The sequence below is a fragment of the Lepus europaeus genome, chromosome 3, assembly GCF_033115175.1.
Source record: "Lepus europaeus isolate LE1 chromosome 3, mLepTim1.pri, whole genome shotgun sequence".
NCBI classification, from domain to species: domain Eukaryota; kingdom Metazoa; phylum Chordata; class Mammalia; order Lagomorpha; family Leporidae; genus Lepus; species Lepus europaeus.
The window spans coordinates 45,603,530-45,850,110 of record NC_084829.1 but is presented as its reverse complement, the minus strand read 5'-3'; the positions used below and the strand labels follow the sequence as shown (position 1 = coordinate 45,850,110).

General features: G+C 45.2%; 1 protein-coding gene across 2 annotated transcripts; it reads left to right on the top strand.

Moving 5' to 3' along the window:
• The first annotated feature begins 5,328 nt into the window (after nt 1-5,328).
• CLIC5 (chloride intracellular channel 5) lies at nt 5,329-174,008 on the top strand. 2 transcript variants are annotated; one of them, XM_062186208.1, is made up of 6 exons: nt 5,329-5,856; nt 128,420-128,529; nt 133,510-133,635; nt 141,779-141,885; nt 163,812-163,996; nt 169,633-174,008. In XM_062186208.1, the coding sequence occupies exons 1-6, from the start codon at nt 5,329-5,331 to the stop codon at nt 169,798-169,800; spliced, it is 1,224 nt and encodes a 407-aa protein (XP_062042192.1). In that variant the 3' UTR covers nt 169,801-174,008. The 2 variants fall into 2 exon arrangements, with proteins under 2 accessions (XP_062042192.1, XP_062042193.1); XM_062186209.1 differs by lacking the exon at nt 5,329-5,856 and adding an exon at nt 65,928-66,345.
• The last annotated feature ends 72,573 nt before the right edge of the window (nt 174,009-246,581 follow it).

The following is a 246,581-nucleotide window of genomic DNA, read 5'->3' as shown; positions in this document are numbered from 1 at the left end:
TGGGCTCAATTAACCAGTCCAGGACCAGCTGTGGGAAAGGGCCTTTTCCACCTCCAGGAGCCTAAGGCTTGGTGATTTTAGATTGCCTGGAATGAACCCATAGGGAACTCAAGTGAGTGTTCACCCTGGAAGCACCATGGCTGGACTCTGCAGGAAAATAGGCCGGTAACTGTCCTAATGGCCCTCCCCTGTGCGCGTTGAACAGATTCCACGCCCTGTCTCAACAGTCCTGCTTGGCACATCCTCCTTGCCCTGCCCAGCCTCTGCAGCCCAGTGATAAGAGCAAGTGTGACGGGACGGCCCAGTAGAACAATGCCCCTGGCTTGCTCCCAGGGCCCAGCCGCTCTCGCCCTGCTGGGTCCCAGTCCCGGGAGCTGAGCCATCCTCATGCTTTACAGATGAAGCAACTCACAGGCGCTGCTTCTGTTTGGGAACTCACCGCCCCTGGGACCGCCCGTGGCCCAAAACTCTCACCGGGGAGTCGCCGGGTCTGAACATAAAGCCACCGGAATATTCCGTGCAGAAAGGGGTGCTGCTGTCATCCAAGGGAACTCCGGCAGGAACACCTGCTTAGGAGGCAGCTGAAGAGACCCCGCCTCCAACCCAAATGTGGGCGGGGCTAGCGTAAAAAACAGTATGTGACAGAAACTGGAAGAGTTGAAGGTTCCTGTGAGAGGCAGGGAAGAGGATAGGGAAGGGGAGAGGCCAGGGGGTGGGCATGATGGTGTAGCCGTGGATACGGTGCTACCTGGTGTGGCTCCTTCCCATGACCCCAACGTCTCCCTTGAAGCTACCTCCCTCATGCTACTTTGGGGTTTCAGTGGATTTTTTTAAACAAATAGAACCTGATAGATGGAATTTTGCATCTGAAGATATAGAGATGGATCGAGATTCAGAAAAAAAGATGAGGAAGAAAATTCTGAAACTGGCCATTTTAAGGCACATTTACCCAGGTGTGTTTGGACTGGGGAAGCCTCAGAGGATGCCCTGGTTATATAAAGTGATGTGAGATACCGCGAACCCTTAGTGCTATCACTGTTTGTGCTAACTCTGTGTGCACCTATTAACAGAGCCTCCATGTGTATAAAACAAAACAGAAAAGATTGAAATAAGAATTAGATAAATCCATGATCATAAGAGAATATTTTGACTTTCTCCTGTCAGTAACTAATGCAAAGGAGCCTGAAAAATGTCATGGAGCAATCATATTGTGAAGAAACTGTGCATGGATATTAATCTTTTGTCCCAAAATAAGCTTATATTTTAATTCCATTGATGAAGAAAGTGTTATCTGATTGTGTGATATTAAGTTAAAAATAAATAACAAGAAGGGAATCAGAAAATATTGAACTGTTTGGCAGTTAAGCAGTACATTTCCAAGCAACCCATGAGTAAACAGGAGGAGGAAGACTCTCAACAGAAAATAGAAAAGATTTGTAATTGAATGGAAAAAAAGTAAAATATATTGAAACTTGTGGTATGCTGATAGTGCAGTCCTAGAAGAAAAATTCATGATCATGAATGCATACCTTAAAAAAATAAAGGAAAAAAAACTAAGTATCCATTACAAATATCTTAGAATTTTAAAAAACACAGGAAAATAAAACCAGAGAAAAAAGAAACAATAACGATAAGAGCAGAAATTAATAAAATTATAAAGAAATGTGTATCTCAAAAAATAATAAATCCAGAATAAGAGTGACATAAAAAGAAATGGTAAAAATAACTGATTTGGGGGTCAGTGCTGTGGCATAACAGGTAAAGCCGCTGCCTGCAGTGCTGGCATCCCATTTGGGCACCCGTTCAAGTCCCAGCTGCTCTGCTTCCAATCCAGCTCTCTGCTATGGCCTAGGAAAGCAGTAGAAGATGGCCCAAGTCCTTGGGCTCCTGCACCCACGTGGGAGACCTGGAAGAAGCTCTTGGCTCCTGGCTTCAGATCAGCCCAGCTCTGTCCATTGCAGCCATTTGGGAAGTGCACCAGAGGATGGAAGACCTCTCTCTCTCTGCCTCTGCCTCTGCCTCTGCCTCTCCTTCTCTCTCTGTGTAACTCTTTCAAATAAATAAATCTTTAAAAAAATTACTGATTTGTGATTTGAGAAGAAGAGGTAGTACCTCAAGTCCTACAAACATAAAACATAAGCATAGCATGAGGATAATATCTTTATCTGGGTTCATAAACAGATTTTGCTATTATAAAAAAAACTATACCTGTTATCCCAAATTATAATCTTAATTTGACAGTTAAGTTTGGGGGAGTAAATTAATAAATTGGTATTTCAATATATGTTTTAGTTGTAGTAATCTAGTCCCACAATATTGATTAAGTGTTGTATAAACTAACCACATTGAGTTTTTGTATGCACAAAATAGGAGATCTGACACTGGACCCAAAGTTGTCCCTACAGAATTGTACAACATAATACAACAGAGCGAGGAGATAACACTTTTACAGGTAACAGAAGAAAACTGGACCAGGAGTAAAAGACTGTGGATTCTAAATGCACCCCCCTCCCATTTTACTTTTCTATTCAACAGACAGCTAATACTCACCTAATATGGTCAGACACTTGCTGGACTTCAGGTATACAGTGTTGGGCAAAATAGGTATGGCCTTCTTTTCATGAAACATGAGTGCCTACTGGAGAATAAAAATATCATCAAAGGAGCACAAAAATTCATTCAACAAATACACAGAGAATTTATAATGCAAGTATGTGCTAGACATTGTTCTAGTGTTTGAAATAATAATAATAAAAAGCAGAGAGAGACCACTGCACATACAAGATTTATATTCTAATGGGGAACAAGGAGAGAAGAAACTGTAATGCTGGTATCTTACTCAGAGGTGATAATGGGGAGGCAGGCAATAATAGCGCAAGGGTTTTTAGCCATGGGAGGAAGTGAAGGTGGGAATTGGAATGTGTTATTTTAGACAGGATGGTTAGAGTGCCCCCTGCTGGAAGGATCCTGTAAGTGAAACCTTATAGGAGTTGGAGGATTCACTAAGCAGATATGCAGGGGGGGATGTTTCCAGTTAGAAAGTGGCCAATGTAAAGGTGCTCATTTGGAGCTTCTGGAGTGTTCCAGGTGCATCAATGAGGTCAGATTGCATAGAGTAGAGCAAAGGGCAAAAGCAAAGGGCAGAAATGCATGTATAGAGTGCAAGGCTGGGTGATGTAGGACCTTGTGGCCACTGTGAGCTCTTTGGCTTTCCCTGAGAGATGTGGGAGCCATTGCTTGAGATGAAGCAAGCGTGAGATGGCATGGCTTACATTTTAACAGGATGATGTGTTTGTAGGACAGCCTGTAGTTGTAAAGCAGAAGAGGTGTGGTCTGAGGTGGGATAACAGGAGGACCTAATTTATAAATGACCTGTGTGCCCTGGGGCCCTCAGCCCCAGCCTGCCTCCCATGCCATTCTTGTGAGGATCCTGTAACATCTGCATACACTGTAGGGAAGTCTTTCTTGGTTATGACACAGAACACCACATAGCCTAGTGAGTTGTACATTGTAAGTGTTGTAATAGTTAAAGTGTGCAATCACCTGGAAGGGGTAGAAATTGGTTCTTCAAAGGCAAAACAAAAATTCTTACTCTGTATAGAGAGAGCACTGGTGGACAGGCAATGGGCAAAATATGGAATACATCTGCAGTATTTTAATTTCTGAGCCCAGATATCTGAAAGAGCGCCAATAGGGTGGGAAGATCTGGAACCCCTGAGTTAAGGCAGAGAGTGAGGAGCAGAAAGGTGACTGAGCTGCAGGTTTGAAACCACAGCTGTCATGAACTCTGTGCATGAGCTTGGACCATTCACTTTCCCTTTTGGGTTTTTGGTTTGCAAACATAAAATTAAATATTTGGCTGAACAATGCTAGGTTTACTCCAATTTTAACATTATAAGGAAAGGTGAGCTGGGGCCTCTCAGTTATAAATGCCAGATTATAGAATCTACAGTAAATTGTCAGCTATTGGAACATATTACTTCTCAGGAACATAAAGGATCAGTAGCCATAGCAGTTAAAGCCTATGTCTGGCCTCTCTCCTCCTGCCCATTTTTAAAAGTGTCTGGAGAGCTAGAATTCTGGAAGTACTGGTCTAGTTCCCTCTAGAAGATTCTTGGGTACAGTGTTGGCACCTGAGGGGACAATCGGGTTTTGCCCATGAAATGCCCCTCAAATGTGATGGAGCAGAATCACACTGCTTCCCCATGTTCATATAATTTCTCATCATTGAAGTCGCTTTACAATCTACCTGAGCCGTCACTTCCAAGGGAAAGGTGTAGCTGGTGTGCTAAGGGAAGGAGGATGTGGCAGAATAGAGAACCAGGTTAAAAAGCAGAGAGATCATAGGCACAGCGTCCGTCCGTGACATGGGTAAGGTGGCAAAACATGGATAAGGTGGCATACAACTCCTCACTACTCATCCAGACCCGGGGCCAATTGCACTACGAAAACCTTGCATAGTGTTTTCCTGTGTCTGTTGGAGTTTCAGCTTCTCTCCTTGGCCCTCTCACTACACTTAAAGTATTGTGGGGACAGAGAACGTATCTTCCGGCTCTTTTGTTCAGTGCTCAGCTCAGTTGCCTGTACCTAATGGGATCTTTGTGAATGCTGACTGATAACTATGCAGATTTCAGAAGAAAACATAAAAATCAAAGCCATAAATCTTCAAGACTCTTTTTTTGGAGGGTTGTCTTCGCTGACAAGTCTATAGGCCAGAGAATTTATCTTTTCTTCCTTCTGCCATTTTGTCACCTACTGGTATTCCCAGATAAGAAGTGTGAATAGGATTCATGACCTAAGTGTGGCACGTCCCACTCATTTATCACAGGCTATCAATAAGCAAAGAATTGTTCCCTGTGATGAACTTGGCTATAAATAGATGGTTACCACTGGGGAGAACTGTATTTCCCCACTGGATGGCAGAGACTTCTATGTTGTTAACTGAAGAAAAGGGAGCTCTGTTAGAGACAAATGGGTACCTCTTCAGAATTTCAGTGCCTTCTGTGAAAATAATCCAATACAGTCTTGGATTTGTCCAAAGAATCTTAGAGTGACTGACAAGGAGGACGAGCCCAGAGTCGAGTGGGAAATATCTCTAGCAGGGAAGGAGTTAACTGAGCGTGTAAACTTTATCTTCTGTCCAGGGGACTTGTGGCTTGCTTGTGGAGGCCTGGAGTAAATGATTGTTAGAGACCTGTCATTGATAGCTGTTGCTATTTGCTGTTTCAAAAGCCTGGTGGCTCCTCTGCAGAGCAGTGCAACATCCCTGTCCCTTTCCTCATTTCAGATCTACTCTGCCTAACAAAAGGATCCATCAGATCAGCAGCCATGAATGACGGAGACTACAGCATCATCTATGACACAATCCAGAAAGAGAGGATGTATGAGCTTCCAGACCAACCAGGGGAAAATGGAGGCCCCCTCTATGATGAGGTCCACAAAGACTTAGGACCCACATTGTATGCCCCAGGGCTAGAAACCCATGAACACCATCCAGTGTCAGTCTCTGTCATTGGGAGTGGAGGCCAGAGCTCTGCCTCACCACAGCCAGAAGCAGGAGGCTACCTCCTGCCTGATGAGGTAGACCCTGAGGTCTCACTTACTCACTCAGGTGAGCTCCAGGAGGACAGGGACATCTCAAAGGAAGAACCACACTCACCAACCCAGGACCAAGAGGAGCCCCGGGAGAATGCAGTCATGAGGAAGGAAGAGCTGCCTTCCCCTTCAAGCTTCGCCATTCAGCACGGCAGGGCTTTCTCCACCAGCCAGCATTCCCCAGCCTTCTATTCTGATGCCAACGGTTTGCAAGAAAAAGAAGCAAATTCCATGATCCCCGAGATTTACCTCTTTGTGAAGGTAAGGGCTGCCTCTGACAGGCACAGGTGTACAAGCAGGTGCTACAAAAATGTTTTGTTTTTGTTCAGAGCGACCAAGGAAAGGTGAGTGGTCCTTGCATCTCAATATATACTCAAGAGTAGGGCTGATTAAGTTGGTCATTTAGAATGAACACAGGGCTTCTCAAAAAGACAAGAATTGTAAGAACATTTAAAATGTGTGTTTAATCATTGAGTTACATGCCATGGGCAAAGCACTTTTTAAGAGTTTGTGTGAGTGGGTTGAAATTGCTGCTGAAATCCTTACTTTTGTGTCAGATATGAAGTACATTTTTCTGTCTGGTTAAATTTCCTTTATTGACACGATCTTTAAAAATGAAATCAAGGTTTATAAGAGAAAAATGTATAATCAGGTTCTGGAGTTTCTGTTTCTAAGGTCACAGACTTTTTATATTAGGTCAATAAACATTACCTCTGTCACTAAGCTTGCCCTTTTGGCACCAATATAATGAAAATTCTGATGAAGTCAATGATTTCAGTAGTGTTAAGATGCTAATAATGTGTTAATGTTTAATGCCTGTGATATTGAAACAAAGAACTCTGGTGATCTTTGTATTAGACTAATAACGTAATAGAGATTATGATATAAATCCTATCAAAATGTAATGCTTCAAAACTAAACCAATCATTTTTTAATCAAGATGGGAGACCATTTTCCCCAACCCCCTGCACATAATATTCATATTTGCATGAATTTTTAATGTGAAGACAAAATTAGTAGATATTGTTATTTCTTGCTAATAAAATGATTACACTCATGGGTCCTCTTCCTAGTTTCCAATAACACTCTAAGGAGACACACTTTGTGTACAAATTTAGCACTTTATTATCTTATGCTTTGTACTTTTTGGTTATTGTTTTGTAGGTAAGTCTTGTCTTTGCTTGTTTCTTTTAGGGTGAGATCCTTTTACAATGCACTTAGCACAGTGTTTGGCTCCCACTTAGCCACTCACATACCTTGCTTGGTATTGTGCCAAGCATTTTGGGGAATAAGGATATGTGAGATATGGCTGTGCTCCCAGGAAATCAATCACTCGGTGCCAGAGAAAGGCTTGCATTTGATGAAGGGTGCACGGCAGAGTAGGAGATGAAACAAAAGAGTGAGCAGAGCACTGAGGGTACTCAGGGAGAGGCTGACTGTGTGTGCACGGGGAGTCAGGAGTGGCTCCATGGAAGAGGAGACGTCTGATGGATGCATTCAGGCAGCCTCCCAGCCTTCACATCTACATCACCACCATGCTGTGGTGTACAGAGACTTTCTTTTTAGAGAGAAGACTGGATGTATTTTTTCCTCTGGACAGAAGCATCTATGTGATTTCATGCAATGGTCAAGGTAGGTTCTCTTTGTCTCAACCATCATCATCATCATTACCACCATCACCACCACCACCATCATCATCATCACCACCACCACCATCAGCATCATTGCAATATTGGCCCCTCAAGACGTTATTTGTAGATTTCACAAAATGGGGCTCTCGCTAGAGATTCATCTATCCCTGGTGTTGCTGCAGACAGAAGCAGCAGGGAAAAGAAGTGTTGGTTGGTACCTACTGCAGGAACAAGTGCCTGAAAGTACTGTGGGATTACTAGCTTATTTAAGATCACCTAAAAGCCGGCGCCGCGGCTCACTAGGCTAGTCCTCCGCCTAGCGGCGCCGGCACACCGGGTTCTAATCCCGGTCGGGGCGCCGGATTCTGTCCCGGTTGCCCCTCTTCCAGGCCAGCTCTCTGCTGTGGCCAGGGAGTGCAGTGGAGGATGGCCCAAGTGCTTGGGCCCTGCACCCCATGGGAGACCAGGAGAAGCACCTGGCTCCTGCCATCGGATCAGCGCGGTGCGCTGGCCACAGCGCGCCAGCCGCGGCGGCCATTGGAGGGTGAACCAACGGCAAAGGAAGACCTTTCTCTCTGTCTCTCTCTCTCTCTCACTGTCCACTCTGCCTGTCAAAAAAAAAAAAAAAGAAAAGAAAAAAGATCACCTAAAGCAAATACTACATTTAGTTAACGCTTTATGCTTACATTCCTTTTTATGTAATTATGTGAACCAAGAGACCATGGAGTGTACTAAGGACCTCAGCTCCCACGCAGGAACTACTCTGTGTGGATATCCACCAGCATCCCATAAGAAGAGCAGCTCTTATGATCCCTGCAGTCCAGCCCAGCCTGCTGCACTGCTTACTTTAGCACTGGATGGAAGTGGGTTGTGGAAAATGAGGCAAAACAGGGCCACTCTGCATGAGAGGAGCTGAGGTGACTCCATCCTCCTCACAGCCCTGTGAAAAGGGTCCTGGAGTCCCACGCTGGAGTGGATGTGCTGCCCACCATGTTCCTGGCAGAGCTTAGAGCTCTGCTGTCCTGAGTTGTCTCCTGGGTTGTTTTAGTGTAACCCACCTAGGCTGCATTGACCCCTGTACTCATTTGTGTACATTTCCACCTGTTCCAGACATGTCAGTGAAAATGGGACACAGATCTGTGGCCACGTACTCCACCAACATTGTCCTGAGGTTCAATCATTTGGGCTGCTACTCCATTACTTCGCTTCATTCATTTATTCACACAACAGAAATTGTGCCTTGTGCTGGGTTTGCAGCAAAGAAAACACAAAGTCTTGGCTCCTATGCCCTTTGCCTTGTAGTGGGAGAGGCAAATGATAGACAAATACACAAGGAGGTATCAAGGAGATACACAAGGTAACAGTGCTATAAGGAAACAAGAAAGAGGACGTGGAGGTATTAATGTCTTATTCCTGCCATGATCATTACCAGAAACTTCAAGGTGCATGCAGAGCTGCATTCCTCCTGCAGGATCCAGGGGAGAATTTGCATCCTCCTTTTTCCACCTTCCAGGAGCTGACCTCACACCTTCCCCTTCCCACGCTGCTCTATGACCTTCTGTCTCCTTCCCCCTCCCACAAGGGTCCTTGGGATCAGGTTGGACCCACCAGGTTGAAGTGGGTCCATCTCCCCATTTGAAGACTCTCAGTATAACCCCGTCTTGAAGTGCCCTTTGCCACGTGGGTAGAGCATTCACAGCTATTGGGAGCCAGGACATGGGAAGTAACACAATCCACTGCAAAGAGATAGAGGGTGATGGGGGTGAGTGAGTGAGCAGGGTGGTTAGGTAAGAGGAGATGAGAGTGGGGCGTTTGGAGAGGGAGCAAATCATGCCTCCCTATGGGCCCCTGGAAGAGCTTGCATTTTTACTCAGAGTGACATGGGGAATCACTGGATGGTTTTAAAAGGAACATTCTGGCTGCCTCCTTGATAACAAATATTGGGGAAGGGGTAGAAGCAGAAACAGAAAAAACAATTCAGAGGCAATTGGAAACCTTCAGGAACCAGGGGATGGATTAGCCTGCGTGACAGCAGTGGGGAGGTGGGTATGACTTAAGACTGGGCTTGTTTTCTTAGACTATTTTTATCTATTTATTTTCATTTTATTTGAAAGGCAGAGAGACAGAGATCTTCCATCTGCTGCTTCATTCCAACAGTCAAAGTTGGGCTAGGCTGAAGCTGGGAGCCTGGAACTCCATCCAGGTCTCCCACGTGGATGTCAGAGACCCAAGTACTTAAACCATCACCCGAGGCCTCCCAGAAATGTTAGCAGGGAGCCAGAATTGGGAGTAAGGCTGGGACTCAAACCCAGGCACCCCAATAAGGGATATGGGTGTCCTGAGCAGCAGATTATCCTCTGTGCCAAGTGCTAGCCCCTGACTAAGATTGCTTAGAAGACAGCCCAAGGACTGTGCTGATGGATTTGAGGTGGATGTAAAGTCATGTTTGACTCTAGGGGTTTTAGTGGGAGCTACTGAGTGAGTGGAGATGTTAACCTCAGACTTCAGCTTCAGACTTCTTCTCAGGGAACATGTGATTGATAAAACACACTTCCTTACTGTCTCTCTCTCCCTGTATGTGTGTATGAGAGACAGGTGGGAGGGAGGCATGGGGGACAGGAAAGCATTGCAGTATTTTGTTTAAGGCAAAGAGGAAAAAGAACTCATTCTGATAATGGTTACTACAAAGGAACCATTAGGGCAAATAAACACCAATTGTCCTGCTTGTAACTGATAATATTGATTATGGAGGGCAGAATTTGTTGTAGAGCAGATTTTGAAGTCAGGTTGCATAGATTTGAAAGTTGGTTTTAGCAACTTAGTTTTTGTTAAATTCTTTAGCAAATGGATGTTTTAATGATATGTTCCTTAGAGGGTCATTTTGCAGATTAAATAAGGATACATATGCATCACTTGGTAAGAGTATACTCTGAAATATAGCAATTTTTTCCCTAAAGATTTATTTATGTATATGAAAGTTAGAGTTACAGAAAGAGAGAAAGAGAGATCTTCCATCCTCTGGTTCAATCCCCAGATGCCTGCAATACCCGGGGCTGGGCCAGGCCAAAGCCAGCAGCCAGAAGTGTCTTCTAGGTCTTCCATGTGAGTAGGAGGGCCCAAGCACTTGGGCTATCTTGTGCTGCTTTTCCCAGGCCATTTTCAGGGAGCTGGATTGGAACTGGAGCAGCTGGGAAATGAACCAGTGCCAATATGAGATGCTGGCACTGTTAAGTGCCGGCTTTATCTGCTATGGCACAGAGCCAGCCCCAGTAAATGTTAATATATAGGAGCCTACGTTATTATTTATTGTGACAAATTTGAACCTTTCATTAAATAAATACTTTTATTTTAAGCACAGTGCTTTGTAGTTAGCAAGCAATGTCATTTTGTGGAAGGAGGACTGGCTAGGGAATTCGAACACAAGTTTGTCAACAATTTGACATGACTCCAAGATGTAGGGCCCCAGATGTTTACCTGTGTTTTCACACATGGCAACACTGTTCATCAGCTGCAATGATGATCATCTACAGATGTGGGTGTGGTCTCAAGGGCCAACAGGAGACCAACACCGCTGTCCATCCTTAGTTCACGTGACGTCTGTCCCTGGAAAACAGTCTGCAGCTGTGGCCTGCAGAGCATCCTCTGAGCAGTGCATTCACGGGGCTCACATGCAGGGATGCTGAGGTTGTACACTGAATGAATTAGGGACCTTTAACACTTCTACATAAAATGTAAATGATGCCCTCTTGAAGTCAGGCAAGGTTTAACAGATTGCAGATTCTTGGCCCAGAACCATTGTTCTAAAGGAGTGACTTATTATTTGGTTCAGCAAAATGTGTCACAGAATTGTCAGCAATTATTTTTATTGCTATAGGAGCCTGAGGTGGTTGCAGGGATCATGGCATCCAAAATGGGATAGTCAACCTAATACATGTGGCTTTAGAAAGTTAGAAGTATAACAAAAGATAATAATAGTCCTATTTAATTTGTATCTAATCTTCTTAAATGTTAATATCTTACAATGTGCACAGTGCATGCAAATAGTACATTAATATAATTTATAAGCAATTAAAGGTACATATATTGTGGGGAAAGTCTAAAGTTCGGTATAGATAAGAATGTGCTGCTTCAAAAAATGTGTTGTTTCTCAGGCTTTACTTCCTTTTCTGCCATTATCTGTGGACTGGGGCTCTTTCCTTGCCCAAGATCTGATGAGAACAGCTTCCCTTAGCTCTAAGTTCTTCCTAGAAATCTCATAAGCATACATTTAGTCCAGTTTTCATGGAGGCAAAGATTTCTCCTTGTGAGTGAGAAACTAAGATGACATTGAGGAACTGAGGAAGATTAAACTGGACTTGGATGTTGAAATCAGGCTCAGCTGAGGAGCAAGTGGAGCCGGTGTTCCAGGAGGGGGTTCAGCATAAGCAAAGGGACAGCCACCATGTATCTGTGCTACAACATCCAGGTGACTGGATGGACAGAAGGTGTACAGAGGTGCAGAGCAGGTGGTGAGTTGGAAGAACTAGGAACATCGCCCTGCACAGCACCCTGAGGGGCTTGGATTTTATCCTGAAGGCAATTGAGAGGAAGAGAATGTTGGGACAGATCTTATGAGCACAGCAATGTTTAGGATGATGGGTGAGCACATTGAAAAGCATTTCTACCTGCTGTGTAGAGCCCTAAAAGGGTCAACCACATCTCTGTCATGCTTCGTTTCTGAGACTAGCTCAGGATTGTAGGCATAAATACATTCTGAGTAATTAAGATTGTGCTTTTCTTCTGCTGATCATATAGCTATGTCCTGATATTTAGATCCTTGGCATCACACAAATTTCTATGGAAAAAGCCAGCCAGTATGATGTTGATTGTACATGATGAATATATGTAGTTAAGCGCCTGCTCTGTGGCATAGAGGGTTAAGCCGCCATCAGATGCGCTGCTACCCCATATGGATGCTGGTTTGAGTTCCAGCTGCTCCATGTCCAATCCAGTTCCTTGTTAATACACCTGGGAAAGTAGCAGAAGATGGCCCAAGTACTTGGGCCCCTGCCCCACGTGGGATACCCAGACGGAGCTCCTGGCTCCTGACTCCTGGCTTTGGATCAGCCAACTCAGGCTGTTGTGGCCATTTGGGGAATGAGCCAGTGGATGGAAGATCTATCTCTCTCCCTGTCTCTCCCCCTCTCCCTCTCTGTAACCCTGTCTTTCATATAAATAAAAGTATGTTTTAAAAATATGTGTAGTTAGTTGCTTTATATTTTTCAAAGATAGGGGGGGCATACGAATTCAGCAACAAGTTCTTTAATTTTTTTTATATGAGAAGGAAAGAGTAAGCGAGAACTTCTACCTGCTAGTTCACTTCTAAAATGTCTGCGATGGCTTGGGCTGGACCAGTGCTAAACCAGAAGTGGGGAACATAGTCCAAGTTCCCCACATGAGAAATTGGAGCCATCACCTGATGCCTCGCAGGGTCTTCACTAGCAAGAAGCTGGAGGCAGGAGCCAGAGCCAAGAATCAAACCCAGCTATGCAGATGTGAGATGTGGGATATGAGCATCTTAACTGCTAAGGATAAATGCTCAAATTTCTGACTACTTTTATTTCAGTGTATTTTCCAAGTTTTCTTTAATGTGTTTGTGTGTATCTGGGCTAGCCTGGCTGCATGACTCAGAAGTTGCACATTCAGATGTCTGGAAATGGAACCCTAAAAGAGTCTTCCTATTGCATGACACTCCAAGAACAGACAACTCTAACATCACTGACAAGGACGTGTCAAAGTAGTCCTTGGAATCCTTTGTGGAAAAGTACAAGTCTGAGCCTGTCTCATGGCTCAACTGTCCTTTCATAGAACTAGTGAAGCATGGGGAAATGAGCCAATGAGTGGCTTTGCACAAAGATTTCTCTTCTTGTCATAATTTCTTCTTAATTGGAGTTCTGGGAACACAATCAAGACCTGGTGTTATTCCAGATCATTTTCTCAGTGCCCAAACGGCCCGGTTTATTTTGTAAATTGATGACATCTGTCACAGAGACCACGGAATCCTAGCATTATAACAAGAACATTGAAAGCCAGAAAAATCAAGAAATTTGCCCAAAGATGCCCTTAAATTAATGGTGATTTGGGCTTCAGGCTCCCAGTCCAGGGTATAATCCTTTATGTTGGTACTTGTAGCCCAAGGTGCTGGGACCCCATGAAGATGCGTCAGCAACATCCTAAAAGTCTATTTTTGTGGCAGATGGTCTCAGAAGGATTGATGAACTCTAAGAAATGTTAATTATCACTGAGATCCATTCTGGTTTACCTGCCTGGGTATTCATGCCTTGTTAGCCCACAAGGGAAGGGTTGAATAGGCTATGGAGTAACCCAACTCATTTTCTTTCTCTGAGCATCTGCCTAAATCTTTCAACATCTTGAGAAATTGTGATTCTATAGTTTAAATGTGGTTTGTCTCCACAAAAACTCACGTCAAGCTTGGTTCCCCCTGCAGCAGTATTGGGTAGTGGGACCTGTTGGGAGGTGTTTGGGTCCTGGGAGCACATCCCTCAAGAACAGATCATGTCTTTCTCACAGGATTGAGTTCTCGATCCCAGGTAGACTGAATTTGTTACAGGGAGAGCAGGTTGTTACACAGTAAGGTTGTCTCTCTCACTTCTCTTTTGTACTCATGCTCACTTCCTTTCTACTTTCTGCTGACAATTGAAACCACGTTTGAAACCTCGAAAGAGCCAAGCAGGTGCAAGTGCTGTCGTCTTGGACTTCCTGGTCTCCAGAACCATGAGCCAAAATCAGTTTCTTAACAAAGTACCCATTCGGAAGTATTCCGTTACAGCAATAGAATACAAGACACATGAGAAGAACCCTTCACGAAGGAGTAATAAAGAAATATTAGTGAAATCATCATGTGGGGATATCAACTCTGAAAACAGTATGGATACTCTGAAATAAATGGTCTCAACTAGGATTCATATATGTTCTAAGAGATTTATTTATTTATTTATTTATTTGAAAGACAGAATAACAGAAAAGGAGAGAGAGAATTAATCTTCCATCCACTGGTTCACTCCTTAGATACCTGCAACGACTGAGGCTGGGCCAAGCTCAAGCCATGAGTCAGGAATTTCATCCTGATCTCCCACGTGGGTGGCAGGAACCCAGGTACTTGGGCCATCATGTGCTACTTTCCCAGGTACATAGGCAGTAAGCTGGATCAGAAGCACAGAGTAGCTGGGATTCAGGCATCCCACTAGTTCTGTGCATCACAACATTTGCCCCAAGCATGCACATTATTTCCAAGGGAAGTTTTTAGTCATTTTTCTCCCAAGAGACTGAAAACTGTCAATTCATTCATATATAATCCCCCCACTTTAGCAGACAGTATCAACAATTGTCCAGGTACCTTATAAAGTGACTTAGATTTCTGTTTTTCCTTCACTTCCCAATAATCGAACCAATTTCACTTCCTAAAATGCTTTTTCCATCTTGGTCACAATGTCATCATGACCACAGCTATCCAATGGGTCACTCTACCTGTAGACTCATCTCTCTGCCAAGAAGCTTCTACCAGTCACCACAATGGTCCACATGTGCTTCTTTAGAGCACAACAGGCTATGTCATTCCCTTCATTCCAGCTATCCAGTGACTCCCCATTGCCCCCAGGAAGCAGGCCGTGATGGCATGAATACATAAAAAGGCTCTCTTGATCCATTAGGCTTTTATTCAAGACCTCATCACTTGCCAATCTTCACTCAGCTCTTGTCTTGAAAAAAAATTGCCCACTTCATGTCACATCCTGATTCTAAGCCTTTACTCAGGCTTCTCCCCTCCAAAGCTCTCCCGTCCTAGGAGAACCTCCTATCCTCTTACCTACAATTTTGCAGTCTCCTCTCGAGGGAAGGCAGGGCTGAGCTCCTCTGCTTCTTTCCTGCTCTTACTTCCATGTAGCAGTTTGCTGGGGCTGCCATGATAGAGGACTACAAGCTGGATGGCTTAAACAGCAAAAATTTATTTTGTCATAATTCTGGAGGATAGAAGTTCAAAATCAAGGTGTTGACTGCGTTAGTTTCTTCTGTAGATGCCCATCTTCTGCTGGTGACTTCTCATTTGTCTCCCCTGGTGCACATCCATGTTCTAATCTCTTCTTACCAGGACACCTCTCACTAGGACTAGGACCTACCAAAAAGACTGCATTTTAACTTAATTATCTCTTTGAAGAGGTGCTGGGGCTTAGGAATTTAGCATATGAATTTGTCAGGGAGGACATTGGCACAGTTATGCCTATAACACTTAATACTGTAATCACTTTTGTGCCTCTATATCTCTCTAGCTATGAACTCTTGAAGAAAGGACTGCCTTTTACCCATTCTCATACACCTACTTCATGACATACTTAAATGCTGGTTGAATGAAGGAATGAGGGAGGCAATAATTCACCCCCAGGACTCTAAAGGGCATTGGGGAAGGAGGAAGGCTTGCACCAGTGGCCTACAGCCCTAACAAGAGTGGACTCTGGGCTCCTGTATGAATTTGTATGGTTGCTATCACAGATACCACCAACTTGGGTCAAACCATAGAAATGTGTTTCCTTTCTTACTGTTCTGGAGGTGAGAAGTTTGAAGTTAAGGGACTGGCAAGACCAGTCTCCTTCCAAAAGCTCTTGAGGGAATTCTTTTCTTGCCTTTTCCAGCTTCTGGAAATCTTTGGTGTGTGGCTGCATTACTCTAGTCTGCCTCCATCATCCTGTGGGTTTTTTCACTCTTCGTTTATGACATGTTACTAGATTTAGGACCAACCCTAATACAGGATTATCTCAATATCCTTGTAACTCCATTGCATCTACAAAGACCTCTTTTCCAAATAAGGCCACATGTACAGGTTCTGGGTGGACACATCTTTTGGAGAGCCTTTCTTCAACCCATCACACCCCCTGAAGGAAGAATGAGCTGGGTTAAGGCACAGGAACTTCTGGACAAAGGAAGCCAGCCCCCTGATTCATATTCCACCTCCCCAAATGCAAGGGGGTTCTGTGAGAATCCAGTGGATGGCCCTTACCTTCATCTCTTTCATTCTCAGAACTTGTGAGAAGCTCTGGCATGCTCCTAGCATCATCCTGAAATTGGTCAGAAAGCCAACAGTCTGAGTGCTTAATTTTATTTGTTGAGCTCAGGAGGGATGGCAGTCTGAGGACTTGAGGATTCATACAGTGCTTAGAGATAAACACTGCAAGGAGCAGCCCATGGAAGCAGTGCTGTCACAGCTAATTCAATGGATTTTTGTTCATTTTTTTTTTTGACAGGCAGAGTGGACAGTGAGAGAGAGAGATAATTTACCAAATACTCTTCTGTCAACTGACATAGAAGCCAAACTAAACACAGGGAACAAGAGAAAGTGAGTAGTGTCAACCCTAGGGGAGGGAGAGAGTACTAACCAGCAAGGATGTGGTTGTTAGTCAGAATATTCGGAGTGGGTGGGCAGTGTTAGGCCAGTAGATAATTCACCAGGGATCATTGTCTGGAATCTTTTTTTTTATTTAAAGGAATCTCACCAGACTGCTAACTCCTTGAGAGACAGCATCATGGCTTGCTTATCTGTGTTGTCCTGTGGGACAGTGATTTTATTGTAAGGAGCTCTGTAAATGTTGGACAAAGTGAACTGAACAGAATGGAGTGAAGATGATTGCTTGAGAGAGAATTGCCCATTGCCAATGCAAAGGTTCTCACCATTGAGCATTGCATGGAAGGCCTTGGGATGTTCTGGCCCTTGCAACATGACAACCTTTTGAGTCACACCTGCTATCATGCCTGCCTCACTCCTTTTGTCCCAGGACTGTGCAATATCCCAAACATCATCTCTCCATCAGACTCCTCCGTCTATAGCACCTTTTTCCGGCCCACTCTTTCTCAACTTTCTGGACTTCTATTCCTTGGGAATCTGTCTCTGAACCTCCAGGTTATTCTGAGTGACACTCTCTCAGTGCTCATCCTCATCAAAGCACTGTTACCTCTTGTTACGATGATCTGCTTACAGGTGTGATTCACTCAGTTCCTCATTAGATCAAAACCTCCACAAAGAAAGCACTGTCCAGCCACACCTTAGGCACCTGTGGACCCCACAGTTAGTGGAGAGTCTGGCCCACAGCTGGGGCTCATAAATATTTGTTGAGTTGAATTAAACATATTTGGTTATGTTTCACTCTATAGAGTGAAATGATTGAGTTCCATTGCCAATGAATGGTTAGCCATATGTGTGTGTGTGTGTGTATTTTAGCAAAATGATAAGGTTTTATTGGGGAGAGGGCATTTGTCAGAACGGACAGGATAGGGAGAGAGTGCCCAATCACTAGGACTGGGGGAGAGCCAGGTTACCTGGTTGAATGGAGAGAATACACCTGGGAAGGCCAGGCGGGTGACTCAGCAGAGAGCTGAGTGCAACCATATTTTAATTTTAAAACTATCAGATTATCTTCAAAATGGTTGTTAAAAAATTTGTATGTGACTTCTAGTTGCTTCCCTTACAGTCCTTGACATCGTCAATCTTTAATTTTGGACACAAGGCATATATAACATTATTTCTCTGAAGCTTAATTTTCTTTTTCCTAATGACTAATGATGCTAAGAATTTATTCATGCTATTATTGGCCATCTTTTTTCTTCTTTGGTGAAGTGTCTCCTCAAATATTTTGCTTACTGTTATCATTTTAGTATTTTGTTTTATTGTTAAATTTTAAAAAGCTCATTTATACAGTTAAAATAAAGTTTGCTTCGGTTTAAATGTTTTGCAAATATTTTACAAGTCTGTGGCCTGACTGTTCATTTCTGTAAACAAATGTCTTTTGAAGAGCAGGCTTGTATTTTCAGGAAGTCCATTGTGTTGATCAACTGTGTGTTGCTATAACACAACACCTGACACTGGGTAATGATAAGGAGAAAAGATTTATTTGGCTCATGATCCTGGTGCCTGGGAAGCCTGAACACCATGACAGTGCTGTCTGGTTGAGTAACAATATGGCAGAGGAATGACTTACAAGAGGGAGCACATGTGCGAGGAAGGAAGCAAGAGACTGGGAAAGGTTCAGGCTTACTCTCTCATAACAGCATCGTACTTGGAGAACTCCATTAGTCCTTTCCATGGGTAGTGACCCAGTGAGCCAATCATCTCTTAAAGGCCCCACCACCCCAATAATGTTACATTGAGGATCAAACTTCTAGCATGTGGAACTTTGATGGACACACTCAGACTAAATCAAAACCATAGCATCCAATTATCACTTCTTTTTCCTTTTGTGTGTGCCAAAAAAATGCTTGTCTAAACCAAAGCCACAAATATTTTTCCTTTTTTTTCTTCTACAAGTTTTATAGCTTTAGTTCTATAATCTACTTCAAGCTTATTTTGCATATGCTACAAAATGTGGTTTATTCTCTGTGTCTCTCACTTTCTTTTTTAAAAAAAGATTTATTTATTTATCTGAAAGCCAGAGTTACACAGAAAGAAGGAGAGGCAGAGAGAGAGAGAGAAAGAGAGAGAGAGAGAGAGGTCTTCCATCTGCTGGCTCATTGCCTGATTAGCCACAACAGCTGGAGCTGCACCAGTCCAAAGCCAGGAACCAGGAGCTTCCTCCAGGTCTTCCCACCCAGTGCAGGGGCCCAAGGACTTGGGCCATTGTCTACTGCTTTCCCAGGCCATAGCAGAGAGCTGGATCAGAAGTGGAGCAGCCAGCAATTCACAATAGCTAAGACATGGAAGCAACCTAAGTGCCCATCAACCAAAGACTGGATAAAGAAATTGTGAGCTATGTACACTATGGAATACTACACGGCAGTAAAAAATAATGAAATCTTGTTATTTGCAACAAAATAGAGCAAGCTGGAAAACCTCATACTTAGTGAAATAATCCAGTCCCAAAGAGACAAATACCATATGTTCTCCCTGATCTGGGAGAATTAAAAGTGCTCCTAAAATGAAAGCTAAAGAAGCAAAATTGACACTTATAGAATCAATGACTTGAATAGTCTTTGACTTGACTGTTGAGGGACAGTTTATTAGTGTTACTTTTTATTTTGTATATTATTTTTTCTGTTTTCTTTCTTTTTCTTCTCTCTTCTTCATACTATATGCTGAACTGTCTATGTAACATAGAGTTAATCATATGTATTTTAAGTCAATTGGAAAAAGATCCCAGTTAAAAATAAGAGAGGGAATAAGAGAGGGAGGAGGAGGTCTGTAATAGTAAAGCAGTGTAGCTCTGCATACAGTCCTACAGACTTACTTCTAAGGGTACAGCCTAAAAACTTGTCATGGGACTCCAAATCCATAAAAACCAATGATATAAATGCCATCTTAACTGATAAAATGATCACATTAAATGTTAAAGACAACATATAGATAGGTTTAAGTGTAAAAGTGATCACATAAACAACATCAAGTGCCTGGTAATAATAGCAGAATTAAAAAGGAAGGAAAGTCCAATATGGGAAGCAGTCTACACAGCAGACTCCTAGAATGACATTCACTGTAAATAACACTCTGACCTCAGAATCAACCCTTAAGGTTTCCTTGTCTGGCTGAAAGGCCTGTGAGAGCATTTCAGGCATGGAAAGCCAAGACTCTGTGGCAAAAAATAGCGTACACGGAGGATCTCTGTGAGACCAAAGTGGAAAGAAATGGCCATCACAGAAGGATGTACTCTTCTCTGAAGGGAGGAGAGAACATCCACTTTGCTTATGGCCGTGTCCAAATACTGATGGAGTCTATGGTCACAGAAGGCTTCCATAGTCTTGGCAGCCCATGGCAAGAGCCTCGGGTGATCACTGACATCATATATAAGAGTGTTAATTGTTAAAGGAACACAGAAGTCACTGTCCACTTACTCCCCATGTAGGACCTCCATCCCTAATGAGTTGTACTATGAGAATCAACTGCAAATTTTGTTCCCAAACTGTACTCTATATGTTGTGTGTGCGCATGGGTGAAACTGTTGAAATCTGTGCTTAACAGGGAGTTGGTCCTCTGTATATAAAACCAAACTAAAAATGAACCATAATGAAGAAGGAGATGGGAGAAGGAGAGGGAGATGGGATTGGAGTTGGGGTGGGAAGGTGGGTATGGGGGAAAGAACCACTGTATTCCTAAAGTTGTATCTATGAAAAAATGCATTCACTAAATAAAACTCAGCTGAACTAAAAGCCAAAGGTAATGACTTTAAAGTGGTAGCATGGGATGACAGCTATAACAAGGTATTTTGACTTTCCAGAAAGATTCCTTCCTGATCCTTCTTTCCACTCTTTCTTAAAAATATGTTGTCTCTTGGAAAGCCTTTATCTTGTACATTAAGGTCTTAGTTGTCAAGAAATAGGGAAACCAAGGCTCCAACTAAGGTTTGCAAAACACTTTTTATGCCAAGGGACATTTGGATATTTATAACATCATTTGTGGGCCATACAAAATTGTCAACTTAAAAATTAGCCTGATGTTGAGGTCAGCATTGTAGTGCAGTGGGTTAAGCAAGCACTTACGACACTTGCATCCCATATAGGTGCTGTTCAAGTCCTGGCTACTCCACTTCCAATCCAGCTCCCTGATAATGTACCCAGGAAAGCAGCAGCAGATGACGCAAGTGCCTGGGCCCCTGCCACCAATGTGCGAGACCCGGATGGTGTTCCAGGCTTCTGACTTCAGCCTGGCCCGACCATTGTAGCCATTTGGGGAATGAACTAGCAGATGAAAGATCCTCTCTTTTTCTCTCCCTCTCTCTCTCTCTTTCTCTCTCTTTTTCCCTCTCTCTGTATCTATGCCTTTCAAATAAATAAATCCTTTAAAAATAATAGCCTGCTATAGATTTATTGAATTTGAGTCCTGCCTATGGTTGCTGTGGCAGGGCCAGACCAAATTATTTCAAAGGCCTTATATGGCTCACGGGCCAGACATTATCCACCCCTGGTTCACTAATACAATCCTAAATGCATCGTTGACTTCTTGACATTAAAGCATCTGGTGATTCCACTAATTCCTTTGGAACAACCCAACAAGATGAGCACTTTCTTAGAAATAAAATGGAAATGGAATCTCTTTCTCAGACTATCTTCTGACACCCTGCCCCCCCAAGTCTCAAGTATCCAGAATCCATCAGCATGTGAATTACAGGATGTACATGGGAAAATGTTGACAAGTGGTCAATGACATTCCCTCAAAACTATGAGAAATTTACCCTACGAGAAGAACATAGCCCAGAAACCAAGTGCTGTGTGCATTCTTATGAGGACAAAGGTTAGAAAGCTGTGCTTGAGCCCATGCCTTCACTTTAACTTTCATAAGCAAGGCCCTCTCATCTCCTTTCAATGAACCTTTGGGTCAGCAGGAGGACCAGGCCTCTCAGAAGCCATCAGCCTCTACTGACCAGGTTTAGTGGCCAACAGTCACATGGTAACAGCCAAAATAAATAAGAGAGTGCATTGTTTATGAAACCACTCATGTTCTAAGGCTTCAGTAATTACACCTGCAAGGTAAACAGATAAGGTGCTAATAAATAACTGGCATGAGGGAGGGCCTTTTGTTCATTGGCCTACAGCTGCATGCTTTCCCTCTACAGAAATATTTGTGTTATATCCTTCTGTGGTGGTAAGAAAGGAAAGAATGTAGTGGGTTGTCCTCTAATACTTACAATTAGCAACTCTCTATAAACTGGCTTGGCTCTTTTAGAACTGCGTTATTCAAAAAGATAGTCACCAACCACATACATTTATAAAAGTTTAAGTTAATTATAGTTTAATAGAAGTTTAAATCCACTTCTTCAATCACACTAGGTATATTCAAGTTCCTAATGGCCATGCATGGTTAGTGGCTACTGCATTGGAAAATGTAGATATTAGACATTTCCATCCATGCCGAACTTTTGTGGGACAGTGCTACTGTAGTAAGACTCATCTGTTACAGCATCCCAGGCCTTTCTCTAGGCCTTTATTCTTCTCTGAAAATAAGAGGTGGAAAGATTGGGATGAAATGCCCAAAAATAAAGAAATCACCAGTGAAAGTTATTGATGACAACAAATAATATCCATGATCAAAGTTTGAATTAGCCCAGTGGTTTAAAATGATCACCATTTAGGCAAAGCGCTACAACCACCATTCAGGCCGTGCAAATCACAGTAAAGCTGTCAACATCCCTTGGCCATGCCCAGACCCACAAAGAGTCCCTCTGAAGCAAAGTGGAGCCATAAAGTTGCAGAAACTTCTCAGTGGAAGGTGCTGTCCCTCCAAACACTACGGCCTTATGCAGACACACAGACCAGGATCCTTCATTGGCAACCCTTCTCCTCAATCAAAACAACTTCTCAGATGCTCAGTGACATTAAGGAATTACTGGTGGCTAAAAAGGGGGAGTTTTCTAGAGTGGGAGAAGGGGTTGCTATTACAGCTCAAAAAAAAAAAATATGAGATGAGCTTGAGGAATTTCTTTATGAGTTTGGTTAGTTCTTATTCCATAAGAAAAATGTTTGGCTGCAAGAGTGAGCCTCTGTTCAGTTGCCCATCCCTTCCTATTTATCCCCTTAATACATATCCAATCAACAGGTTGATAAATCTTTATGCAACCTGTACTCTGCACCCCATGTGCACATGCTGTGAGAGGTCGAGCAACAGTCCAAGGTGGGGCCTTTCTGTGAGGCTCTGTCCAGCTGGTTAAGGAGGAAGGATTAATACCATGAGAAATCAATACTAGAGTCCTGATCGAATCAGGTTCCAGAATATATGAGACACAGCACTAAAGAAGCTGTGTAAAGCTGTAAATCAATAAAAAGGTGTAGAGCTGGTAATTGAAATATTTAATATCTGCTGGATTCTGAAGTTATAAAAAGGAGGGAGAGACTGCAAATGTTCTTAATGTAGATGGGAAAAGGAACACCTCCATCTCTACACACAACCTATGGCCATACAAGGTGCTAATGTGTAGGGAAAGAGTGACTGATCCTGGACAAGGAGGATAGAAGCCTAGGCAGATTACACAACTCAGCACCATGAGTTGGGTTGTAAAAGTCCTGTGGGAATTTAGGGAGAGGTGGAGAGGGGGAATGCAAAGCAAGTAGCAGCAATACACAGAAGGTATCCAGGATCAGTAAGTGGCTCACATAACCAGTTGGAGGGAGCCATAATTAAATGATATTGAAAAATTATTGTGCAAGGCTTTGTGCACCAAACTAAGGAGGCTGAATTTTACCTTGTAGGCAATGGGAAATCATCACAAGTTAAGCACAATCATGACTGGGAGGCATCCACACACAAAGGAAACTCTGGTACAACAAGGATAGAAGCAGTAGACCAGTTAGCAGGCTAATATGAATGCAATGTCATACAACCAATGCGAGATGATGAGGGTTCGAATTGACACAAGGAACAGTGAGAAATGCACCAAGGATGAATTTGAAAAGCATGTAGGAGGCAGAACTTTCTGAGATATGGTACCTAGTTGAATGTGGATTACACCAGAAATTAGGGCAAAGTTTTTTTGGCAGATGTGGGAGCTTTCCTCAACATTAAAGCATTACTTATTTATTTTTATTCATTTGAAATGAAGAGATATGGACAGAGACCTCCCAAACACTGGCTCACTCTCTGAATGCCTGCACCAGCTGTGACTGAATCGGGATAAAGCAGGGAGCTGGGAACTCAATTCAGGACACCTATATGAGTGGCAGGGCCTGCTGCCTCCCAGTGTGCTCATTAGCAGGAAGCTGGAATTGGAAGTGAAGCCTTGACTCAAACCGAGGCACTCTGATATGGGATGTGAGCATTCTAATTGGTGGTTTAACTGCTGCACCAAATGCCCACTCCTGTCTTCAGCGTTTTAATGTGCCCTTGGATTGTACAAGTTGATTTTTTGAGGCAGAAATGCATATAGGTATGAAGCTCAAAAAAGGAAAAAGATTAGATGTAGAGATTTCTTTGCTGTGTACAGATGATAGCTGCAGTCGCAATGTAAACAGGTTTGAATATTATTTGGCTCCCATACTCAAGTAGACATTTAAACCCCAAAGTAATACATTATTATTGGTACTAAGTAGATAGTAACTTAATCTGATTATGTTGTTTAGGAAGTAGTTCTAGAGGGTGTCTGAAAATCACTGCGGGGAGGGGGGGGGGGCTGCGCTCTAAAAGTACCTCCCTGGAGGGGGCTGGGTATAAAAGGCTGAGTTGGGACCAGTCGTTCTCTCTGCTTCTTGGCTCTGCTTGGGATCCTTCCTCCATAGTGCTCCACCATTACCATCTGCCACCCTCACAGAGGCTAAACCAAAGGGGCTGGCAGATCCTGGGATCTGAACCTGCAAAGCCATGAACCAAAATAAAACCCTTTTCTGCATAAATAGCTTTCCAGATGTTGTAGTAATGGAAAGCTAATGAATACACAGGATCACCCCTAAAAGACAGTAGAGTCCTCCCAAGGATTTTCAAGAACGTTCTGCACAATGCTGTGTTGGTAAATGATTGATAATGGGCTCTCTGGTGGAGAAAACTCTCATTTGTAGCATTTGCTGATTTCTGAAGTGTAAATACTCCCACTATAGCCAATTTCAAGCCACCATTGTGATATAATTGAACAGAAAGTTGGGGGATAACGGGTAATTGTCTCTCTTGAACTGGGACAAGCTGCTCCACACACCATGAGTTGTGTAGATGGCGCCACACACAAGACACTTGGCTAAGAGAGCAAGGCAGGGCTGGCCTCCAGCCAAGTCCACTCAAGGAGCCAGTTTCCTGCACAGTTGCCTCTGCATGGAGGTGCACCTTATTCTGCTTTGTTGAGAGGAGGACCCTAATACTAATTATGAACCCAGAATTCAAGAGGCACAGAATGGAGCCCTGAGGAACATCAACATTTGTGCAACAGGGAAAGAAGATCCCACCAAGACCAAACCAAACCAGACATGGGCATTCAGGGCTGAAATCTAAGTGCTGCCAGTTTCTAGTTTAATGTCAGGTTTCTTCACATATTGTGTCTTGGTTTTACCACTTAAAAGGTGTGGTAAAGCCGGTGCCGCGGCTCACTAGGTTAATCCTCCGCCTTGCGGCGCCGGCACACCGGGTTCTAGTCCCGGTCGGGGCACCGATCCTGTCCCGGTTGCCCCTCTTCCAGGCCAGCTCTCTGCTGTGGCCAGGGAGTGCAGTGGAGGACGGCCCAAGTACTTGGGCCCTGCACCCCATGGGAGACCAGGAGAAGCACCTGGCTCCTGCCATTGGATCAGCGTGGTGCGCCGGCCACAGCGCGCCTACCGCGGCGGCCATTGGAGGGTGAAGCAACGGCAAAAGGAAGACCTTTCTCTCTGTCTCTCTCTCACTGTCCACTCCGCCTGTCAAAAAAAAAACCCAAACAAACAAAAAAAAAAAAAAAAAAGAAAAAGAAAAAAGTGTGGTAAAATACACTCAACATAAAATGTCCTGCATTAACTATTTTTTTTTCTTTATATACAGAAGATCAGTTTAGTATATATTAGGTAAAGATTTCAACATTTTGCCCACATAGCAACGTAAAGTGAATAAACTACCATTGGATTACTAATTATAGCATTAAATAGCAATGTACAGCACATTAAAGACAGAGATCCTACATAATTTTTTTTCAAATTAATTAATTTTCTATGCCATTTCCATTTTAACACCAGGTTGTTTTTTTTTTTTCATTTCCAATTCTCTTTATGTACAGAAGATCAATTCAGTATATAATTAGTAAAGACCTCATCAGTTTGTGCCCACACAGAAACACATAGTATAAAAAAACTGTTTCAGTACTAGTTACAGCATCACTTCGCTTTAGACGACACATTAGGGACAGATCCCACATGGGGTGTAAGTACACAGTGACTCCTGTTGCTGATTTAACATTTTGACACTCCTGTTCATGGCGTCAGTAATTAACACACAATTATCCTTAGGTGTTTAAATTTTAACAGAAAAGTGATCCCTGTTAAATCTAAGAGTGGAAAAAGAGAGGGAGGAGATGAACAATTTGGAACATGCTCAATCGGACTGGCCGCAAATGGTGTAGTCAGAAATGTGCGAGGGGATTCCAACACAATCCCACCCAGGTGGCATGTACCAATGCCATCGCACTAGTCCAAGTGATCAATATCAGCTCACAATTGATAGCTCTGATAGGTCTAAGAGTCAAAGAGATCACACAAACAAGACAAGTAACTGCTAATACTAACTGATAGAATCAAAAAGGGAGAGAAAGATCCAACATGGGAACCGGGATACACAGCAGACTCATAGAATGGCAGATGTCCTAAACAACACTCTGGCCTCAGAATCAGCCCTCAAGGCATTCAGATCTGGCTGAAGAGCCCATGAGAGTATAGCAGGCATGGAAAGCCAAGATATCATGGAAAAAAAAAAAAAAAGACCTAAATGAAAGATCTCTGTGAGTGAGATCCCAGTGGAAAGAACGGGGCCATCAAAGAAGGAGGTACCCTTCTCCGAAGGGAGGAGAGAACCTCCACTTTGACTATGACCCTATCAGAATAAGATCAAAGTCAGCGAACCCTAAAGGCTTCCATAACCCTGGCAACTCATGCATTAACTATTATTAGGTTCAATGGCATTGAATTTTTCTGCATTGCTGTGCTACAATCATCACCTCATATAAACAGAACTCTTATCATCTTGCAAAATTGAAGCTCTGTACCTGCTAAAACATGGCTCCCATTTCCCGTCTTCTCATAGCCTCTGGCATCCACCATTTTACTTTCTGTCTCTATGAGAGAGACAGAGATAAAAAGAGATCTTCCATCTACTGGTTCACTGCCCAAATGCCTGTAACAGCTGAGGATGGGTGAAGTCAAAATTAGGAGGCATAAATTCAGTCAGGGTCTCACAGGTGAGTAGCAGGGATCCAATCACTTGAGCCATCACCTGCTACCTCTGAGGGTGTGCATTAGCAGGAGGCTGGAATAGGAGTGGAGGAAGGACTTGAACCTAGCCATTAGATATGGAGTGTGGGCACTCCAGGTGGCATTCTTTCTTTCTTTTTTTTTTTCTTTTTGGACAGGCAGAGTGGACAGTGAGAGAGAGAGAGACAGAGAGAAAGGTCTTCCTTTTCCATTGGTTCACCCCCCCCCCCCCACCAATGGCTGCTGCGGCCAGCGCACCGTGCCGATCCATATGCCAGGAGCCAGGTGCTTCCTCTTGGTCTCCCATGCGGGTGCAGGGCCCAAGCACTTGGGCCATGCTCCACTGCACTCCTGGGCCACAGCAGAGACCTGGACTGGAAGAGGGGCAACTGGGACAGAATCCGGCGCCCCGACCGGGACTAGAACCCAGAGTGCCAGCGCCGCAGGTGGAGGATTAGCCTAGTGAGCCACGGCGCTAGCCCCAAGTGGCATTCTAACTACTATGCCAAGTGCCTGGCTATAGGTTACTTTAAAAAAAAAGATTTACATATTTATTTATTTTTAAAGGCAAAGTGACAGAGAGAGAGAGAAGGAGAGACAGAGAGAAAGAGACAGAAGAGAGATCCTCCATCCACTGGTTCACTCTCCAAATGGCCACATCAGCTGGAGCTGGGCCAGGCTGAAGCCAGGAGCCAGAAATTCCATCCTGGTCTCCCACATTGGGTGGCAGGGGCCAAACATCCAGGTCATCTTTCATTGCCTTCCCAGGAGCATTAGCAGGAAATTGGATTGCAAGTGGAACAACCAGGACTCAAACCAGGACCCTGACATGAGATGCTGGTATCACAGTGGCAGCCTAACCCACTGCACCAAAATACTGCCCCAACCCCTACCCTGGAGTTGCTTCCCTGAGTGCCAGTTAGTCCCTGCAAGGAAGATAAGGTTCTGGCTATAGACTGCCTTATGAAAAATCAGTTTGAAATATTATCTTCTAACCTACCCCCAACGAGCACTTTCCAAGTAACAATCTCAGTGCAAGACAGTTTTGTTCATCTCAGTAAAGGGTTTTGAACAGAAACTGTTGGTCCTCTGACCAAAATAACTTGGACAGTTTCTAGCTGACTGCTGAGTACACAGCAAGGCCAGCTGATCTTAGACTTCATGAAGCCGTATCTAGTTTTCAGAGGTTGTAAATTGGCAAATCTCAATTAGAGAGCTCTTCAGGGCCAGATTACAGAATGAAATGCCTCTCCCAGGGTAAAGTTCTTGTCAGCCTCCCAAGGCAATTGGTCCCAGCAGCCACCGCGCACAACGACTAAAAATAGACACAATATAAAAACCCCAGCTACCAGGAAAGCAGGGACAAAACAGTCTTGCCTGGGGTTTTCCAGAACATCAGGGGACATGATGTGGTTTCTGAAGTTTGAAGTGGATTTCCTGGGAGGGATTGAAGGCCACTGAAGATACGACAGACCTCAGAGATGACCGAGAGGAGAGCCTCAGTTTCCAGATGTGCAAAGAGAGATTCTGCCTTACTCAGCACCACAGCACTCTCCCGTCTGCCTACTTTCACCAGGCGATTGGGTTAACACATGTTGAGAGAGCATGGCTCACTTCCTGCCTTCATCCGGAGCCTGCTCAGCTCTCACCCTCTTCCCCACCTAAGAGAGAACCTCTGTATGGCTCAGTTTCTTTGCCCTCCTACTTGTCTACGCTGGCATCGCACTCTATTTACTGCTGATCTGACTGCCCTATGAGAGCACTGGCCAGCTCCAGTGGCAGGGTCTTGGCCTCTGATGGGTCTGGTACACAGGTGACTTTATAGAGCTTGTCTTGGGTGTCAGCTGCTGCCCTCAACCTTCCCTGTGCTCTCTTTCTGTCAGTCCCGCTAATTGGATGTTGGTCCCTGTGTATTTGACCTCTGTCTGATCATTTCTTCCAGAACTTTTCAATGTTTATCTCTGCTCTGTGGTCTCAGAGATTGCATTTGTGTTCCAGCTCTATTATATTTCTTGTCTTTGACAGTTGCATTATTGATTTTTTAAGAACCCCGGTGTTCTTCTTTGTTCCTTTTTTCAAGCTTCTCATACTGTATAACGAAGGCAGAGAGTCAACCAGCCTTCCTTTAGGATGAGCAGGAGAGGAGAAGATCTCCAAACGCCAGAGCAAGAAAGCCTTTACCCAGGGCACTCCCTCGCCCACGCTGGAATCATGTGCTCTCCTTAGAGCCTCAGCAGGCTCCCTACAGTGACAACATTCCCTTTAGAATGTTTAGCAAATGCCAGGCTTCTGGGGCTCTGCACAGAGCCCAGAGGTGGACGTTGGCTGCTCTCTGTTGTTCTAAGACAGATTTTCATGGAGTCCATCTACTTGAGTCCCATATTGCGCCTCTCACCTGCTCTGGAGAACTGGCTCCAATCAGCATCCAGCTTCTCTGGGGATGGAGCAGACAGCCTGGCTCCCTTCTCTGTAGGCCCCTTGGGATCTATCCTGGGCTCTGGTATATTCTGTCCTCTACCATCAACCAGGATGTCCCTACTTGTCTTTTCTCTTCCAGAAGTCAATCTACATCCATGGTCCAATGGTGACCCTGTCTTATTTCTTAACACTCATGATTTTTTTCATACTTCTATACTTTCATTTCAGCAGGATCTCAGGAGAATATTCTAATCTTTGTGCATGAATAAAGGCTTCTAAATACAGTTTGGGATATAGCAAATTTAAAGGGTTTGAACAAGGCCCTTTTGCAGGACTTCTCAGTGCCTTTGATTTGCAAATACGTACTACAAATCTCTGAAAGAGAGGGAGTGGTACTGAGAAGTTGCCAATTATTTGGCAACAGGAATGTCTTTCCTTCAGAGAAATTTTATTGTGCCAGCACTCCAAGAAATATACTGTGTGATATACTGGGTTAATTTACTAGCAGCATGCTAGCCCTGGAATTGTAACACAGTAGACATTAACAATGTTTGCTGAATGAATGTGCAAAAGCAGGTTGAGTAAATAAGAGTCACTTCTTGGAGATGATGCCTGAACCCAAACAGAGCCAACAGGGGAAAGAACATTCAAGCTGAACTCAGACTAATCTAACTGCTGGATGCTACTGGCCCATTAGCTTCTCTAAATCCCAATTTGCTTACCTGTGATCTAGGAATGCTGTCTGCTCTTCTATGTTATGAAGTCGTTGTTTGCATCAAAGCATAAAATATATGAGACAATGTTTTATAAAATGTATGGCACAAAACAAATACAAAAAACTACTGTAGTTGTGAAATTCAGTTACTGTGTGTCACTGGAGTTAGAATGTGAGAGGGAAGAGATATCTGAGCATTCTCTGAACATATTGCATGACTGGTTACCTGAGTTTTCTGCATTTGGAGATGGCCAGAGATGCAGAATCACAGGGAAACACACTTAGAGAAAAAGGGGAGAAACCCTAACCTTTAATATGATTTGCTCCAAGACCTAAATCAAGACTTTATCCTCACTTGGCAAGCAGAAACCTTCAGGTCGACAAACAGACTCAGCGAACTCAAGAAAAGAACATTGATGTCATTCGATCCAGCTTGCTTGCTTCAGACACACAGAAACTGGGACCCAAAGAGGTTAAGTCATTTGCCCCCAAACATACTGAGATAATAGTAGAGGCAAGACCAGTAAGCAGGTCTCCAAGTTTCTGGTCAACACAACTCAGCCCGGTAAACATTTACCAAGTCTCAAGTGCCAGGTTAGCTCTGCCCAGGGGCTGGGGCTGCACAAGTGGGAGCATGGAGGAGCTGACAAGTGCTGGAGAGGAAAGAGCAACAGCAAACATCAGAGGGGAGTTGGTGCTGAAAGACTGGGAGGGCCCACCAAGTGCTCCAGGAGTTCAGAGAAAGGGGCTACTGCTCAGAGTGGGGCAGACAGTGTTTCTTTGTTGTTGGTATTTTCCATTTCCAGAAATTCTGCCCCTTCACCTCAAAGATTCCTAAGGGAAGAGAATACACATGAGAGTAGCTCAAAAATTTCCTGGGAAAATAAAATGAATAGATAAGTTAGGAGCGGGCATCTGATGCAGTAGTCAAGACACCACCTGGGACACCCCATTCTCCATACCATGGAGCTCCTGGATTCGAGTTCCAGCTCTACTCCCAGTTCCGGTCTCCTGCTGAGGCAGCAGGTGTTGGCTCAAGTTGTTAGGTCCCTGCCACTCTTTTTGGGAGGCCTAGTTCTGGGCTCCTGGTTTCATCCTGGCCCAACCCCAGCTGTAGTAGCCTTTGGGGAGTGAACCAGAGGATGCACGATCTCTCTCTGTCCATATCTGTTTCCCTACCTTTCAAATAAATGAATAAAACATTTTTTAAAATATATACTTATCTTGGTGGAAACTTTTTTGAAATGTTTTAAATATTCATTTTCACAAATTTTTTAAAGATAACACTTATCCACATAAATGTACCTACGTATTAATGTATAGACCTTTTTAGAATTGTTGCTCTTATTCGTTGTTCATTTTTGTTATCTTTAGAGCACTCTGAGATATGCACTTTATATCTCGGTTACAAGTGAATGAATCTGCTGTAAATGTCCAGGGTAGCTTCTTGGCTTTAAAAATCTCAGTGAAAAGGGCTTTCTGTTGTGAGTGGCACATGTAGGATAGCTCTATTTGCCCTTCATGTGGAATCGACATCAACAATCTCCATGAAAGAAGAGGGTCCTTTTAGCCCATTTTGCCTGAAATATATTGCTTGCCACCTGAGCCATCTCCAGACTGCCTTGGAGTCCATAGTCCTTTTATGTCAAAGAAGAAGAACACACCTATTTCCCTGACCACAACTTTTAGTTGGTACTGAAAAATATCCCTGTGCTTGGCAGGCCAGTGCCTCTGTTAGTGTTTGGATTTCCAAAGCTCATAGAGCAGTCAATTGGTTTGGCATCTGCTAGTGCCCCTGTCCTACATGGGATGATTCAATCTTGGCAGTTAGTGGGCACTGTCTCCCATTAGGAGCAGTAATGAAATGATGTGGCTGGACATCTTAGGGTGCCAAGTTTAATTTGTGCTTGAACAAATGGTATGTTGTCTTGCTTTCCACTTAAAAGATCTTTCTAAAATAAATCTTTTGTTATTTATGCTGGGAAATTCAGTTCAATCAACTAGGCAGAACCAGAATCCAGGGCTTCACAGCGTCAGGGGCTAGAGGACCACTGTGGAGAGGTCTGTCCAGCACTGTGGGGACAGTGACTGGTGACTGCCATCTGAGCTGGTTGACCTTGGTGGTTCTATGTAGGGTGGTGGTCCTCGGGATCCACAGGGACCCAGAGGAACATGCAGAGGAATAAATGGGCAGCTGAATAAGTAGCCCGATGACATCCTTGTTACCCTAAAAACAGTTTGCCCTTGAGGATGTGGGTGGGTAACAGGTGTGGTGGGACCTCCTGAGGCCGGCGATTGTTTCTGAAAGCAAATCCCATAGAGCACAAGTCCCCTGAGACACTCCACACACAAAAGATCAAGGATTCCGTAGCTAAAGAAATTTCAGAAAATTACCCACTTCTTATAAGCCTGTGACAGAAAACAATAAATCAATCAACAAACTGAATCTTGTTTAACTCGGCATTTCCCATTTTGGAAATAACTATGACATCCTGAATACTGGAATGGATACATCCTCAGCTTTCTCCCTGAGTCTATTTACCCAGCCTGTCAGAAGCTGATAACAAAGAAGTGAGAACTTCAGAGTCACCTGGGTAACACAGTGGGTAAGTCACCGCTTGAGACACCTGTATCTTGGGACACCTGCTTTGAGTCCTGGCTACTCCACTTCTGATCCAGCGTCCTGCTAATGTACACCCCAAGAGGCAGCAGTTCAAATATATAGATTCCTGCCATCCTTGTGGGAGATCTGGATTGAGTTCTAGGCCCCTGACTTCAGCCTGACCCATCTCTGGCTGGTGCAGGAATTTGGTGAGTGAACTAGTAGCAGATGGAGGATTCTCTCTCTCTCTCTCTCTCTCTCTCTCTCTCTCTCTCTCTCTCTCTCTCTCCTCCCCCTTTCAAATGAAAGTACAAATAAATAAATTTTATAAGGAAATAAAAACTTTATATGAAATCTATACATTTGCCTCTTGGATGAGTCATCCAATCCAATCCACTATTTTGTTACTTGTGGAAATAATTTCTGCCTTTTCCTACGGCCAGGATTCTTACAGCTGGATCAGAAGTCTGTGTTGTGACTGGGGCTCCTGTGTTTCTCAGTCTTCAAAGCCTGTGCTTTTAACTGTGTGTCATCTGGCTCGATAGCTGAGTGAATTCCAATGTTTTCTCTGAAGACAGCTCAATGATGGGGCAGCCTCATTGTCTCCAGTTTTAACAACTTACCCTGCCTAGCAGAAATGAAAAAAGAAAAGGTAGAAAGGAGGGAGGGAGGGATGCAAGAAAGGAAAATGGGGCAAGTGGTTAAGTTCTTGTAGAAGAATGGGTAAGCCTCAGCCACAGGGGTACTTTCAAGCATCAGTGACAACTATTTTGTTATCACAGTTCCAGCTGCAATCATTAACTCCCTGGAAGCTGCTGCACTTGGACATTGGTCACAAATATTATTTGAAGATTGAAATTTGGGGAGAGGAACCAAAGACAGTTGTGAATGAGATGGTCTAGGTCACTCCACAGGGTTCTCCTGCAGAGCCCTTGCTCCTCTCAATCCTCATTTGCAAAGCAAAATAGCGTGACTATGATCAGTCTCTTATTGTTCCCAAATCTGCCTTTTCATAGAAATTGCAGGAGCTATTTCTAGGAAAACCTTATGAAGTGCTTTGGAATAGCAACTCCGTTTTTTCCCTCCCTTGCCTCTGCCCACTCTGGCTTTCGAATTTGGCTTCCCAAATTAGGTTTGGTCTGACCTTTAGCATGGTTTGCTGACCAGAAAGAGTCCATTTCCTGTGCTGTTGCCACAGTCTGGGCCACGTGTTCCAAGGCTGAGCCACACATGGTATGGCTGACCTGACACCCAGGCCTTTGCCAGTTCTTCCCCCCAGGAGACAAGTGGCACCTGACCTGATTGCCAGCTTCCCACTGTTTAAGATAACGGTGGCCACTGCCAGCCTGAGCTCCCCTCCCAGACAAGGAGGAAGTTCAAGGGCTCCAACCAGGGCTTGGGTTTCCAGAGCTGGACTAGAGGAACACAGGTGCAGCTGAGCAGAGGGTGGGATGCGAATGCCAGGCGGAGCAAAGCAGGCAGCAGCCAGGGGAGATTTGGGCTGTGGGCCGCATTTACTATAGGCAAGGAGACGGGAAGGAAGAGGGGAGCTATACAAGGACAGGGAGAAACAGAGAGCACTTGAAACTGCGAGGGCAAAGAGCCAGGGCATGAAAATACTCCCAGGCCAATGGTGGGTTAGGAGCAGGGACACACCAGGTTTTGTGGGGCTGAGAGTTTATGCAATCAAGGAGTTTTTCCTCAGCAAATGTTTATAAAAATTCTAATATAAAATCAGACTTAAAATGCCCATCTTCTTAGAATATGAAAAGCAATCAAAACAAATGACCAACTTTCACTGTGTTGTCAAATACTACAAACAACCACAAAAATACAGAAAATATGAATATTTTAAGTATCTAACATACATCTATAATACTTATGTCTCTGATTTTTTTTGGCCACAAACATTTTGCTTCATCATTTGACAATGGTTTCATAATATTCTTATTTTAGGGAGAAGAGAAAGATAATACAGATCCTTCACCAGTATGATTAATTGAAATTTGATTTTTATTATTGGTAGTTGGGAGGCAAAAATACATCAAAGGTTTTGTATGCAAATATATCAACATCTATTTGTGGGTACTTCCCATTTTTAAATGTACGGGGCATTTATTATTGCTAATGCATATTCCTAATAGGAGAGAACTGTTTTGACTTGGCATTGATGAAAACTAGGTCCTCCGTTTGCAATTTTTGATATCTGGCAACTGGGGAAATTTTCACAGTCTGACTTCTAGCTCTGCGTATTTCAAACCTGGATTCTCCTCTCATAATTGCAAGTCTCTTCTGAGGCTGCTGCGATAGGACACATATATAGTGCAATATGACCTCTGACCTTGTGCCTTTGGGTCATGACGTGGGCCAAGTCAGCACAATGGGTGTCAAGAATACTACTGGGTCCAATCCTTTGCCAGACAGTTAGCAATGACACAGAAATGACTTAGGACCACACAAACATCTCACTAAGCCCAAACTCTATCCTTTATTTAATTTCCCCAAAATGTCTACGGCCACTCCAATACCACCTGATGCTACAGGAAGTAGAACAGAGGGGAAGAGGCAATGGGAAAAGATAATAGTCTCAACCAGCTGCAGCTCAGATATCTTATGTTTTCAAATTATTACAAAAACAAGTGCTCCTTGTGGATACTATAAAGGTCTCTTTCTGGGCCTTGGAAGGGACCAGTGCAAGTCTTGGTTTTGAGTTTTATGAGTTTCACAGTAAATCCTTCTTAGATTAGGTTGGAGGGCTTTAAACTTTTAATGAGAAGCTACCCAAAGACCTAGACACACCGATCATGTCATGAGTGTGAAACAATCAAATAAATGAAAGTTGACTAACCTTGGCCTCCACACTTACTCTGGGTGGGCAGTAAGGATTGGTGCCTCCTTACATGCCTCTGCTCACGTCTCTTCTATCTCCTGTGTGTGCTACATTTTAAGGAAATACCTGTCATTGACAGGAGGATGTTAAAACTACTCTAAAAAGATTCTTTCAAGTGGCCTTTACCAAAATCAACATGGGATACACACTCCAGTATCAGGAGAGTTTTGGGTCTCTTCAGTGACCAGATGGAACCAACCATACAGGCTTCCACCAAATAAGGTAAGACCCCTAATCCCAACAGGCACTGCCATGTGGTCAGACATTAAAGAGATTCTAGATCTTCCACTCTCTATACACTGTTGATCACCAGTCAGCGGTTGTCTGGGGAAACCATGCTGATGCCTCATCCTGTTTCTGCTGCTTCCATCGACCTGGAAGTCATGAGCTTGTCCTGCTGGCAATTTTACTTTGACTTGGAAAATCTTTTTTTTTAAAGATTTATTTATTTGAAAGTCAGAGTTACACAGAGAGAGGAGAGGCAGAGAGAGAGAGAGAAGTCTTCCATCCGATGGCTCACTCCCCAATTGGCCACAATGGCTGGAGCTGCACCAATCCGAAGCCAAGAGCCAGGAGCTTCTTCCAGGTCTCCCATGTGGGTGCAGGGGCCCAAGGACTTGGGCCATCTTCTATTGCTTTCCTAGTGCATAGCAGAGAGCTGGATCAGAAGTGGAGCAGCCAGGTCTCAAACTGGCACCCATATGGGATGCTGGCACCTCAGGCCAGGGTGTTAACCCGCTGAGCCACAGCACCAGCCCCTGGAAAGTCTTTAAGTGAGGCAACACAAGACAGCATCAGAGGCTGTCAGGGGAGGAGCAGGGAGCCTGGGACTCTCTTAATGGGAGAGTCTCTTCATCGCACAAAGGATGGAACAAAAGCCTTAAAAGGAAACACTACACATCAGAGTGCTAGGAAGGGGTCTCCAGGGGTAGGTGAGGCAAGATTCATCTCTGGAAATCAACATCACTTTGTTTCTTTACTTTCAAAGCAAACTGATGTTTCACCAAAGTCCTAGTAGAGTGCATGGCTTAGGTAGTGACGGTAGTGACAGAGTAATTCTCATGCCCTCTCCTCAGCCCCTCCTCCCTCACACCTACCCCAAAGAGACTCCCCCCTGCCTTTACATGGTTACCATGCTTGGTGAGGCTTGTGTCTGACGGATATTAACCCCAAAATGTATAGTCATTGGGTGTTACTCACTCAGTGCTTCCTATGCTGATGACGTGATAGGCGTTTTATGAATACTATTTCATAGGAGAGAATAAGATGCAGAAGATAATGGTATCTCAGGAAATAGCAATCAGTAGTACAGTGTACCTGGAATTTTTGAGATAAAAAATAAAAAATCTATGTGGAACATAGTTAGGAAGGGAGTATACTGAATTATTGATAAGGGTTATATTATATAGTGATCTTACAGTGGCTTGTCATTAGTTTTCTTTTATATATATATTTAGACTACTTACAGTTCATAATCATTGACTAAATTTGTAGATACAGCATTTCTTAAAAAAAGAGGCCAACATCATTTTCAATTTAAATCATGCTTAAGTAACTTGTCATCCAGCTCACTGCTTTTGATTCAAGTGTTCTGTTTGATAAACAGAACCAGAGAGTGAAAGGCACTGGGTAAATTCCCACAAGAGAGCCTCACATCAGGAGCCTTGGCAGGTAGGACCCCTGTTGCCCAGAAGGCCAGTGGTTTCTTCGTACCCAGGGCCAGGACTCTGCCCTCACCCTGTGAGTGTCTCGTGAACCACCATCACTCGGAGTCATTTGAGTGAGTCCTGGTCCCCTAGGCAAGCAGCTTCAACAACTGCAGAGGAAGGAAAGGAAGGAAGCAAGGAAAAGAATAACTGGGTTGTTATTGTGTTGCCTAAAACAAATTTCAATGTGTCAGCCCAGGTGGGAAACTTATAAAAGCCAATCTTTTCTGCAAATGTAAGGTGCAGCATCATGGATTGAGTGATTTTTTTAAAACCATGTTTGCAGCATTGTTTTCATTTTCATGTACTTTCTGCCCTCTCTCTCGGAACTGACTATTATGAAGAGGCAGCTAACTTGTCTGGCAAACTTTGTGGAAACTTGACACAGAGTCTTGGAGGTGGCATTAAAAATGCAAGAGGGCATTTTACTCTTAGAGGAGAGCGGGGGTGGAGGGGGACCGTTCCCACTCAGGGCTCCAGGTCAGCAAAGTCAGGATGATTTATTTATGCAAGTGTGCTGGCTGCCAGCGTGGTTCTGAGGATGTCAAGGGCCGCCACACAACAGATGAGTCTCCACAGCCTGGGGAGAATTTGATTTTCACTTTCAGATACCTTTCGTTGTCTTTGGCTTCAACAAGATACAATTTAGATTGTAGCTGTTATTCATTGTGCTGCAATCCTATGAATTGCCAGATATGCATTTTTATACCATCAGTGACACTATACCGCCCAGAAGACAAACCCTAGGAGAGAAATTGATGACTGTTTAATGAGAGTATCAAGTTCCCCAAAGCATTCTCACTCATTCTAACCCAAAGGAACACACATTCCTGCCACTGATTGATGGGTTTTCTGTCTGGATGTGAAGCAAAAGATCAGCAAATCTCCATTTGCCTTTTACTTGTGCCCAGTAGTTGAAAAGTCCTGAAACCCAAAGAATTCAAATCCTCAGCATGAAATTTCCAGGTTTATGCAAGTTTCTGCACAATTCTGGCCTCCAAGGAAATGATGAAATAGGTGAAATCTGCTGTCCCAAAGCCACTGTTTCCCTGTCCTTACTTCCTGCCTTTCCCTTCCCTGTCTTCCCCTTTGTGTGCACCTTTGTGTTGTGGGAACATTGTTCTCAGCGGAGAATCTGACAAGTGCAGTCATGCCAAGGAATAAGTATGGTTTGAGGTAGTTATTTTTTATCAAAATATTTACATTTTTATTCATCAAGAAGGTTTCATAGCATGGAAACCCTTATAAAACTTAAGGCTATCACGTATGGCACTTAAAATCCTTGAATAGCATTCTCAAGATGACCACTGTGTTTACTGCTTTTAGATTTGGGCATCACCTCTTGTAGACACCAAACGCCATTTTACTTCCAGTGTAGTGGTAGTGGGTATCTTTTCTCCCAGTTATAACACAAGCAAATTTCAGCAGGCAATGCCCTTATTCAGCGCTGTCTACCTTACAACACACACACACAACATTTCACACCTTGGCTTGAGCCTGCAGCCTATGGATCTGGGAACTGAAGGCTGGCTGGCTGCTCCCTTGAAACTTGTCATGGTGAGTTATGATGTTCTAAGCATTATAAATAGGGAGAGCTTTTCTATCATCATTTCCCATCATATTTTACATTGGAAAAATGGAGACCCAACAGGTGAGTGAACTGTGCTCAGGAAGAAAATGAAATCCAAATAGAGGGATATTTCTTTCCTCCCCCTGCCCGTGGCTCTGGATTTTTTTTTTCCTTGTATTACCTGATCTGTACTCTGAAGTGGATCTTAACTTTAATCTCTTCCAGGCACTACATTGACCCTCAAACTTTAAAACAACTTCTTCCATCCTGTATTTATGAATAGAGCATGAACCTTACACATTGGGAATTTGCCTTATTTGATTTGACAGCCCAAAAGTTCCAAAATTGTCTAACTGCTATACCTCCACCAACTCAAATCTTTCTCATCTTAACTCCCATCTGGATGTTGCAGGTATTTCAAAGCATGATGGGTAAGGAAGCAAAGATAGTAATCTGGCTTTACAGTCTAGTTCCCTACTTACTAGTATATATTCGATTCTGGGCTGGCTTCTTAAAATTTCTAACCCTTGCAAAATTTTTCCATCTATGAATGGAGATTGAAAATTGTATATGCATTATAAAGCTATAGCAAGGAGAAAATGAGTCAACATATATAAAATTATCTAGTACAGTACCTGGCATACAGAAAGTGCTCAATAATTTAAATCATTGTTGCTACTATTAATAGTCTCACCATCACAGGAAATGGTAGTAATCAACTTTGTTGATGCTAAAGAGGCCAAATCATTAGGTGTGATTTATGGGCAACATACATAGAGTTCAATGGGTAAAAATTCCTGTGAAATTCTACAGTTCTAAAATATATCCCTGTCTGTCAATTAACTCCTTTGCTCCTCAGAAATAAAAACATGTCAGAAATGGAGAATGTGCATCAAGCAATGTCTTGGCCCTCTGCTTGGTGGACATTGTGCTTTACCTACTGACAGAGGAAGGGAGGTGGAGATGCAGAGAAGGTCTGGATGTTTATGGTCTGGACTATAGCTTGACCTCTACTACTAACAAGTGGCAGAGTAACCCTGACCACACATCCCATCTCGCTGGGCTTCAGCATCCTCCCCTGGCAAATAGGTACTCAAACTCAATACTCTAGTGTCCCCTTGGACTTGAGTTTGTGTTTTGATTATGATACATCTAATTCTTTCCTTTTTCTTCTTTCTTGTTTGTTGTTCCCATTTTCACATTGAGAGGGCAAGGCAGAAATGACAATAAGAAGAAACACAGCGCCCTCTAGGGTACTTCAGAGGCATGCCTGTATTGAGGATGTGGGTCTAAACACCTGGCTAAAGTGTCTCAGGGACTTACCTGGCCCAACTATTAAGTTTCTTTGGTGATGAAACTTAAACAAATTTACTTTGAAAAATGAAAAAATTCAAAGACCAGAAACAAAAAAAAATTACTAATCTTGAAGGTACAGAAACTCAGTCAAGAAGGAAATTTTTGAAAAACAATTAAATCCAACTTGGTTGAATGACCATTATTTCCTCTAAAGATAAGTTTAAGCTCCTGTGATGTGGGAAGGAACCCCAGAAGCAGTGGAGGACATGTGAAGGCATTTACTTGCCATGGTTGTGGTTATGGTTGTGGTGTGCTCATACTCAAATACAAGTAGTGACACACTGACATTTATGTTGCCCAATAATCTGGAGTAGTGTTCTAGCACCCTGCATTTATCTGTACTAAAATAACCATAAGTTAATGGAATCTACAAAGAAGAAACTTTATGGCTGTACTGTATTTGGGAGCCTTTCCACAGCTAGGTAAAGTTTCCATGATACAAAGTATTTGGATTTTAAAATTTATTATTATAAGGAAGAAGACATGGCATTATTCCATGTGCTTAAGTGATAACTTGTTTATTGAGCTTCAGAAGGAAAAATATGAAATGAGTAATTGTCACTGTGTTAGCTATAATGTTAAATCGGAAGTTGTAGCATAAAGCTTAAATCTGTGTTTAACTAATGTGAGCCGTAGTAATCTAATGCTGCTTTGTATAAACGGTAAGTGCTACCAATAGTCTCAGCATTGAACATGTATTGATACCTCTCAAATGAACGCAACCTTTGATATATGTCTTTTGATATGTCTCAGAAAGTTGAAAAAAGATAAGTTGAATTTAGAAATACATTTAATTTAGAAGTACAGCCTTTTTAATGCTTTCATATACTTAAGAAAATGTCCATAATATTTAAGCAAGGTAAACTAGTATTTTGAAAATTTAATATTTTAATTTTTATAAAATAAGAGGGTTTTTTTCAAAGCCCATTTTAGTGTATAATTTTGGATTTATTTTTATCCTTTTGACATGAAACAAAAACGAATAAAAGAGAACATTAATCTCTCCTACACAACAGAGACAAATAAAGTTCAATCATGTGGTCCAAACTTCCCCTTACTTAGGTGGTGAAACTAGTAACCCTGTGCCTTTTCTTCTTGGTACTTTGTGGCAGGGTAGACACAGTGCTAACAGCAATAATAATATCTGATATTATTATTAATAATAATATTATAATATAATACATTTTATATATAGTATAATATATACTATTATATATCAAATAGTATATATTATATGTTATGTTATACATATACTATTATATTACATATAATAGTATATATATATTATGTATTATAATAGTATATATTATATGTTATGTTATATATACTATTATATTACATATTATATAATATTATATATTTATTATATATTATATTTTATTATATAGTATATAATAATATTTATACATAACATTATATATTATTATATAATATGTAGTATATTTTCTATATTATATATTATGTATATTATTATATATTATATATAATATATTATGTATATTATATATGCTATATATTATATGTGATATATAAACATATTATATAATATATAATAATATATTATTATGTATAATATACAATATAGTATATAATATAATGATTATTATATAATAATATTAGTAATAATAAACTATAACTTACTATGTGCCAGGCACTCTGCCATTGTGAAGCACCTAATTTAATCTTTGTGACAACTCGAGTTAGTTGTCAGCATTTTTGTTTTACAGATGAAGAAACTGAGGCATAGACAAATCAACTAATTAACATTCAAAACATTCAGTACCTGTGGAGTTTTTGTACACAACTACAACCTAACTCACTTTAAATTGGTAGATGTATGCTCAAATGCATTCCACTTTTTTATGGCCTTTGATTTTTTGGCTTTAAAACAAAACCATTATTTTGCTTTTCAAAGTTCTTTCTAATCACTGAATAGATAGAGTGAGGAATGAAGAACTGAGATGGAGACAAGACAACAGGCTGTAAGTGGATTACAAGGAAAGAGTGGGGAGTGACCCATCTCAATATTGGTCAGTGAGGGGCCAAATAATTGGAATGAGATGTAGTTTGAGGTTCAGCCATGACCTGTCATGAGTTAATAGGTCCATTGAATAAGTATTTATGGAAGGACAAATTGTACCCTCATGAAACCTTTATTGAACTCTAAGTAGCTGTGTTTATATTTTTCCTATTCTCAGGTAAAGGCATACAAATGCATTACTACCCGAACACATAGTTTTGTGTTGTTCTCATGCAGTTTTGTTAAATGCATATTTCCTCATGTTTCCTTTTGAATAGCTACATGTTATTATTCCATCACCTTAATGTATAAAAAATTTGCTTAGTCATTTCCCTATTGTTGAGGCTTTTGGATTGTTTCCACTATAACACAGCTATACTATTTCCAGACTATTTTGGGCATTTTCTCTTATGTATATTCCCAAAGTCTAATTTCTGTGTCATAGTATATATCTTTTGCTGTATATTGCTGGATTTTTTTTTCTTGAAAGGTTAAATACTAAATTACAAATCCAGTAGCATCAAATTGTTGGCATTCCATTTTACTGATTTATTCACTGTGATTAGTATCTATCATTTTAGTTTTTTTTAACCACAACAAATCTATCACCATTATACCACCTTTGTTTACCACCCCCAATCCTCATCTACCACCATTACCTTCACCACCACCAGGATTAGCCACTATCACCATCATCAACACCACCAACAACAAAACCTCCACCAGATCCATTACCTTCACCAGAAACAAACACTGTTATCTTCTTACAATACTATCACCATCATCTCCATCACTACCAATACCACCATCATTGTCTTCCACCACTACTAATATGTCTGTAATTAATGGAAACGTTCAGTCTATACCAAACAGTGCACTTAATGTTTTGCTCATATTAATTATTTTATCCTCACAGTAACCCTTCAAGATATACAATGACTCATGTTACTGAGTAGAAACTGAGGTTGAGATGTTGTGACTCCTGATCAAAGACACAGATTAAAAAGTGTCAAGATCAGGGTCCACATCTAGATCTGTAGAATTCCATTCTATGACCTGCCAAGTGCCCACACATATTTAATTGATCATTGTGGTGTTTTAAAGTTATTTTGTTTAGATTTCTTAAGTTGCTATTGAGACTAAGCATTTTTCCATGTGTTGATTTATTGTAAACCCTACAATTATTTCCTGATTTTATTTTGAATGAATATTAACCCTAAGTCATTAGATCAATTCTGTATCCATTTTGTATAGTAAAGCTTTCCTTTTTACACTTATAACATGTAATTATCTGACTTCTTACATTTTCTTTTTTAATCTCCTTTTTAATATTCTAATATGGCTATGGTATATATAACTGTATCTCAGGGAATCAGAGATATTTCTTCCTTCTTTAATTAGAAAAAAATTTTATTCTGATTTGTTTTTATGGTATTTATGTTGCTTTAACCAAAATTTATTATTTGATATAAGCTATCAACCTAGTGTACCAAAAATGAATGTATAATCAAATGTACCAATGTTATTATAATCTGATTGTTTTCTGTATTAAATGATTATTTTTTGCTTTTATATTTTTTGTTTTTTTTTTCAGTTAAGTTCTTATTATACTTTGAATCTAGTTTTGAAGTCTCTGTTTTATACCAAATTTGTTTTTCTTTTTTGTCTCAATATCAGGAAGCTTTGGTAATTGTCAGCTTTTCATCACTTTAACTAAAATGTGTGAGAGTCAATGAGGAGAAATGTTTAGTTCAGCTTTCAGTTTATAGGATCCACAGTCCAAGATTGGACAGCCCAGTTAGTCTGGTGTATGGTGTACGGTAGACTAGGCTGATGGTGGCAAAGCATATGCAAGGGAGCTATCACACAGGTGAACCAGGAACCAGGAGAAGGGAAACACACTCTTCATCCACCCTCTGTGTGGTCTCTTCTTACCATGCCATCATGCTTAGATCATGTGGCTCCACCTTAGTGACCTAACCCAATCACTTCCCAAAAGCCCCACCTTCAGACACCATAATTAGATCAAGCCTCCACCCTAATCTGTCAACCACTAATCCATTCACATGGACTTTTAAGTGTAGATGTCTGCATGAGTTTGGGAAGTGCAATCCTGTACAAACCATTCAGAGATAAAATATGGTGCTGGCAAAAGATGTCAATGCCTGAAGCTGAACAGGGGTTGTTAAACTCAGGCTACAACAAAGAAAATGGGGGAACAGAGATAGCCTTTTTTTCCCCCCTTGCTTCTTATTCTAGAAAAATCTTAAAATCGGTGTTCCAAGTTTCATAGAATATACTGTGGATATTTTGAATGCTATCTTGTTTTAAATTTTGGGTGAGGGGATGGACAGAGAACATGGAGAATTCCCAAAAAGAAGACTTCTCTTATATTGTCATAATAAGTTATCACAACTGTCACACTGCAAAACACACAAGATTGGCGAATTTCAACTCTTTGAAACCTACTGACAAAATACTCAATATGAGGACACATCAAAAAGTTCATGGAACATGCATACCATGACAAAATTAAGTATGGATTTCAAAAATGTTTGAAATTCACTAAAGTAAACTTTTTTTTTACTCCATTTTCCAAGAACTTTTAGAATCCCCACTTGTATTCTGAAATGCCATTGAATTCAGTCAACATCCATTCATTTATTCCACAAATAGTGAGCATGATACTAGTACTGTAGGGACATATGAAGAACTTACACTATAGTCCCACTGGGGAGAAAAGACTTACAAACAAAAGGAAAACTGATAATAGAATACAGTCTGAGGTTAAGCAGAAAGGGTAAAATAAAGAAACTGCCAAATGATAAATAGGAGTGGCCCCAAGTTTAAAAACTCAATGCAGACTGCTGGAGTCAGAGAAGCCTTCCTAGTAAGCGAGGCCTTGGGCGCTTGCACACAGAGAAGACATCACTGAGTACATTTGGGTGGAGTGGGCTTATTAGAAACCAAGTCTGGTTGTGACCCAGCCTCTGGCTCTGCTCAGTGCCCAAAACAACCAGCCATTAGAGGAAGCTGAGTAATTGCACCAGTGACCAAAGTGAGAGCCCAGGGAAGATGCCAACTGTACACAGACTCCATGGAGACTCTCCCAGTTTTGCAGGCGCAGTTCTGAGAGATTCTCTATCAAGAAGTAAACAAACCAAGAGTCAAGATGCAGGCATGGATAGGGGAGCTCAGACAGTCCTGACATTGCAAAGGAACTGAGGCATCAGACAGTTGCAAGATAGGCAATTAAACAGTACATTTGTATAAAGAGGACATCCTGAAATCAAGGGCTGGACATGTCAGTTAGTCAAAAAGCCTTTTACTTAAAGGCAAATATTTTCTACTCCAATAGTTTCTTTTTTTCTTCTTCTAATATTACTCAATGGCTTGAAAATTTTTACTTTCTTAAAAAAAGACTATATAAAATAAGGAAAGGGAAGATGTTGTTAGGAGTGAAGAGACCCATGTTTGTGACCTGGTTTTGTCACTGATACTTTGAAACTTGAGATGTGTGACTTCAGCTTTTTAGATCTGCTTTTTCCCCAATATGATAGCAAGGTCATCCCCCTAATTATCCTTTGGGATTACTTGGGCATGAAGAAATATAATATGGGTACAACTTTGGATGTGTTGGGCATCTGTTTTATATCAGGTGTTAACCATTCTTTGTGTCATGTAATGCTGAGGGTAATAATGCTAACTAAGTACCAGTAGCCCTATTTGTCAAAAAGGAAATTATGACTTGAAGAGATTCAATGATTTGTCCCAGGCCCCATGGCTATTGCAATCCCAGTTCCTAAACCTTAGCAATCACCCATTCAATACCCTCGGGAGGTAGTTTGGGCCTATGTACTGCATGCTTACTCTGCCCTCAACAGCTGGGGGCTCCCTAGTGCATGAGGTGAGATATTGTCAGTCCATGTCAAGATCACAAGAAATGTCCAATGAAGCTAAGGCAGAAAAGAGAGTGGTGGAAGGGATTTGACACAGAGTTTCAGAACTGAGTGGTAACTTCCTTTGCATTCCTAATCAATATGTTAAACATCTCAGCCTAAAACACCTGTATTGAGATTATTCCCCAACTTGGGGATATCTAAAGGTCTGTCTTGCTTTCCATCTGCAGAATTAAAAATGCCTTCCAGAAAATCAGCAGTCTCAACTTCTGCTACAAATCAGAATCACTCCAGGAGTTTTCAAAAGAGTACCAGTATCCAGGCTACAGCCCAGATCAATGAAATCAGAATCTATGATAATAGGAAATGGGAGTAAATATTTTGATAGCTCCCAAATGCAGCCAAGTTAGAGAACCATTGTTCCCACAAAGCAAAGGAAGGATCGCCCCAAGGCAAATTTGAGCTTCCAGTATTTTTAAGATCCAGACTCTCTGGCAACAAGGAAAACCTGCTCTGACATCATATCAAATAGTACCTTTTTGTTGATTTGCTTCTGTTGTACAAACTAGTGGTGAGTTTCTATGATTCCATCCAGGTCTTCTTTTTCTAAGGCCATTGTTGCCTTTGATTATTATTTTAAATTTTAATTAATTTATTTGAAAGGGAGAGAGAGAGAGAGATAAAGAGAGAAAGAGGGAGAGAGAAAAGAGCTCCCATCTGCTGGTTCATTCTCCAAATTCCTGCAATGACCAGGCTGGGCTGAGGCCAAAATCAGGAGCTGTGAATGCAATCCAGTTCTCCCACATGGGGTCAGGAGGCCATTACTTGAACTATCACTGCTGCCTCCAAAGTCTGTACTGGCAGGAGCCAGAGCTGGAATAAACCCAGGCCCTCCAATGTGGTGTGCAGGCGTCTTAGCTGCTAGACAGTCAGCTCTTCATTGCTGCCTTTTAGAAGGCAACCACTTCCTGGATTAACCTAGCGTTTTATGGCCATCCCACTGCTTACTCTTAAAACTGACTCCCTAGATGTTATTTAAAGATCAAATGTTGATTTTTAAATAATCATTATTACTGAATAGAGAGAGGTATATTGGGGGTGACCCATTCATTCACCACGGGAAAGGCTTCCCTGTTATACAGACAAATCTACAGATAATTACATGTCTGGACAGCAATTTAATTTTCAGAGATGTTAGTCTCACCCTTTGGCATGTTTTTCTCTCTTCTCTGTAAGCGGTCCTTGCAGGCTCTGAAAACCAGACAAAGCTGAGTGGGCGTTTCCATGCAGGGGCCCACTAGCTAGGAAGGCTGCCGAGAGCTGCAGGCATGCCAGAGTTCTGCACCCAGACTTTTCTCTTCACGTCCTCTGCTGCAGTGGGCATGAACTTCACCTGGGAGATGATTTTAAAATGTAGTTATCAAGGCCCTACCCTCAGAGGCAGTGTTTGTAGGAGGAACTCTGAGAAGTCCAAGTGTAAGAAGTACCTTATCCCAGGAAAGGGGGCTTCCCCTGGCCCCCATCCACCTGGAATGTAGACTTCCACGTAATTCCTGGCTTCCTTCTTGAGACCATCCTTGTATGCTGCAGAGATGATCAGCCTGGCATGCTCCAAATTCCTGTCTGCTGTGGACAGGTGTGAGAAGAAGGCAATAGGAGGGTCTGAGCATATGTGTTGAGTGAAGGAGAGGAGGGCTCTGAACCCAGGATAAGAAGTGTCAATTTTTTTTAAGGTTTATTTATTTATTTGAAAGTCAGAGGTACACAGAGAGAGGAGAGGCAGAGAGAGAGAGAGAAAGAGAGAGAGAGAAAAGAGAGAGAGAGAGAGAGAGAGAGAGAGAGAGAGAGAGAGGTCTTTCATCCAATGAATGGTTCACTTCCCAATTGACCATAATGGCCGTAGCCACGCCAATCCGAATTCAGGAGCTTCCTCCAGGTCTCCCACTCGGGAGCAGGGACCCAAGCACTTGGGCCATATTCTATTGCTTTCCCAGCCATAGCAGAGAGCTGGATCGGAAGTGAAGCAGCTGGGACTTGAACCGGCGCCCATATGCTTTACCCATTACACCACAGCGCCAGCACACAAAGAGGGCAGCCCACCTAGACTGAGAGAGTTCTCAGAGGGCTGAGCAGAACCTAGCTGGGGTCCCTAGGCTTTTTATAACAGTGCAATTAATTACAGAAAGAAAAAAAATGGATGATGTAAAATACATAATGTAAAACTGAGATTTCTCTGCTAATTCAATTGTTCTGAAGTAAACTCTACTTATTGTTTAGTGTACAGCCTTTCTGAAAACACAAGAGTACTTCAAAAAGTTTGTGAAAAAAATGAAATTTAAAGGCAATTTTTGAAATGCATTCATAGTTATTTTCATTACAAAGTTCACGTGGGGCAGGTGTTACGGCGCACTGAGTTAAGCCACCTCTCTCAGTGCCCATGTTGGATATCAGAGTCCCTGTTCTAGTTCCAACTATTCTGTTTCTCACCCAGCTTCCTGCTAACACACTTGGGAGGCAGCAGATGATGGCTCAAGTACTTGAGTTCTTTTTTTTTTTTTGAAGACTTATTAATTTATTTGAAAGATTTACACAGAGAGAGAAGGAGAGGCAGAGATAGAGAGACATCTTCCATCCACTGGTTCACTCCCCAGATGACCACAGAGCTGTGCCAATCTGAAGCCAGGAACCAGGAGCTTTCTCTGGGTCTTTCCACATAGGTGCAGGGAGTTCCTTCTATCTACACAGGAGACTTGGATAGAATTCCTGTCTCCTGGCTTCAGCCCTTGCCCTGTCTTGGCCGTTGTGGCCATTGGAAGGGTGAAAGAACAGATAAAAGATCTCTTTCTCTCTCTGTCTTTCCTTCTCTCTGTCACTCTACCTTTCAAATACATAAATAAATAATAATCTTGGTTTTAAAAAGGTTCATGGAAAATAGGTGTTATGAAGAAATATGCATGAATATAAAAATTTTTATATCAAAACAAGCTTATCTTTTAATTCTATTTTTCCACAAACTTCTTGAAGTACCCTTTTGTGTGTGTGTAGACATACCATACATATACATATACATCCATATATATTTATATATACAACAAAGATGAAATAAACATGAGCCCTTTTCCATTTAGCAATCTATCTTGGACATCTCTCAATGTCATTCCATGTGTATCCCTTTCACAATATTCTTCACTATACAGATGCACTGAAATATACCCAGCTAATCTCCAACTAGTGAACATTTAGTTTGAGTCTAGTTTTCCCTTATTTCAAATAATAATGCAATGAACATCCTGGTATTTTCTTTGTTCATTTAAGATATTCCTATCAGTGAACTTTTTGGGTTATCATAAGGCCCAAATTTGTCTTCAAATTACATAGATGAATAGCTCACTAAAAACATCGTGCCGATATACATTTCTTACCCATTTCGCAAACTTGCCAACAATTGTTTACATGTATGTAAAATTTTTTATCAATTTAGTAAGTGAGAAAATTCTCACTGGTGCAACTTCGGTTTCTTAGCTAACAGCACGCCTTTTCATATATCTATTAGTCCCTGTCTTCATTTTACCGTGCACTAACTCCATATCTTTGATCTGAAATCAAGGCTCACTTTTGTGTTTTCACACCTCATGTGCTCTTGTTTTCACTGTGACACCTGCTGACACACCTGTTGGCACACAAAGAGTCACGTGGCAAAGAGAGCCAATTCCACTGAGAAGGTGAAAGGTGACAGGCCCATTTTTTGTTTTTACCAAGCTATCAGATGAAGTAAGTTAGTATTAAAAAGAAATGCTTTATATTATTTAGAGAGATCTTCAAGAACTACAGTGACATATTCTGCAAAGTGCAGTGATGGGAAAAAAATAAGATTTTAAGTATTTGTTGAATAAATGAGTGTATGTAAACATATACAATGGTAACAGACACACCTGGCTCCACTCTTGGCACAGGGAAACAAATATAAGACAGAGAATCCCTGCTTTCTATAAACTTGAAATTGTTTGGGGCTTGGGTGTGTACAATGAGAATCACAAAACAAGAAGTGATTCATGGAGAGAAGATGTGATGTCTGCTATTCCTGAGGATCTTAGCTCTTGATGATAACCAATACGGAAACAAATAATTTCAGAACAAATATGGAGATTTGCACAGCATGCCATGGGAGCAGGAACTTTAAGGAGGAAAGGAGTTAAGTTGGTGAGGAAGTACAGAGAAAATGTTTCAAGCAACATGAATAAAAGTCTGGAGGCATAAAACAGTGGGATGTACCTAAAGGAAATCAGGCATTTTAGGATTCCCAGAATCTACACTGCCAGAGGCCAGCAGGGAGTATGAGAAGACTGGGAGCAGGTCACAAGCCAGCATATCGCACTGAGGACCATCTCCAGGCTCAGCCGCGGGAGGGCTCTGAGTAACGGTGTGGTGTGCCCTGACATGCATTGTAGAAGGCATGCTCTGGATACTGGCACAAAATGGATTTTAGAGACAAGGTGCATGCCTGATAGAAGTTGGGCACACTCAATGACTGCTTAGGAACAGGGTGATGGAGCTGCAGTAATGGAGATGAAGAATAGAAAGATCTCAGAGTAGGGGACTTGGTGGCTCATTGGATTGGGGTTAATGGAGAGTCGAAAAAAAACCTATGGACTTGGTTTTATCACTGGATATATGATAACGTCATTGACTGGGGATGAAAATGTTGGGGAAGAGGATTGGGGGAAGAACGTTAGTGCAGTGTTTCAAAAAAAAGTTGACTGAGGAAATTGGGATACCCAAGGGATATCCTCAATAGGCAGTTAAATGTGCAAGGCTCTTAGAGCAGTGATAAAGACCAAGAGTTTAAATTGAGAGCAAGAGAATTAATTCAAAATGGGTATCAAGATACAGGCCTGCATGAGCCTCCCTCATAGTTCTCTCATAACCAAGCACAACTCCCAGGCAAATTCACTGTCCCTTTGAGGGTCCATCATAATGGGCGGATCTGGAATAAATTTTGGCCTGGACCTCTGGAGCCCATTTGATCCCTAACAGGAGTGGGGAAGCTCAGCAGTGCAATTCTTTATTTTTGAAAGAGAAGGAGAGGCCGGCGCTGTGGCACAGCGGGTTAACAACACCCTGGCCTGCTCCACTTCCAATCCAGCTCTCTGCTATGGCCTGAAAAAGTAGTAGAAGATGGCCCAAGTCTTTGGGCCCCTGCACCCATGTGGGAGACCTGGAAGAAGCACCTGGCTCCTGGCTTCGGATCGGTACAGTTCCAGCCTTTGCAGACAATTGGGGAGTGGACCACCAGATGGAAGACCGATGTCTCTCTCTCTCTCTGCCTCTCCTCTTTCTGTAACTTTGACTCTCAAGTAAACAAATAAATAAACCTTAAAAAAAAAAAAAAGAAAGAGAAGGAACTACTTACTGATCACTTGTTAAAGTTTCCTCCCCTGAACAGAGAGCACTTCCACAGCCCCATAGCAGTTTGCTTACAGTGAAGGGAAAATTGGGGTTCACAGCTATGGATGCACAGTTAACGGATGCTGCATCTTTTGTGAACAGCTGGTCTGCCACCAACAAAAAAAATAAGATGGGTGGTCTCTTTTAGACCTCACCTGTTACTATAGCAGCATCAACTAGTTTTTTTGTAAAATCTTTGTTAGTTAGAATGACCCAGAGTTCAGTTTGGGGAAAACAACGTATAGGATGGAGAATCAGGGTACCTAAAAGAATTATAGTGGTCAGTTCTGGCTCTACGACTCTCTAGTACAGGGGATTTGGACAAGTTGTTTCATTTCTGTGAATCAGAGTTTCCTAATTTTCATTCAAATGGTGAAAATAAGAAAAGCCATCTGTTCTCCTACCTAGCAGAACTGCTGTTATGATAATACAGTATTTTTGGATGTCTCATGCAAATATGATTATTATTTGAAGGTGTCTGGCAGAGAGCATGCATTTAGAAGGTCTCAACATGCAGCTGTCAAATGAAATGTGGCTTGTATGACACTCATCCCTTTGCATTTATGCCACAAGTGCTCATCAAGAAACTACACTGTGTGTAGCACTATGCTCACTGCTAGGGATATGACAAGTGAAGGGACTTCAAATGCATATTACCAAGCAAAGGAAGCCATTCTACAAAGGCCACATACTGGGCGATTCCATCTGTATGACATTTGGAAAAGGTACAATTATGAGGACAGTTAAAAAAAATCAGTGGTTGTCCCAGGCTAGGGGTCGGGGAGTGAAGGAATGGAGCCCAGAAAATGGTTAGGATAGGAAAAATACTTTGTATAACAGTGGATCTCTGTCATTACACATATGTTCAAAACTGTGAGTTGTGCCATACCAACAGTGATCTGTGGACTTGGGGAAATTGTGATGTGTCACCTCAGGTATACCAACTGTAAAAAATGTGTCACTCTGGTATAGGATGATAAAGAGGGAGGCTTTGCATGTGTAGAGGCAGAGATCAACTGAGAACTCTGGTTACCTTCTGCTGGATTTTTTCTGTGAATCCAAAACTTCTCCAAAATAGTTGGATTGAAATATAGAGGAGTGATGGGTGGAGTGGGCTGTATATGCCTTAGACACATCTCCAGTATGTTACTGGGGAGGGAGAAGAATGGAAGTTGATCTCTACATAATGACAAATGGGAGGTGTAGTCACCGTGCACACCGTGTAAGCAGCTCCTTTTTACTGTCCCGATATTTTATCTTCACTTGTGAAAGGTGCTTGCCGACGGTCAGTACTGTTCATTGTTCAGACAGGACCCCTTTTCCTTTTTCACTTCAGGGTAAATGGCACCCAATAGTGAGTGTTCCAGCTCCCGTGGCTACAGCCACGTGGGATGCAGTAAGGAAAGCTGTAGGGTCAGCACTCGCATGGCCAAGCATGCAGCCTCAATATGACCATCTGGGGAGAGTAGAGCAGGAGTCGGTGTTGACTGGTGAACTCAACCAGACCACTTTGGCGTGGCTGTTTTGCATCCCTCTGCCCTTTAATTTGACGACTTCCCACAAGGAGTCTGTGCCTGTGAGTAAGACAGCGCTTAGATCAGCATTTTGGCCCTTTGCGCCTGAATGTCAGGAGGGCTCATTAAGAGCATTAAGTTGCTGTCTGCTGATGCAATTGCCATGTGCTGTGTTAATGGGAGATAAATGACTAAATCTATATTCAGCTTTATTCATCTTGGGATTTTAAGAGAGAGGAAAAAAATATCAACGGTTGGGTCTCCAAGATGGCAAAAGAACAAGGTAAATATAAATTGATTTTAACATAATTGAGTTAATTGCAGGGCAGTTTTTGAAAAACATGAGATCACTTAGATAAAATATCAACCTGTGAGAGCGGGCTCTCCCATTCCCCCCAAGTTCTAGTCTGGTGTAGATGCATCCACTGAGCAAAACTAAGTATGAAGGACCTGGAGATGGAAAAAGGGTCATTGCAAAGGTGTCTGGGGAAAAATGTCAATCTTTGTACACAGGGGTGTATTAAAAGCCTTTAAAGAGTAATTGAAGAAAGTACAAAGAGGGGCCAGTACACAAGCTCTTTCCTCTCAGTGACTTCTTGCCAACTCCACGTGTACCCAGTGGAGCCATCATTATTGATTTACGGTGTAGCTTTCTCACCTTTGGAAAATTCCTGGTCAGATTCTCTCTGAGGATGTATTGCAATCACAGAGAATAGAGAGGAAAAGGTGAAAGTGTGGCCCCTCGCTCCCAGTGTAGAGCTCAAAGAGATACAGATGAGGGAACTCGTGCCAGGCCTCCAGTTCCTCATGCATAAAATGCTGTAGTCTACCTCAGAGCCCTCACCAAGGCCTTCTCTCATGCTTTCCTCTCCAGTTTGCAAAATCCTGGCCCCTGGTTGTCTTTCAGGATGGTTCTTCAACGTCATCTGTTCAGAGGGGCCTTCCCCACCGCCTCCCGTGAAAAGGAGTTTCCTTCGCCCTCCTCCCACTGTGGCTCTTTATCCTAGATCCCATTAGTAGAGTTTATCACAATCGATAGTTACATATCTATTTCCTTGCTAATGTGTTTGCTCTGTCTCCCACAATGAATTGCAAGACCAGCCCCTTCTGAGCAGTGTCAAGCACAGAGATGTTTGTTGAATTTCACCGGATTGAGTTAGTCAAAGCACTTTGTGCCTTCTTCTTGGAAGAAGGAAATTGAAGCAATTCCAGCTAATACTCTATGATTTGCAGTCCACCCAGTTTTGTGGGAGAAGAAGCAATTTTCCCCACACATCAAAAAAGATGGCACAGCTGAGTAAATTGTAGGACAAAGTAGAATCAAGCTACCTCCCTGAATGTAAATGAAAGAGAGCCACGGGTTATGGTGTTGCAGAAGTAAAGTTCCTCTATGCCTGCCTCACTTTGACCAGGTAATAGCTCATATTTTAATCTATTTCTCTGCGATCCAACAAGGAAATATATGTAAAGAAATGTTTAAACCCAGACATGTTCTTAGAATCCTGGAGGGGAAGGAGATTTTTTCCATTGCTGCCCCCCACCTCCAGGATAGATTAGTTTAAAAATAGTAAGAATTTGGGTTGGATCAATTGTAATTTTCTCAATAATATTCTAGGTCTTTCTGGAAATAATGCCTTATGTAGATCAAAGAGCTTATGTCTTGGCAGGTAAGAAGTCAAATGTAAGTGAAGATCATCTAGCATTCCATTCTCTATCTGAAGCACTTTTTTTTTTTTAAGCAATCCAATACCTAGCCTTCAACTTTCATTTTGGCCTTTGTTACTTATCTACTGTTTTGTCATGTAAACACCTTGATAATACAATAATACTAACTAGTGTTCCTATATTGAGGTCATTAAAAGTGGCTATTCAACAGGTCTGGATTCAAATCCCAGTCCTAGAGTTTTGCAGCTTATTGACTGATCTGTGTGCATCAGCTTCTTCATCTTGAAGACAGAGTAACTGTAGTAATGACCTCATACCTGGGTTTCAATGAAATTAAATGAGATGCTACCTGTGAAATGCTTTGTACAGAGCCTGGTTTATATAGCGTGTGGGTGTGGAAGGGTGTGGAATTTCTTCTTTGTTCTTTGTTTATGGATCAGGCACTGTGTTGGGTGCACTTTGGGTATTAAGCAACAATCTCACTTGAACTTTACAAACTTCAGGGATGACAGTTACCTCTATTTTACAGATAAAGCAACTGAGACTCAAGGAGGTTGGATGACTGGACTGCAGGGCTAGACAATCTTGAATTCAGAACTTCTAGACATCCGTCTAGTGCTCTTTTCATTATATTGTAAAATGCTCTCCATGTTGAATAAAATTGATTCATGGAAACATTGATTTTTGGCTTTTAACACTTTCTTCTTGTGCTATCTTTGATTACCTTAAATCTAGGCAGATAGCCTTTCTCTGGAATTTTGCCAATTTATAAGCATATTTTTACTTTCATTTTTAATCTGAAAATCTGCAGAAGACTATATGATGTCTTTATGAAGATCTGGAACTCTGAAAATAATACTTTCTTCATTTCAGGATGTGTCAGCCTTTCTAAAGTGTATTACCATTCTTTTGACTCAGCTCCACCTTACACTTGCCCAAGGTCTGGGTTTTTTGTTGTTGTTTTTTTTTTTTTTTTTATCACATAGACCATCTCTTGCCAATAGACTTCTTTATTCTATCCATGTTCTAACTAGTGTGAAGATAAATCTCCAATTGGAAACATCAGAAAACCCAACTCAAGATGGTCTGAACCACAAACAGATTTTACTGACCATTAGGACTAGAGATTCTAGAAGTATCAACTGTCAGGAACCAATGAGATCCAGTCCACTCAGACTAACATCAGAAGTTGGGCTACTCTTGTGCACCTGGAGGCCCTGGTTTTCCTCTGTCAGCTTCCTCTCAATCAACCTCTGCCTTCCTGGTGATAGAATAGTGCAAACCGCTCTGGATTCACAACCTAGTTTCTCCCTAAGACCCACACAACGAAAAATGATTTCGTAAACACATTTCTGAAAAATATCCCAGAATTGAATCTCAGTAAATCCAAGTTAACAATGTGCTCATTTTGAATTAATCACTGTCACTAGAGCTTGCCATACTCTGATTGGACAACATAAGTCACCTGCCCACTCCTGAAGCTCCATTGGAAGTAATGGATTGTGAATGGACAGTAAAGACCTTTACTGAGAGGCAAATGGATTCCAGTTGTCAATAGTGATGAATGTTGCCTTGTTCTTTCAGCACTTTAATCTGTTTGGTCATGGGCATTTGCCCACTTCCTTCAAACATTCTGCATTCTACTTATAGCAGTATCAATGATAGCTTCCCATTCCCAATGTTCCCAATGTTCCTCCACTTGCTTTTTTCACAACCTTTGCCTTCTGTAACACCATGCTGTTTTTGGAGTTATAATTTTTTGGTCAATTGGCATGATGGGCCTATTGGCCAAAGGAAAATAAAATGTGTAGATCAGAGTAACACTGATCAACACTCAGGGTCTTTCTTAAAAATAACACTCAGGGTCTTTCTTAAAAAATGTCGTTGCATGCATTTACTTTGGATACCTTCCAAGATTTTTTGAAAATGTATTTGTGTATGGTTATATTTTTATATGATCTTGCCAGAGCTAATGTAGAACCTTGGCCATTAAGTGAGGACAATCACCAGAGAAGTAAATCCTGCCAAAAATGCATGATGATGCAACAGAACATAACCTCAGATTGCTTTTCTCTTGCCTTTTGGCTCCCATGATTTCCTTGTCTTAGGGCTTGGTATTTTTTTAAAAAATGCTATGTGTCATCTCTTGATCGCTGTGCATTTTGTTTCAGTCCATCTCTGGGTGTCTCTTAATTTAAGGATTCTAGAATACCTAAACCATTCATTTGCTTTCCAAGATCTGGAATTCATTCATTCCACCAATTTGACAAGCAATTTAAAAAATCTCTAGTACCACCCCAACCTCCCCCAACTGCATCCTATTCCACGTTAATACTATTGACTAACAATGGAGATATCTGGGTTAGAATGCCAACTGTGTTGTTTAAAATTATCCTTGAACAATTACTTAGACTTTTTAAGTCCTTGCTTACTTGTCTGGTAAGTGGGATTAATAGAACTGTCTTATATGGTAATTATGGAGATGAAGTAAGCTAATAACAGATTCAGGGCTCCCAGTACACAGCCAATTGTTAGTTAATGTTAACTATTATTATTATTACAGAATCTTTTCCTATGTTTCAGTTCAAAATTAGAAACCAGGTTATAAAAAAAACCCTGCATACTGTAATGTATATTTCACTGATATAAGGGCAGAAGTCTATATGGATAAGTGCCAGTTATTCATTGATTGGTTGGTTCTGTCAATAATTATTTCTTGAGCATGTAATACTCTCTGTTTGTTTACAAATATGCAGTCAGGATCCGTTATGATCTTTGAGTCATGCAAAGAAACACAAAGCTAGATTCCTGTCCTCAGGAGCTTCCACTCTTGTGACAAAAACATGACCCAACCCATGAAGGAACCACGCAGGAGCTAGGATTGCCCATCAACAGAAGGTGATGTGCACACTGCATGTGCTCAGAGCACTCTAGAGAAAGCACAGCAGCATTTGTGATGTAGAGGAAGCCCTCAAAACACAGAAGGAGTGAGCAACAAGTGGATCAGTGGGATGAATGACAAGGACTGTTAGCTTTCATCCCACCCACCTCCAGGCTAGGAGGCTGTTGTGGGTTTAAAGATCACTAGCAGCCGGCGCTGTGGCTCAACAGGCTAATCCTCCGCCTTGCGGCGCCAGCACAGGCACACCGGGTTCTAGTCCCAGTCGGGGCGCCGGATTCTGTCCAGGTTGCCCCTCTTCCAGGCCAGCTCTCTGCTGTGGCCCGGGAGTGCAGTGGAGAATGGCCCAAGTGCTTGGGCCCTGCACCCGCATGGAATCATTCGGATCAGCGCAATGCACCAGCCACAGTGGCCATTGGAGGGTGAACCAACAGCAAAGGAAGACCTTTCTCTCTGTCTCTCTCTCTCACTAACCACTCTGCCTGTCAAAAATAAATTAAATAAATAAATAAAAAAGATCACTAGCAATGGGGGTCCATCCCTTGGGCACACTAACTTATAAAGGAATAGACAGAACTGGCAATGCACCCCAGTCCTCCACAGCCAGTCCCCTCCACTTAAACCTCAAATCCTTGAGATTATCTGAAATTGTCTCTGTAGAGAATGTAAAAGTGGGACAATCTAGTTTAATTCTTATAGAAATCACTGCTACCCTGGATAGGGTGAATGAGTCTAACTCAATACTGTAAGGTACATAGAACTGGAGCTGGTGATTAATGATACGCTTATGCTTACGTGCCGACAGTACTTGGGTGAGCATTTGCGATCTTCCCACAAGGAGTACCGTCACTGCAGTGCAAGTCCTTCAGCATATATACTCTCCCTGTCTCAATATGTATGTTTTCCTTTTTATATCAGTTGAGACTTGTTCTATTGTATTGATTGCCTATAACTAGGAGCACTAGGTCTCAGGAAATAGAGATTTTTACATTTCTTATTTTTTTCTATGAATGGAAAATATAATTTTATTTTTATAACAGCTTAATTTCTTTTCTATTTTACACAGATAAATTTATTTTATTTTTCTATTTACATCGTTTTAATTTATATGAAATCAAGGTTCATGTATTTCATATACACAGATTTAGGAACATAATGATACTTCCCACCCTACCTTCCCTCCAGCCCCCCATACTCCCACCTTCCTTCCCTTTCTTACTCTTTAATTTTTACATTTCTGATATTCATGGTAAGATGAGATTTAATGTTAGAGATTTGAAACAAAGGATGCATGGAAAGGGAATGTGGAAATAGACACTGGTTGCTTGACCTTTTTAAAAAATTATTTAAGTATTTTGATCACTTTTTAAATTTGCACACAGAAAATTCACTTTTAAGGGGTATTCAGTTACTGTGTGTTTTAACACATATGAGATGGACTTAACCACCACCCCAAAGAGGATAAGAACAGTGCTATTACCTGAAAATCTTCTTTCTGCTGCCCACTGATGGTCAAACACACTCCTCTTGCAAACCCTAGCAGCCTCTGATCTCTCCATCCTGATAGATTTTCCTCCTGCAGAATGTCACATAAAGGAAACCATACAAGGTATAACTTTTGGAGAACACTGGCTTCTTTCACTTAGTAACATGCATTTGAGATTTATCTATGTTTTGCACCCATTAGTAGCTGTGGTATACACACACTGCAGTTTGTTTATTCATTTATTCTTGAGAAACATATGAGTTGTTTCCATTTTAGGGTGATAATAAATAGTGATGCTATACTCATTCATGCACAGGTTTTTGCATGAAGTGTGGTTTCATTTCTCTAGGGTAATAACCAAGAGATGGTAAGTGGCCAATTTCTAAGTATAGGTTTCACTTTCTATGAAATTGCCCCGTTGTCCAGAATGTACAATTTGCTGTTTCTACCAACTCTATATGACAGCTCCAGTTGCCCTGCATTCTTGCTAGCATATGAGATTGTCATGAGTGCATGTTTTAGCCATCCTCTAGGCATGTTTTGCTAACTCTCTTTTAATCTACATTTGTCTACTGAGTAACGTTGAGTGTACTTTCCACATGCTTGCAAGAATTTGCCATAGGTTTACCATGTTGGTAAGGAGTCTGTCCAGATCTTTCATCTGTTGTTTTATTTGGATTGTTTCTCTTCTTATTTTTAGGTTGTGAAAATTCCTTACAAATCCTGGTGACAAAACCCCCATTTCTTCCTCTTCTCATTTTTTTGGAAGAGATTGTACAGCGTTAATGTTATTCTTTCTTATTTGTGTGATTGAGTTCATTACTGAAGACACCTGGGCCTGGAACTGTCTTTTTCAGAATGTTTTCAACTATGAGTTTAGTGACTTTAATAAATATAGGACTATTCAGAGTAGCTGCTTCTTCTTGAGTGATCTTTATTCATTTCTGCCTTTCAAGATTTAGCCCCTTCATCTAAGTAGTCTCATGTATGTACAGAGTTGTTTGTGGTATTCTCTTATTGTCTTTTGTACCTGTGGAGTTTGTGGGGATATCTCATCTGTCAAACCTTACATATTGGTAACACTTCTCTCTCTCTCTCTCTCTCTCTCTCTCTCTCTCTCTCTGTAAATTTGAGTTTTTCAATTTTAGTGACCTTTTACAAAACCAGTTCTGGTTTCATTGTCTTTTTTTCTCTGTTTTCTCTTTTTTCAGTTTCATTAATTTCTATTTTTTCATTACCATTTTATTCCTTTTGTAGCTTTGGGGGTTTTTTTGGCTGTTCTTTTTCTAGTTTCTTAAGATGAAAGTTGGGGCCAGTGCTGTAGCGCAGTGTGTTAAAGTGGGTTCGAGTCCTGGCTGCTCCACTGCTAATCCAGCTCTCCGCTATGGCCTAGGAAAGCAGTAGAAGATGGCCAAGTATTTGGGCCCCTGTACTGGTGTGGGAGATCCAACAGAAGCTCCTGGCTCCTGGCTTTGGATCGGTGCAGCTCCAGCCATTGTGGCTATTTGGGGAATGAACCAGCAGATGCAAGACCTCTCTCTCTGCCTCTGCCTCTGCCTCTCTGTAACTCTTCCTTTCAAGTCAATAAATAAATGTTAAAAAAAAAATTAAGATGAAAGCTTGGACTATTGATTTGAGATATTTAATCTTTTCTTTTTTTTAAAGATTTATTTTTTATTTATTTGAAAGACAGAGTTACAGAGAGAGAGGGGAAAAGACAGAAGGGGGTTAGGGGAAGAGAGAGAGACAGATCTTCCATCAACTGGTTCACTCTCCAAATGGCCGCAACAGCTGGGGCTGGACCAGGCCGAAGCCAGGAGTCTGGAACTCCATCTGGGTGGCAGAGGCTCGAACACTCTAGCATTCCTCTGCTGCGTTCCTGGGCACATTAGCAGAAAGTAAGTGACCAGGACTCAAACCAGTGCTCATATGGGATGCTTGTGTCACGGGCAGCAGCTTAACCTACTGTGCCACAACGCCAGCCCTTTGTGTTTTTGTTTTGTTGTAAGATTAGTTTTATTTATTCGAAAGTCGGAGTTAAAGAGAGAGTTTTCTTTTCTAAAGTAAGCGCTTCATGTATAAATTTACCGCCAGGCCCTGCTTTAACTGCATCACGTACATTTTGATCGGCTTGTGTTTAATTACATTCAGTTCAAAATTTCTCCACTGTCCCTGAGACTTCCTTGTTGATCAGTCAGTGTCTCACAGGGTGTTGTGTAATTCCCACATATTTAGTTTTCTGGATATCTTTGGTTATTGAATTAATTGATTCCATCATGTCAGGGAATCATACTTTGTATGATTTTGTTCTTTTAAATTTAATAAGATTTGTTCTGTGACCTAGAATATGGTCTGTTTTGGTGAAGACTCCATATACACTTAAAAATATTGGATATTACATTGTTGTCTGGATGGGATATTCCATAAGTTTTAATTAAATCAAGTTGAAAAAGTATTGTTGCATTTTCTTCTCATTGTTTTGTTGTCTACTTGAGCTCTCAATTACTGAGATAATGAAGTCTATAACTGTAATTGTCTATTTTTCTTTCTCCTTTTGGTTCCTTCAACTTTTATTTCATTTACTGAAGCTGTGTTATTAGTTATACATGCATTAAAGTTTGCTATATCTTCTCGGGGTATTGACTCTTATTATATAATATCCTTCTTTATCCCTGTTCATTTTCTTGTCCTGAAGTCTATTTTGTCTTATATTAACAAAGCACTATCTTTCTTTTCACTTGTGATTGCATGGCAGGGCTAGCCCTCCTACCTTTTAACTTTTGATTTTTTGACATTACTGTGTTTGAAGTGAGTTCTGTAATGGCGTATTATTGAGTCTTGAGTCTTATTTTTTTTAAAGATTTTATTTATTTATTTGAGAGGAAGAGTTACAGTGAGAGGGAGAGACAGAGAGAAAGGTCTTCCTTTCATTGATTCACTCCCTAAGTGGCCACAACGCCTGGAGCTGTGCTGATCTGAAGCCAGGAGCCAGGTGTTTCTTCCTGGTCTCTCATGCAGGTGCAGGGGTCCAAACACTTGGGCAATCTGCTACTGCTTTCCCAGGTCACAGCAGGGAGCTGGATTGGAAGAGGAGCAGCAGGGACTAGAACTGGTGGCCATATTGGATGCCTGCACCGCAGGCAGAGGATTAACCCACTGAGCCATGGTGCCAGCCCCGGGTCTTGAGTCTTTTTTTAAAACTCATCTTCAGCTTTTAATTGATGTGTTTAAATCACTTAAATTTTCTTATTTTTTATTTTTTGACAGGCAGAGTGGATAGTGAGAGAGAGAGAGAGAAAAGGTCTTTCTTTTTGCCGTTGGTTCACCCTCCAATGGCCGGCGCGGCCGGCGCGCTGATCCGAAGCAGGAGCCAGGTACTTATCCTGGTCTCCCATGCGGGTGCAGGGCCCAAGCACTTGGGCCATCCTCCACTGCACTCCCGGGCCACAGCAGAGAGCTGGCCTGGAAGAGGGGCAACCGGGACAGAATCCGGCGCCCCGACTGGGACTAGAACCCGGTGTGCCGGCGCCGCAAGGTGGAGGATTAGCCTATTGAGCCGCGGTGCCAGCCCTTAAATTTTCACAAGTATTGAAAAGGTTAAATTTAGGCTTAGCATTTTATTGTTAGTTTTCTATTTGTTCTCTTTTTCCTCCGTTTTCTACCTTTTGGATTATCTGAATAAGTTGTTTAAACTTATCTACTGGCTTCTTTTCTTTTTTTTACTGTAGCTTTTTGTATAACTTACTAGTTATTTCTTTAAGAGTTACAATGTGCATCAACTTTTTTCAATGCACTTATTGTGAATATTGATCACTTCAAGGAAGTATATAAACCTTACAATTATTGTCCTTTCTGCTTCAATTGCCATATCACTTAATCTAAATATATCAAAACCTTATCATATATGTTATTATTTTGCTTTCAACAACCTTATGAAAGCATAGGTATTACACAACTTTGCATGTCATCCTTTTATCAGGTTTATGCTAATCTCCTCCTTATGGTTCCAATTTAGTATAGGTGCTGCCAAAGAAAGCCAAATATGCTTTTGAACTGCTATCCCAGTAAAAATTTATCCAAATCTTGTACCATTTTTGTGAAAGTGTGGGCTGAAATTAGTAGTACAGTGTTTTTCTCTGAACGAAGCTAGAATTGATTCTACTTATGCCTTGATATTAAAAAGTAGAAAAATAAGTCCTTTTATCTTAATCTAAAGCATCACATGAAATTAAAAACTAGAAATGTGCATAGAAATAGTTGATAACCAAAGTAGACTCTTACTTTCTTTCTTTTTTTTTTTTTTTTTGGCAACATGAAGGTTTATAACTTCAAAGCTACAGGTTTATAATATCTAAAGGGATGTCCAAATGGGAGAGATTTTCTAGAAATTATAATTAAAGAGGAGCTGTTCCATATCACAATAAACAGTAGGCATTTGGAGAAGAGAAAATGAAAATTAACCCTGCCAGGTTTGGGATTAATGAAATGGAGGTTATACCACACATTGTTTAGATCACTGCCAAGAAAATAATTATTAAAAATAAAACCACGGGGGCATTTCATGCATGAATTTTATTTACTCTGGCCACATTATTATTAAGATATTGTGCACACTCCAGTGCATGGAAGTGATGAGCCGATGCATCACTAAGGCACCTGTCTCCGGCTGTAACCTTGGTCCTTCCCCAGAGTATGCAGTCATTGGCTCAGGAAGTACAGCTGTGAAGGTGACTGTTTATCTAAAGGCTTTGGTGATGTAAGCCTGAAACCAAGGGGGAGGAGAGCAATTAAGCCTCACTTTGATTAAGCTGTTGTGTACTAAGTACAAGTAGGGCTTGGTGACTGTTTTCTTGGGTGAGAAGGAGACATTTGCATTTGGAGTCAGTAGGCAAACAGCCTGCTATAAAGAGTGGTCAGGTACCTTGCCATCTTCGTCTGACCCTTCAGGAAGGTTACACGCCTGTGCCTTTTGCTCCATGAAGTCTTTCCCTCACTCCACATCAACCTTGGGAAATAGTCTGTCTACCAGCTAGTACTTACATTGCCAATTCACATGTCTGCTTTAGTTGTCCTTTCTTGTGACTGTCATCCTGAAACAAACTGTGAGACCAGGATCACATCTTTGCATCGCCAAAGTGACTCAGACAAGTCTGCATTACGTTTGAGAAGCAGTCAGTAAAATAATCCAGAGCACAGGGTTCAAATCCTGACATCACCATCCTAGCAGGATGACGGGAGAGTTAAGGAAATACTCTAGTCTTCTGCTTCCTCATTCGTAACACTGGGCTCATGTCACTATTTGTAACAGCTAAACAAGTTAGCAATTTTACCTGGCACCTAATTTGTACTACCACTTATTTTTTTTTATTAAGTAATTCATTTTTTCTTAGAAAACTGTGGAAAAATAAATATTGATAAATAAGGAAAGGTAATGCACCGACAGGATTAACTAAGGAAAAGGCAAGGAAAATGAGAAATTGACAAAATTTGGGATACAAAAGACTTAGTATTTTTAACTATTTATTTTAATTGTATTTATTTATACATAAAGAATGGGAGTGTATTTTGGTGCAACCACTACAGAAAACTAGCCACAGTGTTTATTAAGGACATTCTCTTACTCTGTGATTCAGCAATTCCACGTCTATGCACCAAGAGAAAAATGTCCATGGTTCCAACCAAAGGGTGTTTAACAGAGGTATCCACGGTAGGTCCACCAAGAGAACAGATAGGGATGTTGTGTCAATGCACCACAGAACACACATACCTCACAAACACAGCTATGAGCAAACGAAACAGACATCAGGTTCCAGGCACAACTACCCTATGGTTTTATGAATCAGGAACTGGTTACCCTGGTGGAGGAGACAGAAGCAGAGAGGAGTGAGCAGGCAGAACTTGTGAGGGTCATTGCCAATTGCAGGTGTGGGCTCAGACTATATTAATTCACTGAACACCTCTGCTGCATGCATTTTGCATGTGTATAAAACTTCTTTAAAGAGAGAGAGAGAGAGCAGAAATGAAGTAATATTGGAAATTAAAGAACAGAAGGAAGAAGAAAATGAAAGAAGGCGGGCGGGCGGGGGGGGGGGGGGGGGGGCTGGGGGTACCCAGAAGCTGAAAACAGGATCCTTGGCTCCTGCTGCACCTGCCTGGTTGGTCCACCCCTTTGCCTTACAGGCAACCCTGTCTTGCTTGCCCTGCTGTTCCTCCTCTGTGCCCCACTATTTGCTTAGCTGATGGCAAAAGCCCTGTGTTCCGCAGACGTCTTTCCTTCTGCCCCGCTGTCCATGCCTTCTCGCCTCTGAACATCCCTAAGGCTGGAATACCTTTCCAAGTGGGAACAGCAATGGAGTAACTTGGAAGAGCTAACATTTCATCAAAGAAACATCAGTATTGAAAGTCACCTTTTCCTCTTCTCCCCTCTTCTCCCTTCCTCTCCTCTCCTCTCTCTCCATTTCCTCTCTCTCTCTTGTCTCCCCCCATCTCACCCTGCACGCCTTCTTGGCCTTGGTGGTGGTGCCTGAGCCAGCCCTGTCCACGCCTCCCACCCTGCCAGGCCGTGGGGCGTGGGCCAGGTCCTGACCGAGGCCGGAGCTCGCGGGGTGTCCCCACGCAGTCCCCGCCCGGCCTGACCCCGCCCCGCGGCCGCAGGCTATTTTGGGCGCGTTGGCGGCGGCGGGATCGCTGACAGCCGCGGATACTGTGACACCTCTGGCGGCCCGGCACTTGTTGCTTCCAGGACCTGTTGTCATCCCTTAACCTCCTTCCTTCCCCCGTGCCCCTTGGCCCCTCCTGACTCCTCTCCTGTTCCCGTGATCACCTGGGACACCGTTGCCCCAGTTCGAGAAATACACGATTTAAAAAAAAAAAGAAAAGAAAAGAAAAAACTGCCCTGTGGAGCCCCGCCGTGCAGGAGCCGGAGCTCAGAGGGCTGGCCCCTGCGCTGCAGAGGTGGCGCCTCCGCGGCCCGGGACGGTGGCCCCGGGCGCCAACGGCAGGATGGACTCGGCGACAGCTAACGGGGACGACAGGGACCCCGAGATCGAGCTCTTCGTGAAGGTAGGTCGGCGTCCGGGTGCCGCCGCACCTGCCGCGCCTGGGGCCGGACTCACGTGCCCTGGCGCCGATCGCAGTGGGGCTCGGGACCTTCCCCCGGCTGGGGGCCTTTCTGGGGACCAGGACCTCGTTCCGGGAGCTCCAGGGCAGCCTGGAGCGAGGGACAATCTGACAGGTGGAGGGCTGCTGGGAAAGGTGGCCCGCGGATTTGTCAAATCTGCAGCAGGAACGTCGGTCGCCGCTGGGGTCGGGAGCGCTGCCGGGGTGCGCCTTGGGGTGTAGGGAGACAGCAGGAGCCCGGAAGGACGGGTGAACATATCTTCCAAAATGCCAGGACTTAAGAGGGAAGGAAATCTTGGGGCAAAGAAAAAGACACACATTTCTTAAAATCCTCTTTCTTTCTTTTACTCAAGAGTTACCGAAACGCACACAGGTGTTTTCTTGCTTTGTGGCTTGCAAAGCAGAAAACAAACCCTCCACGCCCCGACGTTATTAGCCGATCGTATTGACCGTGATGCGGGTAGTGTCGCGGATGCGAAGCATTTGGAACGAGAGCGAGGTACCTCCCAGGTCACCTGACCTTCAGCCTGGAGCTGAAGGAAAGGGGTGCACGTTAAGTGGCCTTGCTCCCCTGGGCAGGCACAAGCTGACAGGAAAGCGGCTACACTGCGTTCGCTGCGGGTAGGGGGAAGCTCCGCGGCCGAGCCAGGCGGCGCTCCCCGCGCGCCGGTGTAATGAGAAGGAAACATTAGATCAGTGCTCGGTGCCCACACGGCAGAGGCAGGGAAACCTGAGGCCAGCGGGGACTCGCCTCTAGGGCAGCCGAGAAGGAGCTGGGAGACCTGGAGAGGGGCGGCGGCAGGCTGCGGGAGTGCCCGCGCCTTTCACAAAGGGGGCGGGGGGGCGGTGGATACTTCCAATGCAAAGTTTCCCTGGAAATATGCAGAAGGCAGAGAGGGTAGAATCCTTGGTATCTGTCAGGGATCTCGGGGCTGAATTTAAAAGTCCGTAGACTGGGCAACAGGTTATTTTGCCCAAATGATCCCTATCTACATGTAATTAACAAAGACTTTTTTTCCCTTCAAAACCTATTAATGTCTCCAAAAACATGGATAACCGTCTTCTGGTCTTCTGTGTCTCCTAAAAATAACTGTAAAGTCCATCGCGACTGATTCTCTGCTTGGAAAGGGTCCTGTCTCCCCTCTCCCAGCCGACCCCAGAGGTTTGATAGAATCCCTCTGCTGAGTTTACCATCTTCTTATTTGTATTTCAAGATGACACCTGTCATTCAGTGACGCTTGCTCTTTTCAGCCTATGGGCTCTCTCACAGTAGCTGCTGCACCCCTGTTAGGTTTCTGGGACCCCTCTGGGCAGGACATCCATGTTCCCTGGCAGGACATAGACAAGGCCATATCCCCTTGGAGGCTGGACAGTGTGGGACGGTGGGGGCTGTGCCCAGTGCTCTGAACCCCCGTGTCTGGGCTTGCAGGCTGGAAAGTGAATAGGGAGAGCTTTAACAAAGCGATGAGTCTTGCTGCTGTCCTTGAAGAAAGCTATTCTAGGACTTACTCAGATTCCCCAGGACTGCTTGCAAGGTGTCAGGTTCCTGGGAGCTGTTTGAAACATAAAGTGGTTTTTCAGAACCACAGGAGCCCTGGGCCCTGTGCCTAGGTGTGGAGACCACTTCTACCTGCACCTTCAGGCTGGTGGCTTTGGAGATTTTCTCCAGTTGTATGGAAAGCTCAAGGCACAGCTTCCAGTGCCCCTTTGCAAAGAATTCTAAAACGCTTGTGTTGTCTGTTCTCTCTCCTCTCTCCCTCTCTGTCTCTCTCTGTCTGTCTGTCTGTCTGTCTCTCTCTCTCCCTCAAGGAAAGAATTCATGACATCCAGGCAGTAAGCCTCCGTGCCTAGCTCAGAAACCAAATTGATGTGGGGAACAGAAAAAAATCAGATAAGAAAGCTATTTAGATGCTCCCCCTACCCCAGCTGCACTTTTGAGCTGCTAGTTAGTTGGTATTTACAGGGACAAGCAAAGACTTGAACATACTGTGATAGAAAGGTGCCACCAGGCCTTGAACTCTGTCATTTTAAGGAAGCAAATGCCCTGATTTACAGAATCAGATTTCTAAAGTTGGAGGTTCTCAAAGCTATAGGATTCCCATAAGAAAAAAAGCCTTCTGTTGATGGTGTCAGGTGACGGAGGTGCTTTTGCAAGGCTGGGCGGGTCGGTTTCTATGAAGCTTTCCAGGCAGAGCAGACTCCACCAAGAGTCAGGATGTTGGCCATTCTCAACACTCCTTTGAAAGGCCCTCCCAACCCTGCCCGTCCACCGGGTCTGGCATTCCACACGGAGGTCAGCCAGCGAATTTCAAGGCCACGGGACTCTTTGCACCTGTGGATGAATAGACATTGTCTCTAACCACAGCTGCTGCCATTGCTGCTAACCATCATCATCTTTGTCATGAATGGCAGCATTATAGGACTTAGGAAGCACCTTCAAATGCCTTCTCCCACTCAGTCCTCAGCACCCTTGCTTATAGGGTTGGTTCAATCGTGAAAAATAGAAATACACCTGATTCACAGGGACCTCATACAAGTCTAGGTTGGCGGCGCACCTGGTGAGTGGCAGTTTGCTCTCCTTGGAATAGTCCAGGGAAATACGCATGCTGCTGAAGCCCATTTTATGGCTGGCTAACACCTGTGTTCAGAGAGGGCCTGAGAACTGTCCAGAGTGAGATAGCAAACAGCCTTCAGACCCAGTCTTCAAATCTAGCAGGGTAGGATCTGAATCTCTTGCTCTTTTCCAAGCTCCCATTTGTCAGACATTTGTGTCTAAGTTTACTCGTGAGACCCTCCTGTGCCATCCATGATGATGCTGATTTACAATTTACAGGTCCATGCTCACGTGCTCATCCCTGCTAAGCCTTCCAAGTCTTCCCCTTCTAGGGAACATTTAGGAGTTTGTTTCCCCAGGTGTTTAGTTTCTTTATCCATTGTCAAACAGGTCAGCTCTGCCCTGATTCTGTAGGTGGGGCAGAGGTTTGGAGACACAGGACTGAATTCAAGTCTTGCTGCTGCCTCTAATTAGCTGAAGGACAAAAAAAAATTTTCACTTCTATGAGCCTCAATCGCTCCTCTTAATGCCAGAGACTACTTAATGCGATGGTCAAAGCCAAGACACTTCTGAGAGAAAAAGAGGATGCTACCAGCAATTCATCTGGGATAACAGGTGGAACCCAGGGGTCTTCAACAAGTTCATGGAAAACATGTGTTATGAAAAAACTATGCATGGATTTACAAAAATGTTGCACCAAAATGAACTAACCTTTCAGTTTCATTTTGCATGTGCTTTTCAAAATACTCTCTTATATGGGGCAAATGGGAAGATGTGATCACTGTGGTTGTGAAAACATGATCACCAACAGACTTGCGAGGAGTCAGCTGCAAACCACAGGTGAAAGCACTTTGTAAAGTGAAAATAGCTATAAACACATTGACTTCGGCCATGATGTGAGTTCCACGGAAGAGAGAACCTTGCTGGATCCACAGGTCCCTGATTTGCATTCGGGAACAAAAGCCTGGCGCCTTCCTCTCTGGCAGGGCTATTTTGAGAAGACATGAGATCATATGTAGCTTGGACTCTGATCAGACATGGAGGACAAAAGTTTATAGGATTGCCAAAGGCAGTGTGGGTGGTTTATTGAAGGGAGGAAAGAACAAGGAAGTCAAAGCAAAACAGAAAGCAGTGTGGAAAGACAAGCCCAGGAAGTGCTGAGTGTATTAGATCAAGACATTCTTCCCACCTGGATGCCTCCTCCAGCCCCAGTCCTGCCTTGAGATCCCAGTGTGGAAAGCCACTGGCATGAAGTATCTATGACCGACACATATGCTACAAACGTTTCTTGGGGACGGGCACTTGGGTTTCTTTCTTTTTTTATAGAAAGCTTTTATTTGATAAATATAAATTTCATAAGTACAACTTTTGGATTATAGCAGTTCTTCCCCCCCACCCATACTCCCACCCCCAAACCATCCCACCTTCTATTCCCTCTCCAATCCCATCCTTCATTAAGATTTATTTTTAATTATCTTTATATACAGAAGATCAACTCTATGCTAAGTAAAGATTTTAACAGTTTGCACCCACACAGACACAAAGTATACAATACTGTTTGAAGACTAGTTTTACTATTAATTCTCATAGTACAACACATTAAAGACAGAGATCCTACATGGGGAGCAAGTGCACAGTGACTCTTATTGTTGATTTAACAATTGACATTCTTATTTATGACGTCAGTAATCACCCGAGGCTCTTGTCATGAGCTGCCAAGGCTATGGAAGCCTCTTGAGTTCACAAAGTGGAAGTTCTCCCCTCCCTTAAGAGAAAGGTACCTCCTTCTTTGATGGCCCCTTCTTTCCACCAGGATCTCACTCACAGAGATCCTTCATGTAGGTCATTTTTTGCCACAGTGTCTTGGCTTTCCATACCAGAAATGCTCTCATGGGCTTTTTAGCCAGATCCGAAGGAAAATTGTGTTTCAACAGAAACAAGTGGTTCTCTAACTTGGCTCCATACATGAAACCTTTAGGGAGATTTTAAAGCTTGCAACACCAGGCTGCTTCTGAGGCCAGTGACATCAGTCTCTGTGGGTAGGATCCATAATCAGTATTTTCATCCCTATCCCCCATGACTCCAGCATGTATACTGGTAGAGAACCTCTGAGTCATGACAAGAGGTGTGCCCAATAGCGGGCAGCATCTGACACCATGGAAATAGGTGGGCTTGCTAGTGTGGGTTGATGTCTAGAATTTCCAGGGGCATCATAGTCAGGAGTGTTATTGACAGAGAGTTTGTATCCAGACAGTGCTTGGTTAACAAATGCTGACAGGCTATTAAGCCCTCTCCACAGAACTCCAGAACAATCAGTGCATGGGATTGATCTAGTCAAACAATCATCAATTCAGTGTAGGAGAAATAAAACAGAATCCTGCTGACTGTCTGATGGAAATGGCTCGTTGTTTCATTTCTGGAGTGACCTGAAAGGCTCTGACAATGGGGCAGGATGCAGTCAAGTTATGGCGACCCGTGATGGGACCCTATGACTTCCAGAACAGACAAGATCCAACCTTGTGCTGCTCCTGCTATAGCCCTGAGCTGCTCTGCTGGCTTGGTCACCTTGGCTAGCTCACCTAAGCACAGTGTGAGCAGTATGTTGAAGTTCTTTTTATCACATTAAACTCCCCTGTTTTTCTTTATATATCTATGCTTTGATTGTGGTCAATAATCCAATAGCCAAATTCACATGCAGTAGGCTGGCGAGTGCTTCTTTTGTGGGTATCACCCATGGGTGTTAGTGTTAAGAGTGGATGAAGCACATCTCAGACACCATGGCAGGGGCTGGGAGCTTGATGGCTGTGAGTCTGCACATGCTGAAGTTGTTGACAGCAATGTCAGCTCTTGCCTACATGCTGACTTGTGTTGTCTCTCTTGGTTTTTATTGACTGCCTCCATCTGGGGGCAAGAGTCCATCAATTTAGACAGTAGGCCAAAAACTTTTCACACCTGGGTCCATTGAGTTGCCAGGTGCTAGGCCTGTGTCAGTGGTTGCAGAAGTGGGGTGGAAGAGTGACACTTTGGGGGGCAGGTTCACTAGCTATGTGTTCTGGACTGGCTATTTGTCCTCTTTGGGCCACAGTTTTATTACCAATGCAATGCTAAAATGAGTAGTCCATAGGTCACCGAATGAGCTGTGTATGAATCTAGGGTGTATGTAAGGCCTCCTCTGCAGGCCCTGTGTAGCCCAACTTGTGAAAGTGAAACCATTAGACTTTCCTCCCTTGATACATACTGGAAGTCTCAGGCTCAGTCCTATTTGCCACTGGCTCCTTGCTGGAGTCAGGTGCAGACCAATGACAGCTGGATCTCATCACCTCTGACTGGGCAGCCAGTCTATGAACTGGAGGCCACCATAGGCCACTGTTTAAAATAATGTGGTTGACCTGACAACAGGGTGCAGACCCCATGGCCACCGCTGGACTCCCGTTCCTTCTATCCATTGCTCTCTCATGTAAGGCAGCTCCCACATAGCTGTGTTCCCAAGGCTCCTGGTACCTGGGTGCATCAAGATGCTGGGGTCACTGTTCTGGTCTCCCCATGCAGCTTTATGGAGATATTATTTCTGGACTTCATTTCCCTCCCTGCCACTGGGTTCTGGGGAGGAGGAGCAGTCTCTCAGGCTCAACTGAAAGATACCTAAAATATTGACCCCTGGATGAGAAAGAAGGCTCTAGAGTGTAGTCGAAACTTGCCCTTCCCCCTCTCTAACAACCTTTCAACATGGCATAGTCAAAGATACTCTCATAGAAAATGCACACACACATTTACATATATTATCTATGTGAATTGTAGGGAAACTGTAACCAGCCTCACTATCCGGTTTCTACTAAAAATATTACACAAAGGATATTCTCAGTTGTCTTTGCCCTCAAGCCTGGAGGGACAGAGAATACTGAAAAATGAGTGGTAGAGCATGAGTGTTCTCAAGACAGGGTATGTGTGAGGAATAGGTAGAAGGGTCTCTCCTTCCAGAATGTCCTAGATCTGACGCTGCTTGTCATCTGAGGGGTCAGCCCCAATTATGGGGACAGCTCCTCTGCCAGTCCCTTGAAAGACAACTGCATAGGGAAACCATATTTTCCTTCAGTGACTATCTTGGTTTTGATTGTGAAATTCTTTAAGATAAATGAGATAGATTGTCTACTGATGGAATGGAAATGAATCCTTCTCGGTGAAAAGACATAGAATTGTTTATTCTAGAAGTATCCCTCCACTCTGCGGGCCTGGGAAGACTCTGGGTGGTAGTCATTTCAGCACTTGCAGGACACAGCGGCACAGCTCATGGTTTTCAGCCTTCAGTGACTGAAAGTCTGTAAATCTTCACATGTCCTTGCCTGGAACCTGCCCCCAGAAAGTCAGATTTCGGAGGTTGGGTTGGGGCCCAGGCATCAGTATTCTGGAAGAGCAACCCTGGGGTGATTCTAAGGTTCATCAAAGACAGAGAGCCCAGACCACGGCTAAACAAGGCTGGACTCCCCTGGAGGGCATAGTAGGGCAACACGCAGCTCAGTCCCCACTTCGCACATGAGCTCTGCAAGATGAAGGAGGCTGAAGCAGACACATTTAATAGCAGGAATCACTCAGATTGATCTCCAATAAACCAGGGAAAAGGGTGTTTTTGACTTTTCCTTTGTAATTTCCTCCTCTTCCTTTGTAATTTTGTAAAAAATTGTTTTATTTATTTGAAGGGAAAGAGGGAAAAAATGAAAAAGAGAGAGAGAAAAAGAGAAACACTCCCATCTGCTATTCACTTCCCAAAGTCCCACAACAACCCAGTGGTACTAGGCTAAACCCATGAGCCTAGAACTCAATCTAGGTCTCCTACATTGTTGTCAGGGACTCAGTACTTGAGCTATCACTTGGTGTCTACCAGGGTGTACATTAACAAGAATTGGGAGTGGAGCCAGGATTTGAACCCAGACACTCCAGTATCAGAATGTTGGGATCTCAATTAGTGTCTTAGCTGCTAGACCAAATTCCTACCCCTCTTTTGTAATTTTTTTTTAAAAAGCCATACTTAGTTACGTAAACAAGTTTGTAGAAAATGATGCAAAAGAGTTTGAAGAATATGTGTAATTTTTTCATAATATACATTTTCCTTGAACTTTTTGAAATTCCCTTGTTTGGCAGTGACAATTTTTCAAGCTAGGCACAAAGGAGTTATGAGTAAGATAAAGAAGTAGGGGAGTCAGGGCATTAAAGACAATCATTCAATTAACCAATTAGCAGAAAAGTTTATGGGGCACTTACCCTGTGCCAGACTCTATGAAAGCTGTAGGAGCGTGGGGTGATCAAAGTAGAAGATGGCTTCCAGCATCCCATGAGAATGCAAACAAATATCAATGGCATATGAATGACAGGAAGGGAAATGAAGGATGCAGATGGAGGAACCAGTGTGGCACAAATGAGGGCTACAGTTCTAGCTTGGGGGCGGTGGGACCTATTTTTTGCCTCAAAGAGTGTTCAGGAGTCATAGATGTGTCTAGGAGTAGGTAACCACATGGGCTCTAGCAAAGGTATTTTGGTGAGGATTTAAAGGCCCATGGGTGAACAAGGCTGGCTGAAGTGAATAGCCTATAGAGTAGAGCAGCTAGAAATAGGACAAAAAAAAAAAAAAAAAGCAGTAGTAGGATGGGGATGGGGTCTTCATTGACAGGCGACTGATTTGCTCTGTGCCCCATGCTGGGTTGCCTAGGAGGATCAATGAACACAAAATAAGTAGATTTGGGTTCCAAGCTCTGCTCTGTCACACATGGGTTGTGTGGCTTTCCTTAAGGCCATGTTTTCTCTTCCATAAAATGGGATCAGCAATCATAAGGTCATAGGATTTCTGTTTTGGAAAACCTCTAGATGCCATCTAGTCAGATGCCCTGTGATCAGATAAATTCATCATCTAGCATTTTAGTATACCTGGTATGGGAATTCAAGGAAGAGAAGCGAGATAGAACATGGGCTGCTGTTGTTTCTGTTGTTGCCATTGTGGTCAGGTTCACTGTGACCACATTAGAGCAAGGATGGCCTTGAGGAGGAGGCCAAGGAGGAGGAAATTCCAGGGGTCCTGTCCAGAGGCAATAGGAGTCCAAACTAGGTTTAGAAGGCAGAATGTAGCCGGCACCGTGGTTCAATAGGTTAATCCTCTGCCTGCGGCACCGGCACCCCGGGTTCTAGTCCCAGTTGGGGTGCCGGATTCTGTCCCGGTTGCCCCTCTTCCAGGCCAGCTTGCTGCTGTGGCCCGGGAATGCAGTGGAGGATGGCCCAAGTCCTTGGGCCCTGCACCTGCATGGAAGACCAGGAGAAGCACCTGGCTCCTGGCTTTGGATCAGCACAGTGCGCCGGCTGCAGCATGCTGGCCAGAGCGGCCACTGAGGGGTGAACCAATGGAAAATGAAGACCTTTCTGTCTGTCTGTCTTTCTCACTGTCCACTCTACCTGTCAAAAAAAAGAAAGAAAGAAAGAAAGAAAGAAAGAAAGAAAGAAAGAAAGAAAGAAAGAAAGAAAGAAAGAAAGAAAGAGAATGTGCTGTGGAAGAGTGATGTAAATACAAAATTGGATCCAAACCCTGGGAGAAATCTATGCAAATGTATGAAGAATGCCAAAGTTTAAGTTTCAGTAGCTTCATGGTAAACTCACCTCTGGAACAGTAAGTGGGTTGAGTTTCAAGGTTCTTGATAAAGTGTATTGAGCTTCAAGGTTCTTTTAAGCCTATGAGTCTATGATAGAAATAGAACTGTGAGGAACCAGTGATCCCTCAATACTTTCAGGAGAGTGGTTTCAAGACTCACTTGGATAACAAAATAATGGATGCTCAAGTCCCATATATAAACACCATAGTATTTTGCATATAATCTATGCAATCCTCCAATATACATTAAATTATCTCCAGGTTACTACAATACCTAAGATAGCATATATGCAATATAAGTAATTGTAATACCGTATTGTTTAGGGAACAAGAAAAAAAAAGTATGCACCCGTTAAGTACAGATACATTGTTTTTTCAAATATTTGTGATCCATGGTTGGCACACTCATAGATGTGGAGCACAGGAGTGACCATAATCTGGTTTTTGAGCTGTTTAATTGGAAGTACCATCAAGCCAATCAAGTGCAGGTTTAGAGTGCTTGGGAGTCAGCCCTGAGAATCAGTCAGGCTAGGGGTACAGATGTGAAATTCTTCTTAGAGGCTCAGTTGAAGCAGTAAGTTCCCCAGAGGAGGGAACACAGAGAAGGAGTAAAGAAAGATTATGCCGTAAGAAAAGCCCACTTGAGAGAGAGAGAGAAACGGGGCACAAGAGGAGTCAGCAAGGTGGTGAAGCCGTGAGAGCTAAGAAACCAATGTGATGTCTGTGGTGAAGCAAGCTGTGTGAACAATGTTTCAGGGACAAGAAATGCCAGAATGTGCTCCAGAGAACTAAGAGTTCTGCTTAGTTTTGGTAAAGAAGGTGAGAGGGGATGCTGGGAAGATTAACAGAAATACAAGTCAGGCTTCTATCTTCATACATCTGGGCTGCTAGAACAAACTGCCATAAATGAGGTGGTTTAAAAACTTATTTTTCATTGTTCTGGGGACTGGAAAGCCTCAGATCAAGGCATCAGCAGATTCAGTGTGGGTCATTTGCTGTGTGTCCTCACACGGTGGAAGGGGAGAACTCTGGTTTCTTCACCCCTTAACCGGACATGGAACCCATCAGGAGCCCCTCCTCCCCACAACCTAATCACCTCCCAAAGCCTACACCCTCTAATACCATGACATTGGGTGGATGCAAACATGTGAACCATAGCAGGCGTAGGCTCTGATGGCAAACTGAGCAATTTGAACGTTTATTTATAATATATAATTTCATGTTCTCCTCCATGCTTGTGGAGTAATTGCATTTTAAAATAGAGGAAAGTGATTAATTATGTAAGCAGGGTGTCTGAAGTGAGAGGTCTTTGCCATGTGTCTTGGGTCAGCCACAGGCTGCAACATAGAGAAGTTTGGTGCTGGTTATCCTGCAGCCTGTAACAACTTCTAGGGACCTTAAGGTGATGCTTTTCACTACTGTTTATCATTATCCCCTGCTAAGAGGAAAAGAAATAAGTGTTAGGCTGGAGAAAAAGAGGAGAAAAGCTGGAGGAGGGGAGGATTGCGGTGAATGGGGTCCAACTGGGAACCCATTACCTAGAATGGAGAGGAAGTAAAAACCATGCCCCAGTTTTGCTCTAAAAATTCAATTTGGGAGGTTGTCATGGCAACAGATGGAGGTTTCTTGATTCAGTCCAAGGCCCATCTCCCCTCAATGCACACTTCTGCTTCCAGATACTGACAGTGAGCAAAGGCCCAGCAAACAGTATGTAAAGGGCAGGGTCAGTCTCACCTGCCTTGGTTGAGCTCTGTTACATTTTATAGGCATAGCAAGAAATAGAGGGCTCATAGTGTGCTTGGGATTGGTCTCAGAAACCAAAGGTGCCATAGGTCTGTGGCTCCTTACTGTAAATGTCTCGGGATTGTCTTGTGTGGATAGAGTCCTGCCCTCAGAACTCTGGGAGAAGGGAAATGCGGGGTGAGAGTTGTGTGGCCTCTCCTCGTGCAGGTGCTTCTGGAGAATAGCAGGGATCTGATGTGTCAAAGAAGACAGAAAACATGAGCTGGAGCTTTCACTGTTCAAGCATCATATTGAACAGTGTCAGCCAACTGCGGATACAGCCACCAACCAGCTTGTTCACACAGTCACTCGATACAGTGCATAGGGAGCAGTCTTCCCAACTCAGGCTCTTTCTGCTCTAGAGTTCTGCCACTCCCTGGGGCTTCCAACTCCTCTGGTGGACTCTGCCTTCAGCCAGCACAGGGAAGGGAAGGAAGGTGGAGGATCACCCAAGAGTTCTACATGGTGCCTGTCTGGAAGTGGCCACATCACTTCTGCCTACTTTCCATAGCATAGAATTCAACCCAGTGGTCATTCCTAAGTGCAAGAGAGGCTAGAAAGCGTCATTAGCTGTGTTTTCAGGACAAAAGGGGAGCAGATCTGGAGAATAACAACCATCTCTACTAGAGGAGTTATTTATTTCCTTATTTCTTATCACTACATCACCACAGATGGAATCTCCTTCCCCCAAAAGGCATCCTATCTGCAGCCTCTCTCACCTCCTGTCCATCATGGTTAACCATTATCTCCCTAGAATACCCTCTTTATCACACTGGTGCCCCTATCTACTAGATCAAGTTTAACTACTTCTACGTAATACTGAAGATACTCCAACTAGACCTTAATTCATTTTCCCAGCCTTATTTCCTATATCCCTTAAAATGGTTCCTTGTGTGTCCATAGAGTTTTTGAAGCATTTTTGAATTGCTTATCTTTTGAAGAAGGAAGATATTTAATCCTTACCACATTCAAGATGGCATTCTAGGGGCCACATCCTGGTCTCTTCTGCACAAGCTGAGAGGGAAACCCAGAGATCCTGACTCCAGACCTGGGCACTCTCTCCCAGGACAGAGTGTCCCAGACTTGTATGGCCCATGAGAACCCCCTGGGGAATTTTTTAAATTCTGGCTCACATGTATGCATCAGGATCTTCAGTGAAGGGATTTTCAGATATCTGTAATTTATCAAGTGCTGCAGGTGATTCTGCTGCGATCTAGTTGGGGGAACATTGCCCATAATCTATCCAGGGCCCATGGGGTGTCCTGAACCACAAAAGTGAACCTATTGGTGGAACTTTAAAGGACTATGACACTCAAACATAGAGGAATTTGGTCAGAGGTCTTGTGGGCTGCTCTCATCGCAATGTGCACAGCATTCCAGTCATCTTAAATACTTAAGTACATCTTAAATTACAGTCATCTTAAATACACACATTGACCCTTGATTGTCCTGTGGCTGTAGAATTGTAGAAATAGTTGTGAACTTGGGTTAGTTGATTGGTTTGTTTTTTTCCTAAATGTTGAGAAATCTATTGGAGGGATGGAAGAAGAAAAAAGGATTTTATAGACACTGAAGAACGGAGTGGCTTATGACACAGAAAAACCAATCTTCATTCTCCATTCTGAGTCTGCCTGCACTTTCAGAAGTCAGAGAATCCATTAGGAAACTGCACGATGAAGCAGCAGTTGTGTGCTATTCTGAACATCTTACTTAAATTCACTGCCCGAGTTCCACGGAGTTGGTCTTGGTATTATTCCCACATTACAGATGAGGAAACTGAAGCGGAGACAGACTAAGACCACCAAGCTAGGACATCGTAGAGCCAGGCTTCAACCTTTGTCCCCAGCATTGGGCTTTGTGCTGTCTGCTCTCTCACTTCACAGGACCCTCCCAGCTTCACAAAGAAAGAGTGCTTTGCTGAAGCAAGAGACATTTTCTCCAATTGCCAGCTACAGTGAGATGACCAAGGTGTTGCCCTTCCTTGGTTCTCCATAGGTCACAATGAAGGGTTCAAGGTCAAGTTCATGTCTTTCCAGTTAGGCAAATGGTCCAATTCCTGGATAGGATAAGCTAGTGTCACCTAAAGATCTAGTCTCCTTCGCATTTCTCATGAATTACTGCCAATTGATCAATTCCATTACTTTAAGGAAGGCTCTCCAGAGCCTTTTCAAAATATAAATACATTATTCTGAATGGACTACATCTGCACCTGTAGCCCCGGCTGACATATTAGCTGGATTACTTTATTAAGTCAGTAGACAGAAGGAAGAGGATCAGAGGGAGTATGCAGAGAGAAGTCAGGAGGACTATGTGCACACTGGCATACCATATACAGATGTGTGTGTGTGTAGCTGATGATCAACTTCTGTCAGGGCATGGAAGAAAAGACAGAATTGGCTACCAAATCAGTTTTTGTCCCTTGCCAATTTACCTAAAATCTTGGTATTGGCCAAAGTGCCTCAGTCTGGATTCCAGGGCAAGCTTTGAAACTCATATTTGCAAGGATGAAGCCCTTGACCTGAAAAAAAATCTTATGGTTATTCCAGTTGACCCCCTCTCTCCATTTTTAAGAACTAGACTATTTGCAGGTGCGTGGTAGAGCTACACAATAAAAATATTAACTAAAATGTAGGCAATAATTTAGGGCACTAGGAAGAAAGAAAATAACAATAAATCAAAAGAAATTTACCAATGTTATCTGTGGGATGCAACAGATTCCATTGAGTCCTCCTAGGATTTCAGCAGCTTCTTGCCTTCTCAAAAGCCAGACAGGTTAGGCTGTTACAATGCCACATGGCAGGTTGAAGACTGGGATGAGAATAGACCTGCTGGCTGCAGTTCATTCTATGGACACCCAGCCTCACTGATGCTAGACCTTTCTGAACAGCCTCATGGTCAAAGGTAGAAAGATCAGGAAAAGTATTATAATAAATGCAATTTACTGAGCATCTACTAGTTATGAGGCATTGTACAAGGCTCTGCACTTACCCCTGCATCTCCAGTCCTTTACAACAATGCCATGGAGTAAGAATATTATAACTGTTTTACAAATGAGCAATCTGAGCTCTGAAATGTCAGGTGTTTCACTCAGGCTCCCATAGGAAATGGCAGAGTTGAGATTCAAAGTCAGGTCTCTGTGACTCACAAAGATCTTATAATGTATGTTAATAATTAAAGATAATATAGTTAAATTCAAGGTTCTTGAAATACATTTTTGCATGTACAGATGCTTATTGAGGCCCAACAGATGCCAGGCCCTGGGTCTGGTCGGGGAATAAGGAGCTGTACAAAGTAGACATAATTGGGCCTGGGGGAACTTACATCCTGGGGCCAGAGGAGGCAGTGCAGCCACTGGAGGTGTGCAGGGTCCGTGACCTCAAGGCAAGTCCAAGGATAAGGGGACTCAAAGCAAAGTGACCTGGTGTCCGGATTACTAAGCAGAGTCTTGCAGCATAGGGAAAGTAGGAATTAGGATTCATTTCAAGGGTGGGATGAGAAGGGAGCACCCAAGCTCTGCACGGGCAGAGAAGGGAAGGAAGTCATCTCCCTCTTCTCCATCCTCCCCCACAGACCTGCTGCCAATGCAGATTCCAGAGCTGGAGATGAGTGGATCCCTGGTTCTCCAACCCTAGTGAGACCCCAGGAGCTTCTCTTGACACCCACCTCCCGCAGGAGAGGGAAGACACTGCTAGAGAAACCCCAGAGACCAGCCTTCCTTGGCTCTCTCCCACTTAATTCAGCCTGAAGGATGAAGCTCATTTTGACTCTCAGAGACTGTTCTCCATCTCTGTGTCAAGACTTACTGTAAATGAGGGTGAGGCACCTTTTATTCCAGAGAGGGAGACAGACATCTGGTGGTGGGAATGCCTGGTAGTGAGCACTGTGGAGGGAAGGATATACAGACAGCAATCAGCAGGGGAGGGGGATATCAGTGCACCTAGTGGTAAATATTTTGGGCTTCATAGGCCAGCCAGGCTCTGTCACAGCTACCCAACTCTGTCACTGCTGCATAAAAGCAGCCTCAGACAATCACATGTGAACAAAGCAGTCACACCTGCCTTCTAAGACCCACTGAACTGAATGCAGTGTGGTGCCCAGAGCTGAAAATAGTGGTGGGGTCAAAAATGCTGCCTTCCATGGAGGTGGCCATCTTCCCCTGTCACCAACACCTCCACAAGGCACTGAGATCTGGCGACCCCATGGTTGAGTTGCAATATGAAGCATTCTGAATTTCTTGGAGGATGTTCCTCTGTGAATCCAACTTACGAATATCCTGTCCTGCGTGTGATGAAATAGTCACAAGGGGAGGGGGTGGGAGATGTGTTGCCAGGCCCAGGCCCACAGAAAGGTTTCTGCAGTGGCCTCAGTGCATTATGTGGGAGAGCCACATGTGGAGAGAGCTCAGGCCCAGATTCTCCTGCCACAGCACTTCTTCTCCTGCACTTGGGGTGTTGTCAATCAAACAATCCTGATGGCATTTCTTGTTTGACCTGGCTCCCACCTGGCCAGGTGCTGCTGACATTTGGTGCTTCTCTGGGCAGTGCCTGGCGTCAGGACAGGGCCACCTGGCAGTGAGAAGATGCAACGAGTTTGCCTGGGGATGTGACCCTGGAAAAAATTAAAATATAAGGATTGCTTCATTTCCCAAGGAATTTTTCACACTAAGTGGGATAGACAAGCCATTGAAACAGGCAGGCCAATCTGTGAGGCTTACACCATTGCTCCAGAAAACAGAGTGCCTGAGAAGGGAGAATGTTGTCCCACAAAGCCACATAGTCCTAATGGTAAACACTTAGGCTGATTTTTACCTTTGCCCTGCACCCTTGACCAAGGCCCTTGGCCTCTCCGGGGAATTTTTCAACTATGACACAGATGGAGCTACATTCCTGGGTCTGCTGGAACTGGGCTCCTATTCAAATTGTGTAAATTCATGGAATCCACTTATGGTCTCTGGCTTTTGTTGATTTATCTTGCTTAGCTCTCACATTAACCAGTTCCACTGTGTGTGTGTGTGTGTGCTTGCATGTACACGTGTATACACCAATGTCTTCATAATCAAGGCCTTATTTTTTTTTAATTTATTTTATTTATTTGAAAGACAGAGTTACAGGGAGAGGTAGAGCTGGAGAGAGGTCTTCCATCCACTGGTTCACTCCCCAAATGACCACAATTGCTAGTGCAGAGCTGATCTGAAGCCAGGAGCCAGGAGCTTCTTCCAGGTCTCCTATGTGGGAGTAGGGGTCCAAGGACGTGGGCCATCTTCCACTGCTTTCGCAGGCCATAGCAGAGAGGTGGATGGGAAGTGGAGTAGCCGGGACTAGGGATGCCAGTGCTGCAGGCCGGGCTTATAACCCACTGTGCCATGGCTCGGGCCCTGAAGGCCTTATTTTTCAATAGTCTCAGATGCCAGGATCTGGCAGAAGACTAGCTCTTATGCCAACAGGTTAAAAGCTACTTTTGTCTTTGAACCAGGTGTTTATATTTTAGGGGTATTTTCAGGTTATTTCAATATTGACATACTAGGGTTTTTCAAAAAATTCATGGAAAACGTGTATTATGATAAAACTATGCATAGACTTCAATTTTTTTTTGGCCCCAAAGTAAACCTATGTTTCAGTTCCACTTTTTTCTGCTAACTTTTTGGAGTCCCCTCGTTTTCTGGACATTTGTCATACTTCACGGCAAGCCAGCACCACATTCAGCCAGCCATTCTGAGGGGACAGCATCATCAAGGCAGAGGCCAGGAAATGTCTTTCTAGCCCCACTTCTTTTCTGCTTAAATTAGAGTGGGTTTTGTAGTGGGCAACAAAGAGTCCTGATCATGATTTCTTTAGGAAAATTATAAACAGAAACTTTTTTGAAATCATACATATCCTATGATACGAATTATAATACATAGATTGAGTGCTTAGAAATATTCTATTAAAATATTCAACAGCAAGTGCTTGGGCTCCTGCACCCGCATGGGAGAACAGGAGGAAGCACCTGGCTCCTGGCTTCGGATCGGCACAGTGCTGGCCGTGGCGGCCATTTGGGGAGTGAACCAACGGAAGGAAGACCTTTCTCTCTGTCTCTCTCTCTCACTGTCTATAACTCTACCTGTCAAATAAATAAAATTTTAAAAATATTCAGTAGCAAGCATTTATTTTATGCCTCCAGTAAATTGCTTAGGATGGTTTTAATTGGGAAGACAAAGCTACAGATCCAGTATTGTATGTAGGACTTGTTATGAGCACAGAGCCATCTGGTTTGCTGGGTCAGCTAGGGTAAAGCAAATCATGTTGAATTATTTTAACTCTCTCTATCTTGTCTTGTGCCCCCATAGTTTTGTTTTGTTTTTTTTTTTCATAACGTGCATTTTCCCTGAATTGTTTGTAGACCATTTGTATGCATGGATTTCGAAGTACATTTGCACTAAAATAGGCTTAGTTTTCCTTTCCATTTTCCACAAACTTTTTGAAGTACCCTCATAAACCTACAGCTGTTGTATTCGAGCTGACATAAACATACACACGTATTTCCACATCACACAGATGAGAGAGCCTCAAAAGTTCATGGAAAATAGATATTGTAAGAAAATGAGATACACATCTCACCTTTTGTGCAGCAAAATAAGCCTATCTTGGGGCCGGCTCTGTGGCGCAGCGGGTTAAAGCCATGACCTGAAGCACCGGCATCTCATATGGGCACCAGTTCTAGTCCCGGCTGCTCCTCTTCTGATCCAGCTCTCTGTTATAGCCTGGGAAAGCAGCAGAAGATGGCCCAAGTCCTTGGGCCCCTGTGCCCATGTGGGAGACCCAGAAGAGGCTCCTGGATCCTGGCTTCAGATCGGCACAGCTCGAACCATTGCAGCCATCTGGGGAGTGAACCAGCGGATGGAAGACCTCTCTCTCTGGCTCTACCTCTCTCTGTAACTCTGTCTTTCAAATATTTTTTTAAAGATTTTTAAAAAAATAAACCTATCTTTTAATTCCACTTTTTTTGCCCAATAATTTTTTGAAGTGCCCTGGTACATAGGTATTTTTCAGGCATAAGCGTATGCAATGCTAGGGTTCCCCAGAAAGTGGAATTGATGGCAGGTCAGATCTGAATCCTGTGCTTTTTCTGGAATCTTCTACAAGTAAAAATCACCTCCACTTTCCTATTCTTGTTAAAAATCACAGACACACACACACACACACCACAATACACACATTCACACACTATACAACACACATATACACACACATTATGAACTACTGTTGTCATCGTGACTCGCAGATACTTGCAGTAGCATCACACAGTCTTCAGGCAGAGGCAAGCCTTATTTGCTGCTGCTCTCCGGAGAGGCTGCCTGTTAGAAATGAGCCAGGTCAACAATGCATTTCCCCAGATGTCTGCTGCGCACCTCCTTGGTGTGTGGTGGTGCAGTATATCCCATGGAATGGGATGTGGGGGGTGCAAGGATACCTGCAGGTTCTGTCCTTGCCGATGAAGGATCATGGGTGCCCTGAACAGCCAGGGAAGGGGAAAGACTTGCTTCTCAGCTTCTGGAACTCTTCCTACATTGCAACCCCTTGTCTGCCTTATTCTGATGCCCTTCCTTCCTCTTGTTAATTGTTTTGCTAGGATCATACCTTGTGTCAATTCTGAATGCCCTGAAAACCTTTTTTGGTATGTACAAAATTCATAACATAAAAATACAGTCTAATTTAAAAAAAAAAATCTTTTTAAAAATTCCGTTTCAACTAACACATGGTTTTAACCAGGCTGTCAAGAATCACTGTTGAGTTCCTTGCCCTGCATCTCTTGAAGCCCCTTTCCCATGATGCTGAGCCTCTGCTGACCTACACCCCTCTGGTCACCTTGACGCTGTGCCCCCAGCCCCCCTTAAAGAGCATCCTGGGAATTTTCCCTGCCTCATGCCAGTCCTGGACCTACCCTGGACCAATGAAACCGGAATCTCTGGGTTTGGGGTTTGAGCTTCAGAATTTCTTCCAAGCTTCCCAGCGGTTCCAATACACATTGCAGTTTACCCCACTGAGTATCCAGAATGACTGCATATGAGGACCTCTGTAGAGCTCCTGACAGTTACAAGCCCCTGAGTTCCACACAGGAACTTGGCCATGGGAAAGGAAACCTCTGCTTTCTACTACCTTAACACCAGCTGCGAATATCACAGTCCCTGGCCTCCAGATGTGCCAGTTTCTTTGCTTGAAATGTTCATCTCCTCTTCCTTCACCCTCTTGGAAACCAGCTCAGGATTTTGTAGTTTTACAGAAATCTCTTCCTCCTTGGTACATACAATTTTTCTGAACCCCATGCCTCTGTGTTAATGAACAGAATTTGGATTTGCAATACTAACTTAATGTCGGATTAAAATAAGACTGATTTCTGAGATGCAAAGCCAAAGCAGAATTTTCTCAAACAGCATAGCTATGGCTTGGAGACCTGATTCTTCATCGTCGTACTTTCATAGGCGTGAAGCCTCTGGAGCCTGCTGCAGGGCTGGGCACAGGGGGAGGGATGCGTACAGAGATGCACTCCTGAAGGTGGGGCCGGGGGGAGCACTCAGTGGCAAAACTGAGCATGCCTGGAGCCCTTCATAGGGGCCAAGCAGCTGCCATGTGTCCTGCAGAGGGCACAGGATGAAGAATGTGGTCCCTGCCAAGCATGAGCTAGTGCCCTATGCAGTATGGAGGCAGGCAGACAGCAATTTCAGTACCTCCCTTACAGCCTTTTTGGGAAGCGTACATGAGTTAAGAAATGCAAAGTGCTTCAGTCAGTGACTGGTCTCTGCTAAGTGTGCAATAAGTGCCAATTGTTTTCATTTCTTGGCTTTGTGCATGGCCCCATACTGTTCTCTTGTCTACAAAGCTCTATAGCATTTCCTACTTGACACTTATGGTTTTATTCATTGAACAAGCAGGTATCCCAGTATTTCGTCTATGTCAACACAGCTTCACCAAGCACTTTCAACGTCCCAGACTGTGGCTGTGTCTGCCCTCGGTCAGACTTGACTTCCTCACGCTGATAGGTGGAGAGTAGCCAGGGCTAAGCTCAAGTCCAGTGGAGCCACTGCAGGGATTCACATGAGGAGCTGCCACTGAGAGCCAAGGAGATGGAGGAAGCTCCATAGAGGTCTGGCATTTGATGAAGAACCTTGAAAAGAGCAGGACTGGCAAGCCAAATGGGCCACACTTTGCATCCTTGCACCTGGAGCTGTGTTCAAGCCTCCCTTGCACTGTCATTTTCCCTCCACCTTGGCAAGTCACACTTTCAGGACAGGGAAACTGAGGCTTTGACAGGAAAGGTCACCAATGTTGTGCTTTGAATGTGTCCTCTCCAAAATTCAGGCATTGCCAAATTGATTTTTAATTAGAGATGGAGTCTTTAGGAGATAGTTAGGGCCTTGAGGGCTTTTCCCTCATGAATGGGATTAAGGTCCTTATACAAGAGGCTTCACACAATGTTTGTTGAATTTGCTCTTCCCTTTTCTGCCATGTGAGGACACAGAGCTCCTCCCCTTAAGTGGACACAGCACACAGACTCATACAGGCAGCAGACAACAGCTCTCACCCCACAACTGAATCTTCTGGTGCCTTGATCTTGGAATTTCCAGCTCCAGGATTGTGAGGAAATAAAACCCCATAATTTCTACATGACTTAGTCTCAGGGTTTTTGTTTGATTGCTTATTTGTTCAGGATAGCAGCACAAAGTAGACTAAGTTCCCAAAACTCAGAATCTTGGAGCTGGTAGGACAGTGGTCAGGCAGGGAGCAGTGAGGAGTACAGAATTGCAGTTAAAGGGAGCAACAGAAAGTAAGACAGAAAGTGAAAGTGTGGAGCACCTGCAGAGATCCAGTGAGACGCCCATTTTTGCTGTGCCCCAGGAAGAATGAAAAGGAGTAAGAATTGCACTTGGAAAGGTTGGTGCCTAGATAATACTCAAATTCCTGACATTTGGCACCAGTTGTAGTGCTGGGACAAGGTCTGGAGGCCCTAGGTCAGGCCTGCCATTAATTCACTAATGCTAGGTTCTGTGGAAATCCAGAGGGTGCTGAGAATGGGGCAACCAGGTGGCATGAGGTGTTCTAGGACAGTTACTGCCCACCAGTGCAGATATTCCAATACTAGAACAACTGCCACGACCCCGGGTAACAGCTCTGCTTGTAATCAAATCATGGGTTCCTTGAATGTAAAGTAGAGGACTTGGCGTTTTCTTCATAGGCTTTGGGAAGCAGTGTTATCAGCCCTGGGCTTGCAGTTATTATGATTGTTAATTATTTTTGTTATGATCATAAAGTGTTTTGAATTTGAGTTTATTCAAAACTTCTTTGAAAAAAGAACATATTAAATCAACAACACGAAAGTAAAGACTAAATGCTTTAAAGGCTCCCAAAATCATCGCTTAAGTAACTTTATCATTGAGGCCTGAGAACCGTGGAGCCCTCTGTGAAAGTCGGTGCCGTTTGAAGACTGCACTAGGAGGCCTCCCTAAAGGGCCAGAGATCCTCCCTCTTCCTTTTCATTCTAACTTGCAAAAGCCTGTTCTTACAGTGATGAATTTGTTTCCTAGCCCCATCTCTCTGAGACAAATAAAGCTAATGCTGTTGTACCCATTTTGCAGTTGTGAAAAACTAAAACACCAGCCACCACCACCACATACAAAAATAAACACAGCTGACAATAAAAGACCAGGCCCACTTTGCAGAATAACTCAGCACACAGTGTCAGGTGGCTTCTGCACAATCTCATGGAGATCTGGGCATGAGCACTGTGCCACGGTTAGGTGGGGTTCTGGAATGCTGTACAAGACAGATAGCTGAGGAAGCTTCCTTTTCCTTCCCTCAACCTCACATTCAACAGTTCTATAAATGGAATACAGACAAACCTCTTCTCCCTTCAATGTAAGCCTGTCTCAAGGAAGTGATTTCCGGAAGTAGTGGTGTATTAACTTTCTATTGCCATGGAACCACTTACTATAAATTTAGCAGCTTAAAACAGACATGTCCATTATCTCACAGGTCAGGGGTCTGACAATGGCTTAGCTGGGTCCTCTGCTCAGTGTGTCACAGACTGCAATCAAGGTGTTGGCCGGGACTGCATTCTCATCTGGAGCTCAGAGTCCTCCTTCAGGCTCTGGTGGATTCAGCTCCTTACAGCTGTACAATTGAGGCCCTTAGTTCCTAGAGAGCCTGCCCCCTCCCACCCCAGTTCCATGCCCCCAGTTCTGTCTCTACAGGCAGTTCACACCACAGCAACTTCCTCGAGACCAGCGAGAGAATCGCTTCTTTCACGAGTTTTCACCCAATTAAATCAGGCCATCCAGGACAGCTTCTTTTATGATTGATTCAAGTCAACTGATTTGGGACCTTGATTGCATTGGTATAATTCGTTCACTTTCTTGTGTTTGGCTAGAAACAAGTCATAAATTCCATCTACACTCAAGGAGGCGTGGCTTATAAAATGCATGGACCCCCAGAAGGGAGGAGCCACAAAGAGTCCTCTTAGGGTCTGTCTGCCACAAGTGGGTTGAGCTAACTCTCCTCCACGCACACTGACAGCAGCTACTTTATCTTGCCATTGCTTGAAGAGGGAGCTCTGGAGGCCCATTGCACTAAAAAATCAATCTGATTCTTTTTTCCAGGGTCACACAACTAGTAGGGACAGAATCTAGTTTGGAATCCAGGTTTGCATGATATCAAACCCATCAACCTATGATCCATGTGCCCCTTAAGGGAGCTGAGAGCCTTACATATTCCTAGCATACAATTGTCTTAGAAACTCAAGTTTTATTTCAACCTTTCTGGATGCTCACCTACATTATTTATATGTCTGTCCAAGCTCAGATTAAGAGCACAGCCCTGGCCTTAGGCTTGGCATAGTAAGTGTTTTGAGGGAAAGCAAATACTCTTACTATACATCAGGAAAGTTTTCACATGTATTCACTTATAACCCAGTCTGCAGTGTGAATGCTTTTATTCAAATGTTTGTTACAAGAAACTACACCTGCAGGCTCAGGGAGGTCATACAACACCATGCGTCTATTGTTATTGGGAGTCCTACGGGAGATCCACCATCTTTTTATCACATTTGTTTCCATGGGTGCCCGTTGAGCAATTCAAATGGTTTTCTAGAACAAAAAGAAAAAAAAAATTAGTCATGATAGAGGATTCTTGTCATTTGCTTTAGTCAGTTATATTTTTAAGTTGCCTCTTGAACTTTTTGATTTGTTGCTGAAATGAAAACCAGTGACTTAAACATGAATGGAAACCACTTTAAAAAATAATAGAAGGACACTGGTGCTGCCTACAGTGAAACAAAGGTGAGATGTGTAGATGAGTGCAGAGAATCTACCCTGCTTCTTTTTTCTTTTTTAATCTGAATAACACCTTTCATTTGTAAAACACACTATAGCTTACAAAGACTATTTGACTAATTATGTAATTTAATTGCCCTCACAACTCTGTTCATATCCCTACTTTACAGATGAGGGAAAGGATTGCAAAGAGAGGCTCTGTGTCTTGTCCAAATTTGCACAGTTGGCAAGACAAAGAGCTGGGTCTTGTCATGGGTGTTTGTGTCCATCCTCTGGCTCTTCACTTTCCTCTCCTGAATAGAGATGGACAGATGTGTGGAGATGTCACTGGAGAGATTTCATGAGGTGAGATGAACCCCAGCACTGACTCACAGAACTGCCCGAGAATTGACCCCAAAGTTTCATCTCATTATCCTGTTGGTAAAATTCCTCAAACCAGTAGCCCAAGACTTGTACTTTAGCTATTGCCCCCTTCTAAAGTGTAGATGTGAGTTGTCTTGCACTCTGTTAGGGAATCTTGGAGCCTTAAACAGAATGCTTAGTCTGCTCTAGTCAATTTCATGTAAATTTTAATATTCCCTATTTACAAAACAGAACCAGGATGGAGGATCCTTTTAGAAAGGAAGATGGCCCTTTCTTTTTATGCCTTTCAAATGAAACTCTACTACCTGACTTAGTGTTTGTTGATGTTTGTGTGTGATGTGAAGGTTGTACCAAGATATTTCTCAAATGGTCAAATTAAGACAGAAAAAGTGGTGAATATAGGAAATTATTCCCAGTGATCTACATTCTAATCTGGGATTCTCCTTAATACTTTTACCAAAATATCAAAACAGCCCTGACTTTTGCCAGCCAAATTGATTCCTTCTTTGCAGAGTTAGTATCAGGAATTAGTTTATTTGTAGACCAAGACAGCCTTTACAGGACACTGGGGGTTACTTGTAGGAGAAGCCAGAAGAGAGTGTCTGAGGTCTTAGTGATGACAATTTGGAAAAGGTATAAAGCTTGTCCTAACAACACCTGGAAAACATCAGTGGGGGTGGAGAGAGTGTTCAGTATCAAAGCCAATCATGTTGTAAGCCTCCACCCACTGTGCTGACAAGAGTGAAACAAGATTCAAATGGATGTCAAGTGCAGCCTAGAAGGGCAGACCAAATCGACACATCAACACTTCCAGGCTGCAGGGTAGTTCTACCCAAATGAGCCCGTGATTCATGCTGCTACCTGGGAGGGGGAGAGCTTCAGACACTCAATACTGACCTTTTGTATTAAGGACCAAGGCCTCCTAGACAAAGACTGGCCTTTATCTTTCTCCCCAAGTCATTGCCTCCCACCCCACCCCAGCCCCAGCAGCTTCAGCAGCACTGAACCTGCCAGAGGTCAGAGCCTGGGTCAGAGCCTTGACCTGGAAAGGTGCTGTCCCCCTGCTATGTCCGTGCTGTTAGCTAAGTGAACAGCACACAGTTGAAGGGAATGAACTTGAGAAGTCAGTGGCAGGCTTTGCTCTCAAATGCTATAGCTTGAGACCACACTCTTTTCTCATGTTGCAATAAATATGACAGTTTGCTCTGAACAGAACACTACGAGTATGGCTGATTGTGGATGCAACCTGTGGATTTATTCAGCCACCCCTGCAGAAGTCAGGGAGTGAGAGAGAATTATATGCTATTTGGCTGCAAACATGCACTATTCTTCAAGGGAAGGGAAGACTGTCACCAACAGAGATTCAGAGACCAGCAGATCTCCCTGCTCAGTTTCTAAGAGGGGGGCCTTGTCTCAAATTGAACAAGAGAGAACCTCCAACCAGAGGTGTCAGGGGTGGGGTCACCATGTGAAGCCTTGGGGCCAGGGCTTCCCAGAGCCTGTGAAATAGAACCCAAGCCCTGGGAGTGAGACCTCTACCTGACAGCCATGGATGCCAAACTGCTGCCCCAATGGACTCAGAAAGTAGGATATCAAACCATAATGACTACTCTCCAATGTAATTCTGATAGAATTGCCTTGCTAGGTTTTGGACTTGCTTGAGGTGTGTCACCCCTTTCTTCTTCTCTGTTGCTCCCTTTTGGAACACATAGCCTATCCTACCCCACCATTGTATTTTGGAAGAACATAACTTGTTTGATTGCACAGGTGTACTGCCAGGGAGGAATTTTGCCTCGGGATGAATTACGTCAGGTCTCACTCTTACCTGATTTAGATGATATTTGGCTATGACTACTTTAGACTCTAGAATTGATGACTTTTGAGGTTGTTGGGGCAAATTGTACATATTTTTAATATAAAAAAATGTGAGTCTGGGGAGGATGGATGTAAGTCTAAGGACTGAATTGTGCCTTTATTCCCAAATGCATTGGTTGAAGCCTTGCTCCTCCGTGTGACTGCTTTGGAGATAGAGCCTTCAGGAGACAAGGCTAAATGAGAGTGTAAAAGTGGGGCCATAATCCAATAGGAGTGGTTATATTATAAGGAAAGGAAGAGGAAGATGCTTAGAGAGAGATTTGCCATGTGAGACATAGACAGAAGGTGACCATCTACTCACCAGGAAGGACTGGCAACCAAATTGGCCAACACCTTGATCTTGAATTTCCCAGGCTCTAGAACTGTAAGAAATAAAATTTTGTTGTTTGAGCCACACAATCTGTGGTATTTTGTGTGGCAGTTGAGTGGACTGATATCCTTTTAAGACCTCACTGTTGTGATTATAACAAATGCATCTTATAGGTTCCTTACAGGTTAATTCTTACTGTCAGCCAATGAATTAATACACATATTCTCAGTTTCACCTGTGCCAAAAGACTATAGAGAATACAGAGCTATACACAACATGTTCCTTTCTCCAACAGAGACTTGTTTTGCAGAGGAGGGAAAGCACAGACACACACACGCATCAACCATTATCTCACTGCAAAGGGCAGCTGAAGAGAGCCCTGGAAGTTGAATTCAGAAGAAGGAGCAATGACTTCTGGCAGAGGAGTTATCAGGAAAGGTTTTATGGAGTGAGAAGTGATGTTAGTGCATGTCTCCAGGAGGCAAACGTTTTGCAAAGCTTCCCACACCCCAACTAAGTTAATGGGGTCAAATGCTTGGGTGAAGTCCACAGCATCACTCATGTTGCTATTCTTAGCACCTTCCACTGGTTACCAATGGAAAAGTATCAGATCTTCATCCTGACACTCACATGAGACACAACCGCCACTGATATGCATGAGTAGTTCATAGAAAGTGACTCAGGTTAATGCCATCCCAGAGTCGTGCATGAATAATATGTCTCCAGCATCGTCTGCCCCCAACCAAGCCTCCTTCACGTTGGGCAAGGTCACAGGCACTGCCTCTACATAATCTAAGCAATGAAGTTCTTCTGCAAGTGCTGAGCTACTGCTGCAGTACTGTGGACTGTAGTGAAGATCACATGTTTACTAGGCTCTTTACCTGGTGACTGAACAGAGGGGAAAACTCACTTCTAAAAACCAGAAAGGATCTCACAGTTTCATTGAACCTAGTCATTTTCAAATACTTCTTGAAGAGAAGTAATTTTGTGCATGTCAAAATAAATCATGTAGGGGACCTCCTTATGGAGCCAAAGGAATAAAGAGGAGCTGCTCTGTCTCTGCCTCCACCCCAACTCACAGTGGCCCCTAAGGAACCTGCACAGAAACAGTGGGGCTCCAGGGACCTGGTCCAAAACCCCAATTCAAACTCGCCTTTCTTATTTGAAGATACTACTACCCTCTATTTTTAGGCAGCAAAGACTTTTCATCACAACTCATGCTGGCAGGATTTTTACTTTCCTGTGGTCACAGCTACTCAAAGGCCAAGATGGGGGGCTGGCGCTGTGGTGTAGCGGATAAAGCTGCTGCCTGTAGTGCCGGCATCAAATATGAGTGCCAGTTCGAGAACCAGCTGCTCCACTTCCGATCCAGCTCTCTGCTATGGCCTGGGAAAGCAGTAGAAGCTGGTCCAAGTCCTTGGGCCCCTGCACCCATGTGGGAGACCCAGAAGAAGCTCCTGGCTTTGGATCTTCCCAGCTCTGGTCATGCAGCCATTTGGGGAGTGAACCAGTAGATGGAAGATCTTTCTCTCTCTCTCTCTCTCTCTCTCTGCCCCTGCCTCTGCCACTCAAATTAATAAATCTTAAAAAAAAGGCCAAGATAGAACTAGAACTGGGTTTCCTGATGCCCAGTCTTGTTCAATGGCTCCTGAGGATTCCAACAACCTTGCATTCCTGTCACAGGCAATATTCCAGTGACAGTGGAGAAGTCATTGATGAAGTGCCAGAATCTCAGTAGAACCCACTGGTACCTCAAACTGGGCATGTGGAAGAGAGTTCAGTAAAGGAATCATTTGCAAAATTATGAGCTGGATTCGGAGGCCCCAACAAGACATAGTTGAGAAATGTGCCTGGGACAGTCACAGCAAGAATCCTTTACAAACCCTAGACTTGAACCTTTACCCCAGCCCAACAAGAGTCACTGGAAAGAGGGTGGTTTTTGGTAGAGAGAAGCAGTCAACCCAGGGTGACCTGACAGGAATGAACCCAGGGCAATAAACACCCTGTCTACATGCTTCTTCAAACCTCTGATCTAGGGTAGACATTTAGCCTAGGGGTTAAGACACTGCTTAAGGTGCTCCCATCCTACATCAGAGTACCTGGATCCAATACCCAGCTCTGGATCCTGACTCCAGTTTCCTGCTAATACAGACTTGAGGATGGTTCAAGTGATTGGATTCCTGCACCCACATGGGGAGCCTGGATTGAGTTCCTGGCGCTGAGGGAGCTAATCAGCAAGTAGAAGCTTTCTCTATCTTCTCTCTCTCTGTCTATCTCTAATTAATTAATTATCAACAACAACAAAAGACTTCTGATGCTTCTTCAGCGCCTGTCCCTGGTCTACCTCATCCTTAGAGGTCAGGGAGCTCTTTGGGACCATCCCCATTGTCAACTTCCCAGACACCAGAGCAGAGTGGGACGGTGGAGAATGGTTTGCAGGGACAAAGATCTGCCTCGCAGGCAGGAGTCACATCACTGGTGTTGCAGAGAGCTTGTTGAAACACCATGTTTGAGGGGAGTCTACTTTTCCCAGAAAAGTAGCTATGGGAAGAAAGTAATAAGGGAGTCACATATATGCATTTTCTGCTCTGCTATACTAAGTGGTACAATAACTTTCAGATTCTACTCTGAACATTTTAAGATGTAAGATTAAACTCTTCAGTTTCTGCTCTAGGTGGAAGGAGTTGTCTCATCATCTGCCTCCTGTTTGTCTTTCTGGGCCCATCTCTCACCATTCCTTACCTCACAGCCCAAGTGAGAGCCACAGTGAACAAACAAGGCTCCCAGAAGGGCCAGGCTCTCTTTCTCCCATGTGTGTTTCTCTCTCTACCTTGAATATCTCCCTTTATCTCCTCTTGCCTGAACTTACAGAAAACATTTCAGCCCTTCCCTCTAGCCTGCCAAAGCCGGGCTTGTGTCTCCTTGGCTGTTCTGCCACTGTCCAGTTCACAGCATCGTCATTGCTCAGATTTCATTACCTTCCAAGGGCATGCAGAATGTTCTATGTCTTCTCCCTGAGGAAGTGATGGGGTCAAGGATGGCCATTATTGATCTTGTTTCCCTGGTACAAAGATAGTGCCTGGCCCAGAGCTATCCAATGGATGTTTGTAGACAGAAAGAAGGATTTCTTGAGCCCCAGTCTTCTCGCCTTTGAAAAGAAAGCTTTGGGCCTGGTGTTTTGGTGCAGTTGTAGTACTGGTATCCCATTTTGGATTGCTGGTTTGAGTCCTGGCTGTTCTGCTTCCAATCCAGGCCCCAGCTAATGCATCTGGAAGGCAGAGGATGAGGGTCTGGTAACTAGGTGCCTGCCACCCCTGTGGAAGACTAGCGGGGGTTCCAGGCTCCTGGCTTCAGCCTGACCCAGACCCAGCTGTTGTGGCTGTTTGGGGAGTGAACCAGCAGATGGAAGATCTCTTTCTCTTTCCATCTCTTCCTCTTTCTGTGTCATGATGCCTTTCAAATGAATAAAACAAGTTTTTAAAGAAAAGAAAGCATCATGGAAAACTTAATGAATTCTTCATGAATGATTTTTAGTGGATGGCTATAATGTGGGGACTCACCTAATGATGTTTTCACTCTAAAGTCTTCTCCTAGAAGTCCATCTCGTGAGCAACCAACCCCAGTGAAGGCAGCAAGCCCAGGCTGGCCTCTCCAGGCAGGAGAGGCATGCTCACAGGAGGAGCATTCTGGCGACCTGTCACTTGGAAATATCTGGGCTTTGTGACCTGGGGTATGAAGCAGTTGTACCACATTATCTAGACTCTCAAAACAAAACTGTGGGGGTGGGGGCAGTTAGGACAAAGTTATTGACCTCATTTTACTGATAGAGAAACCTTGATGCTCCCTAAAGCCACGTGTACCTTGTCCTTAAGTGACATAGCCACTCACAGGTCAATGGGCTGGGCCTCCTGACCTTCTGCCTGACATTTATGCCATTCTAGCAAGCAAATCTAGGGTCAACACATGTGACAGGATTGGTGTCATCCACCTGAAGACCATAAACTCCCAGCCCAGGGTGAGAAAGCGCTTCAGATAAATTCAGTTAAATCCCTGCATCTGGAACACATGGTAATTTAAGTTTCCATCTTTTTTGTTAACCCCACCACCCTGCGCACAGCCTTGTCACTGCTTGAATCTTTTGTCTTAGGAGAGAATACTATGTTCTGCGTAATGGCTCCTCTGATGTTTAGTTTTTTGAATGCCAAACCCCTTTTTCAATCTGGTTATTGTGGGGCAGGGTGGGGGGGGTTGAGTTCAATTTTCCTGCTGCTTTTCCCTTTTCTTTACCACCCACTAGCTTCTTTTCAACCTTCTCTTTGAATAGTTTCTTGAACGAGTCAGTTCTCTTCATCTCTGTGAATAGATATGTTCATCTCAGACAAGTGTTTTGAAGTCCTACCATATGCCAGGCAGTATAGTAGATGCTGAGATTACAGCACTGAACAGAATAGACAAATCCTCTGCCTCACCAGTCTTGTATTTGAGTAGATGAAGCACACAGGTGTAAAGAAATAAGTAACATCCATTTATATAAAGTGCTATTAAGGAAATAAGTAGGGAGCTAATTTAGGTGAGAGAAAGGGATAAAGCCCTGTCTAAAAAAGGTGCTCTATTTTAATCCACAAAGCAAGACATGGAATTTACCAGGTGCTAAGTGAATATTTGATGAATGAATGCATGTGTGCATAAGTTAAAATGAATGAAGGAAGGAAGGAGTCTGTATTTCTTCTTAACCTGATATTCCCCCGATTACCCAACTTGTCTTTTGCTCTTCTTACCAGCCAGTCCATACCTAATACTTCCATTGAGCCTCTTCCGCCCTTGATCCCCATGTACCTAGCACTCCCAGAGGTGAGCTGTGATGTGCACAGCTGGGCTGAGCCCAGAGGAGGTCCACGTTCACTCCTCCTTTAGGTTGTGACAGCCTGCTCTCCACAGTGCTACCCGGTGTGCCAAGTGCTGCTCTTCATGTCTTGACTCTTCCGTGTTGACGTCATTTACCCACCCCCCACCACCATTCAGGAGTGTAGGAACATTACACTTTCAGTGGCACTTTTGATGACCCTGTGCAAGACAGCACACACCCCATCCCAGAATGCATGAGGGTACTTCAAAAAGCACATGGAAAATGGAATTAAAAGACAAGTTTATTTTGCTCCAAAAAGTTTGAAAGCCATACATAGTTTTAATAATATGCATTTCCATGAATTTTTGGAAGTCTTCATGTGTGGGTTTTTATGGCTTCCTAGTAAGAATATTAACAAAGTCCTGCCCTGCCATTCCCCCCACATCTTCACTTGCTATGCTGCTGCATGAATTTTAAATTTGGTGAGATCAGGTTGTGAAAAAGTCCAGGTCTGAGGATTTAACAGATTTGAGGATTATGGACTCTCATGAAACATGCTTCAAGGAAACACTGCTCCTCTATTTTACTGGTATTCTATTTCCCTGCATGTCCCAGACTTTGCAGATTTATCCCTGTGCAGCTCATAAAAATAGCCCACCAGTTCCAGTAATTTACTTTCTGCCAGGGTCATTTCTCACCTTTACCAAGGCTTATTTCATTTCTGGATTTATCATTATTCTTTACAGCTCTTAAAAACTCCAACTGCATGCCATTTAGACTGGCTTCCAGATAAGAGATAAATGTGTCAGTCAGTACTAAAAGCTAATTGTTGACTTCTTAAATGTCGCTTATTGAAACCACTCATCTGTGCACCCAAGCCATCTGAGACAGACTTGACCTCTGTCTTTATCTCCATGTGTGGAATGTTTCATTAGTCATAGAGCTCATATATTTGTAAAATCTATAATGTCATGAACTCATCCATGCTTAGAGATGAACGAGTTCAATTCATAAGGAAACTGAGTGCCAAGTAAGAGCAGAGCAAGAAGGAGCTGCCAGACTGATGGGATGGAGTCAGGGAAAGAACAAGCGCACTTGTGTGCTTTGTTGTCTGTATTTCTTCCACTGTTCCAAACTACCGGTTCTGCAGCCTCTTTCCGCCTCAACTTTGCCATCTCCCAGGATCCCAAAAGCAAAGCCTCAGAGTCATCCTTGCATACTCTCTATCTTTGGTCAGGCAGAGTAACTTCCTTCAGAGTGGTCTGCTTGGCTACACCCACAAGCTGAACAGAATTGTGAAAGTGCATAGTTTTCCTCCCACTGAGGCCTGATTGCCACTAAGTAATCAGGAGAGCCCACATTGTACTTCATTGAGTGTCAGCTGCTAATGGGAAAGGAATGCTGTGCGTTGAGTGATAAGCATCTCATCAGATTTGCCAAGTCCTTGAACTTCTCCCTGGTTACTAACTATAAGTCTTGGATGGTGGGGCTGGGGGTGGGGTATTTGGTGTGGAGATTAAGATGTAGCTTGGGGTGGCCACATCCCATATCAGAGTGCCTGAATGTGGTTCCCAGCTCTGGTATTTTAAAGCTAATTATTTAATTTTGTTCATATTGCATGTCTTACTTACTTTTGGCTACCTAGTTCCTAAAATGCTCAGAGCACCAGAAATTTTAGAATTTATACAGGATAAGAAAGATCTACCTTTCCAATAAATAACCACATATAAAATGAAATAGCAATAAAATATAAAATGACAGTAAAGACCATATGAAACCATGATGTGCTTCAAATGATGAAGAAAGTTAAGCACAAAAAGTTATGGAATTCTATTTCAGAGAGTGAATTCCCTATCCTGAATTGCCTAGAAAAAAAAAAGCATTGGTTTTACCTATTCATACAAAGTTATTCTTGCTTTGTGAAAAATGTGGAACATACAAATGAGTATAAAGAATATCCCTCGTAATTCACCATCTAAAGATAATTTCTGAAAACTTTTTTCTTTCTTTCCATTGTTTTTTAATTGCTGAGGTAATACAACTTGCATGTATTTTATTCCCAGCATTTTATCACTAGCATTTTCCCTTAACCTTAAATACTCTTTTGTATGTGGTGCTGGGTGCTAAAGCCATTTCTTACATGGTGTTTTATGAAAACTGTAGGGGAAACACTCAGGGATATTAGGAACAACATCATCAAAGCTTTTTTTTTAAGTTTACTTATTTATATATTTATTTGAAAGGCAGAAGGATGGGGAGGGAGGAAGAGAGAGAATCTTCCACCTGCCGGATCACCCCCCAAATTTCCTGCAACATCACATCGAAGCCAGGAGTGAGGAACTCCATCTGGGTCTCCTACATGGGTGGTAGGAACCCAAGCACTTGGGTAGCTTCTGGTGCCTCCCAGGTGCATTAGCAGGAAGCTGCTTATAAGTGGATGCAGGACTTGATCTCAGGTCTTCAAATATGGGATGCTGGATCACGAGGGGCAGCTTAACTCAATGCACAGCAACACCTGTCCCTAGCAATCATTTTTTAATAGAAAATTCACTAGAAAAGTTTGGATGATTCTTTCATCTAGTGACACTTAGGGGAAAAGTGAGGTCTTGACATTAAAATGTGATCTAGAGAGGATGATTTTCATAGGTGTGTGTCTTCCATGGCGGGAGTGTCTAACCATCAGGAACTGAATGTGATTCACGATAAGGAAGAAGATCAGACAGTGTGTAGAACCCTGGTTGCCCTTAGTCTGCTACAAATAACACTTCTCAGAGATGGGCTCTTGATTCAAAGTGATTTTAAAATTTTGAGCTACCAGGGAGTCTGTTCAGCTAGTTCAGTTCTTAGGTATTGAATAATACCTTGGACGACTAGGAAAGAGATTTTTCTTAGAGAGTCTCCCACTCAGGGGGTCACTTTGAACTGGAAGAACAGGAGGAAATTCTCCTGCCCTGACTCTGAGGTTTGGTCTCTTGCTTGTCCATAGAATATTTTACATTTGTCCTGGTCCTCACATACTGTGGGATGTGAAGAGCATATTCTAATTGTGTCATGAATAAGGAAACCAAGGCTCCGAGGAGGTAAATGACATGTCCAAGGTCATATTCCAAAGAGTGATGGAATCAGGGCTAGAAATTGCATTTTCTAGCCTAGTCCAGGGCTTGCTCCACTCTGTTCTATGTCTTCTTCAGACCCTGGCTGTTAGGCTTCATTGAAAGGCTGATCCACGGCCCTCATAATTTTTTTCAATCCCCAGCATCTAACAAAGAGATTCTCAAAGTGTAGACTGAAGGCTGGAATTATCAGCATCACCTGAGAATTGTTAAAATGAACAATCTTAGCTCCCACCCAAGGCCTGCTGTGTTTGGAGAAACCTTCCAGATAACTCCGATGCATACTGAAGTTTGAGAACCACTGCTCTAGAAATTCAGTTCTCAATAAGTGTCAATGAATACATCTTAGGATTCCCATGAGTTTCACTAAAGTATTTAAAACAGTTAAGAAATAGCAATTACTGCTCATAAATTGCTCCTCATTAACCAATCCCCCTTTGGAGGGAGGAATATTTTATCACACAGTAGGAGGCCCAGCACTGTTCTTATACATGAAAAGCAAAGAGAGAAAAAGAAGGCATCACCTGCAGAGACAGTATTGATGGACATGTCAGACCAGCTATGCAATCATAGTATCAGTAATATTTATTGAGCTCCTACTTTGTGCCAAAAACTATTGCTGGATATTCTACATGAACTATCTCATTTAATGAGATATGTATGATGTTGCTTTTCCATCTTACTGGTAAGCAAACCAAGGCCCTGAAACTTGCTTAAGATTACAAACTTAACATAACTTCCCTCCCACCCCCCCACTCTCCCCTTCATCCCCAAGTATGATTCTAAAGCCCAGAACCTCACCTGCCTTTGTCTCTTCTCATCTCTGCTGTTTCTTCCAGAGGACAGCATGAGCACCATGGCAAACCACAGGGGACAATGTGGAGGGGGGGACTTGCTAGGCCTCCCTTACACTTGAAACAGAATTGAGCACACTGTTGATGATTAACATTTGTCAAGTGAATGGGCGAAATGTACTCTACACAATTAATTCTGGTAGAAATAGCAGGGAGAGGCCCATCAGGTAGGGTGCAGACTGAGCTGGTATTTGAAAGTAGGGACAGATGGAATATGGAATCCCAAAGAGGGAAATGTCACAGACAAAAGTGCAGATAGAGCAAATCTGAGCCCTGTCAGAGGTGGGCAAGCCAGTGCCTGGAGAGGAAGGGAGGCAAAGGAAGAGATCCTGAAAGGGGAAATCTGATTCAATTGGAAAGAGAAAATGGGCATCCCTGAGGACCAACTCAAGGAGTTTGGATTTTTTTTTAATAATTTTTTTTTGACAGGCAGAGTTAGACAGTGAGAGAGAGAGAGAGAGAAAAAGGTCTTCCTTCCGTTGGTTCACCCCCTAAATGGCTGCCACGGCCGGTACTGCGCCGATCCGAAGCCAGGAGCCGGGTGCTTTATCCCCGTCTCCCATGTGGGTGCAGGGCCCAAGCACTTGGGCCATCCTCCACTACCTTCCCGGGCCATAGCAGAGAGCTGGCCTGGAAGAGGAGCAACCGGGAAAGAATCCTGCACCCCAGCTGGGACTAGAACCCGGGATGCTAGTGCCGCAGGTGGAGGATTAGCCAAGTGAGCCATGGCACCGGCCAGGAGTTTGGATTTTATCATATTATCTGTGAAAGGTGATTGAGGCCTTTGCCGCGGCTCACTAGGCTAATCCTCTGCCTGCGGTGCCAGCACCCTGGGTTCTAGTCCCGGTTGGGGAGCAGAATTCTTTCCCGGTTGCTCCTCTTCCAGTCCAGCTCTCTGCTATGGCCCGGGAAGGTAGTGGAGGATGGCCCAAGTGCTTGGGCCCTGCACCCGCATGGGAGACCAGGAGGAAGCACCTGGCTCCTGGCTTCAGATCAGCGCAGAGCACCGGCCACAATGTACTGGCCCTAGCGACCATTTGGGGGGTGAACCAACGGAAGGAAGACCTTTCTCTCTGTCTCTCTCTCTCACTGTCTAACTCTGCCTGTCAAAAAAAAGAAAGAAAGAAAGAAAAAGAAAGGTCATTGAAAGATCAGAGCCTGGGCTGGAAATGGCCAAAAACACAATCTAGACACTTCCATCTCATTTGTTCAGTGTTTTGCATTTGAAACAATGACAGAAGTAGTTTGCTGGGACAGAAACAAAGAAAATCATCTTTCCAAAAAGTCACATAGACATTTTGATTCATTACAACTTGCACGCCGCAATAATTGCAACATGCTTGTCATTGAAGCTTGTGTTGTCATTTGAGAAAGTGAAGTTTCTGGCTCACCCTAGGAAGCCAGAAGTGCTGTGTTTTGTACAGGGGTACAAAATCCTAGAGGCCACCGAGTCAAAAGCAAAGAATGAAGAAGTTGTCACAATTCCTGTTATTCAGGCTAGAATAAAAGTGGTTACTCATTCTGTGTACTTAACATAAACATGTATTGCAAATGTTTATTACAAATCATCACATGACTTAAACAAAGCACTGAACGGATGAATTTCCTCTTGGGAAACGTGGACAGCTCTGTGTGATCTACATGGCCCATTCAGCAGTGGAAAGTCCAATGAATATGAGAATACGATACACACATTGCACACACATGAACTCCAGCCCCAGAGAGAACCAACAGTATAACTTGTCTGTTGCTATTGGTGTTTTCCTGCCTTTCTACCTCTTATCTGTGCTAGCTATGTTTGGAAAACAATAGGTCTCAGACATTGCAATGTCCATCATCCGTTTAAATATAATTTAAGCAGAGTCTGGAGTGATTACTAATGCTGAGAATCCCTAACCTTGAACCAATAAAGAATACAATCAAAGTGGCAAAAGTACTAAGAGGTGGTCATTTGAGATTTCCAGGTGGATTTGAAGTGAATGAGCTCTATCTATGCAGTGCAAATATCCATATTTAAGTGGCCCTACAAATCCTTTTCTGAAAGTAGGAAAAGACAAGTTTAGGGTGACCAACTCATCCCAGTTTGCTAGGACTCCCACAGTTTAAACCCTGAGAGCCCTAGAATCCCCTCAGTGTTGGGCAAGCTGGGATGGTTGGGCATCATATGCATTCAACAAATGAATAAACAAGCAGATGAAAATACATAAATAAATCCAGAGAGGAAATGATGAAAGTGAAAGAGCTTTTCCCATTATGCAAACCAGTAGTAAGCACTGATTCCCTAGATAAACTGGGACTTGTACTGACCATTGATTCTCTTCTGCCTTGAATAAAATATTACACAAATGCCTCTCAACCTTTGATGGCGAACATACTGACAACACCATTGAAAGTATTGTAGGCTGAAAATGCACTGAAAACACCTAAACTACTGAACATCACAGCTTAGCCTAGCCTACCTAAGACATACTCAGAACATTTGCATTAGCCTACAATTGGGTAAAATCATGTAATATGAAGCCCTTTTCAAAGTAAAGTATTGAATGGATCATGTAATTTATTAATATTGCACTGAAAGTGAAAAACAGAGTGGTTGTGTGGGGTGCACTTTTGTATCACAAAGTAAAAAAATCATAAGTCAAACATAGTAAGTTGAAGTCCATTGGTATTATTTATTATTATGTTAATCTTCATCTTTTTAAATATTTATTGATTTGAAAAGCAGAGTTACAGAAAGAGAAAGGGAGGGAGGGAGGAAGAGATAGATAGATAGATAGATAGATAGATCTTTTCATCCACTGGTTCACTCCCCCAAATAGCTTCAATGGCTAGGGCTGTGCCTTCTTGAAACCAAAAGCCTGGAACTCTACCTGGGTCTCTCACATGGGTGATAGGGGCCCAAGCACTTGGGCCATCTTCCTCGGCCTGCCCAGGCACATTAGCAGGAAGCTAGATCGGAAGTGGAGCACCCAGGACTAAAATGGGTGCCCATAGGGGATGCTGGCAACATATATGGGATGCTTAACCCACTGCACCACAACGTCGGGTCCTAATCTATACTATCCATGGCAATTAGATGCTGTAACTATTTCCAGTGTCAGAGCCCTTCCCATGCACAGAGTTTCATTTTACCTTCACTGCCACTCTGAGTGACGGGCAGAACAAGTGCTAGAGGCCCAGAGAAGAGCAGACCCCATGTCTCAGGGAAGCATCTGGAACAGGCCCAGGGCTTCAGACGCCCAGTCTTTTGGTTTTTCCAACACTGCCCTTTGTGACGTTCAGATTCTGATCCTTAGCCTACATAACACAAAGAGTTAATTTGTGATTACAACATGTGTTACCCAAAGGCTTTTAAGCGCATTTTAGCTTTATTGTACACCTCCCAAGAGAGGATACCAAAAGGTACTGTAACTCCATTTCATAGTAAGAGAAGTAAGAGAAGTGAGGGCTCCAACTAATTTGGTTCAGGCTGTACAGCACTTGCAACTTTGAGACTGACAGTCAAAATATTTTCTGTTCTTTGGCATTTAAAGTTTGAGGATTTGTGGCACCTTTGAATGCATTGTTAAAAATCAGAAATGTCTAGGTTGATTAAGACCTACCCAAAAGCAAATATTGGGGCCAGCCTGTGGTGCAGTGGGTTAAGCTGGCATCTGTTGGCTGCTCCATTTCTGATACAGCTCTCTGCTATTGTGCCTGGGAAAGCAGCGAAAGATGGCCCAAAAGGTTGGGTCTGTGCTTCTCACATGGGAGATTCAGATGAAGCTCCTGGCTCCTGGCTTCAGCCAGCCCAGCCCTGACTGTTGCAGCCATTTGGAGAGTGAACCAGCAGATAGAGGGTCTCTCTGTCTCTCCCTCTCTTTCTGTAAGTCTACATTTCAAATAAATAATAAACAATTTTAAAAAAACAAAGCAAGTATTTACCTGCCCAAGAGAGAATCACAATGATAATGCATTTGCAATTTTTAAACAAAGTAAAATAAAGGGGAATGGAGACAACAGGAAGGGGAAATCCCTGTGATGTCCCCTGGGATACTTTTATTGTCGCCTCTAAAGGGGTCTGACTTAGAACTTGAGAGTGACCACGGATGCAGACCATCACTAGTCCCTGGCACACTGATGTCGCCTCCCCATGCATGTGTTGGATTTGTCCTGCCAACCTCACACATGTGCATTTTAACTGCAACAGAAGCACAATTCCAGCGTGCGTGACAGGAGCCAGGTGGGCATCATTTAGGAGGTGGCTACTCATCAGCAGCTAAGTTACTTTCTATTTTGGTACAAGTATTTCTTTTACTTTAGCCTTTGTTCTCCTGTATCTGCTACACAACAGGCCAGTGGGCTCGAGCTTACTAACGTTTTAGATCCATAGGTCAGGCTTGTGTCTCCCAGAGCTACACCCTTGTCCTCCACCAAGTTCTAAGTCAGAGCGTTTGAAGGCACAAGAACAAGTACCCTAGGGAAGATCACAGGGATTGTCCCTTCCCTGTATTCTCTCACTTTCGTCCCTTTCCTTTTATTTTACTTTATTTAAAATTATAAAACGTTGTGACAAGTTGAATGCTAGATAAATACATTCAAATGTATTTGAAACAGCTCATAGGAAAATGAAATTAAAAGGTACTTTATTTTGGTGCAAAAACTTTGGTACAAAAAAAAAGCCATGCATACAAGAAGTCTTCAAGAAGTTTATGGAAAATGGGTATTATGGAAAAAATGATGCATGGATTTCAGCAAGTTCTGCACCAAAACAAACTTGCCTTTTCTTTTTTCAGAAATTTCTTTATTTTTATTTGAAACTCAGAGAGAGATAGAGGTAGAGAGAGAGAGAGAGAGATGATAGAGATAGATGGCAATGGCAAGAGAGAGAGACAGAGACAGAGAGAGACACAGAGAGAAAGAGATCTATCGATTCACTCAACAAATGCCCACAACAGTGGAGCTGGGCCAGGCAGAAGTCAGGAACCCAGAACTCCATCTATGTCTCAATGTGGGTGGCAGGAACCCAAGTACTTGAGCTATAATCTGCTGCCTCCCAGTGTGCACATTCGCAGGAAGCTGGATTGGAAGTGGAAGCAGGACTTGAATGGAGGCATTCTAATATGGGATGCTGGTATCCCAAGTTGGTTTAACCCACTGCACCACAATGCCCACCCTAAACTTATCTTTGAATTCCATTTTCCTACAAACTTTTTGAAGCACCCTCATAGTTCCACAATATTTTACCTGTAATCCTGACATTCAAAACTACTCTGAAATTGGAATGTTCTTTCATAAATTTGTAGAAATTCATTTGGAGGCAAAACTAACCTGAACTTTTGGAGGTGCATGGTAGTCTCCTAAGTGTCCAGGTGAGAGAAGAAGAAATGGTAATGGACTTGACTGCCAGGTGCCCCAGAGCCTGCTGCAGATGGGGGTGGAATTTCACATTTATATACCCAGCTGAATTTTGAAATGAATCTGGTCAAAGGGATTTCAGTCATTTCTTTGCCTGAAACTACATAAAAAATATTAAGACTGTCCCTTTGAATCCTCAGCCTATCCAGCTATCATTCTCTCTACCACACACCACACACACACACACACACACATACACAGATTCATGAACACATCAGGATTTTGTTTTTAAATTATATTCATACTGTTTTACGACTTACTTTGTTTTCTGAACATGATATTCTTTCCAAATAATATACAAGAAGGCAACTCATTATTTTTAATGGCTGAAAGCTATTCTGTGATATGGCTGTAAGTTACTGCAGTCAACAGTTCTGCTATCAACGGACCTCTTGCTTATAGTGTTTTGCTTTTGAGGCTCAAATATTAGTGATTATAAAAGAGAATGTTATTTACAGGGTTTAACATACATAGTAGGTGTGCTTAATATGTGTGCGCGTGTGTGTTGGTTGGATGGCAAAGAAAAGTTTTCTCCCCATTACGTAAGTAGAAACCATGACCCAGAGGACATTTATTTGAAAAAAGAGCTGAGGCAATGCATCAGCTGTCTTGTTAAGCTGCAACATGCAGGCTTTCTCTGCACTGCAGTTTACAGGCAGGTAGCCTACCAAGGCCCAGCGCTGCACAGCTGTGGGCACCAGGAACTCCCAGGCAGGTGACCTCAGCGGGCAGAGGCAAGGACCTGCTCGAGACGAACACGCTCAGCGACTCCAGGCTCAGCCAGCTTCAAACAGACCAGCAAAGTCATGGAATTTCAATAAATAATTTAACCTCAGCTCCGGTGTCAGCACCGTGTTCACTTTCAGCACTGGATTGCCATTGTTGTTTGCAAGCAGGCCCCTCCTCCACACGAGTAATGGACCCTTGGCTGAGATTCCCTGACATTTATTTCTAGAATGTAGTGGGGCCAGATTGCTAGGTATAAGAGAAAATATTTTTTTTTCTAAATGGGAGTTATGTGAAATCCAGATGTGGAAAGATGCAATTTTTTAATAGAAAAGCTACATATCACTGATCTAGTGCATTTGTTATAAAGGAATTTGCATTGTTGCTAGAAGAGGTCTTTGTCTCCCAAAAGTTGGAAAGCCCAGTCTTCTCAATCCCTGATGGGCATTCATCACTTAGAGACCTGGTAAAAATGCAGACTGTGATTCAGTGAGCATGAGGCGGGCTTGAGAGTCTACATTTCTAAGATGCTCCTATGGAATGCTGATGTCAAGGCGGTAGACAACCCAGGATTTCCTCCTCTTTTGAGGGCCATGGCTGGAAGTTTTGGGGAAGAGGCAGAAAGCTCTTAATGGCACTCAGTCGAGGTGTGCGTTCATGTTCATTTTCTTAAGAGGGCTTTAGTGGTGCAGAACATCGTGTTCCAGCTACGATTTTCGGTCCGCTGGTGAAGGATTGGGTATGGAGGCTGTAGGTGCTATTATTGTGCCTCATCCTTTCAGAGTACTTGCAGGTGCATTATCTCCTTTGATCCTCAAAGAGGAATTTGTGAAGCAGGCGGGCAGCTGTTATTATCCCCAATTACAGATGAGGGAGAGAGCTTGGAGGCCAGTTCATGCCATTTTTATTTTCTGGGTTTTTTTTTTTTAAGTTATTTTCCAGCTGAAAGGATAGAGACAAGAAATGCCTTGCTAAGGGACAGTTACTTAACCACAATGCCATAGAGTAAAAGTCCGTGATGATTACACACTCCGGTTACCTTAAATCCCCAAGACCTTGCTTGTCTTCAGTCCCATGGTGTGTCTCTGAGGCTGGGGAGTTTGCATGCAAGTTACACTTTGAACAACTAGAACAGATATGTTCCAGCCAGCCCTGAACGCTGTCACAAACTGAAAAGAGAAAAATCAAACAGCATCTGTTTTATGACTTAGTAGAAAGAAATCATGTTAAAGAAAGGCATTCCAAGCACTATTTGGGAGAGCATAAGAGAAAGTGATGCTTCTCATATTAGTTTTGTCTCATTTCTTCTAAGTCTTCAGCACGCCTCTTCTCTCTGGGTAAGCTGTCTACAGAACCCCATGTAAGGTCAGCATTATAAATAAAACATGCTATCACCAAATGATGTTCTCATTCTTTTTCACTGATCCCTGTTGAGACCTCAGAATGTTCTCCATGATGCTTCCATCAGGCTCATCCAATAGTTGAGAGGTAAAGCCCAAGCTGAAACTTCCATGCCATTCTTTTATCAAACGCTAATTGGAAGGGACTAGCCCTAAACATAGATAGCATCTGGATGTTATTCATGTTTGAAGGCCATTGCTTAGCATCATCTGTGCTAAACATAGCCCAACAATAGCGGGCTTCCTTCCTTAGCTGGATCGTGTGAGCAAAGGGACTTTGGGTCATCCTGCCTTACAATGGTAGGGATCGTCCTGGGGTGGGGACAAGATGAACACAGTAAAATTTTTCATGAACAGGCACAGCTACTCTATTTGGTTGCCTCCATCTAAATGGAGTAACAAGTGCCATGCTTTGATGACTAGCAACAGTCACACACACTTCTACCAGACCCAGGATGCAGCGATTTCTGGTAGAGCGGGAAATATATTTTCCCCTCTTCTACTTTGCCAATAAACCTTGATTTGGTACTCCCATCCTAATATGAGTATCCACGGAGTGGATCCCTCAAATCAAGGGATGCTTGTGAATTTGAGTAGCTTGAGAACATCATAGCAAATTCTGAGCCTTCCGGAAATGTCCCGGGAGATGGGATAGAACAGCTCCTGTACCTCATCTGACTTGAAGTCGACTCAAGGGTACAGCTGTGTATCTTTATAGCAGCCACTTTCAGCTTTTTTCTCCTAGACATGAAGTGGAGAATTTGTGTTAGCGCTCTTCACAAGCAACAACCACTTCTAACTTTTCTGTGTCTGATTAATATTGCTGGACAAGTGAGCAGCCAGCCAGCCAACAGAGTTAGGCATAGCCAGTCGTCCCTTCGTTCTACAGGTGAGGATGTGGAAGGCCAGATGGAGGCAATGACTTGTTCAGGGGTCTGTTTATTTTGCAGAATAACAGCGAACTGCGTGCAAGTCTTCTGACTCCCGCTGGTCAGGCAGGAAGCAGGTGGGCGCTCTGCATCTTGTTCCTGCAGAGAAGCTTGTGGTGGGTTCAAGAAAATTTCCTCTTCTGAGAAGAAACACTGACTCCTTCCTCTTAGATTGTGGCTTCCTGGGTGATGGCCTGGCCTATTGTGTGTGTGGTATAATTACTGGGGTAGGTTTATTTCTTTATTGAGGTGCAATAAATAGAACATTTCCTGCCTTAGCCTGCCATTTGGAAAAGGTTTTCATTTCCTCTTTTGGCTTAGGGGATTACAAAAGACAGACTCCTTTTCAATTATAGCTCAGCTTGAACTTGGACATATATCCCAGCTGAAAGCAAGTTCAGATTGACTTTTTCAAGGCAGAGAAAAAAATTGGTTCTCCTTGGCTTGGTTCCCATGTCTATAACTGGGAGGCTATTTTTCAAAGCTCCTTTCTCAAGCAGAAGATATAACCATCTGGGACCACAGTCTTCATGGTGAATTCCATAAGAATTCAAAGGAAATTAGTTGAGTGGGCTCATGTGACAGGCGCACATGGTTGATATGAACATTTCTCTATTGCACAATGGCATCAAGGCTTTTCCTAGACTATGGCCTTTAGCGTCCTGGTTGGGGATGTTGAGAAGGAGGAAGGGTGGGTCCAGGGAGCAGAAGCACTGGGAAGACAGCCGATGTGCTGGGTGCTTCTCTTGGCCAGGCACTGTTCTCCATCTTACTTGTGTCATCGTCTCACCCTCCACTTACCTGTGGGGGGAAGCACAGTGTGGGGAGGAGTGGCCCAGACCTCTTCTGCCCTCCCCCGGCCCCACCCCCAGGACCCTAGGAGTTGCAATGACTCTGCTTCTTGTCTTTACCCTGGGTGAGTCCACCATGTTAGAACAGATGTAGATTAGAACCCACGCCCACCTATGACCAAAATATTTCTTCCTGTGTCTTTCAACAGAGTGACAGGTAAGCAAGGATTAGCAGAAGTCTCTACAGTTGGCTTGTGGAGGAACTCAGTTCTGTCTCTCATATCCTCTATGGTTGTGTCTAAATTGTATGCATTGATGATTTTGACCGAGACTTCAACCATCTCCATTCAAGTGCAAACGCCACCCCTATCCATTAATCATCTGTGTGACCTTGGAAAAGTCATCTGAACTTTTTGAAGCTCAGCTGGCCCAGTCGAAAAAATGAAGGGGTTGGATGAAGCTAGGGGAACTGGGAGACAGGGAAAGCCCTCCAAAAAGCATGCCTCTGCAACTGCTTTTTAAGAAATATGCCCAAACCCTACTGAAAGGTGTTGGAGGCAACGTGTGAGAAATCAAATCCTTGAGGCAGTTGCTGAAGGTGTCACAGGTGGTTCTTGCTTTGTGGCCTCATTTTCCCTCCAATCTAAAGTGCTGGCCCCTGCTCCACAGGTCCACCTGCCTCATCCCCACTGCAAACTTGTGTTCAGCCCATGCCATGAGCCAGGCAAGATGCTGCATGCTGGGGGCTATGCTGGTTTAGGGATTTTCCACATAGCCATGGAATTCTCACATGCAAAGAAAAGATTGAGTGACATCTACCTTCTTCCAGCCACATTTTATTTATTTATTTATTTATTTATTTATTTATTGACAGGCAGAGTTAGACAGTGAGAGAGAGAGACAGAGAGAAAGGTCTTCCTTCCGTTGGTTCACCCCCAAAATGGTCACTAGGGCCGGTGTGTTGCGGCCGGTGCTCTGCGCCGATCCGAAGCCAGGAGCCAGGTGCTTCCTCCTGGTCTCCCATGCGGGTGCAGGGCCCAGGCACTTGGGCCATCCTCCCACTGCCTTCCCGGGCCACAGCAGAGAGCTGGACTGGAAGAGGAGCAACTGGGACAGAATCCGGCGCCCCAACCGGGATTAGAACCCTGGGTGCCAGTGCCACAGGCGGAGGATTAGCCTAGTGAGCCGCGGCACCAGCCTTCCAGCCACATTTTAGGAATATTTTGGAATGTCTTTCAAGACCATCCCTTCTAATTCACCTACTTTAGAAATAAAAAGTTAAGGCCCAAAGAGGAGAAATTACTTGTCCAAGACCACATAACTTTTGCCAAAATGAGGTCTGGAATGTAGGACTCCCAACCCTCCACTTTTTGTTACACTGCCCTGTCTTACTTAAAGGGTTACCCAGACACTCAATTCACAGAACACCTTGCTTCTGCAAACATTCTAAGACCTTATTGCATGAGTCTAGAGAAGCATAACTATTCCACATTCCTGGCATTCAGATTGAAGAACTTTCCTAGAGACTCCCCACTCCCAATTAATTAAAAATAAATGTGTTGTTGGTTGAAGTCTTTGCAGTATTTTAAACAGAACATTTTAAATGGAAATTAAAGCAGTTTTGTGATCAGAAGTACCCCCTCCCCAGCCTGGGACACCCATTGTATAAGCTTGGCATTGTGAGGTGCAAGAGGTACCAAGTTGGCTGCATCTCTCATGAGATATTTTGTGAGTTATGAAAATCTCTATGCCTGGTTTCTCAAGACCTCCAGGAAGCTACTGTTGCTTTTCCCCCTCTTTTTCCAATCCCTCACTCAGCTTCTTGAAGTGCCAGAAATCGCCCCAGGCAACTTTCATCCCCTTTGTTTGCATCAGGACTACAACAAATAAAAGTACCCTAGGAGGAGTAGGAGTTTAACAGCTCTCCACAGTTCTTATTCAAATGTGAATGCTTTCAGAGTTGGCATTCAGAAATGCCAATAGGGAGAGATCATGTTAGCCAAGGGTGACCAAGAGGGTTAGAGACCTTGAGGATGGAAGTAGCAGGCCCAGAGGACATGGGGCCCCAGACAATGGACACTTGGCTGCTCTGTGGCTTTGTCTGTCACTGAGCTGGAGTCCTCAGAATAGAGGAAGAAAGAGGACTATAGAATTCCTAGCAGATTTCCCTGATAAACACAAGGGACAAGACCAACTGCTTGTCCTTCCCTATACCCCCACATTGTGTAATCCAGTCTCTAGGCATATGCTAAGTGTGCTGCTGCTTCTGCCTGGACTGAATCATTTTTTTAACCTTGAAATCTCATATAAGCATCATTGCTTCCCGCAAACATTCCCTGAACCCTCAAATGGGCTCCTTCACATGCCTCCCCTACCCATGTGCTGTCATTGTCGCCCCTCAATTATGATCTGATCATCACCTCTCTACCTTCTACTGCCTCCGTGGTGTGTCTGCTTCTCTAGACAGGAGCCATCATCACTACCCCCACGGTCTTGGCACCAGGCAAGCTCTGGCTGAAGACACTCATTGGCTGTGTGAGTTGGAGTTAAAGCCTCCTAGTATTCTACATAGCCAGGAAAGCCACACACAGGACTTTTTTTTTTTTTTGGGGGGGGGGGAGGGCTTCATGTTAGAAGCAGTCAAGTTTCTAGCTGTTGGTGGCCAGAAGAAAGTGACTGAGAGAGAAGATGTGGTTGACAGCTTATCACTCTACTGACCCTGTGAGAGCCTGAGTTTAGTGGCTGGGATTTTAGTACCTAATCTCAGTGTTCTCTGTCACTCTCAGGGAAGAGCTGAAGAGCTGTGTGGGGGTGGTGATAAGGGGGCTCCACCACAAAAATACCAGGTGGTAAGAGAAGCTCGTGGCATTGTTTCAGGATGCATTGCCTTGAGGGTTTCCAGATGTCTTTACCCAAAATACGTTCTCCCTTCTCTGAACATCTCCAAATTCCTTTCAGGGCCTACGCAGGAACTGAAAGGGGTGAACAACAGCACAGAAGTAGGGTCGGAGTAGGAGGGGACCAGGATATGAGAGAGCTTCTAGAGTCTCTGATTCTGTGAATCTACAGTGGGTTCAGGGAGCTCTTCTCTTGGCTTGCTCATTTAGCTTTTAGAGCTCCTTGGGTGATATTGTACATTCCCAGTTGTGAGTACCACTAGGTCAGAAGTTGGCAGTCTTGGCTGAACATGACTATCACCTAGGGAGTGGACGCTTGAGTCCTATTTCAGACTAATTAAATCAGTATGTCCAAGAGTGGGACCTGGACATTGCATTTTTAAATGAATATTAGGGTAGATTTCTTGAGCTCTAGAAACATACTTGATGATCAAAATGTACTGATTTTACCAAAAATATTAATGCTGTAAATTTGATGCATTGATTAACAAATATCATGATTCCAATTTTATTTTAGTGGCATAGCTTCTAATCTCTCATGCTTGTGAGTTTGGGGTTGATGAGTCCTAACTGAGTCCAGCTGGGAGATAGCATGACAGATTTTATGGTTTCTCTAAAGTCTTATCAGATTATCCTATATATAATATGTATATGTATATATGTGACCTTATAGTATATTCAAACCTCAGCATTTAGATGTCCAGAGCAGGGGGAAGATGAACAATAATTGAAGAGTCTCCACTATCACAGAGCCAATCCTTTGTAGGAGAAGCAGAATTGAATGCCCAGATACCCACGTGTGGCATGAAGATTGTAAGCATTGCAGGCACGTTCCATGAATGCAGTGGAAGCAGATTCATGATCAAAAGTGGAACTGATCTCTATAACATCTTGGGTAACAAATAAGTAGTATGTCGAGGGAGGGAAGTGAAACTTCACAGTGGCCTCATTAAGTAGAAAATATGATTCCTGCATTAGGATTGGAATTCTCTTGGGAAGGTTTACGTGAGAAGGTTTCTTCTCCAAATTAAACCCATGTGACTGTAGATTTGTATCATTCTTTGGTTTCCTGTGCTTTGGTACATTTCTGGGGTAGAATTCCAGCTTTCAGTTTTCCTGATTCGAGCACTGAAAGGCATAATCAGGCCTAAAGAACTGCATGATTGTCCTTTATATATTTGTGACCAGGTTCCCAAATGTTGGGAGAATACACTAGGCTTCAATGGAGGTCTGCCAGAAATCTTTCACAGGCCTAGCACCTCTGCTTCATGCATCTGTCTTCCTTGGGTTTCAACTCTACTCATCCTTAGTCCCTGAAATCCTTGAAAAGAATGTGTTTGGTGGGAGACTATTGTCCTTCACAGTAACTCAGTGGCCTCGTAAAAGAGCAGACCTGCAGGTACCTACAGCTGTACCAACAGCTAACCAAACATGAGTCACTCGTCCCCTCCCCCTTCACAGGGAATGCACGAGTGACCAAGTTAGGAACACTCTTCTCTGGTCAGTGGCCTGTGGCTCTCGTTCTTCCTGTGTTCATTTTCTCCGTTGAATTTATGGCTTCACTCATAAAACTGTGGATGCCAAGGTTGAACTTTCGTGCCCTCAGAAAGAGTCTTCATGAGGCCATGGCATTTCAGGCAAAGAAAGGTTCCACAAACTCTTCCTAAATGTTTGTCTGCGATGGTTAGGGTGCACACTGTAAGTTTATAAAGCAAACACTGTATGTTTTACATGTGTCACCGTGCAGTGGTATGACCGCCCTGCAGATATTTCTACCCCTAATTGGAAGATAAGGAGCCTGAGGTTAGGCGGATGTGGGAGTTATGCTGAGTAACAAACTATCCCCAAACGGAGTAGCTTTAAACAATGGCAGCATTTATTTTGCCCATGAACCTTCAGTTTGGCCAGGCTTGGTGGAAATGGCTAAGTTTATCTCCCTATGTATATCTGGGACATGAAAGCGGGTGTTGGAGGGGGGAGCAGCAGGAATCATATGAAGACTTTCCTTTTTGCATATCTGTGGTTGATGCCACCTGCCAGCTGAGAACTTAGCTGAGACTGTCAGCCAGAGCACCCCACAGTGCCTCTTCCTGTGCTCAGGGCTTCCTCACAACATGGTGGTTAGGTTCTCAGGGCAAGCATCCCAAAGGGGAGCCAGGCAGAAGCCGCCACATCCTTCATGACCCGGTGTCAGATGTCACATGTTTGGTCATGTCTGCCACATTCTAGTCTTCTAGACAGCCTCAAAGACTCTTCTCAATGCAAGAAGAGAAATAGGGACTCTGTCTCTGGGGGATGTAGGATAGTTCTGGAGAGCATATAGGACTGGAAATAGTGCTGTCACCATTTGGGGAAAATGACATCTGCCACTCATTCCTGGTTGGTGACAGGCAGGGACTTGAGCCCAGATCGGCGTGACTCTGTTCCATGCCCTTGACACTGTGCCACTGAATTCCTGATGCTGAGGATTCAAGCCTGCCTCCTGTGCAGTGGAGTTCAGCTATTCAATGTTACTCCTGGGCTTCTGAGCCGACAGAGCCAAACTTAGAAGCTTTGGTCTTTAGGGCCTCCCAAGGCAAAACATAGGTTTGTGATATTAGAGTATGAGAGCCATTCTGCCTTTCAAAGTGCGATGGGAGCACTTGGAAGCTGCAAAAAGGCAATGAAATTCATATTTCTTGAGCACCTACTGGGTCCTGAGATCCCCACAAAATAAGAAAAACAAAATAAGTCAGCAAGTCACACGTATGCTAATGGAGCTTACCAACTAGATTGTTAGTAGGACCGATCTTTTGGTATTAAAAACAGTAATAACAAGGAATATTATCTGACTTTTACTTGATACTCCTTAAGTATCTAGTAACTCACAAAATATCTTATTGAAATGAGAAACTCCAGGGGCCGGTGCCCTGGCTCACTTGGCTAATCCTCCGCCTGCGGCGCCAGCATCCCATATGGGTGCCAGATTCTAGTCCTGGTTGCTTCTCTTCCAGTCGAGCTCTCTGCTGTGGCCTGGGAAGGCAGTGGAGGATGGCCCAAGTGCTTGGGCCCTGCACCCACGTGGGCGACCAGGAGGAAGCACCTGGCTCCTGGCTTCAGATTGGCACAGCGCTGGCCATAGCAGCCATTTGGGGAATGAACCAATAGAAGGAAGACCTTTCTCTCTGTCTCTTTCTCTCTCTCTCACTGTCTATCTCTATCTGTCAAAAAAAAAAAAAAAAGACTAAAGAGCTGTACAGATAAGCAACAAATCATTATTTCTTTTTTTTTTTTTTTTTTTTTTTTTTTTTTTTTTTTTTTTTTTATTAAACTTTTATTTAATGAATATAAATTTCCAAAGTATAGTTTATGGGTTACAATGGCTTCCCCCCTCGCATAACTTCCCTCCCGCCCGCAACCCTCCCCCCTCCCGCTCCCCCTCTCCCTCCATTCGTGTAAGGATTCATTTTCAATTCTCTTTATATACAGAAGATCAGTTTAGTATACATTAGGTAAAGATTTCAACATTTTGCCCACATAGCAACATCAAGTGAAAAAACTACCATTGGATTACTAATTATAGCATTAAATCGCAATGTACAGCACATTAAAGACAGAGATCCTACAAAAATTTTTTTCAAATTAATTAATTTTCTATGCCATTTCCATTTTAACACCAGGTTGTTTTTTTTTTTTTTTTTTTTTTTTCCTTCCTTTTTTTTTTTTTTTTCGTTTCCAATTCTCTTTATATACAGAAGATCACTTCAGTCTATAATTAGCAAAGACCTCATCAGTCTGCGCCCACACAGAAACGCAAAGTATAAAAATACTGTTTCAGTACCAGTCATAGCATCACTTGGCTTTAAACGACACATTAGGGACAGATCCCACATGGGGTGTAAGTACACAGTGACTCCTGTTGCTGACTTAACAATTTGACACTCCTGTTCATGGCATCAGTAATCTCCCTAGGCTCTAGTCATGAGTTGCCAGGGCTATGGAAGCCTTTAGAGTTCGCTGACTTTGATCTTATTCCGATAGGGTCATAGTCAAAGTGGAGGTTCTCTCCTCCCTTCGGAGAAGGGTACCTCCTTCTTTGATGGCCCCGTTCTTTCCACTGGGATCTCACTCACAGAGATCATTCATTTAGGTCTTTTTTTTTTTTTTCCATGGTATCTTGGCTTTCCATGCCTGCTATACTCTCATGGGCTCTTCAGCCAGATCTGAATGCCTTGAGGGCTGATTCTGAGGCCAGAGTGTTGTTTAGGACATCTGCCATCCTATGAGTCTGCTGTGTATCCCACTTCCCATGTTGGATCTTTCTCTCCCTTTTTGATTCTATCAGTTAGTATTAGCAGATACTTGTCTTGTTTGTGTGATCTCTTTGACTCTTAGGGCTATCAGAGCTATCAATTGTGAGCTGAAATTGATCACTTGGACTAGTGCGATGGCATTGGTACATGCCATCCTGATGGGATTGTGTTGGAATCCCCTGGCACATTTCCAACTCCACCATTTGCGGCCAGTCCGATTGAGCATGTTCCAAATTGTTCCTCTCCTCCCTCTCTTTTTCCACTCTTAGATTTAACAGGGATCTCTTTTCAGTTAAATTTAAACACCTAAGAATAATTGTGTGTTAATTACTGAGTTCAACCAACAGTACTAGAACAACAACAATAACAGCAAATACCAAAAAGGATAAAATATTACATTGTACATCTAAAGTCAGGACAGGAGCTGATCAGTTCATTGTTGCTTATAGTGTTCATTTAATAGGTTTCCCCTTTGGCGCTCAGTTGTCACCGATCAGGGAAAACAAATGATATTTTTCTCTTTGGGACTGGCTTAATTCACTCAGCATGATGTTTTCCAGATTGCTCCATCTTGTTGCAAATGACTGGGTTTCGTTGTTTCTTACTGCTGCATAGTATTCTATGGAGTACATGTCCCATAATTTCTTTATCCAATCTACTGTTGATGGGCATTTGGGTTGGTTCCAGTACAATACAGCAATATAAAAAAAAATGAGAAACTCCAAAATAATATGTGACGTTGAGTGAGATAAAATGGGAAATGCAATTAATCCGGAGGACTGGGCAAGCAAGCCTTGCAGCCTCTCAACCTTCTCCCTTCCTTCTTTCCTTCTTCAGCCTCTCTCTCTCTCTCTCTCTCTCTCTAAGCTCAGGGCAGATAACATGTCCTAGGGTCTAGAAGCCACCGTTATTCCTGATGTGGGGGAATGTCATCATGTTCTCAGGGGCAGATGAGGTCCCCAAAGGCACCAGGCCTGGAAAGAGAGGAGCAGTGAGGGGGAGAGCTGAGCAGGCAAAAGCCGGGGAGAGGAGGATGCCAAGGAAACAATGGAGAGGGCCACAGGCAGGACCCCCTGCAAAATGAATAGGAGGGGCCCTTGACTCAGAAATGACTAGGAAAGCCTAGACAGCAATAGAAGAGCATGGAGCCCAGCGGGGAGCAGTGCTGAGTATGCGCCCCACACAACTGTGCAGAGTGCGTGTCCAGGAGGCTGCCCCCTGCCATGTGAAAGCCACCACGTGGCAAGGAGGCTAAGAAGCTGCATTTTAAAAGTAAGGGATAGGGGCTGGTGCCAAGGCTCACTTGGTTAATCCTCCACTTGTGGCGCTGGCATCCCATATGGGCACCAGGTTCTAGTCCTGGTTGCTCTTCTTCCAGTCCAGCTCTCTGCTGTGGCCCAGGAGGGCAGTGGAGGATGGCCCAAGTGCTTGGACCCTGCACTCACATGGGAGACCAGGAGGAAGCACCTGGCTCCCGGCTTCGGATCAGTGTAACTCCGGCCGTGGGGGTGAAACAATGGAAGGAAGACCTTTCTCTCTGTCTCACTCTCTAACTCTATCTGCCAAATAAATTTTTTAAAAAAAGCGTAAGGGATGAAGAAAAGGTCCAGTTATGAAACATCAGGTGGGATGAAAATACAGAGAAAAAAAATACAAGAATGGCTTAGCCTATGGAGATTCTGAAAGAGAAAAATTCAGAAGCGGTTGCTACACAGAAGCAGGATTGGCAAGAGGTTTAAAAGAGACCCATTCACTCATTCAAAGAGGCAGACATGAAAGACGAGAGGAAAAGCCACGTGGGAGTGGAAAGAAGGGACTGGGGGAAGGGGCCTGGTGCTGAGTTGGAAAGGGCAGGGTTTTCCCAGAGAGCGTGAGTGAGGGCGGAGGGCGAGTGGAGTCACAGAGCCAGGGTAACAGGAAGCTCAAGGAGGCCTCAAGCTCAGCTTACGATGCACACATAAAGCTGCAGGCAGCCAAGGGCCCAAAGCCACTGACAGACCAGGCTGCTTTCTCAGGGCCAAAATGCAACCCTTCAGCTTTTGAGAATTAAGCCAATAGTCTTTGGGTATCAGGGTGCAACCTACAAGTTCTTGTCAGGGCCTAGGCAACAGCTACATCCAGTTGTTTATGAAAACATCAGGTAAGCTAAGTGCTGGTGACAGACAATGTCACCTGTCTCAAGTACTACCTTTACATTCACCTGGGGTGATGGCTTATTCCATGTGTCAACTTGCCTGGGCCAAAGGGTCCATATATTTGGTCAAAAATTATTCTGGATGTTTCTGTGAAGGTGTTTTTTTGGATGAGATTAACATTTAAATGGGATGGACTTTAAGTAAAGTAGAATACCGTCCATAATGTGGTGGGCCTCATAGAACAAAGGTCGACCTTTGCGGAACACAGAATTCTGCTGACAAGTGGCCCTGGTACTCCCAGGTCACTCTTCCCTGAGTCTTCAGCCTGCCAATCTGCCCAGCAGATTTTGGACTCATCAAGCATCCACAACTGTGTGAGCCATTTTTCTTAAGATGAATATCTATCTCTATCTCTATCTCTATCTCTATCTACCTAATATTTCTACCTGTACAGGTAGAGTATCCCTAATCCAAAAGTCTAAAAATGTCCCAATTCTGAAACTTTTCGAACATTGGCAAGTGTAAAATTCCACACTTGCCTCCACGTTCCTGGTTGCAGCCAAAATGAAAGTACATAAAAATACTGTATAAAATTACTTTCAGCTTCTGTGTGTGTAAGTTGCACATGAAATATAAGTGAATTTACTGTTTAGACTTGGGACCCTTCTCCAAGATACCTCATTATGCACTCGTGAAAAATTCCAAAACTCAAAAAAATGCAAAATCGGAAATACTTCTGGTCCTTAGCACTTTGGATAAACTCTGCTCAATCTGTGTGTGTGTGTGTTTATATATATATGTGGATTTAGACACAGATATAGCTATTACAGGATATGCCTGTCCCTCTTGCTATCCATCTATCCATCCTCTATCTATCTATGCTGTCTTTTCCATTTCACTGGAGAACCATGACTAATATACTGGGAATGTTTCATATCACGTACGGGCAGCAGTCTGTACAGTTGATTCAGCCTTGATGCTCAGATGTAGATAAATGCTGACAAATCCCTGAAGCCTCAAATGTACCCTGTTTTGCCACCTATTTTTTTTTTAATTTTTTTTTTTTTTTTGACAGGCAGAGTGGATAGTGAGAGAGAGACAGAGAGAAAGGTCTTCCCTTTGCCGTTGGTTCACCCTCCAATGGCCGCCGCGGTAGCGCGCTGCGGCCGGCGCACCTATTTATTAAATGAAAAACACCTGAGTGACCCTAATGAGTGAGGCTTATTGAGACTGCCGAGAAAAGGAATGTTGACTTCTTCAAGGCAGACCTTCTTATCTTCTTGTGGGCCACAAACCACCCAAACACATCCTTGCTAATGGGAGGCTTACTAACCAAATGATTGGAAGGACAGATTATTTGATATTAAAAAATAATCATAATAAGGAATATTGTCTGAATTACATTCATAAGAGTGGGCAGCTCCAAATATTGTTTGTTAAAAGAAAAATTCTCTTTCATGTGATATGAACACAGTTCAGCACTGTGAGTTATCCTGTGTTCAGGTGGACTTTGCCAGATTGACACTCTTTGCTGTAAGATAGCAACAGCCTGTGTAATGATCTAGGAATTGGGAGTTTTAGCCCCGATTGTCCATGGGACCAGGCTGTGCAGCCATGGGTCAATCATTTAACTTTCCTAGCCCATTTCCTTAGCAGTAAAAAGAAACCTGGATGACATCATCCCAAGGGCAGTTCTAACCCCATTGTTGTAGAACTTCTATCTGTAAACTCAATTGCTTAATCACTGGACTCTTCAGGACCAGGAGTCATGGCCCAAAGCAATAAAATTTGCTCTGTGCTGTAAATGAGGACTGACTGAGCTTGCTGGAAAAAAGTGAGGTTTCTTTCTTAAAATCTCATCGAAGACTTAACTTTGCCAAGTGCTTTAAAGAATCAAGATGATAAAAATCTTGATTTTGAAATATCAGCCATCTAAGCATCTGTATGGTAGTTGGGATCCAATCAAGAGAGCAACACCAAGCAGTGTTTTAAATACAAGTTTAACATAAGGAATTAACTATGATAAGAGACTAAGCATACATGTAAGGAAACTCTCTCTATGGCACCCCAGGGTTATGGCAGGGAAGCCAAGGCAGAGAGCAGGCAGTAAGCAAGGGTGGCCCAGCTGTGCAGTAGGACACAGGTGTCAGTGGGGCAGGAGGCCTGCAGTGGGGCAGGAGTGGCAGCTCTGGTGGACACCTTGGCCACAGGCAGGCTGCATGGGGAGGCTTTGGCTTCTGTGTTGAGAGAGCTTTGGAAAGGTGATTTGCCAAGCTGAGGCTGCAAGGTCAGAGAGGGACTGTATGCTGGACCTGCAGTAGAGACCTCTCTTGGCCGTCCTCATACCCACACTGCTCATCCCCAGCTACTCTTCCTCCACCAATGTCATTTCTGGGCTCTCTACTAAGAAAGCCAAACTCGGATCACTTAAAGGGGAAATGCTTTTATGTTGTGATTATTTTTTAACTTTAATTAATTTATTTCAGAGGCAGAGAGACAGGGATAAGCAAAGAAGTCTGCCATCTGCTGATTCATTCCCCAAATGCCTACAACTGCTGAGACAGGGCCAGGCCAAAACTGGGAGCCGGGAACTCAATTCAGGCCTCCCACATGGGTGGCAGGGACTCAATTATTTGAGTCAATAATATTGCCTCCCAGGCTCTGTATGAAAAGGAAGCTGAAGTCAGGAGCTAGAGGTAGGTGTCAGACAATCCACCATGGGATTTAAGCATCTTAAGCAGTGTCTTAACCAGTTGGCCAAGCACTTACCTAAGGAGAGACATATTTTTTTAATTTTTGTTCATCTATTTTCAGCTATTTGAAAGGCAGAAAGAGAGAGAGAGAGAGAGAGAGAGAGAGATCCTCCATTGACTTTCCAGATACCTGCAACAGCCCCAGAGCTGAAGCCAGGAACCAAGAACTCTAACCAGGTCTTCCATGTGGGTAACAGGGACCCAAGTACTTGAGCCACCATCTGCTGCATCCCAGGATGCATTAGCTGGAAGCTGGATCAGAAGCAGAGTAGCAGACTCAACACAACCCTTAGATATGGAATGCAGGTGTCTCAGCAGCAGCTCACCCTGCTGGCTGCACCACAGCGCCCACCCCCAAAAGAGACATTTGTAAAGACATGCTCCCCGCTCTCACAAAGCCTGCACTGAAGAGTGAATTTGGAGCTGAGAGGCAATAAATCATTAACTGACACAAGCTTAAATGTCACTTGATTATTTCCTGCTATTCCTTCTTGGATCTTCTTGGAATAAGTCTTCCCTCTTCCAGACCTGGGAACCTTCCCATGGCTTTTGGCCAATTATCAGCTTCCCCTCATAGTCTGGAAACCAAGCTCTGCATGCCAAGTTTCATCAGGGGATGTCTTAAACCAACAGTTCTCCCATGTTTTTCTTGGATCTCAGGGGGCCCCAAGAGGCTTTCAAGGGTTCTCAGAGGTCACAATTATTTTCAAAGCACAATTAAGATCGTGTGCTTCTGTCTCTGGGGTTGGCATTTCATAGATAAAACAGCTGATATTTCAGCACAAATCCAGGCAACATAGAAAGGGCACAAGTAGTCATCATGTGAAAAAAAAAAAAAGTCAGTCTAGGCTATAAATGCCCCTGATGAAGCAGTAAAAATTATATAATGTAATTAAATCCTAACCCTTGCATACATGTCTGTCAAATATTCTTGCTGATGGAATGGGAAATGCACACAAGCTCTTCGGCTGTATTCCAAAGTACAATGGTTGTCGAAGAAAAAGGCACTGTGCAGCCCAGCTGTCCACTGAACTGGCTGCTCCCTTCACAGAGCACGGTTCTTATCTGAAAGAGCACCTAACAGACAGACACGCTGTGGCCACTGAGACTTAGTACTTGTCAGACACCAACTGGGAAATCAGTGAAATAAGCTGTCATTTCAAAGACAGCAGTTGGAAGTGTTTATTACCAATGATAAAATGCAAGCTTTCAAAAGAAAATTGGATTTTGGAAAGCATATATCTGCCACCAATAGTTTTCTTATATTTAAGTTTTTCTTATGATATTGGTGGTGATGTTAATCAATGAAATTGCACACACACACACACATACACACATTACAATGAGATGTGTAGCACCGTGAAAATCTGCATAACTCAATGAAACACTATTTTCCAGATGAAAAATTCATATGTTACAAAAATCATTCCTGGGTAAAACAAGTACAAGTTTGGTAGGTTAGTTTTAGTGGGACAGAAAAAATTGCATGTACATGTTTTCAAACTGTTCTTATGTATCCACCTTTAAGAAACTGTTGCTTGTTGAGTTTCGATGTGCTGTTAAAGAACAACATCTAGGCGGGTGCCACGGCTCACTAGGCTAATCCTCTGCCTTCAGCACCAGCAATCCGGATTCTAGTCCTGGTTGGGGCGCTGGATTCTGTCCCGATTGCTCCTCTTCCAGTCCAGCTCTCTGCTGTGGCCTGGAAAGGCAGTGGAGGATGGCCTAAGTGCTTGGGCCCTGCACCTGCATGAGAGACAAGGAGGAAGCACCTGGCTCCTGGCTTCGGATCGTCACAGTGCGCCGGCCGTGGCGTGGCGGCCATTTGGGGGGTGAACCAATGGAAGGAAGACCTTTCTCTCTGTCTCTCTCTCTCACTGTCTAATTCTGCCTGACAAAAAAGAAAAAAGAACAATATCCAATGTTATATGAAAAGACCATCAAAATACTCCTCTCTTTTTGCCAACAACATATCTGTGTGAGGCCAAATATTTTCAAATGCATAAGCCAGCTTTTATTAAGCCAGATCTTGTAAAAATTAATCAAAATTAAAGATTGGCATTGTAGTGTAGTAGGTTAAGCTACAATGTTGGCATCCCACATGGATACCCGTTCTTGTCCCAGCTGCTCTATTTATGATCTATCTCCCTGCTTATGCATCTGGGAAAACAGCAGAGAATGGTCCAAGTGCTTGGGCACCTGCACCCACATAGGAGACCCAATGTAATTCTTGGCTCCTGGCTTCAGACTGAACCAGCCCCAGCCATTGTGACTATTTGAGGAGTGAGCCAGCATGTGGAAAATAAATCTCTCTCTCTCTCATTCTTTGCCTCTCCTTCTGTCTCTGTAACTCTGCCTTTCAAATAAATAAATAGTCTTTAAAAAATAAAAAGATCATATAAAAATGTAAAACAATGCTTCTCTTCTCATTAAATTTCTTTTGTTTTCAGAAAAGATAGTTGTTTTATACTAAAATGCTACTTGAATTACATGTAAACAAGTTCATTATTACAACATTTAAATAAATGAGTACATATTTCAAAATTTCTCATCATTTAGCTTACATATATGACAGTGCTTTAGAAAGTTTGTGGAAAATGGAATTAAATCATAAGTTTGCTTTGGTGCAAAAAATATTTGAAATTCTTGCATACAAAGTTCCTTCTAAAAGTTTATGGAAAATACTTATTATATTGGGGCTGGCACTGTGGCGTGGCAAGTAAAGCCGCCACCTGCAGTGCCAGCATCCTATATGGGCGTCAGTTCGAGTCCTGGCTGCTCCACTTCCGATCCCGCTCTCTGCTGTGGCCTGGGAAAGCAGTACAGGATGGCCCAAGTCCTTAGGCCCCTGCACCCATGTGGGAGACCCTGAAAAATTCCTAGCTCCTGGCTTCAGATTGGCACAGCTCCAGCCATTGCGGCCAATTGGGGAGTGAACCAGCAGATGGAAGATCTCTCTCTGCCTCTCCTCTCTCTGTGTAACTCTCAAATAAATAAATAAATCTTTTAAAAAAAGAAAAAGAAATAAAATACATATTATGAAAACATTATGCATGCATTGCAAAAACATTTTGCACAAGCATAAACTTATCTTTTCCACAGCTTTTTGAAGTACTCTTGTATGGTGAATATTGAGAGCCATAAATCACATAAGCAAAATCTCTTTGGACTCACCATCGTTAAAAGCACAAAAGGGGGACCAGCATTGCAGTACTGTGGGTTGGGCTGTGGCTTGCAATGCCAGCATAAATTATAAATATATAATTTATTTATTTGAGAAGTAGAGTTACAAACAGTGAGAAAGAGAGACAGAAAGGTCTTCCATCCACTAGTTCACTCTCCAAATGGGCACAGCATGTGGTGCCTCCCCATCTGAATGCCATAGCAAAACATACCCCAGGGCGAGAATTGGGCTTTGGGTATGCATTTCTTTTTCTTCTTTACTTTCAAAAAAAAAAAAAAAAACATGTTAGTGAGTCCTCATTTCTGAGTGTCCCTGGGAGTTTTTGCAGCTTTGCAAGTAAGCCTAGGGACCTTCCCTCCTGTGGCCCCTGTCAGCAGAGCCCCCCCTGCCCCACAGCCAGCAGATGGTATCCAGGGCAGCCAGCATCAGAGGCCATGACCAATGGGTTATTCCTTCCTTTGAGCATCATGTCAGGGACCAGGGAGCCACGCAGTGGACATGAAGGACACAGACCAGGCCTTGCACAGCTTTTGTTTGCCCATGTGTTTCACTTGACAGAAATTCCTTATAAAACTCATGGCCCTGCCGCCTGCTCAGCAGTGTAGTCAGAGATGCATCCTTCAGATGCAAAACAAAAAGCAGGCTGTTTTGAGTAGGGCCGTGAGAAGGAGAAATGAAATATGAGCCATCCACATGTGCTCAGCCATGTCACCATTCCTGTCCTACATGTTCCTGTGACCCTCATCCCCACCCCACCTCACAGAAGGCTGTGAGTCCCTGAAGAAATGTCTTTCTAAGTCTCCTGGGCCATCTTCTCCAGTGCCTTACACGCAATCCATAGTCAATGTGCTATTTGGTGAGTAAAAGGATATCTGAACCAATGAGTGGCTTACAGCAGTCGGAACCAAGTGGTGGCCTATTGATTGATGCCTTGAGCCTGCTACCTAGCCTAGCTATAGGGAAACAAGGTCAAAATCTGAGGCATTTGTACTCGTGATATCCTCATGGAGCGAGAACCAAAGTGTGGAAGGGGATGAACTCTGGAGGAACATATTTTGGCTAGGTACAGCCAAAGGAAAGCACTGTTAGAACTGAAAGAACTGTTAGAGTGGTGTCCACAACAGACTGGTTGAGAGATACAAATGATTGGTTAATGGAGAAATTTTAAGCATAGACCAGATGATGTCTTGGAGGTAAGAAATTAGCACACCAGCATCATGTGCATTAGACTATGTGACTATGTTGGAAGTCTCTTGCCCTAAGAGGCTAAAGTTCCAGGGTTTTAGAAAGTTACGATTCTCCTCTGGTCTGCTTTAACAAAAACCAGGAGGAAAAGAAAGCTAGGCATCAGAAGCAATGGGTGGCAGGCCTATTAATGGCTGATCTGTACAGTGATCTGCCCTCAAGGAGACCCAACAGGCTAGTCTACTGCAGTGGCTTTCAATGTGGTAAGCCTGGGCTTCAGCAGAAGTCAACTTGTAAAGAGCCCTGGCAGCTCTGCCAAAAGTTGGATCACTGGAAATGGACCTGCCCTGGAGTCGAAGGATGCCCAGGTCAGAGCCACAGATCTTATTGGCTCTAAGCTGAAAAGCCCTTCACTCAGCCCAACTTCCAAAGTGACCACTGCAGCTGAGGGTATGGTCAAGTAGGGTCAGCAACATTGCAGGCAGAACTGTCAATTTCTTGTTAGAGATGCCCCCTGCCTTTACCTGGCCAGCTCTCCTCCCAGGCCAGCCAAGTAATGAAAGTCAACAGAGTGCCTTCCCCTAGGAGGTTCACACCTCCCTTAGGATATACCTCATGTGAAGAGATAGATAGGTCTGGGCCTCTGAATTTACAAGGCCTAAAGCCCACCAGATTATTATCAAGCCCCTTCTATCAGGTTCTATTTGCCTCTCAATCAGAAAAATTACTTGTAGCTTAGACAGCACCTTTCTTAGCTCCTCTAATAATGACTCTGTCCTTTGTTCTAGGCCCTGTCTAGTGCACTTGGGCCTCAGTCCTTTGTAATCATAACCTCTACTCTACCACCAATGGCTCTACTCCCAACCTGTGTGTACTGATGGTCCTCTTCCCCACTTAATGCTGTAGAATTGTTCAGACCTGGTTAATGCCACTCTTACTATCACTGGTTACTATCCTCACCCTGTCTTTTATGACCTTGTCTAAATATGATCAGAGTCGGCGAACTTGGAAGGCTTCCATAGCCTTGGCAACTCATGACTAGAGCCTAGGGTGGTTACTGGCACCATAGAGTGTCAATTTGTTGGGCCAACAACAGGAGTCACTGTGCACTTGCTCCTCATGTGGGATCTCTGTCCTTAATGTGCTGTTCATTGTGATTTAATGCAATAACTAGTACTCAAACAGTATGTTTTACTTTGTGTATCTATGTGGATGCAAACTGTTGAAATCCTTACTTAATATATACTAAATTGATCTTCTGTATATAAAGAGAATTGAAAATGAATCTTGATGTGAATGGAAGGGGAGAGGGAGCGGGAGAGGGGAGGGTTGTGGGTGGGAGGGAAGTTATGGGAGGGGGAAGCCATTGTAATCCATAAGCTGTACTTTGGAAATTTATATTCATTAAATAAAAGTTAAAAAAAATAAAAATTAAAATTAAAAAAAAAGAAAGTTGTGATTCTACAAAATCATCCTGCTGGAAACCCAAGTTCAAGTCTTCAGGTGTTTTTTGAGCCCTAACCCAGGGCCAGGAATTGCTCTGCACAAGCATTAGATAGACGAAGATGACTAGCAGAGGGCCATGCCCCTGGCCATCAGGCAGGGACAGGGCTACAGTGAGCTCTCTGCAGACAGGGCTTTGGGTCCCCCTGCTTCTTGCTGGCACACACGTGCTCACACAGGACCCTGCTTCTCTTTGCAGGCTGGAATCGATGGGGAAAGCATTGGCAACTGTCCCTTCTCTCAGCGCCTCTTTATGATCCTTTGGCTGAAAGGAGTTGTGTTCAATGTCACCACCGTGGACCTGAAAAGGTAAAAGACACTGTATTCGTGAGGAATTTGTTTACTGCAAGGCACAGAGAACCTCTGGGGAGTGAGGAAAAGCCTTGCCCCTCATCGTCCAGAGGTGTGTCGTGGGCATTTGGCCTCCCAGATGGGCCAGCTGCATCCCTTATTGGAGTGCCCGGGGCCAGAGTCCTGGTCCACTGCTATGCCATCTCCTAGCTGCAGAGATGGAAACCCACATGGGAGACCTGGACTGAGCTCCCAGCTCCTGGATTCAGCCCCACCTATTGAGGGCATTTGGAATATGAGCCAGTAGGTAGAAGCTCTTGCTCTCTTTCAGCCTCTCAAAATTAAGTAGGTAGGTAGGTAGATAGATAGATAGATAGATAGAACGTATGTATTTATTTCAGCATTTATAAATATCAGGCATCATTCAGCATCAGTAGCCATACTCTCTTCACTCTTCCAGAATGCATGATGCTGTTTCCTCTCTTCCACTTGTTTTTCACATGTGGAGTAGCTGTGGCCCACTCCTTGAGCCTTCACCCTTCCTCCCAGGTGATCTTGGCATATCCCCTCCTCATCTTTAGCTGAATTAGTCTATATCCAGAGCTCATTATTATCTCTGTCTTTCCATTTGGCTGTTCTGTTATGGCTGTAGACTGTATTGTCTAAGAGTTGGACTCTTCTCCCAAATGCCTATCTCCCTCCATATTCCAGGCACTGGACTATTTGCAGCTACTTTCTCTGGCCACCTCCATTTTTGATTAGCAGCCGAGTCCAGAGTATTCTCACATGGTACCAACTCTCACCCCCACACTGTTTTCCATTCTCAAAGGCCACACACGGCTTTGGCCTCACCACTGCCAACCTGACTGGTCTTCCTCCTTCCAGGTTTTCTTTTCTCTCTCTCTCTCTCTCTCTCTCTCTCTCATCCATTCTTTACATCATCCTAAAGTTGTGGCCCTTAAAATAGTGCTTTAACCAAAAGGCTCCCCTGCTCAGAAACACATATTACCCATGGAACAAATGTACCCAAAGCTGTTCTCTATCATTTTTTGGTCCTGCCCCCAAGTGTCTCTCAACACTTCTCACTGTGACCACTCTACCTGGCAGGCTGGCCTACCTTCTGTTCTTGTTCCTTCTAGAATCTAGCCCTCAGCTGGGACGCTTCCTCTATCTAAAACAGGTCCTCTCCTTGTCTGAGACCCTTGCCCAGCATCAGCGCCACCTACTCACTGGGGCCTTCTCACCCACCCCACCCCCAACTCTCAAGAGCAACTTCCCTCCACCCCCACCTAGTACACACTGTCCAGGTTGCCTTGTGTTGTGAGTTAGCACCTCACCCAGTTATGGTATCTGCAGTCCTAATGCCTTACAACCCATGAGTGCTTCCCCATAAATAAAACAATCACATAAGGTCCAATCCTGTGAAGGAGGTCACTATTCTCCATTTTGTACAAGGAACTGAAGCATACACATTGCAATGACTTCCCCAAATTGCCCAAGAGGCTGCTACTAGGAACCTTGGTTCAAACACTATGCTTCTCAAACATCAGTTATGAAGTTTGTGTTGTTTTCCATATGAGACTTTGAATCCCTCAAGGACAGGCTAGGCTCCTTTCTTGGGTTACCTTGGATCCTTCCTGTGACCTCAACCACTACCTGCCAAATACATGCAGGTGCACCTGCTAGGCAATCATTGTCTGTGAAAGCAAAAAGGCAGGATGCCTTTGTACAGCTGGAAGAACTGCTTCCTTCACAGGAGAATCAGAGGTCTTTGGATTATTGTCTGAAAGGGTGGACTCAACTGTTCAGGTCAGAGTGGGAAAGGGGCCACCCCACATTCTTCAGAGGCTCTTTTTGCCCTTCCTCGTTCCCCTATCTGATCCTACCAACATCCCTGTGAGGTAGAGCGGGCAGGTGACACCACTCCAGTCTCGTGGAGAAAGAAGCAGAAAATTGATTTCTTATCCTGGCATCACCATTTATAGCTGAGTGACCTCGAGCTTTTCTGGGCTTCTGTGTCCTCACCTGGACGAGGGAGATAAAAGCAGTGCCTTCTTCATCAACGGCGTTGCAGTGGGGACTTGGGGAGGGGACAGTGTTGCTCCTGGCCATAGCAAGTGCTCCATTCACGTTGGCTGCTGCTGCAATTATTGCTGCACTCATGGAACTGGCGAGCGACCCAGTCAGGAAAGGAAGACAGATGCACGTTAAATAATGAAATGAGCCCTAGCACTATTAAATTCAAGGCCAATGATATAATTTCAAGTATAAATGCTGAAGGCGGGGGATGGTTTGCAAAAAGAGGGTTGTACCGGACTTGAGCTGCAGCAGCTGTAGGCTGTACTTCCCAAGGGCATCTATTGGCCGTGGTTCTTTGGCGTCCCAGGGAAAACACTGCCACCGCCACCACACATTGTACCTTACTGCCCCAGAGAGGTAACCACAGAGAACTTACATCAGCGTAGATTCCCCCCTCGCTGCTGAGAAGGCAGCATTGCTGCTCTGTGTCTGCTCCCCACGTGGGAGGAACAAGTAAAGAATGTCCTTTCGTTGTCTGAAATGCAGGACACACACAAGGTAAACAAAGGGACCAAGTCAGTCAGGCTTTAAACACTTTTCCTGGCTCCACCAAGTGCCACAGAATGCGCAGGGAGAGGGTGTGGGTCAGAGCAGGACCTGGGAGTCGCACCCTAATTGAAATTCTTCTTGTCCCCTCCCAAGCTGCTTACGCCAGGAATTTGTTTCATTCCAGCCTCCTCTACTCCCATTGTTTACTTTTCGACAGTTCCTACTTTAAATGTTTTCCACGCCCAGCTCCCACAAGAAATGTTGCATGCTGGGAGAGAGCAGCAGGGGTGATCTGAGTTCAGGCCCTGCCCATGGAAGTCTCTGTCATTCTTTCTCCTCTTCCTTACTCTCTTCTTGGTGCCACCATTCCGTCTCCCTCCCCAGTCTCCGCACCTGCCAGCCCTTCTCCCCTCACTTCACTGGATCCTTGCTTTGGCATTCTGAACAGTTGGCGGAATCTCAGGAACACACCGTTGGGTAACAGAACTGGGCCCCTGTCAAACACAAGGTGACTCTACGCTGCAGCAACAGGAAGTCTCTACTCACAGGTGGTCTGTTTGCTCCCCACAGCGAACCAGGAACCCCACTCAGCATCGCTGTGGGCAGGGACCCAAAGTTCCGTGCATCCACCCATCCACTGTTTGTTCATTCCATTGGACCAGTGTTCCAGGATTTCACCCCATTCTCCATCATCTGAATCTTCCTGTCTGGATAATTTAGAACATCTAGCTCTCTTCTTCCCTGCAGTGGGGTCGGCGGCTGCACTGTTGCTTTAGTTAGCTTACATTTCTCTCAGTGCCTGATTCAGATTCTTTCCAGGTACACCAAGACACTCTGTCTCCTCAGGGACTGAATTTGCTGGCTGTTAAATGAGGGCCATTGTTGTGATGCAGCAGGTAAAGCTGCTACCTGTGACACCGGCATCCCACCTGGGCACTGGGTCACACGTCCCAGCTGTTCCACTTCCCATCCAGTTCCCTGCTAATAGCTGGGAAAAAAAAAAAACAGCAGAAGATGGCCCAAGTTCTTGGGCCCCTACCACCCACATGGGAGACTTGGATGAAGCTCCTGGCTCCTGGCTTCAGCCTAGCCCAGCCCAGCTGGCCATTGTAGCCAGCATTTGGGAATGAATCAGCAGATGGAAAATATCTCCCGCTTCCTCTTCTCTCTCTGTAACTCTGACTTTCAAACAAATAAGTTAACCTCAAAAAAAAAAAAAGTTTGTGGTAAATGGAATTAAAAGATAAGTTTATTTTTGTACAAAAACATTTGCACCTCTCATGTATCTGGAATTGTAAGGCTTTCTCCTAGGCTTCTTCTTACCCAGTACCATGAGGTTCTTGATGCAGAATTCTTGGTGGCGGCCTAACTGCCATTTTGTAAGAAATAATATTGAGCTTGGGCCTGTCAGACATAAGCCCATGAGTTTTCACAAGGATTTGCAGTATGTCCATGTTCAAAATGTAGCAATAAAAAGCCTTGTGAACATGTAGTCTCTATTTTTTAAAAAAATATATTTATTTATTTGTATGAGAGGCAGAATTACAGACAGAGGGGAAAACAGAGCGAGGTCTTCCACCTGCTGGTTCATTCCCTCAATGTCTGCAATGGTCAGAGCTGGGCTGATCCGAAGCCAGGAGCCAGGAGCTTCTTCCAGGCCTCCCACGCAGGTGCAGGGGCCCAAGGACTTAGGCCATCTTCCACTGCTTTCTCAGGCCATAGTAGAGAGCTGGATCAGAAGAGAAGCAGCCAGGACATGAACTGGTGCCTATGTGGGATGCCGGAGCCAAGGCAGAGGCTTAGCTTTCAATGCCACAATGTCGGCCCCATAGTCTCTATTAAATAGTTTTGTTTATTTTCATGGCTAATTGAAGGCCATATCATGGGCTGTTTGTAGATTTTAAAAAAATTCTTGTGAATCTGGCAACAGACTGAACAATATTGGACCCTGGTTATTAGGTATGAAAATTTAAGTTCCACAGGCTAAGGCTACTCCAACTTGAACAGATGGCCCAAACTTCCAAACATTTTTTCCCCTGGTATTTGAAAATACTTCTGATGACAAAGTAGGATCCAACTCAGTAGTTTCCAAAGTTATTTTTCTTAGGCTTATTAGTGAAAGAAGTTCTGAAACCAAAACCCAGCTGCTCCCTCAGGGAACGAAAGCTTGGAGCTGAGTGAGATACATGCCTGTGATGCTCTCCACCTCCTCATCTTGACTCCCTCCCCTCTCCCTGCCTTCCCCAGAACAGGTTTCCTACATGGAATTCTGTCCAACCTCCCTGCCCTTCAACCCACAGTGCAAATCTGATTTTTTGCCGATGGGTACGTTGGATAGCACAGGGACACTCATTTGCAATAAATCTTAGGTTTCCCAGAACAAGACGCTCCCTGGTGTAAGCCAACACCTGAATCTTGCTCTCTCTCCAGAAAGCCGGCTGACCTGCACAACCTAGCCCCTGGCACCCACCCGCCCTTCCTGACCTTCAACGGGGATGTGAAGACAGACGTCAACAAGATCGAGGAGTTCCTGGAGGAGACCTTGGCCCCTGAGAAGTAACTAACTGCTTGTTTCTGGAGCTGGTGCATGGGGAGCTGCAGATGCCTGGGGTTAGCTTTGAGGGTGCAGATTTCCAAAGGAGCCTCAAGAACCCAGAGCACAGGGCCCTCTGTTCAAACCGAGAGTTGAGGACCACCCCCCGGCAAAGGGCTGCCCATCTCAACACAGCACCACTCAATCCAGGGCCTGTGAGTGGACCAGGTCAGTCCCTCCCAAGCAGGGAGCGTTAGGAAGATTACCACCCTACCCACACCCCAGAGGATGCCCCTCTCTCCAGTTCACTTTGCCTGGGGGTGGGCCAAGGCTCCAGAACAAGAGCTGAAAAGTTGACAAAATGAAAACAAGCCAGGATAGGGAAACCCAGTGACTCACGGCCACACCAGGAGCCCAGCTGGGTCTGACCCCACAGTGAGACAGACAAAATCCCTGACTGAGAGCAGCTCCCCTTCAGGAAACAGGGACAGGGAAGAGGGGACAGCTGGAGCGCTGGATGTTCTCATTGGTTGGATAGCTGCTATTGATGGAAAAGAGGGGTAGCAAGAAAAGCGGTGTTAGTTTGGAAAAGTTACAGAGGCTGGGCTTGTTCCTGGCAGCGTCCCAACCAGCACCATCTGAAGAAATCTGGGGAAATGACACCACATCCTGAGTCAGGCGTGGACTTTTTCTCATAGGACGGCCACCAAAAGGGTCTAAGCCAATGATTTAGAGACTCGGTTTTAAGAGTCACTTTAAGGGACAGGGACCTTCCATCTGCTGGTTCATTCCCCAAATGGCCACAATGGCCAGGGCTCTGCCAGGCTGGAACTAGGAGCCAGGAGTTTCTTCAGGTCTCCTACATGGGTGTGGGGTCCCGAGGACTTGGGCCATCCTCCACTGCTTTCCCAGGCACATTAGCTGGATAGGAAGTGGAGCAGCGGGAACTTGAGCCTGTGCCCATGTGGGATGCTAGCGCTGGAAGCCATGATTTAACCCACTGCACCACAGTGCTGGCCCTAGATTTATTATTTATTTATCAGCACTTACATAGCCTTCACTTTCTATGTGGCACTTAACTAATAGGACTCATTTCATCCTTACACAAGCTCTCGGCGGTAGGGGATATCATGCTCATTTGACAGCTGGAGCCCCCACAGATTAAGGACCTAGCCCAAGGTCGCTCATCTAGTGAGTTCCTGTTACAAAATGAAAGCTCCCAGTGCGGCTGTGACTCAACCTTAAACAATCATACAGTCTTCCTTAGAAGTACTCTTTGTCATCTTGATTAGCTCAGTTTATTTTCACATAAAGCTGCCTTGGCACATTGGTAGCAGCTGAGCACAGACTTGAAATAAACGCATTCATGAAATCAACAGGGCAGCCCCACATGTAACACTCAGCTTGGCCACTGCAGGAAGCCACACACATCTCTCTGAACAGGGCACCTCCAGCCAGGCGCTGGCTGGCTGGCTGGACCCAGGCTCCATCTCCCTTCCCTGAAGCTCCACCTCCCAGCTGGCACTGGCTTAAAACCCACATATGCAAAATCAAGGCTGTGTTCAATAGCTGGACTTCAGACTTCGCCTGGGAGGCCCAGAGAAGAAAGCCCAGGGAGAAGCTAACACTTCACTTTCTAGTAGTAATACACTCAGGGCGACTCCTCCACCAGACCACTGGGGAACAGGAAGCTGAGGCCATGGGGACCCACAGTCCCACGGGGCTTTTTGCCAAGCTACTGGACATTGAGGTGTGGGCCCATGGTCTGCTCCTAGCTCTGCTGGAGATGTGCTGAGACCTCTTGCACTCATGCCTTCTCTGACCTTGGCCTCTGAAGGTGAAAGGTGACTCTTATGGAGCCTTTCTGCTCTCAGATTCTTACATCCACTTAAGCCAGGCTCCCAGGCCCCTGCCCACTCGACGATCCAGCTACGCCTTTCGCAGGCTGTTTCTTTAACTCACGGGACTCCAATCTGCAGCCACCGTGGGACCAAGGGGTCCCAGAATTGTATGTTCCGCGTGGTTTTGAACTATCTTTCCGAGAAGGGTCATCCTCAGAGTCACCACCATCTCAGCAGATTCTCCACGTCAGGCAGTAGACTAAGCCGTAGTGTCTTGCACAATAACCTACTTCAGATAAACAGCCTGGTCCTCGTTGTGCAGGTGTTGTGTAACTTGTCTGTAGCAGAGACTACGCATACTCAGTATCTATGGACTTCTCTATGTTCTCAGGCTTCTTCCATTAGGGTGGGACCTGTGGCTGGTTTCTGGCCAATGGGAAGGAAGAGGAAATGTACTTGGTTACATCTCTGGCCCTTACAAATGCGTGGCATGATCCTTCTTCTTCCTTATTTTCCTGCTTAAGGAGCCTTGAAGGCTATGTGTCCTGAAAGCTACCAGATGAAAGAGGGCCGTTCTACCCGCTCACATCTTGCTGGAGTGAGAAATAAGCCTGTGTGCTATTAAGCCACTGAGATTCTGTGGACAACTTGTTACTGCAGAATAGCACAACCTAGTGGTATGGATTTGAACCCTAGTCTCTGACGTGTAAGCCACTTTCTCAGCCACCGTGCCACCCCGTGGGAGAGATGGAGGCTGGTCTCTTCTCCCTATCCGCTCCACCCACATGGCCTGTCCTGAGCCCTGCTTCCTCTGGTTCAAGTCCTTCTCTGGTCTGCAGCTCTGCGGGAGGTTTTGGGACGCACATTCCTGCCTGGCTGGTGACCCAGTGATGCAGCACTCCTCCAAGCTGTTCAAATGCACATCCCAAAAGGCTGCTATCCACCATGCTGAAGCCCCCCAAGAGGGTCTCTTATGTGTCTTCATAGCCATTAGCCTCAGGCAGGTCCCCCAATTATTTCTCAGTAAAGGTTACCATATCCGTGCCTCAGCCCCCGTTGACAGACCAGCTGCCCACAACAGGCTACCAGCCTGCGCTGCCTGCCTCAACCTATGGGCTGAGCTAGGTGTTTTCTGAGGCCCCAAAAGCAGTGCAGCCTGGCTTCCTGGTCCTGTAGGGGCAGCAAAAATGATCCTAAGTGTTCGCCAGGCACAGGTCTGCCATGTGTTTCTCATCACATCGTTGTTTGTCAAAGTTACCAGACAGCCAAGATGTTGTGGGAACCTTTTTTTTTTCTTGCTTTAGCTTTATTTTCTAAAGGAGAAAACCACATACAAATGCACCAACATTTTTTTAAATCGAATTTGATTCCACAGAGCATTTGGTGTCAAGACGAGGAATCCAGGAGGTCTTGAGTCTTGTCTTTTTTTTTTTTTTTTTAAAGATTTACTTATTTATTTGAAAGGCAGAGTTACAGAGGTAGAGGAAGAGAGAGAGAGAGAGGTCTTCCATCTGCTGGTTCACTCCCCAAATAGCCACAACAGCCAGAGCTGCGCTGATCCGAAGCCAGGAGTCTGGAGATTTTTCCAGGCCTCCCATGCAGGTGCAGGGTGCCAAGGACTTGGACCATCTTCTGCTGCTTTCCTAGGCTGTAGCAGAGAGCTGGATCGGAAGTGGAGCATCTGGGACTCGAACCAGCACCCATATGGGATGCGGGCACTGCAGGCAACGGCTTTACTCGTTATGTCACAGAGCCAGCCCCTCAAGTCTTTTCTAAATGTGACTAATGTGCCTCTGTTTCCATGGACTGACAGAGCTGCAGCTCAGTGAGGCAGTGTTGGGCTCAGGGCTAGGATGACTTTGAGACAAGCTGCCCTTGCCTTTCATCTCCAAGGAATGACTGGTTTCTGTGACTTAGAAGAAAGTCAGGAGATCCAGCTCTGGCCACCTCTCTGCCCATTGTAGACCCCACTGTAGGACCTTGGAAAAGCCTCTCCCCACCTCAGAGCCCACTTGTTTCTTCATCTCTAAAATTAGGGCAGAAAAACTTCATAGTCTCCAAGATGTCTCTCAGGCCAAGTTCTACCAGCCTAGGAGTTTCCCAAAGAGCTCTCCCAGAGCTGGCCATTGTTTAAAATAATCCTCACGTATCAATGCTGTGATAAATATTCAGGAGGGTAAACTGATAAAGTCTTGCAACACAGCATATCATTTTATTAATTTGTAAGTGTGCATGGAGTACACCAAGGTTCAGAACCTGGGTAGAATTTGGAAGATGCTTTGAATTCAATATTTTTAAAATTGTATAGAGGGGCCGGCGCTGTGGCGCAGCGGGTTAAAGCCCCAGCCTGTAGCGCCGGCATCCCATATGGGCACCGGTTCGAGTTCCGGCTGCTCCTCTTCCGGTCCAGCTCTCTGCTATGGTCTGGGAAAGCAGTAGAAGATGGCCCAAGTCCTTGCGCCCCTGCACCCAGGTGGGAGGTTTGGAAGAAGCTCCTGGATCCTGGCTTCAGATCAGCTCAGCTTTGACCGTTGCAATCATTTGGAAAGTGAACCAGCAAATGGAAGACCTCTCTCTCTGTTTCTGCCTCTCTCTGTAACTCTGTTTTCCAAATAAGTAAAATAATTTTTAAAAACATTGTATAGAGATAGCTCACAACAGTGAGCAGGAATACTAGAATGTTCTTCTAGCCTTCTGGGAGGTGGAGAAACAACCCCCTCCCCTCCCACAGGGAGGCATGGTAGCTGAAAGTGCAGCTTAGGTATCAGAGACCAAGGTTCAAATCCACACCTCTAGGTTATGCTATTCTGCAGTAACAAATGAGCCACAAAGTGTCAGTGGCTTCACAGAAGCTGGGATAATTTCTCACCCCAGCAAGGTCTGAGTGGGTAGCTTTGGAATACACAGCCTTCGAGGCTCCTTTTAAAAAAAATGGAGAAGATCAATTATGCCAAGTGTTTTTAAGGACCAGGGCTGTACCCAGTTGCATCATTTCCCCTTCCTTCCCATTGGCCAGGACCCCACCCTAACCGAGAGAAGCTGGGGACAAATAGCAGCAAACATACTGAGAGTGAGAGGTCTCCACTGCAGGAAAATTATCCAGCTCCTCTCAGCTCCTTAGTTCTCACAACTATAAAACAAGGACCGTCCTAACGACGTTGGAGAAGTTGCTGCACAAGATACTACTACTTAATCCAGCACCTGATGTACAGCAAGAGCTCATTCAATGACGGCTGAAAGCATTGGAAAGGAAGGTCGCTGCCTCTTTTTATCTCCCAGGAGAAGTCATATAAGGAGCACAGATAACCTTCATCTTAGACCACTGACCTTTAGGAGATGCATTTCCCTGAATAAGCCAGACCCTTTCCAGGACCTTAGCCTTAAAGAGCATAGACCAGATGAACTAGCGCACAGTTAAGGATCGGAAAACTCAGAATTCCTTAACCTGCTTCTTCCAGGAAGGGTCAGTGAAGTGAGAAAGCAGAATCAAGACGGGAGACCGACCCGGGTGGTCCTTCCACCTTTCAGCCCTTCTTAGAAAAGGAGGAGTTGACCCTTGGGCTGCCAGGAGAGTCTCCAGAATGAGCGAAGGTCACCCCGTCTCTCCCTTTCTCCAGTGTATCCCCCAAAGTAGGCGCAGAGCCTGGCTCCCAGTACACGTTTAAGGCATGTCGGTGACTGCCTGGGGTCCTTCTCTTCAGTGACATGGGGGCCTGTGTCAGGTCAGTGAGAAGTCAGCTGAGCCTCTAGCAAATCAGAGGTATTATAAGCAGCAGTCTTCTCAAATTTGTTGCTACTATTTTCTATCTTTAAAAAAAATGTGTGTGTGTATGTGTGTGTGTGTGACTGTTTTGCTTCCCAGAGTGAAGCTTAAGTGCACATCTATGATGAGTATGTTTGAAATAAGAGATCTTAAAAGCAGAGTGGAAAGAAATTTCCATCATTTAGATTAGCGGTCAGCACACTTTATCAGTAGAAGGCCAGATAGTAAATATTTTTGACTTTGTGGACCATCACAGATCCTGGTTTTGTAGTTGATACAGCTGTAGCCCATACGTAAATGAATGAATGTGGCTGTGTCCTGATACAACTTTGTGAACATTGAAATTTGATTGTCCTTTTTTTCACATGCCCCAAAATGGTACTCTTCTCATTCTCTTTCCACCATTTAAAAATGCGTAGCTTTTGTTAGCTTATGGGCTGTCCATCAACAGAGGTCTTAGCCATAGTTTCCTGATCTCCAGGCTAGAGAAGATTTGTCGTCTCTTCGATTGTCATCAGCCCACATCTCAAGGTTAAATTTGAAGATATTCCTAGGGGTGAGACACTGTTTGCTAGAAATAGCCTGTAGCCCCCTTGCTTGCATATTAAAATGCAGCACACATATGGAGCTAAAATGAACGCACGTGTTAGCCCAAGTCAGGTACTCACATTTGTGAGAGTCACATCTCGGAGACACACTTCCCCCAGGAACGAACTTCAGATGGAACATTGTGCTGTACAGTGAGGTCCCCACGAGGGTCACAGTGCTTAGGACACTCTACCCTGGCCCCCTGGGAATACAAGGCCCTTTGATATCCATCTTGGATTGCCCTTCTCTTTACATTATCAAGGAGAAACAGGAAGTACTTGGTATTAATGAATAATAATTCTATCAATTTTAATAGCTTAGCAGATTCTATGCAAGAAAGCCAAAATAGGGAGAGATGACATAACTCCCCATTGTTCTGACAGATTACCTATCATGCGGAAACCTTGCCTCACAGCAGTTGAATTTCCTAATTCCCAGTTTGCCAGGAAGATGGTGTGCAGACCCTGTGCAGAGCGCCCCCTTCTGGTGGATGTAGACAGCTCATCCACAGAACTCCGCCCAGCCTTAAGGGCCTTGGGACTTTGAAGGTGCTGCAATTACGACATGTGGGAATTGAGAGTAATAGTGCCAATAGAGTTGTAGTGAATAAATCACAAATAGTGGTGGAGAGTTAGAACCGTGCCTGGCGCATAGCGGGTGCTGGGCATGAGTTAACTTGTACTGCTCTTAGAGCAGCAGTGTGACCCAGCGGGAAGAACACTGCTCTGGGGTCAAGGACCCAGGGTCTCATTGTCCCTCCACTATCTGTTAGCCTTGGGCCCTGAAATCCTCATGTAACTTCTCAGGTGTCCACTCACTTTCTCCGTGAAGTGAGGACACCCATACCTTCCTGTCTGCCTGAAGGCAGAGGGCTGGATCTGATGGGCTGCTGAGGACTCCTCCGGTGCCAGATCTCTGACATTAAACGGCCACCTGCTGTGGCCTTAAGAGTGGCCAGTCCCAGCCAACGGGCCAGTTGAAGAACAAAAAGTTGAAAGAACAACTAATCATGTTTAAATGTTTGCAAACTACTTAGGATATTAAAATAAACCAAACAACAACAAAAAAGATTTTGCTTTGTAAACATAAAGCACCCAAAGGGCTCAATTGATAATTCATCAGTAATAATAAGAGCCAGGCCACCATCCTCTATCTCCTCCCACGCCTGCCTCACCATGCACACCCACAATTTTACTGAGTATGAAATAATAATTTTAATAAGAACAGTTCATTTTGATGGTACTAATGGATCAAAGCCACGACTCCCACACAAGCAAGTGGACCTCGTTCAGTCTCAAGGCCAATTGTTCTAACTCCAGCTTGCCTCTTGTATTCTTCTGGCTTCAGAATGAAAGGCTATTAAGGGGGAGAAAAGGGCTGGGTCCCTGCAATTCTTCTGCTACACGTGGAAATAAGACCTGACCTACTGATAGAGCGAGGTGATTTTCACAGCATACAACTGCACACGTGTAATCACGTATGAAGGACATGTCAGAAGAGGGCCGGGGTGTTCTTCCCTTGGATAAAAAGTGCAGAGGACTTGGTACCAAGTGCCTGGCGTCTCCTCGCTCCTAGAGTCAGCTTTGTGCAGTTATCACAGTGGGTGGCTACTTCAGAGTGGGTAGGGCCCCTCCCTGATACAGAAGTCAGCTCAGCTGGAAGTTGGATTAGAGCCTTTTCATTGGCACATCACTTGTTGTGGTCCCTGGAAGTTGTCACATCCAGTGGCATTCCATCTCCTTGCCAACAGACTGTATCACCTTGGGCAACTTTCAGTGCCACACTGGCCTCTGGTTTCCTTGATGGGTGAAAATGGGCTAAGTGTCCACTGCCCTATAAAATGAGTACAAAAACCCCAACCCTTGTGTAGATACAGCTAAGAAAGGCAGCATTTCCTATCCTGGTGGAGACCCACTCCCCCTTAAAGGAGCTCCAAGTCTCCCTGAATCACGGAAAGCATGTCTTCCATTCCAGGTATCCCAAACTGGCCGCAAAACACCGGGAATCCAACACAGCAGGCATCGACATCTTCTCCAAGTTCTCTGCCTACATCAAAAACACCAAGCAGCAGAACAATGCTGGTAAGTGACTGTCTTCCCCCAAGAGTTCCAGGCAACGTCTGCTCCCTGCCCAGGGCATCCTCAGTCTGCCCAGGGCTCAGCCAGAGAAGCATCTGGAACAGTGCTGCTTGTTCTTTGCCCCATCCACATCTCCCATGACACAGGTAAGAGGCTGGGGGTGCTGCTGTCTGGCTCATGCAGGAGGAAAGGCTGGTGGAGCCTCTTACTGAACCGGGCTGCCTGATAGCTCAGCACCACACACTTCACAGAAATGTCCCCGCTACCATCGTTTGTCCTGAAGGCATGGCCCTGCCTGTGTTCACATCAGAACACACATCCCCACTTCCTTCTGGACCCTGCAAAATCTCTCCCCGAGTCACCCAGAGGCCACTTGGCAAACGCTGACAGCAGATGTCTGGCTCTGTGCATTCTCCCAGCTGCACGTGCCAAGGATGCTGGAGAAGCTGCCTCTCCAAGCCTGGCTCAGCCTCCATTAGCTCCTCTTTTCCAACACTGGGTCTGAGCCCCTCATTCAAGCTCATGCATTCTCATTTCCTCCTTGGCCATTGCCCTTTAAGAATAGCTAAGGCCACTTGAACAGGGCCATCTCATGGAGACCATGTTCAGCCCGGTGAGGAAAAGGAGGGTAAGTGAGGGTCCTTGCTCTGAGCACGGAAGGGTAAGGTGGGCTCACAAGCCGGCCACCTGGCACCTTGCTCAAAGCCAAGTCAAAGAAATATCTCATAGATCTTTGTGAATGAACACGCAGAGTGAGACATACCATGACCAAAACAAGGAAGTGCGTGCCAGCTACTGCAGGAATTCAGAGGAATTCCTGTGTCTCTGGACCCAGGTAACCAGGAAAGGCGTCTGCGTGTGGATTAACAGAGAAGAAATGCTGGTGGGAATAGAGTTGGTGCAGAGGGAAGTCAGTAATTCTGTAGCAGTTCCTGAACCAGATTCTGGGAGCTTGAACAAAGGAAAACCACTCCCCCAGTCTTCAGTGCCCAGCTGGTGCAGAAGGAAAGCTCAAATTCGCAAGTGAAATAACAAGACAAGGAATACATGAAGGCTTAATTGAAGAGGCAGGGAGCTGATGCTGTCCAGGGGAAAGGACGGAACAGCTTCTGCCCAAGGTGTTCAGAGCAGGGAGAATTTTCCCAGAGTCTGAGGTAATAGCATCATGAAGGGAATTTCTTGTAGGTCATTAGGATTAGGGGGCACCAGAGAACTGGGACCATGGACTGGAGGACATGGGGAGGGTGAGAAAAAGCCAGGGACAGAGCCTGCAGTGCCAGCCTGGGAGGCTTGCCCATGGACAATGGTAGCTGTTAGAAGTGCCCGTGGAGGGAACGGTTGGGGGAGGAACCCTTTGGGGACAAGAAGAAGACAGTTTGAAAATACTTTAAGTATACTCAGCTCTTGTTCCTTTGCTGCTTGAACCCTGTGTAGTTGGCTGAATAGTGTCCCCCCAAAACCCATGTCCATCTGGGATCTCGGCACATGACCTTGCTTGAAAATACAGTCTGCAGATGGAACTAGGTAAGGATCTTGAGAAAACTTGGTGCTGGATTTAGTGTGGCCCCCAGCTCAATGATGGTGTCCTTCTAAGAGGAGGGGACACAGAGAGGTGCAAGGGAGAGAGAGGATGATGCTGCCATGGCCAAGGGACATGTGGTTGGCTTTGGAGATGCTGGAAGAGGCAAGGAAGGGCACCTGCTGACACCTTGGTCCTGGACGCCCGTCCTCAGAACTGTAAAGGAAAACCTCACTTGTCTTCAGTCACCCAGTTTGTGGGACTTTGTTGTGTCTGCCCTGGAAAACTCCTGGGGCCCCTCAGAGCGGGAAGGAGTGGTCTATGCCTTTTCCCAGCTAAGGACCCAGAGGCAGATGAGAGAGCTCTGGGGATTTGTCCTCCCGCCAGGGGGCCAAGCTGGCTCTTGAACTCCTCTAGAGTCCTTTCAACTCGGCCACAAACATCTCTCTGTGTACTTGTCCAAGCGCCCTCAGAAATATTATCTCATTTGAGCCATCCAGGTTTTTAAAATTATAATTGGCATTTACATATGATCCATATTTACAGTTCTCTCATCTCAAAGCCAGAGCAACACTTTCCACTGAATACTGCATATCAATTTCTTATAAACTCAATACTCTCCAATTTTCATTGTTTCCCCTTCTTCTGTTTCACCCTGGTTTTCTCTGTCATGGGTTTTGCCCTTATGACTCCTTCTTCCCCTAACTCATTTGCACATTTCAAAGCCCTGGCATTTTCTGCCTCCCCAGAGAGCCTGTCTCCCAGACGTGCTGCCCCACCCCATGCGTTCCTCAGTTGTAACCATCACTTGCCCACCCTTCTCCCCTCCCCTTGCTTTTCCTTCTTCCCCCTGCTATGCCTCCGAATTGTGGTCAAAAGTTCTTAGGCTCAGCAAGGCAGAGGCCAAGGCTCCTGCAGGGTTTGCGCTTCTGTGGAGATCAGCATTGTACCTGCAATGGGCTGGCTCCATGGTCGCAGCCCACACGGCCCCCAAAACCACTGTCTGTGGTGTCAGAGCTCCATGGCCAGCGGCCTCCCAGGAGATCTGCAAGGGCATCCACGTGCAACCCCCAGCCTCCCTGTGCTACTGCACCATTGCCCACTGGAACTTCAGCTCCGCATGTATCTCCCCAACATCCTGCCTTCACATTGCTCCTCTTGTGTTGTCAATGGTTTTTCTCTAGAGCACAGAGCTGCCTCCCCATGAAGCCCCCAGGCACACACTGGCTATGGTTGTGGCTCCTTCCTGCCCTCTCAAAAGAAAAAAACAAAAAAACACTGCAACATGTTCCTGCAGGGTAGACCATCTCTCCCCTCCTCTCGTGGCTACAGGAACCACCATTCAAAATTGTCATGTTGTTCCCCAGAGCCTCACAAGTTCCCATGCATGGGAGAGCCATCCCCAGCTACAACCTAAACTGTTAGTTTGTATATTCTGCCACTTAATTATTCATTCCAAAAGCACAGACTGCATGGAGTGGCTACAAGTTTGAGTGTATTTGCCACCTTTTCATCACTATAACAATACCTAAGAAAAGCTGCTTGGGGAAGAAGGGAGTTTACTTTGGCTCACAGTTTTGGGGGTTCACAGTCCAAGACCAGACCCCATTGGTTTGGCATCTGATGAAGGCAGTGGGTGGCAGCATGCATGCAGAGGGAGGGTCTCCTAGTGAGCCAGGAAGCTCAGAAAGAACAGACAAGCCCTACTTGGCTTTTATACTCAACCCTCTGGAGCTCTACCCTATGAGGATACAACCCCCCATGACCTAAGGTCCTCCCAGTAGACTGACCTCCCAGACACCATAACTGGGCCCCTCATGGCTGTCAAAATGGGTGATTTTCCCAACCCAGGTGAGGTCGGTCTTTGAAGGCTTCCTTTGAACGCCTTCTCCTCCCTTGTTCTCTCTGAGCTCCACCTCTGTATCCCTCTGCCACGGGGGCTTCTTTCTACCTGACTGTCATGCTTTTCTCATTCCAAAGGGCTTGAGCTACTCACAGGGATGTATCCAGCAGGCAAAGCTAGGAGGAGGCAAGAATGCCAATGAAGGAAAGACCCTAACGCAGTCACAGGTACTCCAAAGCCTTCATGCTGGACACCCACAGCAGGCCACAGGTGTGGCCCTAAAATGTGCAGCAGACAACGCAAGGAACAGACCCCCAGTTAGCTACAACCTGGTTTTCCCGGAAAACCAAAAACTAACTGGGCTCCCAGAAGAATAACAAATATTCTTGATGGGAGCTGCAGGCACGGGGGAGCTGCTGTTTTCATTTTCTATATATTTTAAAAGATTTATTTATTTAGGAGAGGCAGGGTTACAGACAGAGAGAGAGGTCTTCCATCCACTGCTTCATTCTTCAAATGGCTGCAACCACTGGAGGTGGGCCAATCTGAAGCCAGGAGCCAGGAGCCAGGAGCTTCTTCCAGATCTCCTACGTGGGTGCACAGGCCCAAGCACTTAGGCCATTTCCATTGCTTTCCCAGGCCATAAGCAGAAAGCTGGATCAAAAGTGGAGCAGCCAGGACTCAAACTGGCGCCCATATGGGTTGCCAGCACTGCAGGGCCCTGTTGTTTTCATTTCATTTGGCTCTTCCCTTCTGTAACTTCCTCCCAGGCAGTGCTGACTGCATGCTGCCCCCACGCCTTCCTGCTCTTCCCCCAGGCAATGTGGTCCCCCTGCCCTTGGGCCGCACTCCGCCCCCTCACTCTGAGCTGCACCTGCATTCTTCCCGCACCTGAGGCCATTCTCTTCTTTTTCTCCTACCTTCTCTCGAAGACCCATGAGACATGTTGGAGCCCCAAGCCGGTGTTACCAATTCTCGGGCCTCTCTTACAGTTTGTCCAGGATGCACATCAGGCTGCCTGGGGGTCCTTCTATCACGGCTGAGGGCTCGCATGCCATGTTTGCAAAACGCTGCCCCTTTCCACTGCCAAGTTTGCACCGAGTTCTATTTTCTAATGGAAGACTCTGCCATGTTCTAACCTACTCCTCCCCCAAATACTTGTCCTAATAAAGTGTTTCCAACTTCCTAAATAAACTCCTATAAGTTTTCCTTGGTGCCTGTGACATGATGGACACAGGCTATGGGTCGAGGGTACAAGGGCTATGCTCATGTTGTGTTGTTTCTAGCGCTTTCCTTGGACTCACCATAAGTCTAGTGGTCATATTTTCCAAACGTGAAATCAGATGTCTAACAAATTGCCTTCATTGAAAATAATCAGATTATAAGAAGTTGAAAATCCAGGACACATGTCTTCAAATGAAAAGCACCTGGTGGGGCAGGGCCCTCTGCTCCGCCCTCCTCTCCAATCCAAATCCAGATCCAAATTCTGCCATGCCTGCGGAGGGCAGGTGTGGGTATCACAGTTCCTACCATCTCCTGCCCTGATCCTTTGCAGGACCAAATGAGCAGCCATTAGCCACGAAGGTCTCTCAGTAGCCTTGACTCTGTTTCTTTTTTTCTTTTTCTTTTTTATTTATTTGACAGGTAGAGTTACAGACAGTGAGAGAGAGAGACAGAGAAAAAGGTCTCCCTTCCGTTGGTTCACCCCCCCCCCCTCCAATTGGCCGCTACGGCCAGAACTATACCAAATGGCCATGCAGGTGCAGGCTCCCAAGCACTTGGACCATCCTCCACTGCCCTCCTGGGCCACAGCAGAGAGCTGGACTGGAAGAGGAGTAACCGGGACTAGAACCCAGCGCCCATATGGGATGCCAATGCCGCAGGCGGAGGATTAACCTAGTGCGCCCCCACGCCCGCCCAGGCTCTGTTTCTGAATAAGGGCCAAGGTTTCCTCTTCCCTAAGGTTTGCATCTGCAGCTCCACTTCCTGGAACCTGCAGGCGAGCAGAGCAAGATGCTCCCTGGGCTTATTCTGAGAAAACTACTTCCCACAGCCCCAAAGCTTGAAGACAGGTTGTTGGAAGAACCTGAGGCTCATCTTGCAATGCGGAATCATATGCTGCCCTCTTCTGGCAGGCGGAGGGAGGGCTCTAGGGAGGGCTCTACGGGTTTGTGCATTTCCAAGCTCTGGACAACCGCGCTGGGTTACACTTGAGTTTTGTCCGGAGGTTCCTAAAAAGGCCAGGTCTCCTCCTGGGGGAGCTGGAAGCCGCCTTCCTACCTGGCCCCCACGCCCGGGGCACGGCATGTCCACCTGCATGCTGGGCCAGCCCCGAGGTCCCTGGCTGCCCTGCCTGGTCCTGCCTTTCCTCCCGCCCTTCCACCGCGGCCAGGCTTTACATTTATGAACTTCCTGGAGCTAAAATAGGAAAAGTGTTCTAAAAGATCCGAGCGGCCTGGGAGGGCTGTCCGCCTGGAACTAACAAGCCCCTCATTATCAGGCCGGTGCCTTCCCCCCAAAGCACCGTGAAAGCCAAGTGCTGTTGGGGCAGGGCGAACCGGCTGGGCAGAGAGGGTTTTTTTTTTTCCCCAGATCTCCAGGATGTGGCCAAAAGTGAGAGTGTGTGTGTTTGTTATTCCAAACCACTTCCATAGCAAGTTGCTACAGGCCTGCTGCTCTCCCTCCCACCCAGCCCCCGGGGCCTCGTGCTCTGCAGGGGGGACCTGTGGCAGACAGCTAAGGGACAGGGACCCGGCAGTAGGGGATGAGCTGGCATTACCCTGCAGTAGCCGCCGCTGGGGCAAAAGTGGCCGCAGTGACCCCAGGGGCTCCGCGTGGTTCTGTTGGGGACACGGGCGGCGGCCGGTTCTTAGGGAGGACTGCGGTGTCCCAACTCAGAACAACGGGTCCCCTGCGGGAAGACCTCAGGGACCGCTGCCCTGAGGATGGGGTTCCGACTGGCGGGACCCACCGGCCCCCCACCGCTGGAGAAGGGGGCAGAAGGCGGCCTGGTGACTGTCGTGCCTCTTCCCGGTCACAAAGGACCCCTTGAGGCCGCCTGCCTTGGCCACAGGCCTTGAGCGCAAGCAGCCGCCTCGAGCATTTTGTTTGTTGGTCTGTCGGGGAAGAGGGCTGCTTTGATTAGCGTTCCTGCAAGGAAAAGCAAACAGCAGAAGCCGGGTGGGTGGGACCCGTGGGACCCGCCCGGTGGGACCGGTCCCGGGGTTTGGCGGGCGCTACGGGACAGCAGAGTCTTGGTCGCCCCCAAGGAGGTGTCCTGGAGGCCAGGAGCAGGAAGGGGGGAGACGGCGCAAAAACTTCCTCGCGCGCCTCCCAGGAGCTTCCCCGGGGACTCCTCCGGGGGGGGGGGGGGGGGGGCTTTGAGTTGCTTCCTTCTTGAGGCGGATGCTCTGATGCTCGCAATTTCGCATGTAACACACATCGTTCCCCAAGCAAATCCCCAGGGCAAGGCGGCAGGCGTTAAGGCCGGCGGTGGCTGGCGGGGCTGCGCACTGAGTGGGGCGGGGGGGGGGAGGCGGAAGGTGGGTCCCGCGTGGGTGGGCGCATTCATTAGCGGAATTCTGCTGTGTGGGCGCCTGGCTGCAGCAGACCTGAGACCACCAACACCATTCCCTGGGCTGGAATTTCCCACTGTCTGACCAGAATGAGTGCTCCGGGCCTGGCCGGGACTCCCATCAAGACCCGGGGAATAAAGGAACATTAAGTGACTAATTTGCAACCGCGAGTTAACTGCTCCTTCACCTCTGGCTACCGTTACCTCCTTCTGTACAAATGACAGTTCTTTGTGCCGGCTTCGCGCGTGCGCACAGACACACACGCATTTACACACATGCATGCACACCAAAGGAGATCACATACCAGGCACCTTCAGAAAGTTCATAGAAAAATGTATATCATGCAAAGCCGTGCACGGATTTCAAGATTTATTTTTGCACCAAAATCAACTTTGCTTTCCAGTTTTCCATGAACTTTTTGAAGTGCCTGCATACCTCCTTAAACAAGCAGGGTTAATTAATCTGAATAGAGCTCCCACGCAGGTATGTGAAGGAAGGGGCACCATGTGGGTCACGAGGGTTGCGAGGCCTTACTGCCAAGCTCAGTGGAGTCTAGGGCACAGAAGCTCCTGTGGGTGTGGGTGTGGGTGTGGTGAGTCTGAGTCTTCTTGCCACCATGTGCGAGCATCAGGGGTCCCATAGCTGGTTTGCAGGGTGACTGCATTCAGAGCCGTCTTCTGAGATCAGCACATAGCATTCAGGAAAGATTCTCACGTGTCTCTGCTGACTCTCAGTGGAGAATGGCTCTGGATAAGTTAGCCTGAAGATGGATTCCCCCATTTCTGGGGGATCTGGAGCTGGGTATGACAAGATGTGAAACCTGAGGGAGGTGCTGAAGCTCCTAGCAAAAAACATCGAGCCACCCCAGTGTACAAACTCTTGATGTCGCTTTGTCATTGCCCTTGTCCAGGCAGTGGAGGGACATTGTTGCAAAGACGCACGGTGGAGCCCACGGTGCAGCCAGAATCCGCCAGGCACGTCTCAGCTGTTAACCCCTTTGCCACAAACTGCTATCACTAAGAGAAGACTTGAAGGCAGGGGTGAAGACCAGTCTGGTATTCTGAATCTATCAGTAGCTTGGAGAGAATATTTTTTCCGGGGGAAAAGTAACTACGCAGAATTTTGACTTGACAGCCTGTCTTTAAAATCCTGCTCAAAAGCTGCCTTGTAGAAAGGCACCTGACCCGGCTCCTGCCTGTTTAAGGGGTGGAGCCTGGTTGCCTCCTAAGCTAAGCGCGTGCACATGTTGAAGACTGAAGGGTAAGGTAGCACTCTTTTTCGATTAGGTAGGCCTTAGCTGGATCATTTTCCATCTTGACGGCGTATCAGAATCCCCCTGGGAAGAATAACCCCTGTAGATGCTGAGTTGGGATGGGCTCTGCAACAAAACAGAAAGATCCGTATCCCAAACTGCATCCCTTCAACTCCCTCCCACTCCCCCACCCCTACCGCCCCCACCCCCACCACCCCTACCGCCCCCACCCCCACCACCCAGCTGCCTATTCCTTTACAGGAGAGGGGAGGAAAGGGCCCACCCTGGCCCATCAGAGTCCAGGGCGTGTCCTCCAGGACACTTCCTGTTCCAGCCATGAAGCCCTCGCCTCTCACACCCTCACCCTTTGGATGACCTCTGGTGAAGCTGCCGGATCCCCATTTGAGGTTTATGATGTTCTATGTCTAGAATTAGCCTTGCACTGAAAACATACCATGCTTTTACAACCTGTTATATCGGTATGAAGTCGAGGTCATGATGAAAAAAAAAAAAAAGGGCAAAAGCAGAGACGTCTCCTTTATAACCAATCAGGGAAGTGTAAGGATCTGAGCCTTCTGCTTCCTAAGGTTGTCCGTGTGGTGCTGGTGTTTGCTTAAGTGGTATTTTGTTCATTTTCACCTTTGTTTTTGTAGCTACCATCAAGGAAAATTGTATTTGGGTGTTAAGGGCGAAACTTCACCGAGAGTCAAAAGAGCAAACAGAGGAAACTAAATTCTAGGGTTCTTCCTGCTAGGAGCCAGAAGGCAAATTATTTTTCTAGGAACCCTGGCAGAAGGAGTTTAATGATTTGGATCATCGCAACTATGTCTCTCTGTGCCTGTCTCCAGAACCTCCTTATTCCCGAATATTCCAGGCAGGGGAGGGTTGTGCCGCGTGATGGCAAAGTCCCAACCCTGGAGTGGCCACGTGCCCTTGATGTTTGCTCTCACAGTTCCCCCACGTTCTGTTCCCACTAAGGGAACCCCCAGAGACAAGTTTCACTCAACATTTTGCCCAGGTCTGGCCCTGCCTCACTCAGCAGAGAGGTAGAGGTTTCTGCTAACAGAGGCTGGGACCCGGGGCAGGGCATCCCAGGTCAGACAAAGTCGGATGGTTTTGTGCATTCCCAGGGAGCCAAGTGCTGTCCTTACACAGAGGCCCTGAGCCACTCGGGAGCTTCTCCAGAGTCAGAGTCAGCTTTACAGCACTGGAGACTTGTAGAGTCCCATGATGTTAGGGTCCCTTGTCGGTCCTCAAACCCTATTGTAAAGCCCATTCTTCCAGCAAACACTGATTCCATACCAGGCACTGCACGAGGTGCTGTGATTAAAATGGAATGAAACACTGGCAATACTAGGTGTCCTGGCAAAGGCTGCTTCTGGCTGTACACAACAGACGTTTTTATTACAGCAGCTAAAGCAAATATTTATTTTATCTTACTCAGCAAAACCGAAATAGCCTATTACTCTGTGCCACACTTTGTTCTGAGCACTCTTGATAAATGGTTACTTCTTTTTATTTTAAAGATTTATTTTTATTCAAGACAGAGTTATTGAGAGAGTTAGAGAGGTCTTCTATCCACTGGTTCACTCCCCAGTTGGCCGCAATAGCCGGAGCTGCGCCAATCCGAAGCCAGGAGCTTCTGGGTCTCCCACACGGGTGCAGGGGCCCAAGGACTTGGGCCATCTTCTACTGCGTTCCCAGGCCATAGCAGAGAGCTGGATCGGAAGTGGAGCAGCTGGGACTTGAACCAGCGCCCATATGGGATACCGGCACTGCAGGCGGCTTTAACCCACTGTGCCATAGCATGGGCCCCTTTGTTTACTTCTTAATAGGAATTTAATTTTCTCACATAACAAGTCCCAAGGATGGAACATTGCAGGCTTAAAGAAATCCTGCATCCAGCTCCTTACAGCTCCTGATTCTGTCTTTAGTGTGTGGCTGTTAGCCTCCTGTCACAATATGGTTGCTCCACTTCCAGACATTCCATCTAAGTTTCAGGCAATGCCAGCAGCATCCATCCCGTCTTTCCCAGAAGCCTATTGATAAAATTCTTCTTATATCTCATTAACCCAAAAGTGGTCTTTGGTCTCTTTTAGCTGAAAATACAGGAAGAGGAGTATTGTTGTCTGGACACATTTTTACCCTGGGGAAAAAAAAAAAAAAGCCGGGTATTTTCTAGCAGTAACCCTGAAGGCGAGAATGAACGCTTGCATGTCATTCACCTGCAAGTGAAGGTAATTTCCTCCACCCATGGCGAAAATCTCTAGACATGCCAAAAAAGACACAGTGTTTCAGGTTCTCTCTTGGGGTAGCCATTACCCGTCCTGGGTTTCAGGAAACAGAAGTACAAACGTGCACACTTGATTCGTTCCAGTCTTGCTTCAAACTTCAGAAGACATAAGACAGAGCCGTGCATGGAAAATACCCACTGGCAGGCTTCTCACCCACAGGGAGGCCGCGGAGGAGTGCTCTCCCCCTCCCCCAGCATGAGGCAGGTCTGGGAATTCTCTAAAGGTATCGGCCACCCCTAGGCCCTAAGGTCGCCCCGTGCCAGGACTGTTAGAGGGAGGTGGCAGTGGGACCGTGGTGCCGGCTGTCGAGGGAGCTGAACCCCCCGTTTCTGTTCGCGCTCCTGAAAGGCCATAGTAGCCTGGTCTGGGCTGGTTTTCGACAGCAGAGGACAGGGCAGGCAGGGGTTTGGTCAGGCAGGACCACCTGTCAGCTTCTTGGTGGGCTTTCATTCCTGGACGGCAGCAGCCTCCCGCGCCCCCGACTGGCACCCGCTCCAAGCGCCTAGGGGTGATGTAGGGAATGCTGTGACGTAAGGAAAACTGTACTACCATCTCTGTTTCGCAGATGGGGAAAGCTGAGGTCCAGGGGGATAAGCAGCCCACCCCAGGCTGGGGTATGTACCAGCCAGGATCCCAGCATGCGCAGCGGTTTCCCTGATCTGTGCTCTTGACCTGTGTGTCTTACACAATCGGTGATTTACGACACATGCAGTGCCGAGTTCTTAAACAAGAGTAGCTCATCGAGGGAGCTGGGACCGAGTCAGTTCATACACCAGTGGGTACTCGTGGAATGACTCCCGTGTGTGTGTTTCCCTAAAAATCCACAACACGCCCAGTTTCACCAACACCATCCAGACCCGGAAATCCATGAGGCACCCAAGGGATGCCTGTTTCCAAATGACAGAAGAGCAACTGGAGGAGACCTTATGGGATATCGACAGGACCGCCCAAACCAGTAATTATGGAAATTTCGAGTTGCAGGGGCAGGTAGAATTGTGTGAGTCTGCAAATGGCTCTAGTATAAAACATGGGGCCAATCTGCAGATGAAGCAAGACGAGATGAGCTTAAATCCGGCAGCCTTTGTCTTTCAAAGCAGGGAGAGCTGAGAACGTCTCCAGGTCTCCACGCTGGACAAGATGGCCATAAAGTTAGAGTCCCCCTTGACCGGCTCGTTCCAAGTGTTTGAACATCCGCAGTAAATCGAATCTATGGCCTCATGGTTAAAAAATAACCTGTTAGGAAGGAGCCATAAAAACCTCACAGATTTCAGCCTGATTCAGTCTGCTACATAAACTACAACCGGCATTAATAGCCTCAGTCAGCATTTATGTCGCTCTTTCTATTAGCACAATGGGTTTTACAACCATTTATGAGTTTCTGGAAAGGCTAATAGAAAACACACATGCGGGTTCGCTGGGGAAGCCGCGCAGGTTTTCTTGATGTAACGGATAGGCCAGAAGGGGTCGCTACCGGCCCGTGCCTGAAGCCTGGGCCGCTGGCCCTAATCAGGAACACATTCCCTCCTGAGGTTGCCAGCTCCCTGGCTCCCTCCTGCCCGGGCCAGTTGCTGTATTTTCCTTCTTTTTCACTGGCTCCATTCAGAGTCAGTCTCTCTCTCTCTCTCTCTCTCTCTCTCTCCCTCTCTCCCTCTCTCCCTCTCTCCCTCTCTCCCTCTCTCCCTCTCTCCCCTCTGTTGATAAATAAACATTTGGGAAGCTTCCATGGTACAGATTGTATACAGAAAAGGAAACCTACATTTGAAAACCCAAGTTAGAGATAACCTTTCTTTTCAAATGCCCTGTGGCCTTTTGATTGAGAACATCACCCAGATATAGAATTGACTACGTGCGCCACACTGCCCCTCAGCCTTGAAAAACTATATTGTATGACAGGTATGTGGTAGGCCTCAGTTTTTTAATCATGCTGATATTTTTCTTTCTTTTTGTATTAATTTTTTTGAAAGGCAGACAGACAAACAGAAAGAGATTTTCCATCTGCTGGTTCACACCTCAAAAACCTCCACCAGGAGCTGGCACTGTGGCATAGCAGGTAATGCTGCCACCTGCAGTGGCAGCATCCCAATATGGGCACCAGGTGCTCCACTTCCGATCCAGCTCTCTGCTATGGCCTGGGAAAGCAGTAGAAGATGGCCCAAGTGCTTGGACCCCTGTACCCACATGGGAGATCTGGAATAATCTCCAGGCTCCTAGCTTCAGATCGGCCCAGCTCCAGCCATTGCAGCCATTTGGGAAGTGAACCAGCAGATGGAAGACCTCCCTACCTATCTCTCTTTCTCTCTCTGCCTCTGCTTCTTTGTAACTATCTTTCCAATAAATAAATACATCTTAAAAATAAAATTAAAATGTCCTCAACAGCCAGGGTCAGGGCAGGCAGAAGCCAGGAGGCTGGAACTCAATCTGGGCCTCTTAAGTGGGTGGCAGTGAGCCAGGTGCTTGAGCTATCACTGCTGCCCTTGCAGGGTGAGCAGTGGCAGGCGGCTGCAATTAGAAGTGGATCGGGGCCGGTGCCGCGGCTCACTAGGCTAATCCTCCGCCTTGAGGCGCCGGCACACCGGGTTCTAGTCCCAGTCGGGGCACTGGATTCTGTCCCGGTTGCCCCTCTTCCAGGCCAGCTCTCTGCTGTGGCCCGGGAGTGCAGTGGAGGATGGCCCAAGTGCTTGGGCCCTGCACCCCATGGGAGACCAGGATAAGCACCTGGCTCCTGCCATTGGATCAGTGCAGTGCGCTGGCCGCGGCGCACCGGCCGCGGCGGCCATTGGAGGGTGAACAAACGGCAAAGGAAGACCTTTCTGTCTGTCTCTCTCTCTCACTGTCCACCCTGCCTGTCAAAAAAAAAAAAAAAAGTGGATCCGGGACTCAAACTCAGGCCCTCTGATATGGGATAATTCAACCACTGCACCAAACGCCCACCACCAAGCTGGTGTTTTAACCCCACCAAAGGCTCTTGCCTTTTATATATATGCATGTATTTTATGTATTATTTTTACCTGTTTATCAGAAAGATGATTCACTACAGAGTCCCCGTACACCTTGGGAAAGAAGCTCTCCAGAGAACACGTCTCTTCCTTAGGGAAAAGTCCCTGAATTCCTTGGAAATATGGGGATCTCGGAAAGTGTCCCCTTCACTCAGTGATTCTTTTACCAAAGGAGTGAGGCGGGGCTTTCCAGCCCTGTGCCGAGCCCCAGTCCCTCACAGCTGTCGTCCTTGTAAGACTTGAAGCCCGTCTATGGAGTGAGGAATCATTAACTGAACTCTTACTGGGAAGAACCATGGGAGCTCTTGGCTTAGTTCACCCCCACCCCCATCCAAGGCCCAGATGCTGTCTAGAGCAAACGAGTAACACTGGGGGTGGCGCATGCTCTGTGCTGCCGACTCCCCTCTGGCCCCTGGAGACACAGCGTGAGGGAGCGGCCTGGGGTCGGTGGAGGTCCAACTTGCGCTTTGCTTCCCGCTAAACTTCCCTCTGTCTCTCCGCCTGTGCTGTTTTCACCAGTGCCTAGAGACGGAGGCCAGGGCAGTGCTCTCCATGGCGGAGCCCCTGGGTCTTTAACAGCCAGGGCCAACGTGACGTGACCATGAAACCAAGTCCAGTGTTCTTGTTCTGATGCCAGAGCTGGCCACGGATCCTCCAAAGTGTCAGACCAAGAAAACTGGACACATCCTTGTAGCCTGCAGAGAACACTGTCAAACCCAAAGAGATGGTTCTGGGCTACCTGAGACCCCGGAGTTCTGGGAAATGCAGGCATGAGCTGAGCTTCTTCCTGTGAGCATGCTAGAAAGTTCCAGAATGTACAGATAAGCTTCGCTTTTGTGGCTCAACTTCTGCCTTGAGATTCCCTTGCTCTCTGGTCTGTCACCCCGTGTCTTCTTCAGTCAACTCCTCTACAGCTATAATCGTAGTCATCTTTCATGAAGCCCCACTCAGCACCAGCCCCGGAGATGATGTTTTAACAGCAACCTGTGTACAACCTAACCAAGCGCAGGTTCAACACGAAGTCTCCAGCATGCCCGGGGCAGGCACGTCCTCTCTGCCACAATGTCTGATCTCCCAGGGGAGTTTGGTGCACTGTGCCTTCTTTGGTGATGCCAGTGACAGGTGATCAAGGCCAGGGGGTTCAGATGCCACAGAGGGGAACCCCAGCAAGCCTCCTTCCCATAATCTAAGTCCCTGCTGCCATTTCTGATTTCATGTGGCCAGGGGACCTGATGCAGACATGGCTCTAAGAGAGAAGGAGGCCATGAGGCTCACCCTGCCACCTGCCATGCCTTCTAGAGGGGCCACTGTGAAAGAGAGAACCCCCGCCTCCATCTGCTTTATAATTTCACCTTTGTGTGGCCATTCACCCTCATGCAACCAGACTGGAGCTGAGCCAACTTAACTCTTCTCCTTGGGGGTTTCTTGCAATGGAGAAAAGTTACACGACTGATTCCCACAACCTGAAGAGGAATGTAGATCCTCATTCAGGAGGTTCCTTGCATTGCTCATCGCAAAGCCAAGCATCTTCAAGTCCCCTTCAGACACCCTGTCTCTCTGCCAAAGCGAACTCTCTTGGGCAGCGCCCACGTTCCTGCCCACGTGGCTTGCACCTCCCCCTTCCCCAGTCTCCAGAGCCAGTGGCCAGAGAAAACTCCCTTTGATCTCCCTCGAACCTGAGTCAAATATTTTCCTTTCTTTTGGCATCCTTTGGTCATATTGACATGATCTCAGAGGAGGAGATGAAAAGTAAAATATTGAATTTCTCAGCATCCAGATAGCTGTTTCTTTACGGCAAAACTCAAATCGATTCCTCACTTTTTAGCCCAATGTTCCTGTGTCACTCAGGTCGTGTGACAACCTAGGCCCCAAGCACTCACGCTGGCAGACTAGGCTTCTGTTGCTGAGAAATGGTGCAAAGAGCCATGGTAGACTCTACTCAGCGACAACTCCTTCTCCACCCCAGTCATGGTCATGGGAGTGTCCAGTGTTCGAGCTGACATCAACCAGTAACAGCAGAATGCAAATGTGCTATCAAACTAGCTGGGAGGCAGGGCACGAGAGGGTGAGAGGGTGATTTTCTCTTTTGCCAGGGGATTAAAAGTATGTGAGACAGTCTGAGTCTGCCACGCGTGTCAGGCCATGTGGCCACCCAAGGAGCAATGGCACACATATGGCACCCGGAAGTAGCCTTGCAGAGTGGGAGGAGTTTAGGGTTTGGAATCTAAAAGCCCTGTTTTAAATCCTGGATTTGCTCCTAACTTGTAGAGGAAGGAAAATATTTTTAAAACGTGTTTCTCTTTGCCTTTCTGAATATGTGATTCTAACGTGTCTGCGGCATCCCCTGCACGGGGAGAGATTAAAATTTTCTGTAGACAGAATTGGAAGACAGAAAAAAGGAATTCAACAATCAGGTTCTGATATTCAAAATAATATTTCCAAAGAGCCTATAGCCTGTAACCTAAGCTATTATCTGCAGATTTTCTCTCTCTCAGTTTGTGCGGGTCAATAACTCAGCTCACAAAGCCAGAAGAGTCGTTCTGTCCGTGCACCTAGGCCGGGAGATGTTGACTTGTAGATAATGGACTGTGACACTGTAACACTAAAAGGAAGGCCCCCTCTTTCTCTGGGGACTTTGGGATGAAGAAGAGAGAGACAGGGGAGCCAAGGAACCGGATGTGTGTTTGGGAGCCATGTATGGCACAAGACTTGGGCTTTCTTCCAAGGTGCTAGAGGGGAGCAAGCAACCCACCTGCGACCCCCTACTCCAGGGCCAACATCCCCATGGTTGGTCTAGAAGGAAACAAACCAGAAGAGATGCAGGCCCTGTATTAGCTTCCCAAACCCTTGCACCCCCCCACCTTCCAGTATGCACATCTCCCGCAGGGCCGTCAGATCACAGACGACTCCTCCCCACCCACCACAGCCTCCCTAACCCCAGCCCTGCAGGCCCAGGGAGGAGCAAACTCTCTGAGAAACTGAGCCTCTTGTGCCAAGGAGACTGAGAATTCTCTAGAGGGACTATTGAGATTGTTATATCAGACTCGCTCATGGTCCAGAACGGACTGAATTGCAGTTGTTGCTGTCTTCCCAGCTGTCAGGAGCTTGTGTGGAAGACCATAGCAATTAAAAACAAGATGAGGCACAGGTCCTTTGTGCAGGCCAGGAGCAGCTGGAACAGCCTGCAGACCCGGTTACGTGTGTGCTCGCACGAGCAAATGTGCCTTGAGTAATTCTAAGGCTCAGCTTCTTTATCTAGTACACAGCCTCTGTGTATCTCAATGACAGGTGGAGTGAAGCTCCCTGGCTCGCTCCAGGAATGTGGTGAGTGTATTTATTTCCTGGCTGCTGCTAGGGAAGAGAACTAGAACGAGGAAAGGAACGGAGCAGGACGGGGGTGCCCAGCGGACCCCACCCCCTTCTCCTTCTCCATGGCAGAGTGGAAGAGACGCCCATCCAGGCTGCAGGCTGTCAAAGGTGGGCGCCTGATTCTTGTTTCATTACCAGTGCACAGGCCAGAGGAAAACCATGCGTGCGTAACCGTGAGTGTGGCCGCCTGGGTCCACAGAGCTGCTCGGAGCCTTTCAGAGGCCACCTTTGCCATCTGCACCTCTCCACATGAGGCTTGAGCCCCAGGGGTTCTGCCGACCTTGTGCTCCGCAGTAGCTGTGCAGCTTGGAGCTGCCAGCACGCCAGAGCGGAGGCGTGCTTGCAGGAGCTTGTTGGAGGCTGCTTAGCGTCTGGCTCCCTGGTCCCCCATTCAGCCTCCATGCCCTGGTAAGAGTATATTATTTTCTTAGCTCAAATTGCCGTTTCCAAGTCATTATTTCTCTACGATGAGAAAACAATATTGGGTCTTATGTAATATCAACCTCAATGAATCTGGAAGTGATCATGGAATGGGTGGACTTTTTTCCTCCTTAAAAAAGAGAAAAATAAATTTGAGATTGTTTGCATATGGCTGAGAATATTTATGAACTATTCCCCTAGTTTCCTCATCACAGATTTGCCCAGTGCATCTGTGTGTGGTGCAGAATAAATCTTTAGGGGAGTGGAGGCAGAGAGGGGAAGAAAGCAGTTACAGCACTGCGTATCCATCAAGTGAAGGGATGTGAGTGCCCCCAAGTCTCGGGTGCCGTGGTCACAGCCTCATTTGCTGCAGTCTGAGGGTTAGCCCGGACAGTACCCGGAAGAGGGAGGGCTTCCAACCCAAGCACGGGAGGAATTAGCAGCTTCTCCCAGTCTGGTTCTTTTCACACACCTCCTCTTACCAGAGCAGAAAGCCCAACATGAATGGTCTCAGGACCTGGGTGCCACTGTCGGCAGAGACCACTAAGTTCTCCGGATGGCAGATCAAGCCCGGGTGAGAGGAGTGAACTGGCAGTAGGAGGGATAAGAGCTGGTGGAGGATGTGTGGGTGCTGCCACTTAGGATATGACAACATGGCAGTGCCTCAGCACAAGGGCATGTCGCATGTGCATGCCTGTGGGCGTGCCTTCCAACACAGCTTGTCGCCAAGGAGGGCCCCAGAGGGGTGCAAGGCAGCGAGCTGTGTTTGTACATTAAGGAAATGAGAGCAGCAGAGCTACAAGCTGTAGATTTCCTTTCTAGGAACCTGGAGTTCATTAGAATCTCACATTTCGTGTTGAACCTCAGAATTCTTAGGACTATACTGACCACATTCCGAAATGAGCAGACAGAGTATGGGGCAAGGGACAGATAGAAGATCAGGATGACCACCCCATTTGGCCACGCAAGAGAGTAATTGCCACTGAGGTTTTAGGATGGACCAGGCCCTGGGTCAAATACTTCCCTCCCCTCGTCCGAGTTAGGGATCTTTCATTATTGAGATGAGAAAACTGAAGCTCAGTGAAGTTAAGGAGCTCACCTAAGGTCACAGTTAAGTGCCAGGACCAGGGACATATGAAGGATTTTTCTATCTCCATTCCTATCCACTGGTTTACTCTCCAGATGCCCACAATAGCCAAAGCTGGGTTAGGCTGAAGCCAGGAGCTAGGAACTCAATTCAGGCCCCCAACCTGGGTTGCCAGGGACCCAACTACTTGAGCTGTTACCTAGAGCTGCCTCCCAAGTGTGCATTAGCAAGAAACTGGAATTGGGAGTAGAGCCAGGACACAAGGCCAGGCACTCCAATTTGCACTGTGGGCATCCCAAGCAGTGTTTTAACCACTGTGCCAATCACCCAATACCGTATCCAGGATTTGTAGGGGTCTGAAGTTAATACAATCAGCACAAATAAGGAATTTAAAAATCATGTCCAAGGCCTTGGAAGAGTCCCAGGCAATTAAGAGACCTTGAAGCTTAAGCCTCAGCGGCCAGACAGTAAATCCACTCTGGGCAACGTCAAAATTTAAACACAGGTTAGCTCCAGGCCACATGGCCTCATCTCCTTTTCTCTCTACCATGATTATATCCAACTCCAACCTCTACATTCCTGAACAAAGATGCGCAAATACAAGTGATGAGGCTGACACCCAGACAACATCCCTATAACACGCCCACGTGGTGTGTTACATGATATGTTACACACCTCTATTGACGAACTGGAGCCTCCTCTCCCAAGGGATCATTACAGACACGTTGACATTTATCCACAACTGGCCTTCCAAGGATCTTCAGTCACTGTGCCAGGCCTCTTTACCAAATCTCAAGAGAGTTCCAGACCCAGGGCCTTGTGTATAGACTTATACTGGGGTCTACTCAGATCCCTTTGGGGCTATTGAAATTAGAACCTGCAGTGTCTCATTTGCTTTTATATAAGTGGGTCCTTCAAAAAGTTCATGGAAAATAAAGTTAAAAGATAAGCTTTGGGGCTGGTGCTACATCACAGTGGGTAAAGCTGCTGCCTGTGATGCCAGCATCCCATATGGGTGCTGGTTCAAGTCCCGGCTGCCCTGCTTCTGATCCAATTCTCTGCTAGTGCACCTGAGAAAGCAGCAGAAAATGGCCCAAGTGCTTGAGTCCCTGAACTCAATGTGGGAGACCTGGGTGAAGTTCCTGGCCCCTGGCTTCAGTCTGGCCCAGCCCCAGCTATTGTGGCCATTTGAGGAGTGACCCAATGGATAGAAGACCTCTCTCTCTATTTTTCTCCTTCTCTCTTTCTGCCTTTCACATAAATAAATAAATAATTCTTAGAAAAACTTAAGTTCATGCTAGTGCTAAAAAATTGAAATCTATGAATAGTTTCATAATACACACATTCTGTGAACTTCTTTGAAGAAACTCATTGTCTTTTCATATCCCTTGAATGTTGTCAGTTGGTCCAATGTTGACATGTTCTCTTTAATTTTTCCCTTTCTCCATTATAATCAAGATGTTTCCATCATCTTCATAACTGAGAAGGGTAGAGGGATTTGATTAAGCAAGTAAACCCAGTATAAATCGCAAGTGCTCCAGGGAGAGAAACATAATAAGTATTGTTTAGTACCGACCCTCTGCCATTGTCCTTGAATGGTCTCATAATCCCACGCCTGTCTAGACAATCACTGAGGGGGAATACAAGCCTTGTTCCCAGCCCTGCTTGCTCTGCTCTCCCAAACTGGAAACGCAAAGCAGATGGTGAAACACAAGTTCAAATGCCACACCAGGGAGAAGGAAGTATTGAGAAACTCCATCCAACCTCTCGCTGCCTTTCAAACATTCCAGTAAGTGTTCCATTGATTTATCTTGGGCTGGTGTCACTCTATTGTCTTGAACAAAAGGCCTTCTATGAAGAGAGAAAGGCAGGTTGCTTGAGGAGTGGCTCATACACAGCACATATGGGAAAATCTGAACCAGAGTATAGTCCTCTCAGCTTTTCTTCCAGAAGGCAACAGCATCCTTGTCTCTGCCTGAAATGAACATGGACACCCATTATCTCAATGCCAGGCTCCAAACCAGAGTCTGGAAAAACAGCTGCTGGGACAGGGCTGCGGACACAGAGGCAGTGGCCGATGGCCTGGCCAGTCCGCCTTCACCACTGCCCTCTACCCTCAGGTAGAAAGTTTCTATGTTGTTTTTTATTATTATTATTCATTTGAAAGTCAGAGTTACAAAGAGAGAGAAGGAGAGGCAGAGATAGAGAGAGAGAGGTCTTCCATCTGATGGTTCACTCCCCAAGTAGCCACAACAGATGGAGTTGCACTGATCTGAAGCCAGGAGGCAGGAGCTTCCTCCTGGTATCCCACGAGGGTACAGGGAACCAAGGACTTGCTTTCCCAGGCCATAGCAGAGAACTGAGTCAGAAGTGGAGCAGCCGGGATTCAAACTGGCGCCCATGTGGGATGCTGGCACTGCAGGCAGTGGCTTTACCCACTCTGCCACATTGGCCCTAAGTTTCTATGTTAATGCTGTGGTTGGGGTGGCCTGTGAGATTCCGAGTGGCAGACTGTGTGATAGTGACTTCCCACAGTTGCTTTTTCGGGTGCTTCGTTCTGCTCGTGTGTCTAAGTGAATGAGTTGGTAGATGCTTATTGGGGCAATATTCCCTTTGGGTCTTCAACCTTGGAGCCTCCTCTGTGACAGGTTTCCACACAGCTGTAATTGCCCACTGTCAGGGGAGCTTGCGGCCTACTGTCCTACTCCTTCTGTTTGCTACAGTTCTGAGTTTTAGAGAAAGTGCTTTGGATAAACTCGAGTCTGCCTTCCTGGTACCCACTGCACCTCTAGGGGCCACACCGAGTGGGGCTGTTTTGTTTCCTGCACTGTGTCTCCTGGAGGCTTTGTCCCTCCCCTTCTCAAGTTGAGTGAGACATGGTTAATGCTTCCACAAAAACTGGTGAATATTTCTGTCCTAGAATGTCTATACAGCTTTTATTTATTTATTTACTTAATAGCCCTTTATTTCTATGACATTAATGTGGTTTTATTATAGGTTATTGACAAAATATTGGTGAGCAAAATAAGAAAATAAAACACTATTATTATTGCACCTGCTGAAGAGAAGCACTAAAAAAGCTTTGAGATAAATCCTAATGGTTGTATCTCTACATACACACAGACATGCACAGACACACATACACACACACACAAACACACAGTACTCCAAAAGTTCATGGAAACTAAAGTAGGAGTTTATTGTTCTGCAAAAAAGTTTGAAATCCTTGCAAAGTTTTTCCATAGTGACCATTTTCCACATATCAAAAAAAATTTATAGAAAAAACATTTTTTGCACCACAATAAACATACTTTTAATTCTATTTCCCACAAGCTTTTTGAAGTAACCTTGCGTGTTTTTTTAAAGGATTACCTAATGTTCATTGTTTCACTAATTTTTTAATAAAGTAGACTTCTACTGAGTCAAGGTCATGGCTGCTGCCAGGTGTAGTGTATTGTGTGATGAGCTGGCAGTGTGATAAGCTCAAGAGGAGCTGCTCTGCTCTGAAGACCTTGTGACTGTACTCAGTGCAAGGCAGTTAACTAAAGACCCTCCGTTTGCTCTCCCATGCTAGCCCTGGAGAGAGGCCTGACCAAGGCGCTGAAGAAGCTGGATGACTACCTGAACACCCCTCTGCCAGAGGAGATTGACGCCAACACTGGTGGGGACGAAGATAAGGGGTCCCGGCGCAAGTTCCTGGATGGAGACGAGCTGACCCTAGCTGATTGCAACCTGTTGCCCAAGCTCCATGTGGTCAAGGTAAGAGACCTCAACCCACAGGTGTTTGTAAGATCCAACCTCATCATAGGCCCCATCATCTGTGTGTTTAAGTCAAGGACAGCACCCTCTGGGGGGTCGAGAACCCCAGATTCTGCATTCAGATGAATAAGGACCTACGGTCAGCCTCCCCTACTTGCTGGCTCCCTAGCCTCTCTGAACTTCAGTTTTCATTTATAAAAGAGCCATGTCATGTGTCTTCCAGCTTTTCTGGAAGAGCAAACACAGTGTGAAAGTCTCTGGCACATTGAGGGGCTCAAGATAAAATAGTTGCCATTGCCAGTCTGGTACATAGGCATATCATTCCAAAAACTCTCTCATTGGTTTCCATTGGCCTGGCCCTCACATCTCCATGCCTGCATTCACATGTTCCCTTTGAGACCAGGCCCGCCTTCTCATCTCACTTCCTCTAACAGCCCCCCAGTGTGGGTATGGATCATCTTCCTTGTCTGTCAGTCGAAGAAACAGAGCCTGCAAGAGATGGTGTCACTTTCTTGCCACCCTTGCACTCACTGACCATCTACAATATACAGTATCATTTTTTCTTACTCAACGGATCTTAGGATCTGAGAGTTGGGAAGAAGGCTGTTCAGGAGTCATCCTAAATGATCTCCCACCCCCAGCTGGATTGCTTTCTGCTCCATCGCTGGCAGGCTGTGTGCACCTGTGATTGCACATTTCTGACAAACCACCCCTACCACTTTGGATAAGTTGATTATTAGAACATCCTGCTTTATAAGGACCCCAAGGGTGCTCCCACTCACCTATCTGTTCCCTGAAGCAATAAGGAACAGCTCTGTTGGCCATCTCATTTGAAGACAGTCGTTGTATACCCCTAAGTTCTCTACATTAATACTTCTTTCTACATTCTTTCTTGACCCTCCCCGGCTTAGAGAAAAACATAGTGAGGTCATCTCATCACACTGCTCTCTACTTGTACCCATGTCTGTAGCTTAATGTCAGTTGGCAAATAAGCCCCTTAAGGACAGGGCCTTCTCTGAGTATGATGGTGTGTGCATGGTGACCCGTTAGTAACTACTCATCAAGCGATCATTTGGTCTCCTAGTGTACGCATTAGCCACAGCCAGTTCTTTCCTACCGTTCACCAGGAAGAATCAGATCCCATCACATGCCCTTTGTTTTTCAGCTGAAACGCAGGCCTGGAAATGCAGGCTTCCCTTCGACCAGAGCACACACCAGCTTCAGTTGAGAGCACTTAGCTGTGTGTGCACTGTGGTTCACATGGGTCTCAAACAGAGCTAGAACTTGGGAGGGAATCGTGTGCCAATGGGGTGGGCAAATACAACCTATTATGATGAAGACACTCTGCCTTGGAGGACAAGTCAACTGTCACTTGTAGTTGCAGCCAAGCCAGACCTCTTTGAAGTTATGAAGTACTGGGTGCCTCCCCCCACCACCAAAGCACCCATTGTTCTCCTTTTCCTGAAGGATGACATGAGTCCATCCGTCAAGCTGTGTCAGATGACATACCCAGGAGACCCAAGTCCTAGACCTATATCTGCCAAGGCTAACAGCATGAGTTACGGCAAATCACTTCATCTCTTTGGAATTCATTCTTCCCATGTCTATAAGAAGGTGTGTGGATGACAGTGTTGCCTCCTTTTCCTCTCTTCCTTCCCTCTAAATGCAGCGTGCATTGACTGTCCACTCTAGAACCATTTGATCTTCCAGGCCTGCTGCACAACCCTGGGAGTTCTACAACTCCTTCCATCTCTAAGTGGCTAAGTTAAGGCCCTGCCCTTGTAGTAGGAAGTTCAGTGGGTTGTGCCCTTGGAGAAGCTGAGGATCAGAAAGCGGGGAACAAAGGCTGCTGTCTCCTTGGATTTCTGCTGATCCAGCTTATCTGATCCCAGGGACCTGGCCAACCTTGGAAATGCAGAAAGAGCAAAGGGGGAGCCAAGTCAGGCCTCCAGTTTGGCTGCAGACACCAAAACTGGATCTGGGCTGTGAGAGCTAACTGTTTTCGTATGAAAGAGCAAATTCAGGACATGAGCCAGGAAGTCCCTGTGAACATCAGAGCTGTGCGAGAGAGAGCATTCTTGCCTGCTTGCTCCTGAGCTTTTGCTCTCTGGGCCCACATTCAGGTTCATCTCCATCCATAAGCACAAAGCTGCTCCGACTCAGGTGCTAACTTTCATTGTCTGGCTCCCTCCTAGTTCTCCCCAAGTCAAGCCAACACGTGCGCAATCAATCAGCTCTGTGGCCAAGTCCCAGGGGGCATGAGTATCAGCAGGAAGGGCACCTGTAGGCCTTGCCCAGTTGGCCTGGTTGGACAGTGTTGTATTCAGTCCCTGAGACCCACAGGAAGGGAGACACAAATATAGACACGAACATAGGCTTATCCATTGCATTTCTGCTCTCTTAAAGCTAAGGTTCTACTCTATTAAAAAACTAGGAAACAAAATTTCAGCATGGTTAGACAGAGACAACTCTACCAATTGGTGCATAGATAGATAGGCAGATAAATAGATAGACAGACAGATAGATTCTTTCATCTATCAAATATTTTTGATAGATTTCTTGATCTATCTGTGGCCTCTTTTCATACACTCTGGCAAACTCTTGATCTGCATGGGATTTGCTCTCGAGCCAAGACAGGCACTAGGAGAAATCCAAGGGACCCTCATCTTGCAGTGAACGGAGGAGACCCAGGACGCTGGTGGGGTGTGCTGGCCCTGGTACTGTTTGTGGTGAGTACTCTGTGGAAGGACTCTGATCCCAACGCCTTGGCTTATTGGCCACACTTTAGCTGCACAGAGCACTGTTGGGGGTGGCTTCCAGTTATCTTAACTGAGAGAATTTAATGTACAATGTTTTGTGAACTGAACAATTGGAAGGCAAAATGCCTCACTGGTTTCCACCTTCAGGGGGCAGTTACTACCCTGGGATGAGGGGAAGGAAAGGAAGACGTTTGAGTTACACTAACTTAGAAACTTAGGAGCCATGCAGATGAGGAGCCCTGCAGATCTAGGCCTGGGACCTGTGAGCTAGGAGAGCTGCGGGGCTGGTGGTGGTCCAAGCTCAGAGGAGGAATCCACCAGCTGAGAGCCCACCTCTGTAGCAGAGTCCCTGTCCTGTGATGAAACTGGTTCCACAAGTGTTGGCAAAACAGCAAACTGGACTTGGCTGCTGCTTCTCACAGAAACTGGAGGCTGACAGGATGGGCCTTCTCCTCCTGCACGCTTGCAGGCTCTCTCTACTAACACCTCTGGGCAGAACCCAACAGGCCTCCCAGGCAATGCAGAGATGTGGTCTGCACAGACCCAGCCCCAGCCTCACCAAGAGGCCAATAGAGTGTGGGTTTAGAGATAAGCAGTGACAGATGAAGAGAGCACAGGAGGGACTTTAAGACCCAATTTGCTATCATGGATGTAGGACTGAGTGGACAGCGGGAAGAACTGTGGATTCGAAAGCAGGTACTGTGATATGCATGAACGATAACGCAATAAATGGTGATTACTCAACACCTGGGTAACATTGTTCGAGTCACTAACTCTTTTGTGGGTTCAGTTTGCTCCTTGTTAAGGTTCTCTAGTGGAAAATTACGTCATTTTATTACATGTGACAAGGTTCATCTAGTGTCATAGGTAACCACTGTTTATTGAATCTCTACTTAGCCATTCTCTATTTTTTTTTTTTTCATCTGTGAAAGGGGATACACTAGACCTTTCTTTATTGGGTTATTTGGAGACTTATGTATTTTAGCTTGCAAAGTGCTTAAAGGCATATTCAATGAAGAAATGAGCACTCAATGAAGAAATGTTTGCTGCTGTCAATTCTCTGGTCAACATCATAACTGAGGTTCCCAAACGGTGCAGAAATGAAGAAGCTGTGGTTGCTGTCCTTACACTGCTCACAAGCTATGGAGGGAGAGATGGGATACTAAGATGCAACTTGTGATTCAGAATAGACTAGAGCTTAGAGTTCCATAGAAATTCAAAACCAGCAGAGGAGCAGGAGGGGAAATACCACATCCTCCATGGGGTTTTGGACCTAACTCTGAGCATGTGCTTTTCAGGCCAGAGGTCATCCTCGTCTCCACTCAGTGCAGCCTTCTGGAAAACTCCACACATCACTGGCACCAAACCAAAGATAAAAGCCCAGAGTGGCTGATCTGGGGGTTCTCATAGTGGGAGGACCCTGCACCAATGGTCTGGGGTGCTCGCCACGAAAGAATATGAGGGCCAGAGTCAGCGATCAGAGCTTCAGGGGCGAAGCTACTCTCTGCGACCCCCACCTCAGCCCCCAAAGGCTAGAGGCAGGACCAGCTAATACGCAGGCCCTCATGCGCCGTCAAAACAAGGAGCCCCTTGTTAAAAAATTATTAAGAATTTCCACACGTTGACAGCAGAACATTAAACCAAGAGCAGGGCCCTTCTGAGTGCAAAGCCCGGTGAGACTGCACAGGTCACATGTCCAAGAAGCTGCTCTGGCTAACAGACCTCATTCAAGACACAGCCCCTCCCCCACCCACCAAGAGAATGCCTGCAAATGGGTAGAAGCTTGATCTCAATAAATGTCCACTGAGTACTTCTATTGTGCCAGGCACTCCTCTAGGTTTTTTATGTTGACTAACTTTAGTCCACGGTAGGTCCTGTGATGACCTATATTTTAGAGGTTATAAAGTTGGGGCTCAGAGAGGTTAGGCAACCTGTTCAAGCTCTCACAGCTATTAAGTGGAGTCAAGACTGCAAATCCTTGAGGTTCAGAGCTCTTACATTTAACCATTATGCTGCTGTTTCTCTCAAAGCCACTCACTTCTCCAGGCCTCTCCTAGGACACATCCCCCTGACTGTGCCAAACCTAGGGAGAGCAGAAACCACCACATACTCACGGCACGAACCTACATAGGCATTCCAACATCTAACTTACTTTTCATGTTTTTTTTTTTTCTTCTGTAAGTTAGAATGTCATGTAAAACAAAACAGAGAAGGAAAAAAAAGTTATCCAAAATTCTATCAATCAGATGGAATCCCTAGCAGCCTTTTGATTGGTAAAGATACTTCTAGTCATCCTACCTATTTCTCCAAATGTGCTATAATGAACTTTGGATGTCACAGTCTACCTTGGAGATTTTTCCCAATCACTGGATTTTCCTTGGCCTTTTAAACAATTCTGTGCAAAGGGTCCTCAGAGAATTCATGAAAAAATGCATATGATGTTAAAACTATGCATGGATTCACATTTCGTTTTACACCAAACCAAACTTATCCTTTAATTCTTTGCCACCAGCTTGTTGAAATACTGCATATTTACACATGATAAATGTGTTTCCTGATTCGTGGACATTGGCGTCATTCACCATTTTCTGCCATTCAGTAGGCCTGTCATCCTAGCTGGGCGGTGAAATCTTTGTGTACATCCATAGTTACTACTAGAAGTGGAACCACTAGTTCAACAGGCAGATTATATTTATTTAATAAGTAGCTGAAGAAGGAATGACAAGGAAGACAGCATTGCCACCTTACCTCCCATGCATTTTGCCAGCAGCCCTTCATGAAGCATGGGGCTCTCCCGCTGTGCAACCCCATTTCCCCAGACACCTTGTGATGACTTGTTTCACGCCCTCACGCCATCTCCGGCCATCTCTGTTTTAGATCGTGGCCAAGAAATACCGCAACTATGATATCCCAGCTGAGATGACAGGCCTGTGGCGGTACCTCAAGAATGCCTACGCCCGGGATGAGTTCACCAACACCTGTGCCGCTGACGCGGAGATTGAGCTGGCCTACGCGGATGTCGCCAAGCGCCTCAGCCGATCCTGAGCACTGCCTGGCCCCGTCCCTGCTGCAAAAGGACTCAGCTTCCCCCAAAGGACTCCAGCTCCACCGGCCCCTCTTCTTCATTGCCTTGGAAAACATTTTTTTTCTCCTGAAACCAGGTCACATCTTGCTGGCATCACCTGAACTCCAGCCTATGATCTTTTAAGAAGGTCAGTGCCATCCCCTGCCTCACCACACAAGAGTCCGGCAAGCAGAAAAGATTGGAGCTAGGACTGAGTTGGCTGAGGATTTTGGTGCCCAGCAAACATGCCTTCAGTAGCTCCCTACTTCTGACACTCCTGTCATTGGGCACTGAAGGCCAGATTGCAAAGTCTTTCCACTCTCAGCTTGCTGGAGTGTGGGAAAGCTGCAATGCTTTGGTGCACTTGACTGCGCTGGTGACCCTAGTGTTCATGCTGGCCAGGTCCTGCCACGAAAGGAAATCGGCAGGCAGCTCCAAACGGGGGTGACTGGGAAGGGGAGCGGTGGGGTGGGGGAGCAATGTCAATGCCAAAAGGCCCACAGGGTCTATCAGCCATGGGGTTTGCTCGCTTAGGGGTAGTTGTTTGACTGGGGAGTACATGCCTGGGTTTGACTGTGTGTATCAGTAAGTGGCCCTGATCCAGGAGAGAGCAGCTGGGAGTAGAAGGGGAAGAATGGGTGAAGATAAAGGAGTGCTTTATGAGACTTCTTGTCCCCTGGTAAACTTTTAGACAGGTCTTCTCTCTCGTGACCCAATAAGGCTTGGACTGGTGGTGTGGTTTCACCAGCAGCCTTATTGCAAAAACCCAACAATTGGCCAAAACCATCTCCCCGGTCTCTCCTAGTTGGTCCTGGATGTGAGTCTGCTGGTTGGGTACTTTCAGGTGGCTGCCCTTGGTTGACCCAGCTGCTGCCACTGATGGCAGACATACAGTCAGCAGGTGGCACTGTCATGGAACACCTGAGAAAGTCCAGGGGACTAACTGACTGGGAAACCATGAGGTTGAACTTGAAGAAAACCATGTACCCATCTGGGTTAATTTTCCTACCTGTAGATTCAACTGCCAGATGAAAATTTTTTTCTCAGCTAATATTTCACTCCTTCGTCATTCTCCTTGAGCTTCACCTCCTTACAAACTCACCCGGTCTTAGCATTGGGGACTTGTGCAAAGGAAACTAAGAAAAATGAACTAATCATCGACTCCCTCTCCCGGTGAACGCCCTGTGAGAAAACCCATCCACCCCAGGGCCTCACCTGCAACAATCCTGCCTTCTGTGTTGCTTCTCGGTGGAGGGTGAGGCTCCCAAGTGCCGGAAAGGCCTTGGACTTGGCTCATTTCTCAACGAGGGCAGGACAGCACGGGTCCTTTCCATAGAAACATCAACAAACTCTAACCCAAGCAATGCCTGAACCCACCTGCCTCCAGGGATCTCTGAGGGAAAGAAGTGATCCATTGATCAAAACAGAGGACAGGAAGCAGGAGGCCTCCTTTAGGCCACTGAGGAAGAGGAAATTTCTCAGTAGGACATTTTATGAGCCTGAGAGAGCTTTGAAAGGGCAGAATGAGTTGATTCATTTGCCCCCTTTAAAGGAATCTTTCCACAGTCTCCCTGGAAACTTTGCCCCTGGGGAAGCTTAACAAGGAGATCTGGTAAGGCAACAGTCTTTTTACTGTAGGGAAAAGCCCCAAACTAGCCTCTGGGGATGCGAGTTCGAATGATTCCGAGGGCCTTTTCATTAGTGTGAAACCATGCTGGACTCAGAAATCCTTCCATGCACTTATGGCCAAGCGTGAGGACCTGGGAGGCAGCTGACTTTTCTGAGATCCATGGGTGGGCTGTTTTTGAAACCCACGTATGAGGCCCCGCACACATAATGAGGACCCCCTGGAGGACAGCACCACCCCAGAGGAGGTGGCAGAATGCTCAGGGCTCTGCCTTGATATTCAGAATCCAGCAGTTGGTGAGTCCAAAACCAGGCAGACCAGACCAAAGCAAGATGGTTGTTTCCAGATGTTCCTTCTGGGGTTGAGTCAGTTTGACATAAATAAGGCACTGGGTAGGGGTGTTACATGATCACTCACAGCCATTTAGAATAGGAGGAAGGCATTTCTGGATACTCAATTCAGAACTATCATCTAATACAACTGAATATTGACTCAGAGTTCTGATGGCTCATGGCCAGACTTATCCCAGCATATTAAAATAAGAATATTAATACCTTCCACTGGTTGCTTTCTTTTTCCAGAATAGATTCCCCTGCGCTCCCCTCCTCCCCAGTCTTTCAGCCTCACTGGGCTTTGGCCATAACTGTGTCCTGGGCACCGTGTACCGTTTCTCAGCAAGTGGGATGAGGCCCGTAGGAGGCCCAAGAAACAAGTCAGGAAGGATTGAAGGGTTTGCAGCGTGGGGCCTGGGTGACTGCTGAGCCCACCGAAAGCATTTCAGTGGCACAGCAAAGGGGCTCATTTGTGTTGAGCTCCTGTTTCATCTCGTAATTATTTCTCCCCTTTGACCTTCCATCACTACTTTTTTGTAGGGTAGGGCAGTGAGAGGCAAAGGCAGAAATAAAAGTCAAGGTCAGAATGGCAGAATTGAACTCAGTCATCTCTTCAGGACTGCCTAGGGCTTAGTTTGGCCCAGAGCTAAGGTCCTGGATAAGATTTTAAAAACTATGCAAGATGAGCTGGATGGGTAAAATCTGGATTGACCAGAGCAAAGGAGGTCAAGCGCCTGATGAATTCCAAATCACAGTACAAGTAGGACTGTCAGCTTTTATAGCAAGGGGGTTCAGAGTTCCCCTGCACCAAACAAATGAGTTGAAAACTGGGAAATGTAGACAATCAATTTTTTTGGCCACTAGTTCTTAAACTAGTTTCAGTTTCCCAGGAAATGGCACTGTTCTTAAAGTTCCCTCCTTGTGCTAGGGGTGCTTGATCCTTCCAACAAAAACAAAACAAAACTTTGCCAAGAATGAGGTTGCCTGGGCCACATTCTTTGTCCAGTGAAACAACAGAAGCTGCTCACAGCACCTGTGCGTGGCGACCGCTCTACAGACAAACCATACTGAGTGTCTTGGGAATGTCACAAAATGGAGCACATCTAGAATAGACCTTGGCCTTCTAAGATTCCCGGGAATCAGCAAGGCCTGGGCAGATAGCAGTGAGACAGAGGCAGAGACAGGAAGTTGGGATTCTTCCCTAGGAAGAGTCTGCCCTCACTGTGAGCATCTGTGTCTAACGTTAAACTGATCTGGAAGCAGCAGGCATCCAGGAGGCACTTCTGCTGATCTCTATTCCCACTGGCCAGGAGCCATCTCCACTGTCCCAGATGCTGGTGTTACCCTCTTGGGAAAGAAGAAACATTAACTCATGATGACATCTAAGTTCAGCAAGTCCCAAGGGATTGCTTTCAAATTTTTGTATGTGACATCAAGAAGAATCTTAAGAAAGTACTAGAAAAAGTGTGCACATGGAAGCCTCTGACCCTGCAGCACGCAGGCCACTGTGGCCTTCCACCTGCTGCTCTTCACCACTCAAATCAAATAGCACGTGCCCTCCTTGTGAACACGCACTCTTCTTCTCCCAGGTTAGCCTCAGGAGACTGTCATCTCAAAGTCACATAGTTGTATTTAATGCCCTCTAAGGACATAGATCCAATCCTCCCCACAACCAAAGATAAATAGAATATTGCAAAAATATTGCCTCCATACAAGGTGCAAGCTAATGGATATTTCTATAAAAGCAATCTGGTTTTTGGCAAAGCATAGTTTTCAGGATCTAGTCATCCGAGATATTTTGTGTACTGTTAGAGTTTTCACACTATTGACTATGCATATATTTAACATATAAAATATCCAGCTGATGTTTGAATTTATCTTACTTTCTTAGCTACGTGGTTGCCCTATTTTATAAGCTAGGGAGCTCACTAATCTAGCAAATGATGCCTAGCTTTTATAAAAGAACAAGTGCTTCATTTTACAAAGTCACTCCCCATGATGGCTGCTTGATTTTCATGAGACCTTCAACTGTGTTGATAAAATAATCATCCTTGCTTTCCAGCCTTAATAAATATAAAATGCCTTGCAATGAAGATATAGCTGAGTGCTTTCCTCATGAATCTGAACCAGTTACGAATTTGTTTCCCAGACTTGAGTGGTATTGACTGATTCAAATAAAGTTGCTTTATTTTCAATTACTATAAAAGCGATCATCAGGCTTTTTATTTGAGGTGGGAATTTCCTATACTATTTTAAATGAGAATTATAATAAACCTCTTTTTTTTTCAAATAAAGATTAGTTTACTTTCTGTTGTAAAAGAAAATATGCTTATTCTTAAAAATCAAAGGGAAATCAGAAGAAATAGGGGAAGAAGTAAAGGAAAAGCAAAACACTTGTGACCCAGTCATCTAAAAACTGATTTTTTTTAAGCAAAGCTTAAACTCTTTCATAGTGCATGGGTTAAGCAAAAACATAGGGAAACTCCTTCACGTTTTTCATTTCCTGTCTGTCTTGTCTTATCTGAAGGTAGGTCAGCAGTGAGAGTGCAGGTTAGGATTTAAATAATACCTCTTAAAACCCATCTACTGTGCCTGCAGCTTTCTTTTGGCTTGCACGGGCTTCTTATCAGCATTCCTAGCCTGAAATTCCCACTCGGAGCACCATCCTTACGGCCTCCGGGCTAAGTTTCCCAGAGTGGTCACTTAGTTATAAATCCAGCAAACATAGCTCCTGATGAGAACCTCTATGAGCAGTCCCATTGCTGAAAGGTACCAAAGGTTTGGCGCCTCCTGTGGGCTCCATGCCAGCAGGAGAGCTCCTGGTTACCTTGGAGAGATGAAATGGCGGACTTGGTGTGAGTCCCGGCTGGGCAGGGCAGCTGGGAGCTCAGGGCAGGTGCAGCAGATGCAGTCTTCTGCACCCTGACCACCACATCTTCCTCTGGCAGGAGCTCTGGTGGGGGCAGGAGTGCACCCCCTTACTCACACATTTCTCCCTCTCCCTCCCTCCCTCCCTACACACCCTTCCCCCTTCCTGTGATTCAGGTGAGAGTGATTTCATTCCCAGTTCTAGAGCAAACCAGAGATGGTTCAAACCCCTCCTCTTGGCTGTGGCTGACTTCATAGTGGCCCCTGACCAGCTTCAAGCCAGTATCGCAATGGGCTACTAAGATTCCCTTGTTCTGAAGAAAGTGACTCCTTATGTCACTGCCTCTGGCGCTGCCACTGGGTGTGAGGCCTGGAAATGCTACCGTCTCTGGGAACCATGAGGAGCCAAACTTAGCATGAAGTCAAGACCGTAGACTGCAAAATGCAGCAAGAGATGGGCGCTCCTGGGCCGCAGTTTCCTGAATGCAGTCATGAAGGTCCCTTGTCTATGTGATTCTACCATCTCTGATGACAGCACCTGTTCAAGTGCAAGGCCATGTCAACCTCCTGGCACATTCAATCAGTTGGAAGATCTCTCTGTGGTGTCCTTTAATGGAACAAAGCTGGCCATCAGAATATACAGAGATGTTAGGTATTTGTCTATGTGGGGTTTTTATTTTAAAGTAAATTTTAGGGGTCAGCATTGTGGCTCAGCAGGTTAAGCCACCACTTATGGTGCTGGCATACAATATGAGAAAGCCAGGAGTTCCCGCTGCTCCACTTCCAATCCCGCTAATATACCTGGGAAAGCAGAGGGCGATGGGCCAAGTACCACCATCCCTGTGGGAAACCTTCATGCAATTCCTGGCTCCTGGCTCTTGGCTTCTGCCTGACCCAGTCTCTGCTGTTGTGACCATTTGGGGAATGAACAAGCAGATGGAAGATATTCTCTCTCTCTCTCTCTCTCTCTCTCTCTCTCTCTCTCCCTCTCTTTCCCTCCCTCCCCCCTTCTGTCACTCTCTCTTTACAATAAATAAATCTTTTTTAAAAACTAAATTTTAGAACATGACTTGAAGTCAATTGACATCATATCTGCCCTCTATTTTTTGATATGTTCAGTGATATCTATGTCTATGTGCAATGAAGGGGATCCCAAGGCCCAGCAATTAGGTTCATCTATTGCAATGATTTTTACAGAAAGTAGGATTGAATTTTGGACAAGTTTTCATTGAAAATGTGTAAATGAAGACATGTTTTCAGTTTGTCTCCTTGAGCTCCAATATCTCAATGTTCCAAGCCTTCTTGACTCCACCCTTGAATAGGCCCTGGAGTCTGCACCATTCAAGATACATCACACAGATATCCTTAAGTGACAAGTGGAGAGCCAGGGACTCAGCCCGCTGTGAGGAAATGCTTGGTTTTACTCCACTTTGAGTCTCTAAGGAATGGTTTCCTGTGTGTCAGTCACTCCTCACTGCTCTTTCCCCAGTTAAGGCTATCAGATCTTGGCGTCATGCCTACCTCAAGTGGCACTCAGCAAAAATTAGATCTTCAAAACTATGTATTGGTGAATGATTAGAGAGGTCATGAGGCAGTATTCTCGACTTCTGCGTTGACCTTGGATGTCACTGTTCATTTTCTTCTAGTCCCTGATACTCACCAAACCATAACTCTGAAAATGGAGGGCAAAAAGAATCGAGGAAAGAAATACGTGTCTGTTAGTTAAATATGATTCCAATATATGTCTGAAGAGTGCATCCTTCTGAAACAATCTATGAAGGGTTTCTCTGAGTGGAAGGATTAAAAGCTACCTAATGATCATTGAATTGCATAGTAAGGGGATAATTTATTCCCTTTTCTAGGTTGGCCACAGAATTGTGCCCACATTAGATGTTATTTTTTAAGTGGATGAGAAGGGTGGGCGTTTAGCCCAATGGTTAAGACACTTAACATTCCACATCCGAGCACCTGGGTTTGATTCCCAGCTCTAATTCCCGACTCCAGCTTCCTACTAATGCACACATTGGGAGGCAGCAGGTGGTGGCTCCAGTAGTGGGATTCCAGCCAGCTGCTTCCACCATTCAGGTAGAAGACCTGAATTGAATTCCCCGTTCCCAGCTTCAGCCCCCCGTTGTTATGGGCATTTACAAAGTGAACCAGCAGATATGAGTGCTCCTGTGTGCTCTCTCTCTCCCTCTCTTTCTCTCTCTTAAATAAAGTGAAGTTTAGAACAAAATAAAGTGGACTATAAACTTTGAGGTGAGAGTGATTCTGGATAGTAAAATCTAATTAAAGTAAAGGCTAATTAAAGGTTAAACAACTACATCATGTATATATATATATATATATATATATACATATATACATATATAGAGAGAAAATGTAGAAAATACAAAAGCAGAAATTAAGTTATGTCTATAATTCTTCCATCAAGAGGTAACCACTTTTCATTTTTAATTATCATTCCAGCCTTTTTCTAGGAAGATATATTTATAAATATGGACAATTTTTAAACACAAAAGGGAAATATTGAAAACTGAAGCCAATGTACTTTGTTGTCTCTATGATAAACAGTTCTGGAGTAAAGTATATATACTTGCTGTTTCTGTGCCAAGCAATACTGGAACCAGATAAAAATAACTTTCTGCTTGCTCAGCAAATATTTGCTTGCTCGACAACAATTGCTACAAGACCTCCCCTTATCATGCCCGTTGGTCCAAAGCTATTATGTCATAAACTCTGCACAATCCATCCAGCCCCTTGCCTTTCCAGACTCTCCTTATAATCCCTGGGCTCTGGCCCTAAAATCTTGTAAATAACCTCCCTTGGGGCCAGCGCTGTGACGAAACGGGTTGACGCCCTGGCCTGAAGCGTCGGCATCCCATATGGGCGCCGGTTCTAGTCCCAGCTGTTCCACTTCCCATCCAGCTCTCTGCTATGGCCTGGGAAAGCAGTAGAAGATGGCCCAAGCCCTTGGGCCCCTGCACCCACATGGTAAACCTGGAAGAAGCTCCTGGCTCGTGGCTTCAGATAGGTACATTTCCGGCCGTTTCGGCCAATTGGGGAATGAACCATCGGATGGAAGACCTCTCGCACCCTCTCTGCCTCTCCTTCTTTCTCTGTATAACTCTGACTTTCAAATAAATAAATAAATCTTAAAAAAAAATAACCTCCCCTGAATACTTCCTTCTTACATACTACTAAGATTCTGTCAAGGAGGTCTCTTTATTGAGATAAATTTGATAAACTTAGCATTTCTTGATCAGTAAATTTTTCGAGCATTATTTTAAGAATTGTCAGCCAATCTCTACATATTGTTTTTTTTAAGTATACTTATTTATTTATATTTATTTTTAAGGCAGAGAGAAAGTAGAAAGAGAGGTCTTCATCCACTGGTTCACTCCTCTGTTGGGGCTAGTTCAAGTTGAAGCTAGCAGCCCAGAACTCCATCTGCGTTTCCCATGTGGGTGGCAGGGTCTCAAACACTTGAGCCATCAGTGTGCCTCCTGGGTACACATTAGTGGGGACCTGGATCATAAGCAGAGGGAACGCTTAATCCCACTCTGATGTGGGATGCTGGATATGGACATCCCAAGCTACAGCTTAATTTGCTGCCTCACAGCGCTCACCTCTACATACTGTTTGTTAATCACTCATATCATGAACATTCTTATATGTTCTTTTCATTTATATAATCGTTCTCTTTATCATAACCCATTTAACCACTTTCCTATTATTTAGATTTTAGGGCCTTTCTAATTTTTCACTCTTATAATCAATGCGAGAATGAGTACCAATAAGCTAGATTTTTCATTTTCCCCATTAGCCCCTTAGAGTAGAGTTCTGGAAGCAAGATTGCTAAGTCAAAAATCATGCTTGCTATAAGCCTCCTGTTATAGATTGCTCGATTTGCTTCCAGATTGTTCCAACTTAACTTTGACCAGAAGAATGCTTATTTTCTCACATCATCACTAGTATTTAGTGTTATCGTTTTTTCAATTCTTCTCTTTAAAAGATTTGCTTTGTTTATTTGAAAAGTAGAGTGACAGAGAGAGTAGGGGAGAGAGAGGAAAAGAGGTCTTCCATCCACTGGTTCATTCCTCAAATGGCAGCAAAGGCTAAAGCCAGGAGCCTGCAGTGCCCTCGGGGTCTCCCCTGTGGGTAATGGGGCCCAGGTACTTGGGTCGTCTTCTCCTGCTTTCCCAGTCACATTAGCAGTGACCCCAAACAGAGCTGCTGGGACTCAAACTGGAACTAGATTCAGAATGCCAGCGTCATAGGCACTGGCTTAGCTCTCTGCACCACAACATCAACCCTCATTTTTCAATTCTTTTCAATTTGATAAGTGAAATATAACTCATGATTTTCTCTTATCTACATGTGAAGATCTTTCCAAAGTGAACAATCCCACTTTCTTTACTGTTTTTAATGAATATCAACAGAATATATTTCATGTGGTTCATAGACACAATTCTAAGAATATAATGAAACTCCTCTCCCTCCCTCCCTCCTCCTTTCTTTCTTTTAATTTTTGTGATAACATACTTTCAATTTACTTTATAATCACAGGCTTACTGGGCCACTAAATAAAGAGGCCAACAAGTAAAAAAGTATAAAGACCACAGGAATATAGACAAAAGCTAAGACAGGAATCAAATCACAAGATGCCAATGTCACACATATAAATTGGTTTTATATTTGTTTTTTTTTGGGGGGGGGTGGTTCTGTGTATTAGATTCTATACATCAGAGAAAACATGTGGTACTTATGTATACTGCATTTGGGTCCTCTGTTTTTTAGAGGAAAGTATAGTTTCCTTTTGCAATTTTTAGCTACCACATGCCCATGAGGTTACATCTTGGAAGGAGGTAAGGATGGACTGACTTGAGGCAGTTCTTGTTCCTCTTTGGACTTCTTGATATATTTTGAAGTAGAACACAGAACAGAAAATTCTCTCTTTACCTAGTACATAAGAAATTCAAAAAGAAAATCTTCCTTACTTTAGGCCACAAAAGGACTTCAATCCTAGATCAAACCCAATAATTGTCTTGAGGGTATTAGAAACATGTTATTGGATAAGAATGTATGTGGGGGGAGGTGGGGCCTTATGAGAGTACTTCCAAAAGTTCATGGAAACTGTATTAAAGAACCTTATTTTTGATACAGAAATAAATTGAAATCCATGCGTAATTTTTCATGATACATGTTTCCATCAACTCTTTGAAAACTCTTCATATCATATATATTTTTTAAAAATTTATTTATTTGCTTGAAAGGCAGAGTTAGAGAGAGAGAGAAAGAGAGAGAGATTAAGCTCTTCCATCCTCTAGTTCACTGCCCAAATGGTCATAACGGCTAGGGCTGGGCCAGACCAGGGCCAGGAGCTTCCTCCAGGTCTCCCACATGGGTGCAGGGGCCCCAGCACTCAGGGCATCCTCTGCTGCTTTCCCAGGCATATTAGCAAGGAGCCAGATTGGAAATGGAGCAGTCAGGATTCCAACCATTGCCCTTATACTGCAGGCAGCTGCTTTACCTGCTACGCCACAGTAGTGGCCACTCGTGTATGTTTTCAAATCAAAATAAAGTCATATTTTAATTCCATATTTCTATCAACATTATACAATACCCTATAGCTTTAGAAACATTACATTTATAAGGATTAGGCGACTTGGGAAGAGCTATTCTCTACTATAAAATTCCACCAGAAAGTCTCACAACTCATGGAGCACTTAGTGTTCAGGGCAGGGTCAAGTCTGTCCAGAGGGAAGTCAAGTGAGGGGACAGAAGAGGAAGATGTTGGCAGATCCTGCACTGGGACACAGGGAAGTGACACAGGGGAACCTGAGCCCCAAGTCTATATTTCTAGAGTATCAACCTCCAAAGCACTGCAGCTTCTCAAAGAAGACCCAAGAGACAGGCAGGTCTTCAGCCCTGAATCCTAGATTAATTAGTGGTGGGAAGAGATTTCGCATTCAGCTGGAACCCAAAGACTTTTGGGAACTGAGGGTCTTCAATCTTTCCTTTTGCCTTACCACATGCTCATGCATCCCACAACTCCACGAACACTGTCTCCTATCACACCGTCTAGGATTCTTAGAAGAATCATAAAAAAAAAAAAAAAAAAAGCCAGGGTGGCCCTACCTCTCATGCCTTGATCCAGATGCCATGCAACCTGAAAACAAAAACTAGGAGAAAGGGGATGGTTGTGCAAGAGCATGAGATTCTAACTGAACCTCTACGTAATAAACACCACAACAGGGCCAAATTCAACATCCAAAAGAGACATGGAGCCCAAAAACCATCATGTGGGTATTTAATTCCAGAAAAGGGAACTGTATGAGAGTGTTGAGGAGGATAATGAAAGGAGCAGTTAAAATGTAAATTGCTCACTGGAGACTATTTTAAAATGCTTTTTTTTGAAGTACTACGCAAGGAGCTCCAAAGTCAATACTGAAAGACGCTATAAATTCATCAAGGCAGAAAGCCAGCTAGATAACCAGGGAGACCACTTGACCAGAGCATGCTGGGAAACAAAATAAAGATAGCACGGAGAGGCAGCTATTTTTCTTTTTAACAGTGTAAAGGTGAAGAAAGACGCCATGGACATCCTGACTTCCTCTTTTGAAAGACACTGTTTATAAACATGCACTCAAATACAAATGGATCTAATGGCCTGATGGCAGCAGACAGCAACAAGAGACGTCCTGAGAGTGAAGCCACTGGGGGAAACACAAATGGTTGCAAGAGGGAACAGAGCTCCTGTATGAGGGGCAGTAAAATGCCTCCACACAGCCCAGATCCACCCACAGAATCATGAATTCTCAGTTATCGTTAGCAGCCAAATCTTTGAGATATGGGCCTAAGGCTACTGTGTTCAAAATGACCAGCCAAAAGCTGGACTTCTTCTGGAACAACCTTGGACATGACACACAATCTCTTGGCTCTCCAGGGGCAAATCCATGGTCTGGTGACTTCTATCCACAACATTTCTACCACATCACAAGAAATACAAACAATGGCAACAGCCACTATGGTGAAGGCGTACCTTAGGACCACATGTTCTGAATAGTATGTATTTATAAAATCTTAGGTTCTTACAACAGTTCAGTGATGTCTTCGATTTCTCATTTACAGAAGGGATCTAGAGCCTGTAGCAGTTGGCTCATAACTCAGCAGGGGCTAGGAACTGATCCCAAAGACTAACCCCAAGTCTTACAGGTGAGGCAGACAGGCTAAAACAAAGCTAGTCTTCCTCAGACAGAAAGGACAAAATAAAACATGACAAAACCCTACAAAACGAAAAGGGTTGTGAGTTGATGGTCAGATAGAATATGAACCAGGTAGCATATTGGCAATCCTAAAGCAGCTAAGATAAAAAACACAAAATTGCTTAACAATGGATTTTGGAGACTTTTCTATGTAAGTACATAAAGAATTTCCTCAGTTGTCTGTTTTATGGGTGTATCATTTTCTTTAGTCAGATTACCTTTATTTATTGATGTGTTTGTAAATATTTTTCAATTGAAAAGTAAAGTATACATACATTTCAAGGCAAAGCATGCAATTCAAAAGGCATTATAGCAAAAAGTGGGCTACTTTCTACTCCAAACATTCTCGCAACCTTCGCAGAAGTCACCACTTGTATTGACACTTGGAAATTTCATATACTCATACAATCGCTAACGCATACATCACGTGGCACATGTGTATTCTTTTTTTAAGATTTTATTTATTTATTTGAGAGAGTTACAGACAGTGAGAGAGAGAGAGACAGAGAGAAAGGTCTTCCTTCCTTTGGTTCACTCCTCATGTGGCTGCAACGACTGGAGCTATGCTGATCTGAATCCAGGAGCCTCTTCTGGGTCTCCCACGCAGGTGCAGGGGCCCAAGGACTTGGGCCATCTTCTACTGTTTTCCTAGGCCATAGCAGAGAGCTGGATCAGAAGAGGAGCAGCTGGGACTAGAACTGGCACCCATAAGGGATGCTGGCTCCAAAGGTGCAGGATTAACTTACTGCGCCATGGCACCAGCCCACATGTACATTCTTAATTAGTAAGACTACAGAATACCTGGATGGGTCTATGTGCATACATCATGTTTATTTTATCAAAAACAGAAGCACAGGGGCAGACATTTAGCCTACTGGTTAAGACTCCCACATCTCACATGAGAGTGCCCTGAATTCAACCCCCAATTCCAGCTCTTGACTCCAGGTTCCTGCTAACGCAGACCCTCAGAAGCAGTGAGGATGACTCTCAAGTAGTTGAATTCCTGCCACCTTTGTGGGAGAGTTGGGTTGAGCTCCAACTTCAGAAGCCCTACCTGTCTCCCCCAACAATTGTGGGCATTTGGAGAGTGAACCAGTGCAGGTGGAATGATCTCTCTCTCACTCCCCCCACCTCAAATAAATAAATAATTTTAATACAAATACACTTTATATTGAAATTTTTTACTTAATATATCTTGATGTACTTTCCGTATCAATACATGTTTCATATTCTTTGTAATGTCTACTCAGTGTTTGCTGTATAAAAATAACTTAAATCAGCTAACCAGTCTCCTTTTAGCAGAAGCTTCAGTCATTTCCTGTTTTTTTTTTTTTTCTGTTGGAATCATGATATAGTGAGCATCCTTGGGAGCATCTTTGAACATGGTGAGAAAATATTTTCAGGATAAGTTCCTAGAGGCGCAATTATCACATCCTATGCATGTATATTAAGTTAGTCAATTTTATTTTATTTTTAATAAGAAAAGCACTTCAGTGGTTCAAAACTTAAAGTAGTATAACAAAATAAACACTGGGAAGTCTCATACTCTCTCCTTGACCTTGATTGTTGTACTTCCTTCACTCGCAGTAAATAAAGGCTTCATTTGTTTCTTGAGAATCCTTTGAGATTATTCTTCATTTCTATGCAAAAAATTCACATATTGTACATATGAGAGTACTCCAAAATGTTCATGAAAAAAGATGGATTTTAAAAATATTTAATTTGGTGCACAAAAATTTTGAAATCCATATATATTTCACAATACTCATTTTCCATAAATTTTGAAGACATCTTGTATGCATGAATTTCAAAAAAAATTGTACCAAAGTAAATTTCTAATTGCTTTTTCCAAAGAGGATTTTTTGAAGTACACTTATGTTCTTACCTCCGTTCCTATCCCCAAAGTACATACTACATGCATTATTCTGTGTCTTCCATTTTCACTTAATATATCCTAGAGATCTTGCTATAGACTGAATTATGTTCTCCCAAAATTCCTGTGTTGAAATTCTAACCCTCAAGGTGATGAGGGAGGAAGGTGCTGAGATCATGGATGTCGAGCCCTCTTGAGTGGGATTGGTACCTTTATAAGAACAGACAGAGGAGAGCTCTCAGGCCGGCACCGTGGCTCACTTGGCTAGTCCTCCGCCTGCAGAGCAGCGCCAGCACCCCGGGGTTCTAGTCCCGGTTGGGATGCCGGATTCTGTCCCGGTTGCCCCTCTTCCAGTCCAGCTCTCTGCTGTGGCCCGGGAAGGCAGTGGAGGATGGCTCAAGTGTTTGGGCCCTGCACCCGCATGGGAGACCAGGAGGAAGCACCTGGCTCCTGGCTCAGATCAGCGCAGCGCGCCGGCCGTGGCAGCCATTTGGGGATTGAACCAGCAGAAGGAAAGAAGACCTTTCTCTCTGTCTCTATCCCTGTCTAACTCTGCCTGTAAAAAAACAAAACAAACAAACAAACAAACAAAAAACAACTCTCGTCTCTTCTCTCTACCATGTGAGGATTTAAGGAGAAGATAGCCATCCAGGAAGAGGGTCCTCACCAGGCACCAGATCTACTGAAACCTTGATCTTGGATTTTCCAGCCTCCAAAACTGTGAGAAATAAATTCCTGTTACTCAGTTTATGGTATTTTGCTAGAGTAGCCCAAACAGAGTAAGACAGATATTTCCATAAAAGCACATGGGGATCTTCTTCACTCTGGTTTACAGTGGCATACTATATACCATAGTGTAGCTATTCCATAGCTTAATTAGTCTTTTTGATGAATGTTAAAGTTATTTCCAAATCTCTGCTATTGCTAATAATAAAGTAGCATATAAATGAGCACATACTTCATTTAACACTCATGCAAAAAGATCAGGGAAAACGCATCTATCATGATACCATTTGTACAAAAAATAGGATTATATAAATAGGATTATATATCTACATTGGCTGACAAGTTGTAATAATTCCTTGGAAATATGAACAAAAACTGTGTGTTTTTTGGGAAAGCTGGGAGCCGAATGGCAGGAGAAGAAGGTGGGAAGGAGATTTTTCTGCTAACAATTTTTATATTTCGTTATTTGAATCATGTGATTCTGCAACAGCACCACATAGCTATCTTGGAAAGTCTGTAATAGGCATCACAATCTGTTAAAGACAAGTCTTAGATGAATTCACAAGGGGTCATCTTTGTAAAGGGATTGTTAAGTGCATCTTAGTGCCCCACCTGGCTCGTGGCATCACCATCAGCATCAGTTCCCATGAGTTTTCTTCTCCATGTAGTGCATTGGCTATAGATTGAATTATCCTCCTTTTCTTTCAACTCAAAGAATATCAGCAATATGAGGAGACCTCCAAAAAATTCATGGGAAAAAAGGGTTTAAAAGATAAGTTTATTTTGGTGCAGAAATTCTTGAAATCCATGCAGTTTTTTCATAATATACATTTTAATGAAGTTTTGGGAGATCTGTATTTATAATATACTATTTCCAAATTTGTCTACACCAAGATAAACTTTCTTTTAACTCCATTTTCCACAAACTTTTTGAAGTCCTCTTGTATAAGTTAACATACACTTCCTAATAAATTGCATTAAGAAATGTAAGGGCTTGCATTCTGGGACAGTAGGTTAAACCATGCTTGCAATGCCAGCATCCCATATCAGAGTGCCAGTTTGAGGCCCAGCTTCTCTGCTTACTATCCAGCTCTCTGGTAATGTGCCTGAGAAAGCATCAGAGGATGACTCAAGTACTTGGGTCCTTGAAACCCAGATAGGAGATCTGGATGTAGTGCCAGGCTCCTGACTTCTGGCCAAGACAAATCCCAGTCATAGCTCCAGTTCCAGCCATTGCAAATGTTTGGGGGGTGAACCAATAGATGGAAGATTCTCTCTCTCTCTCTCTCTCGTTCTGTCACTCTGCTTTTCAAATAAATATTTTTTAAAAATATATAATTAATAGAAAATATATTCTATCACACATATATCCAACATGAGGCAAAGAGATGGGTAAGGCTATGTCAAACTCCTGGACAGCCGTGGTTTACAAAGCGCCATTCATTTGGTCCACGTGTGAGATCCACCCACACACTGTCTGGGCCTCCAACCTCAGAGGTCCCCCGGGGTGGAGCCTTCTGAAGCTGCTCTCACTTCAGTCCTCTTCTCTGTGAACAGCCAACCTCCTCCCTCGATTTGGACTTTGCAGAAATGTGAGTCTCAGCCACTGTATTCTGTGCCGCTTTGTTGGTTTTTCTTTTACCCATGCTCCATCTTCAACAAGTCATTCTAGAATCAGTAGAGGGTGTTGGAAAATACAGCTCACTAAGGTTCTTTGATCTTTTTCTCCCTCCTCTTGATCCCGCCCCCCTTCTCCTAAGAGCCCTCCTCACAACAGATGGGTCCCCAGGAGCTCTCCAGCCCCTCAGGGCTATAACTCTGTCCACATCACCATTGTATTACATGTGACTTTATTACATGTTACATTGTATTACATCGTACTAGAGTATTGCTTTTTAGAATTCAAGCAGAAAGTTAAAAAGTCACCACTCTAGCCGGATGTGACAATGGATTCAAGCTTCCTTGGCATTATACATAATCATATGGTGAATCAGGGGAGATAACTTTGTGTTTAATATACCATGTGTTATAGGTTGAGTTATGCCTCCCCGAAAGATGTTTTCTCCTACCCACCCCGTCTCAATCTGTGTATGAAGTCTTATGTAGAAACCAGGTTTTTGAAGACGTCATTGGGTTACAATGAGGTCACACTGGTTGAGGGTGGGCCCTAATCCAATGGCTGCTGACTTTATAACAGGATGACAGATTGTCCACAGGCAAACCCAGAAGGAAGACGGCCATGTGAGTGCCAAGGCAGAGGCCGGGGCGAAGCTGCCAGCAGCTGGAAGAGACAAGGATTCCGCCCTACAGGCTTTGGGGAAGAGTGACATGCTGACTCACGACTGGTAGCCTCTAGAACTGGAAGAGAATGAAAATCCATCTAACTGCTACCCTGTATTACCACCCCCCAAACCACGGGGTTCTATTCCTAGACCCCTAGAGAATACCCGAAAACAGGGGAAGTGAAGCACTCCATATAAGTGCACTTTTAAAAGTTCACAGAAAATGGAATTACAAGAACCATTTAATAGGGCACAAAAAAAGATTTTACATTTGTGCATGGTTTTTCAGTCTGCATTGTCTTATGTACTTTCTGAAGAACCTTCATGCATACATATGATAGAGTTGAACTTATAAATTAGGCATAGTGAGAGATTAATAATAAAATAGAACACCTGGAACTATGCCATAATGACAGGTGAATGTTCTCACTCTTTCAAAATACTTCCTGGGGTCAGCAGTGTGGCACAGTGGGTAAAGCCCCAATCGGCAGTGTCAGTATCCCATATGGGCATGTGTTCAAGTCCCGGCTGCTCCAGTTCCAAACCAGCTCTCTGCTATGGCGTGGGAAAGCAGTAGAAGATGGCCCAGGCGCTTGGGTCCTTGCACCCACATGGGAGACCTGGAAGAAGCTCCTGGCTTCAGATAGGCACAGCTCCAGCCATTGTGGACATCTGAGGAGTGAACCAGGGGATGGAGGATCTCTCTATCTCTGCTTCTGACTCTCTGTAACTCTGCCTTTCAAATAAATAAATCTTAAAAAAATACTTTCTTGTCCTGCACCACAATGGGCTGTGGGGTAACCAAACAGGTGGATAAAAGGGGACTACTCTACCAGGTATGGCAGGGGGGCTTCCAAACAGTTTGTGGAAAACGTGGGATTAAAAGATGTTAATTTTGATGAAGAAAGTTTGAAACCCGTGGATAGTTTCTTCATCAGACGCATTTCAGTGAACTCTGGGGAGATGCCTTGGATTTGTTCATTTCTAAACATGTTCAGCCCCTCCCCCACCCATCTGTTCCCTTCACACATTCGGTGCCAACGCGGAATGCCCTTCAAGCACGCCAGAGAGGCTGTGTGCTGCCACCACAGGGCATCGCAGCGCGCTGTGCCCAGGGGTCTCAGGCCCAGGGGCTGGGCCACGCCGCCTGGCTGCCAACATTGGCGGTAAGCCTTCCAGAGCCTCGGCACTGAACCGGGCATGGGGGAGCTCCCTGATGCACAGGAGACCAGAAGTCTGGCTCCATGGAGTCATTTTGCACATAATCCCCCACATTCAAAGGGCTTCCCAGCCCTGTCTCGCTCTGGCTACCGGCATTTGGAAAACACATCTTCCTTTGCCTCCCTCCACCTCATCACACAGGGACGCAAACCCATTAGCTTGGGCGGCCCCAGAGGCCCTTGAGCTGTCCACTGCCTAGCGGCAGGAGAGGCCCATTTTCAAAGCCAGTCGCCTGCAGAGCACCTGGAGGACCGATTTGGCCGGTTCTGCTGTCAGATTTCCTTTCAGGTGATCACAGATTTGGCAGTGGGGCACTTGGTTAATCCTCAAAGAACACAAATCAAAACGCCCCGTTCTCCCGCCCCGTAATTACGTTATCCAGTTACTCCCATGAGCCGGTGATAAAAGGAAATCTACCGAGTGGGTGCTCAACAGGTGGCCTTAGATGGTTTAAATTGCCACTTGAGGCAGAGCTGATGAACGGGGTCTGTGCAGGTGTGACTTAGGCGGACGAAGACAGGACACACTCGCTCAGGATGGGGCGGCTCCCAGTGCGCACGCCCCGTGGTAGAGGATTGAACAAGTATCTTGTCTGTGGCTCACCTTTGGTTACTGACCCAGTGGCTGAGGCAAAGCCTGGACCAGTGTCAGGGCTGGGGCTGCAGCTGCGGGGGGAGTTGAGGACCTTGCACAACCTGCCCTGGGACCACGGTCTGGTCTATTTCATCAGCATTCTGAAGAGACTCAACAGAGCATCTTCCAATTGCCTTAGAATGGAAAAAAGATCAACTCATCTAGGGTTTAATCTTTGAGATATTGTTCTAGCCGACTGGTGCTACTCTTTAGCATCTAATTATGACCCCCTGCTTTCAGCCTATGGTTATTTACTGAGGAAGCTCTGAGCCATATTGGTTTCTTTACATCGGCACTCTGCTTCCTCTCAGATCTCACGTTTTTGATGATGTTCCCAGAACTTCAATGGTCTCCTGTCCCTCTTGGGTCATTTCCACACTTAGGAGTTCTTCCCTTGGTATCACGTTTATTTTTACTCTGAACTTCTTGAATATATACAAGGGTTCTTCAGCTGTGGCACAGCAGGTTAAAGCACTGACCTGAAGTGCCAGCATCCCATATGGGCGCTGGTTCTAGTTCTAGCTGCTCCTCTTTTTATCCAGCTCTCTGCTATGGCTAAGGAAAGCAGTAGAAGATGGCCCAAGTCCTTGGGCCCCTGTACCCACATGGGAGGCCAGGAAGAAGCTCCTGGCTCCTGGCTTCGGATCAGCGCAGCTCCGGCCATTGCTGCCATCTGGAGGGTGAGCCAGCAGATGGAAGACCCCTCTCTCTCTGTCTCCACCTCTCTCTGCAATTCTGTCTTTCAAATAGATAAAATAAATCTTTTTTAAAAAGTTAAGTTTTGGGGGGGCCAAAAACTTTTGAAGTGCATGTGTGCTTTTTTAATGATATGTATTTTCTATGAACTTTTTGAAGACCTCTCACATGCATAGATTTCAGTTTTTTCACCAAAATAATCCTATCTTTGAATCCCATTTCCCATGATCTTTGTGAAGCATCTTCATATCTCCCTAAAGTCTACTGCAGACATCCTAACAACCTCAGTATTCCCTTGGGTATCTATAGCTCTAGAATGTGGCAGACCAAATACACATTGTCCTGTGGCCATTGGTTTACACCCTGTCTTCTGCATGATTGGAAGCCACTTGAGGACAGGTTCTGGGCACCCAACACAGTACAGTACATGTTCATAATAAATGTTTCTTGAGTCAGCAATCAATAAAGCCTTTTCTCTCATAGATGACCCCCCAACCCCTCATGGTGAGAGCCCAACACACCACTTCCCTTAGCCTTTGTCATCCCCTCGTGCATTAGTTTCCTTAAGGTCTATTACAGCCATAGCTATTAAGGGAAATAATGGATGCTAGGAACAAACATCTTTAGGAAAGCCTTCGGTAAATACAACTTAGCTAAGTCCTTCCCCAAGGAACTTCCCAGAGCCCATCATATGCTGTGTTGGGGATCTCTGAGAAAGGAAGGTGGCAACATTTCTGAACACTGCACCCCATATAAACCCCGCCCCTTAGAGTGTGCTTTTGGACTGGGTTCCCTGGCACATACTGTGGGACCCTCGGATCCAGTCCCAGCGCCTTATTCTCAGGTAGAAAATGTACTGCCTTGGAGCACCCCCCCCCCAAGCTGGAGTGGGCTGCCCGCCTCCCCACTCAGAATCTCTTCATTCCACTCTGTGGCTCCATCTTGATCTTCTCCACCACTTTCTGGCCACACCACTAATTTAGCACTTTGCATGGATGGCCATGTACGCACTTATGTCTAGAACTAAATTATAACTTTTTCAAAGGGAGGGATCTCTTAACACTCTTCCAGTCTCACTGTGCAAAGAGGCAGGCGTGTAGTCAATGGTGTACTCTTACTGAAGATCAAATGGTGAATAAATGAATGAGAAAGATAAAAGTTTATCACGTTGTTTTGGAAAGTGACCACATCTCCCTGGGGACCAGAATAAATGCACCATTATTTTGTGTGCATAAAAAGGAAAATGCTTTCCATGACCTCACCACAATAATTGTTGATCATCAATTGTAGGGAGAATCCTAATTTCAAGGCTGTTAAAACAAAAACAAATGTGTATTTTTACAATTAATGAAATCTAGAAAAGAACTCTACTCAAAGCACAACTTAGTTCTACAGATAACCTCATGCAATTGGAGACTCATTTTAAAATTGCTCAAAGCCTCAGAGTGGGAACGGAGTGGGAAGGAGGAAAGACCGGGAGTCACAGGATCGAGGAAGAACAGCTAGGAAAGTTCTGCCGAGGGCCAGAGTTGTGACTGCCTTGAGGTTTCTGAGGGTGGTGGCCATTGCTGTTGGGCAGCCTCCAGGAGAAACCCAACAGGCAGGGCACACAAATGGCATCAATTAATCTGAGATTGGTAATGACATGTTTGTTTTGGATTGAAAGAGTGCCATTATGGCTTCAATGCAGTGGTTGGGTTGCTGTGGATGGAGGGTGGGGAGATTCGTGTCCTGGACATGGTCATGCCATGACCGTTGGGAGCCATCCAGGAGGGTTCTGGGGTGTTTGGGAGTACTTGGGAGTCTCTGGGTAAAATCGTTTTCTCCAGGAACCTCCAAGGAAGACAGCCACTGCACATGATGATCCTTTGGAGCAGAGGTCAATGCTCACCTGCCGATGGTCACCAGCCATTCCCAGTGGACCCACCTCATTTGTTGGCGGGAACTGCAATGCTCTGGAGTCGACCTGCTCATCTTCACCTTCTCTCTCTCTCTCTCTCTCTTTTTTTTTTAGGAAGGTTTTTTTTTCTGTGTAAACACTGGGGCAAGGGAAGTCATTTCCCCATTTCCAGAACACAGTCCAAGTTCACGAGTTCGACTTCTCAAATCAGAACCCATGCCCTTGGTGGTCAGATTGGTTTTCCTTTGGCCAAACACAACCTTCTGCACTTGGGGAGGGTGGTCTGGGCTGGAAGGGCACTTACAGGGCTTATTAAAAAGGGCACCTAAGTCTTCTGGGGGAAGAAAATAGCTCTTTCCAGAGAGATTTTCATGATTAAGTGCAAATGAATCTGAAACACATGGATCGAATTTCCCTAAAATTACACACAGTTTTAAAAATTAAGGGGGAAAGGGAATGGTTTTTTTGGTAACCCCAAAACATCTGAAGAAGTAACACACACACTCAGGCAAACAAAAATAAAGCAAACAATGGAATCTGAGGCCTTCTATTGGTGCCGAATCCAGCTGAGCTTGGCCTTTCTTGGTGAGTAAGGCCAGGCCTTCACCTCCGGGCACCTAACAGGGAGAATCTGTGGCTGGAAAACTTTCTCCAGCTGAATGCACTGTAATTTTGAAGAGGGAGGCAGGGGCAGCCGGGAGGGGGCAAAGCCCATTTTCTGTCAGTTAAGCCGTTCCATTAGTTACCTTTACCTCTACGAATGCTGTTAAGATTTGGGCTTTAACATACATAACTTTAAATCAGTGATATCCTTCATGGTCCCATGATTTGTCGGCTCCATATGTAACCTCTTGGCCCATTAAATTGGCTCCAACTCAAATCCTGTTGTTCTTTTCCTTTCAGCTTTCTCTTTGCTGAAAGAGAGGGGGCATGGAGAGAAGGAAGGAGTGAGCAGAAGAAATAAAGTGAAGCTAGAGAAAGCAGAAAAATGGGATTTCTTTCTACTGAAATTTCTAAATGTGGAACTCATTGTCTGTACTGGCTTTGAGGCAGAAAGAAAAAACTAAGAGTTTAAATATTTGTTGAAGTCTGGATTTCTCCCTGCACCCGTCCTCCGCCCCCATTCCCTCTTGTAAAATTAAAGCTGAAGCTAGCAGTTCATGTCTAGCTTTTGAAATGTCACCAGCAATGCTGCTATTATTCCGATTTTCTGGGCAACGCCCGTCGGTTCCCTACTGCAGCTCAATTAAGCGAACTCTGCTTCTCTCAGATCTGGCCTGACAGCTGCATTGAATTTGGGTTCACTGGGTGATTTATCGGGCCTGCTGATGTACAGCCACATGATTTAGGAACGCAAAAATCCCCAGCATGCACCAAGAAAGCAATATATGCATTATTATTAATAATAATAATAAAGATAAATGTCACCCCAAGTGGCTCTGGTGGCCCTTGCCACTCCATTTAACATTTTAACAGTGGCATGTGGCTCCTGCGTGGCACTTGGTTCTGTCTGGTGCCTTCGAGGAGGCTAAGAAAAGGTTATTTGTCAAGCGCTGGGTCGGAGAGCAGGGGGGATATTTTCAAAGCCCTGGGTCAGACCAGCCCAGCTGCATTCCTGTCCCTGTCATTGAACGAGCTGAACTTTGTCACATTATTAAGCTGTCAGCAACGCCAGGGCGTTGTTTAGATTTCTGGTGGGAACTCCTCACACATGTTCTGGGGCTCCATGGGGATTTTATCAACACCATTGTAAAACATGCACAAATGAGCTGTGCTGGAATTGCCCTGGGAAGACCGGGCTCCCTCGGCCTCATCAGGCAGGAATGGAAATACCAGAGCCAGGCTCTGGTGCCACCCACGGGCATCCTGCCCAGTGCCCTCTGCAAATACCCACCACAGAGCAGGCCCCTTGCCTGCCAGGGCACTGCTTCCTGGCTGTTGGTGGCTGAAAGCTTGGCCTTGGCCTTGGCCGGATTGGAGGGAGGCGGAGAAGCTCAGAGTTCAGATGCACGTGGGGCTACTGTGGCTCAATGGGACTATGCGGATGGTCCAAGTTTCACCCTTCAGCTCCACTGTTTATTCCTCACCCCTGAGATCCACAGGTTCTCCTATTGTTAGTGCTGCAGGCTGGGAGCTGGAAAAGCTTCAGATACAAATTACAGAAGCTGACTTGTCAAGAGTTATGGGGTGCACTGTCTCCATGATGGAGGCCTGCATCCAAAGGGGACTGAAAGCAAGAGCCATGCTTCCAATTTTACCTATCAGCAGCAAGACTCCAGGCCAGGGGTTCAAGCCTGGAGGCTTTCCTGCAGCCTTCAGACACACCACCGCACTCAGCCCACACTTCACGTCTGCATGAAACTACCTCCAAAGAGCGGCTCTGCAGTGTGGGGAGAAGGGCGAGGGAAGGAATGGGCGGAAAGGAGGAGCCTGCACCACAGCTCCAGGATCCCTCAGGTCTTTGCAAAGAAGCAGCGAAGCAGCGTTTCCACCCTGGACAGCCCCGCCATGCAGGTGGACAAGGCAAACTCCAGGACGGCCCCAGCATGCTGGGGATCTGTTAAAACACAGGGCTAGTTTTGGACAGTGTGAAAAATGCTGTCCCCTGCTGGCTCTGTGACTTCAGATCATCCCATCTGTACCATGGATATAACAATAGCATGTGGTGAGGATCAGGGAAATGAATGCAAATAACGACGCTGAGTTTCCTCCTGGACAGAGTAGGCAATCGATAAATTTGGCTGTTGTTATTCCCCACCACAGGACGAGCGGCTTTTTTTCTCTTGTAACACCTTTATGAATATAGAACGGCAAGAAACAGCCTCCTCCTACTGGACCACAATCGCCTCACAGATTCTCACTGTCCTAACCCTCGGACGTCTTGGAGGAATACTAATCACTAACCCATTCTTAGAACCTACTTCTAGACAACACTTAAACATTAAAACATTACACAACATTAAAAATTTTGTGATGGGTTAAGGAAAAGAGTGAATGGACGACTATTTGGGCTGCATGAATGAATAAAAGGAGATAGTGCAAAAAACTCCAAAAAGGTGTTGGAAAATGAATTAAAAGGTAAGCCTTTTTTGACAAAAATATTTTGAAATCCATGCAGCTTTTTCATAATTTTTCATAATTCAATTTCTACAAACTTTTTGAAATACCCTCATAGGTATGAAGCACAATATTATGGAAAGCATTTATGAATATATTTTTATATATGTACATATACACATGAATGGATGGACAGAATATATATTTTGGATGTGGTATGTACTAATGTACACATACATTTATCTATTTTTGTATATAGAGATGTTTACATAGGTGACATGATGGATGGATGGATGAATGGGACAGATAGGAAGTTAGAGATAGGTAGATAGAATTCACAGACAGACAGATGGACAGGCAGACAGATGGACCTGTTTCAGATGATTCTTTGACTTCTGGAGTCCCAAAAGTCTGCCCCTCCATTTTCTAAATCTGGGCCTGGGTACTTCAGGGCATGTCTAGGTGCTTGTGCTTTGTCGCATGGCTGCTCTGCCATCCACAGCTATGTGAACCCTTTGGCCACTTAGGAAGGGTCACGGATGACTCAGTCCTCTTCCAACTTCCATGATTCTTTGTCAGCTCACACAACCAAAAACAGAGCAAAGGAGTCAGGGCCGGTGTTCAGAATCCACCAGCTGCATGGGGCTGAAACAACGTAGGCAGTGACACTTACACAAATGAGCGGCCCACACCTAAGTAAAAACACATGGCTCCGTCCCCTCCCCTTTCCAGTGCACACAAACACGTGGGTGGTCTGCACAGGGAAGTGGAAAAGAACCTGTACCTGCTTGGAGGATATTTTCCACCCCAGACCTTTCTCCAGACCTCCCACGGCTGACGATTGGTCCATCATCCGGCAAAGAGCTCCTGAGGGAGGAGAAACGTCTCCTAACAAGGTTCCTTGTTTCCACCATGGGGAACTGGCTAACAACCTCATTAAACTGAGTCCAACCAGGCCTTGGGACACCCCAGGACATAAAAGGCAATGCAGGGTTTTGCTCTTGGAATATGTGGTGGTGGACATTCTTAGTAACAATCAGAGATGTCCACTCCAGTGCCTGTTAACAAACAAAGCCACTAATGGCACCGAGATACTGAGACAGGTCATGGCTCAATCTTGGATTGAAATTGAGGAAACTCAAACTACATGCTGGTTCTGCTGTCATGTAGCTCTCAGTGAGCGTCTCGGCTGCAGAATGGGGATAAGGTTGATTATATCTGTCCTACCTGCTCCCCAAAGGGGCTCTGGTGATTAGGAATAAAAAGTAGAAATGGGGTTTTTAACCATCACCTAACTCAGAGAAAATTAAAAACAAAAATTTGCATAAAATTCTTGATACAAAGGCTGATGTACAGAACTCAATATGTATTTGCTGTTACTGTCACTGTCGATATACCTACCTTCTAGATGTAGTTAGTGCTGGAGGCAGAGCCGAATGCCATAAAAAGTGTGATCTCATTTAGTCCTCACGACTTGCAGGAGAAGCTGTAAATGTTCACAGGTGGGGAAACTGAGGCTCCTGAGGCTTCCACTGAGGGCTGGGGCTCATGCCCAGGCTCTCTAGCCCAAAGCTAGCACTCTCTCACTTCCCACTCAATGATGGAGTGGTGTGGGAGTGCAAAACTGCTGATAGCTCGCTGCTGCTCTTCCTCTAAAGACCCTGGCTTCCTACTGTGATCCTTGGCAGGGAGAGTGCACTGGGTGCATGCAATAGGATGCTCGCTTACCTGCAGTGGCCGAGCTCATAAAGGCATTCCATAAACTTCCGTAACAACGCGGGCAGCAGGTGGTCCGAGCACTGATTCGGTCGCTGCATGAAAGCAGAACACTGATGGTTTGGGTCAGCTCTTAGTGCTTTGAGGCTGTTATAACAAAATAGCTTAAACCGGGTAATTTATAGAGAATAGAAATGTATTGCTCAAGTTCCGCAGGCTGGGAAGACCAAGATCAAGGAGCCAGTAGCTTCAGTGTCTGATGCAAACCAGTCCCTCATTACTGGTGACGTCCGTGTGTCCTGTCATGTGGCAGTACACAAGGGCTCGCTCAAGTGCCCTTATGAGTTCTCTTCTCACTCACAATAGTGGAGCCCGCAGAACCCAACCGCCTCCAAGATGCTGCAGTTCCCAGCACGGCTGCACTGAAGACTGCCAAATAGGAGTTTGGGTCAGGCAGACACAAACGTTCAGGCCATAGCAAGTCAGTATTTCCGTCCTTCTCTGGCCTCCCCGGCCCCCATGGCTGCAAGATAGCTGCCAAGGCCCAAACATCACATCTTCACACTACAGTCTCCCTGAGAAAAGGGAGCAATTTAAAGTAATTTCCCTTCCGTACCTCCCTTTTTCAGAGCCCTGCAGCAGAATTCCGCTTGTGTCTGATTGGCAGAGTTGGGTCACACCTTCATTCCCAGGACAATCACCAGCAGAGGGGAAAAGAGTGGGGCTGGCACTGTGCTAGAAGTGGGTAAAGCCGCCACCTGCATGCTGGCATCCCATATGGGCATTGGTTCAAGACCCGGCTATCTCACTTCCAATCCAGCTCTCTGCTGTGTCCTGGGAAAGCAGTGGAAGATGGCCCAAGTCCTTGGGCCCCTGCACCCACTTGGGAGACCTGGAAAAAGCTCCTGGCTCCTGGCTTCGGATCAGTGCAGTTCCAGCCGTAGCGGCCAATTGGGGAGTGGACCAGCGGATGGAAGACCTCTCTCTCTTTCTCTCTCTGTCTCTCCTTCTCTCTCTGTGTAACTCTGACTTTCAAATAAATAAATAAATCTTTAAAAAAAGGAGGGGGGTGGAGGGAAGAGTGACTAATTGAACTGGAACAGTCGCATCCATGCCCTGAGACAAGAAGAAACTGGAGTTCTCCTTAGAGCAGGGGAAGCGGGACACACTAGGGAGTGGCCAACAGCTCCTCTACACAGCATTCGGGTTCCTACTCCTCTCCCCACCGCAGAGCCCACTCCTCCTCCGATGCCCTTCCTTGTTCTGTGGCCCTGCTGGACCCTGCAAAGGCCAGCCAGGCTCCTCATTACTTGACACATCCCCTGCTCAGATCCCCTTCCACTTTCTCCTCTTGATGTTCCCTCCATTTACCATGTCAGTCCAATAACCATACACAAACTTCTCCAGAAATATCACGTTTCGGTGAATCCAGGAGCAATTACTCTGTCAAGAAGAAATGATGTAAGGCAGTAATTAAAAGCATCGAGTCTAGAGCTGCCCTGATGGTGTTGGAATCCTGCCTCTGCTATCCTCTAGGAGTGTGAGCTTGGTTTTCCTGGGCTTCATATCCTCATCTATAAAGATGGGCTGAATAATGACTCCCCCTTGTAGGAATCTTGTAAGGGCTAAAGGGATTACTGTCAAGTGATGTTAGTGTCTGACACACAGCAATGAGCACGTCCTTCTATTATTAAACCATCCCTTTCACTATCTCCAGATGATAGGACTGAAGGACTTAGGGACATGAAGGACTGCAGAGTATCAAAGTGACCTTTTCAAGGTCATTGGTAGGCAATTGAATACTGCAGGCAGGTTATCAAGGTGTGGTCATTTTGTGAACGCATCAAAGTGCTCTTGAGAAAGCTTTGTAGAAAAAAAGCACAGGACTTCAGCATCGTCAGAATCCCCTGGGGGCTTTGAAGATGATCCCTGTGATGGGGGTGGCATGGTGGTGTGGCAGGTTTAGCCACCCTTGGGACACCTGCCTCCCATGTGAAAGTGTCTGAGCTCAAGTCCCACCTCGGCTTCCCCTCCAGCTTCCTGCAGGTGTACACCTTGGGAGGCAGCAGACGATGGCTCAGGTAAGGACTCTGCCACCCATGCTGGAGACTCAGACTGAGTTCCAGGCTCCTGGCATCCGTCTGGCCCAGCCTCAACTGTTGTGGGCATTCAAGGAGAAAAATCAAATCAATCTCTCTCTCCCTCTCCCTCTGCCTTTCAAATAAATAAATTAAAAAAAAAATGATTCCTGGACTCTATTGCAGACCCTCTGAATCAGGCTGTGTGGGAGTCAGGTTCAAATCTGCTATTCAAACAGATGATTGATGCAGTAAAGATTGCAGCATAGCAGGTTAATCTACCACCTGCTATGTCAATAACACATATGGGTGCTGGTTCAAGTCTCCACTGCTCCACTTCTGATCCAGCTCCCTGCTAATAGCCTGAGAAAAGCAGTGGAAAATGGCCCAAGTGCTTGGAGCCCTGCAATCCATGTGGGAGACCTGGAAGAAGCTCCTGGCTCCTGGCTTCAGCCTGGCCCAGCCCTGGCCATTAAGGACATCTGGGGAGTGAACCAGCAGATGGAAGATTTCTCTCTCTCTCTCTCTCTCTCTCTCACTCACTCTTGCTCTCACTTTCTGTCTCTCCCCCCTCTCTCTCTCCCCTCTCTCTCTCTCTCTCCCCTCCCTTTCTCTTTCCCTAACTCTGACTTCCAAATAAATAAATAAATCTTTTTAAAAAGATTGGTACCCACTGCTGGAGGGGCTGTTATTTCCTCCAGTCACAAGGATGACATGGACAATGCCTAGGAGAGGGAGAAGGATGCCTCTGAAGACCAGAGTAGACTGCTGTGGGGATGCGAACCCAGACTCAGACAGGAGGGCACGCAGGTAACACAAGGTTTGGCCCGTGCAGTCAGCATCCATTACAACCCTGCAGGATTTTGGAGACTAAGGGTTTGGCCAAGGCTGTGAATTTTCTTGAAGAGTTTGTGTTGAAGGATGAGATAAGATAGAAAGGCGCCACTCTCTTGAGAGTCAACTATCACTCAGCTCTCAATCCAGGCATGTTTCCCAGAGCTAATTCCATTTAAAATGTTACTGGGAAAACCTATAAAACATGGAAGATGATTAGGATAAAAGACCTCAATACTAGATTGCTATTGCTGTGTTATAAATTGCCATGCACTGGGGCCAGCACAGTGGCTCAGTAGGTTAAAGCTGCAGCTTGCAGTGCTGGCATCCCACATGGGCACCGGTTCAAGTCCCAGCTGTTCCACTTCTGATCCAGCTCCCTGTGAATACGCCTGGGAAAACAGTGGAGGATGGAAAGCAGTGGAGGGTGACCATAGTGTTTGGGCCTCTGCACCCACATGAGAGACCGAGAAGAAACTCCTGGCTTCAGCCTGGCCCAGGCCTGGCTGTTGCAGCCATTTGGGGAGTGAACCAGTAGATGGAAGACCTCCCTCTGTCTCTCCTTTCTCTCTGTAACTCTGCTTCTTGAATACATAAATAAATCTTTGAAAAAAAAAATTGCCACAGACTTAGAAGTTTAAGGCAACCCACATTTGTGATCTCAGAGCTTCCATGGACCTGGACCCTGGGCTCTGTTCAGCTGGATACTCTGCATGGGGATCTCTCACAGGGCTGAACGCAGCTGGGGCTGAGGGCTCACACCAAGGCCTGACCAGGGAAGACTCAGCTCCCCTGCTGAGATGGCTGTGGGCAGCATTCAATTCCTTAAGAGTCATTGGTTTGAGAACCCCAGTTCCCTGTTGGATGTTAGCCAGAGACTGCTCTCAGGTTCCTGCTAGCTGGGCCTCTCCAACATGGTGATTTACTTCACCAAGGCCAGCTGAGGAGTCTATAGAGAGGAGCAAGTAACAAGTCAGGTAACTGAATCACAGAATCCAATCAACACTGCCATATTCTGCTGATCAGGGCAAGTGACCCAAGGAGGGAATTACACAGAATGTGACTATCAGGACTTGCGGAGCAGGGGGACCATCTTAGATGCTGCCTGGCACAACCCTTGTGTTGACAGAATTCTCTGTTCACCAAAGGGGTTGAAGCCATTGAAGAGAACTGTAGGAAATGCACATACATGACACGGGCAGGGTCATATTCATCCTGGTGTATCATCTCTCAAATTACTCTTGTACCCTACTCATCTCATATTTATTCTTGAAGTGTCATTCATAACTGCCTAGCAAGAGGTGTTCCTAGCATACGCCATGAGTGAAAGAGGAGACTGCCCTCAAGATGTTTTTAGTCCGAAGGGATAGATAAATCGTGACAGTATCTGCTGTCCCATTCCCATCGCCCAGCTCCTCACTCTGAAGCAGCCTCTGGGAGCTGAAGCACAGGTTCTCTCACAGGCTCCTCTGAAATGCAAATAGGTCATCCCAGGAGGGAGAACCCTAGGGACACATTGTGTTTTAGCAAAAATTTGGCTGACAGTCACAGGGCAGGTACCCAGACACGGTGGCAGGATGATGGGGCAGTGTTGTCCAACCCATGGAGAACTTTGAAAGGGCACGAGTGTGCAGCACCAAAAGGACATTTTCCACCAACCGTTCTGGCTGGGGTGAACTCAAGTCTTATCCAACAAAAAGTTGGCCAAGAAAGGTGCTTGATAAACTATGGACTCCTTTAACCAACATCGTTCATCTTCAATGATTATTAGTGCAAAATGGAGTAACAAAAGCGGGATCCTTAACTGCTTTTATGCATCCAACAAATATTTACTGAGTGCCTACTCTGTGCAAAGCATGCAAGCCCTGGCCTTGCTCCTGTGCAACTCCTGGGACCACAGGCAGAATAACTCCACACCCTTCTTGTAATACATGGGGAGAATCATTATACAATCCACATAGGAACCCTGCCAAGAAGGATAAAATATGCCTCCAATCTTTGCATGGAGCTCTGTGTGAGTGAACAAAGAGAGAGAAGCCAGGCTGAAGTTTATAAAGTGGGAGCCTTAGTGGAAAGCACTTCTTGGAAAAACAGCAGGGCCCAGTGGCTTGGAAAAAGCATTTACTAATGGTGCTGAAGGGCCACTCTTTGAAGGGACTGTAACCTGTTCCCTGAACTCCAGTCGGCGTGGGACAAACTGAGCTGCAGAGAGGAACAAATCATTGTTTGAAAGGAGGACTGATGCTTGCCTGCTAACATGCGTATCAGCACAGAGACAGGATGCCAGGGTTCCTCTAGTCCAGGGAGGAGGTGGGAAGGGGGTCTCCAGCTCAGGCTCCTGAGTGGAGTCAACTGCTTTGTGTTCTCCAAAAATACAAGTTGGAGAAAGAGAAGAGAGAATGTCAGCCCTGAGCTACCTAACTGTTGTGTTTTAAGCCTCTACATCTATTAACAGCACAGGCCTATAGTTGCCCAAACATTCTAATCAGAACTACACAAATGGAGCAGGCATTTGGCACAACAGTTAAGGTGCTCATTCCCATGTAGAAACATCTGGGTTTGAGTCCTGACTCTACTCCTGATCCCAGCTTCCCACACGCTGGGAGGTAGCAGATAATAACTCAAGTATTTGGATCTCTTCTACCCATTTGGGAGACCTGGGTTGAGTTCCCAGCTCCTGGCTTTGGCCTGGCCCTAGATGTTTGGGTATTTGGGGAATGAATCCAGCAAATGGGAGCTAACTCTCAATCTCTCTCTCTCTCTCTCTTTCTCTCTCTCTCTCTCCCCATATGTCATTTTGAAATTAAAATAAGTATAAATAAATAATTTGCATATATGAAATGCATGAGGTTTATATACTTCAAATAAAAGGTTTATAGGTAAAAAAAAAGGAGAGTTCCTGGAACAATAAAAATATTAAAATTAAAATTAAAGCTAAAAAACTTATCATTTAAAGAAATACACACATTATCATATTACATAAACTCAACTACCAACAAATCTTCCCCACTAACCCCTGAAAAAAAAACTCAGAACTTCAAACAGTCTTCACAAGATGGATTTATTTTGCTTAGAAGGCCCATCACCAACCAAGTGGAAGTAGCGTTGCTTCTTGTGTCTAGGAAGTTTTATGGTAACCATTTTCATGCATCATAAGAAATTTAGTTTCCACCATTAAACATGAATAGAGCAACACACCAATAGGCACCCAAGTTAGTTATTCTGGAAGCTAAAGGAGAAGGAGAAGCCCCACTTCAGGTGGGGGTCTGGGCCAGCTGTGGGCCAGAGCTGGCTGCTTCTCTCGCTTCCAGGATGCTAGGAGTTACAGGTAACCTCAAAGACCCACTACGAGCCAGCACTCCACCACCTATCCTCTGTCTTTTCCTTTACGAATGGACCTCCAGGAGTTTGGTTCAATCCAGTGAGAAGCACTAAGCTAAGCAAATGGCCAGCCAGAATTATTCACCCAACATGTTAGTACAAGATGTGTGCCTGACACTACAACAGAAAAGAAAGCCTAGCCTTTTCCTCTCTAGGATGACATAATCCCTCAGGAAGACTTAACGCTGCTGTCTTTGAACAAATGCAAAGATCTTTTCTTCTTTTTTATTTCAATAGATTAAAAAATAGATCAGGGAAGGCATCACAGTACAGAGGGCTAAGCTGCAACTTACAACACTCACATCACATACTGGAGCACCAGTGCGAATCCAGGCTACTCTGCTGCCATGCCGGCTCCCTGCTAATGCACCTTAGGAAGCAACAGATGATGGCTTAAGTACTTGAGCCCCTAGCCACCCACATGGTAGACCCGGATGGAGCTCCCGGTTCCTAGCTTCAGTCTGGCTCTTCCCCAGCTGTTGCAGTCATCTGGGGAGCCACCAGCAGCTAGAAGCTCATTCTCTCTTTATCTCTCTCTCTCTCTCTCCTCCCTCCCTGTCACTTTGCCTTTCAAATAAATGAGTAAATAAATCTTTAAAAAATATTAAACTAGAAAAAATGTCAATAATAACTTTAAGAAACAGTCCGCTGTATCTCATAAAAGTATATTAAATTAGCTACATGTATAATGAGACCTAAATTGTCGTGACTGTTCTGCAATCAGGTAAAAATCACATTTTTAAAAATCAGAAGCATTGGAGGCTGGCGCTCTGGCATAGAGTTTTAAGCCTCTGCCGGCAGCACTAGCCGCCCATATGGGCACCGGTTCCAGTCCTGGTTGCTCCACTTCTGATCCAGCTCCCTGCTAATGCACCTGGGAAAGATGACTCAGGTGCTTGGGCCCCTGCCACCCCAAGTGAGAGTGGTTTTGATATTTGTGATCTTTACACTCTCAGAGAACAAATAAGTACATCACACATGACACAACTGCCTATGTTAGGTTCATATAACATCAGGATTTGTGCTGTTCCGCAAGCACAAGACATACCCTGCTGCCCACAAATAGTTTCTCTTCTGGACCCTGCAGACAAAATCAGCGGGGTGGCAGGTTATGGTACGTGAGTACTGAGAGGGGTATGCATGGAGCCAGGAGACACACGTCCTTCGAGTCCTTTCCACTGTCTGGATGCTATCCTTAGGACCCAGACAGATGGGCAGAAAAGATAGAAAAGAGAAACCTCTGAATTTTAGAAGAAGCCTTGAGGAATTCCTCTGTTGCCATTCACTCAGCTCAGAAACTGTGAGAGGATAAGTGATTTCCCCAGGTCCCAACAAACAAGGAAGCAAAGCTAGGATCCAATGCAGGTATGTGTGGCTCCCAATCCCGAGTCTTTCTCCAGGCACAGCTGGCCTGGGGAGATCAGACACTGATACCATAGAGCGGTTCCAGCATCCAACTTTTGTGATGACCGTTTTATGCAAAGTTAATGGAAAACGTGCATTAGCTTTTAATTCCATCTGCTCGTGAATTTTTAATGTACTCTTATGAACTACTGTCCTGTCCTCCAGTAGTCTCTCTGTCCTGACCTTATGGTGTATCCTCCCTAGTGTTCCCTCATCTGCCCAGCCATCTCCTGGACCCTGGTAGACCGATGCTTGGCCGGTGGAACTGGACTTGAAGACAAAGCACTCACCCACCCCTCTGTTCTAACCTTCCCTGGAGCCATCATCTAACAACTTCTTACACACACACACACACACACAGGAGAAGCTAGCCACAGTGAGCACTAAGAATCTGAACCTAAGGAAATGTGAATATTCACAACGCAGAGAAGATATTTTTGCTCATGGAGCAGAGCTGATCTGGAAATAATCTGGTTTCGATATGCCTCTCGTGTAACCCTTTCAATATAAGAACTCACTATCTCTAATTTCTTTTGTTGCAATTTTCCAATAAAATCTGGCAGTGGCCCAAGTTCTCAGAGGACTAATAAGGATAAGAATGTCCCTGATTTTCCTTCAAAATGAGAAATCATTTCAACGTGAGGAGTCCAGCCACAACTGGCACGGTCCCCATGCGTCTCTGGATTTCAGGAAGGCGACCGGGCCTCTCTCTGGCCATCCCAGCAGCCTCTCAGACTTATAATTATTCAGTCAGCAGCCCAGAATTGTGGCCTACTTAGTTTTCTCTAAAAGCACTTAAGGACAGTTTAATGAGAGGAAAGAGCAGCAGGGAAAGGGGAAAAATGCTTTTTTTAGGAACTGAACAAAATATCATGTTTTCTTCTCTCTCTCTCTTTTTTTCTCCTTTTTGCAATATTTCTCCTCAGAGAAAATTATAGTTTGCTGGGCCAGTGATGTGCTCTGTATGTTTTGCTTATTACAGTGGTTAAAATGAGAACCATGGGTGATGCAGTATCATTATAACATTCTTGATACTCCTGATATATTTGTGCAAACATAGTTGCGGGCCATGCATGCACAATGATGAGCCGGTGCTGTCTGGAGCAGTCTCTCCCCAGCTTTGTTTATTTGCTCAGCCTCGTGCCTCACTCTGGAATCCATCGTTTGTGTTCTTTTTTACAGTTTCTGCCTCTTCAAACTACGCCTGTCTTTAACTTATCTTTCTTTCCACCCCGCTCAAACAGGGTTGAAATGTTCCCCGTGCCAAACAATTTGCAAAGGAAATGGTTCAAGTTAGAAATGGAGGAAAATGGAGGTTGTAATCACAACACAGGATTTCTACTTGTTACCACTTCATTCCCTTTGGTTTACATCTGAATCTTTTCTCTGTTTTCCATTCCTGTCCATAAGAGCACAAGAAAAAGCCTCTTTCTCCCATATGGAGAGCCAGAAAGCCAAAAGACCTCACCAAAAAAAAAAAAAAAAAAAAAAATACAAAGCTCTGAGCCAAGTGCTGCGGGGGCACAGAGGCCCCGCACCTTCCCTCCACCCCATCCCCTGCCTTAGGATAAAGGCTTTGAACGCACGGAAAAGGAAGACGTGAAATGTTAATAGGGCAGCAAATGAAGGGCCACAGGAGTTCAGAGAAATGAGAGCCCTCTGGAGGCTGACAAATTCAAGGAAGGCTCCATGGAGGATCGGGGCCCTGGGAAAAGCTGAGATGGCAGAGAGAACCTTCCAGAAAGATGGAGCAGTGGGACTGGAAGGCAGCATAGGTGGCCACCATTGTCCCCTGGAAGAGCTCAGCACTAGAGACCTGTGGATACCCCCCAGGGGTAGGACTTAGATTCTGTACCGAGTCATTGACCCTCTTTGTTCGCCTCTAGTGCTAACAATGCATTTTGGAGAGGCTGGAATCCTCTTTTAAAATTGTTTTCCCCAGGGCCAGCATTCCATATTGGAGTGCCAGTTTGGGTCCAAGTTACTTCTGATCCAGTGCCCTGCTAATGTGTCTGAGAAAGCAGCAGAAGATGACCCAAGTGTTTGGGTCCCTGCTACCTGTTTGGGAGACCCGGATGGAGTTCTGGGTTCCTCCTGTCTTTGGCACAGCCCAGCCCTAGCTATTGCAGTCATGTGGAGAAGGAACCAGTGTATAGAAGATCTCTTTCTCCCTCTCTCTCTCTCTCTCTCTCTCTCTCTCTGTTACTCTGCCTTTCAAATAAATAAAATAAATCTTTAAAAAAAATAAAATTGGAAGGGGAGAGGGAGTGGGAAAGGGGAGGGTTGCGGGTGGGAGGGAAGTTGTGGGAGGGGGGGAGCCATTGTAACCCATGAGCTGTACTTTGGAAACTTATATTCATTAAATAAAAGTTTAATAAATGAAAAAAATAAATAAATAAAATTCTGTTCTAATGCATTGGCCTGTCATTGGATTCTCACTGCGTGATGGTACAAACACTTTGGGATTCTGACAAAAATTATGGACACTGTCCCCAGAAAAAAAATGAACATAAACACAAAATCATGCTTATAATTTATGTTTTGGCTAAAATGTTCTTGAAAGCAAAGACTGATTTTTATTCATCTTGGTGGTCAGTGCCAAGGACATAGAAGTTGGTAGATGAAGACTGATGTGAGAACGAAGTCTGCAACTCTTACTTTTCGGACCCTGGGGACCTCATTTGTCTGTCCTTCTTGGATCACAGACTCATTTCACCTAGGGATCCCAAGTGCCCATGGGGAAGACTCCTAGGACCTGCTCATTACACTCTCAGCTCCTGTCCTGGTATCCCAGAATTTCCCTTTGCAGGAGTCTATTTGCCCCTCCTGCATCCGCTGTCCTGACAGCCAGGCTGTATCTGGCATCGCAGGTGGTGGTGATCAGCGCAGGGAGTCCATGTCGGTATGGAGAAGGAACAGCCATTAGCAAGGCTCTCGGTCCTCTGGCTCCCTTCCCAGGGACTTGCTGTAGGCATGCCTCAACGTTATTCTCCAACTCTGAAATGTCTCCATGTCTCCATGTGAGGGGGACCGAAGCCTCATGGAATGTGTGCCCTTGGAAGGCACGGGAAGATGCCTTCGTGGCGGGGGGGGGGGGGGGGCACTCCACATTACAAAAGTGCGACTTGGAACTAACCCGAAAGCTAAGGGAGCTTCCTTTCAGAGTCACCTCAGAGTCTTGTTTGGCAAGACTTACTGAGAGGAGTCGTGTTCTCTCCTCGGGAAGTTTTGGGTTTGCTTTGCTTTAGGATTTTCTTTTTTGTGCATTGTTAATATTTACTAAGAGCCCAGGCTGCATAAGGTTAAATGTTCATCTGTGGAAAATGGATAGATTGCATGTTTTGTCTGGTAGGGATGCAAGCGATTTCTGCCTGGTGGCAAAGAGAACTCCAAAGGTTCTGGTTTTACATGAACTAGTTTTGTAGCTAAACTCTCCATGTTATGTTAACACCTGTGTTTTCGTTGATTATATATGCCGCCGCAGTTTCTCACGTTCTCTTTTAAGTAAGCTTTAGCATCTTGCAGGATTCTTGATCTGTAAGTTCACTACATCCTTGGACACTCCTGCTCACTTTGCAATGGCATGGGAACTTTTAATCTTTGGAAAACTATCAGTTGCATTTCAGCTGTGGGCTGAGGCTGGTGTCGGAGGTCTTGTGGACACTGGAGGGCCACAGGGCAGCCTTTGGGGTGCCCACGAGTCACCCAGCAAGTGGTGAACAGGCAGGTTCCGATTTGGTGGTTGTGAGGTGGGGAGCTCCTCATGACCCCAACTCTTCAGGGAAGCTGTTGAGTCCAACTGCCTTCACCCAGCCTCCGGCAAGCTGCCTGCCCAACCCTGTAGTCACAGCCCAACCCAAGACCCCTGACTACCCAAGAATCAGACTTGGACTTGGGAACTCCTAGCGGGGAGGCTTCAGTGAACGTAAAAGGGTGTGTGGGGGAGGGTGGACAACAAAAAGGAGAGGAAGTGATTCATGCTCAGCTGCGATTGCCTGGGCACCAAATCCGATCAGAGGGAAACCCAATCTCCCCAGAGCAGAGGGAAGAAGTGTCCCACTTGGCCTGCTGCTCTCCAAGCAACACGGGCTCCACCCTCCCGGACGGGCTCCACCCAGACTGTCCACCAAGTCCCTCCAGGGCTGTCAAGCGCATGGCAGCTCTCAGACCTGTTTTTTCTTTTCTTTTCTTTTCTTTTTTTTTTTTTCCTGTGGTGGTTGAGCTGTTTGCACCTCCTGTGGGAGGAGGAGGGGTGGGCCCCTTTCTTTCAGCGGCCATATTTCAATGCCTTGGCGGCCCAGCTGCTCGGCTGCGTGCTGTCTATGTCACAGCGCGCTAGGGTTTTTAATCCTTTGCAGTTCTTGGAAGCACAGAGATCTCAGCGACTCCAAGAAACACACAATGGGTGGAGTTCATGGCTACCCAGGGGGTTGAGGCGAAACGAAGGGTGTGTGTTCCCAGCGAGGATGGAAAGCTCCTGTGGCTCTTGAAGTTCTGTATAAGGAGTAGGCTGCATGGAGATGGAAGAAAGGGGAGAGAGAGAGAGAGAGAGAGAGAGAGAGAGGAAGGGGGGAGGAAGAAGGAGAGAGAGAGAGAGGAGGGGGGGAGGGAGGGAGGGAGGGGATGTGGAAGGAGAGCATTACTGATAGAGCGAGATTTATTCCATGAAAGAGCTGTCCGTTACTCTGAGAGTACGTTCTGCCCTTTTGGAGGTAAGATTAAAGGTTTTCATTGAAGTGATGTTGGTAGTATGCGGCAAGCATTTTGCTTTCTGTTTTTGTATTTCCCTGTTCAGTAAACTAAAAAGTTGACAATTCTGTGTCCATTCTCCAATCATGGGTGGGAGAAATTGCTCTGCTCCGGAGAACCACACACCCAAGAATCTCTGGGCCTGGGCCTGCATGTGAGATGCCCACGAGTAACAGTGTCCACGCCCAGTTGTCTGGGACTGAGCAGCAGTGCCCACCTCCAGGTGTCTGAGAAACCAGCCCCTTCTTCGTCCCGGAATAGGTCGCTTTTTTGCGGGACCAGAGGGAGTCCCCAGTCGTCTGTGAGGGAGCAGCCCTGGGAGAAACAGACAACAAAGCCCATTCTGCATTTGTTTCCTACAAAGCGCCAAGGCTAGGAATGAGCAGCTCCGGTTCCGCCACTTTAAAAGCCCATGAACTTCCAGCGTAATCTTTTGGAGGCTGAAAAACGTTCGGAGTTGCCAAGATAATAAAATCAGTAACATACATAAAGCGCTCTGTAAAACATAATGTAAAAGAGCTGTGAAAATACAATGTATGGTTACACAAACCCTCTCTCCCTCTCGTTCACCACATTTCTTCCTGCAGTCCAAACCCTGCAGAGTGGGTAGCTAAGGTTTCTGCTCCCTGTACTCTCTTCTGGTGCGGGACAGCCCAATGAAGTTCGAGGAGCACAAGCTCACTTTCAGTTATTCCTTAGATCATATTGATCTGGGATCTGTGAGGGCTTTGGGCTTCATGCAGGTAGTCCAAATGTGTATCCAAGAGCACTAGTCACTCCTTTATAGAAACTGAGCAATAGAAAAGCTACACTGGGTGGTGGTGGTGGTGGTGGGGGTTGTCTGCAAAAGTTCATGGAAAATATATCTTATGAGAAATTTATGCATCGATTTCAAAAATATTTTGGTTAATTTCCATGGAAACAATTACAAAAAATAAACACAAATACAATGAAACTGCAACAATTATAATCACTAATTTTCTTGACTGCATTAATGCTTCACTAGCCAAAACTTTCTTTTTTTTTTTTTTGCCCCTGTAAACTAAACATAAGTGAAATGTCATTTATGTTTCTTGTGAGGGCTGGTAAATGGAACTGCCCAAACCTGAAGGGTTAAGGAAAATATTTCTATGTGATTCACACTGAACATTAGCTAACTCTTTAGACTAATATTGGACATTGTCCCATCAGTGTAACACACGCATCTGTTACTGATGCTAACCATCTAATTGGGGGAGTGGAAATATAATATAATAAAGAGAATGTATACACGAGGAAAACTAAACTCCAAAATACTTTAAATTACAACATGATGCCTTCCACTTTATTTAATCAAATCCTTTCTTATAACTCAGTTAAAATAAGACACAAGGAAAGCCATACTAAAATTCATTCCTAATTTCAACTCTGAAGTATACAATAATCATAATGATTTGGTGAAATAGTTTGACATTTCCAAAGGATAGAAAGAAAGAAAGAAAGAAAGAAAGAAAGAAAGAAAGAAAGAAAGGAAGGAAGGAAGGAAGAAAGGAAGAGAAAGAAAGAAAGAGCTTTGTGTTTTTTCTCTGTAAGTTCCCTCTTCAAGAAGATAAGTACAGGCATTTTACCTTAATCATCTTGATATTCTGACCTAGGAAAATTGAGATATGGTCATGTGACTATGCGTGTTGTAGAAATGGTCTTGGGTCACAGTGTTGGATCTGAACAACTAGGGTCAGTACAAGAAGATTCACTGGAGTTCTCAAAAACTTATCAACAAAGACAAATGGTACTACTTCTGTTGTGCTGAAGGGACCCATGTGCAGACTCTGGCTTTTGGAGTCTATGATTGACTTAGAAATGGGAAGAAGCAGCAGAAAATAAAATCTTAGCACCTATAAATTCCTATATCTTGTCTTTTCTTTCCTCCTTCAAAACCCCCCTATCCTAAAGACATCAAAAATGATGGGTACCAGCAATGACTCTGCCTCATATGGCAGCAAGGGAAGACACACTCTCCTTGAGAGTGTCCCCATTCTCAAAACAGGAAGCGTTCAACTCAAGGGACCTCCATGAGAACAGGTGTAATGAATTACTTCTGCTTCTCTGAATAAAGTTCAATTGGAACTTAGCCATGCTATTTTTGTTATAGCACTGCTTCTGCATTACCAAGGCAGAGTTGAATGGTTGCAATTGAGACCACTGGGCCACAAGGTGTAAAATCTTTACTGTCTGGTCCCTTGCAGAAAAAGTGCACTAGGCCCTGTTCTAGAGAGAGCTCCTGCTGCAGAGCACCGAGATTGGCACTTTAAAAGCTCTAAAGCTGTAGTTCTAGATCTTTCTGCAACCCCTCCACACCTGAGGGAGAAGGCACTCCCATTGCACACACAGCCTTCCCCCCTTAGTGGAGGCATGTCTAGTGCAGACATCCATGAGCAAAGGAGTAGCCATGAAGCTAGGGAAAGTAAGCTTCAGGGTCACTCACTTGTGTCATAGGGGCTGTAGTGATGTGTTCACATGGGACTACAGCTGATGTGTTTTGTCCCTCAGGGTTCATGTGGTGAAAGCTTGCTCCTCAGTGTGGCCATGTGAAGAGGTGGCGGGCCCTTTAGGAAGTGGAGCCTAGTAGGAGGTTGTTAGGTTATTGGGGGTGCTGCCTTGGAAGAGATTAAAGTAACTCTCACAAAAGGATTGTCACAAAAGAGCAAGGCTGGCCCTTGCCTGCCATCTCTGTCTTTCTGTCTCTCCAAGAGATCCTCCCAACTCCCTGGTACTCGCCATGGTGCTATCCATGAGGCCCTCAATGGTGCCGGCGCTGTGCTGTTTGCACTTTCAGCCTCCAAAATTGTGGTCAAAATAAAACCATTTTCGTTATGAAGTACCAAGCCTCAGGCATTTTGTTATAGCAACAGAAAACTGATTCACACCTATGGTTTTATGTTTTCATAACATTTCTAAAAATAAGATCTAGGGACCATTGTCTTTTCCCATTCCAACTTTGGTTCCATCAGTCTTTTTTTTTAAGATTTATTTTATTATTTATTTGAAAGGCAGAGTGGCAGAGAGAGAGAGGAAGACACATACATACGCACATACACACACAGAGAGAGAGAGAGAGAGAGAGAGAGGGAGGGAGGGAGGGAGGGAGGGAGAGGAAGAGAGGGAAGAAGATAAAGAAAGAGAGAGAGATCTTCCTTCTGCTGGTTCACTATCCAAATGTCTGCAACAGTCAGGGCTGGGCCAGTCCAAAGCCAGTAGCCTGTAACCACATCCAGGGCTCCCACACGTATGGCAGGAGCACAACTACTTGGACCATCACCTACTGCCTTCCCAGGTGCATTAGCTGGGCACTGGATCAGAAATGGAGCAGCCCAGTCTCAGAGGCCAGCATCTAGCAGCAGCTTACCCAGCTGCACCACAGTACCCACCCCACCACCATCAATCTTGTCCATGTGTTGCAAGGTACAAAATGTCTGTAGGGATTTTGAGGATCCAACAAAGCAGAAGGTGAGTTGGCAACTGGAGGTCCATCTAGTTGTGGTTTAGTGAGACATAGGGAGAAAGACAGATAGACAGTTCACAGCCATTTCTTCATTTGGTTAAGTCATTGCTGGTCCTCCCAAGATAGAAAGCTTATGGCGGGGTCTTCCTATTGCTGGCCCATTTGTGATGCTAACATGCAAGCTCAGAGGTCTTAGCACTCTTTGAATATGTCCTGTGATACCTCTCTCTATAAATAGGAGGGTAGTAGGGAAGAAAGAGGTTTTGAAATGCATGAAGCCAGAAGCTAGTCTATGGAAAATTCCTCCAAGTCTTTCAGTTCATCTAGGAAAAAACTTAATTGATTTTCCCAAATATGACAGCAGTCTTAAAATGTTTAATTACACGATGAATAACAAGTGACAAGGCTGAAAGAAACTTTTCTATCAATGATATTTAGAAGTCTCAATCAACAATGCCAACAAAAGAAAAAGATTTTTCTATTTCTCTCTGCAAAAAAAAAAAAAAAAATACAGTGTTATTGTAAGAAGACATAACCAGAGTATGGAGCCACCAAATGAGGGGCACCAGAGTGTATCACACTGCTCATTAATAAAATATGTTTTCCGGACTTTTTGCTCAGTTTTTCTTAATTACTAATTTCTTGTCATTTCATTTTGTTTGAAAACTTCCCATCATCATTTTGATGCCCTTTTTCATAAATGTCTCCCACCCCCACCAGGTATCATGCAAGTTTTCGGCCCACAAAACCTATCCTTGCACGAAGGCATGCACTTATGCACAAGTCAAACCATCCCTTCTTTCTCTTTTATTTCTGGTGCTGTCATCAGCCCTGCCCCCGCCCCAAATCTGGATACTGTGGTGTCCTAGGAAGGGAGTCCTAGGAAGGGAGTGTCCATGAATTATCAATTTGTAGGACTCCCTTGCTAATCAGAGCCAACCTCATTCTGAGCTACCCTGCTCCATGGAGGGACAGAAAGAGCACACGTCCCAGAGCTCAGCCGATCCAAGTTCAAAACCTAACATGGTTGTTCTTGCTAGATGGGTTCTTGAACATAGCATCTGAGTGTTCAGACCCTCTGCTTATTTTGCCATCAAGCTGGGGGAAGCCACACACACTTCGTAAGGTCTCAGAGAAGGTAAAATGAGGGGGGATCTTGGGTCCAGGACCCAGTGACTTGCAGGTCTTCAGTGCCCTTAGCTTCCCTATTCACGTCTCCCAAGGAGCCCCCTGTGGCTTGCGCACGGAGAACGCAGCTGGCAAAGAGACATTCAGGGGAAAGCCTCTGTAATTAATGTCATATTCACTCAATTTCAAGTCTAGACAATATTTTTCTAAAACAATTGCTTCTGAGGGCCAGTAATAAAAACAGAACAATGTCAGTCATCAGAACTCAGAAAGGGGAGGGTAAATACCGCCTGACGGGTCCGTTCTAACTTTGATCCGAGATTCCACATTCCTCTGGGAGACTCAGAGTAAATGATTTCCACACTTTTCCTCGCTGCTGGTCCTCGCTGGCTGCATGCGCCCTGGGTCTGGGGAACAAAAGGCAGGAATGCAGGCAGAAGATGACTTGGAGATTCTCCTATAAAGGGCTCTAGGGCTCAGTAAGTGGGGTAGCAGAGATGAATTGCCCTCCAGAGACCACTGTCCTTGATGCAGAGGGAGATGGGGACTCAGAAAGCTATAAGCAGGGGCCGGCTCTGTGGCGCATCAGGTTAACGCCCTGGCCTGAGGCACTGGCATCCTATTAGGGTGCCAGTTCGAGTCCCAGCTGCTCCACTTCCCATCCAGCTCTCTGCTATGGCCTGGGAAAGCAATAGAAGATGGCCCAAGTCCTTGGGCCCCTGCACCCATGTGGGAGACCCAGAAGAAACTCCTGGCTCCTGGCTTCAGAAAGGCACAGTTCCGGCTGTTGTGACCAACTGGGGAGTGAACCATTGGTTGGAAGACCTCTCTCTCTCTCTGCCTCTCCTCTCTCTGTATAGCTCTTTCAAATAAATAAATAAATATTAAAAAAAAAGAAAGCTATAGGCAGCCCCAGACTTTCAACCCAGAGTAGTTCCCTGATCTACCTTGCAGGGGGCAGAAATTCCCACCCACCTGCAGGCAGCCACCTGTCATCTGCAGTGGCAGAGAATGCGAAAGGACATCTATTTCCCTTGTCGTGGACCAGTGGAAGGGGTATCTCTACTCTCGCTCTGTCTTCACTCTTCCTCCCTAGTGAAGAGCAGAGTGCATGGGAGGTGCCGGCCATAGCCACCAAAACATCACCACTCAGGGTGGCAATGCAAATGACCACCCCCCCCCCCCCCAGAAATGGTCAAAGTTGTCCAGGTGCTGGCATTTGAATCTCCCATCCAGAGATGGTACTTCACCTCTCCATCCACAGAGAGGGAAAACTAGAAACAGAGGAAATACAGACAGGCTCACAAGAGGGAAGGCAGGGAGAGAAATCCAGAGGGCAACCAAGCGAGGACTCAGGAGCCAGAAGCCACTGAGAGGCCTCAGTGACAGTCCCAGGGAGTGTAAACAGAATTCAACACAGCAGCCGGCAGACACTCACGTGAACACAGGGCATGGCCAGGGGACAGACCAGCCGGCACTCAGTCGGGCTCCTACCCCAGATCCTGGCGTCTTGTCACCCAAAGGAGCTTTCTCAGTCGTAGGGGCTCTAGAAACCTGTGCATCTCAGATGCCAGAGTTGAATGAGGACACACCCTCTGGGGTCCAAAAGGAAGCTCCGCACCCCACGCCCGCCCCCATCCCTTGCTCAGATTTAGGATAACGAAGGCACAGCTCAACCCCAAGCGTTGGGTCATAGCCTGGGCATACTCCCTTCCTGGTCACCTGGCAACCCACTTTAGAGTTCCCCTCCAACCTCCCATAACAAGTCTTCCTCTGATGTTCCAGCTCAATCAAAAAACCCCCTTCCTCTTGAGAAAGTACAAGGGAGACTAACTAAATCCTCCTCAAACGTGACCTTCCTCAGCCCTCTCTGGATCAGTCACACTGCACACAGCGGCTACCAAGGAACAGAGCCCCAAGCGGAAACTCTGATTGGCAGGCTTCCCTGCCGGGTGGTTAAGGGCACAAGCAGAGCTGCAGCAAGTATAGAGGAGGAGAAGACCCGGCTGGCCTCCTGGCTCCTTAAACCACATCATGAGGGCAACTGCTGACTCCATCTAGGGCTAGAGCTGCTTCGGCTTGCAGGCGGGCACAGCTCTCCTTGGATCTGAAGTCTGCCCATCTCTTCCCTTCCATAACACTAGCAAAGCATCAGGGACTGGAAGGCAGTGGCTCTCACAGTGGAGGTCCCAGGCCAGCACCAGCTTGGGAGAGTGTAGGATGCACCTTCTCAGGGCCCTCCCTAGACTGAATCAGAACTCCGGGGGTGAGGCCCAGAAGTGGGTGTTTCCACAGCCCTCCAGCGAATACTGATGCAAGAAAAAGGTAGAGAACCACCCATGGTGAACTGGGAACCTCCTTCTCCCACCAGCCTGAGCAACTCAGTTAACTAGGAGAACTTCAGCGTCCCCAAATATAAAACACTGGGATTGGACCTCATCAATGTTCACGGAAAACGAGTTTGTGCAGATGCTCCAGGAAGAAATTATTTTATGGCCAAATAATTCTGGGAAATCCCTTCTTACGTAGCCATCCTACATATTAGCCTGTTACAGATGCCAGCAATCCAACTAGGAATGAAGAATCTTGTGTAACGGTGTTTATCCCCATGTTTGCCGGGTGCTTTTGACCACAAATTGTCTTTCCTGGTCACATCCATGACCTGCAACAGGAGAGTTTAGGTGATGGCCAGGGTTGCTCCCTCTGCTGACTGCAGTATCCTGCAGGTTCCAGAAGGACTCCCCAAGTCTGCTGGCATGTTTGTAAATTCAGCTCCGATGGGCTTTGTTCAGCCCATTCGGAGCCTGTGGCCTGCACCATGGCTAATCTCCATGACGATCTACATACATTCCCTGTAGCTGTGCTGCCCACACTCTGGCCTTCCCTTGCCACAAGGTGGAGAGAGGAATTACCCAGTTTTGAGGGCCAGAGGTGAGGTGAGTGGAGAGCAGCAGAGGAAGTGAGGAAGATGTCCGGGAATTGGGGAGGGGTGCTGGAACAGGGACTAGCAAGCCCAGACCAAAAGGAAACCGATCACAGCCCTCAGCTCTCTCAAGACTGCTAGTATCTGGGACAGAGCTGTGGCGTAGCAGGTAAAACTGCCGCCTGCAGTGCCAGCATCCTATATGGACACCGGTTCGAGTCCTGGCTGCTCCACTTCTGATCCAGCTCTCTGCTGTGGCCTGGGAAAGCAGTGGAAGATGGCCCAAGTCCTGGGGCCCCTGCACCCACGTGGGAGACCCAGAAGAAGTTCCTGGATCCTGACTCTGGATCAGCACAGCTCTGGGGAATGAACCAGTGGATGGAAGCTCGCTCTCTCTGCGTCTCTGTAACTATGCCTTTCAAATAAATAAATAAATCATTATAAAAAAAGAGTGCTAGTGTCACATCACAGATTCTTATTTCTCAGACAGCAGAGAAGATGAGTTCCCTGCACAGAACTCCCTGACCTCTGACAGCAGACTGTGCCAAAGAAATTGCTCATGACCGTGACAGTACTGTGCAGTTCAGCACGTGTTTCTGCAGATTCTTCCCTAATCTTTGCTACAACAAAGCTGCAAAGTGTGAATGACTTTCATCCTCCTTTTACAAGCTAGCAAATGGAGGCTTTCTTGGGAAGTTCTTCGGAGGCCAAATGGCTGGCAGGTAACTGGGCCGGACACCGACACTCTTCCACCAAGGGCCATAATCTCCTCTTCTAAAGCAACTTCCACCCAAAAGTCCTTGATGAGGTATACAACGTTGAAGTAACTTCTCCATGGTCATGACAAGGACAGGATGGTTAAGAACATGGTTTCTGGAACCAATCACCCAGAACTGACCCCAGCTCCTCACACTAGTTGTACGATCTGGGGTTTTGTGAGACCAATTTTCTGAAGAGCTTAGCCAGTGTGTGACATTTGAAGTTGTGTTCACTAGGTTTTCCTTACCACAACGAAACACCTAAGGCAGTCTAACGTCCTAAAGGAAAGGGGCTTGCTTTGGTTCATGGTTCTCCAAGTTCACCATCCAAGATCAGGCCCAACTGGCTCAGCCTCTGGAGGTGCTGTTCTTGCATGCAGATCCCAAGGCTACACATGGCAAGAGCCAGTGAGAGCTCATGTCTGCCTATGTCTGTGTGATCTCCTATAAAGCAACCAGGATTCAGGGACAGGGTGGAACTTTAATGAGCTACTCCAATCCAATCATTTCCCAAAGGTCCCACCTCTACACGCCGTAACGGAACTAAGTACCATTAACATCTAAGACTCTGGGGACTGAACGCCTAAGTGCTGGGAAGCAAATATTCAAACGACTGAATCCGTGCTCCCTGATGGCTGTTGGCACTGTGCAAACACAGACCTTGGCTGAGTTCAGACAGCAGGAGAGATAGTAAGTGCTGGAGTGATGAAAAGCCACGAACCACACTGAGTCCCTGGAGAAGAATACTGAAAAAAAAAAAAAAAAAGCTGCACATAAAACTGAAGACTTGGGGTGGAATCTCACTTTGTTGCTTAACTCCAGATGACCTTGAGCAAACAACTAAGCTGCCTCATTAGGGTTTTACTGATTGACTTGCTTTCTACATAGCCTACCTGAAGTCTGCGCAGGCCAGGCACCACCACTCGAAGCAGACACTGTTGGCTGCCTACATCGTAGTCACTCAGCCAGAATTCTTCTTTTTCTTCTTCTTCTCCTTCTCCTTCTTTTTTAATATTTTATTTATTTGAACGTAGAGTTACATACAGAGAGAGGGAGAGACAGATAGAAAGGTTTTCCATCTGCTGGTTCACTCCCCAAATGGATGCAATGGCCAGAGCTGAGCCAACCTGAAGCCAAGAGCCAGGAGCTTCTTCTAGATCTCTCAAATAGAAGCAAGGGCCTAAGGACTTGGGCCATCTTCTACTGCTTTCTCAGGCCATAGCAGAGAGCTGGATCGTAAAAGGAGCAGTTGGAATATGAACCAGCGCCCATATGGGATGCCGGCACTGCAGATGGAGGCTTAACCTGCTACGCCGCAGCACCAGCCCCTCACCCAGACTTCTTGATAACTGAACCCTGATTTTTTTCGGGTCTATGCTTCTTCCATATGGTCACACACTCTAGGGGATTGTTCTCTTTGGTCTAAGCTCATAATGGTGGCTCCATCCCCTCTGCCGGTGGCTTGTGATGCAGTCCTTCTGAGGCAGGGGTCAAGGGCAAGCTTTGCTTGCTTTTCAAGGGGCCTAAGGAGGAAGTGGTATCATCTGCCCCTGGCAATGGCCATATCTGGATAAGATACTGGTCCCGCTGCTATAGATGTCTTGCCAACATAAGGAGACATACTTAAGTATAAAGTTGAGTCTCTGAGGATCGCATGGAATCACACAGATGGATGATCTTCAGAAAGTTTGTGGAAAATGTGTATTTGCAAAAAACTAGGCATGGGTTTAAAAAAATCTTGCAACAAATAAATATCCTTAAATTCCATTTCCCATGAACATTTTGAACTTGTCCTCATAGAATCTAGGTACAAAATGAAGCCAAACTGGGCTTTGCAGTTTATTTTCCTTAAGTTCCATAGTTCAGAACTATGCCTCCTCCATTTTGTATGTACAAATGTTCCAAAGGGGAAAACATACACATACATACAGATACATGAAAGATTACAGAGATAGATAGGTAGGTAGGTAGGTAGATAGATAGACAGACAGACAGACAAAAAATTCTGATACTTTACCAAATCCATGTATCCTCTCCTTTGCCACTGAGATTTCCAAAGATCATGCACATCTATTGTACACTAAAACATGGGCATCCCAACTGAGTAAAAATAATTTGAAAGTCACAAGTCCAAGTACTTCTATTTTTTTCAGTGAAATGGAAAAACGCTGGCTGCACGAAGTGTTCCATTTTCTAAATAAAATGCTTTATTTGGCCAGACCAGATATGACCTAATGATGGAGATTCAATTGCAACTGAAAGGAAGATAAATTAAAATATAAGCAGTGAAACTGCATGTTCTTACTGAACTGAACATGGTTCAGGAATTTTTTTCTTCTAATAACTGTTCACACTAACTGTTCTCACTGGTTTGACAGCAAATGGTAAATGTCTTTGAAATTATTTAAAATGTCTTGGGACTGTGTTTATTTTAGATTTTGGATTGGGAAGGCAGACAACTGTTCCTGGTAAAGAATCAGGATAATGTCACAGGATGTCTTGATTGGACTTGCAACTCCCAGTAATGATAGCCCGTGTTTGGTTCTGGCATATGGTAAGTGCCCAACAAATACTTATTGAAGAACTGGAGTACAATATCCTGTTCCTCTTAAGTGAAAGACCCTACAGATCCCCAAAAGGTAGCAGTTTAATATTATATGGAGAGGTTTGAGATCTAAGTTGTAATAAATTTCTGGAATAAGCAATAATAAATTGTATTCATTAGAAACATCTGTATCTTTCAAAATTATGGAAGCCTGGTAATTGATGTCTGTGATGAGCCCCTGGACTCTTGACCCCAAAGCACCTTAATTGGAAGCATTATTATAAGGAGTGGAATCAGGAATCCAATCACCTGGATTTTTCCACTGACTGGTTGCATGGCCCCAAGCAGGAAATTCAACCTCTACACCCTAGCTTCTCTAGAGGCCAAACAGACAATGATAGTAGTGCCTATCTTATAAAATGTGGTTGTGAGGACTGAAGGAGACAGTTCATCAAAAACACTTGCCAAGGCATCTGGCACTTGGGTTCTTATTAGGACCACTCAAAATATAATGAATTAATAAATTAGCTAGCGTAAGCCTTCACCTTTGAATCCAATTGATGATATGATAGCCCTCTTCTGTGTGATCAATCTATGAATGCCACCCAAGGGAACTCAACTAACCAGGCTCTTTGCTTAACCAGGGCACACTTCTATTGTTGTGCACACCTGCCTGCACCATTATTATCTGTCTACAAATTTCTCTATGGCTCCAAAGTGCAGATTAGAGGAGCATGAACCATATCCATCTTGGTATCTTCAATACGTACTCCAACATTTGGCACACAGTGAGCACTTAATAACCTCTGTAAAATGAGTCAGCGAGTGAGAGAGTGAGTGAAGAAAGAATTTTGCCTCGGGCCAGACCTGTGTTCTGTAAAATATTAAATGATTGACAGGGAACTCATTGGCAGTCACTAAGACAAATCAAAATGAAGCCACTACAGAGAACCTTCTCTGAAAGCTAAAAACTATAGGCTCCTACAGCCCGCCCTGCTGCCAGACGCAAACCACATCGTGTGGCAATTTACATTGTGTTCTCCTAACATTCAGGGATTCAAGACAGCCTGGCTCCTACCATCTTATGAACAATTCTGCCCCAACACACTGGCTACTGTTCTCTCTATTGAATTGCAACTTTTTTTTCCCTGGGTATCGATAAACAGCTGCAGAGTCAAATTAGTACTGTTTACTGTCAAATTATGATGGAAAGCGATCCTCCCTGTTCTTTGTTTACAGCGCCTGTACGGCTTGTCCCAAGCCTCCAGTGTAACTAAATGCAAGTGGACGGCTTCTGACGGTGGATGCTATCCCAGATCAAACAGAAGGCAGATTTTGTTTGTCTTCTAAAATAAACTATCTTTTCAGGTTCATGGGCTCGGAATAACAGCTATCATATTTCGCCAGCTGTTTTTTATTCCTTTCCTAATTTTACAGCTTGGTCTTTTAGAAGGAGGGCTCTGTCTTTGTTCCATTCCTATGGTGCTGGTTCAGTGCCAGGAGAACAGAATATTCATAGAAGCTTAGGAAGCCAAGAGAGAGAGCGAGGAGAGTGTGTTTGTGATTTGGACGGGAGGATAATAGTGTTCTGAAAAGTCATCATGAAATAAACAGTGTTTATTGTCAAAACCTAAATACTGTAGCAATCTCTAAATAACAGTTTTAAAAATCCTGGTCCTGTTACCTAACATCTATTTTCCTCCCAAGCTCTTTACCATTTGCATATTCAGTAAGTAGATCTCCTAAATACTCCTCTAAATCCTTTTCTTAAAATATTGAACAAGACAGAGATCAGTAGCGTGTCACTTAGAAACCATCTGCAGATTGTCGTGATTTGAGCCATCATTACTTTGGGGACATGGATATGCAACCCCTGTTTAAATCAGCAAAAAAAAAATTGTCCTACTTACATGTTTGTGCCTTGTTCATCAGTCTGTTATGATGAAGAATCTTGCAAATTACCTCGTTAAAATCCAGATGCTCCACTTTTGTTGTATTTTTTGGATGGGTCAAGTAACCCTCGCAACAAAGAGAGTGCTCTCAGGAGGACATCGAGAGTCCTCCAGGAGCTGGCTGGCTCCAGGTGACTCCCAGTTCTTTTCCTCTGTGCTCTCAAACTGGTTTGTAATGGTTTGTAATGGCTCGAGCCTAACCTTCGAGCTGTGTCACACTGATTGCTCTGTAATTAGGAACGATTGCTATACCAGTTTTGAAAATGGGGCCAATAATTTGCCAAAGTCATCTATCACTCATTCTGCAATGATGGACTTTAGTCTTCATGATGCTCTTGTAAGGCAAGCACCGTATCCCCACTTTGTAAATGAAGAAGCTGACACTCTGCAGGGTAAGTCCCGCAGCACGAGTCGAAAGCTGCTATTCGTCATCTGGACTCTCCTGCCACTGCCTTACCTCCCTTTCCTGCAATTCAAAGTCTCAGCCCGGCTTCTGAAGCACCTCGGACGCAGTCCCACTCTTGTGTTGTAGTGTTCTACTCTTCCGCCTCTACGGTTTGAATGCTTGTCCCTCAGAATTCCCATGTTGGGAACTTAATTCTGAAAGTCACATGCCAATCATGTTTGGAGGTGACACCTTTGGAAGGTGATTAGGGTACTGGGGCATTAATCCATTCACAGATTGATGGACTGAAGGGTTAAAGAGGCATGGCTTTGTTATCAAAATGAGACCTCTCTCTGGCACATTTGTTCCATCTAGCCATGGCATGCCCTGTGCCAACTCTGGCCTCGCCAAATCTGGCTTGCTCCTCTACCTTGGAGTTCCTGGCCTCCAGAACTGTAAGAGAAAAAAAAACTAATTTCCTTATCAATTACCCAGACTCAAATATTCTATTAAAGCAACATAAAACAGACCAAGGATCCTCTGTTTGAAGCTCCAACCAAGCAAGGCTACTCCCTGAGCCTACATAGGTCTGATATAATTCCAGTCCTCACTGCATAGCCAGGTTCCCATGAATATGCCACTGCTTCCACGAATCCTTCCCACACGAATACACTCAGAGATGTAGCCATGGCTGCTGCATCATTAGACAGCTGGAACCCTTGTTATTTGGTTGTGAGAAGTGACAACTTCTTATGCCCTCTACCACTCATTCCATCATTCCTTCGCTAAGAATACACTTATCAGTTACCATTGAAAAACACCAAGGAGAAGAAAATGATGCTTGAGAAATGGTCCCATAGCTCAGGAGTTTATAATTTGGTGTAAACATGACCTCAAAGATCGCAGATCAAGGCAACTGTACACAAGGGTCTTATCAAGCACACAAAAATAAAGCACTCTCCGAGTTCAGAAGGGAAGATCTCACCGGCTGTAGAGACAAGCTGGAAACCAAGGAATGAGGAGGAGTAGAGGAGCGGTGATACTTGAGGAGACACATGTGTGAAGGGGGGAGCCACAAAGGAGTCCAGGTAGTGGTGAAGGATCTCCGCTCTGCGGCACATACTACCTGCAAACCATGGGGACCAGCACAAGAAAGACTGATTCTGGATTCTATTTGTTGTTCTATTTGTTGCATGCAAAGTCCAGACTCAGAAGAGAATTTCCAATATACATCCTGGGAACCAGTTCATAGTGCCAGTTGGGTATAATTTGGGTTTCTGGTTTGGCTCTATCTTTGGACTTGATTTGTATCAAGATCTTTCGTTCGTTCTTCAAATATTTCTTGAGCATCTGTGATGTGTCCAGCATTTTGGTGAACAAAACAGGCGTGTTTCCTGCTCTCACAGATGATTTTTGCTTGGAACGCTAGAAAGTAGATACATCCATCCCCAGCTCATCATAAGGAGGATATCTGGGTGCAAGACCTCACTCAGATGATAATTATTCTGGGACCCTGGCCAAGCTTGAAACTTCCAAAGGCCTCAGTTTCCTTGTGGTTAGGAATTCACCTGGGAGGGTCTCAGCCTCCCATTAAAGACTATGATTTCAGGGTCTCAGAGAGTGAAGTTGCACTGTGGTTAGATGCCTGCCCTGCCTGCTGCCTCTACCTTTTGGCTACCAAGGCTGTAATGTCCAGGCTTCAGCGGTGTTTATGTGCCTCCCTGCAAGCCCTTCCCCACTGATGCTGATTAGAGTCATTCTCAAATGGGCACCCCTGTGTCTCCAGAGGGTCTGACAGCTCCAGCCTGGCTGTTTGCTCCATGTCACTCTGAATCTAAGCCTGTCTCATTTTAATTGGCCTGCTTCTCTGTTTGCTTTACCCAATAAGCAAATGATTCATTCCATAGAAATTTCATTTTAGAGATGGAATGGAATTGGGTATAAAGGAAAAACCTCTTCTCTCAACTCTCTGCTTTACTTTTCTTGAGTCTAGGAAATCAGACTGAGAAATGGTGTCTTAAGAAAAGATACATGCCGGCTGGCATTGTGGTCTGGCACGTTAAGACCCTCCTCTGACACTGGCATCCCAAAGTGGCGCCACTTAGAGCCCCAGCTGCTCCACTTCCAATCCAGCTCCCTGCTAATGCATCTGGGAAAGCAACAGAAGATGACCCAAGTGCTAGGGCCCCTGACACCAATGTGGGAGACCCAGATGGAATCCTAGACTCCTGGCTTTGACTCGATCCAGTCCCAGCTGTTGCAAACATATGGGAAATGAACCAGAGGATAAAAGACCTCTCTCGGCCGGCGCCGCGGCTCACTAGGCTAATCCTCTGCCTTGCGGCGCCGGCACACCGGGTTCTAGTCCCGGTCGGGGCACCGATCCTGTCCCGGTTGCCCCTCTTCCAGGCCAGCTCTCTGCTGTGGCCAGGGAGTGCAGTGGAGGATGGCCCAAGTGCTTGGGCCCTGCACCCCATGGGAGACCAGGAGAAGCACCTGGCTCCTGCCATCGGAACAGCGCGGTGCGCCGGCCGCAGCACGCCTACCGCGGCGGCCATTGGAGGGTGAACCAACGGCAAAAAGGAAGACCTTTCTCTCTGTCTCTCTCTCTCACTATCCACTCTGCCTGTCAAAAAATAAAAAAAAAAAGACCTCTCTCTCTCTCTCTATCTCTCTCTATCTCTATCTCTATCATCTCTTTCTCTCTAACTATGTCTTTCAAATAAAATTTAAAAATCAAAAAAAAAAAAAAAAAAAGACACAAGGGGAAAGAATAGATGGCTTTTGATTGATTTGGTTCCCAGTAAAAACCCAAAGGCTTAACCTGATCCAATCCCACAAACATCCAGTGAGTGCCTATTAGACACATTACTATGCAATGCGGTAGCTTGGATGGAGCTGGGTTCTAGTCCTCTCTCTGCCACTAATGGGCTCCCTGTGGCGCACCAACTCCAAGGCCTCTCTAAAGGAGGCTGGAGGAGTCCTCACTAATGACTCCTCCAGCACTAACATGTTGTGATGCTAATGAGTGCAGGGAAAGAAACTGAAAACCAGCTTCTGCTAAGATGGAATCGCTTTGCCATTTTTGTTCTTTATTTGACCACAATTACTGGAATTATTTAGAACATATTTCCATGTTGAGGTCTAATTACAGAATTTTCTAATTTTATGTTTTGTTGTTGTTGCCGTTTAAATCCCACTTGTTTTGTTCATTTCCTCGGGTGGAAACTTTTAGCACTGAGTGCATTTTTATGAGTATCTTTAAAAGAGAGATTTAGATGCACTCCCTCTGCCTTGGTATGGAGTTCCCTGAAATTTACAGGAAAATAAAACATCTAGTCACTTTGAATTTAGGTCAAACCAAATTTTAATATCTAAAGAATTTAATCAGAAGGCTGGAGTCCACATTACTACTTTAAGATACCAGATTTGGCACATGTTCTATTTTGTTATAAGGCCTCTACCCATCTCAAGGCTAATGCGGTACATATTAGCATCCAAGACCTCAGGAAATCTCATTTTGGTTTAAATTTAACTCTATATATCCTAGATTTGTTAAAGAAACCCCTGCCTCAGATGTAGTCTCCGAGATCATATCGGATTTATTGACCTAGTTTAGGGCGATTCAGGAGTTATCAAAGTGCTCAATCCACCCCAAACGCAGATACGATAACACCTCATTAATTTGCATCTCACTAAATTAGAACGTATGCGCCTTACAGGTACAAAGGCAAATCTAAGCAAATAGTAGCATAAATGAATTTTAAGGATTGCTTTATGTTCTTTAGAAGACATTGGCTTAAGTAAATTACACAGTGACTTTGGGGTGTGGCTGTTTAGCCTAGCGACTAAGATGCCTGTTCAGGTTTCCCCAAACATTGTACTCACCCTCCAAAGCTTGCTTTTGCTCCATAGCATCTGACTCAGCGACAGCCCATACATCCAATGATGGTGGGGTAGCGGAGGGGGGGACATCCAGGCCCTGCCACATTACCTACACCCACTCTTCTGCCTGTATCTGTCTCCTGCATACTAGTGACCCAAGGTTAAGTGGACACGGCAGGGGAAATGTGCTGGCAGATGGCCGGAGCAACCTGGGGCTTCCTCCAGCTCAGCTGAAGAGCCACAGGCCACAGTCACCTGATGCCTAAAATGTTCACTCTGGGTCCTGGAGGCTGTTTTCTTTCTGGTTTGTGTCCCCCCCCCCCCCCCCCAATAAGGTCCCAAACAACCAGCCACAGGGAGGAGGTAGGGAGAGAAAAAGGAAATGAGCAACGAGAGAAAAGCCCTTACCCTTCCAAACCAGGCATTCATCACAGGCATTCACACAACGGCCTCAAGGAAGGTCACCGCTACTTAAAAATTGGCCATGGTGCCGTGGTGAGCACCAAAAGACGTTTTTGGTCAAACAAGTCAATTAGCCAATGATCGTATCCACTTCCTTGCTCCTTCCTGAATTTCTTAAACATGTGTTTCTTGGAATCTGTCTCTTTTGCCACAGAGACCCAAGTGACAGATCATCATTCCCAAAGAGCCATGGCTTACAACAGACCAGGAACATGTGGTGTCGCCGCCAGAGGGCCAAGCTGTGCCATAAAGCCAGACTCCCAAATTTGGTTAAGAAAAAAGAAAGAAAGCAAGGAAAAAGGGAAAGAGAACACGAACCTGTTTGTCCCAGCTAAGTGGTATGTTCCAAAGTGCAATGAAGGCCACTCGGTTCATCCAGAATGTCCTGGGACCTGTTTACAATCAAGCGGAAGCTTGGTGAGGAGGAGAGCTCTGGCCCAGGGCAGGCTGGCTGGCTCCCAGGGAAGCTGCGGCTTGGTGAAGCTACCGCAGTCCGCACAGCCATCCTCAGCGTGGCCGGCCCAGCGGTTAGATTTAGTCTGCACTTCCCCAGACGTGGAAGATGAGCTGCTTGACCACCAACACATAGGGCGCTGATGTAGAAACGCAGGGCACAGTGAGTGATCCCCTTCAGGAGCTGCACATGAGCGCCCCACCCGGCCTTGTCTGCAATGCACTTACACGGGTGCCTGGGCACCTAGGAGTCTAAAAGTAGCCACACAGGGAGCACTGACTCAGGGGACACAGGAAGAGGGCCTTGAAGGGCCTCCTGCCCCAGCCAAGCTGGGTGTCTTCCCTAAACAGGTCTGGACGAGCCTGCACGTTTCTGTCTTCCTACAATTCCAAGATGCCTGCTCCCCTAGTGTCCTCATTCTTTCCTAGAGCTGCTGGAGCCTGCTGGTGGGAGAGCCAGTATGTGGAGCCATGGGTGTCTTCCTCCAAAGGCTGCACCCTCAGCCACTTCCAAGATGCCCTTGCTATCTTCAGAGTCGGATTGCTTCCCTTGCTTTGGTCATTTGCCTTTAATGGAGAAAGTGAAGGGCGAGGCCTTTGCTGCCCATGTCAACCATGGCCTGTGTGACATTTCAGGACCTCATCCTCCCGCCTCACAGGGAACGCAGGTGTCTAGTGACAGAGCCTTGCCTGATCTGAGCACAGCTTCAGCGCCTCTGTAGAGAGAGCAGGGAGCCAAGGAGGGAAGGACCCAGTGTCACCCGTGGACAGGGGCTCCAGGAGTGAGCTGGGACCGGGGCGGCAATGGCAGGGCAGAGAGCAGATGGAAGCTAGGTTCAGAGTCTCACCGCAGCAGGCCTGGGAAGGAAGCCTTGCACCATCTCAGCTAAGAGGAGACCTGAGAAGCCGGCGCCTAGAAAGACGGCCAGAGACGTAGGCTGTGGGAAGTAGGCACCTCCTCAGGGCTGCCCAAGGATGGTCCCCTATTGGGAGCTGTGAGGTCCATGGTACTAACTCCGACAGGAAGTGGAGGGGGTTGAGGAACCCTGGCCCTGGCTTCCCCCCAATACCTCAGCTGGCCCTGGCTCCCCCCCCCCCCCTCAGCTGGATAAGATGATGGCCTGGTTCCAAATACTCTGACTCCACACTCCAGCCAGATTCAGTTCATGTGGAGCCTGAAGCTGATACAATTAGATTTTATTACAAAATCAATACAAAGTTATGATACAAGTGATGAGTTTGGTTGCACATCGTAATGCACTACACATGTGAGCTTTTATGTAGAATGAGAAAAGACATCACAACACTACAAAAGGCTAAGAAAAGGTTATGAAACACCATATATATCACAAAATTTAAAAATTGATAAAATGAAATTTTACCCTCTAATCTGACATCTTCTTCTATTTGTATATTTTTAATATATATTCTTCTTGATGCATCATTTCTAAAAAACAATGATTTTTAAAAAGATTTTATTTATTGGGGCCAGCGCTGTGGCACAGCAGGTTAAAGCCCTGGCCTGAAGCACCGGCATCCATTTTGGGCACTGGTTCTAGTCCCGGCTGCTCCTCTTCTGATCCAGCTCTCTGCAATGGCCTGGAATAGCAGTAGAAGATGGCCCAAGTCTTTGGGCCCCTGCACCCACGTGGGAGACCTGGAAGAGGCTCCTGGCTCCTGGCTTCAGATCGGTGCAGCTCTCTCTCTCTCTCTGTTTCTACCTCTCTCTGTAACTCTGTCTTTCAAATAAATAAATCTTTTTTAAAAAATCCCTTTTAAAAAGGTTTTATTTGTTTATCAGAGTTAAAGACAGAGAGAGGGAGAGACAGAGAGAGAGGTCTTCCATCTACTGGTTCACTCCCCAAATGGCCGCAACGGCCAGAGCTGGGCTGATCCAAAGCCAGAAGCCTGGAGCTTCCTCCAGGTCTCCCACATGGTTACAGCCTCCCAAGCACTTGGGCCATCTTCTGCTGCCTTCCCAGACTATAACAGAGAGCTAGATCAGAAGAGGAGCCGCTGGGACATGAACCCGCACCCACATGGGATGCCAGAGCCACAGGCGAAGGCTCAGCCCACTACACCACAGCGCAGGCCCAAAGCGATGATTTTTAAGTGTGATTTATACGCAGAAAAAAATGCATTTCATTCTTCTACCATGGTTAACCAAGATTTGTTTTTCTCTTTTTCAGGATTTTCGAGTTGCAGTGTTGTTGCTTCGGTGTCGATAAGAACTGAATCATCCGCCCCAGTTGGAGACACTGAATGGTAGTTTCTTGCCCCAGGTATTTGCATCTTGCTTCCCCTCTGCCACCCTCATACCATCTGTGCCAGGTGCCCCACAGCAAACGCTAAGATACCCCAAGAAGGCTGAACTAATCCCCCCACACCGATCCCCAAGATGCCCAAGCTCCCCGCCGCCGGGGAGTCTAATGAGAGACAGGTGGGGAAGAAAAGGTCTGTGTCCTTCCTTTAACTGGTTGTGTTAAAACCGCTTACTTTGGCAAATTTTACCAAGAGGTATGAGCGTTAGGGCCCCTCCCATGCAAGTGGTGGTTGGGCAATCCTGCAGCTTAAACTTCGTCAGCCTCACCGTGAACCCAGGCCTTTGGTCTGCAAACACCAGGCTTGCTGATAAAGCTGAATACCCCCTTCCCCAGCTAGGCAGGCTCACCTGGTGTCTGCATAAAGGAGCTATCTCAAGTCTACAGCTAGGGTATGGCAGTGGGGTGGTCCCAGATAATCCTTAAAATGAATCCATATGTGGCTGGATTTGTCTGATGAAGTGGGGAGGAGGGTGAGGGGCCGAAACCAGCAAGCATCTATATCCAGGGGCTGATTAGCACCATGGGAGGGGTGAGTAGATGAAAGCGGGGTCCTGTGTCAGTGTGGGAAACTGGATGGAGGGAGGAGAGCACGCTGTCTGACATGCAATGCACACACATGAACACATGCGTGCACATCACCCAATTCCAGACTCGGGTGTGAGCAGTGTGCGGACAGAGGCTGTGATGTATAGCTGGAACAGAGGCTTTCTAAGCACTCCACGAACCTTGGGCCTCTCGTGTCACCCACTGGCCAAACCCCAGCAACCACAGTGTGTGACAGATGGGGTAGTGGCCTGTTTAGGTGTCAACAGAACATCACGTGGCTCTGGCACCTTGAGGGCCGGCAGCTCTCGGAGATGACAAGGCCCTGAACATGGACCCTTGGTGTTCACTCCTCCAGGGGTACTACAACAGGGAAGCGGAGAGGACAGGCAGCTGAGGAGGCCAGGGAAGCCCAGAACATCAGCACAAGGGGCCAGAGTGGGAGAGGAGGGAAACAGAGGACACTGCAGGTGCACATGGCTGACACCTGTGAGACATTCCCCTATAACTCTGTCGGGGACTGAGCCTTGCATGAGGAGGAGGGGGAAAACCCAGGGAAGACAGTGTTGTTATCACCAAGGCCAGGGACATCGAAGGCCCACTTCACTGACACCAGCGACCCAGCCTGCTGAGTAAAAACCCATCCAAACAACGCCAGGCATCTGAGACTGATGGTTAGGCAAGGGCACGATGATCCTCTTCAGGCCCACCCTGTAGGCATAAGAAGGTCAGACTGCAATGGCAGTCTACTTACTCATGTATTCCTCCATTCATTAAATAGTCATTGAGCTTCCCTCACGTGCCAGGAACTGTTGTGGGATGAGACTGAGAGTTCTGGCTTGTAGACTACCAAGGGAACTGGCAATAGCCAAGCTGCTGCACACACTGCGGCAGGCAGGCAACACCACATCATGGTCAAGGTCATAGAACCTGGTTCACGCTCAGAGCCAGTCCTCACCAGCTGTGAGAAGGTGGGTGAGCTATTTAACCTCCCAGAGCCTCTGACATGGTGACCCTTCACTGTAAAATGGGAACAGGAACAAGATTTACTTGCAGGGTGAGCAAAGCCTGAGGATTAAGCTGTGCAGCCCCATCAGTGCATAGCTCTGTTCTTGGTGCACAGGAAGTGCCTGGTAGTGTGAGCTGTTCACACCCTGTGCCGTCACAGTGCTCTCCTGCTCTGTGTTGTGGAGCTGCTCTGCAGCCCAGACCTGTGACCGGTGCATGTACAATTGGAGAAAAGAAAGCCCAGTCTACAGTAGGCAACAGCAGGATCCCACGCCAGGTCTTGGCAACGCACCAGAGCCCACTGTCAGCAGCAGTGAGGACATGGTGGCCGGCTCTTCCAGAGTGGAGAGGAGATCAACAAAGGTCGTGAGAGAGAGAGGTGCACCTGCAAACCCCTGGTGGAGACTCTCAGGAAAACTGGAGGAGGGGACCCTTGAAGGGTGGCTGGGGTTCCCGAGGTGTAGATGGGGCCAGAGCTGGAGGAGGGAGCTTTGCTGCTTATGTTTCTTCCTCTAGGTTGGAGGCTACATCAGAAGTGCCTCCCACACACACCTCACCAAGCCTGGGAAGAGCACGGCACTGAGTGGGTGCTGAAGAATCAGTGGGAGTTTGCCAGGCAGGACACCAAACGTTGTCAGGAGTCATCACAGTCCTATCTGAGAGGGATGGACATGGCAGGAGTGGGAATGAAGTTGACAAGTTCAGGGGGGGCCAGATTGTGCAAAGCCTCGTGTGCCAAGCTCTACTCAATTTCACAGGGCAAGAGGAGCCCACTGGGATTGGAAAAACCAGAAAGAGAAAGCAGGTAGAACAATCAGAAATGCATCGATTAAGGATTCCTATAGCAGCATGGGAAGGAGACTGTGTGTGGGGTGTGGGTGTGTGTGTGTGTGGGTGGAGATGAGTAGGTATGAGGATGTGTGAACTCATTAACAAAGGGTCCCCGTTAACTGTAGCAATGTAAGGGAGCAGCGAGCGAGCACATGGGGGTGTAGTCTTTTCTCTCTCTCCTCTCCCTCTCTCTCTCTCTCTCTCTCTCTGCAGGTTTTCTAACCTTATTTCTTCCCTGACAGAAGGAACATGCTATCAGCTCCTCACTGGGGGCCTCCTGTGGGGAGGTCAGACTCCTCTGATTCCTCATCCCAAGAACACCTTAGGAAGCCTGATGGAGTCTAGGTTTCTGTAAGCGCAGAGCAAGGCCACCCCCAAAACAGCCAAGGAGCAGGAGCACGCAGAGTAAGTCAGGTTACAGAACAGCTTGTCTAAAAGCTGTCTTTCTAATACCCTAGATGCCAGAGTAAGCCTGGAGCACACCACAGGGCCCCCAGCCGTGTTTGTACGTGCAGAAAGATGAGGACGCAAAGAAATGAACTGAGAAGGTGCAGAACGGCTCCTTCATGCTTAAGTTGATTCTCTCTCCTGCACGGATTTGTCTGTTAGCTGAGAAACAAGCACAGACTGTGACGATGGGTCTTTGCTCTTGCTTTTTCCAGCATTAGAACATCATGGAGGGTGGGGAGAGGGAGCTGAATGCTTTGGGTTGGACCGCAGATCCTGCAGCTCTCCCCACCCCCCACAATGCACAGGCCCTTCAGAGCCTGGCCCCCTTACCCAGCCTGGCCCACACCTCAGTCCTGCTGTCCCCATATGTCAAGAGCAGCACCTGGGAGCAGGACTCCAGCCACGCACAGGACAGACAGGTCCCTGTCTGCCTCACCTCATGGGGACCCAGTAAGAGGCTGTTCTCTCCACTAGAAATGACATAGTTTGAGGCTCAGTGGGCTCATTTCCAAGCCTCTGCCTTGGGGAACAGTGGACCCAGCAGAGGCACTGTGACCCAGGGCTCATCTCCTGCAGCCCCATAGTGGCACCATAGCAGACCACAAGAACCTACGATGATTTCTTGTTTGGTGCCTGAAGGATTTATCTCCTTCACCGATGGCAGGGGTTTACGGCAAAGACCCAACCTTCGTGTCATTGTTTCCCACACCACCTGGTGCCAAGCAAGGCCCCAGATGCTTGGGGAGTGAGGCAAGGCCGCCTTATCTGGCTCTCAGGCTCCTGGCCCCATTTTTTTTTAACCCATAAATTAAGCAGCAGACGGAGTGGCTGTGGGGGTCCTGGATACTGCCAAAGCTCCAGAGGAGCGTGCAGTGCCCACCCACTTCTAGCCTTGCAGCAGCCTCTCTTATGCTGTGGGAGGGCTGGCTATGCAGTGGCTATCAAGAGTCTCCTAAATGTACTCTTTAGTCATGCCACGTGTGCCAGGCGATCGTGGCATCCTTGGTGTCACCCAGGTGAGTCATGGAATACAGATGACTCCTATAGCGTGGATCCCCTGCCAGGCATTGTTCGGCGTCAGCCTCGGCCTCACCTGGGAACCTGTTGGAACCACATACTGCAGGGGCCCTCAAGTGGGTCCAGCCATCTGTGTTTTTACAAGGCCTCCAGGTGACCCTGAGAGCCCCAAAGTGGAGAGCCAGTGTTTTAAGGGCTTTTCATGGATTAATCTGTTTCACTCTCATCCCAACCCTAGGAGGCAGGCACCATTGTGAACTCCACATTGTAGCTGGGGGAATGAGGCAGAGAGTGAACTCACATAGGCAGGATTCAAACCCTGGTAAGTATGCCTCCAATGCCCAGAGAGGGGAGAGAGGGCTTGAGCTCAGGGAGCTTGGAGACCTAAGAGGAGCTTGGGGCAAAGGCAGGAGGTGGGACCTGCCTTCCACCCAGGAAATACATGCAGAAGTGGGGGCAGGAGGGGACCAGACAAGGCTGCCCTGGGAGTCTGGTTGGGTGGGGACGTGTGAGCCACAGAGGAACCCAAGGCAGGAAAGAACAATTTGACAAAGTGTTTAAAGGTGATGCAGTAGAAAGAATAAACCATTCTTATTTTTAATTTTTATTTATTTATTTTATGTACTTGAAAGAAAGATAGAACAGAAACAAGAGTGGGGGTGGGGGTAGAGAGAGAGCAAGAGTACTTTCATTGTTTGGTTCACTCCCCAAATGCTCATAACAGCTGAGGCTACACCAGGATAATGACAAGAGCCAAGAGCTCAGTCTAGTCTTCCACGTGGAAGGCAGGGACCCAAGAACTTGAGCCATCACTTGCTGCCTCCCAAGGTGTACATGAGCAGGAAGTTGGAAAGAGAAATGGAGCCAGGACTTGAACCCAAGGATTCGGATATGGGATGTGGGTGTTTCAAATGCATCTTAACTTCTCTGCCAAATGCCTGCCCTTGAAGTGTTTTAAAAATCATCTTCTTCCAAATCCAGAATGTTTGCTAATGTGCTCCACTTGAGCCTGAAACAGCAACTTTCTAGCCTGCACTTGCTTGATTCCAGTGATGGGGAGCTCAGTAGGATGCACAGCCCTTGGCCAGGGAAGGATGGCATCAATCTTGGCTCTGAGGCCTCATTATCCCATCACTGCAGAACAACTTTACCCAAAGGGAAATGGCTGAGATAGTGAAAGACCATCCAGGAGACACCACCACTGGGCTCCAGGCCCAGCTGGGGCTCTCCACCTGGGGCCCTGGGGGAGAGCTGCAGGTGGCCACGGTGAAATGCAGCACATGCCTGAGGCTGATACCATGCAATTGTCTTTAAAAGCATGCTTAAAGATGTTTCTAGCTTTGTGGGTTGAGATAGGAGCAGGGAAGAGACAGAAGCAACCACAGAGAGAATCAGAATAAAGATGTGAGGCTGCGGTACTTCAAGTATAGCAGATATAAACTGCTTCCATTTTTCTTTCTCTGTGCTGGTCCATCCCCTGGCCTCCTTTCCAGAGAATGCACATTGAGTCAGGTGTTGTCTGTGTTGATCCAGTGTCACCACTCCCCCCAAGGCACTGTCATCATATCCACTATGCAGAAGATGAAACCAGGACTCAAACTAGCTTCTGTTTGTCACCAGCCCCACACTTTCTGCTACGTCAAATTATCTCAAGTTCTCTTCTGGCTACAAGACAAATCTGAAGACATAAAAATAACTGGTGCTTTAAAAATGGATGAAGTAAGCCAGTGCTGTGGCACAATCAATTAAACCTCCACCTGCAGCCCTTATGAGCTCCAGTTTGAATCTGGCTGCTCCACTTTCCATCCAGCTCCCTGCTAATGTGCCTGGAAAAGCAGTGGGAGATGGCCCAAGTGTTCGGGCCCCTGCACCCATGTGGGAGACCTGGATGGAGTTCATGCCTCCTGGCTTCATCATAGACCAACCCTGTCTATTCAGCCCTTGGCTGAGTGAACTACTGGATAGAAGATCTTTCTTCTGTACATTTTAAAAATAAATCTTTTTAAAGCATATGAAGTATCTTTTTTTCCATCCTCACTGTCATTCCTGCACACCATTCCTGTACTTTGCTCTCTGTCACTTCACTGGTACATGGGCTGATCAAGTTAGTGAGTCCAGACTGGGATATGCGTTTATTCACAGTGATATGAAATTGATTTGTTTATTTGCCATGGGGACAATGAAGGATGCAAGTGCAGGTTCTCTGGCCCCACCAAACCCAGGAGGTCTCATATTCATTCACTTCAGGTACACTTATTTATTTCAAATTAAATCCTGAAGTTCGAAATGATAGACTAGACAGCTACATTCTCCTTCCTCCCCACTCCAATCCATGGAAATAATAACAAATGCAAAAGATAACCCACAAAAAATGAGAAACATTATAAATCCAGAAAATTTACAAATGCTTGAAAGACCATGAAGATGGGAGCACATTGGCAGGTAAAGCCAATTCCAAATACACATGCAGGAAAGGAACCAGCCTGGAGGGGGAGCTGCCTTTGCTGTGAAGCCCTGCAGAGGTTCCCAATTCAGAGCCTCCAATACTTCTTGGTACTAACAGCAGGGATGGACCCTGGGGAAATTAACTAAAGGCCTTAGCAAGGCTGTCAGCTCCCACTCTCCTCCTCGGAGAGCACTGGCTGCCATAGCATTTGCCCATGTTGGCTTTGGTTCTGGAACATTCTCTACAGTGATATAGACTTGGTCATACTCGTCAGTTCTGTAGTACAGGATCTTTTCATGATAAACATGCTTACATCCTGTGGACTGTTTTTCAGTTTTTCAAAGCAACTTACCTGTGTGAAAGAAGAGAAGAGAAGAGAAGAGAGAGAAAGAAAAGAAAAGAAAAGAAAAGAAAAGAAAAGAAAAGAAAAGAAAAGAAAAGAAAAGAAAAGAGAAGAAAAGAAAAGGGGAGGGGAAGGGAGGGGAGGGGAGAGGAGGGGAGGGGAGGGGAGGGGAGGGGAGGGGAGGGGAGGGAAGGGAAGGGAAGGGAAGGGAAGGGAAGGGAAGGGAAGGACGGAAGGCAGGCTTTGCAAACTCTAGGAGAAATGTAAACTTTGTGGGAAAGAGATAACGTGAATTTTCCATGACTCTTTTGAAGCTCCTTTGCACTCCCTTCCTGTTTTATCAATGAATAAACGGAAGCCCCGTCTTGATCCCATGCTTGTGATTAGAAACCAAGTCTCCTAGCCACTGGCTCCAAGTCCCGCCTCCTACCCAGGACCCTAAACCTTCTATTTGGACACAGACTGTCATGGATTGGGATGCCATGCCCACCCTTGGGGGCAGCAGAACATAAGCACACCGGAAAGCCTGGGGTGAGGGGACACAGGTTTCTCGGGAGTCTCAGTTCCTTTTCTCCATGTTACTTTTAACCCATCCAAAATTCACAACATGAATATCATTTGTGAAGCACGGTGCCTTGCATATCATTTCACATGAACTATCTCTAATTCTGACCGAACTAACAGTAGTTCTTTCTAATGTGCAGGCTTGACCGTATCTAACTTAGCAAGGTAGCAAGTATAAGTTTAAAACATTTGGCAGGAAGAGGTGATGGTGTTAACATACCCAACCAAGGGTCCAGGTAGGTGTTTATGGGCCTTTGGTGTGAGGGGTGATGGGAAGTTGTGTCCCTTCATCCTCCCAAATACCCCTGTCCCAGCCACCACCACTGAGCTGTCACCCACAGACATTCTTTTAGACTCTGAGGAGTTCTGGATTCCAGTTCCCTTGTGACCATGCACTTAGGGGAAGGAGCCAGAGACCATCTCACCAGCTGACAGGCTTCTCCTTCTTACTGGGATGCCTCGAAGAGACCCTGGATTAGCATCCAGGAGCTCACATGGATCAAGCACAAACTGTGCTAGTGCTTCACAGGTATTAACTCAGGTAATCCTCGCAACAATCCCAACAGGTTGTCACTATTGTTATTTCCATTTTACAAAGAGGTTATGTCTCATGTGCAAGTGATACAGCTCTGTGACAGGGCCTGGAAATGAGCCCTGACAGCTTGAATCCAAGGCTGTGCTTTCACTGCCACACTAGAAACATGCATGTACAAACACACATGCACACACACACACACACCCCCTTGGAGGTCTTTAGGGGGCTCCTGCCTGCCTTCAAGGGCTGCAAGGCGCCAAGTTCTGCCTTCCAGAAGCAGTGAGACGATGGGCACTCCTTCTATGGCATGTGGATTTCTCCTCTGTCATTGCAAAGGAAAGACATCTGTCATTCCAGAGGAATGATGGGTGGGACTTCGAGGAGGCAGTTGGCAGCTCAACATAAACAGTATAGGAAGAAGAAAAAGGGTTGGGTGGTAGGTAATGAACTCCCTGTCAGGGAAAGTGTTTTAGCTTGGACAGCGGCAGTCTAGGGATGCACAGATGATCACTGCCCTGGGGACAGGCTGGAAGAGATGGAAACCCAAGCCCCGCCCAGCCCAGCCCAGCAGTCCACTCAAACAAACGTCTCCAAATCACTTCTGGAAAGCAGCACGCAGAGCCAATGGGAGCTGCATGAGAAACAAAACCCATGCTGGCCTCTCTGCAGTTGACACTGAGATTCTCAGATTTTCTCACATCATCTTCATAGAGCTTCCAGAAGGACTTTAATAAAGAACAGCGAGTAGTCCTTCCTGTCCTCTCTTCAGGGTAAGTTCATCCTGACCTGCCCGGTCACCTCTCTCTTCCCTGTCTGCTTCTAGACAGCAGACAAGGGGATTCAGGCTTATTTTTCTTTCAAAAGACAAACACATGCATGACATGTTCTGCACCTTTGCCTCTGCAGAGGAAATGCTCTGTGTTACTGTAAATAATAATTTGCAGGTCAGTGAGGGTTGTTATGCCGCCCTGATGCTTTTTCTCACTTCCCTCCAGACTCTCATAATTACTGTTGCTCTGAACCCAGTGGGAAAGATGCAGATTTCTCTGTCCAGGAAATGATAGCAATGTGCACTCTCTTCTCACTGCGGGGAGAGCCAGCGTGTCTGTGGACTGGACCCATCACAGCTCATGTTAGAGCCCACTCATGGAAGTGACTTTGAGAATGTAGCAGGCGGTCATTCCCAAGGCCTAAGCTCCTGGTTCTCTTTGATTTTTTATTAAAGATTTATTTATTTATTTGAGAGGCAGAATTACAGACACAGAGAGAAAAAGAGGTCTTCCACCTGCTGGTTCACTCCCCAGATGGCCACAATGGCCGGAGTTGAGCTGATCCAAAGCCAGGAGCCAGGAGCTTCTTCTGTGTCTCCCACATGGGTGCAGGGGCCCAAGGACTTGGGCCATCTCCCACTCCTTCCCCATGACATTAGCAGAATTGGAAGAGGAGCAGCTGGAACACAAACCAGTGCCCATATGGGATGCTGGAGTGCAAGTGGAGGTTTAGCCTACCACACCACAGCTCCAGCCCCAAGCCCCTACTTCTAAAGCTATCTCTGCTACTACACCTTGACCTCAGATGAATCATGGAGCCCACCTGGGTCTCTGCACAACACTTGTAGACATGAGTAAGTGCTGTTGCTGTCAAAATTCACTCTTCCATTCACTGTTTCATTCAAACATTTGTGTATTGTCACTAAGGACTGGGCACCGTTACAGTCCTGAGGGTGCAGTAGAGAAGAAAACATGTGGAAATATTCCCCGGCCTGGATTCTGTGGGGAAAGCAGACCAAAAAGGTAATAGAAGCAAAACATGAAGGATTTCTAAGAACTTTAGTGGGAAGGAAAGCAGCTAAGATGAATGGGGAATGCGGGGGAGAGAAAGGAAGGCACTTTGGGAGGGCGCCATGAAGAGGTAAGGAAGTGAGTTGAGAGAGCATCTGGGAAAGGAACGCTGCAGTGGTGGATAGCAAATACAAAGGCCCTGAGGCAAGGGCAAGCCAGGCGTTGTCAAAGGATCGGCTGGAACAGAGCAACTTGGAGGAACACAGCAACTCTGAAGTCAGAGGAAAGCAGGACCAGACACGGTAGGACCTGGTAAAGCTTTTGCCTTTTACTCTGAATGCAGTGGGAGCCACTGGAGAATTCTGAGCAGACAACATAATCTGACTTGTGTTTTAAAAGGATATCTCCAATTGCCGTCTGTATCTAGAAAAGAGAATCAAATGAAATATTACCCGGGGTGTTTCGAAAGCACAAAGTGCAGCATGAGAATGATGTCCAGTGGAAACCCAGTCTTCTGGACCCTTCAGGCACAAGCTGTTTAGAGATCAGGTGTGGTGTATTCAATGGGGCCAGCCATTCATTGTCACTTTACCCACTGAAAAGTTGAGTGAATTTCTCCACCCATTGAGTCTGCTACTTATCAGCAAGATGCTCACCAGGTCTAGGCCCAGTCTTCCAGAGGATTGGGAGTTTCCTCTCTTTCCCTCTTGGAATCCTTGATCTTGGGGTTGCTCCCCCAGGACCCAGCTGCCATGCTGTGAGCAGCCCACATCACATGGGAAGGCCAGGGGTAGGCACCATCAGCTGCCAGCCATGTGAATGACCTGTATCAAAACTTTCCAGGTCATTCACACCCCCAGATTATTGTAGCCCCAGCCAGCATCCTTGGGAGCTGAAGAGCCTCCCAGCTGAGCCCAGTCAGCCCATAGCATCATGGCATGTATTAAAATAATGGTTATTTTAATCCAATACAGTTTGAGGTGTTTTCTTGTGCAACAACATATAACCAAAACCTCAGGGTTTTCTAGAGAGATGAGAGTCTATGCAGTTAGGTATCAACCAGAGAAAGAAAATTATAAACGATTTTGAATGAAAAGTCTTCTGGAATAGAATAGAATACGTATTTTCCTTCCTTCTTTAGAGTTCACCCAAAATGGGATTTTTCTTTTCTTTTTTTTTTTTTTTTTTTTTTTTGGTGATTAAAATTTATCAACACAAACATCCATGTGTATTTCTCTTGTTGTATAATACAATGATGTCCTAAGAACCTGTCCAAGTACTCGGGACTTTTCTTTTTGTTCAAGCAAGCCCTGTGCTTGCTTTTTGTACCCCTTATCATCAACTTTTTCCATTTGTGCCAGCTCCTCACCACACCTCTTCTAATTTTTCTTTGCATTTTGAGTGGAAGAAACATTTTAAAATAATCTGATGAGTATGAATAAATGGGCTCAGAGGAAAGACCCGACTCTATAAAAGGATTGGATGGATTTTGTCACAGCTGTTTTGCTTATACTCTTGTTCTTCATCATCTTCCATACAAATAGACCTGCTGGATAATGGAGCTTAGGGTTGGGGGCAGTTTTTATGTTATTTCTACAAAGATATTAAGTACTACTTCACAGCATCCAAGTTGGAAGAAGTCTTCCAGGTGTTTACAAGTTCTGTCCAACAACTTGTGGATGAGACTTAGAATATATGTTGGCTTATATAAAGTCAAAGGAGGTGTTAATAGCAGAAAGGTCTAGAAACCAGACCTCTGCCTCCCAGGCCAGTGTTCTCCCAGCAGGTTCTTTTTAGCACAATTCTGTCTTGTTGATCTGTAAATCCCTAGTGGGGCCAGGAAACATGAGAAACCTTCCTATGAGCGTCTGTGAAGCATAGGGGAGATGCTGTGCTCAGGTATGCCAGTAATCATCTGATGAGGGCAGGCCTACTTAGACTCTCTGAGTCTCACTATTCAGCATAGGAAATATTCCAGGGTTGATGAGGAGTAAACAAGGTAATGCAAATTCAGTACCTAGCACCGTGTCTGGTGCTCAAGTATTATTCACTCAATTAGTATTATTCACTTAGTTATGATCACTCCTTTGTTGTGCCCGGTGTTAGCCTCAGCTCTACACACACATACTGTGGGGCTCCCTATAGCTTTAAGTCTGCACCAGCCTTTCTTCTTCCCTGTAACCTAATCTACTTGGCAGGCATATTCCACCTCTAGGCTCTCCCTCTCTGAAGATGGCCTTGCAGAGGTGAGAGATTGCCCAATGGAAGCTTCTATAAGATGCGCACAACTTGGGGAGCTGGAGGAGCTGCTGAGGGTGTCCAGCCCAAACAGAATGCAAGCTTGCTGATTCCTGCTGATGGGTCCCTCTGCTGAATAAGGACTTCCTTGGGGATTGCGCAGAAGAATGACTCGCCAGAAAGTGGAAAAAAAGAAAACAACTCAACCCTAGAAACCAGCAATGAGATGCAAATACCCCCGGCCCTTCTACATCCCCTCTCTCCCCACCAACAGCTCCCTGAAGACCGTGAGGCCTTCAATACTTTTTTTGGAGAGAATTTAGTCAGTGTTCAGAGGAAAGAAGGAAGGAAAAAAGAAGAAGAAGGCCAGTAAATCAATAACAGATTTTTCTTCCCATCAGTTGGTTTAAAGTATTGAGCCAATGTCAACCAAGCTAGAATTCCTAAGTTGTAAATAAAAAAATTGAATGGTAAGATTTTTATCTGAGCTGTTCCATGAAAGCCACTATTCAGAGTCTGGATTTATCACACTCCTCACATAGTCTGAGCTAAGATACAGGGGGCAACACCTCAGATCAGTCTTGGGAATTCAGTAGGAAAGTTTTCATGGCTCCCTGGCTTGAGCTGCAGTGCTTGGACATTGCACTTTCACTGGAGTCTCTTGTTTATCCTCCAATTTATTTCCCTCAACAGACTTCTCACACCCTGAAATATCCAGACCAGTGAAGGATACTGCAGGCCCCTGGACAACCTCATTGTCCAGGATTCATTAGTCAACCTATTACACGCTCAGCACTGTACTGTGGAAAATTACAATAACAACAACAACAACAATCGAAATCACAGTTACCTTTTATTGAGAACCTACCCTGTGCAGGCACTGAGCCAGCCACTTTTCTCATAGTATTTCTGATTCTTCCAGAAAATGGACAAAGTAGTTATTATTACCTCTGTTTTATAAACAAATCAACTGAGACTTAAAGAAGTTAGGTAAGTTGCTCAAAGTTCTGCAACTGGTAAGAATAAGAAACTATATGATAATTTCCTTGTTCTCAGAGTTTGAAGAAACACCGTCTCTCACCAATTATCTGGGAATGTTTTCTTGCTTCTAGCCACACACTGACATTCATACAGTCAATGATTTTTTTACAAAGTGCCTTCTAAGTGTATCTGCAAATACAACATTGACATTAGAGTATTTTTTCATTCAACTCCATGGAATGTAATAAAGGGTCAGAGAAAGAGGACAATGTGGGCCAGAGAAGCTAAACAAGCTTGGAGGATGAAAAAAATTTAGTCAAAGGGCATTCCTAGCCAGAATCAAATGAGTATGGCAGTGGGATGGGGGTAAGCATGGCAGGAGGAAATGGAAATAAGTCTTAAGTGGAAGAATGAGACTATTCTGACCCCCTACCAGGATTGGGCAAGAGGATAGCATTCATCTTGGAATGTAACTGGACTATTGAAAATGATCATTCCAATACTTTAAATCTCTTACTCTCAGACTGTTTGAAAATACATTTAAAAGCCAAAGATGAATGAAAACCACTACTCTGCATTAAGACTTGGATCACTAACATGGTTATGAGAGAAGCAGTCTATCAAGCTGGGAGAGTGTTCCTACCCCTTCTTGATGGAATTTCTCTGAGAATTAATCTTTGTCCTCAGAAGATTCAAGTGTGTATGTGTGTGTGTTTCAACAATACATTGGAAAACTGGAAACACAAGAGAATCTAACTAAATTTTCACCCTAATGTGGAAAGTTCAACAGAGACCAGACGTACTGTGAGTTAGATCCTGGAACGTCACAGGCTACCATCAATGTAGTCACTATTTCTTCTATGATCCTACTCCCTTTCCCAGCAGCTTCCCAGGAGGGGAGATTATTTAAAAACAAACAAATCAGATTTAGGAGAAAACTCCTATTGTGCAAAGGAGGGATCCTAGGGTGAGAGAAACTCCTGAGAGTGGGATGGCACTTCCCAAAAGGTAGAAATTTACACACTGGGAGTGAAAAGAAGGAAGTGCTCTCAAAAGGAGGCAGAGGGCCAGCACCGTGGCTCAACAGGTTAATCCTCCGCCTAGCGGTGCTGGCACACTGGGTTCTAGTCCCGGTCGGGGCGCCAGATTCTGTCCCGGTTGCCCCACTTCCAGGCCAGCTCTCTGCTGTGGCCAGGAAGTGCAGTGGAGGATGGCCCAAGTGCTTGGGTCCTGCACCCCATGGGAGACCAGGATAAGCAACTGGCTCCTGCCTTCGGAACAGCGCGGTGCGCCGGCCGCAGCATGCCGGCCGTGGCGGCCATTGGAGGGTGAACCAACGGCAAAAGGAAGACCTCTCTCTCTGTCTCTCTCTCTCACTGTCCACTCTGCCTGTCAAAAAGTTAAAAAAAAAAAAAAGTTTAAAAAAGGAGGCAGAGACCTGAGGACAGAGACAATAGGTGCAAGTTTAGGAGCTGAGAACATCTTCAGGGATTTTCCTAGGGTGGTCCAACATTTGGGGTATTCTTATACTAGGGAAAATTAATACTTTTGGTACAGTTTTCAATGGTTTTCTTTTGTGACAGAGACAGTTGACTGTCCACCCTGTGCTCCCCTTCCATTATACAAAATTATTTCTAGGAAATGACTGCTCAATCAGGGGTCTCATATCTAAGCTTCCCTTGATCTCAGTGTGGTCATGTGGAATGTCATATGGAAGGCATCTCCCAGGGCTCTCTGACTGCCCTGGGCATGGAAAGATCTTATTCCTTCCCTCTGCTTCTTCATAGGTAAACCATTGCTAATAATATTTCAATCATCAGGATAATAATAATGTTACATTAAAATTAATAACTTTTAGTGTACAGTATTTGTCCACATTTGATACCAAGAACTCTATGAAGTGGCTATGGCACCCATGATTGTCCCCATTTTAGAAATAGGGAAACTGAGATTCATCATGTCTTACCAAAACGTAGTGAATGGTAGAGCTAAGACATGGCTGGATAGATGCTCTATAACAGAGAACTGGTGGGTCGTTTTCAATGGAAATGTTTTGCTTTCTTTGCTCCTTGCCATGTTGCTGTCATGGTGCCTGGTTTTCTCCCCTTTTGATTGCTCCCTCTGAGACAGTTCTCTCCCATTTTCCCAACCAATAGGTGAAAGACTAAGAAGGCCCTGATGCCTGTGGTTTATTTCATAATCTCAAATAAAAATGATCATTGAATATGAGAACAGTTCAAACTAATGACACCATGGCAGTTGGCTAGATCTCTGATTATAGGAATCTCTGTTCATGTTCATTGTCTGGCCATGAAGTGCCAAGGCCTAGCAATCATGTAAGAATGTTCTGTGACCTCTAGCCACACATTATATTCAGCCAGTCAATAAATACGCTTAGAGCAGTGTTTATCAACCTTTCTACATCATGATTCCCCCAAGGAGCCTTTTAACAACATGAAAATTTAATGCCATGGCTATACTATATATCTATTTCTGTACTGCAGCTCTTTGAAGGGCCACAAACTATTCTAGGAAGTGTTTTTCCCCACAATCTCTGCCCCAAAAGCTAATTTTCATCCCTTGGAGACATTATTAGCCCTGTTGAAGATGCTTGGTTTAGATCAGTTTGTGTATTGTATGTAAAGCGTGGAGATCAACCAGGTCCTTGCCCTCCAGAGCCTACAGATGGGTATGAAGTAGGCTTTATCTGGCATCATCAACACCCCAGGAAAGGAGAGAAACCAGAGGCCCTGATAAATTTTTGTCTAAACCACCAAAGGTGATTTCAAGACCCTTCTCAATCCAGGAGTTTAGGAGCATTAGATTGGATTTCAGTTCTGAGCTATTGTCGGTGGGGGCTCCATGTACAGAAAAATTGGCAAAGACCTAAGACCTGGGTGGAAATATGGTTGGGAGGCATTCACCACACATTTATGGCATGAAGAATAATTTTTACTCAAAAAAAAAAAACTGTTTATAATGAAACACAAGACAGAATGGAACACATTCCTCCAAAATATTTTTTTTTCAATCACTTCTATTGAAAAACCATTCAACAGGATTCAAGTAGCCAATCCTACTCAAGATAATGTTTCAGTTTCTTTAACAAGGGAAAGAATTTGAAGCCGAAAAGCCAACTGCTACTTCATTACTTTAATGGAAATCCCCTTGAATGCTATGTACTCACTCATAGGCTCATGGGTTGAGTCACAAAAAGGTAACAAATGCTAAGCAAGGAATTGAATGGGAAAGTCATTCCATTTCACATTAGCACCTTAGGACATGTTACTTTAATGTTTCTGGTGGCAGTGGCACAGAAAATTAAACACATGCCACACTCCTTCAGCCAGCAAATATTTATTAAGTGCTACTAGGTACCAACCATCATGTTAGGTGTTTTTCAAAACGTCCATTAGGGAAAGATTTGAGATTTCTAAAGAAGCAACAAGACTGATCTTGCATTTTGTATAGGGGCAGCAGGAGACCTGGTGTTGGATCTGCCTCTGGATCTCTCTCTATGGGCCTCTGTCAGCTACCTGATATCTCTGGGACTTGTTTCCTCCATCAGCCAAACATTAGTGGCCTATGCTAGCTAGTGGCTCTCAACCATGGCTGTCACCTGGGCAGCTTGGAATAAATAATAATGCTGAGTCAGAACTACTGACTCAGGAGTCTCAGCTGGGAGTATTTAGGTATTTTTAAAAGCTCCCCCAGTGGTTCTTCCAGCTCTGTATTCCTTGATGAAGACCCAGGACAAAACTCTAGAGATGAACACAGCAGAAGACAAGATGGCAGCTCCGACTTCCTGATCAGTGGAACAATTCTCAACGTCAAGAAGAAAAAGCGAGGTTTGCCTCCAGTACTTCCTGTTCCTGTTTTATCATATTTCTGCTTTTCTTCCTCCTGTCCCCATTACCATCTGTTTCCTGATCCCCTTTCTCTTCTGACCCACTTGCTATGGCCCACTGCTTGCTCTACTTTTCTTCTGCTTTTTGTAAAACATATGGTAGCATTCATTTGCAGCTAAAAATGAATTCATTTCAAGAGTTCCTCCTCTCATGAAGGGTAACCTATAACAGTAAAATGAAAGGCTCTGTAACCTTGAGAAAATAATTACAAGCTTCAGGCAAAATAGTTGGGACATTCACTTCTAAGCATCAGGAGAAATGCGGCAATCAAACCACGTAGAATAGTAACTTATCTGGTTGTACGTAAGGATCCCATACATTTGACCCCCAGTGGAAAATCTGACAACCTCTCCTCAGGATTTAACCTAAACTGCTAAGAAATACGGGACAGACTGAGATTTTTGGTCAAAAACAGCCACCTAACATTTGGGTTCCCAAGCACATCAGGACACTTTTACTTCATGTCCAATTTGTGGATGTTCCTCTTAAAAACCATAGATTGCATTCAATTAAAATGTCCTTTTGGAATTTTTCTATGCTGAAAACTCTGGGTACCCATAGAAAGCCCACTTGTTTTATCTGCCTGAACATATACATACACACACACACACATCACACACACTGAGATTTCTCGCTCACATGCACAGTAACTTGAACACAGAAGGTGTACAACTAATGTTTCCTTCTCTTATGAAGAAAATGCACTTCACAATGCTAAAATAAAACAAGGCATTTTTAACAAAGGCTTTGCTTTCATCCCCCAAACCAAAGACTTTTCAGAGAAGAGAACTCCCATTGAACTTTTATTGTCTCTCTCTTAGCAGAGTGTTTGTCACTGGAATGGATGAATGGGTGAATGAACAACTCCCTGAGTGATGGCGTTTTCTGCAATTTTCTCTTGTAGAAACCATTTCCCCCCTCTTATTTTCAAGCGTGTGTTATTTCCCATGACAAGAAGACTTGAACTACTTCAAGACTAAGGAATCCCATGTCCATACTGTCTGCACGGTAGCCACCTACCACCCTCCTTGCTCCTCCCAGGTACCCCACGGAGTTGGTGTCTACAGAGATGTTGCTCTCCTTTGTGGGTCCCAACTGGCCATGTGCAGATTCCCTGTGTTATCCAATTGAAGGTCATTGATTCATTCAGTTCACATTCCCTGAGCTATTTTTCAA

What these genes read in the sequence shown, in the direction of transcription:
- CLIC5 (XM_062186208.1), top strand. Translation starts at nt 5,329, where the DNA reads ATGAATGACGGAGACTACAGCATCATCTATGACACAATCCAGAAAGAG. An exon ending in ACCACCGTGGACCTGAAAAG is followed by an intron (nt 128,530 to 133,509) that starts GTAAAAGACACT and finishes CTCTCTCTCCAG; the next exon opens with AAAGCCGGCTGACCTGCACA. An exon ending in GAGACCTTGGCCCCTGAGAA is followed by an intron (nt 133,636 to 141,778) that starts GTAACTAACTGC and finishes CTTCCATTCCAG; the next exon opens with GTATCCCAAACTGGCCGCAA.